Source organism: Hydractinia symbiolongicarpus, chromosome 3, assembly GCF_029227915.1.
Source record: "Hydractinia symbiolongicarpus strain clone_291-10 chromosome 3, HSymV2.1, whole genome shotgun sequence".
In the NCBI taxonomy this organism is placed as follows: Eukaryota; Metazoa; Cnidaria; class Hydrozoa; order Anthoathecata; family Hydractiniidae; genus Hydractinia; species Hydractinia symbiolongicarpus.
This window is the reverse complement of record NC_079877.1, coordinates 12,507,805-12,785,639: the sequence shown is the minus strand read 5'-3', so window position 1 is coordinate 12,785,639 and position 277,835 is coordinate 12,507,805. Positions and strand designations below refer to the sequence as shown.

At 35.7% G+C, this 277,835-nt stretch overlaps 22 protein-coding genes and 54 non-coding genes across 80 annotated transcripts; 65 read left to right on the top strand and 11 right to left on the bottom strand.

Annotated features, from left to right (window-relative positions):
• Nucleotides 1–1,302: 1,302 nt before the first annotated feature.
• On the top strand, nucleotides 1,303–6,228 carry LOC130635791 (dnaJ homolog subfamily C member 21-like). The gene is made up of 2 exons (XM_057445262.1): nucleotides 1,303–2,309; nucleotides 3,426–6,228. Exon 2 carries the CDS (start codon nucleotides 3,448–3,450, stop codon nucleotides 5,620–5,622), a length of 2,175 nt encoding a protein of 724 aa, XP_057301245.1. The 5' UTR covers nucleotides 1,303–2,309; nucleotides 3,426–3,447; the 3' UTR covers nucleotides 5,623–6,228.
• Nucleotides 6,229–8,892: 2,664 nt separating this feature from the next.
• On the bottom strand, nucleotides 8,893–10,929 carry LOC130635787 (2',5'-phosphodiesterase 12-like). Its single transcript, XM_057445257.1, has one exon. The coding sequence runs from the start codon at nucleotides 10,776–10,778 to the stop codon at nucleotides 9,096–9,098; it is 1,683 nt and encodes a 560-aa protein (XP_057301240.1). The 5' UTR covers nucleotides 10,779–10,929; the 3' UTR covers nucleotides 8,893–9,095.
• Nucleotides 10,930–12,557: 1,628 nt separating this feature from the next.
• On the top strand, nucleotides 12,558–14,979 carry LOC130636845 (uncharacterized). Its single transcript, XM_057446695.1, has 4 exons — nucleotides 12,558–12,690; nucleotides 12,890–13,087; nucleotides 13,179–13,795; nucleotides 13,918–14,979. The coding sequence occupies exons 1-4, from the start codon at nucleotides 12,558–12,560 to the stop codon at nucleotides 14,977–14,979; spliced, it is 2,010 nt and encodes a 669-aa protein (XP_057302678.1).
• Nucleotides 14,980–21,943: 6,964 nt separating this feature from the next.
• On the top strand, nucleotides 21,944–52,310 carry LOC130635783 (DNA polymerase epsilon catalytic subunit A-like). Its single transcript, XM_057445254.1, has 62 exons — nucleotides 21,944–22,058; nucleotides 22,432–22,561; nucleotides 23,350–23,430; nucleotides 24,675–24,719; nucleotides 24,791–24,883; nucleotides 25,014–25,093; nucleotides 26,022–26,223; nucleotides 27,252–27,437; nucleotides 27,567–27,677; nucleotides 27,893–27,978; nucleotides 28,173–28,228; nucleotides 28,693–28,756; nucleotides 29,487–29,547; nucleotides 31,593–31,664; nucleotides 31,997–32,110; nucleotides 32,280–32,372; nucleotides 32,916–33,032; nucleotides 33,319–33,426; nucleotides 33,710–33,838; nucleotides 34,775–34,877; nucleotides 35,520–35,666; nucleotides 35,755–35,900; nucleotides 35,992–36,050; nucleotides 36,446–36,535; nucleotides 36,757–36,849; nucleotides 36,985–37,054; nucleotides 37,462–37,536; nucleotides 37,633–37,722; nucleotides 39,241–39,308; nucleotides 39,560–39,755; nucleotides 40,073–40,471; nucleotides 40,732–40,848; nucleotides 41,125–41,334; nucleotides 41,424–41,636; nucleotides 42,097–42,229; nucleotides 42,608–42,704; nucleotides 43,257–43,311; nucleotides 43,392–43,475; nucleotides 43,554–43,660; nucleotides 44,313–44,358; nucleotides 45,119–45,201; nucleotides 45,391–45,484; nucleotides 45,784–45,868; nucleotides 46,302–46,374; nucleotides 46,496–46,586; nucleotides 46,830–47,008; nucleotides 47,260–47,374; nucleotides 47,498–47,554; nucleotides 47,644–47,735; nucleotides 48,132–48,221; nucleotides 48,320–48,487; nucleotides 48,690–48,810; nucleotides 49,260–49,403; nucleotides 49,576–49,647; nucleotides 49,761–49,874; nucleotides 49,965–50,050; nucleotides 50,444–50,576; nucleotides 50,698–50,832; nucleotides 50,916–50,998; nucleotides 51,067–51,205; nucleotides 51,501–51,610; nucleotides 51,773–52,310. Exons 1-62 carry the CDS (start codon nucleotides 22,012–22,014, stop codon nucleotides 51,828–51,830), a joined length of 6,795 nt encoding a protein of 2,264 aa, XP_057301237.1. The 5' UTR covers nucleotides 21,944–22,011; the 3' UTR covers nucleotides 51,831–52,310.
• A 497-nt stretch (nucleotides 52,311–52,807) lies between these two features.
• LOC130635785 (EF-hand domain-containing family member C2-like) lies at nucleotides 52,808–59,824 on the bottom strand. Its single transcript, XM_057445256.1, has 11 exons — nucleotides 59,601–59,824; nucleotides 56,765–56,852; nucleotides 56,310–56,683; nucleotides 55,871–56,224; nucleotides 55,228–55,471; nucleotides 54,932–55,097; nucleotides 54,390–54,606; nucleotides 54,076–54,311; nucleotides 53,848–53,929; nucleotides 53,473–53,755; nucleotides 52,808–53,020 (listed from the first exon to the last, which is right to left on the bottom strand). Exons 1-11 carry the CDS (start codon nucleotides 59,640–59,642, stop codon nucleotides 52,893–52,895), a joined length of 2,214 nt encoding a protein of 737 aa, XP_057301239.1. The 5' UTR covers nucleotides 59,643–59,824; the 3' UTR covers nucleotides 52,808–52,892.
• A 122-nt stretch (nucleotides 59,825–59,946) lies between these two features.
• LOC130635789 (CAP-Gly domain-containing linker protein 4-like) lies at nucleotides 59,947–61,365 on the top strand. The gene is made up of 5 exons (XM_057445259.1): nucleotides 59,947–60,175; nucleotides 60,261–60,369; nucleotides 60,461–60,540; nucleotides 61,003–61,083; nucleotides 61,173–61,365. Exons 1-5 carry the CDS (start codon nucleotides 60,031–60,033, stop codon nucleotides 61,355–61,357), a joined length of 600 nt encoding a protein of 199 aa, XP_057301242.1. The 5' UTR covers nucleotides 59,947–60,030; the 3' UTR covers nucleotides 61,358–61,365.
• Nucleotides 61,366–62,542: 1,177 nt separating this feature from the next.
• On the bottom strand, nucleotides 62,543–80,301 carry LOC130635784 (uncharacterized). Its single transcript, XM_057445255.1, has 23 exons — nucleotides 79,867–80,301; nucleotides 74,675–74,751; nucleotides 74,410–74,489; nucleotides 73,754–73,825; nucleotides 73,410–73,531; nucleotides 73,159–73,249; nucleotides 72,699–72,855; nucleotides 71,841–72,004; nucleotides 71,549–71,648; nucleotides 71,007–71,112; nucleotides 69,475–69,567; nucleotides 68,841–68,980; nucleotides 68,644–68,753; nucleotides 67,869–68,170; nucleotides 67,644–67,761; nucleotides 67,134–67,202; nucleotides 66,485–66,618; nucleotides 65,840–65,924; nucleotides 65,615–65,762; nucleotides 64,844–65,007; nucleotides 64,545–64,635; nucleotides 64,026–64,131; nucleotides 62,543–63,713 (listed from the first exon to the last, which is right to left on the bottom strand). The coding sequence occupies exons 1-23, from the start codon at nucleotides 80,036–80,038 to the stop codon at nucleotides 63,397–63,399; spliced, it is 3,018 nt and encodes a 1,005-aa protein (XP_057301238.1). The 5' UTR covers nucleotides 80,039–80,301; the 3' UTR covers nucleotides 62,543–63,396.
• A 70-nt stretch (nucleotides 80,302–80,371) lies between these two features.
• On the top strand, nucleotides 80,372–82,420 carry LOC130635788 (uncharacterized). The gene is made up of 4 exons (XM_057445258.1): nucleotides 80,372–80,969; nucleotides 81,311–81,533; nucleotides 81,648–81,906; nucleotides 82,011–82,420. Exons 1-4 carry the CDS (start codon nucleotides 80,375–80,377, stop codon nucleotides 82,407–82,409), a joined length of 1,476 nt encoding a protein of 491 aa, XP_057301241.1. The 5' UTR covers nucleotides 80,372–80,374; the 3' UTR covers nucleotides 82,410–82,420.
• Nucleotides 82,421–87,204: 4,784 nt separating this feature from the next.
• Nucleotides 87,205–88,630, top strand: LOC130635790 (uncharacterized). The gene is made up of 2 exons (XM_057445261.1): nucleotides 87,205–87,705; nucleotides 88,048–88,630. Exon 2 carries the CDS (start codon nucleotides 88,063–88,065, stop codon nucleotides 88,540–88,542), a length of 480 nt encoding a protein of 159 aa, XP_057301244.1. The 5' UTR covers nucleotides 87,205–87,705; nucleotides 88,048–88,062; the 3' UTR covers nucleotides 88,543–88,630.
• A 15,526-nt stretch (nucleotides 88,631–104,156) lies between these two features.
• Nucleotides 104,157–108,530, bottom strand: LOC130635781 (FAD synthase-like). The gene is made up of 2 exons (XM_057445252.1): nucleotides 107,390–108,530; nucleotides 104,157–105,201 (listed from the first exon to the last, which is right to left on the bottom strand). The coding sequence occupies exons 1-2, from the start codon at nucleotides 108,393–108,395 to the stop codon at nucleotides 104,483–104,485; spliced, it is 1,725 nt and encodes a 574-aa protein (XP_057301235.1). The 5' UTR covers nucleotides 108,396–108,530; the 3' UTR covers nucleotides 104,157–104,482.
• A 231-nt stretch (nucleotides 108,531–108,761) lies between these two features.
• LOC130635782 (isoamyl acetate-hydrolyzing esterase 1 homolog) lies at nucleotides 108,762–120,678 on the top strand. The gene is made up of 6 exons (XM_057445253.1): nucleotides 108,762–108,918; nucleotides 112,351–112,403; nucleotides 114,871–115,178; nucleotides 117,131–117,249; nucleotides 118,909–119,119; nucleotides 120,381–120,678. Exons 1-5 carry the CDS (start codon nucleotides 108,835–108,837, stop codon nucleotides 119,074–119,076), a joined length of 732 nt encoding a protein of 243 aa, XP_057301236.1. The 5' UTR covers nucleotides 108,762–108,834; the 3' UTR covers nucleotides 119,077–119,119; nucleotides 120,381–120,678.
• An 857-nt stretch (nucleotides 120,679–121,535) lies between these two features.
• Nucleotides 121,536–126,365, bottom strand: LOC130635780 (uncharacterized). Its single transcript, XM_057445251.1, has 4 exons — nucleotides 126,175–126,365; nucleotides 125,543–125,586; nucleotides 124,825–124,921; nucleotides 121,536–123,069 (listed from the first exon to the last, which is right to left on the bottom strand). The coding sequence occupies exons 1-4, from the start codon at nucleotides 126,360–126,362 to the stop codon at nucleotides 121,929–121,931; spliced, it is 1,470 nt and encodes a 489-aa protein (XP_057301234.1). The 5' UTR covers nucleotides 126,363–126,365; the 3' UTR covers nucleotides 121,536–121,928.
• A 2,074-nt stretch (nucleotides 126,366–128,439) lies between these two features.
• LOC130637074 (small nucleolar RNA U3) lies at nucleotides 128,440–128,656 on the top strand. Its single transcript, XR_008982318.1, has one exon. It is a non-coding gene; the product is annotated as a small nucleolar RNA U3 (small nucleolar RNA).
• Nucleotides 128,657–129,709: 1,053 nt separating this feature from the next.
• On the top strand, nucleotides 129,710–129,926 carry LOC130637080 (small nucleolar RNA U3). The gene has a single exon (XR_008982324.1). It is a non-coding gene; the product is annotated as a small nucleolar RNA U3 (small nucleolar RNA).
• A 1,053-nt stretch (nucleotides 129,927–130,979) lies between these two features.
• On the top strand, nucleotides 130,980–131,196 carry LOC130637073 (small nucleolar RNA U3). Its single transcript, XR_008982317.1, has one exon. It is a non-coding gene; the product is annotated as a small nucleolar RNA U3 (small nucleolar RNA).
• A 1,053-nt stretch (nucleotides 131,197–132,249) lies between these two features.
• On the top strand, nucleotides 132,250–132,466 carry LOC130637079 (small nucleolar RNA U3). The gene has a single exon (XR_008982323.1). It is a non-coding gene; the product is annotated as a small nucleolar RNA U3 (small nucleolar RNA).
• Nucleotides 132,467–133,519: 1,053 nt separating this feature from the next.
• LOC130637072 (small nucleolar RNA U3) lies at nucleotides 133,520–133,736 on the top strand. The gene has a single exon (XR_008982316.1). It is a non-coding gene; the product is annotated as a small nucleolar RNA U3 (small nucleolar RNA).
• Nucleotides 133,737–134,789: 1,053 nt separating this feature from the next.
• On the top strand, nucleotides 134,790–135,006 carry LOC130637070 (small nucleolar RNA U3). The gene has a single exon (XR_008982314.1). It is a non-coding gene; the product is annotated as a small nucleolar RNA U3 (small nucleolar RNA).
• A 1,053-nt stretch (nucleotides 135,007–136,059) lies between these two features.
• On the top strand, nucleotides 136,060–136,276 carry LOC130637069 (small nucleolar RNA U3). Its single transcript, XR_008982313.1, has one exon. It is a non-coding gene; the product is annotated as a small nucleolar RNA U3 (small nucleolar RNA).
• A 1,053-nt stretch (nucleotides 136,277–137,329) lies between these two features.
• On the top strand, nucleotides 137,330–137,546 carry LOC130637068 (small nucleolar RNA U3). The gene has a single exon (XR_008982312.1). It is a non-coding gene; the product is annotated as a small nucleolar RNA U3 (small nucleolar RNA).
• Nucleotides 137,547–138,599: 1,053 nt separating this feature from the next.
• LOC130637067 (small nucleolar RNA U3) lies at nucleotides 138,600–138,816 on the top strand. Its single transcript, XR_008982311.1, has one exon. It is a non-coding gene; the product is annotated as a small nucleolar RNA U3 (small nucleolar RNA).
• Nucleotides 138,817–139,869: 1,053 nt separating this feature from the next.
• On the top strand, nucleotides 139,870–140,086 carry LOC130637077 (small nucleolar RNA U3). Its single transcript, XR_008982321.1, has one exon. It is a non-coding gene; the product is annotated as a small nucleolar RNA U3 (small nucleolar RNA).
• Nucleotides 140,087–141,139: 1,053 nt separating this feature from the next.
• Nucleotides 141,140–141,356, top strand: LOC130637066 (small nucleolar RNA U3). The gene has a single exon (XR_008982310.1). It is a non-coding gene; the product is annotated as a small nucleolar RNA U3 (small nucleolar RNA).
• Nucleotides 141,357–142,409: 1,053 nt separating this feature from the next.
• Nucleotides 142,410–142,626, top strand: LOC130637064 (small nucleolar RNA U3). The gene has a single exon (XR_008982309.1). It is a non-coding gene; the product is annotated as a small nucleolar RNA U3 (small nucleolar RNA).
• Nucleotides 142,627–143,679: 1,053 nt separating this feature from the next.
• On the top strand, nucleotides 143,680–143,896 carry LOC130637092 (small nucleolar RNA U3). Its single transcript, XR_008982335.1, has one exon. It is a non-coding gene; the product is annotated as a small nucleolar RNA U3 (small nucleolar RNA).
• Nucleotides 143,897–144,949: 1,053 nt separating this feature from the next.
• On the top strand, nucleotides 144,950–145,166 carry LOC130637063 (small nucleolar RNA U3). Its single transcript, XR_008982308.1, has one exon. It is a non-coding gene; the product is annotated as a small nucleolar RNA U3 (small nucleolar RNA).
• Nucleotides 145,167–146,219: 1,053 nt separating this feature from the next.
• Nucleotides 146,220–146,436, top strand: LOC130637062 (small nucleolar RNA U3). Its single transcript, XR_008982307.1, has one exon. It is a non-coding gene; the product is annotated as a small nucleolar RNA U3 (small nucleolar RNA).
• A 1,051-nt stretch (nucleotides 146,437–147,487) lies between these two features.
• LOC130637049 (small nucleolar RNA U3) lies at nucleotides 147,488–147,704 on the top strand. The gene has a single exon (XR_008982294.1). It is a non-coding gene; the product is annotated as a small nucleolar RNA U3 (small nucleolar RNA).
• A 1,050-nt stretch (nucleotides 147,705–148,754) lies between these two features.
• On the top strand, nucleotides 148,755–148,971 carry LOC130637102 (small nucleolar RNA U3). The gene has a single exon (XR_008982345.1). It is a non-coding gene; the product is annotated as a small nucleolar RNA U3 (small nucleolar RNA).
• Nucleotides 148,972–150,022: 1,051 nt separating this feature from the next.
• Nucleotides 150,023–150,239, top strand: LOC130637061 (small nucleolar RNA U3). The gene has a single exon (XR_008982306.1). It is a non-coding gene; the product is annotated as a small nucleolar RNA U3 (small nucleolar RNA).
• Nucleotides 150,240–151,290: 1,051 nt separating this feature from the next.
• On the top strand, nucleotides 151,291–151,507 carry LOC130637078 (small nucleolar RNA U3). The gene has a single exon (XR_008982322.1). It is a non-coding gene; the product is annotated as a small nucleolar RNA U3 (small nucleolar RNA).
• Nucleotides 151,508–152,558: 1,051 nt separating this feature from the next.
• LOC130637081 (small nucleolar RNA U3) lies at nucleotides 152,559–152,775 on the top strand. Its single transcript, XR_008982325.1, has one exon. It is a non-coding gene; the product is annotated as a small nucleolar RNA U3 (small nucleolar RNA).
• Nucleotides 152,776–153,828: 1,053 nt separating this feature from the next.
• LOC130637052 (small nucleolar RNA U3) lies at nucleotides 153,829–154,045 on the top strand. Its single transcript, XR_008982297.1, has one exon. It is a non-coding gene; the product is annotated as a small nucleolar RNA U3 (small nucleolar RNA).
• Nucleotides 154,046–155,098: 1,053 nt separating this feature from the next.
• LOC130637051 (small nucleolar RNA U3) lies at nucleotides 155,099–155,315 on the top strand. Its single transcript, XR_008982296.1, has one exon. It is a non-coding gene; the product is annotated as a small nucleolar RNA U3 (small nucleolar RNA).
• Nucleotides 155,316–156,368: 1,053 nt separating this feature from the next.
• LOC130637050 (small nucleolar RNA U3) lies at nucleotides 156,369–156,585 on the top strand. The gene has a single exon (XR_008982295.1). It is a non-coding gene; the product is annotated as a small nucleolar RNA U3 (small nucleolar RNA).
• A 1,051-nt stretch (nucleotides 156,586–157,636) lies between these two features.
• On the top strand, nucleotides 157,637–157,853 carry LOC130637085 (small nucleolar RNA U3). Its single transcript, XR_008982329.1, has one exon. It is a non-coding gene; the product is annotated as a small nucleolar RNA U3 (small nucleolar RNA).
• Nucleotides 157,854–158,906: 1,053 nt separating this feature from the next.
• On the top strand, nucleotides 158,907–159,123 carry LOC130637055 (small nucleolar RNA U3). The gene has a single exon (XR_008982300.1). It is a non-coding gene; the product is annotated as a small nucleolar RNA U3 (small nucleolar RNA).
• Nucleotides 159,124–160,176: 1,053 nt separating this feature from the next.
• On the top strand, nucleotides 160,177–160,393 carry LOC130637105 (small nucleolar RNA U3). Its single transcript, XR_008982348.1, has one exon. It is a non-coding gene; the product is annotated as a small nucleolar RNA U3 (small nucleolar RNA).
• Nucleotides 160,394–161,446: 1,053 nt separating this feature from the next.
• Nucleotides 161,447–161,663, top strand: LOC130637094 (small nucleolar RNA U3). Its single transcript, XR_008982337.1, has one exon. It is a non-coding gene; the product is annotated as a small nucleolar RNA U3 (small nucleolar RNA).
• A 1,053-nt stretch (nucleotides 161,664–162,716) lies between these two features.
• On the top strand, nucleotides 162,717–162,933 carry LOC130637082 (small nucleolar RNA U3). The gene has a single exon (XR_008982326.1). It is a non-coding gene; the product is annotated as a small nucleolar RNA U3 (small nucleolar RNA).
• A 1,051-nt stretch (nucleotides 162,934–163,984) lies between these two features.
• Nucleotides 163,985–164,201, top strand: LOC130637071 (small nucleolar RNA U3). The gene has a single exon (XR_008982315.1). It is a non-coding gene; the product is annotated as a small nucleolar RNA U3 (small nucleolar RNA).
• A 1,051-nt stretch (nucleotides 164,202–165,252) lies between these two features.
• On the top strand, nucleotides 165,253–165,469 carry LOC130637098 (small nucleolar RNA U3). The gene has a single exon (XR_008982341.1). It is a non-coding gene; the product is annotated as a small nucleolar RNA U3 (small nucleolar RNA).
• A 1,050-nt stretch (nucleotides 165,470–166,519) lies between these two features.
• On the top strand, nucleotides 166,520–166,736 carry LOC130637096 (small nucleolar RNA U3). The gene has a single exon (XR_008982339.1). It is a non-coding gene; the product is annotated as a small nucleolar RNA U3 (small nucleolar RNA).
• Nucleotides 166,737–166,784: 48 nt separating this feature from the next.
• Nucleotides 166,785–167,001, top strand: LOC130637054 (small nucleolar RNA U3). The gene has a single exon (XR_008982299.1). It is a non-coding gene; the product is annotated as a small nucleolar RNA U3 (small nucleolar RNA).
• Nucleotides 167,002–168,053: 1,052 nt separating this feature from the next.
• LOC130637110 (small nucleolar RNA U3) lies at nucleotides 168,054–168,270 on the top strand. The gene has a single exon (XR_008982353.1). It is a non-coding gene; the product is annotated as a small nucleolar RNA U3 (small nucleolar RNA).
• Nucleotides 168,271–169,321: 1,051 nt separating this feature from the next.
• Nucleotides 169,322–169,538, top strand: LOC130637084 (small nucleolar RNA U3). Its single transcript, XR_008982328.1, has one exon. It is a non-coding gene; the product is annotated as a small nucleolar RNA U3 (small nucleolar RNA).
• Nucleotides 169,539–170,589: 1,051 nt separating this feature from the next.
• LOC130637089 (small nucleolar RNA U3) lies at nucleotides 170,590–170,806 on the top strand. The gene has a single exon (XR_008982333.1). It is a non-coding gene; the product is annotated as a small nucleolar RNA U3 (small nucleolar RNA).
• Nucleotides 170,807–171,858: 1,052 nt separating this feature from the next.
• LOC130637090 (small nucleolar RNA U3) lies at nucleotides 171,859–172,075 on the top strand. The gene has a single exon (XR_008982334.1). It is a non-coding gene; the product is annotated as a small nucleolar RNA U3 (small nucleolar RNA).
• A 1,050-nt stretch (nucleotides 172,076–173,125) lies between these two features.
• On the top strand, nucleotides 173,126–173,342 carry LOC130637109 (small nucleolar RNA U3). Its single transcript, XR_008982352.1, has one exon. It is a non-coding gene; the product is annotated as a small nucleolar RNA U3 (small nucleolar RNA).
• A 1,051-nt stretch (nucleotides 173,343–174,393) lies between these two features.
• Nucleotides 174,394–174,613, top strand: LOC130637107 (small nucleolar RNA U3). The gene has a single exon (XR_008982350.1). It is a non-coding gene; the product is annotated as a small nucleolar RNA U3 (small nucleolar RNA).
• A 1,052-nt stretch (nucleotides 174,614–175,665) lies between these two features.
• On the top strand, nucleotides 175,666–175,882 carry LOC130637099 (small nucleolar RNA U3). Its single transcript, XR_008982342.1, has one exon. It is a non-coding gene; the product is annotated as a small nucleolar RNA U3 (small nucleolar RNA).
• Nucleotides 175,883–177,061: 1,179 nt separating this feature from the next.
• LOC130637088 (small nucleolar RNA U3) lies at nucleotides 177,062–177,278 on the top strand. Its single transcript, XR_008982332.1, has one exon. It is a non-coding gene; the product is annotated as a small nucleolar RNA U3 (small nucleolar RNA).
• A 1,052-nt stretch (nucleotides 177,279–178,330) lies between these two features.
• LOC130637104 (small nucleolar RNA U3) lies at nucleotides 178,331–178,547 on the top strand. Its single transcript, XR_008982347.1, has one exon. It is a non-coding gene; the product is annotated as a small nucleolar RNA U3 (small nucleolar RNA).
• A 1,179-nt stretch (nucleotides 178,548–179,726) lies between these two features.
• LOC130637095 (small nucleolar RNA U3) lies at nucleotides 179,727–179,943 on the top strand. The gene has a single exon (XR_008982338.1). It is a non-coding gene; the product is annotated as a small nucleolar RNA U3 (small nucleolar RNA).
• Nucleotides 179,944–180,998: 1,055 nt separating this feature from the next.
• On the top strand, nucleotides 180,999–181,214 carry LOC130637093 (small nucleolar RNA U3). The gene has a single exon (XR_008982336.1). It is a non-coding gene; the product is annotated as a small nucleolar RNA U3 (small nucleolar RNA).
• A 1,051-nt stretch (nucleotides 181,215–182,265) lies between these two features.
• Nucleotides 182,266–182,482, top strand: LOC130637075 (small nucleolar RNA U3). The gene has a single exon (XR_008982319.1). It is a non-coding gene; the product is annotated as a small nucleolar RNA U3 (small nucleolar RNA).
• Nucleotides 182,483–183,660: 1,178 nt separating this feature from the next.
• Nucleotides 183,661–183,877, top strand: LOC130637108 (small nucleolar RNA U3). The gene has a single exon (XR_008982351.1). It is a non-coding gene; the product is annotated as a small nucleolar RNA U3 (small nucleolar RNA).
• A 1,176-nt stretch (nucleotides 183,878–185,053) lies between these two features.
• On the top strand, nucleotides 185,054–185,269 carry LOC130637083 (small nucleolar RNA U3). The gene has a single exon (XR_008982327.1). It is a non-coding gene; the product is annotated as a small nucleolar RNA U3 (small nucleolar RNA).
• A 1,178-nt stretch (nucleotides 185,270–186,447) lies between these two features.
• LOC130637101 (small nucleolar RNA U3) lies at nucleotides 186,448–186,664 on the top strand. The gene has a single exon (XR_008982344.1). It is a non-coding gene; the product is annotated as a small nucleolar RNA U3 (small nucleolar RNA).
• A 1,178-nt stretch (nucleotides 186,665–187,842) lies between these two features.
• Nucleotides 187,843–188,058, top strand: LOC130637087 (small nucleolar RNA U3). Its single transcript, XR_008982331.1, has one exon. It is a non-coding gene; the product is annotated as a small nucleolar RNA U3 (small nucleolar RNA).
• A 1,179-nt stretch (nucleotides 188,059–189,237) lies between these two features.
• On the top strand, nucleotides 189,238–189,454 carry LOC130637100 (small nucleolar RNA U3). The gene has a single exon (XR_008982343.1). It is a non-coding gene; the product is annotated as a small nucleolar RNA U3 (small nucleolar RNA).
• A 1,178-nt stretch (nucleotides 189,455–190,632) lies between these two features.
• On the top strand, nucleotides 190,633–190,848 carry LOC130637086 (small nucleolar RNA U3). Its single transcript, XR_008982330.1, has one exon. It is a non-coding gene; the product is annotated as a small nucleolar RNA U3 (small nucleolar RNA).
• A 1,178-nt stretch (nucleotides 190,849–192,026) lies between these two features.
• On the top strand, nucleotides 192,027–192,243 carry LOC130637103 (small nucleolar RNA U3). The gene has a single exon (XR_008982346.1). It is a non-coding gene; the product is annotated as a small nucleolar RNA U3 (small nucleolar RNA).
• A 1,177-nt stretch (nucleotides 192,244–193,420) lies between these two features.
• LOC130637076 (small nucleolar RNA U3) lies at nucleotides 193,421–193,637 on the top strand. The gene has a single exon (XR_008982320.1). It is a non-coding gene; the product is annotated as a small nucleolar RNA U3 (small nucleolar RNA).
• Nucleotides 193,638–194,812: 1,175 nt separating this feature from the next.
• Nucleotides 194,813–195,028, top strand: LOC130637097 (small nucleolar RNA U3). The gene has a single exon (XR_008982340.1). It is a non-coding gene; the product is annotated as a small nucleolar RNA U3 (small nucleolar RNA).
• A 1,176-nt stretch (nucleotides 195,029–196,204) lies between these two features.
• Nucleotides 196,205–196,421, top strand: LOC130637106 (small nucleolar RNA U3). The gene has a single exon (XR_008982349.1). It is a non-coding gene; the product is annotated as a small nucleolar RNA U3 (small nucleolar RNA).
• Nucleotides 196,422–201,003: 4,582 nt separating this feature from the next.
• LOC130635776 (uncharacterized) lies at nucleotides 201,004–204,880 on the bottom strand. Its single transcript, XM_057445247.1, has 2 exons — nucleotides 204,428–204,880; nucleotides 201,004–203,299 (listed from the first exon to the last, which is right to left on the bottom strand). Exons 1-2 carry the CDS (start codon nucleotides 204,534–204,536, stop codon nucleotides 202,740–202,742), a joined length of 669 nt encoding a protein of 222 aa, XP_057301230.1. The 5' UTR covers nucleotides 204,537–204,880; the 3' UTR covers nucleotides 201,004–202,739.
• A 162-nt stretch (nucleotides 204,881–205,042) lies between these two features.
• On the top strand, nucleotides 205,043–211,235 carry LOC130635775 (cytochrome P450 3A8-like). 2 transcript variants are annotated; one of them, XM_057445245.1, is made up of 6 exons: nucleotides 205,043–205,427; nucleotides 207,550–207,755; nucleotides 209,076–209,346; nucleotides 209,635–209,938; nucleotides 210,412–210,562; nucleotides 210,829–211,235. In XM_057445245.1, exons 1-6 carry the CDS (start codon nucleotides 205,119–205,121, stop codon nucleotides 211,064–211,066), a joined length of 1,479 nt encoding a protein of 492 aa, XP_057301228.1. In that variant the 5' UTR covers nucleotides 205,043–205,118; the 3' UTR covers nucleotides 211,067–211,235. The 2 variants fall into 2 exon arrangements, with proteins under 2 accessions (XP_057301228.1, XP_057301229.1); XM_057445246.1 differs by lacking the exon at nucleotides 205,043–205,427 and adding an exon at nucleotides 206,807–207,065.
• LOC130635774 (DNA excision repair protein ERCC-5 homolog) lies at nucleotides 211,141–220,900 on the bottom strand. Of its 2 annotated transcripts, XM_057445243.1 has the most exons (15): nucleotides 220,644–220,900; nucleotides 220,369–220,544; nucleotides 219,799–219,914; nucleotides 219,178–219,267; nucleotides 219,023–219,089; nucleotides 218,415–218,567; nucleotides 216,633–217,637; nucleotides 216,430–216,549; nucleotides 215,250–215,463; nucleotides 215,054–215,122; nucleotides 214,192–214,270; nucleotides 214,024–214,093; nucleotides 213,420–213,544; nucleotides 212,684–212,771; nucleotides 211,141–211,787 (listed from the first exon to the last, which is right to left on the bottom strand). In XM_057445243.1, the coding sequence occupies exons 1-15, from the start codon at nucleotides 220,729–220,731 to the stop codon at nucleotides 211,269–211,271; spliced, it is 2,979 nt and encodes a 992-aa protein (XP_057301226.1). In that variant the 5' UTR covers nucleotides 220,732–220,900; the 3' UTR covers nucleotides 211,141–211,268. The 2 variants fall into 2 exon arrangements, with proteins under 2 accessions (XP_057301226.1, XP_057301227.1); XM_057445244.1 differs by lacking the exon at nucleotides 220,644–220,900 and having other exon boundaries at nucleotides 219,809–219,914; nucleotides 220,369–220,389.
• A 150-nt stretch (nucleotides 220,901–221,050) lies between these two features.
• On the bottom strand, nucleotides 221,051–221,681 carry LOC130635777 (60S ribosome subunit biogenesis protein NIP7 homolog). Its single transcript, XM_057445248.1, has one exon. The coding sequence runs from the start codon at nucleotides 221,630–221,632 to the stop codon at nucleotides 221,090–221,092; it is 543 nt and encodes a 180-aa protein (XP_057301231.1). The 5' UTR covers nucleotides 221,633–221,681; the 3' UTR covers nucleotides 221,051–221,089.
• A 5,293-nt stretch (nucleotides 221,682–226,974) lies between these two features.
• On the top strand, nucleotides 226,975–227,494 carry LOC130635779 (ATP synthase-coupling factor 6, mitochondrial-like). The gene has a single exon (XM_057445250.1). It carries the CDS (start codon nucleotides 227,103–227,105, stop codon nucleotides 227,412–227,414), a length of 312 nt encoding a protein of 103 aa, XP_057301233.1. The 5' UTR covers nucleotides 226,975–227,102; the 3' UTR covers nucleotides 227,415–227,494.
• A 4,964-nt stretch (nucleotides 227,495–232,458) lies between these two features.
• On the bottom strand, nucleotides 232,459–245,106 carry LOC130635773 (splicing factor U2AF 26 kDa subunit-like). The gene is made up of 10 exons (XM_057445242.1): nucleotides 244,946–245,106; nucleotides 236,227–236,314; nucleotides 236,042–236,111; nucleotides 235,392–235,471; nucleotides 235,009–235,141; nucleotides 234,377–234,419; nucleotides 234,199–234,228; nucleotides 233,797–233,859; nucleotides 233,631–233,711; nucleotides 232,459–232,681 (listed from the first exon to the last, which is right to left on the bottom strand). Exons 1-10 carry the CDS (start codon nucleotides 244,987–244,989, stop codon nucleotides 232,588–232,590), a joined length of 726 nt encoding a protein of 241 aa, XP_057301225.1. The 5' UTR covers nucleotides 244,990–245,106; the 3' UTR covers nucleotides 232,459–232,587.
• A 1,252-nt stretch (nucleotides 245,107–246,358) lies between these two features.
• Nucleotides 246,359–250,539, top strand: LOC130635771 (reticulocyte-binding protein homolog 2a-like). Of its 2 annotated transcripts, XM_057445241.1 has the most exons (3): nucleotides 246,359–246,575; nucleotides 247,458–247,587; nucleotides 247,999–250,539. In XM_057445241.1, the coding sequence occupies exon 3, from the start codon at nucleotides 248,009–248,011 to the stop codon at nucleotides 248,813–248,815; it is 807 nt and encodes a 268-aa protein (XP_057301224.1). In that variant the 5' UTR covers nucleotides 246,359–246,575; nucleotides 247,458–247,587; nucleotides 247,999–248,008; the 3' UTR covers nucleotides 248,816–250,539. The 2 variants fall into 2 exon arrangements, with proteins under 2 accessions (XP_057301224.1, XP_057301223.1); XM_057445240.1 differs by lacking the exon at nucleotides 247,458–247,587 and having other exon boundaries at nucleotides 246,362–246,575.
• Nucleotides 249,697–256,746, bottom strand: LOC130635770 (uncharacterized). Its single transcript, XM_057445239.1, has 6 exons — nucleotides 256,609–256,746; nucleotides 255,170–255,956; nucleotides 254,647–254,773; nucleotides 251,544–251,870; nucleotides 250,938–251,183; nucleotides 249,697–250,775 (listed from the first exon to the last, which is right to left on the bottom strand). Exons 1-6 carry the CDS (start codon nucleotides 256,625–256,627, stop codon nucleotides 250,650–250,652), a joined length of 1,632 nt encoding a protein of 543 aa, XP_057301222.1. The 5' UTR covers nucleotides 256,628–256,746; the 3' UTR covers nucleotides 249,697–250,649.
• Nucleotides 256,747–258,732: 1,986 nt separating this feature from the next.
• Nucleotides 258,733–273,027, bottom strand: LOC130635768 (thioredoxin domain-containing protein 16-like). The gene is made up of 20 exons (XM_057445237.1): nucleotides 272,726–273,027; nucleotides 272,529–272,608; nucleotides 272,251–272,324; nucleotides 272,099–272,170; nucleotides 271,239–271,369; nucleotides 270,946–271,027; nucleotides 270,436–270,610; nucleotides 270,257–270,348; nucleotides 270,015–270,106; nucleotides 263,558–263,728; nucleotides 262,895–262,957; nucleotides 262,316–262,406; nucleotides 261,803–261,871; nucleotides 261,350–261,468; nucleotides 260,917–261,007; nucleotides 260,547–260,685; nucleotides 260,175–260,320; nucleotides 259,698–259,779; nucleotides 259,393–259,489; nucleotides 258,733–259,166 (listed from the first exon to the last, which is right to left on the bottom strand). The coding sequence occupies exons 1-20, from the start codon at nucleotides 272,892–272,894 to the stop codon at nucleotides 258,925–258,927; spliced, it is 2,277 nt and encodes a 758-aa protein (XP_057301220.1). The 5' UTR covers nucleotides 272,895–273,027; the 3' UTR covers nucleotides 258,733–258,924.
• On the top strand, nucleotides 264,659–269,277 carry LOC130635769 (uncharacterized). Of its 2 annotated transcripts, XR_008982186.1 has the most exons (3): nucleotides 264,659–265,204; nucleotides 265,512–265,699; nucleotides 268,366–269,277. XR_008982186.1 is itself a non-coding variant. In XM_057445238.1 (2 exons), the coding sequence occupies exons 1-2, from the start codon at nucleotides 265,169–265,171 to the stop codon at nucleotides 268,717–268,719; spliced, it is 390 nt and encodes a 129-aa protein (XP_057301221.1). In that variant the 5' UTR covers nucleotides 264,659–265,168; the 3' UTR covers nucleotides 268,720–269,277. The 2 variants fall into 2 exon arrangements, 1 of the variants encoding a protein (XP_057301221.1); XM_057445238.1 differs by lacking the exon at nucleotides 265,512–265,699.
• Nucleotides 273,028–277,835: the final 4,808 nt, after the last annotated feature.

Below are 277,835 nucleotides of genomic sequence, written 5' to 3'. Positions count from 1 at the left end.
TTGACTCATGTAGAAACTTGTAGCTAGGGATTTGATTGTGCTTAATTTACAGTTTGTGAGGTTAGTATCAGGATAATTTCTTTGCAGATTGTTCCACTGTAATGTGGAGATTCTAGAGAATGAAAAAGATCCAAACGTCGATGTGTTAACTGTTGGTTCAATAAGCAAACCAATTGTGTTACATCTAGTTTCATGAAAGTGTGAGATTCGATCAAATTTGAGTGAGGTTAGTGTGTCAGATAGAAGGTTAGAGTTTAGGAATTTGTGGATAAATTGAATGTTAAGGACTTTAACTAGGTCGAAGAATTTAAGAATTCCAAGTTCTGCAAATATAGGCAAAGATGGGGATCTTGGTTCACTGAAGGTGATCAGCCTAAGGGCAGCCTTTTGGAGTGTAAGTATTCTGTGGGCTACTGTGGTGTCTCGAGTGCCCCATACTTGGCAAGCATAGCTTAAGTGAGAACTAAAGATAGCATGGTAAATGTTTAGCAGGGATTTTAGGGGAACATAGTGACGAATTTTAGATAACATCCCATTGGCTCTTTGAAGTTTAGTAGCCACAGATGAGACATAAAACTTCCAGGAAAGATGTTCATCAACATGAACACCCAGGTATTTCACACTTTTGCTAGGATAAATGCGCTTACCGCATAGAATCAAAAAAGGTAAAAATTCAAGCCTACGAGATTGGGATCTAAATACAAAAAACTCTGTTTTGCTGGAGTTCAGTGATATTTTGTTGGCGTTAAGCCAACACACAAGGCGTTTAAGATCAGCATTCATCCCTCTACAAAGGAATTCTAGTGATTTTGAGAATTTCAGCAGATGAGTGTTGTCAGCAAAATGATAGGTCTCTGACGATTTGATACAATTATGCAGATCATTAATATACAACAAGAACAGCAGCGGACCAAGAACAGAGCCTTGAGGCACACCATGTAGAATGGCTTTAAGTTGAGATTTGAATTCACCGATTGAGACATACTGGAGACGACCAGTTAAATAAGACCTGAAACAATCATTTGCTTTTCCCCGAATACCATAGTGATTTAGCTTGGATAGAAGGATTTTGTGGTCAACAGTATCAAAAGCTTTTTGTAAGTCGACAAACACTCCACAGGCAAGCTCACCTTTGTCAAGGCAATGTCTAATGCAAACTAATGCATGGGGTTAGGATGCAAGGGTTATTTTTAATTCTTTATGTCCAGCAATGTGGAATTATTAAAATGAAAACAAAAAAGCTGCTCAACACTTAACACACAAGGTAAATACATGTTTTAAGTAAGAAGTTGACTATTCTACACTATAAATAAATATTTCGGGATCAGCTAAAATTTGTTCTTGTTGCATTGCTTTTCGTTAAAAACATGTTATGCTTTTGTCAATTTCTTTCTTTCTAACTTTACTTATATAACTGCATTGATTTAAGCTTATACTAATGGCTATAAACTATTTATTACATGAAAATGGACACTTTATGTGTTGTCCCTTCTTTGATTTACTGGTATCTCAATAAGCTCCTTTACGCTTTAAGACAGCGTTGATTTGCTTCCTATATTTCAGGTATAAATAGAAGATTAAAGTTCTTATTTTTGATGGTTTTTTCATTTTATTTTGTTTTCAAGTAAGTAAACTTTAAAGTTTTAAGATGGTTTGGCATTTACGTCAGCTGTTGGTACTGAGACGAGAGGTTAAAAGGTTGTTTTTTTATGGCCATTGTGGGAAAGTTCATTTGGAGATTTTTAATTGCATAATTAAAAGTATGTTATGTTAATACATTAAGCTGACTAATTATTGTGACACAAAAGACAAAGTAATAGTCTACTCATTCTACAGCTGAAAGGGTTTACCAACGCAACACACTGTAAAAATTTCATTGAAAAAACTGTGTAGTCTTTTTATATTGTTTTATTCATATTTTTTTGCAAATTTTTAATATGTTTGTCTCTACGTATGTTTAGCATGTCATTTTTGAGTTGTGTATTTTGGATGTCCGCCACTGTCAAGATTTTTTGTACACTATTTGTGAAATGTTGGAATTATGGTGTTATTTTTTTCTGATAATTGTGTAATAAAGTCAATATTGATCAAAAGTATTTTGACGTTTTTGAATAAAGTGTTGTTAGAATAGATTTGCCAAAATCCAAAGATTTACTGATTAAAAGAATTGTAGAGGGAGTTTAAAATCAGAAGTTTATATTTACGGCGGTTTGGTTTAAGTTTATTTTTACGTAACTACTTTTAAAGATTTGAAGAGAAAAATGCGGGAAACTGGAAAGTGATAATGACTAATGCTAAAGAGATTTAAAGTGGGTAAAATCAATTTTATATGATTATCTTTTGTGCTTCAAAAAATTGAACGAAAAAGTACTTTATCAAACATTTTAAGTAAAAAGTAAATTTATCAAACATTTCAAGGCGCAAGCTGGTTAGAACACGATTTTTTTGCCACTTTTATCCCCCCAGGAAATTCTTTCCTAATAATTGACTGATTTTTCCCCCGGCCCCTAGGTTGCTTCGGCCCTGTTTTTATTGTTTACCCGGGAATTTTCTTTAGCTATGACCATTAAACTTGCCTTTCAGATTCTCTGCTTTTTTATCTATGAAATCTTCTTATGTTTCCTCAGCTCTATAGGTTAGGTGGGATTAGTGAGTGTTATTTTTCTTAAAATATATCTCTGCGGGTCTAACATATATTTACGAAAAATAAGGAAAAACGTAGCTGGTTTATGTAGCAGTCGGTTGCGTATATTGTGATATTAGTAGTTTTTAAATCCAGCGTTTGTATACAGAAAGTTTGTAAAGTATTCGGAGAATCTGAAAGTTTGACTCATGAAAATTTAAAGATAAACTTAAAATAACGTGGAAGTGTAAAAATGTTTTTTCTCGCTATTAAAAAAAATAGGAAACCTAAAGCATCCCTGGTCAGACACAAAAACCTTGTTCATTTTAATGCTGTGATTTCAAAAATACGGTATTTAACGGGTTATTAAAAAAATAAACACAATTTCCGCCAAACGACAAAACAAGAAGTTCAAGTGATTTTAACTTTTTTTGCGAAACGACCTCTAGTAGAACAATAGTTGATTGTTGGGAAAATTGGAAATTTTGATTTCCACTCTGCTGTGGGGAAAGGATAGTGGAAGCGAAATGTTCTGAGAAATAACCAGTTTTAATTTTTTAAACTGTTTTTTTCTATACTTTTTAGTACGGTATATACAAGTGAAAGCCAATATAAATGTTATTTTTTAAGAACGTAGTTTTTGTATAATTGTGTATCGAGTACTTGCTTTAATATTTTTTTAAAAACTAAAATCACTTATCCAGAAATATGTTTTTGTTATCGTGTTTTCATTCTGATTGGAAGTTTTTTCTTGAAACGAGAAAATGTTTAATTTGATTTTCTTATTTATTTTCTTTTATAGTCAACATATAAATTAAGCCGCCATGAGGTGCCATTATGAAGTTCTTGGCGTCGAACGAGATGCTGACGATGCAGAAATCAAACGTTCCTATCGAAAACTTGCTTTAACTCACCACCCTGATAAAAATCATGACAACACTGAAGACAATACTCGCATTTTTCACGAAATTCAGTCTGCCTACGACGTCCTGAGTGATAAACAAGAACGTGCGTGGTATGACAAACATAGGGAGGCAATTTTAAAAGGTGGCGAGGATTATGTCGACGACTCTGTCGATGTTATGCAGTACTTCAATCCTGGTGTATATAGTGGTTTCAATGACGGTCCGAAAGGCTTCTACACAGTATTTCGCGATGTGTTTCGCAATATATCTCAAGAAGACGAGCCCTACTTGGAAGGAGAGAGCGACTATGAGGTACCCGATTTCGGAGATTCGACAAGTTCTTATGACGAGACAGTTAAACTGTTTTATTCTTTCTGGCTGGGTTATTGTACGAAGAAATCTTTCGTATGGAAAGAAAAATACGACCTGCGCCAGGCTCCTAATCGGCCGACACAGCGTCTGATGGAGAAAGAAAATAAAAAGTCACGTGATACAGCAAAGAAAAAACGAAACGAAGAAGTGCGAGCGTTAGTTGCGTACGTTCGAAAACGAGATAAGCGTGTCCAAACATATCGCAAAGAATTAGAAGCGAAACAAGCCGAAAACCAGCGTAAAATGGAAGAGAAGCGAAAGGAAGATATCCGCAATCGAAATAAGGAGTTAGATGGCTACAAAGAGCAGGAGTGGATGGTGTTTGATCATTCGAAGTTGGACGACATCGACTCTCATTTCGACGAGCAGTTCGGAGGCGAGAACAACACGGATGATAGCGAGAACGACATGATCGATCATTTCTATTGTATCGCTTGCGATAAAAATTTCAAATCGGAAAAAGCGCTAGCCAACCACGAGAAATCAAAGAAACACAAAGAAAACGTAGAACTGATCAAAAGCGAACTAGAAATTGATTTGCTGGAAGATTTACATATAGATCAACGTAAAAAGAATACGGAATGTGAAAATGAAACTAGCGAGTGTTTCTCACGTTTAAGTTCTTTGAATTTACCGGAAAATGTGGTTAAACTGAATGTTATTGAAGGGAAAAAAACAAGCGTGGACGAAACTAATAGTGAGTCTATGATTTCTCATACAACGGATTCTTTGGTGTATACGAAGATGAAAGGAACAAGCTCTAGACAAGCTTCCACGAAGATAAAAAACCAAAAAAAGAAAAAGAATAAACAAGGCATGCTAGAAGAAGATATCGAAGAACGGGAATGGAGAGAACGACATTTACATTTAGTGTTATCGTCTCAAGACTCGCTATTTCTCCCGCGAAAAAAGTCGAAAAAGCGAGAAATTAGAGATTCGGCAGAACGCATGCGGCAACAAGATATGCCTGATGAATATGGATTACGGAGTGCCTCGCTTGGCCGAAGCCCACTCACTGATTCGATGGTTATTAATAAAAAACGTGCATCTAAAGCTGATCGAAAAAAAGGTCGGAAATTGTTACTAAACTCAGATGAAGAAGATTCTTCTAGTGAAGAAGAGAGCAGCGAAGATGAAGAAGAAGACACTGTGTTTGCGGACGAAAAATACAAGCAGACGAAGGAGGAGGGTGATGAAATGAACACTAAAAGCACCAATCAAACGGATGGTGTGTCAAACGATCAAAATGATTTTGAAGATGAAAACGTTGTGATGGCTGATGACGAGGGTGAGGTTACACTAGCGCATTTGGATAGATCACTTATATCGGATTCCATAAGGTATAACAAAGACAAAATAGAACACCACGGTAAGCAAATTATCATTCATAAAAAGTTAGAAAGAAGGAAAACTTTAGAAGAAGAAAGCAGAAATAGTCCTTCGGAAGAGTGTATTAATGACCATGCGAAGGAGAGTCATTCCGATACAACGAAGCTCTTAAACGGAGAGCAGCAATCGAATAAAAATGGAGGCGAAAAGAAACAGTCAGCGTCAACTAGCCAGAAACAAAATGGCGAATTGTTTAAGTGTGGAGTTTGCGAGAAAATATTTCCAACTCGAAATAAACTTTTTGGGCATATTAAAAGCGAGGGCCACGCTTTGTTAAAGGATGTCCCGAAAAAAAATAAGTCTGCTAAAAAAGGTAAAAATAAGAATAAATAACACACTGCAAGAATGTTTAGGTAGCTGGATACACAAAACAATTACATTCTGAATACACCTGTCGGTTTTATTACAATTTTTGCGTTAAAATTTGTATTTATGTTGTTCAACACATAGCTATTATTTTCAACTTCAGTGTTTTTCATTTAATTCTATACAACATGCTAAACAAGAGACTTTCATATTCACTACACGTTTATGCACTTTTATTCTCTCACCCTATTTTAGTGTCTTTTTGGTTGTTTTCCAAAAACATACAGATCGTCATGAAAAACTTTTTAAAAACTACAATCAAGAAAACAAATTATATCTTGTTAAAGAAGAAAATATGACGTAAGATTATGACACGGATTAAATTTAACGAATCAGCTTTTGCATGGATTTTATTTGGGAAGGAAGAACCTTGAAATTGAGTCATATTTCGCCAAAATGAATTTTTATTTTATTTTAATTCGCCAACTTTTCTACTCCCCCCCCCCCCCCACTTTTTTGCTAAGAAAAAGTTTTTTTTTTAGGTTTTAATTATTGTATTGCTTTGCTACAAATTTATTTGTACGATTCTGTTAACACTTTTCATCTGCATAAAATGTACTTTATGATTTTAAATGGTTGCATTTTTTTAAAAAACAAGCTACCTAAAACAGAAATTAAGTATAAGTTTTGCATGAATAAAGATTTTTTTTTTGATTAGTATCCGATAAAAAATTTCGAAAATTAGGGCACATTTTTCTCGCACCGTCGGCCCAAACCATGGGGCCTCCTTAGATAATACATATATTTGCCTCCCCCCCCACTTTCAACTTTGATTTGCCGTCCCTGTAAATACACAATTTCTTCCTGAAAGTATCAACTTTTCATAAGGCAGATACCTTTAATTAGCGGGCTGATTTTTTTACACCAATGATGTAAGCAAGCAGTCCCACCATTTACATGTAAAATGTTCCCGTATGCTAAAAAAGTGTTTGGTTTTATTTATTGAAAATTTAAGGTCACCCTCGTCCCCAGGGCTTTTGACTTCTTGATATGAAAGATGATGTCGTCTTCTCTCATATCAAAAAGACAAAAAACCCTGGTGACGAGGTTGAGTTAAGGTGTGGCTACCTTGTGTATACCATACAACGTGACGACCCCGAAATTTCCTGAAATTGTACGATTGAGCATTCGTTTATCTCGCAACAAGTCTAATAAAAAGCCTCTCTAGTAGTATTAACACAAGAAAATGCTTGATTTTATTAGTAACTCTTCATACCGTCCTAATATTTTGGCAAAATCTCCCAAAATTTGGAATGATCTCGTATAACACTGAATAGTTTTAAACTTTTTTTTACCGTTTTTTCTTAAAATTTTACCCCTAAACTTCCGAAGTTCTAAAATAATGAAGTTCTGTGGTCACCCTGTTATCAGGGGCAAACTTGAGTTTCCGACCCAAAATTAGTTACTTTTTCCCGGGTTTTTCACGTGTTGCATAGATACGAAAGAAGGAAGATCTGTTTCTTATAATATATTTTAAAGCAACCTCGATTGAGGTTGATTTTAAAGATGTGTAAATGATACTTCTCTTACACACTCGATTTCTTAAATAGGTTAAAAAGCAACTCCGTTCTCAGGGCCTTTCTACGCCTATGATGTTTTGACAGGACGGGAGGTTTGGAAAGAAGACCCTAATTAGTAAACTCGTTTTAAGAGTATTTTTTGCCTCGGAATACCCTAAGGGAATAAATTTTCGCGGGAAATAATTTTAGCAACTTTCGCCAAATTTGCGAAAATTTATTAACGCTAAATTTTTTTTCACCAAGAACGGCTTTATTTTATGCCTTCTACATAATATTGCTGTTTTCACTGAAGCGAGAGTTTGCCGTAGAAAACGATGCCGTTGTTCTTAAATGACATTTTTTTAATTGTAGAAAAAAGAAAAAATTTCTCGTGAAAATTAATTCCCCTAGGCTCATGGACCAAGAGACTCGCCAGGGGAGAGGATGCGCAACCCTGCTTTTAAAACAAAATAAAGCTCTAAGTTTTAAATTAGGTACTTTTTCTGAGAATATCTTCGCGACATTTGGTTCTTTTGTAAATTCAAAAAGCTACGACATAAGCATTTCGAATGACAGTTTTAAGTATTAATTTTACGAGGGGAAATATGGCGATTTTAAAAATATTATTTCTCCACAAACTGTTAAAAAATAAATAAAACATAAAACGCAAGAAATTCTTCAACAAATTGAAGAAGTATCTTGTGTCCTTGAGGTATATCGTACGCGAAAGAAATTTTGGTGAAGAAAATTTAGCGGAAGTGGCCAACCTCGTCCCTAGGACTATTTGCTTCCCAACGGCGCTACGCTTTCTTATAGTTCTAGCGACGGTAAAAGCTGCTGGGATCAAGCTTGGGAAGTGGCAAATATTGTCAAACTGACAAACACTAAAAAACCCACTACAATTGCCAAATTTAATCAACGACAATTTTCTTCGCCTAATAATGTATCCATAACGTTCTATTTCAGCAACCAAGTGCAAATAAGTTAAAGATGTTTTCGTTGCTTAGAAAATCACTTAGGCACGGTGTTCTGATGTGGAATTTTAATACCTGCGAAACATGATTGAATTTTGGCGGCTGTATCTCCTGACGAATTACTTTATTCAATTCTTGAAATTTTCGCGAATCGATGCTTTTGGAAAATGTATCTGTTTTGAAAAAGGTTTTTGTACATCAAATGTCTTTTACCTGCCTTTTTATGATTTGCAACAACAAAGGATAATTCGTCAGTCTGAATTTTACTCTATTTTCCTTGTTATTTGTTGGGTGATTTGAGCTTGCGCAAGAATTGATGCGCGCGACATTTGAAACTCGCAAAAAATAACAAGTCTAAGGCATAATCATTGAATAATGCAGATTGTAAAATTAGCACTGCCGTATTGTTCGTTTTGATGCATGCAAGGAAAATAGCGCATTTTCGCTGGAATAAACTTTTGGTATTTCGCAGGAATTAATTTTCGTGAATTTAAAATATTCCAGATTATTGCGGAACAACTTTGTTTTTCCAAATAAGGAGATATAAAAATAAATTTAGTATTTCGAAAATCAGCTTAAGTGGAAATTTTGGCAGGAGGTTATAAGGACAGACTTGATACAGCGGAAGTTGAGTTTAGATCTAACACAGTCTAGATCAGATTGGAAGAGGGTCATTAATATCTTCCGTCCAACCCATGCTAGCATGGAAAACAGACGTTAAGCCGAGAATGATGATGAAATAAAAACAATATACATCTAAGTCATATTTTTAAATTATATCTTCTGTGCTTAAGAAGTGGAGGGAGGCTGACAACCTTTGTTTATATTTTCTTATAAATGGGGTTCTTTAAAAATGTGTACATATACACTTTCCAGAATTCAGTAAAAATTACCCACTAAACCAAATAAATTCCTCAACTCCTACAATTAAGCGCAAAAATACAGGATAAAATATGCTTATTACTGATTACTTCCACATCAGATCCAAAACTAATGCGAGATGATCAGATCCTGACACGACACAAGGTAAACCAACATAAGGATCAATATCACTTGCTTTAGGGAGTGGTATAAATCCTGTACGTTCAATTTTGTCAACACTAAACACATAATCAAGTGTTGTCTTACAATGTGGTACATAACTGGTAAATGGTGGAAAACCACTTTTGTTTTGTAACGGAATTGGACAGGTTAGGTTTGTGGTAAACATGTTGTTGTCTCTAACTAGCAACCCATCTCCTTCATTAATACACCACACAGGATTTGCTGAATCAATCTTCTCACCATTTAAATAACGAAGTAATTCATCTTCTGCTAAACTATTTAAATCGCCACACAGAAGAACTGACACATCTTTTCTTTCTTCCTGTAAAACACTATGAAGATAATTCATCAGAACTGATATCTGAATGAGACGTATACGTTGGGAATGCCTTTTATAATAAAGATGTGTATTCAAAATGACCAAAAGTCTTTCAGTCTCACTTTTCTCTCTTAATAAATGGATTTGACCAACAGCTGTTTTTTTATGAACAGCTTCGAGAAAAGCAGGATGTTCAACAAGTTCTGATAATAACTCTTTATTGCATTCAAAGTATAATGCATCTCTTACAGATATACTCCAATCTTTCTCATGCGTGAACTTCTGCGAGTTAAAAAACAATGCTTCACCTTCAGGCATTTCACCTAGTTTTAAAGTTAAGTATCCATTATAACCATTCATTTCTAAAATAGGTTTTAAGTAAGTTTCATACATACTTGATTGACATTCTTGCAGGCAAATAATATCAGCATGATAACCTATCAACTCTTTTATAATCAACTGCCTGCGATAGCTTGAATTAATCACATATTCTGGACAATAAGGATAAAGTACCTCTTTTGCAAAATCACTCTCAGCAAACACATCAGCAAGAATATTGTAAGAAGCAACTCTAAATTCATTTGGACCTAAAAATGCTTGTGTATATAAATGCCTTTGATCAAAAAGGCAAATACCAGGACCAGCAGATATTGGCTCTGGAGATACAACTTCTTCAGGGCATACATCATCTGCTACACCACCTGGAATACACAGACACTTTATATAATATGATATGTCATTGACTGATGGCAAGTATGTAAAGTCTTCACCAACTAACTTCCAAACATTATCTTTGCTTTTATTATCCCTATGACTTGATAAATACCAGTAAAATTTTGACTCTTTAACGTTACAAAATTCTAGCTGGACATCTGGAAAGACAAAGAACCCAGCCATAATACTAGTTGGTAAAGATAATTGCAACACTGATGGTGGGTTAAGAACTAATTTGTATGATAAATTATTAATTAGCAAAATATTTCCATTCACAAAAGCTTCCTCATTTGTTTTGTTTTCGTCAATCAAATTCTCCTTGTCATCTACAAGTATTACGTTACATTTTTTCACTTGGACGTTTGATAAACTCTCTGAACCCTCTACAATTTTGCTCTTCTTTTTATTCTGTTTTGGTTGAAGTTTTAATGAAATTCGCTGTAAAGTTTTTTTTGTTTCCTCGCGCTTTTTTCGATTAAAATCAAACCTTTTACCACCATGATAAAATAATAATCTCAGGCATTCCTCTTCGGGGATTGTACGTATACTTACAGTGTTTAGTTCGTAATCCATGGTAATTTTGCAAAAAATACCCAGCAAAAACCGACAGAAACTTTTTAGGCAGAGCAGCACGCCATTATGTTGTGACGTAAATTTTGCGCGAGTTGCAAGATCGAAGTTATTTGCTATAGCCTGGTGGAATTATGCAGATATTTCAAAAAAATAAACATCTGATCGAAGGCTGGCTGTTAGAAATGTCTGATTTGCTTTTTGTTATACTGGCGGGAAAGTGAATCCGACAAATAATAATTTAGCCTCTGATCGTAAGTATTCAAATGAGATTCGGCTTCCGTAAATTACCTCTTTCGATTTCGTAAACAAATGTGAACGGACGCGAAGTGCCAAGTGCTCGAGTAGACACGTTTAGGTATCTTTTGTATTGATACATAGCTAAGTGATATAAACTAAATGAGTTTATAGTGCTGGTGTTAGGTTAGGATAATTCCTCTAGTGTTTATTCTTTTTACTAATTATTCGGTTTAAGAATAATGCAACACGAAAGCGATGATCCCATGCTCCCACAGCACAGCAAAAATGGCGACCATGACTTCACCTTACAGGACCCCGAACACCCTGTTCCTATCCCCGTGGACTGCACAGGTATTGTAGACCAAGTTGTATCCATCGTATCCAAGCGACAAAAGGCCGAACTAAGTCGAATACACGACACACTGGCCAGCATGAACACCTTTATGGCAAGACTTAGCCACCTGACAGACCCTATTGTCCCAGAGGGGACCCGGTCTAGTCTTAATCCTAGCCCCAATGTTCCAGATGGAACTCTGGCTAGCAAATCCAGTACCCAACAGGAGGAAGAAAGAATATCTATCACTGGTTCAAACCTCTGGTTTAGATCCATGCGCTCAGAATCGCCTTCTTCCAAAGATGAAGCACCAGAGCATTCTAAAAAGGGTACCAAAGAGCCAGCCCAAGAGTACTGGCAACAGTCCACTGATGACTATGAAGAGGACAGCAAGGCCTCGGGACCAGAAGTCACGTCATCAGTGGCATGTGCTGCCAAAGTGTTTTGGCAAAAAAGGCTCAAGGGTGATGTTCTCAAGCGGAAGTTAGAAACGGCAGCAATTCCATCAAACTGCAACTTTCTACTCCCAAAGAGAACAAACACCGAAATTTGGAAAACACTTTCCAATTTTCACAGGTCCACTGACGTTAAGATGCAGGACATCCAAAACATGCACTCAGCGTCGGTTGCTATGCTTCTGAAAGCTTCATCGGTTGGTTGGTGGAGAAATCCGGTGATGCCAACGCAGACACAAAGGGTCCGTTAAACGACCTTAAGGACGCCATGACCCTCGCTGGTAAGACCTCCCAGCTGCTAAATCAGGTCAGGCGAGACTTAATTAAACCTTCCTTGCCAAAAGAGTACGTAGCCTTAGCTACAGAAGTGGAAGAGGATTCCGAATGGCTGCTTGGTTCCTCCGTCTGCGAAAGGCTTGAGAAGCTGAAAAAGGAGAACCAGCTCAAATCACTCCTGGAAAGAGGCCAAAAAAGAAGATTCGAGCCTTCATCAAACAAAGGGCCCTCTTACAAGCCCCAAAAGAGGGCCAACTACCACAATGGGCAATCCCAATCAAAGAAACCGTACCGCAGCCACAACAGCAACTTTTCCAAGCACACCAACAGGAAAAATTAATCCCTGAGGTAAGCGATACTGAGACCCTAAAAGCTTTTCTAAGGTCAAAAGTCAAATAAGAGAAATCAGACGGTGGGTTCAGGCTCATCCTAAACCTCAAAAAACTCAATGTACACATTGAGAAAAGAAAGTTTAAGATGCAAACCTTAACGTCCATTCTTCGATTAATCCAAAAGGACATGTATCTGGCAAAACTTGATATCAAGGATGCATACTATAGCATACCAATACACAAAGAAAGCCAGAAGCTCCTAAAATTCGAACATGAGGGTAAGGTATACGTGTTCCTGGTACTCCCCTTCGGCTATACAGAAGGACCTCGTAAATTCACCAAGATAATGAAACCACCCTTATCTAAATTAAGGAAGGAACAGGTCACCATTGCTGACTACATTGACGACTTGATCACTATGAACGTCAGTAAACAACAGTGCTGCAATAACGTACACAAAACCGTTTGTTTTGTTAGATTCACTGGGATTCACGGTCCACCCAGACAAATCCGAGTTCGAACCAAAACAAGTTTTGGAATTCCTTGGATTCGTCATCGATACAGTGAATATGACCGTCGCTCTCACCCCCAAAAAGAAGGCAGCCATAATCGATCTGTGTCAAGCAGTGACACAGAGAGAGAAGATAACAATAATAACTCTAGCGCGATTAATTGGTAAGTTTACCAGCAGCCTTATTGGGGTACCACACGGTAGACTCTACTACAGATCTACCGAAAGACTAAAAATTGAGTCCTTAAAAAAGAGCGCCAGAAACTTTGATTCGAGGCAACCCTCAGATCATTATATCCACGGATGCCTCAACAAGAGGTTGGGGAGCGTCAATGACACAAACCCACACAGGGGGTGAGTTTTCATCTCTGGAGCAGGAACACCACATAAATGTCCTAGAACTAATGGCAGCATTCTTTGGACTACAGGCTCTTTGCAACCATACTGCAAACACTAACATATTGCTAAAGATGGATAACACTTCAGCAGTAGCCTGTGTAAACAAAATGGGTAGCGTAAAATCTATCCCAATGGATAAGATTACACATAGCATTTGGGAATGGGCAATAAGCAAAAATAATTGGATAGTCGCTACACATCTCCCTGGCATTCTTAACGTAGAAGCAGACAGAGAGTCGCGACAACAGGAGACAAGAACAGAATGGATGTTAAACAAATCAACATTCCGCTATGCGCTGAACGAACTGGACTTCCGTCCAGAAACAGACCTCTTCGCGAGTAGAATAAACACGCAGTTACCTGCCTTCTTCTCATATCGACCTGATCCCAACTGCATCGGAGTAAACTCGTTTACTGAGGATTGGCACAATATCTCGTTTTATGCCTTTCCACCCTTCGCCTGCCTTCCCCAGGTAAGTCAAAAGATCCATAGTGATAAGGCAGTAGGTATCCTGGTAGTTCCGGACTGGCCTAACCAACCATGGTTCACAGGGTATTCTGAACTAATAATTAAAGAGATTCTTGTTTTACCTAGAATGGACCTATTACTGCTTCCACAGCAACCAAGTGTCTTTCATCCACTGCACCCAAATCTAAGTCTTCGGATAGCAATTGTCTCAGGGAGGCAATAAACCTAAAACAGTCATGTTCTGACGATCTTAAACAACTGCTCACTGCATCGTGGTCAGAAAAAACCCAATCCAGCTATAATCTCTATTTAAGGAAATGGCTGAAGTTTTGTAAAAGTGAAAAAATCCCAGAACCTTATGGGGCTAGTCATAAACAAGGTATGGACTTCTTTGCTTTCCTTTTCCACGTAGAAAAGGCAAGTTATGGTTACATCGCAGCGGCAAGGTCAGCCCTGTCAGCTGTATTACCAAAGGATGCAGGAACAAGCTTTGGTAAGAACGAGGACGTTAGCAGACTAATCAAGGGAGTTTTCAAGCTACGTCCTTCCCTACCAAAACACACTGTGATATATGACCCTGATGTAATATTAAACTATATGACAACCTTGCCTGGTAACCAGCACCTGGAGTTAGAGTTACTAAAGAAAAAACTAGCCACCTTGTTGTGCCTCCTGAGTGGCCAGAGAGCCCAGACAATAGGTGCCCTAAAGGTTAACTTTTGTCATCGATCTTCAGATATGTACACTTTCTACATCTCTACAATCATGAAGACAACAAAACCAGGCAAACATCAGGAACCTCTGCAATTCGAGAAGTACCACCTCGATAACCGGATATGTATAGTCCACTGCCTAGATGAATACCTGAGGAGGACAGACCTTATACGAGAGAACCTCGAAAACCAACCAAGGGAACTACTTCTCTCCTATGCATATCCCCATAAACCTATCGGAATCACCACCATTGCAAAGTACGTTAAAACTTTCTTAGGCTTGGCTGGCATCGATATTAAGACGTTCAGCACCCATTCTACAAGGAGTGCGTCTACCAGCCAGGCAGAGGACATAGGCGTACCTATGAAGACAATCGCAAAGGCGGCAGGCTGGAGAGGCACTAGCACGTTTGCAAAACATTACAAATTGCCCATAAGCAAGAACTTTGGGAACGAACTTCTTAAATGTTTATGAACACATTTGCTTGCGTTAGAATTTGTATATATATACGTAATAGACATGTACCGTTATGGTACAATGTGGCATTGCCAGGAGTCATAACAGACAAACCATAAATATGTAGTTCTGTTTAATCATATACTGGTCCTTGCCCAGTTTTTACTAAACTGTTTGTTGAATCCAAAATAGGTGGCTTTGAAATCTCATTTGAATACTTACGATCAGAGGCTAAATTATTATTTACAAAATTAGACAAATGAAATGAAGTTTAATTAAAATAATAATTTAGCTCTGATCTAAGTATTCAAGTGCCCACCACCACTCCCCTAACACCTTTAGCACTATTATTCACTATTTTGGCCTTCACAATGGGTCTTTAAAGCAGGAAATTTACGGAAGCCGAATCTCACTTGAATACTTAGATCAGAGCTAAATTATTATTTTAATTAAACTTCATTTCATTTGTCTAATTTTGTAAAAAAGATAAACAAAACAAAGCAGGGCAGCTACAGTATCTTAAAAAGAAGAAGAAAACGAAAACACATATTATCTTATTTTTGGGGTAATCTACCGAGATAAATTGTTAAGGCTCAATTCTTGTTCCCCCCGCTGGTAATGTTTTTTAATTATAGGAATGTTCTTGTGTGTTTTTATCGTATTAGCTAGCTAAGCAGTTCCTGTATATGGAAACAATTTAAACAGAGAAAATTTTGGGTAATTTAAAAACCAGATTTTACATTGTTTTTTTGTAAGACAGAAATCGTTTCCCACTTCGGAAACTGTTTTTGTGTTTGGCTGGGGGTTATATAGCTTTAAGACAGAGGTAAATTTAATAAGAAATCCAGTAGTGAGAAAACGAGGGTGCCGATAAGCCACGGCGTAGAAAGTGAGGGCATTTTTGGGTGAGTTAGGCGTTTTGAAAAAAATCAAGTATTTGCCTGCAAAACCCATAGACCTGAACAATGCCCAAAAAAGAAAAAAAGAACAAGCACTACTAATGATTCAAAAAACTATAAAAATTAAAATAAACTTACAATGTGTTAGCGAAGTTTTTAAAAGAACTGTTTTTGATAGTTTATAATAAGATTTACGTGATAAATTACCAAATAATGATAATAATAATAATAAATAATAATTAATATTTTTAGTGGCATGCCCAGAAAAATTGCTTTGCTTTCAGACAAAAATTGCAATTCTTTCCGCTGGGGGCCACTTATATATACTTATAAATAAACTTTGTTAACTCCTTTATCTTCAAGCGCCTTCTTCCAACTTTCGTTCTCGAATGGTATGTTACAAGGAATTGCATTTCGGGAATGTTTTGGGTGAGTTTTGGATATTGTGGGCAGTATTAGACGACAACTGCGAATTTAATTAAAGAAAAGTCGCCCAAACTCGCCCTTATATATGCGGACGTTTGAGGCTTATCGGCACCCTCTTGTGAGAGAACCCCTACATTACATCACGATTTCATATACTATTTTTATGTTGATTAGTGGATTTATTTATGGCTTAAAAAATTATAATGCAGAAGGCCAAGGTTGCTTGTAAAAGACAAAAAAACTGAAGTCGGTTTCCATATTTGGAAACTAGCTTTTTCCTATATTTTTTCAAAAAAAATGTTTTTAATTGTTTCTCAATGTGGAAACAGTTATCATACTTGTACAATATCCTGAACTGGCTATTTGCTGAAACTTTAGCGTGTAAGAAAATTTGTGAAATGTGTGCAATTCATGAACATAACCATTAGCAAATGATTTCCCCTGATCGTAATGTTACGTGATACCACTGACTTTTATGGTCACAGTCTCACAGAGGAAGATTGCTTAAACGAGAACTACAAGTATCTGAAGTTTAGTAAAACTAAATTAGCAAAACTCACCTAAAACTACACAGTATGTCCAATTTGAGCCCTTAAAATTATCACAGTTTTTTGTGTGTGTGTGTGTGTGTTAACGTCCCATGTGATGTCCTCTGTGCTTGTTCTTTTTTTTTTTACATCGATTGTATTCTTTTTTTGTAGTTTTTATTAAGGTGGTTAGTACCTAGTCTTAAGCTTTATGCTTTGTACTGATCTCCTTTCATTAGTGTTTTACTATCAGTGTTCAAATTAGAAAAGCAAAGTTGGTTCGCAACAATTTCGGCACTCTGTAAGCAAGTAAACCACCTTCTAGATGTGGCTTGGGAACACCGAAGATAAATTACCATTGGCTTGTTCATTAGTAGCTACTTGTTTTTCAACGAGAATTTGTAATTTTTTGTGACCTGCGAGCTTTATTTTTTCCTGCCTTATTTTGTTTTTGTTAAAGACAAGTGGGGGACGTTTAAACTGGTAAACCCCTAACATGAGAACTGAGCGTTTGAACTAGCGACTCTCTCAGTTTTAACTTTCTTGTCTCCGATAGCTGAAATAATGTTGCAAAAATCAAAACACGATCTAAATAAGCATTTCTATCGCCACTTGTCTTTCTTAAGCTTTTAAAATGCAATGTAACGAAGCCTTTCTATTGCCGTTTTTCTTTCCGAAATTTTTAAAACGCATCAAAAAAATAATTTCTGTCCCTGCTTAAAAATATTCGATTTGCAATCTTATCATTTTCTTTGCAAAGTGATTTGCAAAAATGGCATTTGATTCGCAAATTACGAATAGCGAGCTGCCAATTCGAACCCTGACTATTATTTTTTATGGGCATGTCTATATATTTGTACTATTTTTATACTATTTATAAAAATATATTACTTACTTACTATTACTTTTACAAGATTTTGCAAACATAAACTTTTGCAAATCCATGCTCTTACAAAATTTTCCAGAGAAATTATATCACAGTATATAAAAAACTTTTTTTAATGACCCATCATTTGTTTTGTTATTTTCTTTACTAATGCAAAACTATTGTCCTGACCCATGGAATTTGATATTTTTAATAGCATTCATCTCTTAAGTAGCTTCATCTTATGATGAACGGTTACAAAAAACCCCAAGATATGATATGAAAACCCATGATATTTAAGATATTTTCCACAATAATTTTGATTTTTTTGACTGGCCATTCTAAATCCTGGGAAAGTTACTGAGATCACTAGGGATAAAATATTTACATAATTAAACAAATTTTAGTTGGCAATATAATATAGAAAGGAATATTTTAATTTTCTGCATGTATATATTTTGACCATGTCTAGGAAACAAAACTGTGATGTATTTTCCATTGGCCTTTCACTCTGTAAAGCTAAGAGTTAAGGGCCACTCACAAATGGATTTCAGAATGGAAGACGTCAAACCAATGGTGGGTGGACTATTTAAAGGCCTAAACCTTTCTATTTGCCATGAAGTGAGAGAGGCCATTTACCCAGACAACACGTTTGGTGTTTATGTTGTGGGACAATAAGAAATAAAATTTATGAAACTTGATCAAAAGTTTAATGATATGGTGGACCCTTTAAAATTTTTCACATTTTTTTTTACGGATATCAGTTCTATGCTTAGTTTCCAGTAAGTTTTAGAAAATATATTTTATAACAGTGTTATTTTGATGGGATAAAACATGGAAAATGTATTTTTTTATAACATCATCATCATCATTCTCGGCTTAACGTCCGTTTTCCATGCTAGCATGGGTTGGACGGGGTATATTAATGACCCTTTTCCAATCTGATCTAGACTGTGTTAGATCTAAACTCAACTTCCTCTGTATCAAGTCTGTCCTTATAACCTCCTGCCAAGTCTTTCTCGGTCTGCCTCTGGGCTTTGCCCCAGGAACTATCAAGTCTCTACACTTTCTTACCCAATTATCCTCCTCCATTCTTTCCAAGTGCCCCAGCCAGTTCAATCTTCTTATCTGGATAACATCTTTAATTCTACGGAGACTTAGCCTGCTTCTTAGCTCATCTGAACTCTTTCTGTCTCTCAGACTGGCGTTACACATCCACCTAACCATTCTCATATCATTCCTTTCTAAACGGTCAAGATCTTCCTGCTTCACTGCCCATGTCTCACTACCGTACAACATAACACTTCTTACACAGGCCTCATACAACGCTGCGAAAGACTTTAAATATTATCAACTAAACCATAGTCCGGTTGTATGAGGCAACTATTCTTACGGCCATTAATAAAAAGTTTTGGCATTGTTTTACAGCTGGATGCCCTTCCTAGCGCCAACCGTTCACAGACCGGACTGGGTGTTTTTTAAAGTGACACCATCACTATGTGGCATTTCATGGGACTTCCACGATCGCCCCTTTAAACTAAGGTATGATGGAGGACGTTCAACTCCTCTCTTGTCTCTTAAGGAGACCCTTCACCATTATCTTTAATTTTGCCCCAAATATGAGTCACGATTTAATTTAATTTTAAACACCTACGCTCTGTATTAAAATTAAAGACTTTCAAGTATTAGAAATATAATTTATTCTGGATTTTTTTAAATACTGTAAAGTTATACTGTTATACTTTTTGTTTTACATGCTGCTTTTATAAAAAATTTTTCTATTATCATTGTTTTTATTAGTACGTTTAGAAGCCATGTTTCACATTTATCAATACAAATTTTTAAGTTACTTTAATTTTATACTGAAAATGTTTCAACTCATTAATTATTAACAAGGTTAAAATTTCAATGCCACACTTTTGCACAGGCACTAAAAGAAATGTTTAAGCCTTTTTTTCTCCAAACAAGAAATTTTGGTTGATACATTGCGTGTTTGCATTTGTAACTTCCCCTCCATTTCATTTAAAACTAGCGAAACAATTTTTTTTGAAACAGTTACATGTCTGGCTACAAATTCTTGTTTTTTTTTATTTTAAAATTTGAATAATTATCAAGTTATTGCCGAATGATTCATCAAACGAGGTAAATTCATGGATTTATGTAGTATTTTCAGGCCTTGCTTATTTTAGTTGCGAGTGTAACAAATCGCATGCGCAAAATGTTACTTATTATTAAAATCACATTAACTTTATATCAGATGCTGAAAGAAAGTCACTAGCTAACAAAACAAGAATATTATTAGAGAACATCGTAGCCCTGACATCAGCACCCTGCGGCCATCTTTAAATTAAACTTTGGGAATTCGGTTCCGTACAATTCATTAATTTTTTGACCCAAGCGAACCATTTTCATATGTAATACTGAGAAGATACATTTCATGCGCATTAAAATGATCATTTCTACGATCCCATTTTTATGATTTTTAAACGATCTACAACAATCTTTTTGCTTTCTAGGATCCCGTTTTCATGGTTTTGAAACGATCTACGGCGATGTTTTTGCTTTTTACAATCCCATTTTCATGATTTTAAAACAATCTATGACAATCTTTCTGCTTTCTGCGATCCTGTTTTCATGATTTTTTAATGATCTATGGTGATCTTTTGACTTTCTACGATGTTGTTTCAATCATTTTTAAACGATCTATGGCGATTTTTTTTCTTTTTACAATCTCATTTTCATGATTTTTAAACAATCTTGGGATCTTTCCGCTTTCTGCAATCCTGTTCTTGAAATAGAAATAAAAAACAGGTAGCAATCTGCAAGATACAATGAAGCTATTATAAAAAGTTTTGTGTGATTGCTTTGATTTTACATTCTTCGCATAAACATGATTTTACATTAAACATAAAATTTTTAACACTTAACGCGTGGTTGTTCATTTTTTAAAAAATATGTATCTTTTAATAGCTTTCCTGATTGTTAACACTTTTAAACAATAGCATGCATGTTACATGTAAGAACAAAAGGATTCATCAAATCTCACACACAATGTTAACTATAGAAAGCAATAAGTTCATGTGTAAATAGAGATATGCGAAGGTTCCTTATGTAGACATATGATCGTCACACAACGTCGTAAAAATCGCGTACTGTAAAGTTGCATTTAAGCGGTACTGTAAATCACTTAAATTTTATTCGATTTTATGCGTGAGCTCAAGCCTTAGTCGTTTCTTTCAGGCATGCCTCTCATGACAAGGCCTGTATTTTAGACAAAATGCAAGATAACTTGAGAACGAATATTTTTTTTGAAAAGATGTAGTGAGATATTGTAGAGCTGAATAAGAGCAATTATTATCATACAATGATGTATTTTTAAACGAAAAAAAAGGGGAGTTACCAAAGCTTTAACAAAGGGGGGCGTTTTTTGTTTGGAAGTTTTTTCTCCATTTCAGTTTTTTTCATGAATTTATTTTCTTATATACTCGTAGGGAATTTATCAATGTTTTATAATATATAAAAATGTTTTTAAAAAAGGGATATGTTAAGGAGATATTTTGAATATACAGAACATATGTCAAAAGGGTCTACTGTATCCTTAAACCAATAAGTCTATGTGGAAAATATTTTAGTGCGTGTTCTAATACTATGTCATGATCTGTTTAGCCTAAAACGCACATGTTTTTTTATTTAACAATTTTATGTGTATAGTATATTAGTGCATAAAATATGTTTTATATATGTTTTAAAAAATCAAGGCAGAACATATACCTATCAAAACACCCTCCTCCATTGCGATTATTAAATTTCTTCTTGTTGTATCTTACTTGTCTACATGCAATAAAGTATGAGGGAATATGTTTGTTTGAACACCCTATACTGTTGTGATAGTAAGTAGTCTCTAATAATTGAATTTTGAAATATTATGCGTATGTAATGATATATTACACAAGTGTTATATCAAGCGCAAGTAAAGATTAAAAATAAGATTTTTAAAAAGTCAACCAAACATTGTTCCATTTATAAAATAAAATTTATATATCAGGTTTTTAACGAAGGATTTATAAATATTTTCACACATGCAGAGTATATAAATTAAAAATATTGCTTATGTAAACAATTGTGTGTCTCATGTATTTTTTTTGTGACTTTTGTGGCCAGGAACAATTCCGAGATTGCCAGAAGGCCCCTATTTAAGATTTCCTATGACTCTAAAGTGGTGTAACATAGTTATTGCATGTTACACCACTTTAGAGTAAGTATGTTTTGTTTTTCTGCTATCACATAGATATCAACAAGCAAATTTAATGTTTGAGTTTTGCAAGCTTTTAATATGGTTTTATTTAACTCTGGAAAGCTGAAGAAATATGATGATGAGAAGTAAGTTAAATATTCTCATAAGTGAATGATTTATTAGTGACTGTAAAATATATTTTGCAGCATATATTTAGCCATCAGTTAAATGTTTATATGACCAAGGTATTGTTTTTTATAAATTTAAACAAGAAACTTTTCAAGGGACTAAAATTAGGTAATTTTTGTTATTAGTTACCCAAATAATTCAGGTTTTTTATTGCATTTTTCAAAAAACTGATGTAATTTTTACTACTGAATTTTAAACACTCAGTGCTATCGAATAAATTATGAACATTAAAATTATAATTTATCTGCGTTGACAAAAAATTATTTTGATATAGTTAATATTCTCTGCTAATTTTTTTACTGGAAAAATCTCATTACATGTACATTATAGCTTGAACGATGATTCCCTTGAAGCAAGACTTCAACGTACAATACAAAATGATAGCATTGATGGTAAATATGGTTTTGCTAAATATAAGGACCCTGTGGAAAGATGTGGATGGCTGATAAACATGCGGGCAGTAAGTATTTTAGTTTTTGCTTCTATCAGACAAAAGAACATTATCTTGCTTACATTAAAAAAAATTGGTATTTTCTGTGTTTTAAATATATTAAAATCTGCATTTATCTTGGATGACCCTAATTAAACCTTGCATTATTGTTTTATGGTTTTTCTTGATAAATTTCTCGGGCTTTTAGGCCTGGTTATAAATTCTTCGGCTGGTGCATTGTGCATAATGCACCTAGAATACTCAGGAATGTGCTTAATATTATGGACCCAATTTAAAAATTTGCAGCTATTTTAGTACCAAAATTCTTTTCCCTCCATGCATGGCACAAGGACTCCTGTTTTGGCATACAAAACAAACAGAGTGCATGTTTCAGCAATGTGCATCCAATATTAAAGAGAATCATTTATAAACCTTTACTCGTGGGGTTTTTACACACAGGCAAATCATTTTAAGTTTTCTATTGATAGTGCAAATTTTGTAAGAGCTGACCAATTTAGCACACCTGAAAACACACCTAAAACACTTGATATGTGCTTTTTGCAGCTTGTGTACCTAAATTTTCCTGAAAAAGCCCAATATTGGATTGGGGAATCACTTTTAAAATGGAAAGATTCTGTTTAACTACTTTTCTGATGGTCTTTCACCCCTGCAGCTTTTTTAAAAAAATTAGATCTTTATTATTTTGATCCAGGTCCATACATTTTTAAAATATAAATACAATTAAAGCAGCATAATTTTTGTGTATTTAATTTTTTACGGGGCAGGGTATCTTCTTAAAATATGCTTTTTTTCTTTAGACTGAAATACAAGATGATGACAAGAAATTAATCAGTGCAGTGGATTATTATTTTATTCAAGATGATGGAGAGCGATTTAAGGTTTGTTGTTGTTACCATTAGAAACAAAACAGCTTTAACCAAGATGTCTGATATGCTATATTGGATATTGCACGTTATGCATGATCCATGGTGCGACTACAGTATTGTTGTGTTAGCACATAGTTTATTTTCATCATGTTACGAAGCATTCCCGAATCAGTTACACAAAATAGGTGTTAAAATTTTGTTAAACTTATGTTGTTGTGCTCAAAGAGTTATTTAATGAGCCTTTTGAAAAACTCTTTTTGTTTCTAAGATATTTACATTTACAAACATTTATTTATTCTGCATAAGTTGTGATCATTCTAGACCTGTAGAAATTGTTGACATTTTTATTGTAATTTATGACTAGTACAAAGATATATGTGGAGTTAAAATTGTGAATGAAACAAAGTAAAAGCACATTTTTTTAAAAGGTGCTACTTAATATTTCCTTTTTATTTTTGTTGAACAAAGCAATATGTAATTATAATCAACAAACGTTCATTAACGTCATTATAAACAATATGGATAACAATCAATGAGAATAAAAAAAAGACAAAGCTGATTCAGAATTGGAATTTGTAACTGTTGTTGCAAACGGGTTGTTATGTTCAAACACCTCATTTCCCCTCCCCCTAAAGCTTGATATTCCACACACAATAATTATTTTCTCATTTCAATGGGAAATATTGCAGTATACTCATCACTGTTTGTGTTTAGACTTTATCAGGAAGATTTTGGTGCATGTGTAGCAAAAATCATAGGTGTGCTATAGGGTGTTTGCCTAGGTTGATATATTCCTGAATTTTAACCCTATTGTTAGAACACCTAACTGATTTTGCAGTATGTGTATTTATGTACACATGTGCCTTTTAAAATATATCGCATCTTTTTCATTCAGAGCAAAAGTAAATGTCTTTGTTGCTACATTTTACATTTATGCATCATTAAAAAGGAAATCTTTTTTTTTTTTGAAAATTTTAAATATGTGAACAAGCTGCTTGGAAAGTTGTCTAGGAATCTTGTTAAATTTTTTGAAAAATCTATCTTGGTTTTCATGATTTTTGACCTAAATTTTCCATTGTGATTGTAAGTTAGGTGTTTTATTTAATGGTTTTACCAAGATATGATGATGTTTATGTATGTTTTCAGCCATGTTGATATTTGGAGCATATTGAAATGAATGTTAATATTTAATCAATACAATTATCATTTATAACAGCAAATTTCATAATAATTTTGCTTTTTTTTATTCTTTTTAGGTTTCCCTACCATTTAGACCTTATTTTTACATAGCTGCTAAAAAGGTAAGACTTGTCTACTAAAGGCGAAAAAATTGTATTTCAATTTTTATGATGCAACCTTTTTTATACTGTAGGGAACTGAGCGAGAATTGGCAACGTATTTAAATAAAAAGTTTACTGGCATGATAGCAGCTATTGAAACATTGGAAAAAGAAGATCTTGATCTGGTAGGGAATTGATTTAGTTAAATTTCCCTGTTAAGGATTTATATATAAAAGATACTTTGAAATCCTTCTTGGTAAGCTTCAGTAGAGCATGTATTAGAAGTTATACCTCGTGTTTGTTTACTTTTTTTAGCCAAATCACTTGACTGGATTGAAAAGTAAATACATCAAACTATCATTTCACAATGTGAAAGAATTATTGAAAATAAAACAGTAAGTTTTGCAATCCAGAAAAAATATAAGGAAGGTTAGAATTACAGCTATTTTAGTAATAAATTTCCTTTACTCTTGCAATCCGTGATTTCTGAATCGAAATTGTGTTTTTGCGAATCATTTTACAAAGACAAGGTGGAACTTACAAATTTTAATTTTTTCATCAATGGTTTGTATCGCCTATTTCTATAATGGTTGTTGCAAAAAATAATTGTTAACAAGGGATAGATGGCAAGTGGCATCTCTACGATCAGTCTCTACGAAAAGCCTCTCTATGATCAGTATTTTTTGTGGACTGACTTTATATTTATAACTCAACCCTGTATAGAACAAAATTTAAAACATAATATTAAAAAAAGGAGAGAATAATAACCAAAAAGAAATATTTTTACCATATTTCTCCACTTTGAAGGGTTTACATGAACTTGTAAAGATTAGGACAATGGTAAAATATTTAAAATGGTGTCTGCTTTTCTATTTACATTAGACTTTAAAATGTAATTCCCAATTAAGATTTATCAATTTATTAAGTTTTCAAAAATAAATTACATTTTTAGTAAGATAAAGCCTGTTAGCAATATATTAGGGTGGAAACTAAGAAAAATGAAGCTTCAAGCGAAATTTACTACAACAGCATGCAATGTGCTCTATAATTTAACCAAAGGTAACCTGCATTATGAAAAAACTCACTAGCTAATCACAATAGTAACTGTTCCATAATGTAATTTCATTATATAATTTAATTCTGTATGAAAAATAAAAAACAGTTTCTTAAAATGGGTAAAAGATATTGGTGTATTCGTATTAGAATAATATTCAAGAGTTTCAAAAGTCTCTATTCTTTTTTGAGTGGCTTTTGGCAATAACTATTGTCTGTTGCAGGTCTGTTTTGTGTCAGTGTTATGAAATAAAATCACTAAAACTTTAGACAATTACAACCATGTGTAAGAAAGAACAAGGAACGAGAAAAATCAAATGCGACTTTTACACTAGTTACAGGAGACACATATCAGAATAACAACAACTCCAGTGGGCCGTCCAAATTTGATCAAAAGGATAACATTATTGACATGCGTGAATATGATGTGCCGTATCATGTCCGCGTCTCAATTGATTTGAAAATCCATGTGGTTAGTATTTTGATCAGCTCTTGGAATTTCTGTTAAAGGAAACTTTGTATATAGTCAGGCTGCTATCTACATGAAAATGCAGGGAAATTTACAAATTGGGTGGACATAAATTTAAATTTAAAATTATTTTACTTTTCGAAACTCAATTTGCTGCCATATACTATCTTCCTTTTTGTTCAATAGTTTATGTTGATAGCGCCTAGACTGATAGTTCTATTAAAAGAAAAAAAGCCTTTAACATGTTTTTAGAATTGTTCAAGAAGTGTTGCAAGAAGTGTTACTTGCAGGATAGGTTCTGCTTGGAAAAAGTTCAGAGAGTTACTTGTTGACTAGCAGAGTCTTGTCAATTGAGGTAAAAGGTAGGTTTTATGAGGCCTGTGTAAGAAGTGGTATGTTGTACGGTAGTGAGACAGGGGCAGTGAAGCAGAAAGATCTTCACTGTTTAGAAGGGAATGATATGAGATTGGTTAGGTGGATATGTAACGCCAGTCTGAGGGACAGAAAGAGTTCAGATGAGCTAAGAAGCAGGCTAAGTATCTGTAGAATCAAAGATGTTATCCAGATAAGAAGATTGAATTGGCTGGGGCACTTGGAAAGAATGGAGGAGGATAATTGGGTAAGAAAGTTTAGAGACCTGATAGTTCCTGGGCCAAACCCCAGAGGCAGACCGAGACGGCTTTGCAGGAGGTTATAAGGCAGACTTAATACAGGGGAAGTTGAGTTTAGATCTAACATAATCTAGATCAGATTGGAAGAGGGCCATTAATATACCCCGTCCAACCCATGGTAACACGGAAAAGGGACGTTAAGCCGAGAATGATAATGATGATGATGTTAATACAACCAGTTTATAAAAGGAATAGAAAGTTAAGTGTTGGTCTAGAATTCTAAGAATGTTTTGTTTGAAAAAATAACAGAATAAGTTAATTTGTATTTTTTCCAAAAAGAGTTAAGTTAAATGTTCTATCTAATGTTTTGATAAGTGAAAATAAAAATTTCTTATTGAATGTTTTTTTTTTACTTTATAGGGTCATTGGTATAACGTTAAAGTTCGGGGAAGTACCCATGTAGAAATCAAACCAAGACCCGACTTGCTACATCGACCTGATCCAGTAGTTGTTGCTTTTGACATCGAAACAACAAAACTACCTTTAAAATTTCCAGATTCTGCAATTGACTCAATTATGATGATTTCATATATGGTTGATGGACAGGTATATTGTTTTAAAATAAATTTTTGGTGGTCATTATCCTTATTATTTTATTCAACTCTTATTAAAAGCAGATCGAGATCTATTGCTAAAAAATTTTTTGTATTTATATTTTTATTTGCATATTTTTAGGGTTATTTGATCACAAACCGGGAGATTGTTTCTGAAGATATAGAAGATTTTGAATATACACCTCGACCTGAATTTGAAGGGCCAATTATAGTCTTTAATGAACCAGATGAAGTACATTCACATTTTTTGTAATTTTAAAGTCCTTTCCCAAAAGTAGTAATTTGGGCTTTTTCTATAATAGATTTACATAATTTGAACTAGTCAATGTTTACATGAAAATAGCCTGACTCTTTTCATGATATTTTCATGCTTAGCAGCTGTTTTCTTTCTATCCCAAAATATTAACAAGAGGTGTTTTAATAAATTATAATTGTTTAAAAATTTAGGCACAACTTTTGAGAAGATGGTTTGATCACATGGCAGAATTAAAACCAAACATATTTGTCACTTATAATGGGGATTTTTTCGATTGGTATGTTTATATATAAGTTTCTCTGTATTTATGTGATACCCCATCTCTGTTAAAGACATTAATTAGCATAATAATCGCTTTGCAATTAATGTTAGTTGTTATGTTATGGATGCAGATTTTGAAGCATGTTTAACTAAATCTGAAAAACTAAAACATTAAAAATAACTAACGTATTTGTTATTTATCTTTTTCAGGCCTTTTATTGATGCCAGAGCTACTGTCCATGGTATATCAATGGTTGATGAAATGGGTAGGTTTGTTGTAGTGTTAGAAGTTAAGTGACACTATTTTTCCTTGCATGTGCATCAGCATGTGCGTATCATATTTCCTTATGTAAGCATGAGGAGGCAGGGGTGTTATGTCAAGAGGTAGGCTCTCCTTAGATATCTTAAAAAAATTATTTACAATAATTTTAGATAATAGTTGTAATAATTGTAATAAATTTGTATAGTAGTGATAAGCTCTTTTATATTTATCTTTTATTATTCTCTTATATTCAACACAAAAAGCGGTTTTGCAAATTAATTTGGTTCAATTTTCAAATAAGCATCCCCACTTTTTGAGAAATGAAAAGAGTCTTGTTTTTTTTGCCTTAAAAGGACTGGGTTTTTAGTACATTTGGTTGTCGATTTATAATTTTAATACATTTACTTACTTCACAATTTATTTTAGATATTTTTATCCATATACTAATTCAATTTTTGTTTTATAAAGGTTTTGCCCCAGACTCGCAGAAAGAATATAAAGCAAGATATGGAATTCATATGGATGCATTTAGGTGATGTTGATATTTTGCTTTAAATACTGGTAAATCAAGTGAATTGCTTGTGTCCAAAAGAATAATTTCGTTGCCCACAAACATTTGATTTAGTACAAGCATTACAATGAAAAAAGTGTGCTTAGTCAAATTATTTTCATGTAGAAAGATGGCTTCTTATTAGCTAAGAAATTTTAATGGTGAATTAGGAAATTAGAATCTACTGTCACTTCTGTTAAAGAGAACATATTTCTAGTAACGAATAATATTTTCCCCATAAAGATTGCAATAAGGTCGTCTTTCACTGATAATAATAGCCCTGCTGTTAGTTTCCTACTCATGTTTATTCACAGACAAATTTCACCGTAATTTTAATTGACCTTAGGTATACAGACTACAGATAACGAATCTAGTTTGTTTTTGTTTTTTGCCAGAAACAAGTACGTTTAAAAATTTGAAAATTTGTATGAATTTATTATCTGGGAATAGTAGCAATAACAAATTTTTATACAAAACTGAATTTGTATATAGGTACGGATGTGCTATGATAAATGTTCACCTATATGTATACACACAATCTGAGCTCATCGCTAACATATTGCCGCATGTAGTGTAGTGGGTTCATCTGCGGCTCCCAGTTCTGGGGACCACGGATCGAATCCTGCTCACTGCTTGGCAGTATGTTAGTGATGAGCAAAGTAGTTCTTCCTCAATATGACTGAATTTGTTATTTTGTAATTGTTATGTTCAGATGGGTTCAACGTGACAGCTATTTACCAGTTGGGAGTCAAAATTTAAAAGCTGTAACAAAGGTAAATCATGTTAATTTCCGGCAGCGCTAACGTTGGATAAATGACTTCTTAATCTTTTTTCTTATTTTTGTCTTTTTTGTAAAGCTGTTTAAAATTTAATTTTTTTTTTTTTTTTTAAATCAGAAAACATAATTTTGTCTTCATGTGAACATCACAGTTTTAGAAAGATCAGCGATTTAGTTTTACGACTCAAAACCATTTTGTCGTCCATATTTCAATCTGCAAGTTGTTAGAAAATTAATTTTTGGAGAACCTGATGTATCATTTTACTATTTAGTTTAAAGGGAAACTCCAGTAAAAATCACTTTTTTCTTTTTTGTTTTATAGTACTTAGAAAAGCATAAGAAATAAAAAAAACTTACTTCACTTGTTTTCCTTTTTTAAAATTGTTATACTTGCCTTTGCATATTCAATTTTTTTCGCTTTTTTTATGTGATTTACGTTTAAATCTTTAAAGAATGGTTAATTGCTCTGCGTTTCGATTTACCAATCGATCAGAGAAGTTTAAAGAAGTCTATTCTTTGTTTTTTAAAAAAGAACGTTTTGGCGGAAGGACCTGCCAGCATTACATGCATCCTTGGGGGTAAATGTGCCCATTTTCTTCAATCTTTGTTACTGTTTAAGGCTGCATGTAAGGCTAATAATGCAGTTTTTAAAACAGCTTTGTCAAAACAACTACTTATAAATCAGTAGCTTCTGCAACGCATTTATGACCTACTATAATCATAAAAATGATTTTTATTTATACAATATTCATACCCCTCTTTTACCAACTTATCACGTCACAAACATTATTCGATCTTTCGATCACGAATTTCAATGGTTCTCGATCACGGAGAAAATTTCAACGTTACATAAAATTTGTTTGCATTCATGCACAAAAAAGCATGTGCAGAGAAATGATATTGCTGAACTGTGAAATAAAAATAAATTGGCTTTTAAAGTAACAAAGATTGTTTACTAAAGCAAATGATTTGATTTCTTTAAAAAGAAAATATTTTGCTACAAACGTTGCTTTGAATCAGTAAGAGACACCTAGTCACTTTGCATTATTATTAATTTCTCCCTTGGGAGACGCAAGAGGTTCGAAGTCGTATGGCTGTGGCTATGTAAATTCTTTTTCATGAAGAGAATTATATGATTTTCTGAGTTATAATCTTTGTCATTGTTACAAGACGTCTTATCAACGAACAATGTAAACAGTAAGTAAACAAACTTTTAGAAGGTGTGCCTGCTGAGCTCACGAACTTTCTGCACGATGTGACGTATGCTCATTTATTCGGACAATTGTAAAAAGTTTATTTTGACATATTTTTGTATTGGTTAATCAAAATAACATTTTTTTAAATATTTTTTTTACTGGAGTGCCCCTTTAATAACTAAGAATTTTTGACATTTGTGTCCTTAAAATTCCTTGATTGAGTAAATAAAAAAGTTTTGAGAACATGGTCAGTATGTTTTGTAATGATATTCAAAAGATATTATTAAGAATCTTGTTGATGTCTTACATTTGTACTAATTGATAAGCCAATGGAAAAATTCACTTAAGCAAAAGAGCAATGGAAAAAATATAGATTGTTTTAAGATTTTGCTGCCGTCAGCAGTGCATATACAAAAAAAAAATGACGAAATTTGTCCCATTGCCTTTACCGTATATAACGCTGATGAAGAAAATGTATAGGATCATGTGCTTCAGACAAACTTTTAAAGGTTTTTATTATGACTTCATCAACCGATCTATTTCGAAACAGTTTTAGCTATCCAGGTTTGGGAACTTGCCCAATATTTTCACAGGTTGTTCCTAGTTATCCACACAGAGAAAAGTGACGGACACAAAATTATAAGTGCATTGTAATGTTTTCATTAGTTCATGTTAAGCTATTGACCTTAATGAATGTTTTTGACGTCGTGATGTTTTTTAATTTGTTGATTAACAATTGAGACATTTCAAAGATTCAAAGGGATATGAACATCCACTTTGTGAAAAATGTTAAGGTTTTTCAAGCACTGATATTAATCACTTATGCTAATCCTCCTGTTTCTAGGCAAAACTACGTTATAATCCTGTAGAGGTTGATCCAGAAGAGATGGTACGAATGGCAAGCGAAGAACCTCGGGTAGGTGCTATATGTCATCCCTTGACCTAGAAAATTTATCATTACTGTGGCTCAAATACAGCAATCTTTTTTCTTATGGAGAAAAGTAGAATTAAAGTTAACTATTATTGTTGTTTGGACTAACATAACTGAATCTACTTTTAACAGATTATTTTCAAAAGTTAATGCCTTAATCTGAGTCAACAAAAAATTAGAAATATTTTGCAATCTTTTTACCAGAAGTTGTAATGGAAACATTTTTTTCGTCTTGTGTTGTTGATAACCACTAAACTTTGAATTAAAATGTTTACTCAACACCAGTAAAGTTAACTACTTCTGCAATTTGCATCTAGGAAATGGCAAATTACTCCGTCTCAGATGCTGTTGCAACTTATTACTTGTACATGCAATACGTTCATCCGTTTATATTTGCGTTATGTACAATTATTCCTATGGAACCAGATGAGGTAAAAAATATTTTAATCAGTTTAATTGAGCAGCAGGCTGAAATGAAAATTAGGTTTTACAGTTGAAGTAAAAGTTCTTTCACAAGGGTTTGAAATGGTTTCGAATTCAAAATTGATTTCTTGTAATCAAATTTTAATCGGTCCTATTACAGTTGTGTTATCATTTTAGGTCCTAAGGAAAGGTTCTGGAACTCTATGCGAGGCATTGTTGATGGTTCAAGCCTTTCATGCAAATATTATTTTTCCAAACAAGCAAGAGCAGGTATGTCTGTACGCTTGAAAAGTATAAGCAACCGATTGCTTGCTAACTGATCCTTTGTCCTTTTTTATGTTTATAAACTATCTTTAATTTTTGCTTATTTTTTAACATTAGTGTTTTAATAAGTCAGTTTAGGCAGTCTATTTTGTGTATCGTTCGTTGAAACTAAAGAACACACAGGAACGGCTTTTCAAAAAATGTAATTTTCTTGTTCAAACCTTATCAATTTAAATTCCCTGAATTATCAATTCACAACTTTTCTTAAAGAAGTCCAACATTTTCAACTGTTTACTATGGCCATGTTGTGAAACTCACCTTTTTTGTTTGGATCAGTTTATTTTATCTTACATGATTTTGTTTTAATGTCAGACAGCAATAAAGACTTTCTTTCTGCGAAAACATTTTAGTATTAGATTTTCGTTAAATGATTGACTCACTCAGTTTTTGTTTACCATTGTTTAGCTACTCAGAGTAGGTTGCACAAAATGTTAATTAACCCAATTGTATGTTTTTCTATATTTTTTAACATTTAACATTTTAATTTAGATTCACACCAAGTTTTACGGGGGTCATTTACTTGATACTGAAACGTATGTTGGTGGCCATGTTGAAGCTCTTGAATCGGGCGTGTTTCGAAGTGATATACCAACTCGGTTTAGAATGGTGTGTTATTTTGCATTATCCATTCTAAGAATTCGATAAATTATTTTTTCACTGTGCCACTTTGTACACATTGATTTATTATGCATCTATTGATGGTTATGTACACAAATATAGAGTTCTCTATACTCTTGTATTACTTTTAAACCATTTTCCCCATTGTACGAAATACACAGTTTTGGTTAATGACAGGGTTGGCAGACTTGTACAATAATGTTAGATCAGTTAGACATGTATGTATCACACCATAATGCACTTAGAAGTGAGTTTACAATGTTGATTTTTGTAGGTACCAGAAGCATTTCAAGGTTTGATTGACAAGTGTTATGAAATAATGAAAACAACGATTGAGGAAGAGGAAGGTGTTAAAATTGAGTATGTCACAAATATGGATGAGGTATAGATATGTCTTCATACATACTTTTTTTCCTAAAAAAAAAATTGGAACAATTCTCTATTTTCCATGTTCAGGTTTAGAAAAGGCCTTTTTTTGTAAGCCAAGAACAAAAAGCATTAGAACTTTCTAATACTTGTAAGAATCTCTAAATAAGACTAGTAAACAGAATTGTTATCATAATTTTTTATAAGTACGCCAGCTACAATTAAATTTAAAATAATAACTAAATACTTCTTCTGGAATAAATTACACAAAATAAAATGTTTTCTATTTTTTATATAAGATATGTGCAGATGTTAACAAACAACTTGAAGCATTGCGTGACACACCTAATCGTTTGGAGAAGCCTATGATATACCATTTAGACGTAGCTGCTATGTATCCTAATATTATTCTGACAAATAGATTGCAGGTAAAAATAAAAAGACAGTTTTTTTTCTGTAAATCTGAATCATTATTTGTTTTATTTTTAAGGGGCCAATTATAATCATGTAACACCCAAATTAGCCATTTTTTATCACACACCCACCCCATGTAACGCATCGTAATAAATCTAGTACCATCCACCAACCACCCTTGTTACGTAATATTTCGAATCTTAAGACCTCGTCTATTCATTTTCTATAGTACCAATCAGGCAAACTGATGCTCTAATATGAAAAATATATAACAGGACCATATATTTAGGACACAAGTTGACATTTTTGATACTTTTGCGTAAGTCCAGAGGCAAGAAATAAATGCAAGATGTAGATCATACACTAAAATAACTAAAAATATCCATAATATATAAAAGTTCTTCGTTACATTACAAAAGAGACCTGTTTCCTCCCAACCCCCCCTCCCAAATTTTTGTAGCAGTTCGTAACAAAAATTACAACTGTTTGATTGAGGTTTTCTCATAATTAAATCTTAGGTGTTTAACCAGACTTGGATTATAATGTTTGCTAGCTCTTGAAAAAACTATGGTAGAATTTGAACAATTGAAAACAATATGAAACAGGGTTGCCTAAACTCTTTAATTCCCCTCAAGTTTGAGAAGTCTCCACAAAACTCCTTTAAAGTGTACTTTTTAACAACTTATCCTAATCCTTAATTTTGCTTTTACAAAACTAAATGGTTTGTTAAATATTTTTATTATCAAAATGCATAGAAATGCTACATGGGTAAAGAAATAAATAGTTCTTATTACTTTGAACATATAGAATATTCTTTAAATGTCCTTAAATATCCCCAATTTCTTCATAAAATTACATTCACCTTCTCAAAAAAGCTCAAAAATTCTCATCAAAAGTCCTTAAATCTCCTCAAATTTGACTTTGTAGCTTTCCTACTTGTTTTTTTTAAGCCGCCTGCTCAAGTTGATGAAGTTACGTGTGCTGCTTGTGATTTCAACAAACCTGGTGCAAAGTGTCAACGTAAAATGGATTGGATGTGGAGAGGAGATTACAGTGAGTTTTTTGTTCTGTTTTATTTTGAGATTGGTTATGCATTTAATTATTAATTAAAAGTGATCTGCGAAAATTAAGATCATTTTTTCTCACCTTTTTTGGGGGAAAAAGTTTACGTTGAACAAATTACGGCATTTGTTAAGTTCCATACAATTGTGTTTTGATGGTTTTTAGAATGAAAGATGACGTTATTTAAGCTTTATAGGATCTCTTTATTTTATTTGCTGCATTTCGTTCTAAAATGACCAGAAAACGTCACTTCGAAGTTTTAAATCACCACTTCTTTCTAAAATGAAGAACCCCCCTCCCCCTCACAACTCCTTTTAAAATGAAGACCCCCTCCCCCTACAAACTTAAAAAAAATCTAAACGTTGTACTGTACAAAAACACCATGAATGTGTAAAAATATGTAATAGCGTTTACCTTCATTAAAATTAGTAAGTGCTTGAGTGGTAAGGAAGTCTTTTTATCGTGTGGATAGTTGTACAGCCAACGTGTAGCATTCCACCATTCCACTTTAGGGAAATTTATTGAGCATCGCCTGACAATGAAAGCAGTATTTTAAGATAAACATTTGAAAATAATGATATTAGCTAAACTCCTTTAATTTTGTGTTTCTATAAGCAATTTTTTTGTATTTAGGTCCAGCAAACTATAACGAATATCAAAACATTAAGCAACAGTTGGAAGTTGAGAGAATGCCTGGAAGATTCCCTGGTGATCCTCCTAGATCATTTCATCAATTATCAGCAGCAGAACAAGCTCAAGCAGAGAAAAAGAGATTAGCAGGTTTTTATTATCTTTTCGACATTATATCGTTAGGACGTTTATAAACATGCACTAAGATTTATTCCTTCCCTATTCCTGCTTACTTTAGATTATTGCCACAAGGCTTACAAGAAAACCAAAGTCACTAAATCAGAATTACGACAGACTGTTATTTGTCAACAAGAAAACTCTTTTTATGTCGATACTGTTCGAGCGTTCAGAGATCGAAGATATGAATTCAAAGGATTGTTAAAGGTGCCTTATTTTTATTTCATTTATGTTATTTAGTCGCCTGTAGTACTTCTTATAACCTGTCTCTGTGTTATTAACTGTTTGATTTTTTAAGGTTTGGAAGAAAAATGTTGGTGCTGCAATGGAAAAAGGGGACCCTGCAGAAGTAAAACAGTATGTTTTTTTTATTTTAATATTTTTTAATATTACAATATTAAATATTAAAATATTTCTAAGATAAAAACCACTTCTGTTAAAAAGTTTCCATTCTCCATTAGTGATAATAAAAATCTTGTCTTCAACATAAATGGATATATTCACTTTTCCCCTTTGTTGAAATATTTGGTTAAATGGAACCTGAATAGCTGTAGAGGCCCGTATTTAACATTATTGAAAATTTGCTCGTTTAATGAAATTGTTCTGTTTCGCCTCTCCCGTATTCATCTGATAATTTCTATCGTGTGCGGAACGTCTCAATTACTGTGGCATTTAGGACGTACACAAATGAATTCACACAATCCTGATATGTATAATAACTTTGTAAGTTAATTTATTAATTTTCTTTTTAGTGCAAAGGGCATGGAAGTTTTGTACGATTCTTTGCAGTTGGCTCACAAATGTATTCTGAATTCATTTTACGGATATGTGATGAGAAAAGGGTTGGTAATTTTTGCAGCTCTAGAAGAGTTTCTGTTTAAGATGTTGTGTGTGTGATTAAAAATATATTGTGACAGGAGCAAAATCCTTCAAAATTTAGTGTTGATTTTTAAAACATAATTTAAGTAAAAAAAATTGAAAAACATTTTTGTGTCATTTAATAATGTTAAAGAAAAATCAACTCTTAATTTTTAAATTTACTTTTGTACGTTCTGATCTTTAGATCTCGTTGGTTTTCAATGGAGATGGCTGGTATTGTGTGTTACACAGGGGCAAACATTATTACGCAAGCTAGAGAGTTGGTGGAGCAAATAGGGTAAATCAATTCGCAGAGTAAAAATAATTGAATTTCAAGTACTTAGCAAGTGATAACTGCTGTATCAGCATATTTAACTTTATTATTCTTCTGTAATATGTTTTAAACTTCTAACTTATTTTTGTAAACTTTTAGTCGACCACTCGAGTTAGATACTGATGGAATTTGGTGCATTTTACCAGCAAGTTTCCCTGAAAATTTTTTGGTAAGATTTTAAATTCTTATGACAAAAATGCCCAGGATTGTGTTAATTATGGCAGTTATATAAATGTTTATAATTGCTAAAAGAAACTGCGGGTTTAATTCGGTTTTTGTAAATAAAAGAGGGAAGCCCTTATTGAGTGGTGTCTATAAAAAAGGTTAATAAGAAGTTTTAAAAGAAAAGTCGTGATTGACAGTTATGTTTATAATATATTTTTTGTCACAAATCTCTTTTTTAAAGAAGATCGTTTAATCAAGAACATTTTTCAAGGGTTTGAGTATTTACTTTCTAGAAAGTTTTTTAAAAAACGGTAGTGAGCTGGGGGCCGGTCACTTGTTGATGATTTTTTTAAAAAATGCAGATCATCCAATTTAATCAAAATTAACTAACCAATTTCTTACTTAATTCAGATAAAGACAACACACCCAAAGAAATCCAAAATCACCATATCATATCCTGGCGCCATGTTAAATTACATTGTACAGGTAGATTATATTTAAGTGAAAAAATTTTCTTCATGTTGCAGCTTCAAAATATCTAAATAGTAGATATACAATACCTGTCTTTGTTTCCTTGTGTAGTCAAATTTCACCAATCATCAATATCATGAGCTCAAAAATGCCGAAAAGCTTGAATATGAAGTTAGAAGAGAAAATTCTATTTTCTTCGAGGTATTGTGAATTTAAATTTTTCTTGTTATATGTATGTGACGTGTGGGATCCCTGTACTTGAAAACCGTTAAATCGGACTAGGTAATCTTGGAAACCATTCTATACAATAACCTTTTAAACATTATAATATTTGCAGAAACAATTCTGTCTATCTATCAAACGTAGGAAATTCAATACCTTACGTATTGAATTTCCAGTTTTTTAAATATAAAATTTATATTACTGTGAAAAAGTTTATCATTTCTTGATCATGATAGTTTATTAGGCGACGTTTCGAGAGATCCTTCTCCCATCATCGAGCAAAGTAAAATGATGTTGTGCATGTATTTATATAATTGCAGAGGATCAAAATTCATAAAAAACCAATCAGAAACGAGCTAATAATTACAGTTAATTAACATTTTCGGACCTAGATGTAGGTAACTACTTTTGTAGGGCTGGTAACCAAATCTCAGGAAGTTGATACGAGATGCTGTTTATGTGTTTGTTACGTGCTACACTGTTGATGGTTTCTTTAATCTTCCTGGCAGTTGTTCTGGATTCTCCGTCAATGATTTTCTTCTCATCCCAATTAAACTGATGACTTCTGCTCCAGCTGTGCTCCGCAATTTCGTTTTTCTTCACATCTCCGTTTCTCACCGCGCGCATATGTTTTTGTACTCGTTGCTTAAACTTTCTTTTTGTTTCGCCTATATACACTGCATCACAATCTTTACACGGGATTTCGTAAACAACATTGCTTTGTTCTTCCAGGTTTATTTTGTCTTTTGGTTTAGACAAAGTGCTCCTTAAGGTGTCTTTATAGTTAAGAATGCATTTGATCTTGTGTTGCCTTAAAACTCGACGAAGGATCTCGCTGGTACCTGGTACAAAGGGTAGGAATGCTGATGCGATAAATTCCTCTGATGTTTCCTTGTTGTCTCCGTTGCATCTTCTCTTCATTTAATTTCCTACTTGCGTGATGACTTTATGACTATCCATTTGCGATTAATGCATTTCTTACACGTCAAATTTTTTCTTTCCTCTGCTGTTTGTTTCTTACTTCTTTCAGTCTTTACTCTGCAGGTAAGTCGAAGATCTTTAGGTGTTACTTCGTTGTGAAAACATCATTTTCAACATCATTTTTTTAATTAACAACATCATTTCAACATCATTTTACTTTGCCCGATGATGGGAGAAGGATCTCCCGAAACGTCGCCTACTAAACTATCATGTTCAAGGAATGACAAACTTTCTACAGTAATATGAATACTAAATAGAAAAACCGAAATAATTTCTTCAATAATAAAATTTTTAGGTTTAAATTTTTCAGTACTGGCATTTTGTACATAGGCATATTTCTTGTCTGTGCTTTTAACCTTGAAGTATTAAAAAATTTGTAGTAAAAAACCATCGAAAAACACTTAAAAATGGGGGGAAAGAGGTTAAAAATATTGAAGTTGTTTTAAAAAATTTGATAGATAGCCGCTGTGTATTTCCAACTATTTTATAAAATTTACTTTAATAATACTTTTCCAGGTTGACGGTCCATACAAAGCTATGATATTACCTGCGGCTAAAGAAGAAGGGAAAAAACTAAAAAAAAGGTACATTTTGTTCATTTTACGAGAGTGAATTTGTTAAGGGTAATGCAGCTATAAAATATTGAGTATCAAGTATATAAAGGCATATAGAAACAAGATGCTCCATTCTAACAATATGTCAGTCAGTTTTTAAAATGCTTTTAAAGTGTGTCGTTTTGTTTTTTTAATATAGGACAGCTGATAATATACCGATCCTTAATTTTCTATATGTTATGCACTGTCTTTTAAATTGTTTTTCTTTTAAAATGTTTTAGATATGCAGTGTTTAATGAAGATGGAAGTCTTGCTGAGTTGAAAGGATTTGAAGTAAAAAGACGTGGTGAATTGCAGCTGATCAAGATCTTTCAATCATCAGTTTTTGAAGCTTTCTTACAAGGAAATACACTCGAAACTGTTTATGCTGCTGTGGCTAAATGTGCTGATTATTGGCTTGATGTGCTGTACACAAAGGTGTGGCACTGCCGACATTTTTTTCTCATTTTTTTCCCACATGACGAATATGCGTTATCGACGGCACATAACTGATAAAACACATCAATTTAATATTGCTAGTAAGGTAGGATGCTAGTAAGACGAAATCACTATTAAAATGAAAGGACTCGAACTCAAGTTCATGTTTTTTACCTGGTAAACCTGTCAGCAATCTCATCTCTAGGGTGTCTTAGTTTTTGTCGATATTTGGACAAATATTTTTTTCATTTTTTTTTTTCATTTGTGACTTAAAATTGTTAAGAAAAAAGATTTTAGTTGTGTTTCTGCTTTCACAGGGAGAGAATTTACCGGACACCGAGCTGTTTGAGTTGATTTCAGAAAATCGAAGCATGTCTCGTTCACTTGAGGAGTACGGTTCACAAAAATCAACATCTATCAGCACGGCGAAGCGTCTTGCAGAATTTTTAGGAGATCAAATGGTTAAGGATAAAGGGTTGAGTTGTCGATTTATAATCTCCCGAAAGCCAGAAGGTGCTCCTGTGACAGAACGGGCTATACCACTGGCGATATTTCAAACTGAAGACAGTATCAAGAAACATTATCTCAAAAAGTGGTTAAAAGTTAATGCGTCTTTTGATTTTGACATCCGAAACATACTTGATTGGAACTACTACATTGAACGTTTGAACAGCTGTATCCAAAAAATCATTACCATTCCTGCAGCGTTACAAGGGGTAGGTGACTGCCGATATTATTGTCAGATAGAGATAATGCAAGGAATTAGCTGTAGTTTCTATTGAATGAAAAGAAAAAAAAATGTCATTTGTTTTAAACGATCATTGCTTATATTTTTTCTTTAATTCTTTTGACTGTAATATGCTAACATTACAATGCAAAGACGCGGCCCATAACACAGGCCTGTATGGCTTACTGAAATATGGACCTAACACTACATTAACACATTTGTATTAAACATTTTTATGTTGTTCTGTAGGTCTCAAACCCAGTGCCACGATGTGTACATCCTGATTGGTTACGAAAAAGACTTCTCGAGAAAAACGATATTTTTCAACAGCAGAGAATCACTGACATGTTTTTAAAAGCACCCAAGGTATCAATTGGTTTATTTTGCACACTGTGAAACTTGTTCAGAGTGTTTCTAAAAAAAATTTGGTCTGAGGAATTTTATTCCACAAATAATGGTGTGCTAACTTTCAATTAGAAATGGTAAATATTTAAATAGTGCTAAATACATTTTGTTACGTATTTTTTTTTGTTTTCAATTATTAAATAAAATTAAGGACGTTATACCTTATAATGTCTAGAAATTTATGTAAGCTGCCTTTATTAATGTTTTGATGTGTATAACTATTTCAATTTTTAATAGAAGGTTCAGGAAGCACCGACAGATGGTGAAGGTGTGGACATCGAAGATATAGGCAACAAAAAGAGGTTACTAACTACACCATCACCACCTGTCGTTAATAAAAAGCGAAAAGTGGACAAGAAGGTTGCAGATTCTGAATTTGTTGAGAGTGATTTGACAAAATCGTGGAAAATTGTGCTGGGGAACCCACCACCTCAAGGCGAAACTAAGGTCAGTTATCTGTCATTTAGTTTCAATTCTTATCCTTTTTTTGTCATATGAATTATTGAATTCACCTTTCATTACGTTGTGTTATTCAGGAAGAACAACAGGTCTGGGTAAAGTACCAAAAACGAAAATGGGAATTTCAAAGACTCCAACGATCTGCTGCTCGAGAATCTCGAAGACAGTTACGCAAAGAAGGGTTGAGCGTTGATACACAGAGAAGATTAACTGGTCCAAAAAGTGGACTTGATAACTTCTTTCAAAAACAAGCAAGATCTATTCTTGAAACTCCGTGGGAGATAATTCAGGTATGTTGTGTTTTTGTTTGTTTGTTTTTAGTTATAGTTTTTTATATTTTTCCCAACACCAAAATATTCCGTTATTTTTGAGGTATTTAAGTTTTGAGGTCCTCCTCCGTTGTGAACAAATTTACTGAGTTGAGTTGAAAATTACTTTTCCAACTGATGAATTTGTGATCGTTTGCTTCCAGTGCCGAAGGTCGTGGATATAATCCCCAGCCGTGTCATGCAAGAGAGATGGATCGATCCTTTTTGCTTAGCGTTCAGCACGCAAATAGGATTTATGTTTTCAGCGATTGTCTGGTTGATCGGTTGCAGTATTTGCACGATTTTCGTGGCTCAAATAGAAGCTTTTAATATACTAGAAACCCCTTCGCAGGACCCTCATTTAGAGCAGTTCCAATAGAACTGAAAAGGCTATCAGGGGGTAAATAATTGTAATAAAAAAGGATAAATAATTCTACATTAGATTGCTGAAAGTGATACCGCTGGTGTTTACAAAGTGTTTGCGATGGTTAATTCAGAATTGCATTGTATGAAGGTCAACGTTCCTCGAATTTTTTACGTGAATTCGAAAAAATTAAAAGATGGAGAGGGCGCTAGTAAGTTATTTATGCTAGAGAAGCCCTTTTAAAGCGACGTTGTGAGAGAAAATAACTTGTGAAAATTAAGCGGTTATGAAAAATAAACTCTGAAGAATCTAGAAGGAGTCAACTTACCTTTGACGGTCTTTGTACGGATTTTTCTGGGAAGGGTTGTTTATAAAAGAAAAGGTTGCTTGAAAAAATAATGGAATGATATACATCATCAAAAAGTTGAATAAAAATTAGGGTAAGGTAGTCTAGGGAAAAAGAAGCGGGTGGACTTAAAGTGTTACAGTGTTATTGGGTTAAACACATTAAATCAGATATTCACACTACTAATTGTGAGGCACCAAATACATCGTGATTGTTAACACTTATTTTCTTGTTTTTATCCAGCTTGGCGAAAGGTCAACAAAATTCTACCTCGATCTCATCCAACATTTTATTTATATGAATATGCTGTTCCAGAAGTGATTTTTAGAGAACATAGCAGGTAAAATCAATTTCGTTGGTTTCATGTTGATTTCAATCATTCGAATCGTTCAAGCATTAATTTCTTTTGTTTATAAGCTTAATTACTATATCTGATTGGTTAAACGTATTCTAAAATCATTGCGGCAGGAACTTTGTAAAAATTGATTTTTCCGTTTGATGTTTTATATTATAGAATAGATGTGTGGTAATAAAAACATTTCTTAACTTTATTTGTCTTTGCTGCAATTTTTAATATTGCATATATATGTTTTTACAATCAAGTGGAAATTTTAAATCAGGCTGGGATGCTTACGTTATGCTTATTGAAAAATATTAAAAACTTGCACGTGACATATGGGATCAGATAAAAAGGTCCAGTTTTTACCTTGAAGTTCAAACATAGTGGCTTTCATTAATAATAATTTTATTGTGTAGAAGAATTAAACATTAAAATACCCACAACACAGGCTGGAAAGATACGAAAATTTCCTATCTAGGTCTATATGCTTCTAAAACATGTTGTCGTATAGTTTGGATGAGACCTCCTTAGAATTTTATTTTATTTTTATAGTGAACTTGTAGCAGAATTATCCTCACCCGATGTTGAAGGTATTTATGAAACACAGGTACGAAAAATTTGTGTTTTTGCGATACAATAATTATTTGAAGATATCTGTTATAACTTCCTTCACTTTTATATTTGCAGGTTCCTCTCGATTTCCGCGCTATCATCAAACTTGGTTGCGTATGTAAAGTACACCGCAATGTTGCGAAAGCTCTGTGTGGGAGGGTGTGTTTTTTTATTTGCTACATGTTGTTAATTGGTTTCTTTGAGTTGTCGTCTAAACCTTGTTTTTTTTATTTGTAGGATATTGAAAGCTTTAATCTTGACCAGTTAGAGTTTAAGTCACTTGCTGGAAATTCGTACTTGGAAGCAGCTAACTTGAAGCAGATATTTTTCTACCATGCACAACTGTAAGTGGAAGGTTGTACAGTAACATCGAACGTTTCATCTAGACAGGCTTTGCTAGAGAGAGACTTCATAATCTTTCATATGCCCTGGCATGCCATGACAATGCAAGGCCATGGTTTTTCAAATATCTATTATATCTGCAAGTGAATCTGTAGCTTCTGAGTTACAAATATATCTCAAAGAAGATATAACATTCTTGTATACCATAGTCAAAGCCGCCTATTGAATAATTCACGATATTCCTTCCGTATTATCCCATGGAAGTAATCAATTTTATGTCGATTTCAATCATTCAAATCATTCAAGCATTAATTTCTTTTGTTTTAGACTTAATTACTTTTTAAAATGATCAAAAGGAAGAAATTTTGTAAACATCTACAAACGCATTTTTTTTTTAATTTCTCAAAAACAAAAAATGAATCTTTTTAAAAAGTTGTGTTCCATCTACTTACAGTTTTATTGTCTTTCTCTTCCTCAAGCGTAGCCATGTCTTATCAAATATTACCTACATTTAGTGGATAGTTTTGGACATTCAACGAATAGATAAGCTATATGTGCCTAATATGTTGTGTCAACATACAGTAAAAGTACTGTACATGTTGTACCACTTAGATATAATCGAAGGTTTCATTTGAGATGTAATTTTTGTTTCAGTGAAAGCCGTGCTGTGTTTGTATTGTTTATGGCAGCACTACAAAAGGTATGTTTAGTTTCTAAATGAATAAATAAATTACCTGACAAACTCGTAAGCAGCCCGTAGAAAACTATTTATATTTAACGACCTAGAATATCTACTTTAAATTTATTAATTTTCGCGAGGTCTAAAAATATATTTTGCTAAATTTTTCTTTTCACGAATTAGTCATTTTGAGATATTTTATAGATGAATCAGTTCAAGCTTTTCTATTTTTACCAATCTAGTATTTTTCTATAATTTTAACTAATTTCATGCCTTTTTATTGAGACCAGGTAGCTTTTATTGAAATTGCTCATATCACAGAGCCAGGGCATGATTTTTATTGATTACAAGAAGAAGAAAAATTTTACCGATAAAAACTAAAGAAAAAATGTTTGCATTTTTTTTTTTTAATTAGCAAAAAAGTCATTCCTAGTAATTTTCGCGAATATGGATAAAATTCGCGAAATGTGCGAATATTAATCTTCGCGAAAATTAATTGCGAATATATAATAAACTTTAGGTAGCATATGTGATTTTACTCTAAAAGAAAGTTCATCAAGCTTTCGTTAAACTTTTCTTCCACCTTTTTAATATGCATATATACGTCTTGACTATGCCACAAACATAAGTACTTCATGAATGCTCCTTAATACAAAAGCAGTCATCTATATCCAGTATTTTAAATACAACCTCAATAGTACCATCTTTATTCTAAAAATTAATTTTTCACCACAGGTTTTTGTTTTTATTTTGAAATTACTGTTATTTTTCTTTCTCTCAGGCTTCTGTTTTTATTTTGAATACTGTTAAAAGCAATCAAATGCCAAATTTATCGAATTTATACACCACTGAACGAAACAGCAGGTCAGTAAATGTCTTATTGACGAAAAAATTAGAGAAATATTTAAAACATACAAAATTTATTTAGATGTGTTTTTCACAATTTCTCTGTTTAAGGATGTATTTAATTAATGTAAAAATGATTGAGATTTGTTTGATACTGTTCGAAACTATGTAGCTTGATTTGACATTTTTTTTTATCTTCATCACTAGAATTATGGAAATGGAAGAGCAAGGTGAAGCATACACTCCACCTGGGGTGACTTCTTATTCGTTTGATGTTCGTGTAGAAACTAATTCTAGTATGGTGAGTTAAAGGGTTATTTCATTCTGCGATGAAGCGCAACTGAGTTAGCCCTGCGATTAGGGGTAATGGTGTGCAAGTTTAAAATTGTGATATTGTTTACACAAGGGTTTGAGACCTTAGATGGACTTCGTTGCAATCGAATTTTCGCTGCGACATTCAAATTTCTTTAAAGCTTTCGTATGTTTATAGCAGATGTGCAGATCTTCATGTGTAATTGTTGATTTTTTAAGATATAGAGATATTGTATTATAGTTATTACCTGTTTTGTGTCATTACTTGTCAACAACATCAATTTTTAGTTGTATCGAGATATTCAAAGAGTTCTGACATCATATCGTGATGAGAAGAAAGGGCCAACTATGATTGTGATGAACACTCAATCGGGTAGGTTGAAACGCTTCTTTACGATTCGTTGATCTGTAACACACTTCATGTATTTGTAAATTAATTTGATATTTTTTAAAAAAGATTTGTTTTTAAAAAACTTACTTGTAAGGTGTTTTCTCTGTGTCAAGAGTGTCATCAATATTGTCAATATAATCAAAGTGTCAGAAAAATGACAAGAACGTTAGCATTTTCTTTTATTTGTTAGGAAAAGTTAGGAGTTTAAGATTTCAATGTTCAATTAGAAAAAATATTAGATCTGTTCGTTAAGAATTAGCTTTGTTTTTTCACTGTCTGCTTTATCAAAATGCTAGCAATTAAATTTTTTTAGCTCACACGAGACACTTGTGCAAGCTCTTCTGTTATTAGTGCTTAAAAAAACCAAATAAAATTTTCACTAGAAATATGCAATTTTTAATGATTATTTTTTCAGACCAAGCACACTTGAAGTCAAAGATTAGTGCATTAGATGACTTTCCTATTGTTGAAATGCCACCAGTCGAAACGTAAGTTGAAAGAATTTTTGATTCCTTTTGCTATGTGATAAAGACTTAGACAAAGTCACGCATTTCAAACGACATTTTATTTGAAATGACCAAAATATATCAATTCTTGTTTTTCTACCAGTGATACAAGTGAATTTACAGCCTTGGACTGGCAGAGACAGTTGGCGAAGAAGTTTATCCAAGCTTATCTTGGTGTTATAGGCTGGTTCGAGGTATGGATTATATACGCGAAGAACATTCATAAGATTATTCAATTTTTATTCTGTATGAAAACATTAAGGATACTATAATAGGTTAGATACAAATTCAGTGTTCCGTATTTTATTAAAATTTATTTATTGGATATAAAAGCAAATTAAATAGTCTATAAAGATAATATAAATATGAAATTTAATTTTTTTCAGGGTAATTCTTTACTTCCATTTTAATTATTTATTTCGTTACTACGTGTTTAGAACCAACTAGACAATGCTCGTTACTTTCATATACCTGTTGGTAACATACCAGCCACAGATCCTACCCTGTTCGCTTCTGATGTATTCTACTCAAGACATCTTCAGAAGCATAATCACTTGTTATGGATGTCGCCTACTGATCGGCCTGATCTTGGTGGAAAGGAGGAAGACGATAACAGGTAAGCTGGGAAGGGGATGAAAAATTATAAACTAACAGTGTATTAGAGGGTGGCTTTAAGCACAGAAAGTAATTTAGATAATAAGTAATTTCCAAGATAACGTGTATCTTAACCTAGAGATTTCGTATAAAATATAAGTCATTACGGTGTCTCTTTGACGAGTGTTTTGTATTCCCTCCCCCACTAACAGGTTAAGTAGATGTTATTCTTGTGGGAACAACACCTAATCCTTATTACTGTATTTCGTTTAGACTAGTTACAGAATTTGATGAAGGTGGGAGTTTACAAGTGAACCAAGCTGGATGCTATTCTACAGTGTGTGTGGAGCTTGGTCTTGATGCGTTAGCAGTCAACACTGTTTTGCAGGTAAGAAGTACTGGCTAAGCAAGTCTTCATAATTTTAAAAGTCTGTTTGCAGTCTGAATTTATATTCAGCTTTTGATGGTCTAACTACGTTTTATTGTAAGTGTATAGGAAGTGTTTTTTTAGTCTCATCACGTGCACGAAGCAGAGGGCGTAGCTGCTAGTTTTGATACAGTACAGCAGGTAGTTGAATTTATTACCTTCACACAAATGGACTTTCCTTAAATCTACTTATTTAATCACGGTCTGTCATTTTTTTTTTTTTTTTAAAGGCATCTCTTGAAGAAATGTTAAACTCAGCACCTGGCGCTGTTGCCAATTTGACGTCATACGACGAGGCTGCAGCTTGCGCTTCTTCTTTCAGGTTAAGAAAGAACATTTTGATCTTAAATTCCATTCGTTATATTTTTCCGTATTTAAGTTTACTACTATCTGAACGTCACCTTGTCTAATATACATGAGCTAACGGGCTTATAATCAGGGGTTATGATATTGAATGGCAAACAAATTTCATCCAGATAGGCTGTGTGTTTACAAGTAGTCGATTCTATTGTATATGCGAAACGGAATTCTTACAAAATAAAAGCAAAGTGACTGCCTTTCAACCCTGCAGTCTACATATATTACATTCCCAAATAATTTTATCGCAGATAACCCGCAATGTGTCAGTATAGTCCTATACTGCATAAATAAGATGACGTACTTAGTTGAAACCTTCCTCTTTCTCCTGTTTAACTCAAGTAATATTTCTTTGTTTTAGAATCTTAAAGCAACTTGTGTATAGTTGGCTTCAAGAGATCGTTCAAAATCAGAATTACTTCGCTGACAATCAGCTGATTCATTTTTACAGGTTCGTTACTAACATTTCGCTTGTAAAAATATAACTCGTCCTCTTTGCTTACTCGTCAGCCATTACGTCATCGTCGTAACTCGCCATTTTCATCATAGATACCTTCGTTCACCAGAAGCTATGCTGTATGATCCAGCTTTGTGTAAATTTGTTCACGGTCTTATGAAGAAATATTTCATGCAGCTTATATCAGAATTCAAAAAACTCGGTTCAACAATTGTTTATGCCAATTTCAACCGAATCATTCTCAACACAAAGAAAAGAAGGTATACTTTTATTCTTTTATCTTCGCTATCCCATGACATCTTCAGTCTTGTACTTTGATTTAAGAACGAGTTTTATTTTCCCTTACCCAGCATTTAATACTGACGTTCAGTAGCAAAAATCCCTTCGTATTTTGTTTAAGATTGTGGCAAAACCCATCTACCATTTTTCGTATTCGTTAGCGACATATTTTTCGCTCTTTAGGGTAAAAGACGCTTTGGCTTATGTACAATATATATCAAAAAGCATTTTATCCAAAACTTTATTCAAAAGCATCCGCTTAGAACCAAAATCGTGTTGGGAATACTTAATGTGGATGGATCCAGTAAGAATTTGTCGTTGATGTTGTTGTTCATGTCTCCGCCGTTGTTATTGCAAATGATTGAAGTTCTTCTGAATAAACGTTGCGAGTATTTAGTTAATACTAGTCAGTGACCCGTAAAAAAACCCACGGGTCGTCCCTTTTTATTATACCTCTTACGTGCGTCTCGCTACTTGCGGTACTATTTTTTGTGACAGACAGACAGACAGACAGACAGACAGACAGACAGACAGACAGACAGACAGACAGACAGACAGACAGACAGACAGACACGTATACGGGTATTATATTATAGACTAGTCGTTAACCCGTGGAAAAATCCACGGCGTCGCCCGTCCTTTATGTATCGCATTTCGTGTTTCCGTAACAAGACGCGTCTTTCGCGGACAGACAGACTGACGGAATACGACTATTATTAAAGAGATAAATGAGTATCTTTTATCGTACTTTAGTCAAATCACGGGGGTATAAAGATTCATGAAATTCCAGAGAAATACATGAAAGATGGTGAATTATGCATTGGTGATGATGATATTAGTGATGATGATGACAATGATGATGATACGTTTAGAGATCTTGTTGCAAGAGCGAAAGAGGTATTATGAACTGTCGCATGCTTTTTAAAAATATAAGGTTTACAGATGTTGGACGCGTTTTATCATTTGTTGAAGCGTCTGTAGAATCTGCCCCCGGTTATCATTAATAAATTTCAAAGACTTCATTTTATCTTTGTGCCTTTCTGAATATATGTATTTAATTTCACTATAGCAAAAAGTCGAGATGAATTGGAACATGTGCAAATTTCTTCCAACAGCGGGTGCCTGTCAGACATTCTTTGGGGTAAGGAATTTGTTATCGTTTCTTAACTGCCAGAAAAAATCTTACTTATAAGCAGCTAAAACCAACGATGTGTATGTTATATATCAGGTATTTGTTGTTGTTTTTCTTAATAGGTTGTTATTGCTGGTCACATTCATGATGTGTATGTACATTTAGCCGAACAAATGACTGTATCTGCACCTGGCACTACCCCTGTTAAAAGAAGAGGTCTAAGCAGTCAGCAGGAGGTAAATTTGAAAGCTAATAAACGTTGTAAAGTAATTCATTTTTGTTGATTCAGCGTTAACTTTAACTTCTGAAACCTTCTTACGTCATAGAAAATGGCTGAAACAACGACGACTCCTAGTACAGTGGAGTTCGCACAGAATCGAATACAAAATGTGTTGACCGAACAACTGTTTGGGTAAGTACTGCACAGATATGTTGTTCTAGCTGTTTTCATTTAAATGTAATCCGGTGATCAATTTTTGAGATAGCCTTTTAGAATGCACATTGTAAATTTCTAAGTCATTAGAACAAAAAAGATTCGAACTTGTAATCAAATTTCCAGTTGGCTTAAATTTTGGAGTAGTATAAATTTTATTCGCGAAGGATTGTGTCGAGAGGACATGAAATTTAGAAATGACAGAAAATAAAGGTGAGTAAGTCCACAAACAAAAAAGCGCACAAAATGCAAAAATATTAAGAGCATTAAAATGTTAAAAAGCTAAATATATACCCAGTGTGACCACGCTACGTCCTATCAGCTTTGCCCAAAAGTTGTGTGCGACGATATCAATGTCTACTTTGCATTTAGTATCACGCAAAAGATTGACAGGTCATTGTCAGGGGGACGTGGAAAAGATTCAGGATCGGAATTCCCAGTTTTAGCTGGATCTCATTTAGCATTGAAGCATCCAGCGTTGGAATTTGTAAAAGCTGTATGCCAGGTTGGGCTGACGATATGTTCGTTTTGTATTTGTGTCGACACTGTACCATGTTGGACGTACGATACTATGTTCGTCCAGTATGTTTGTCAACACAATATGATTGTTAACATTTTTTATGTAGGTGTTACAACTTGATATTAACATACAAAGTCAGGTTAATAAACTTAGAAGAGATTTGTTAAAATTGATAGGTGTTGGAAATTTCGCTGACGAAGCAACATTTCGTGATCCGTGTCTATCGTTTATCGTACCTGAGGTGGGAATCTTTGCGTTTTTTCTGTAGTCCTAAGTGCTTTCAAATTTTTCTCTGATCACGTGTGTTTGTTTTTTCCTTCGCAGGTGATTTGTGAGTACTGTAACAGTTGTCGAGATCTGGATTTATGTCGCGACCCGTTTATAACCCCCGCGAAGGGAAATAATCCGTAAGTACTTGAGTACTCTTTATAAAAAGGACTGGAAACTAAGTTTTAATTTTTATCGTTCATTTTAGAGCGAGTATAAGATGTTCTAATCAAGAATGCGGAATGGAGTATTCACTGAACACCATTGAAGAGCAGTTGTTGTCTATGTTGTCAAGGAGATCAATGACGTATACATTGCAAGATTTAAAATGTGTGAAATGCAAAATGGTAAGAATTTCTTGTGATTACATTTGCGTCATGGCTAATTCGATTATCTTAAATTCAAAAAGGGTTTTTTTAAAATTGTCTGATAGCTTCTTAGCTGTGTTATAACATGTATATGTCACCAGTGGAAACAACGCTTTGGAGCTACTCGTTTCTCATAAGAAAAGTCGATTTTTCAGATAATTTTATCCCCTTATTTTTTTCTTATTCCTAATTTTTGCGTAACTTCGTGGTCGCCTAAATTTAACAGAGAAGTTTGCCATTTATTTTGATTAAATTGTCGATTTTTTTTTTTCAGGTAAAAGATAAAAACATGTCGAAATATTGTGAATGTGCGTCAGGGTTTCAAAATCAAATCCCAAGAGATCGTTTTATAAAGAACTTAAAAACTTTTGAAAATATATCAAGGTAGGGCGTATTATTTTACTGGTTTCTCTGTAGGGCGTATTTGTTTACTGATTTCTCTGTAGGGCGTATTTATTTACTGATTTCTCTGTAGGGCGTATTTATTTACTAAATTCTCTCTAACCAACTTGTCAGTATAATAACCAATCAAATAATTTTTACTAGACATTATCACATGGTGAATTTAGCTGATATGGTGGAATTCATGCTTTCTTGTAATTAACTTGTGAAGCGACTCGTGTACTATACGAACTTTATTACCCATGTAGAAAAATTTTATGTAAAATTAACTTCTGAAAGGATTTATCCACTACCTCAAGGAATGAATTTTTGCGAAATTTCTGAACTTTAACTAATTTGAGAAAATAATTTACCGCGAAAAATTTTAATTTATTCATTTGTTATTTTCTGTATCAAATCACATTTGCCTCACTTATACCTTCTCACAATTGCTTTTGGTAACTTAGTCTCCATTTTTTAAGTTTTCCCGCGAAATTTAAGAAATCAAAAACATTCGCGAAAATTAATTTCCTTAAAGGTAGTTAAATTTTTACCCCGTAAAATATTTGAGCATACCGAGGAGCATCATTTTTATTCTGCTTGGCAAATTTCGCTGGCGGAAAGGAAAATTGTTATTGGATATGCACATTTGTGACAAATTTTAATACTTGTATAAATATACTATAAAAAATAAGCACAATAAGCTTGCTTGTTTTTTCTTTCAAACCCTGCACAGAAAACAGGATGTCCACATGATCTTGGAACCCCTGAAAACTGTCAAATCGTGATCAGCCCAAACCCACCCCGTTCCCAAAATGGGACCAAAAAGAATTTTATTCGCACATTTAATACTACAGCAGCGAGAAGTTGCGCATAATAATTCCAATTTTTTCGAGTGCATGCATATTGCTTACAAGCATATCGGAATTTTTTAAGCATATAGCTCAGCTGTTACACTGTCTCACCTTAGCCTTTGTAATTATACCCTTGGTTTTGCGACTGTTCATGTAAGACTTTCATGTAAAAAGCAACTTTCAACCTCGATTTTTTGCGTTTTTCAAACAAACTTATTCTCGTCAATACGAAAGGTACGCAAGAAAAATTCTTTCATGTTATATCTGTTGTTGGTAACACGCAGAATATTTACATTAAAATTCGATTGTCACTGTTGCGTTAGCTGAAGATTGTACAAAAACGACATTTTGCGCACTTAGTAATTAGAAATAGAAGAATATACAGAAGAAAAATCAAATATATACAATTTTTAAAAGTAAAAATATTTATATTAGTCTTTGTAGCCCAGGGCTTCTAATACATTCTTGTAGGAGATGTTATTCAAATTTTCGTATGGACCAACTCTTGCATGTGGCTCAACACCAGAAGCGAGATTTGATACGTATTTCTGTGACGTCACTAAAGGCAAAATACATAAATTCCGATATAAACAAAGAAGGGCTTGGTGGTTTCTACGTTTATTTTTTTTCCACCGTAACCTTATATCCCAGGATTTAGAGTAATTTTGTGAACGAACAAGTTTCTCTCGTACGAAAGTTTAGACGCAAACAGGAGTAAATCCCTAATTAAAATCCACCAATAAACAAAGAACCCTGAATTGAAATTAACCAATGATAATAAAGCAAGCATATTCACATCTCACTTTCTGAAATAAACGGGGTATGAATCATGTTTATTCGAGTGAGTGCGACCATTCTTGATCAAGCATGAAAGGATTTCCCCCATTACGACCACGTGAGCAAAGAACAATAAAAGAAACCAAATAAAAAGCGCGGTCAGTACTTCTAACTGAACCATTCCAATTTTTCAGTGGTAGGAAAATTTTGTTAGGTATCCTTACTAGTTCTTACCTGGCATATCTCTCCAATTTAAAAAGTTAATGAATTGCCTATAGTCGGTGCAGCCGTCTTCGTTGGTGTTAACTTTTTGAATAAGTGACTGCAGAAGCTGATCTTGAACAGGAAGTTTAAAAGATTTGCAAATGTTACGCAATTCTGACGTGGAAATGAGTCCAGTGCGTTTCTCGTCCTGATAGACACACGCATCATGCATCAGCGAAAAATTTTCGTAGTTCACTTTGCGAAGTTGTTCCTGAACTGCAGCAATAAGCACGACCAAGTTGTTTTCATTTGCCTGTAAAATAAAAAGTTTTCGCAAAAGATTGTTCGACAAAAAGCAACAACTATTCCTCGATGGTTGGTAAATAAGAAAGTTTCAACTCTCACCTGGTCACTGCTAAAATATCTGGCTGTTGTTAAAATTTCGTGAGCAGAGACATCACTGCGACCAATTTGCTGTAAGATTGATCTGTAACAAAACGTAAAGTTCATGTAACAGCGTACTAAAAAGCATTTTTTAACCAGTTGTATTCATAGATTTTATGGAAGGAGTAAAATTTGTAAGATATATAGCACGCAGTAGTTATTCTAAAATTGTGAAGACACGAAACCTACTTGAACGCCTCAAAAGTTATTTTTCCGGTTTTCTTGCGATCTCCACTTTCGAACATCATTTTTATCTCGCTAAAGTTTTCATCAAATATTTTGCGTAGTTTCGGCATGATTACGTTAATATTAGCCTGCGGAAACTCTTCAGCGTGTTGTTCCATGTAATTGACAGCATACTCATCTGCGTCAATCAAAATGAAAGGATGTTTGCAGAAAACAACATTGTTCCCAATATACAAGTCCTAAATAACAAAATAATCATAGGTGATGATGCAATACCGGGAAAAATTCGATAACAACCATGCCCAACTTTTATTTACCTTAGCCGTATAATAATTTTCACCGTCAGGTTTTTTAACTCGTCCTCTTTCAAGAAATTTCCCGCCGATAATGCCAGAATTGCGTTGCGGAGGTTCAAACACGAGAACAGTATCATCGGAAAGAAAATAGGAAATTGTGAACCTGCGATCAACCTCAATAGGTCGTTGGGTATCCATTTTCGCGACGAATCGCAACACGTTGCTTTCTAGACCATGTCTAAAACGTTGAGCGAATGTAAATAATAAACGTATTTAAAATAAATGGAGAAGAAGTGTTTAACATCAGTCTTGAGATGAAGAATGACATCCTAAGTGTAAGCTGGTTGCATTTTGCAGCATTTATGTCTTTTAGCGAAAAGCTGGGAACACGTAAAAGAGTATTAAAAAAATTTCCCCCTAAACGCATTGTGCATGGGCGGGGATCGAATTTTCGTAATCAATGAGCTATAGAAATAACAAAAATAGCGACACAATTTATAAGCAGGGGACAGACGCGCCCATTAATTTTCTTCAAGAAAGTGATAAAGTAAATAACAACGAACCTATCCTTCTCCATAAATTTAATGAAATCTTGTTTTGGTGGCTTAGGAATTAAACTCAAGCAGTTGCATAGAGAATCTTCTTCAGATCCAAAACCGTTGTACGGTGGGATTTCTCGTGTTTTCTTTTTGTTGCTTTCTGATCTGTAGTCTATTGGCTTGAAATCATCTATAAAAAATAATACATATTAGCACGATATTTAAATATAGAAGTTAAATGTGAGAGAGAATTGAGCATTAGGAAAAGAAATATGGAAACCGTATTGTAAGAGCTTTTTAAAAAAGGACAAAATCCGAACCTATTCCATATTTGGTTTTGTAGTATTCTTGTGTAAATTCATCGCAACCGCAGATTTGAAACTTTCTTCCCCATACATTCAATACTGTTCCGATCATCAGGTCAGAATCATGATAGTAGTCTGTGTACACGGCTCCAGTTTTTAAACTATCCAGTATGTATCGACCTCCGTGACCTGTCGGCCCAAAAACATTTAGAACAGTTCTTTTGGTGATTTGTCCAGGTTGCAGCATATCGATTGGTTCCTACAGGAAGACAGTTTACTTTGAAGAAGCAAAATTTAAAAAAGTTGCAGGGCAAATATTTCAGGCGTAATTATTTTGGCGAATGGCTAACCAGAATAAAGATGGATGTTTAAAAAGGGATATCCTTCATTTCTTCAACAAATAAAACAATGATCTGTCTGACTGATTTAAGCATTAAAAAAAAAGCAGTTGAAAAAAATTTACAATCATTGAATTTCGAAAGTGTGCGCTTATACGCCTGTAAAAATCCAAAGAAAGTTTAGTAGGGGCAGTATCAAAAGACTTTTCATCGCATCTTTTATATAAATTATCGATAAACCGCTCATGCGTTTATCGTATGCTTAGGCGTATTCTGACTATATGGACAGACAAAAATCACATTTGTCTAGCAAAAGTTACCTTGGGCAGTTTTTGTCTTCTCAAAAACAAGGGTACTGCATCTCGTCCAGCGTTGGGTGGAATGATTTCCCGGATCTCGACAGTGTTGTCGGCGAGAAAATAATGCAGCACGCATTCGCGAGGATCACCAAACATAGAATCGGTGTCATCCCAAAAACAGTAAAAGCGCAACACTCTCCTGTCGTTCTCTAAAAATTGTCTCAATGTGTCCTCCTTCTCATACGGTCGTAATGGCTGCATGCTTTCCGTGAGTTCTTGCCTGTATTTTGTGTAAGGGTCATGTGGAGTTGCATCGGGTTGGTTTAGGCGAAGACCAAGTTTACGTAAAAAGTTATTCGTAAAATTATCACATCCCTACAAAAATAAAGATAAATATACAATGCAGTTTAAAAAGCAACAAAGCAGAATTTTATCTGCATAATATATAAATATAACTTACTGTTATATGAAACGATCTGGAGTATATGGTCAACTGCTTTCCAATATTAAAATGTTCCACAGTATAATACTCTTCGTCATTCGGCGCAGGTAAAGGAATTCTATGCCTCCTTATTAAAGTTCCTTGAGGAATTCCGCTGTTTTCTACTTTTCTCTCAATCACTTGAATGCTGTCATCTTCAAGATAAAAATAGATTTTACATTTTCTGATTCGATGTTGCTCTTCGCGTTTCTCGTGTACTGATTCTTGAAAGTATGCGTCGAAACAAAGCACTTGTCTGTCAAATGCAACCCAAGCGGGAGCCTGTTTTCCACTCCCTTTTGGGTAAGCACTATGTCTGGGTTTTGATTTACCACCTGGCATAGGATCACCTCCTGCGATAGAAATATGAGAGAGTCATGAAATAGAAAAGAGAGATGTATGTTTATAGCCGAATACCAAATTTCATTACTCACCGATTCCAGATTTGAATTCTCCAACATGGACTGCAACATCATTTCTGTAATCAAAACATTGCGATTTGTGGAATCTATCTTTACCAAGCTAAAGAAAGTTAAAAATTAATAAAAGAGCAAGATAGGAAACAAACCGGTTTGCCTTGCCAGTGATTTGAATGTGTACACAGCAGGTGGTTCCGATTAAACGGACTGACGACGAAATGGAACAATAACATTATACTTTTAAGCAATTAAAAATAAATAAAATTTGCGTGTCGCTGCAAAAGACTGTATTTCATTTCCGTATTCCGTTATCAAAAAAACAGAGAGAAGACAGCAAAAAATCTAAAAAGGGGATATTAAAATCAACGGAAGAAATCATTAACTTCGTGAATACCTTATGAACCTAGAGGCCATAACCCCGTTATGAATTAAATTAGCGATTGGTAACTTGCTAAATGTTTTTGCTTTGTTGAAAAAGAGGAATTTTTGAAGTTAAAAAGATAAATTTTTAGTCACATGGTTTAAAAATGATGTCAATTTTCATTTATTTTACACTTTTGTAACCTATAATTATTAGGCATATAAGGCATAAGGTAAGTTCTTTCAATTGTTTCTGTGGCTCATATATGGAAAAATCACCCTGGTAAATAGGATGTAAAATGGCCAGAGTTAAAACTTTTTATATATTTTTATATATTAAAGCCATAATAGCGATTTTACTTAGGATGGCATCCCTAGGGAGAAATTGTTGCTGTTGTTACAGTTTAACTATATTAAAATGCTGTTTGTTTTTATTACAACTTTGAATTTAGTACAAGTCAAATTCCCTTTTGAAATAATCACCCTTTTAATATAGTTTTAATATGACTCTTCAAAAGTAATTCAAATTTAAAAAGTTATTTTAAATATATTGTTCAGAGGGCTATACAACTATGAAAATCATTTAAGCTCCCTAAAATATCCTTTTGCCATCATATGCTTCCAAAACTGGTTTGGGAGATTATAAGAGCAGTCATAAGAGCATTTCTGATTTTTGATTTGTTACTTTTTATCAGTCTTAGTTAGTCCTTAAAAAAGGTTTATATCTACAGATTTGCTGGTCCTTATAATACGTTCTCAATACTTTATTTCTTTTTTGAATCAATGCCCTGTTTGGTATGGATAGTTGTTCCATAGGGGGCATTATACAGAACCATACCAAACTTATTGTCCAACGACATGAAGCGCTAACAAAAGACCTGCTTCTAATTTCTCAGGTCAAATACGGTGTAATTGTGGGATCCTAGTTTTCCCTGACTTTATTTACAAAGGTTAATATTTATTTACCTTGGGGGAAGAAATTTTCGCAAGAACAATTTTTTACGAGAGGAAATTTTCTCGAATTTCGCCATAACTTTGCGAAGTCTACCAATAGTTACACATTCAAGAATCCGAAAGTATATTAAGAAAGAAGCAGGTAAAAATAAAGAGCTAAAAAAAAATGCCGAAACCATTTGCATGCACAATACACAATGATTACACAATAAAGTCATACCAGCTTTAATGATGTACAACATTGGCTTGTTTAGTTGGGAATTTCTGCTTTTTGGGTGATATGTTGGGAAGTGAAGGGGTTTTTGGAAGAAGTAATACTTGTGGGATAGGTTCTACATGGAAAAAGTTCAGATAGTTACTTCCTCTGTTGACTAGCAGAGTCTTGTCAATTGAGGTAAAAGGTAGGTTGTATAAGGCCTCTTTAAGAAATGTACTGTAGTGAGACATGGGCAGCGAAGCAAGAAGATCTTGACCGTTTAATAATATAATAATGTAGAGACTTGATAGTTCCTAGGGCAAAGCCCAGAAGTAGACCAAGAAAAACTTCGCAGAATGTAATAAAGACAGACTTGATATAAGGGAATTTCAGTTTAGATTTTTGTAGCTTGCACAAACCCTTGTTTGCATAAAATATAAATTCACAAAGCCCTGTATGCCAAGTGTGAAACAAGGGTGTCGATAAGCTGCATACGCCGTAAAAAATGCGAATGCTTTTGGGCAAGTTCGCAGTTTTGGAAAAAAAATCAAGTATTCGCCTGGAAAAACCTGCATGGACCTGAACAATGACTGAAAAAAAGACACTAATGTTTCAAAAAACTTACTATGTGGTAGCAAAGTTCTTGAACTGTTTTTGATTGTTTTTGATAAGAATTACTTGATAAATAACTTATATGTGTATATATAAACTTTATTAACTCCTTTCTCTTCAAGCGCCTTCTTCCAACACTATTGTCCACATGGTATGTTACAAGAATTGTTTCGGGCGAGTTTGGGAAAGTGTGGACAGTTTTGGAGGACAATCACCAATTTAATTCAAAAAGTTGCCCGAACTCGCTCTTATATATAAATGGAGGCGTTTGCAGCTTATCGGCACCCTCTCAGTGAAAAATGGGAAAATATTTTTGATTAAGTTACAAATGAACCAGTGCAGTTTCCACTATGTACAGAACACATTTAAGAGGAAATAATACACTTTGTTCCATAATGTGCAGAGATACCATGCTGATAAAAAAAGCAAAGATTTTATTATTCAATTGGTTCACAAATTTACCGATTCCTTCACTCAAATTTCACCTTTAAAATCATATTTTAATGGCCTTATTCTAAAGCTTGAATATATAATTGTAAATTTGGATCAAATGTGGTTGTTGTACAACAACAACAAAATTAATTATCCAGAATATTATGCTGTCCTACATTTCAGAATATGCATGCATATATCAATGTTTGTCACCAATTGGCAGATTAGGTAGCCAGCCAAAGAAAAATATAAAGTGAAACATAGTCAACAGCAAAAATAAATCAAATTTTAAATTACCTTTCTATCAAATGATAGCCCTGGAAGCAATGGTAACGCCATGTTCTAGGAAAAGCGTCTTTTGGATGTGCTCAGGACCATTTGTTTGTTCTTTTGACTCTGTTTTCTACCATTTTTATGCCATCCGTTGCTATGAGTGGTATACAGGGTGTGTGAATCAGATTATTAGCATAAAATCCGAGTAAGTCTTGCCGTGTTGAACACAAATTTATTTTAGAAGATACAAAAATAGCTATCTATTGTGGTTATTAATCTAATTTATCTCTTTTTGTTGTTAAAGTGCTATACTGTTATACTATCAACTCAACGTTACCCCCTGACAACTCATAAGAAAATTAATCATAACAACGCAACTGATACTTGTTTATCCATAATGGTAGACGAGAATGTAAACATTCGAAATTAAAAAGGGCAGCCTGTGTGGTTTGTTATGGTGCTGTACAATAATATTCATATTGGTGCCTCCGTCGAAATAATTAGAATAACTGGTGAATTATGCTCAGGAAAAGTTAAATGGAAAGGAACCATCTCTGGTCGAAAAGGAGATTGGATTGGTTTAGAGTTATTTTTGCCTGGTATTAGGAGTTTATAGTTTATAATGCTAGAAGTTATTTTTTTAATTAGCTTACAACTCTTTTAAACTATATTTTCACAATATAGAGGGACGCCATGATGGAATGGTTCATAACAGACGATACTTTCAGTGCAAGCAAAATCACGGTTTATTTGTAAAACCTTGCCAAGTAAGATTTTCAAGAAAAAATGTGAGGTAAATATAATACAAGCTAGGAGTTGTTTACGTTTGAAGCGAGCCTGTCAACAAAGATTTTGGTACATCGGTTGCATGACTTTTTTTATAGCGTTCGTTCACGAGACAAGTACCGACGATCAGTAGATTTCACTAACGATAGTAACTCACTTGGTATTAATTGGAAAACTGGTAAGTAAGTATAACCTTATTACTGTGGAAAGTTTATCATTTCTTGAACATGATAGTTTAGTATAACCTTGTTTAAAATTACAATTTTTTGGCGGAAATGCAATCCCTGGGCCAATAGAACTGCTACGCGAAATAACATTAGCGCGAATATACCTTTAGAAGTGAAATACAGTCGTGCTACATCTCATTCTCGCTAAAAATATTCTTTGATGCTTTGTCAAAGATTACTCGCTTTTTATAACATTTTTATAACCCAAAATTAAGAATATCATACAAAATATCATACAAATAATCCTAAGAATTACTGTTATTTATCTAAACGAATCAACTTTAATGTCGCCTTCTTTAGCTACTATGTCAATGTCCGTGTTTAGACCTTCTAACAAGTTTCAATCACTTTCTACAGATATAATAATTTCAGCCTGGTAATTAATGTTTTTAAGCCTTCTCTGATTGTTTTAGGAGATGCGTCTGTCTGCAACTTTAATAGATCAGTGGTACTTCCATCATCTGCAGTAGACGAAATAGAAGCGATACTATACGGTATTTATTTCAATATTACTATTTTATTACTACTTGATATTCTGTAGTGAAACAACCACCACATTAATAACTTTTTCTTTGGTTTTTAGATGATGGGATGGGGCATAAGCGGAGAAACTACCATCGGCCACATACAGTTGGTAGCAAACTGATAGCGGCTAAGTGTGACCAACCGAAAGGAGGCTTATCTACCCACATAAACTTACGAAGTACGACAACAGGTTCAAGGATGTCAGATCCTAGTTATCACTATTTACACAACAGACAGATATAATGAAAACTGTTTTGAGAGTCCTCCGTCAATACCTTCTCGCGCCTGGGAAGGCAGTGGAAATACAAAAGGTTATTACAAACATTCCTTAAGAACTGAAAGAAGAAAACTTACTAATAAAACGTTTTAGTAGGTGAATCAAAATCATTACGCCAGTAAAAGAGATTCTAAAAATTGTTCATTTCATAGCGAAAATATGAAGTCACGCAGCTTTTGCATTTGGCTGACACACAGAGAAGAAACGAATTAATTGTGTAAATCAAAACAATATAATCTGTTCAATGTGTTAATTTTTGCGTAAGGCGAGAATTATATCAGTTATCTTTTTAAAATTTTATTAAAAGCAAGTAAGTAGGGTATTTAGTGATATAAAACAGAAGAACTGACGCACCAAGTGTAAGTACAGACTGCACACGCAGAAAACAACGCGTTCTGATTCACAATGTAGATTTCTTATACTAATACGGAGTGTCCGTCTTTCTGTGAGAGGCAAAGTGGATGTATTTATATTCCCTTGATGCAGCCGAAAAAGTGATATCTAATTTGTTAATCTTACTGACGTTACGGCGCGGCATAAATATTACTACTTTAACGTCATTATTTTAATTTAATTTAATGAAGCTATTACAGTGCACCTAAAACTTTGAGGCCAAAAACTTTAAAACGAGGTGCTGACGTCAATGATTTTTCACCCCGTAGGTGACTCTAGAATATGGTGTAGCGTATCACTTAGGAGAATTCACTGTTATTTGTTATGCAGAAGTTAGGTGAATTTAGTAAACGATTTCGGAAAAATCCACAGGTTCCCCGTCCTTTTTATACCGCATTACGTGCATCCCTCTACTTGCGGTGCCACTTTGTGCAAGTGGACTAGTCGGTGGCCCGTGATAAGTCCACAGGGTCGCCCGTCCTTTATATGTCACATAAATCGTGTTCCTGTGGCACAACGTTTTTCTCGCGAACCAACAGACAGACGATAGCTATTATTAAAGAGACCAGTCGTTAGCCCGTGGAAAAATCCACGAGGTCGCCCGTCCTTTAAATTAACCCGTTGCAACAAAGTGGACAGAAATATATCACATTTAGTATTGATGGGGATTTTAAAAAATTCGTGTTTCCGGTACGGGACACGTTTTCGCGGACACACAGACAGACACACGACGGCTATTATTAAAGAGATTCTCACAATTGCATGTAACGTTCTGTAATTAAAATATTAAATTGCAAATACAAAAATATATAACATGGTGTGCTGTACGTGCAAACACACGTTTTCCTAGTTGCTGAAATCATCATAAAAAATATTAACCTGGATAAATACATCTCAAAATTGAATAAATACAAAAAAATGCAATTCTAAAGCTGGTTTTTAATATTATTAAATTGTTTTGTTGAGTAACTGCCGAGTAACTGTTATTGTTGAGATGTTGTTGTGGAGAAGTTTTTGTTGAAATGTTGTTGTGGAGATGTTGTTGTTAAGTTGTTGTTGTAGAGTTGTTGTTGTAGAGTTGTTGTTGTAGAGATGTTGCTGTTGATATGTTGTCGTTGAGATGTTGCTGCTGAGATGTTGTCGTTAAAATGTTGTTGTTGGGATGTTGTCGTTAAAATGTTGTTGTTGGGATGTTGTTGTGGACATGTTTTTGTTGAGATGTTGTTGTGGAGATGTTGTTGTAGAGATGTCGTTGTTGTCGAGATGTTGTTGTTGAGATGTTGTTGTTGAGATGTTGATGTGCAGAAGTTCTTGTTGAGATGTTGTTGCTGAGATGTTGTTGTTGAGATGTAGTTGTTAAAATGTTGTTGTGGAGATGTAGTTGTTAAAATGTTGTTGTGGAGATGTTGTTGTTGAGATGTTGTAGAGATATAATTTTTTCTGTCCTTACAACAATTTCACCACAATTACACAATTTATTAAAAACCAAACTTAACTAAACAAATATAATTTCCTAAAAATTGTTCTATAAAAAACATCTAGACACATACATACAAACCCTACGACAAACTCGTATACATTTAAAATCCGTCAAAGTTTGTGTAAAGTGAATTTACAATTCCACATGCTTTATATAGTTGGATTCCACATTCTCTTGTGCGTTCTCTTCTGGTACAACATCATCATATTCCTGGGTATGTTCTTCTTCATTTTCTTCTGTTCCTTCCGCAGTTGGACTTCGTCTTGGTGTTTTGACACCATGAAAACTAGTTCCAGTAGTACTGGTATCAGAATGATCTTGAAACTCTCCTTCACTGTGGCTATCGTCATCTTCAGCACCATCATTATCGTCCGGATGCCCAAATTCAATAAAATGCAAGAAGTCGAACCCCTCTTGTTTTGGTTTCCAGTTTTGCTTGCTCAAATAAGCTTAAATGAAACAGAACGTACAATCGACGCATTCGAAAGCTTCACATTATTTGCGATAAAATAAAATATTTGCAAAATTTAGCACCCAGGACTCACTCATTTGGTACAGTTAATGCAAGTTAGGAAAATTTTACTTTCTTTCAAAAAACAAAATTTTCCTAAAACCTTTGCTAAAACCTAGTTTCGCGATCTACTTACAAATCGTAATTTGAGGCTAAAATCGCAAACACGTATTTTTCTTTTTAAGATTACTTGACAATGCAATTAGTGCCAGATTATGAATTTGAAAGTTGGAAGAATAATTCTACTCACATGTAGCATTAAGCTTTCCATCAGTAAAATCAGTTAACCATTTCGTCAATCCCGCCACTTCAACTTCTACTGATTTCATAGGTCCACTGTAAAGGTATACTTCATTCTGAAAAGAAAAGGGATACAGTTATACCAGATAATTGAAATGGTTTTGAAAGGGAAAGTTCAGTAGAGATCTAATGACCATTGTTTGTGAATACATCAGAACAAAATGAAACAAAAATAGTACTGCAATCTATTGGTTATTCTTTTATTTATTCTTTTGCTTTTATTAACCTCTCCAATAATTATAAAAATAATTTCAATTTTATTCGAACAATCAAGTGCTGAAAATTAGTTTTCAGACAGTTCGTTCTGGACAGGAAGTCCAGCTTAAGCATAAGAATTTGTATTCAATGATAGTAATAATTCTAGCTTAACAATCATCGCATCCAATAGAATTAACATATTATCGAATTAATATCCAATGAAATTAATAATTCATGCAAAAATGTATCCAGAGAAAGTACGCAAGCTAACCTTATGATGATCCACGATGACAACATCCGATTGTTTTCCTTTTCGTGTGCCAAGATAACTTCTTCGAATGTTTTGTGTGGAAGATAGGTCCCTGAAAAACATTACAACTATTTTAAAAACTCTCTTTGCTATAAAAACTCCTTTAAAATAGAGAACGGATCGGCAAGATATCTATATCAAGGTGGAGGTATTAAGGCTTGTTATAGCTGGTGTACTTAGTGGTTTTTAAACTTCACTTAAATAAAAAGAGCGCAATAGACTAGGAAAAACGAAGCAAGAACAAGATCTTGATTACTTACAAATTCATCCAAGCGGATTTAATATTATAACCTCCTGTTTCTGTAATCTTGCTTATGGAGCGCCATTTAATGCTTACTTCTCGCTTGTCTGCTCTTGTAAAGAAAATTAATAAAGGCTGTCCCAACGATCGAAACAATGGAAAATTACGAGGCGTTAGTTCTCCCTAAAAAATAATGTAACGTAAAGTAACTTTTAAATTCCAAATTCATTGTTTACCTTATACAAATTCTCACGCATGCGCACTCGCGCAAACAAGTTGGTTATTAAACGATATTTAGTACAGAAATGACACGACAATTTACACGCGCGAAAATAATTCTTCAGCTGACATAAAAAAGCATCTAATATGCGCTAAAAACTCAGAATTGTACTTTTTTGCATATTCGTAATTCGTAGAGAAATTAAAACTCGTGCGAAAATAGATATTTTTTATTGTGCAAAAGTAAAATTAACACAAATACTCCTAATTGTAATGGAGGGGGTTATTTGGGAGAAAGGGGGGTTATTTGGAAGAAGGTTGGTAGCTTATTTCTTTCAAATATATAAAGAGTAGGGTAAAAAAAGACGATAACAGAAAATTAAAAAGTTAAATTAAAACACACACTTTCTCTTTTATAACAATACTAAAATTCTAAACAGGCTGGTCATAATTCTTATTTCTCCGTTGTCTAACCGATAGACACATCGTTTTTAGCCTGAACTCCCAGCCTGATATTCTTATAAAGCATATTCTTATAAAGGAAAAAGAGTGTACGAAAAACAAATCTTACAAATTCAGGTACAAAAACTTGGTTTAAAAATCTTTCCAACTTTTCTTCTTTATAATCTTTATAATCTTGCGAAAACAAAACTTTCGTCCTGTATTCATCATTTCGTAAAAAGGCTTGGATGTATGGTGTCGTAGCTTGTTTATCCAGCCTGACAAAATACAAAACCACGGTTTTACTGAGAGAAATAGCTTTTTTATTTATATCAACAAATTAGCGACAACTTACGATGTTCCGATTTCGCCACCGACCACAACTCCAAATAAAGCTCGACCGTAATTTTTGTACGCAACTTTTTCAAATACTTTATATTCTGCAAAAAAAACAAATACTGATTTATAAAAAGAAAGGTCGTGCATTGTGACCGATTATAATGCGTCGCCAATATTCCAATTTTTATTCTCTCTCCCCTTTATCTTAAGAGTATTACGAAAAAGAGTTCGATTCTTTAAAAGCCACTCCAACTTTTCATTGCAATAGCTTTATCTTCGACGCTGTTTTGACCTTACACTAAGATGGCCTGCAAAATTAGAAAATAAGATCTGATAATTTGCTTTAGTGTGTACGACTTCGTTTTCAGGGATACTGTTTAATATAAAGTTATAAATTGGACCGTAAATAGACGGCTGCAACAAGACATGTGATTATGTTAATAAGAGGTGTTATAATAAAGTCAAACATGACTTCAAATATAAATTAGTGCCATCAGTCTTATTTATACCTGTTTTTTTACCAATTTAACTCTGAAAGGAGGATTCATAAAATGCCCGTTGATCACCTTCTGGTAACCACCGAACAAATACATACATGACCAACGTCTTACAACACTCTTTCATGGATGTCAGTCACACACACACGCATACGCTTACCAACCTTTATCAGTAACATCATTGAACCAACCCAGGATAGAAACATCAACAAACGCTGCAGCAGGTAATGGCTCCTTTCCTTGTGTGTATCTCACTACTGAATGCTTGTCAAGTTTGATCAACGTAGGGAGTTGGTAACTAATCATAAACACGACACATTTAAACCGTTTCGTCACACTATAATGTTTAATTTTTATCCAAATAAAACCAAGTGAGATTATTGAAATAACATCCGGTTTTATCATGTTATGTTATCTTTCTGAACTAATTTTTTCGCGATCGCGCAAAAAGTCCATTATTGCACGAAAATTAATATGCGCGAAAATAAATTTGTCGTTTACATAAAAGAAACGCATCTTCATAAACAATTTCTTTATGCTATTTGCATGAAAATTGTAAATTACGCAAAAATTAATACGCGCGAATTACGTATTTTAAAAGGTTCTAAATTAACATTTCGAAGATAATTCTTTGATTTAAAACACGTTTGCTATAATCCCTGCTGTATAGAAACGTATTTCAATCAAAATTCCGGAGAAAACTCCTAAATCATTACAAAGAAAGTTAAAAAATGGTAGGTATTAAAACGAATATGGACCTCTCATCCTTTTAAACATATAATCACGACGCACACACTTCTAAAGTCAACTTACAGTCGTATAGTCTTGATTAAATTTTCTTTGTCCAACATTCCATTGTAATCTGCTGCATATTTACCGTTCCTACAATGATAAAAAAAGTGGACATGCATTTTATTACGTCACGCTTTGTGCGTTTTATTACGTCACACCTGTACGATTTTTTACGTCACACCTTGCCATCAGAAAAATTGTTACAAAAATAATGAAAAAAATCTGGTTAAAAGAAAACGTAGATTATCAGTACAGAACGAGTGGTTTTAAAAAATATGATTTATCAGATAAATTTAAAGACAGAGAGAGTTACTTCGAGTTTCGGGTGCCCAATATTTAAGTCTGTCTTTATCAGTTTGTGGAAAAGGGATAAAACAATTCAAATAACAAACCATACTACGATAATGATAAGTATATTGTTAAACCCATAAAACAACATACGCATTATCTATCAAATTCTTAATTAACCCATTTAACACTCGGCAGAAAAATATTTGAATTGTTACACTACCACAGAAATATCACACCAACCTGTATACTTTAATCATTGGGAAAGTAAAAACTTGCTGTTCGGAACATGTTTTTTGTTCTGCGAAACAATCGACTTTGCTCAATTTTGTAGAGATAGTACTGCCAGGTGTATCAAGTCCTATGATAAACACAACACAGTCAAGATTGTTAATCGCTAAGACTATCTGTTATAGATTTAAATTGCTTAAGAAGCTATTAGTTGAAATTAGACGTAAAAGTGTGTACCTATTGTCTTGTGAACATCTGCGTACACTGTTTGAAATAAATAACTTCGGTGATCCCAACCGACGTAGAAAAATACGACAAGAAGTTCAGCTGATGAGAGTGCAGTGTGAAAAGTGCTGTCTTTAAGCATTTCGACGTTATTTTGAGGGCTTTTAACACGTGCAGCATCGTTGGAGATTTCATCATCTTGCAAATGTTGTAAGTCCTTCTCAGCGTCAAAAGAACCTTTATTGACATCGATCTGTTTGGATGGTATTGGTACAAAATCACTACAAGAAGCTGGATATCTAGGCACATCAAGTCTAAAATGTTAAACAAAAAGTTAATATACCTGCTATTTAACTTATAGAAACAACGGCGAAGTCTTCGGGTATGCTTCATTACATTCCCACAAAATAAACATATTTTTTAGAAATCATAAGAAACTATGTACAACTAATAACAAATTGTACCAGTAATAGTTAACAAATTTAAATCTGTTCGATCTCACAAGACGAAAATGAGTATTATTTTTTTAGTCATCAAGAGTATAATAATATTTCCACAGTGTCAGTAGCAGACCGAATTGAGAAGTAATTAAGTCACAGTAACTCGACCGTGAACTTCTAACTAGAAATGTTGGATACGGGTTCTGTTTTAGGTCATTTTTTGATTGTTCAGGACAAACCAACATAAAAATAAAGATCACGATACAAGGTACGAATTTCTCATTGAATACTACAGAACCAGGTACTAATTAATAACGCTTGAAAAAATAAATAAAACAGACTCATACCCTAGTTGCTTGTTGAGCCATTCTAAAATTCTGACATAACCACGCCCTGCGGTTGTGTCGAAAGGAATTCCATCTTTTCCAGGTAAATGTAACTTCATCATGGGAATTTTCTAAAACACATTGCAGTTGGTAATATGTTATTTAACATGATAGTTGTATTAAGATCTAAAATAATTCAACAAAAAAAGACATCTTACGTAAATTTTTGAAGATTTTGGTTTTCCTGTAAAATCAACGTAATAAAAATCAAAGTCGGTAATGTCACTTTCATACAGTGAGCGAATTAAACGCCTGTATGCAGCTTTGAAATGATGGCATTCCATTTTGTAGTCGCCATCTAAAAAAACAGTCGAAACTTTTAAAACTTTTGTTTCTGTGTATAATTTATTGCACGCAGTAGAAACATCTTTACAAAATGTAGCATAAGAACTAAGGGTGTTATCCAGAACTTTTAAAATCAGGAGTGGGATCCAAAATGTGAATATCATTGGTCCTCCCAAGAGACGTACTAGGGGATCCAGAGGATTGATGGCTTAACTTTTTGGATAATTCAAAACAGTAATTGCCAGAATATTTAAAATGATGGTTTGAGAGAGTCTTGTTTTCAAGTGTCATATTCTAGAGTAAAGAGCAAATAGCTAGCTTTGAATTTGGAAATTTACATAAAACTTCGATCGGGAAATAGTTGTTGAATGGATACTGAGAAGGCTGGACCCTAAATAATATTAAAATTAAAACCGTTTAAAGTACCCGTAGTTTCTTGACGTGTTCTATCAAATAACGGATGTTCACCTTTCAACCAATCATTCCTTAAAGTACTAACTTATATACCTGTCGAACAAGCCACAGAGATAGCTCTCCCACTGGAGTTTTTAATATCTTTCCAGTCACTCAATTTTGTGTATGTTATGTCATAAAGTCCCGCTAAAGAAAATTTATACAAACGCATAAGAGAATATACAGTAAAATATTATATACAACACGTAAAATTTTAAAGCAGTGATAACAAGGTGTTAAGCAGTCTTCCTTGTTACATACTGCCTTTTTTTTTCTCTGAGAATTAAACTTCTGGCATAAAGTTTTTTTAACACCTAATTATAAACCATGCCAAACTGGAAGCGATTGCCTAAAGAAACATTCCTATTTATACATTAGGCTGCATTCTGTTCAAGTTTTATGCCCTTTCTTGAAATATGGATATATATGATGCCCCCTGTTGCTCACTTTTCTAAATAAAAACACTTCTTTTCTGTCCTCGATATTTTCTTTTCCGTTTGAAACTCTACTCTTTCAAAGTGTGACACACTTCCCTTTCATGAACTGAAAAAATTCCCAGTTCCAATTATGGTTTGTAATATTGATTGAGCTGGATTTTGACTTCGTGTTTTTATAAAATGACATACCAGCTTCCAGCCATGAAAAAAGATCCATACTCCAACTTTTTCCTTTCTATGTATATTAGCATACATTAAATATAATATAAAAGAAAAAGCATATTTTATAAGTAAAAGCGTATTGTTTGCTTTGTGACACAACCATGATTTCAAGGACTCTGGCAGCTATTTTGCTATTTATTGTGTCTATTAATAAGTAACATTAACTACTCTGCTACTGAGTTGACTTGGTTCGTGATATTGTTTTATCCATGCTTCATGCTTACTGGAACCTGCTATAATAAGTCGTTAAAATGAAACACATGGAGTAAGTCTAGTATATTTTTCGCAAAAAAAATACAGACCGTGGGTGCAAAGTTAAAGAGCACGTTATTTAATTTAGTTTTAAAGAGAAAGTTTTAGGCTGCATGCAAGGAAGTGTTAAGCGCAGAGGAGAATTATTCAAGTCATAAAAGAAAAGTGCTTTTATCGTAGTATAAACTAAAAAATCGTTTTTAAAATCTCAACTATCTACTTTTAATTTGTTGGTTTTTTATCACCCAAATGTTAATTATTCAAAATGATTTATTCAAAAATAGAGTGAAGATTTTATTCTAAATACATAAATAAAGATAATAATAATAAATATCCCATTTTGGAGCAGCATAGCCATTGTAGAGCAAAGCTTAAAAAAATACATTCTGTAGTTACATAGGGATATTTCTGGGTTGTAGTGATCCACTTATGCGTCACTAATTGGAGTTTTAGTTAACTCAATACTTATGACAACTGTGTAAAAATAAAGTGCAAATTTTATCTTATGTATAAGTGTAAATTTTTATATAAAAATAAATAAATGCAACAAATATTAAGTTGATTAAGATACACTTTTTATATCACAGAATGTAGGATTTAAATAATTAAATTTTTGGCTCAACAAGGAAGTGGAATAGACATTAAGCAAAATGGAAAAACTTTCATAATGTGTACCTCTTGTCCCACATGTATTATCATTATCTTCCACCATACTGTATACAAAGTTGTTAATATTTTCTTCTGTTAGATCGATGTCAGGAGTAAACTGTTCAAGTTCTCTCTACAATAAAACGAAATTATTACAGACAAAAAAGGCGAACAAATCATGTTGATATTCTTACATTTAAAATTATAAAAAATATATTTGTTTACTATAATGTTTCAGTCCAATTTACGAGTTTGATTTTTTGCGTAGGTTTGTTTTAGATACAAAATATTCCAAACAAGTTCCACGCTGTGTAAGGTAATACGTTTTTGTGCAACAATAGCTGGAAACTCACGTATAGCTGCTACTTAAAATTTTTTCAGAATGTGAGAAAGGAGTCCATCAAACAGAATAAATCATTAAACTATAGAAAATCCATCTTGCGTTTACAATATACATAATTTTTCACTAGTGCTAACATCACAGCATTGTCCCCAGAACTTATTGGAACATATTCTGTATGTTTGACTTTATTTTTTGCATAGAAAAGACAAATAAAAATGTGACATACATTCGGGGAATGTCGTCCATCTGCAATCTCTAGAATAACAGTCGGAAGGACAGATGCATCATATATTCCAAACATTGGCAACAGATTTGCATGCTTTCGTCTAGAAGAGAAGGAAGAAGAAATAACCTTTTAGAGTAAAGACAGAATAATACCATGGCGATATCACAAACATAGGAATGATGTGCACCGGTTAAAATAAACCAAACAATTGCATGTAATAACAGAACAAACTCTGTGGCTGCACAATTTGTAAAATATACTGCTAAACTTACTATAATTCGCAAAAACTTACTTGTCAACAACAACTCCTCGCAAACTAACTCCACGTCTTGTTGTGTTGTCAATCACTCTCTCTACTGTTGTTGATAAATCCTTTTTGCTTTCATCGTTATCAACAAGAAGGAACAGTCGATTGACATCTCGGTACACTGAACTACCATCATTGTTAATTTCAGACTATAAAATAATGATTGTACAATTCACTTCTGATAACAAAATTGGATAGAGGTTATAGCGTATGTATTTTAATTCAATGTGCAAATGTAAGATATTTCCGAAGCTTCTGGAAGTTTTTCAATAAATTATAGATTTGACAGATTTGAGACACAAAACATGATAAAAATTTAAATTGTTACAATTTTTCAAAGCATTATGCGATCTAAAGATTTTATGTGACTGAAACGATTATTAAAAATGCAGCAAGCAAGCATTTTCATTAAACAGGACTTGTGCAAGCCATGACCAAGGTGTGTGAAATTCTAGGTGAAAACTTTGAAAAAATCTAATGAGGATGATAGGGAATTTTGATATTACCATATTTTTATAACAAAACAATTGAGGATATTTCCATATTTTATAAAAAATGAGAATAATTTGAAAAAGGTGATGCTAAAAGTGAAGTACAAATTTTTGTTGTGCCCATGTACCATTTTCATGAAAGAGAAAAAACATGAAATAGGTTATGAAATTGAAATTGACGAAAGATTTGAAGAATTTTGAGGAGACTTTTTAAAATTGAAAAATATTTAAATATAAATATATCACATATATCACTTAGTTATATCACTCACATGATTTTGAATACTAATAATATAAAACCAAAATGTATAAATTATTTGGATGAAAGTGTTGATAAATAAAAACAACAAACCAATATTGGCAATCCAGAAAGTCGCACAAAACTTATAATTGAGCTTGTGTCAATCTTTTCTCCTTTATAGGGAACTCTTGGACAAGGCTTTTCAGATTCAGCTACCAACTGAGTGCAATTTACATACCACAAACCAAAATGTTTACCTTTAGTCATGCTAAAAAATAGTTTGTCTTATTTTAATAAAAATTATAATATACTAACATTTATTCTATTAAATAATATACAAAAATATTAAATATATTAAAAAAAGTATGAAGTATATATATAAGGGTTAAAGTTATATAATTTCTCAAGCAAAGTACAAAAAGTTTAAATAAAAAACTCAGAAAAAGACCAATACACAGAACAGTAATAGATAGGTACAGACATTAAAAAAACAACAACAACAAAACAATGAGAAAAGCTGTAGGCGTAGAGGTGGTTGGCTGACACATTGATATGATTAATAACATCTTACCCTAACTTTCTGGCAAAGTTTTCATCAGTACTGTATACAAATTTGTACTCGTTGATGTACATTGCTGCAACACTCACAAAGCTGTAATGTGCTAAAAACAATGACATAACCTTGGAATATCCAATACCTGGTTATCGAGAACTATTTTTTATTCTCTCCTTTCATCAGAGTAAATATTAAAATGTATGATCAGAAAAGAAAAACCACACAAATTTTGTCTCTATGTGATGCAGGAATTAGATTTTTCTTACCTGGGCTTCCTACGGCGTTTACATACATTAGAATGATATCTCTTTTTCCCTTTTCCAGCGTTTGCTCTCTTTCCAGGTCCTCTTCATCTAGGGCTAGTCCTAGTTTTTCGTCATATACAAAACTAAATAAAAAATAAGAAAAATTAAATTAAATTTAGTTGATATAAGACCATTTTTATTGGAATTATAGAATCAATCCATGATCCAGGCGCATCAATCACAATTACGATGGCATAATCAAAACAACCATCCAACAATAGTAAGAGAACACATCAATATCACTTCCATGCAGATATTGCAGTATAAATTTCACACTATCATATTAAATAAATATGTAAACATACTTTAACAAATTTGCCATAAATGATTCATAATCATAAAGTGTTCTTAAGTCAAATCGTTCTGTTCTTTTTCCACTATAAGATAAAAACATAATGCTGGTTGAAAATATATGGTGAATCTAGTTATCGTAACTGGAAAATCTAGTTATTGTAACTGGAAAAACAAACAACATTATATCTTAAAGAACATTTTTTCTATAAGGAATTAAAATCTAAAATAAAAAGACTAATATATGGTCAGGGTTTGTTGTGGATTATAGTAGTATCAGAAGAAAAACTTTGCGACTAATTTGCAACAAAAAAAATAAACTAATTATGTTTAAAGTTATATTTGGGCATGTATATTTCTTGACTTACATTATAACAAACTAGTTTAATTTAGAGTTGTTTTGTATATACCTATTGTACTTGTTCTAAGTCCTACTACACCCTTTTTAATTCTTGTTGTTACACATGATGGTAAAGTTATTATCGCCGAAGTTTATGTAGCTACAAACCTTTAATTTTCAGAAAGAATTTTATCAATAATGATTTCCAATGTTTTCTGTGACATGTTCTTTCTGTAATAAGTTATTTAAAAAAGAGTGGGGCATGTTTCAAAATCATGTTAAAGCTTGCTTTTGTCGGATGTTAAACCCTGCCAAAGTTTATTGACTTACCTGTAAATGTAAAATGACCTTCTATGCTTTTGACATTCAGCAACATCTTTTTTACTGATACCTTCCCCGAAACAGTTCATCTATACAATAAGGGAAATCATTAGAATTTATTTAACATATTTTGTTGAAATCTTTTGTTGGCGTTTTGTTGATGGTAAAAAGTGGTTAATTAGAAATGTCTATCTTTCTTCAGAATTATTTTTAAGGCATATTTTGCAACAAGTGCAATTTTCTTTTATATATACAATTTGATAAGTGCTAATACCATTCCCAGCTTTATGTAATTATGCCCGTGATCAATCATTCGCTCTTCTGCTTCTTCTGCAACTTGGATGAGTCTACCTATAAATCAATAGAGAGTAACTTTTTCTAAGAATACAGGAAATTTAGGGTCAACAAATTTACTGTTATACAAGAATTTGTCAATACTTAATAAAAATTAATAATTGTGTGAGTTGTTATAGAGTATAGGGCATCTAATATATGAAATATCTTTCATTAGCATTTTTTTACTTTATATGCATATGGGTATACATCAATATTTGCAAGAAAACCTATTTTCTTACCTTATTTTTCTTAGAAAAATGTTATTTGCCTTTTATTTTCTTCATTGGCTCTCAAACTGGGCCTTTAACCGCCAAAAGGGACGTTTTCTACCAATAGAAAATTATATCAGAGCAAAACGTATTATCAGTATGGCTAATATCTTTGCCAACAGAGAAACTTTTGAGTATGGCAGCGATTTGCACAAATGTTTAGCTGCAGCCACAACATCCTCCAAAATCTTTAGAAATGTACAAATTTTATTAGAAAAATCGAAAACATCGTCGGTTTAGTAAGAAGTTTCGAAGCAAGTCCGATATCACTGTTAGCATCTCAATCACACTGAGTTTTTTTTTCGAAATAACGGAAACCAATTTTTTGGTCTTGATTATTTTGACTTGCTTTCGATAATTTCGATTAGAAAATTTTTTTTAACCACAGATACGATTATTTCCTTTTCCTATTGCCAAGATTTAAATTTAACTTGGTTGTTTCATTTTTGTTGAAGTGATGTGTCATTTTTTTTAAAAAACACTGTTTTGAACTTTTTGTTTATAACTGTGTGGACGACAAGCTATATAAACATTGGTTTGGTGGTCAGTCGTTGCATTTCAAAGTGGTTGTTTTTTCAGGTAATAATTTAATTATGTTGTATTTTTAGAAACGGTTAAAACATGTTAGAGATGGGAAGACAGTGAAGTCTTTATTTTACAATGTTAGACAGCCAGGAATCCCTTCACTTATTTTTTCCATATCGATATATGAGAAAGAAATTAGGTGTAACAAGAAAAAATGTAGACAGTTATTGTGGAGGAAACGAACGATGAGCAATCCAGGAGGACTTTAAAAGAACACTTTGATTTTGTTTTGTTACCTTTTGTTACGATATATCTTAAGCGCGATAGTGTATGCGTGTAGAAAATAAATAGGAACTTATTAGCGCAAGATTATGAAAAACCGCTCAATACTGCTTACAGAATCCTATAAAAACCGCAAAAGCGCATTTATTATCTATATTCATGTTTTATAGTTCTTGGATAACATATACCTCTAAAAACGGCCTTTGCAACTTGGGCGCAGCACCAAAAAGTAATGGTCTTTTGACATTTTGTAGATAATATATACCTGTAAATATGGCCTTCACGACTTTGGTGGTAGGTATTGGGCAGTGCAATGTTTTAGCACCTAACCCTACCCATAACGAAGTCGTGAAGCGCAGTAAATAAGTATCAAAAAATGTATTGAGTTTTTAGCACAACGTTACCCTGCAAATATCTATTAAATTTTTATTTCAATCCTCAGCGCAACAATGAAATAACTAATAAAGAAATTATTTAGCGCAACAATATGCTGCGCAATGGTTTTACCACTGTGACGAAGTCGCAAAACGAGGGTCCGTACTTGTCTGTTCATTTCGTCTGAAATATTTTTCGAAGTAGAAAACAGTCTTAAGGTTACTGTAAAGAAAAACACTCATTTGATGAGTAGTCTCAGAAAAACCTTTACAATTTATCAATACTTTTATATATTTTTTTTGTTTTTCAATGCTTGATGAGAGACTGATGTGATGGTGTTATTTCAGTAAATAAGTAAATTAAGTAAATTTCAGTAAATTAAATAAACACACACCATTTTTTGTTCACCCTACGTTTTAAAATGGTTTCTTTTTCCAAGTGCATGGTTGCAGACTTCTAGTATTTGCACCATTATATATTCAGCATAAATTAAATTCAGAAAGGTTCCCGTTCTTTTTTTAATAATGTGGTTATAAAAAACAATTGTAATTATATATAACTAGTCGATAAGGCCCATGGAAATATCCACTGAAGAGGCAGGATAAAAATGAAAAAGAAGAGTCATTTGAATTTTGATGACGTCAGCAACCGATCCATAACAAAAAATAATTGAGAACCTTGTTTTCACGTTGCCTCCATTATGTAGAGCTTAAAGCGCTGATCAAAAAAATGTATATGATTATGTGCTTCCGATGAACATTTAATGAGATATAAGGGTTTAAAAATTTTGCTGACATCAGCAGAGACCTGTCAAAACGCAAAATATTTTTTAAAAATTTGTGTACCAGTTGCCTTTATCGTATAGATCTTGAAACGCTGATCAAGAAAATGTATAAGATCATGTACTTGTGACAAACGGTTGAAGAGATATTAGGGTTGAAGGTTTTTTGATGACGTCATCAACCCGTCCACTCCGAAACGGATTTGTGGACCCAGGTTTGGGAAAGTTACCCAATTTGGTCCTGGTGGTCCCTAGCTACCCACCCGGTGAAAAATTATTGACGTCACCACCTCGTTTCCAAGTTATTTAGCTTTAAAGTTTTAAGTGCATTGTAATGGCTTCATTAATTTAAATTAGGATATTCCTGTTAAAGTAGTGTTATTGACGTCGCGCCATAACATCATAAAATTTAACATTTGAGATAAAGGAGATTTTCAAAGGAAATTTCGGCGACTTTAAAGAAAAATGACGATATCCACTATGACCGTCAAATACACTCTGTATTATTATAAGAGATTATTTAAAAAACTGCACATTTTTTTCTTTTTGGCGTCATAATTCGCTTATAAGTAATTTATACAAAAAAAAACGGGGAATCTTTGTGCATAATTTATTCGCCTTTCCATTACCAAAAACTTCAATGAGCCAATGGGAAGTTTTCGGAAAAAGAGACCACAAACAAAAAGGCATGTATGCGGAAATTTACTAACGAGATATTTGTTTTTAAAGATTTCATAGGTGTTGTGAAAATGTGTAAACGGAGTATGCAGAAAGATGATAGAAGTGCAAACTCTGTCTTTATGCTGAATATGCATACACGCATTCAAAATTATTATTAGACAGAAGTCAGAGTAACAAGAGACAGCTTTATAAACATAGCGCAATTAAAAAATGTCTAAGACAAGAGTAGCATATATATATATATATTGATGGTGAAATTAAAGTATCTAAAATATATTATTATGCATATTTTTAACAGGAGTTTCATATCATGCATAACGTTTACAAAAAATATGCTGAACTCTTTTGCACATATTTCCTTAAAGGCGCGAAGGATATAACACCACTAAAAAGGCCTCTTCAAGAAAAAAGGAATGTTTCAAATATTTTCATGGAATATAAAGTTTGTCATTCAAAAGAGATTTTTTTTATATATGTCATGAAGTTTTTGCAAAAAACCTCATAAAAAAAATGTTTCCTTTACAGTAACCTTAAGGGTGCAGATTTTTAGGTAATTTTTACTCAAATGAACTTATTACAACCCTACACTACAGCTTTCCTTTAATTGGAGAAGGTGCTTTTGGCATTTTCAGGGAAGTCAATTCTCATGCTTGAAGTGTAATTTACTCAAGTGCATGAAATATAAATCACTTTCTGAGAGTTTTTTCTTGTGTGTGAAAAGTGGATATAACTCAATGTTGTTCTATGAATCCGAAAAGGATATTGTAAACTTGAATATGATTCCCCAGTGCAAAAATATCGCAAAGTAACGGCCAGTTTTAGATTGGAAGGAATTGCTTCTCTCATTACAGTGTTTTCTTTCGTGAGTTGTAGATCTACTAAACTTAAAAGATAATCGAATGACTCTGATGTCATTCTTAGAAAATTATAATAATCTGCTTTTTCTTCAAGACGAAATTCACGTAGTAAGGTGTCGTATATTCCAAATTTATGTCGTTTTTTTAACAAGGTTAAATAAAATTGCTGTGGCCAATATAAATACATCTTCTTCACTGTCTGAACTTATTTTAAAAAAGAAACAAAATTGCACTGTGTATCATGTATAATATGTGAAGCTTTATAACATGCTTCATGTGAGTGCAACTAAGTTTTATGGGATTAATTGCATCATGTATCATTGGCTTAAGTTAAGTAGCAATCAAATGGGAAAAACAAGATAGGGTTTTGTTAGAATGGCCTTCCAATATTTTAAAATGCTTGTAGCTGTTCTGCCCAATCTTAGGACGCTGCCCAATCTTTGGACATAAAATTGCCCAGTCTTAAGACTGGCCGGTCAGTCTTAAGACTGGGCAGGGCTTCACAAGATTGGGCAAAAGACCATGTTAGGCCCACCTTTGGCGCCTTTAAGATCTTAAAGAAGGGGTGTACCACACAACCTCTGTTTTTTACAAGTTCTAACAAACATTCTCAGGCACATTAAAACATCATATTTTGGGTACTGTTGAATTGACCCGGCCAGTTTTTGGACACAGTAGAGTGAAAATCGCAGCTAGGTAAATGGTAGAGCATGTGTTATACATTTAGCATTTATATACAGCTTGTAGTAGTGGCTATATTTTAAAAATAAAATGTTTATATTTATGAAGAATCAGAAAAATCGTATTTAGCCATATTATTAGTTGGCCAGCTGTTAATTTCATTGGATGAGATGTTTAGCCAGCTAGCGAGCTGTAGCCAGCTAGCTAATATCATAGTCTATAGAAGGAAAACCTTATTAGACTATGCTAATATGGTTGAGTAGTTTCAATTTTTTATACATAAAATACATGGTATATATAAATTTTTGCCCTTTTGATTTTCCAAGAAAAGTTTCAATTTAAAGTTCCTATTAAGAGGTAAATTCTAAAAAAATTATTGTTCTGTTTGTCTTCCACAATTGTTCTAAGATTGGGCATGTACGTCCATAGATTGGGCACAATCTAGTCTTAAGACTGGCCACCCATTTGTCACTGTCGGAAGATTGGCCTGACCAGTCTTAAGACGGGGCGCGTTCCAAAGATTGGGCAGAACATAGCTAACTGAAAATACCATCACAGCTAAATTGGCTATTCTGCATAAATAATCAAAAATAAAAAGTAATAATAACATAACCAGCCAGCTATACTATGCGTCTAACTAGCTAGCTAACTACCTAGCTTTAGCTATATAAATACTTACTTTTTAAAGGTTCATTTTCATTTCTCTGATGGTAAAAGAATATTGCAGAAGGTGCTTTATCCTTCTTGAAAGATTCCAAATCCTCGTTTGTCTTGATGTTATGAAGTCCATAAGTTTGCATGAAAAAAGTTAAAAATGTAAAATAACATAACAGCATCGTTTTTGAAGCCATGGTTAACACACATCAATTTTCAACCACAAACTACAACAGCAGCTAATAAAATCGAAAGTGACTACAAGAACGAGATCGGCTAAACTTTAGAATATCCCCTTCAAATAGTAAATTAAATTTAATACAACCAACGACCAACTTTTGTAAAATCATTAACCAAAATAACGCTATATGCAACGTCTTCAACACTATCACGTTAGCGCCTACGCGTCTTTTAATTCGTTGCTTCGCGCAATGTCACGACATCGTATCCGACGTTAAAAATAACGACCGTTTATTAAAAAAGTCATTCTTGTAACAAACGGCTTCGCGTATCTATCGACCATATCTTTTATAATGTATTCTTCAAAATCAATTATTAATTCACAACCTGAAGAAGTTTGGGCCGAATTAAACTCAAGATTTATTAATCATGACGTCAAGTATGAAAACGTTCTATCCGAACAATTGTTTAAATACCTTAACAATAAAGCAACAGCTGCAGGTACAAACATTGGATATGTTCTTGCTTCCGTAATAACTACAGCTAATTACTTGACCTCTAAAAATCACGGTTCGATCGAAATAAGAAATGGTTATAGCATTAACCTTAACACATTTTTCTTGTTTGTTGGGCAGCCGTCTACAGGAAAGTCGCCCGCTATTAAGATGGCAGTTAATCAACCATTAAAGGCTATTCAAGAAGATACAGACATTATATCTAACACCACCACATCTGGCTTGACAAAGTGCCTCTGTACAAGAAAATGTACATACATTGTTAATGCCGAAATACAGGAGTACTTGTACAAAATATTGAAAAAAAACGATGAGAATTACACTGGGGATATGGAGATTCTATCGAAGATTTTTAGTGGAGAAAATGTGTCTATTCAATTCAGTACTGAAAATAACAGATATATACCTGAAAATTGCGCATTGTGCATATTAGGTAATTATTTTTTATTTATTCTTTTCTCTTTCCTCCTTATGCAACGCATACCGTAAATGACGGATTAAGCGCCCCGTGCTCAATACGCCCCCTGTCGAATAAGTGTCCCGGGGTTAGGGAAATATTTGTAAGTAAGCGCCCCGGAACCTTAATCCGTTATTTACGGTATACGCAGATGCGGTTAGTTGGTTCGTAATCTAACTTTTTAGCTCCTTCCAAAAAGTGAAGCAAAAATATACACCATAAAGGCTGATGAATATACGTTTAAACAAAATCAATTCTTGTGATTACAAAAAGGTTTTTAAAAATATGCACACGTATTAAATTCTTTATTTTTTAAGGTGCTACACAAATAAAAAGCATGGCTTTTATTTTGTCTTTAATGGATAAAGGTAATGGATTTTTGGACCGATTTTTAATTATAACGCCTCGTTCATACCGTCCGATGCCCAAGGAACAACAAATCGCCCAACAATCCTCAACAACAATCGATATTAAGGATATTTATGCCAACTATGTACACATAGATAATACAATATTCTATTTAGACGAAAATGCGTTAAAGTAAGAAGATTTTTAATAATTTTAAACTTTATACATGACATGATAAATAATCTCTTCTTCCTTTTCTTCAATTCTATTTCCCCCTCTTTATTTTTTTTTTACCAATTTGTATAGATTGTACGACAACATGGAGACACAGTTTTTGACCGATCTAAACAACGATCTTTTGCACGGCAGACCAACCAGCAAGTCTAAAAAACCAGAGTTAATTCCAAAAGTTGCTGTCGCTCTACACACAGTGGAATACTTTTATAATGCCCTTTTTAATGAAGTTGAATTTACATGTCTACCAGAAGCTATTTCCTTGCAAACATTGGAACGTGCCATAATGTATGTTGAATCAATTGATGAACAGAAAGAATTATTTTACACAGTTAGTCTTTTAAATATTTTATAATTAAGTTACAGCAAATTTGCATTTATTATCTTTTCATAGACATTTATTCATCTCATTTATGACAATATTTTTCGTTTTAGTATATCACAGAATTGGTTAGTACCAGCAAAACACCATCAGTTAAACGTGCCCCAACTTCTGATGAATATAAAAAAGCTGTTTTAATGACACCGGGTGCCTTCGTCACATACAGATCTTTCAAACAAAGTACATCAAAAAGATTTCGCGGTTTACTATCCCAAGAATTTGTTAAGTTTATAGAAAACTTTGTTAACAAAGACATTGGTCGTTTGGTTAGTGTAAGAGCAGTTGGGTCGTCAAAATCATCAAAAGTATTTGTTAAAAAAGAATTTAGGGACTTGCCATCCGAAATAAAAAATTGGTTACAAGAAAGTGAATATGAAACAAAAAGGCTCGCCAAACATCCTGTTTGTATTACGGATCGGATTATCGAGTCTATTAATCTTGAAATTCATTAGCAAAAATTTTTCAAATAATCCTTTTTCTATATCCATAGAATAAGTCGTTCTTACTTATAAAAAAGTTTACAAATTTATCAACACCAAAATATATAGGTTAGCTATAACAAAGTTAATCGGGTTTAAAATTGTAAATTTTAATAAAACTTATTTTACTCGATTGACAAATTGTATACAGATATGCCGAGGCAAAAAATGCTCGAAAAATAACAACAGTTTCTTATAAAAAATTGCTTGTACATGAAAAAGTATAAACACTGTTCGGAAAGTTGCGTAACATTTGAGTTGTGTTCAGCATGTTTTTACTATTATTTGTATTGCTTAAATTTAATCACGTTTTCTTATTTTCTGTATGATTAATATGAGTAATTGTAAAAAAAGTTTCTGAAGACAAGTCATGTGTTTTTGATGAATCTTTTAACACTGCAAGAGTAGCTAAAATTATGCAATGTAGGGAATTCATTAACGTCCCGTTATCTGACATAAGCTTTTCTGTGTATCGCGAATGACAAATACTCTGCCTGAGAAATTACAGTAAGGGACCATAGTAAGTACATTTTCTATTATTTTATAATTATATTACAATTTAACGATTCATTATTCGTTTTTCAAATCTACAAATATTCTTTGATACAATAATTTCAATAACTTGCAAAGAAGTTGATTAATTTCTGATTAAATCATAGCATGGATTACCCACCGTTAAAAAGATTAAGAAGCCGGGGGACACAATGTGGTGTCAATAGTGTTAGTCATGACAAGTCTACGCAATTTGGACCTTCTCATAACAGTTATGATCGTTTTATCCGCTCATCCGATAAAACAGCATTTACAACACACAAATACTTAATCACAAACATCACGAATACCAAAGAGAATGCCTTATCGTGGTGTTTTGATAACAATTTGTTAATCAAACAAAGAAAATGCGATAAATGTAACAATGACATGATCTTGTCTAAGTGCAAAAGTTCAGATGGAATTAGATGGCGTTGCCAAAAGAATGGTCATTTTGTTGAAACGTCAATTCGCAAAGGTAGCTGGTTTGAAAAGTCTAATTTGACGATAGAAGAGGTGATTGAAATGACGTATTGGTGGACCACTGGTATCGATCAAAATCAAATAGCCAAACAAATGTGCATATCAAGTTCTACTGCTGTTGACTGGGATATGTTTTGCCGAGAAACGTGTGAAGTATTACTCTTCCAAAATTCATCAAAGATTGGCGGTAAAGGTGTACGAGTTCAAATTGACGAAAGTAAGTTTGGAAAGCGTAAATACCACAGGGGCCATCGTGTAGATGGACAGTGGGTTTTTGGTGGTATAGAAGAAGAATCGCGAAAGAACTTTCTTGTAGCGGTAGAAAAGAGAGACAGAGAGACGCTGATACCTATAATAAAAAATTGGATCCTGCCTGGTACAACTATAGTTTCAGATTTTTGGAAACCATATGATATTTTAAGTGAATTAGATTTTGAACATTTAAAAGTTAACCACTCAGTTGAATTTGTTAACTGTAACGGAGATCATACAAATAAAATTGAAGGACACTGGAGGCAAGTTAAATCAACATTACCATCATTTGGAGTAAAAAAATCCCACTTTTCATCTTACATGGCGGAATTTATGTGGAGATATGCTAACAAGGATCAAGATTTATTTTCGAAATTCATTTGCGACTTATCTTCTGTGTATTTGTCGGATGAAATTTTCGCATTTTCATAATTTATTTTCGGATTTTTTCAATGGATTCCTAATTTCAATTACAAGATAAAAAGTTTTTCAAAAATTTTGTTGCAATTTTAAAAAAAGCCTTTTTCTTCGTTCTTATTATTTAACTTTAAAGATTTCCATTTGAGTTTAGATACATTTCCACTCAAGAACAGACGGATAGAAGAATTGAAATTTTTCGTTCTGTACAAACTGATATTTGAAATCAATTCGACTGTCCTTGCAGATATATTTTAATCTTGAATTTGACAAGAACAAAAAATATTAACTATAAATTCTATGCGGGAATCCTTTTAAACAATTTATCACCAGGCTATTATTGTGTATTTAATTTGCAGTAAATATGAAATTTTAAAATTTTAAAATGTTTTATCCACCTACTAGGATTTATAGATTTATATAATTATCGTTGGTCGTTGGCCGTTGGCTCGTAACCATTTGTTGCTCGTAACCGTTTCGTTGGTAGTTGGTCGTTGGACCATAACAAATACTTTTTCCTAATTGTCATCGTTGGTCGTTGGTCGTTGGCCGTTGGATGATAACAAATACTTTTTCCTGATTGTCATCGTTGGTCGTTGGTCGTTGGCCGTTGGATGATAACAAATACTTTTTCCTGATTGTCATCGTTGGTCGTTGGTCGTTGGCCATTGGATGATAACAATTACTTTTTCTTGATTGTCATCGTTGGTCGTTGGTCGTTGGCCATTGGATGATAACAAATACTTTTTCTTGATTGTCGTCGTTGGTCGTTGAATGATAACAAATACTTAGATAAATAATTTTAAATAATATGATAGTTGGTCGTTGGTTATTTGCATTACTGTCTTCTGCTGTAAAGGGGAAATTCTAAAACCGCTCCACGAGATCTTATGCAAGCGTGGTTTCCATTAATTAGCACGCGTAAGAAATGTCTTTTGTATATTTTTTGAAATCGTTGGAAAACAACCTTATATTCAGAAGAGAAATTTCTGAAATGTTTTTTATTTAAAAATAATTATGTTTCAGATTTCCTGTTATAAACTCGTGGCAACCAAATTTTAAATAACTATTTTGTTCGGCAGTAGAAACCATGCCTAATCAATCTTGCGTCCCGCAGAAAACAGTTTTATAATAAAAATGCAGACCAGAAACGCCGTGGTCCCTGTTTATTTTTATGCATTATTTTTCGCCAAAAACTTAGCAAACTATGCTAAAAGAAATAAGAACCAAGGAAATTACAAGTCATGGATGGTAATTTAGACGTCGAACTCTTTCCACTTCTAAACCCATCCTGTAATACCATGCCCAGTAAGGCTGGTTATTAAATCATTCTAGCCGTTTTTGTTTTTATATAACACGTGTCCTCCAAAGCAGGAAGAATTTCAGAACTTCCTTGTATACTGCTTTTTGCAAGTTTTGGAACCATGTGCAAAAGTAAACGGAAGCTGTTTCAGTTTCTACAGACATTAGTGTATGTGATAAGCTTCACTTCATCTTTAGATTAAAAAATATATCGGATTGTAGGGTTACAAGCAAAAGTCAATTAGCTGGATGTTTCAAATGACTTTGTTTCTTTGATTAGTTCACTTGCTGAAGAATTAGTTGTAAAATATTAGAATTAAAGTGTAGAATTAGTTGTAATTAAAAGGTTTTTGTAAGAGAAATGTTACTAAAAAACCTTCAAAGTTAAGTTTTTAGAACCAAGATAATGTCGTCGGTATTTTGAATCGAAAAGTTATAAAAAGGTCTTTATCATTCCTAGCGTAAACTACACTCCAAAAGTTAAAATAATGTGAATTCTAAATAAAGCGTATAGGTCATAACGTGTGATAAAAATAAAAGGGCCCGTCATCAGCCAGGGTTTCAGCGCTACCGCAAACCAGTCAACCTGTAGTCTCCAGAGCTTTTTCCTCTCGCTGGTATAGAATAGGTCTTACACGTATTTCATGTTTTGTTTGTTTATTATTTTATGGTCATCCGTCAACGTGGCAACAGAAGAGGACAAACGTCTTTAGATCTTTAATTTTCATATTAGGTATTTTTTTATTCACAGCAGGAATTTTCTATTATCAATACTGCTACAGGATAAATTTCGCAGCATGGGGGAATCTGCTTGCAGACACATCATGTTTTTACTTACAAGATTGTTGTACATAAATTGATATTTTAAAAACAACACGACCCTGTGAAAAAAAGACAAAAGGCTATATGAACAAGGCGAGTACAACTGCTACGGTCCTAGGCTTTCTTGTTTTTTAAGGACTAATCTTAAACTTCGTACCCAGGGCATCTTATGTCTATTACCGACCCGATGACAGAAAAGATGCCAAAAGAAAGAATTTTCCAAAATTCACGGCGCATCCTCGTTCCCTGGTAACGAGGGTATTTACGACGCTTTTAACCGCTCATTTCTTAATTTGTCGGTCACATACTGGACATATTTTTTTAATGAAATAATCTAGATGCAAGAGTTTGTGGCGCCTTTTATGCATTCTTTTATGAAATGACACCACAGGTATTGGGATGGAGGTTGTATATCAAACAAGAAACTTAGCTTTAACCGATGTAAATTTTAAACATTTGTTTATTAATTTTTACAGCAAACACGAAGCTGTGTACCTTTTGCTCAACTTTTAAAACAGCTAGATTGAAGAAAAAACTGACACGTGTCTTATATTAAAGGAGAACAAAGAAGCCATCACTATAATATAATGGATTAAAAACAATGTCTACTTTTTTTATTAGGAATTGTATCGACATGTCTTACTCCGCCTTCATTTCAGAAAAAAAAGTCAGTATGTTTTTGGCCTTGATTTTTTTGTCGCGGTTATTTCCAGCCTTGCTTGTTGTTGTTATAAAAGCGTACTTTGTATAAAAGCTTCAGTTACTTGTGCCACCAAAAATAGGTTTTCCGCCCATTTTTTACAGATCCAAATCATCAGAGGCTAATTAACATGCAAAACAGTTAAAAAATGTTCAGGAAACCACAAAATACTTTTTGTCGAGATGAATTGTATGTGAATATATGTACATTGTGTCCTTGGTGTATTCCGATTAACATGTGACATGCCAGTGCTGTCTAATTATCGCGCACGTGTTTTCCAATATGCTTGCACGTGTTTCGCAAGTGATAATTTTAAAATTGAGCGCGCCATTCTCTTATAAACGAAGAATGCGAGTAAAACAACTTAGTTTCACGTTCCTAATATTTTTTTTAATGTTATATATCTTGGTATTATGTATAAATGAACTCAAATGTACACGTGATTCTTACGATTCTTATAATTTTTATTATGGAAGCAACCTTCCCAAGGAAACTGAGGTTTTTTTGAAACAATTACATCAATTAACCCTTAACGTCGACTCAAAATTCTGGGAAGGAAGTTTAACTCATCATACAGAAGAAGTAAAAAACATTCCTGCTAATTCAAGTGTGAGAGAGTACTATAAATATTAACATATGGGAAAGAATAGCACGACGCGAAGAAAATAATCTGCCTTTTATTAATGATTTAACGATAGCACAAAAAGACGAAATCTTTGCGGTGAAAAGATTTTGTTAACAGTTATCAAAAGAACGAAATAGGTAAAGTTATTTTTTTGTTTTGTTTTGTTTTCTATTTTTCTACATTGCACTGCGATAAAGTTAAAACTTTAAATTAAAAAAAAAACATAGTTGTTGTGTTTATAATTTTTAATTTTCTTAAAACGAAAAAAGATTTTTCCGCAAACTTTTCTTGAGCAAACTTTTCTACCCTTGAGGTAACGTTTCTTTGCCAGCCGTAATTTTTATTTTAATCCTGATAAATCTATTTGCCCATCTATTTGCTCACCCCAGGCCTCAAATCTTTAGTCATAACCCATTACTTAGGATTGTCATGTTCGTCCGTCAGAACAAGCTTTCATTTTAACTCACCATTATTTTCAGTGACGTTTGAACAAAATGCTGACCGACGAAATTATGAAGAAAAGCATGCTTGTTTTTCATTGGTTTATGGATACTGTAACACAGCCAATAAAATCTAAAAAGGTGCGATTTCAGTTTCAACTACAAATCGCTTCTTCTAAAGAAAAGAAATTGGTACTCGATAGCGAAAGCTTTTGGACAAGTCAGGAAAAAGAAAAATTCTGGAAAATCTTGAAACCATACATAACAAACTTACTAACGGATGCAAATATCTTCAGAAGTGAAGGCAACGAGAACTTTGATTTCATAAATAGCCTGGACCCGCTAAGCACGACGGACATTTTACACAGTCGTAGAATAGTTAGAACTTTTTTATGGACAGGAAAATATCGAGCTGCGATTAAATCTTACAGACTGTTTCAAGAGTTCTTCTCAATTGTTACCAACATAGAGGAGAAAACACTACAAGAAGAGATTGAAGAACTTCAGTCTATTTTTACCAATCCTTATTTATAGCAAAATAAGAAATTTCTAAAAATATTATCTATAAATACTGTAAATTATAATTAGGCACATAGAAATATATACCCGATTCTATACTTTACATATTAACCATTTTTAGCAAAAACAATTTAAAACCACAGTGGATCGTTTGTATCTCGAATACCCTTATCAAGCTTGCGTCTCCTGCGAACCCGAAGTCCACTCTTTAACGGTTCAAGGTGCACGCATTAATGCTATTTGCCTCTTCAAGAAAACTTAATGCGCAACAGAACGCAGGAAAGAACAGAAAAAAATTTGTTAGAATTTCCACTTCATGCGCACATTTTAATACAGAAAGTAAACACACTTTGCGCAATTCTCACAAAATATAATCTGATGGCTGAATAATTTTCCACCCTGTCGTTCCTGACAAGCTGAACTCGATTCTACTAAAATTTTCCGTTCGTGCGATGTATACATTTTAACTACACCTGAGAGATAGAGAAATGTATGTTCTGGCGCAGTCGCGCACGCACATTGCAAACACCCACAGTCAAACACAACAAATCTTTATCATGCAGTGTTGACTCGTGGAATTCAAGGGTAAGTCCCTAATATACCGTGCCTAGTCATGCATATTAAAAATCATACTGCAAAAGAGTCCAAAACATTCTAGCGCACCTAGAGGGGAATTCCCCTACATAATGATGACGTCATCAAAAATCAACGCATACGCAGTAAAGAGGTGAACAGACTACGTTAGTTTTTGACCGTGATGAAATCCTCTGGGAAAAATGATTTCCATACAAAAAAAGAACACGCACTGTAAAACAATTAGGTGATATCGTGAAAAGCCGTGGGCTTACGGGGTATTACAGGCTACGTAAAGCTGAATTAGTGGATATGTTAGAGAATGTACAACGAAAGCCAGTTAAACCTATAACACCGGAGGATATGGACATCTTTGAGAGGCAAGAGATGCTAAAGACCCGTCCAAGTATAGGAGGTAAAATCCGGGAGTGGCACAACTGGCTATTGCCCCCATCTGAGATGGACCTCTTCGAGAAACAGGAACTGTCGAAAAATCGTTCGCTTGTCGGGGATAAGAGAGAACATATGCGTCATTCAAGCGTTAGGTGATGGATCTCAATAATAGGACAGCTAACGCAAGACCTACACTTCATGATGAGGTGGCAAAAAAAAAAAAAGAGACTGAGGAAGACTACCTTGAAGATATTTAAAATCTGTATGACCAACCGGGGCAAGATTTTACACCTCATGAACATAAGCATGCGCTCCACAAGACATTTCGAAGTTTCCAAAACCTTGATCGAAGAGCAGGTAGAGGAAATGGGATCAGCAAAAGTACAGCTGTCCTTGTGGATAATATGGAGGAAGAAAACAAACTTGGAGGAGGCTAACGACGAGTACATTGAGGTGGAGAAGGCCTTTAACAGTAATATGACATCAATCTTCCAGGGTAGCGACGTAGACGACATGCTGGATAGGATGTTTACATCAATTAAAACGGACGTGGAATATTCTGCGTTACCCCAGAGTGGCTTCACGATTACTCGAATCATACATACATATATTTCCATAAGTTGCAGCTAACAAGGGGTTCATCGTATATAGAAGCACCTAAGTGGATAGCTTCGAAAAAGGCAATTATTAACCCAAAAAATGAAGACGAGGAATGTTTAAAGTGGGGCGTCATCGAGTCCCAGCTCCATACAAAGATTGAAAAAGATGTACAAAGAATCACCAAGCTGAGACCCTACTACGGAAGTGTACCAGATCCCCTAACAGTCTACGGAGGCAAGGACTGTGTCACAAAGCTCGTTAACCATCTGGAGGAGGAGGTGAAGCGGCTATATAATACCTACCCACAGTAACTCATGTTGGAACTGACGGAGGTGTTAAAAAGAGAGCACAACGAGGCCACAGAATGCCATATATGTTTGAAGCCATTTGACGGATGTGAGAATAACTGCAAAGTTCGAGACCATTGTCACTATACGGTTCTGTATAAAGGCGCGGCGCATATTAGCTGTAACCTCAAATACAAGATACCTAGTCACATACCCGTGATATTCCACAATCTAAGCGGGTATGATGCACCTCTTTTCATACGGGAACTGGGTGAAAAGTACGACACCCAGGACATTGGATGCGTAGCCGAGAATACTGAAAATTATATCAGTTTCAACGTTAAACTCAAGGTACCACTTGCAGGCATGGAATATGGTAATGTTGGGGCGTACAAGAAGATCGAGATTAGGTTCATCGATAGCTGTCGATTCGTGCTCTCCAGTCTGGACAAGTTAGCGAGCAATTTAATCGGGACAACCGCCGCCAGTATGAAATGCCACCAGTGTGAAGATACTTGTCTGGAATTCCAGAGCATAGACGCAAAATTCTGGTGTAAAAATTGCAACTCAAGTACCACCAAGCAACTTAATCGGGACCAGGTATAGGCAAACGTACCATTCATGGCAAAGTTCATCGACAAAGATGATACATTTCGACTGATGCTTCTACTCTTTTGAGTATGTGGATGGATGGCAGCGATTCGAAGGGTCGGGACTACCTCAAAGGGAGGCGTTCTACAGCGAGCTGAACATGAAGGTTATCAGCGACAGGGACTATATCTATGCTAAAAAGGTATGTAATTGTATTACCCCGGAGGGTGATGTAGTCACTATGAGCGACTATCATGACATCTACCTGACCATGGACGTCCTATTATTGGCCGACGTATTTGAAACGTTCCGGGACGTGTGCTTGACAAACTACAAGCTTGATCCTGCGCACTTTTACAGTGCACCCGGCTTAGCTATTAATGTTTAAAAAAGGTATCCTAGGAGGCATAACCCAGGCTGTACATCGGTATGCCAAGGCTAATAACAAGTACATGGGAGACCAGTACGATCCAGAGGTTGAATCCTATATCTCGATGCCAACAACCTATACGGATGGCAATGCGTCAAGATCTACTAGTGGATGGCTTCAAATGGATCTCCCACGTTGAGGCATTTACAGAAAAGCGAATCGAGAAGCTCGTTGAAAAGAACAAGCATGGGTACATTTTACAGGTTGACATCGACTACCCTCAAGGCTACACGATACCCATAATAAGTTGAGTGGAAGCCGATTCAGTAAGAATATATATAGGGCAGGGTATATAGGGCAGGCCATACTGGACATGTCAAAGCTGATCATGTACGACTTCCACTACGACTATATACAGCCCAAACAGGGTAGCAAATTACAGCTATGCTACATGGATACGGACTCATTTGTGTACCACATACGCACAGAGGACTTTTACAGGGATATTGCAAAAGAAGTTGAGAAATGTTTTGACACGAGTGCGTATAGTCCGGACGATAACAGGCCTCTCTCAATAGGGAAAAACAAGAAGGTGGTTGGCCTGATGAAGGACGAACTAGCAAGAAAAATCATGACAGAGTTTATCACCCTAAGAGCCAAACTCTATGCCTATAAGAGCCTCACAAAAGAGGGCGGTGATCGCAAAGCGAAGGGCGTAAAAGGATGTGTGACCAAAGAAAGTCTATCACTTTTGACGACTGTAGGCAATGCTTGGAGGAGGGCGTTGATATTTACAAAAGTCAAGTGTTGATTCAAAACAAGAACCATCAAATCTACACCTAAAAAGTGAACAAGTTAGCCCTTAACAGGGCACACGACAAAAGGCTTGTACAACCTGATGAGGTCACTACCGCCTGCCGTCCGCCCAGGAATAAATGGACATATGCCTACTAATCGCTATATTTCTACCCTATATCATGATCGCGTTTTGCTTTTTTCAATATCGCCGTACAATAAAGAGAATGTCAGATCTTGCGCGAGTGTTCGACGAACCCTCCGCAGAATATGAGCAGATAGAGAAACCCATCGATAAACGCCAAGTACTGAAGGAAGCCCTATGCAAAGGCAAGGGGCGTTTAAGTTTGTTGATAAGGCCCCTGATGAGGCGGTAGAAAAAGGTCCATGCCGAGTACGTACAACGTAAGCTTCAAGAGAAAGGGGAGAAGACGTCAAGGGCGCTGGCTACCCATGCTGTCTCCCTATATGCCAACCTGGTTAACAATTTTGTAAATTTGGATAGCGTTGAGGCCCTGAAAAATGATATCAATAATGACCCTATTATTAAAGACTCCTTCGCAGACTTGGGCATACTGGTCTACTGTACATTTGGCAAGTGCCTTGCGCCTATTTTAATTGCTTGGCATACGGCCCGGCATATCAGTACCAAAAAGGAGGAGGAGGCTGATGCTAAGGAAGAGCCTCGGACGGTGCTATATTATAAATGAGTGAAGAAGAACAGAAACAAGAAGAGAGAGTCATCACAAAACCAGTAAAACATCCGGGGCGTGTAGCGCAGAGACACAAGTTGGCGGCACTGACGAAGAAAAGAAAGGAAGAAATGAAACAACAAGAGGTTACTGTAGAGCCTAAAGTCAAAGCCTCTTCTGGGATTAGTTCCGTACAGTCAATCTATATGTACGGGACCTTGGTACAGGTTTGGTAGAGGTGCGGATAAGCCGGCGACTAATCCGGAGCCTCAAAAGGGCAAAGCCAAGCCAAATATCGAAATTTTTAAAATTTTATAATAAATGACGACAAACAAGGCTAACATGGATAGCAAAGTAACGCCAAAAGAAAAGGAGATCCTAGATATGCTCTATGAGACCGTTGTAGACCTTAGTTTCAACTTTTCCTATGCAATGGCATGTAAAAAAAAAAATGGATACCAGCGATGTCCTTAAGATGGTGGCGTACTTCGCGGCAGGTAGGGCGAGTCGTGAAATGGCAGTGAAAAATGGGTGGTCACCCGCAAGCATAGTCCCCAAATAGAGTGTCCGATAAAACTCGTGTTTGTCCCTAAGGACAAAAACGAGTTATGGAAAGAACTAAGAGTTGTTCGAAATGCAAACACTTCTTATATATGTACAATTTCAAGATGAAGCGTAATGGTGAACTAACGAGGACATGCATCAAATGCCTCGATAAAAAGAAAGTGTCAAATGAGCGTACAACAAAGTGCCGCCCCGGCAACCAGCCTCTACATAAGCTAATAGCTATATGTAGGGGTCATATTGAAGCACAGTTTTCTGAGGGGATGAACTGGGAAGACTATGAGTTCTTGCATATTCATCACAAGATACCCTATAAATATATAGAAGCAGGGAGGTATCCGACGCTTGCTGATGTTGCTAACATTACACAAGGCGAGTCTCCGAATAGTAAATGGAGGCCAAAAATAAAAATGTTTGAAATATAAGCATGTTTTAACCTTGGACAGGTTCAAGATTAGGGGTAATAGTAGAACGAAGAGTTGTATAGGTTGTCTGGACAAAGCGAAGGGGGAGCGACGTACCAAATGCAAGGAGCATGTTATCGAACACGAAGTAGACCCCATCAGAATAGATAAAGCAGATTCGGGTGTTTCAACAGGATGAATATTATTGACCCCTCTATACCTTGCTCACATACGATATTATAGCCCGGTACGCTGAACTCGTCATAGCACCCCCGAGTCTGTCATCCAGGAAAAGGCAGGGCTCGTCAAGAGGTACCGCAAAGTACTGCGTTTCCTGGAGAGTAAGATAGTGCTTGATCCCCTACCCCTCGGATACCATACCCGAAACACAAAGCTCTGCCCTGCTTGCCGTGGGTCTTTGGTGAACAATCACGGTGGCGTGTTGATCTGTTGTATATGCGCCGTTATATGCCCGAAAATCCATAAAAAGAAATGGGGCTATCAATAAGTGTTAGACGTCGTGAAGGAACCGCATACAGCTATCCTTACAGGACCCACATGCTGTGGCAAGACACAACGTGTCCTGGACCTCCTCGAGCAAGAGCAAAAAAGCACTATCACAATATTGTCATACTGTGCCCTACTATACGGTGGAATACGACATATTTGGAAAGTGCATCGCTCTACCCCTATGTCTTTCTGATCGATCCTAAGGATCAATTGTTTGAATGGATAGCGAAACTGTCATCCTTATTGGCAGGTGAGGATAGTCTCTTCATAGTCGACGACATGATATCTGACGAGAGCCTCGATAAGCGTTGACAGCCCCTACTTGAATTGGCTATTTCAGGGCGGCAGACGAGGCATAGTTTGTGGTTAATGAGGATAAGCCCCAGCCCCTCGAGGACAGGAATATAGACACTGCATTCTCGAGAATGATCTTGGTTCCACGGATGAACAACTTGTGGAACTGGGGTACGAACTCGAAGTACAGGAAAATGCGAGGCTTCGAGAAAAACATATACCCAATGCCCAGGACTCCGGAAAAGACAACGTCATCATGATCCATCATAAACATACCTCACAGGATAACGACGGATATCATTATCTTCCCTATTATTGCACGCGAGGCGCAATTAGCAGGAAGAGATCATGGTTCAAGGATAACTACTCGGGGGCGGAAGAGATTGTTGTCATTGACAACCCCAATGGCATACACGCATTTAACCGTTTTGAAGAGGATGGGCATGTAGAAGGTTTCAGGAATCGCTTCGGTCTTATCGACCTTACCCGGGATGACCTGTACGATTTGGGCGTTCCGACACTGGAGGATTAGGCAGACGCTAATTTTTACTGCTACTCTTGTAAGTAGTAAAAATTATAGGTAAAATTGAGGGGTCTACTAATCCTTCACATGTTCTGGCAGTACCTGAACATCCTCCGGTACCTGCATGAATTCCTCCAACACAAAGCTTCTTTCAGGACTGTCCTTTAGGTAATACAGCACGCTACTGCCTGCTACTACACGGTCCAACCTATACATCTTCCTACTCCAGAAAGCATCCGTGGCGCGTCTCCCAGTTGTAGTAAATACAAGTACAACCCATCCTCAGGTAAGGGTTTTTCCTCTGGGTATTCTTCGCTTTTCGCGAGTGGTACCTCGTCGAGCTTGATCGTTTTGACAATACAACAATACAAAGACTGCTATGATCGGTATGAAAACCGATCATAGCAGTCTTTGTATTGTTGAGACTTTTCACAATGGTATACAAGTTTTTAACCCAAATACTTGAGGTCTCCTAGCAAACCAACTCTTGTGCATCTTGAGGCTTAAAAAGTCTTTCGGCAAGTACCCTATTGTATGACTCTGCAAAGGCCGTGAAAGTGTGGTGCTATTTGGTAGTAGCCCGTTTGATTTTCACCCCCTTGCCTCCTAGCCACTTCGTTACATCTGACTTTAATTCAAAACCATTGTCACACTGGAAGGTTTTAGGGTAGTGTAAAGGTCCTGCCTTGTAATCATGTCCGCGACCTCGCTAGCATTTTTGGTACGTAGAGGTCTCGCTACCTTGTACCTGGAGGCCACGTCAATACCTGTGAGAATGTATTTATAAGTGTTACCGTATACCCTATCGTGGGGCATATATAACAGATCGAATTGGTGCATCTCGTTGGGGGTAGTCTATAAGCTGCCTAGATAGCAAGTGGGTGAGATCACTCTCCTTCGCAAGCAACTTGATAGCTTTGCGCCCGGTCCACAGATTTTTGGCATGTACTAGATATTGCCCAATTTTTCCGCCTTCTCATCGGTAACAATGTGTGATGCTTTTCTCTTTATTATACATGTCAAATATGTTCTTACAGATACTTGCAGGTTACGAAGCCTAGCAGGGATAAGGATCTAACAATGAACGTGAGCTCGCCATCTTGTTGTGGTTTGGAGGGTCTGTAAAAATTGGACAATATCGGGGCCTTCTCGTTTGAAGCAATATAGCATTTATACATGTCGTCATCCAATTCACGAAGGCTTTTACCGGCCTTTAGTTGCAGTTCCCTTTGCTCGTTAAACCAATCCAACTTGGCCTGTCTGTCCCGCACCCATTGAGCCTGAGCGTCCTGCAATTTTTTTATGGCCTCATCATGACGTCTTCTCTCGGCCTCGCCATGCCCAAGCAAGTTTAGAAAACAAGAAGTTTGTACCGCTGAATGCTAGGGCTGATTGCTAGGGCTAGGGTTGATTAACGCGCCCCCTGCCATAATTGCCAATGTCACCATTTTATTTTTACACGAAACGATTGCCTTTTAAAATGTTCTCACTCGCCCACATAGGTTGCGTGTTGGTGTAGTGCAGCATTTTCGCTACCTCGACAAACGATGGAGTATTGTCATTTTCTCTATATTTAATTGGTACCTTATGATCTATATACCACTCTCTATAATTGTCCCAGGTCATACTCTCGGAAAACTGGGCTTCAATATGGACCTGCAGGGTAGCAATATCGCAATCTAGGTACTCCCGGGGAGCCAGCTTCTTGTTTTTATGGAAAGCATGGTAAATTGATTTGATTTCTTGTGACTCCTTGTCTGATTTCGGGCATTTGAAGCATGTCTTTGTTCGTTGACCATTACGTTTCATCCTAAAATGGTCGAGAGAAATTATTGTTTACATCTCGAGCATTTCCTGGTCTCCTCTATATTGATTTGTATTTGCCACTGGGACAACACAAATTGTGGTCTACTAGTACTCCACAGAGTAGAAGCGCCCATCTAGTATGTTTAGCTGAGCGTCTTGAAGCAATTAGACGTAGCATCTGAAATCCCCGGTTTTTTTAGTCATGCGGAGCGTAACGCCATCACTTAGGCGTTGTAGGGGTCTTCCGGAGCCATGTAGGGTATTGTCAGGAAAGGCTCTGAAATCAATGCATAACGTGTATCGTTCATTGAAGAATTGGCAATTGTCACATTCGAGTCATGGCTACTGAAAAAGTTCACGACTTGTTCGAGGTGGTCTTTGGGGAGCATTGCATGAGAGTACAACTCATTAGGCTCCCCTTCTACCGTGACGCTAATATTCTCAATCTTGGGGTTGTAAAAGACCTCATTGACACAAGCCTAGGGCGTCACTTTCCCGGGATCTATAAAAAGTAGCAAGACGCCTTTTAGGCTCTTTGCAGGGGTATCGATTTAGAGATTATGGCTGGTATTCGCTTTCTTCATAGTGACCACTTTGCTTCTGAGGATCCTTTCGTAGGGTAGTGCAAGGCGGCTATACCTTCTCTCGTCAGTTCACACATCTTTCCCATAGGATGCAGAAGGTGTTCTCACATGCCACAGCGATGGCCTTTTCTACATCAGTCCCGACATGGTCACTAGCATTGACCTGTAAGGCCCTGATCGTTCCGTCGCTTGGGTTGATGCCTTGCAAAATGAGGTTTTTGTCCCGATCGAATTTAGGCAGCCAGAGGTCCTTGTAGACTGCCAGGGTGTTGTAGTCGCTAATATTATGTACCTCGTTACCGTTCAGGGTAATACGTAGATCTCGACCAAGCTTTTACCAATTTTGCTGACTAGGGTACGCTTTGTGTTTGTTCCCATCAGCGTCAGGCCAAATAAGAGCTTGAGACTCCCCGGAAAAATGACATCATGCTGGGACATGTTGGGAATATCCACATAGAGGTCTTCGTTCCGGTTGATCATGCTTGGTATGTGGCTTATCTGAATCCGTTGTTTCCTCCCGTTAATACCAAAATCATTTCTGCATATGGGTCCAGAGTAGTTCCAAATGCACTCATGTTTATTATATAAGGGGTTTTTAACTAAAGATGCCAACTAATCCAGTATTTGATCACGATTTTCTTGATAAGGATAGCGGGAGGGATGATAAACCCGATGATAATACACAGAAACTTCCATCGACGCAGCAACTTCCATCAATGTCGGGACAGCAACAGCATAGAGACATCATGGCTAATGGGTATGCATCCGGCCAGTGCACTATTAGTATTAAAGGTCGACAATCTGTACAGGCAAATTAGTAAGGATAGTAGGGCGGGGCCTCTGCTTGTGATCCCCTATGAGGATTTTCGGTTGGAAGGGAATCATTTTTTTATAAGGATGAAGATATTACAAATCTAGTTTAAAAGCAACGGGGTATTGATTTACTAACTGCTGGGACCATTTTAACAAATTTGAGGGCAAATCACGTGCGAGATATGGGCTTTAAAAAATATATCACCACGCCCAACAAAAGGAGTAAAGCAAGGGCCCAGAAAGTCATGCAAGATATAGCGAAGGAGATTGAGTATATTCAGATGGAATCGTTGGATAGGGCAGACAAGTTAGACAAAGGCGACAAAGGCAACAAAGTCTTGAACGATATTAAAGAATTGGATAAAATCATAGATCTTACGGAAGACCTCCTTCAACAATCTTTGGCGGGGGAGGTGGGGGGTTTGACATCGAATTTCAAACGATAAAGGGTGCTTTGAAACTACATAGGGCCAATATAATGTTATACAACGGCGAGATTGTTAGGTTGGAGGCCAAGTTAAAAGATCTCAAGAAGCAGAAGGCCGGGGGGCAGGGGAATCCTGATAATGATAGGAATATAGAAAGGCTTAATGTTAAGCTTAAAGATCTTAAGGGAAAAAGAGATCTCGAGATTGAATCACACGGTATACTATCCTCTAAAATATACCCACAGTGAATGCCATCAAGGATACCCTAATGAAAATTGCTGCAGATGACACCTCCCTGCTCGAGAAGCTTAAAATCCTTTTCAAAGAGGAGGGTATAACTATAGCCAGCATCATGTCGGCTATTGGTCCACTGGTTTCCATCATTGTACTATCCGTTACAGGAGGTTCTATCACAGCAGGTTCTGCAGGAGGAAGTGCCGCGGCGGGTGGTGAAAAAGGGTTTGTAGAAAAGCAGCTTGAAAAATGAGGAAATTTTTAAATTACCTGGGATTATTGTTACGGTTGTATCCTTTTTCCTAAGAGTAGCGGCAACCGTTGTCGAATACGCAGCAAAACACCTGTACATGGCCATCGCTGCTGCCGTTGGGTTTGTCGTGGTACACGTTGGAAAGGGGAAAGCTTCATCTACTTTAGCCATATATAGGCAATAAAGAGGCCTACCCTGGTAGTGATCAATGCTGTTTTTGTATCCTCGTGCTGGTTTTGTGTTGGTTGTTCAGGCGATGTAGTGATATGATCAGGAGGCGTGGGTGGTATGGCATGCTTGGGGGTGTATATGGTGTCGCCTGTATAGTATGATCAGGAAGTGTAGGTGGTATGGTATGTTTTGTAGTATGCTAAAGTGGAGGTTTGATAGCTGCCACATGTCTGATGGTATGCTCGGTATGCTTTGGGGGTGGTTTGATGACCCTCTGTGTATGAATAGGTTTGTTATTCACATCAACATGAAGCCCCACATTTACATTGGCCCTACAGTTACCCTACAATTTTGCGTATACGCAGGTTCATATCGGAAGGCAGCATGTATACGCTTGGCATGACGGCAAAATTGACCGGAGTTCGGGCATATTGCAACACCTTCTGGATTTCACAATGCCATGGCCTACATTCTCATGACGTTGTACCATGGCTTCAAATTTTTGTAACAGAATTTGCCTCGCTGTTTAGTTGTCGGCACCGGACCTGATTAAGGATGCCTTGGCACCCGCTAACTTGTGGGGATAATGAACTTCGCCCAATCACCATCAACGGCCGTTGGTGAGTGACGACATGACAGCCATGAACTTGTATAGGCTGTTAGGATCAGCACCGTATTCGCGACACACTTGGGCATACCCGGATGTGGAGTATGGATTTTTGTACTAGGCAAACCCATCGTCATAGGGCATGGGTACCTTCATTCTTGCCAGAAGACGACGCATGTGGTAATAGACGTGAAACTTAAAGATTGAGTTGACAAGGGGTACGGAACCCGTCATGGTAGAGATGCCCAAGGCCGTCGTTGCGCAATGGGTATCGAAATTAACCTGGATATGCCAGTAGTCCAGCGCTTGCCCTGTCCAGCCAACCCTGACAGGATCATTCAACAAATTGGTTGGTATCTTTATGGCATATTTTGTAAACTCTGGGAATTCCACCTCAATGTGTGAGTCTGTAGACACGTACAGGCCCTGATGCCAAGTGGCCATCCCCCCTGTTGGATTTGTACTTTGCCTTGGGGTTGTACGAATACATGTTCATCCTTTCTTAAAAGAAAGGATGAAACAACTGTATATCAGTGATATTGACAAGCCTACGATATTTGAAGACTACCTAGAGCATAGCTCTTAAATCGATAAGTATCAGGCCTGTATGGCTGAACTTGTACAGTAACAATGAGTTTACTATTCGTAAAATAGAGCCTTATCAGGGGGTTACTCGAATTGAGATCATGAACGGTCTCTACAGGATTGAGGATTTGGCAACTATTGTCAACAGTCAGGCAGAGGACAAGATTAAACTGTTTATCCTTAAAATTGGACTCTTGTAGGCTACGTTTCAGTGACGGGTACTCGGTTGTGATGAACCGACAACTCCAAGAGCTCCTGGGCATACCCTACGATTCAGCAAAAAGTATTATATGAAGGGTGATTATGATGCATACTATAGGACTGATGTTTACCAAAGATTGACACTCGCTTGCCCCCAATTGGATAAATGCGACTGCCTACTTGACGGTAAAAAGTCTAAAATTCTGGCTTTACTTCCCACCAAAGAATTGAATGCTTGGGGGGACATGTTTACCTGGAGTTTTCGTTCACCGGCATCACGATGTGTATTCTCATAGAATAAAGATGAGAAACATAGCCAAGCTGTACCCGAATCTACCAAGTGCACCTGCACAAAGCGCCGACATGTGGGAGGAAAGCCAGGTCTACAGACTCAAAAAGATTGAGGAAGCGTAACAGTATCTGCGAAATGAGATTAAGGAGCGGGACAGGCTTGCAAAGAATTTTAAAATGCATGGGACCTGGGTACACTTCTGCGACCATGGGCTGCTGAGTATTAGCATCATTACCTTGGGCGTTGGGATCGGGGCGTTAGCCACAGGTTTGGGGGCTTTTCTCTGTATTGCCATGGGCGGTATCACAATAGCTGTAGGTATAGGGCAAGCCGGCCTTAGAAACGCTTTAAAAAGGCTTGGGCTTAAGAGTACGATGCACGAGGGTATAAGACTACTCGCGGAATCAAAGGTGAATTCCATTATCGATCTTATTTCAAAGGCTGTAGAAAATGGGGTGATTGACGAATACTAGTATCGTCTGATCGGACAGGAGAAGCAAAAGTATATGCTATTGAAGGAACAGATGAGGCAACGTTTTAACCGTATTGTAGACAGCATCAATGCTCAGCTAGTTGCTAAGGGAAGACAAGAGGGAAAGGATGAGATTTAAAAAAAACTTCAGTCTGTACAGTATGCAAGCGCTACGTAGAGCCCCCACCTGTTTATAGCCCTTAATTATAAATATTTTATAGGTCTTGTGTGGCCTCTAAAATACATGGTTTTTTAATCCTCACTCAACACTTTGAAGTCCTTATATCGACCTTCAATAATATGTACCTGACGGTAGTAGTGTTTACCCTGCATATACACCGATGATAGTGCCAGGATGGCACTGACTTGGCAGGGTTCATCGTAGGGTACTGGCATACCATAGAATTTAGTTGTGATCGCGTCCTTGTAGTACTTAAACTTGGCGTTTACATAACGGTTCTTTTTCACAGGCTCTGTCGTCAATTGCTGAGATATCAGCTCTTCGATTCTGAACCAGATTTGGCGATAATTCGCAACCCAATCGGGGTACTCTTCCAAATCAAGATTTATCGCTGGTACAGCATTGGCGTTGTACCGGGTGACTCCATATGGGGACCAGATTTTTGTTTTACCCTGAGGGCTACCACGAGGTCTCGTGTATGGTAGCCTATAAAATACCGGTTATCCTTACCTCCATTGGTGGGCATGGGATCTGACACTGTTAGATAGTCCAAGTTGATATCATTGATGTCTGTAAAGGTAGTAGCAAATGAGTAGAAAAGTTTTGGGTTGACAAGCTCATTCTCAAATTGTAGCATCCTGCTTTATTGTAATTCAAACAGACTCCGAGGATTGCTGCTCGTCCTACATACGCAACTAACCCCGTTATATATTCCTGATAGCAGTACCAGCATAATATTTTAGCTTTCACCACAAGCATTCGTCCACAGTACACCTGTCATACTCATGCAGCATACGCTCACAGTCCTTACAGCGTTCCATTTATTTACAGTTATAAACATCATTCTCTAAGTCTTTAATCCTTTGCTCATTCTCCTTCTCTGATTCTTGTACTAATGCTAAGGCCATAAGGGGCAGGGAGAGACCAAAACCGGCTAGGACCGGCTGTTTATTATTGCGCAATATTTAAGAGCGCTTTTGCACCCACTGACCGTTTTAAAAGTCAATCAATTTGTTTCTTTAGGAGCGTTGTCAGTGCGGCAGTGTATAAGGACATGATTTCATGATTTCGACAAATAAATTAATCGCCGCCATTGTGAAGTTGTGCGCGCATTTCTGTTTCCAGTGGACATTGTGCCGGTTGGACGACCACACAGCGCTAAGTACGTCGTCCTTTGCGATTGAAGTTGATTGTAGTAAATTGTAATCGCTTGTTTAGCTACATTTGTTTGCGTTTTTCGCTATATCTTAAAAATCTAACATTTTTTTTGCCAAATATAGATTTATTACTACTATTCCAGAGGTTTTCTAACCTTTTTACCAGAATTAATTTCGTTAAACAAAAAAAAGATAAGAAATTCAAAAGACAATGGAGACAAACGCGAACAGTTCCATAACCTGACGACTAAAAAAAATATTCCCAAGATTTCTTTTCCATTCCTGCAACTTGAGCTTCAATGAGTTTCCCGTAGTGGTGCCAACTGCAGTTGGGAAATATTATTATTAATGTCACAAAAATACTTTCTTCGCTCACCTTACGCGAATTAATTTTTGCGAGAGTTAAAATCTTGTGACGTTAGAAATGACGTTAGAAATCATTCCCCACAAATAAATGCGTTGTTTGTGTAAAACACAGCTTGATGAAATTCCACAGAGTTTAGAATTTGTAGTCATTAATTGTCAGTAATTTTAAAAGACGCGAAAATTAATTTCCTTAAGGCAGATCCGTCAATTCAATCTAACTTTCGCGTACTTGAACTGCGTACTTCACATGAATTAAACGAAAGAGAATGTAATCAATCAGTAATCTAACAACACGGTTTAAAAAATTAAAACAATAACATAGGTATAGATTTCACAGATAAAATATTTCATGTGAAAGGAAACTTTCTATAGCAAAATTTGCCAAATTGGATTTTCTAAAAAATAAGTTATTTTAAGGTATGCTAAATGACTTCTTTTTCGGAACATAAAAGTACAAAGTTCTGCAGTGGTTTCTGTTAGAATTCATACCTTCCCTTCTATAAATTCATACACTGCAAATTCTAAACTCTGTGGAATTTTTTTCTATCATTTAAAATTCGGGAATCTATATATTATAATGCCCGTATACGTCTGTCTGTCCATCTGTCTGTCACGCAAAATGGTAGCTCAGCTGCGGAGGTAGCGAGGCGCACGCAGTGCGGTATAAAAAGGACGGGTGAACCCGTGGATTTTTTCACGGGCTAACGACTAGTTTGTTAAAAATGCAGCTACTGATTCTGCAAAAAAGAATTATAACACTTTTCTATATTCAACAAAAATTGACCCTTGAAATCAAAAATTCTTTAAAAACGTGTTATAAACAATTAAAATTCATTCTAAAGAAAAAGAGAAATGTGTGGGAAAGTAAATAAAACATTTGACGTCACTGTCAATTAAGCGTTTATTTTTAAAATAAACTGTATCACTCCGTAAACTGTTGCTGAAATTGTAATATGTAATATAAAAAATAATATCTCTTAATAGGTGGAAATAGCTGGAAATGTTTAAAACATCAAACAAAATAAAAAATGGTTCCTGTTTCTTATTGAAAATCAAAACCAGTGTGTGAAAATCACACCAGTTAATTGAAGCAGCCCTAAAAATGGACTCATAATAAATAGTCCCTTATTTTTTTTTTAAAAAAAACTGAAATATGCGATAAAATATCTGTGTATCAATAACAAAGCCTAATTTTCTAGAACGAAATTACTACTCTTCTGTGTCACTGTTTTGTCCTTCTTTTTTATCCCTTCCAGTTCTTTCAGCAAACTCATTTTTCAAAGCGTATGCCGGAGAATATCTTCCATCAGGTAGTAACAAAGCTGGATTCTTTGTTGTGTTTGTAGTTGAACCTAACGATGTGTAGCCATCATTGTACAACTTACAATATGGCAGGCGGAAAGTTCGTAGCAGCTCCCAAACCTCACAGTAACTCCAGTCCAAAATCGGCAATACTCGCATGTAGCTAGGCCATCCTTCGTCAGTCACTGTGAATGCCCGGAGGGAAGACGAATAAGGGTCATGTCGCCGGGTACCCATAATAACAGCTTTGATTTGTGGATGGGAAGTTTTTAATTTGGTCAAACCTTCCTTTATACTGCCTGGTATGACTATCATTTCTAAGTTATAATTAACTTCACAGTCTTTGATAAATATATGTGCTTCTTCAAATGGATTGGAATGTTTTAAGTACAAACCTAGCAGTCGTTTTGTATTATCTGGAAACATTTTTTTCATAAATGCCACAAAGAGATGCAGGACAGCTGTACAATCTTTCCCACCGTTAAAACCAATGCAAACTTCATCCAATGTATACATTTGCATAGTCTGTACAAAGACAGCCCATGCACATTTGATAGAAATACTCAATTTTGAGTTGTTGTTGACATCAAGATAATGATCCAAGTCAACTAATGACAGTGAGGATACTAAAGAAAATGAAGATATATATTTAGAACTAGGCCATTAAATATTTCAAAATAATCCCATTAAGCAGGTCCTGTTCACAGCCCTGACAACTAAATTTGCCTTGGCAACTTTTAGCAAATACTATCTTGTCGTAGGGAACATATGCAAGTTCCAGTATTGTAAATGACCACAAGTTTGAAACAGCATAAATGGTTAAAAGCAAATGATATGCTGTATCATTTTTCCTCTTAGTAAAACTAAATATTGTTCTAAACAAATAGCAACAGACATGGTGGTTTAGGCCAGAACAGCCTGAAACAGGCTAGGACAACTTGAAATAGGCTAGAACAATCTACAAAAGTCAGGAACAACCTAAAACAGTCTGAAAAAAATATTTTAAACGCTCTGTCCGTTGCATGCTGTCTTCGTTCCTCAAAACAATAAATTCTCTTAAATCCTGTTTCCCATGATCTCTAAGTCTGCTAGCACTGTTTTGATAGAACACATAATAAATGAAATAAATTCCCAGTAACCTTATGGAAACCGTCTTGATGGTTTTGTTTCAATTGTTTATTCATTAACAAGACTAGTGCTAAATATGAAAGAAAAACACAAAGGAAAGAAAGCAGTGAAGATGGATGATGTTTTAGAAGTAAAACCCTCATTTTTATGTTTTGCCATGATCACTACACCATAGTGGGCACAAGCTAATTTCCAGCTCTTCTTAGGTGGGAACAGGGAGAGTGGGAACATGTAAATTCATTGGTTGACAAGCTGCCTGAAAGAACATGACCAGAAGTTTACCTTTGAATATGTTGACAAACCAGGAAGATCATTGGCACTATTATCAATAATACTAAAATTCATGTCAGGCTTACTATTCACTTAAGGGAAGAATTTAGCGTTACATCAGGGTTGTTTTAATCTTGGAAGTGCTTCCAATGGAGCTCAAAACTGATTGTCCATGGGATTTATAATACGCAGATGGCTCAGTTCTTACAGCACAATCTATGAAAAAATTAAAGTGCAAAAGTTTGAGAAGTGAAAGAAAGGAATAGGAGAGAAAAGATTAAAGGGGAATGGAGTGAAGTCTATGCACAAAGAGAACTCCAAGACGTTTGTAAGAAAAACAACAAAAACATTGGAATAATTTTTAAGGCAAACAAGGCTGTAAATATGTGATATATTAATCATGGAGTCTTTTTATCACTGCATTTTTTCGTAATTTTTTAAGGTGTTTTTGCCTTTTTAAGATAATTTTTGCCTTTAATTTAAATTCTTCAGAACACAGAAAAATAATTATTTCTAAAGTTCTTCTTTTTTGAGGTTAGCACTTGCCTTATAACTTTCTGCTATTTTTATTTACATTATTAACTTATTGTAAGCTTTCAAAGATACATTTTTAAGATTGCCAGTTATGTGCCAGACCTCTAAAAGATAGAAAAGAGATCCATTTAAACCAATGAGGGCATATATAATGGAGTTCAAATAAGCTATTCTGTGTGGTGTGTAGCCAAAATGATCACATTGAAACTTCGAGGATGGTTACATAGATAAAGATTCTGATTTAGAAATGGCAATAATCCTAAAAGCTGCATTATTTATAGCCTTGTAGCTTAGTGGTTATTATTCTTTCACATTGTGTGTGAAAACGGTGTTTGATTTCCCTTGGCTGCCATTCCATACGGGCGAGTAAATATTACCATAACTCTGGATTAATTGAAGCCATGTTAGGGAAATTTGGTAGAACATTTTGATTAAATGTGTAGTGCAGTGGATATTAATACGTGTTGTAATAGGTGGGCATCAGCATTTTTTTCTGACAATCTGCAGATAAAATTAATTTTACAAGTGCATATCTAATCCTTCTTAGTAAGTCATAACACTACTACAGGCAAAATTTTTGCAGCAGCACTTGTGATCCTAACACAAAATATTTTTGCTGGGGACCAGTCTAGTGCTGTCAATAAAACAGCACCAGACTGTCAAAACATGAGTAAAATGTACGGATATTACCATAGACAAGGTAAGAGCATCTCTTAAAGGAGTTTGTAGATGCATTAATAAAAACAATTGTTTTTTGCAATATGCAAAGCAAAACCATCAGAAGATTTGTGGTTAAAATTTAACGCAAATACAAGAATAAGCATTTACCAGAAAGCCTTAAATAGTATTATAATAAGGTAATCTGCTGAAAACAACACCTACATTGTGGGGATGACATGTTTCTTCGAATTTTAACGGTTGATGTATTAAACATTTCGTGATGAGCATCTCTGTTGTTTGGTAAACATTTTTTTATTGACACAATAATATCATTTGGGAGATCTTTTATAAGAGCATCATATGCTAGATCTAATTGTTCTTGCACCTCTGCTTCTAAAGTCACTTTGACTTTGTATACATCATTCAACATTGGATATGAGCCTACATGAACATCTGAAAATTTTTCACTCAATTTTTCAATGCAAGATGCGATGATGTCTTCATTTGCTGATAGATAAATTTTTGTCAATAAAAATGTGCTCTTGCCAGAGAATAAATGTTTATTGGCAAGAAATGATTTCTGTAAGTATTGAGGAACTCCTGGAAAAATGTAAACATTTCTAACACATAGCAATGGGAAGTTTACTTCCCTATTTGTAAGAGGATCAATGCCAAATATCACTTTTGAAGTTTCGGGAACAGTAGCCATTTTTAAAAAGCTTTGTGATAATTCATTAGTCCCAGAAAAAATTTCCAACATGTTCTTTATCTGTTTATTAACTATTAATGGTTCATCAAAGGCCTTTGAAATACCTTTGTATGTGACATCATCATGTGTTGGTCCAACACCGCCTGCAGTTATGACAAAGGAATATCTGGAAGAAAACTTTCTTACTTTCTTTGCTATCTGATCAATATTGTCAGGAAGAAAGGATACTTTTTCAACATAAACTCCATTTGTCCATAACTTACTGAGAAGGAAAGAAGCATTTGTGTCTTTAGTATGGCCTTTTAAAATTTCGTCACCAATAATAATTATTCCAGCATCAGTTCTCTGTGATGCAGAGTTTTTATTATCGTCTTGAACTGTTTTACCCTCCATTTTTAAAGTGGAAAACCATTTAGAAAAATAACTGCAACTAAAGGAACATTTGTGGGCATATTTCGCATAAAAGAAAGACGTGTGATGGAGTAATCTTTTTCTGTCAAATGTTGAGCTGCTCAGCATATTTTCATGGACCTGGAAATCATGTTCCGTGCGATTTCTTTTACTTTGCAATGTTGGACTTTAGAGATTGACCCATCTTAGTACAATACTGACTAACTTTTGTACATCGGGAATATTTAGGAACCCCTAAGATTTTTTTTCTTGCTGGCGCGTATGCTGGAGATTGTCCAAAAAAAAGGCTTTGAGGGGTTGATCAGATAATTACTATTTCTTAACTATTTAAGGACTTTTGATTTAATTTTACAGTGTGCAAAAAATGTTCACTTTTATACTTCATTTATAGCATTAAGGGCAACTTCGTACAATGTTGCCTGTCTTCGTAGATAGATAGATAGATAGATAGACCTCGACTGACCAACCTCGTACATCCAATCAACCTTGTGCGAAACAATCCCAAATAGGATTCGATATATTTCTCAGAACATGCGGAAAAAACAAAATGGCAGCCGAAAAGCAAGGAACAGAGGGACAAGGCAAATGGATGTATCCTAAGCTTTACTTTATTGGCGATTCCAACACACAGGTTGTATTATTTTTGTCGGTTTTTATCTTTTTGTTTTGTTTTGAAGATGCTCATGTACTTATATTTTTAACTTTATTTTTAACTTAGCTAGTGTATTAACTGATCAACAACGAGAAATATAAACTCTTACCACGTACTTACTACTTACTTATTATTTTTGAGGACCTTTATTGTTAAAATCTCTTCAGTTATGCTTTTCTGCTTTGTCTATGTTAAATATGCATATCTATCTTAATACTTTTCTTGCACAAGGTGAGCATAATAGGAAGCACCGTTATATACATTAATTCAATTGTACATGCGTTCCTACGGCTCTCCATCGTTTTACAATATATACTTCCGTTGAATCAATTTCTTTCAGATTTTCAGGAAACATTAATAATAATAAGATACAACTTATGTGTACTTTTCATTAAAAACAAAATGCGGCAAGAAAAGTTATCACGAAAAAACTTGTTTTCTCCTTAATAAACTCTTATAAAAGTTTGATGTTTACCTCCTTCCCGATCGCAAAATATTCTGCAATGGAGTGTTAGTTTTCCCAAATTATTGTAAAGGTGTATTGAATTATTTCCCAAGATTGTTCTAGAAATTTCAAGAAAATTTTTTTTAGCTTTATTATTTTGGTTAGCTTAAGGCTCTCTATTAACTTGATTCTTGTTCATGAGACAGGGCACAGTGTGTCAGACTCCATAATCTTACATGAATATTGCTATTCTGTATTGTTATAGTGCACCTGTAAATTACGTAAATATTGAACTTTTTTAATGTTTATATTTTCCGCGGTAAGCCCTTCTGACTCTAACAGCTGCATGGCATGCAGAAAGATGAAGAAGCTTGCTAAAGAAAGGTCTTTTCCAGGCCATTTCTTTCTATGGAAACATTTTTGAAGCTTTAAACTATTATTGAGTGTAGACAGATAACTTCTGATTGGCATATATTCCTATAAAGTGGTAATAATACTTTCGTTGCGAAGAAACGGAATAAAAAGGATCTCACTTTACCTAGCACCCGCATCTTTTTGGCTGCCACGCAATCGTTAAAGCCAAAATCATATAATCTAATGTAACATCTTTTTGGGGGCTGTCAGCTGTATTTACATTAAAATTTACGTATACAAAAACACATTTTAAGGGAATTTAGTATGTCTATTTTTGAATCAAATGTGTTTTTTTTAGTTTTGTTGACTTTTTTAAAAAACATTGATATATATATATACTTCGGAAATTTTTAAGGACTACCTTCACAACTTCAAACACAGGTGGTTTAAATTATCTTTCTGTTTTTCTCTTGTATGTAATTATATTTTTTCATTTATGTTCAGTATTTTTACCATGGGATAAATATATAAACATCAAACTAACTATAACATCTATAAAAACTAATTTCATTCACTAACAATCTCAATAAAACTTGTCCAGAACTACTGTCAGTATCATTTATTCATTAGACAGGCTTGCATGACAACTGTTTCATTTTATCCTGTATACTTTCCCAGATTATATGAATACTTGTTTCTTTCCAAACCACTGCTCCCTTTAAAGAGCACCCTTGTTGTAGTTTTGATATTTTTATAAGAATACCATCTTTGATTTGCCATAGCATGTTCTTACATTTTTGGCAAAACTGAGACCCATGTTGTGGCAAGATTATTCATACTGAGAAAGAATAATGGCAGAAAGTCTTGCAAATTTATAGTAACTCAAAACTCCAAAAAAATCATCACCTTTAGTTACACCAGTTGGGATAGGGAATTTTGTGCATTAAATTTTAAAAATTTTAAACAAAAAAATAATTTAGATTGAGCAAAATACAAGCATTTAAAAATTTCCATTTTTAACACAAAGTTCATTTTTCGACATAATATATGTGTATCGGTAGTGTCGTTTTAAAGGGATCCTAAGGTACTTTTACAAGTTGGACTTCCTGAAAGATTTTCATAAGAAATTCCCAATGACATATTTACTTTTTATTAAAAGTTCATGTAACCCCAGATATCGTTTTTTAAATATTTGTTTTTCTTGCCGCCTTGATGGCTGCTTCGATCTTCTTGTTCGGTAAAAATTTCAGGCTAGCTCTAGTCCTTTCTGGTAGCACATGACCTTATTAATGACTTGCTATTATTAATGACTTTCATAGCCAAAAACAAATAATATACTGTCGCAAAAAAGTTAAAAATTTTTTTCATACTTTCATACTTTACATAAATTCATACTTTCCAATCGATCTCTGTACGAATGATTTGTTTTTGTAAAAAAATATTTCAACATGATGTACTAGCTTTCTAAGCAATAAAACAAAAAAATAATATTAAAAGCAGGTGTGTGCATGATTTCTTTTATTTCAAATTTAAAAGAATTTATTTCAACAAACAGGTTGTAAAATTTGCTGAACTATAACCTGTCAACCTAGGCGGGTATGATGCTCAAGGGAGTATTTCCAACCTTGTTCTTAACAATCCTTTGGGACAAGGTTGCTGTAAGAGGCAACTAAACTATGCTCTGGAAGAACAAATACTTTTTTTCGTTGGGCTATTTTTTACATGTCTGATCAACAAGGCCTAGCGACTTTCATGTGCGATTTTACCACCTCAAATAATTGCTAACGCGAAGGTACATGTTTTGAAATTATTTTAGTAATTACCTTGGCAAATGCTGAGTGCTGTCTCAAATTACAGAGGTTGTAACCGCCCTCAATCCTATTCGTGCTGGAGGGGGAAGAGTGATGCAGCCCCCTTTCCCTTCCCTCTTCAACTTTTTCCATGAATTTTTATGGGCTTATAGTCACACCTTGATATTTTATTTGCCTTCCAAAATAAAGCGCTACTGAAATAATACATAAATAATACATGCCACTAAAAAGACTGAAGCTAGAATGAAAAATATTTAATGACAAAGAAGGTCGAAGATAACCAAGATGGCAGTCGAGTGACAAGAAAAATAAATATTTAAAAAGCTATATCTGGAGTTACGTGAAGTTTCAACGAAAAATCATTTAGCATTTCTCATGCAAATCATATGGAAACTGAATATGCTTTGTCTTTTTGTCTTTCTATTGTTATATTAACAATTTATTATGTATAAACATGCCTCAGGGTCAACAAATCAAAGTTTCCATTCACCTGCTAGCATGCTGGTCTTAATTTTGTTTACATACCATGAGTATATTATGGGAAACCTAAAGCAACTATGACATCATAACCATTGAAATTTTTAATTGCTCCGATTTAACATTAGAGTAAAAATAGACGGTAAAAACACTAAAAAAATAAAAAACCTCTGTTAACCTTATACAAATTGGATGCAAAAATACAGCCAATTAAATTGAAGACACTTTAATTTATATGTGTATGGGCATTATGTGAGAGTATGGATCAAGAATAGTTAGAAATAACAGCTTTTTGATAATTTTTTGACAAATAATTACTTTTAGCAAGGATATTCATGTGGAGGTTTCCTGGGGATGCTGGCTAATGAATATATTAGGTGAGTAACATTTAACAGCCCAACATTTTTCGAAGTTTACACAAAGTATTTTTTTGAGGAAAGTGCATTTAACACTTATCATCATCATCATCATCGTCATCGTCATCGTCATCGTCATCGTCATTGTCATTCTCAGCTTAACGTCCGTTTTCCATGCTTGCATGCTGTTCCACTCAAAGGACTAAGTACAGAACCCTGATGTACACCAACATTTACACTAAGTTCATCACTAAGTGAATCATTATCCTAACATGACTTCTAGGATTGCTGTACATAGACTGTACCATCGTAACTAGCCACTCATCCACACCTAATTTTCTCAGAGCCCACCAAATAACTTTACGTGGCACTCTATCAAAAGCTTTCTCTAAATCCACAAAGGCAAAATAGAGATTCTTTCTCTTTCTTAAATACATTTCCTGAAGCTGTCTGATTAAAAGTATTGCATCTGTAGTGCCACACCCTAGAACAAAACTAAATTGCATCTTATCTATATCAATTCTTTCTCTAAGTAACTTATCAATCACTCTTTCAATAACTTTCATTACTTGATCAAGCAACTTTAAACCTCTATAGTTACCTCTTTCTAATGCATCACCCTTGCCCTTGAAACAATTCACTATTACTCTCGACTGCCACCCACTTGGAATAGCACCATCCTTTGCAATCTGATTAGCAAGACTTGTAATAAGCTCAACTCCAATAAATCCAGATGCTTTTACTATCTCTGCAACAATACCTGATACTCCCGCAGCCTTGTCAATCTTCAATTTCCTAATAGCCTCCACTACCCATTCTGTCTTGATCTGCATAGCTGGCCCTTTTACAACATCATCATCAGACAAATTATTCTCATCCCAATCAAACTCAGTGTTAAGCAACCTCTGATAATAATTCTTCCAAGCTACCCTTTTCTCCTCCTCTGTGCTAGCCAAAATACCTTCATCATTACATATACACTTCTCACCTACAACATCTTGATTAGTCTTCTTCATTTGGTTTGCTATCTTGAATACCTCATTGCATTGGTCTTCCCTTCTTAACACATCTGCAAATCTGTTTCTCTCTGCTTCTGATTTTGCCTTATACACTGCTGTACGAGCACGACGCTTAGCTTCTAAGTAAATATTTTTTTACCTCGTTGAGAGCTTTCGTTTCACTTTGCCGCACGAAGATATATGTTCTGGCTTTACAGTCAGTAATAATTAAAAAAGCGCTACTGAAATAATACATAACAAGGTCACATGCCACTAAAAAGACTGGAGCTAGAATGAAAAATATTTAATGACAAAGAAGGTTGAAGATAACCAAGATGGCAGTCGAGTGACAAGAAAAATAAATATTTAAAAAGCTATATCTGGAGTTACGTGAAGTTTCAACGAAAAATCATTTAGCATTTCTCATGCAAATCATATGAAAACTGAATATGCTTTGTCTTTTTGTCTTTCTATTGTTATATTAACAATTTATTATGTATAAACATGCTCAGGGTCAACAAATCAAAGTTTCCATTCACCTGCTAACATGCTGGTCTTAATTTTGTTTATATACCATGAGTATATTATGGGAAACCTAAAGCAACTATGACATCATAACCATTGAAATTTTTAATTGCTCCGATTTAACATTAGAGTAAAAATAGACAGTAAAAACACTAAAAAAATAAAAAAACCTCTGTTACCCTTATACAAATTGGATGCAAAAATACAGCCAATTAAACTGACTTCCACTCTTTCCAAAATTTCCTCTTTTCTTTTATACACTGGTCAACCTCGTTATTCCACCACCAGGTCTGTCTATGTTTAGTGGTTCTTTCATCCACCCACAGATATCATTAGAAGCTTCTAGCTGACAATTCTTCAAAGTAGTCCAAGTACTTTCAACATTGTCACTATCACACTGACCATTGTGGGTTAACTGCTGAACTTTTGCACTAAATTGTCTTGCTACAATCTCTTCCTTTAGCTTCCAGACAACGGGGCCTGTACTTTCCCTTGGCTTTTTCAACACTCTTCAAGATAATATCCCAAACCACCAACTTATGCTAGGAAACACAAAAAAGAAAGTGTGATTAAAGCTCTGAATAATTTTTGTCATTAATGTAATACATGACTTTTTCGCTAATTTTGTTATAAAAAGTGTTAAAAAAAAAACCAATCAATTAGGAGAAGACAAATCTTTTTTTAAGTTCCAAAAGTTTTTTACATTTTGAATTAATAATGAATTTCTAGTAAATTGGTATTTTATAAAATTAAAATTGTATAGCAGCTTAAAAAATAAATTAGATGTTTCAGTAGTTCTATTGGACAAATGGGACTCATGTTCTATACTTCTTTCTATTTGTATTTATATCTTATATACAAGTGGATGCAATATGCAATACTTAAGGTTCTCGACCCAAGTAGATTTAATCTTTTTAAAAGACATACAATATCTACTTAAATATCTTTTGATTTCTTTTTATTAGAATTTGTGATGTTGTAGCACGTGGTTTTAGTGGTTATACATCTGATCATTTAAATTTAATGATTCCTGAACTCCTTCAGAATGATAATCAGCCAAAAGGAACTATCGAGACAGCCGTGATACTTCTTGGATCAAATGACTCTGTTGATGAAAAACTTGACAATCGTCATGTTCCTATTAAAAAGTTTGAGCAAAATATACAGAATATTGTAAAGGCTCTGAAGGAGAATAATGTAAAAAACATTGTTTTGATGAGTCCACCACCTGTTGACGATGTTGCATGGGGGAAATGGCTATGGGATAAAAAAAGTGAGTTAAAAATTTTATATAATGTTGACCAGAACCACTTTTCCTAAAATTTTGTAATAAAAGTTTTAAATTTTATTGGACATGCTGCAATCCTTAAAATTAGGGTTAGCAATAGCCTCAAATCCTTTACTATGTTGAGGCTGTTCCACTCAAAGGACTAAGTACAGAACCCTGATGTACACCAACATTTACACTAAGTTCATCACTAAGTGAATCATTATCCTAACATGACTTCTAGTATTGCTGTACATAGACTGTACCATCGTAACTAGCCACTCATCCACACCTAATTTTCTCATAGCCCACCAAATAACTTTACGTGGCACTCTATCAAAAGCTTTCTCTAAATCCACAAAGGCAAAATAGAGATTCTTTCTCTTTCTTAAATACATTTCCTGAAGCTGTCTGATTAAAAGTATTGCATCTGTAGTGCCACACCCTAGAACAAAACCAAATTGCATTTTATCTATATCAATTCTTTCTCTAAGTAACTTATCAATCACTCTTTCAATAACTTTCATTACTTGATCAAGCAACTTTAAACCTCTATAGTTACCTCTTTCTAATGCATCACCCTTGAAACAATTCACTATTACTCTCGACTGCCACCCACTCGGAATAGCACCATCCTTTGCAATCTGATTAGCAAGACTTGTAATAAGCTCAACTCTAAAATATCCAGATGCTTTTACTATCTCTGCAACAATACCTGATACTCCCGCAGCCTTGTCAATCTTCAATTTCCTAATAGCCTCCACTACCCATTCTGTCTTGATCTGCATAGCTGGCCCTTTTACAACATCATCATCAAACAAATTATTCTCATCCCAATCAAACTCAGTGTTAAGCAACCTCTGATAATAATTCTTCCAAACTACCCTTTTCTCCTCCTCTGTGCTAGCCAAAATACCTTCATCATTACGTATACACTTCTCACCTACAACATCTTGATTAGTCTTCTTCATTTGGTTTGCTATCTTGAATACCTCATTGCGTTGGTCTTCCCTTCCTAACACATCTGCAAATCTGTTTCTCTCTGCTTCTGATTTTGCCTTATACACTGCTGTACGAGCACGACGCTTAGCTTCTAAGTAAATATTTTTTTTACCACCTGACTTCCACTCTTTCCAAAATTTCCTCTTTTCTTTTATACACTGGTCAACCTCATTATTCCACCACCAGGTCTGTCTATGTCTAGCTGGTCCTTTCGTCCACCCACAGATATCATCAGAAGCTTCTAGCTGACAATTCTTTAAAGAAGTACTTTTTTCTCAATTTTGTTGTGATACTTCTAGACCGAATAGCCTACTAAAGTTCATTAAATTGTCTGTCATGTTAATTAGTTTTTCAAGTTGCGGCTCACAACACTAGGAACCTTGAATGATAAACGCAATCACTTTATAATAAAGATAAAAGATTTTATTCTTTTTTTAGATAATGTTAAAAGTTTTTGTAACAATCTATTTAATTCGCTTAATTACATGAAAACTAGTCGTTAGCCAGTGGAAAATCCACGGATTCGTCCGTCCTTTTTATACCCCATTGCGTGCTTCTCGCTATTGTGCAGCTAAGCTACCATTTTGCGTGACAGACAGATGTATACAGGTATTATAATATAGATATTCCCAAGTTTTGCCGATGATATTTAAAACTGTTAACACTTCATTTTCTCACCTTGGCAAAGTGCTGACTCAAACGACTAATTTAGAGGGCTGAAATGTGTGAATATGTAAAGCTTTTTCTTTTTTAATTGGTAATATAATAATATTGCAGGAGGTTATAAGGATAGACTTGATACAGAGGAAGTTGAGTTTAGATCTAACACAGTCTAGATCAGATTGGAAGAGGGTCATTAATATACCCTGTCCAACCCATGCTAGCATGGAAAACGGACGTTAAGCCAAGAATGATGATGATGATGATGATGATAATGTTTTTATTTTATATTGTAGATAAACCATGTGCAAATTTTAATTCCAATCTCCCAAAATACGTGGATGTATGCAAAAGAGTAGCTGACATGCACAACCTTACCTTTGTGGATTTATTTAATGACATGTTAACAAATCAGGTGAATGTTGTAATAATCTCAACTATTGAACTTTCAGAAGGACAAAACTGTTGCAAAGTTTCACAATCTTACTTTAAATGTTGACATGGGACAAATTTTGGTGTCTTCATGGTTTCTATGTGTATTTTTCTTGTGGGGGTGCGCTAGAGTATGTGACTAGCAAAATTTAAATGCTCTTTCTTGTCTACCTGGCCTATATGTATGCAAAGTAGCAACTTTGCAGCCTACCAGCAATATATAGCTTTAATAGTTTGGCACTTTTTTCCGTATTTAAAAAATGACTAAAAAAGCTTTGTCTCCATATTATTATCCTAAACTGAAGATGTCAATGTCTGGTGCCACTCATTTAATGCTAACTACAGAATTTAAAGGTACTACGAAATTGGCTGTGTTTTTTTTGGGTTTTTTTATGACTTACATATAGTTCAGCTAATAGTGGTCAAAATTTTATGAGAACACGAACACATCTTAAATTAACTCAAATATCATATTGAACTTATTATTTTAAAATAGCTTAAAACGACAGTCCCCTAAGTATATTTGATATGCATAATTTAATAAGCACTTTATTTTTAAACTATCTCTCTTTAATAATTTTTTTTGTAATTTTTTTTGACATTTGCATAAAAGCATACAAAAATATTGCACATAAAGTGAGTCAAGCCAGCAACAATGTTTCAAGAGTCCTTTTTTTATTTATTTATTACTTTCTTGGCATTAGAAAAAATAGCATTTTTCTATGAGATTGTATTGTGTTTGTTGGCAGCGCAAACCTCCAATTGTACTGCTTATTTTACTACAAAAAAAAATCCAAACAGGTTGTTCACACGTATATGGGATTGTAAAGTGTATGATTTTTTGCACCTTGACCTTGTGGGTTGTGAAATCATTACACACACACAAAATTGCTGGGATTGAAAGTAGCAATGACAAGGAGCTTACTTGGACTGTTTTTCTAACTGTTTTAAAGAATAGGTAAGTAATATTTCTGAATTATGTGATCAAATGCTTTAGTTAACATGACTATGAACAAAAACTATTAAAATTAACTAAATTTCACTGTTTACAAAAGCTGTCTGCAATATTTAATTTTATATTATACAATATCATACCTCCAAAATGTTTGTATTTTACATTTGATTTACAAAAATTTTTTTTTTTTATTTGCTCAGTTTTAGATATATTTTAAATATATTTTTTGTGAATTTCACTAATTTATATTAAATTTGCTAGAAAATTCCTATAAAATTTTCTCCATTTGGTTATCTGTGAACTTTAATTCCCATCGAAAAAAAAAATGCACCTACTCGTCCATTAAATTAAATTCCTGCAAACTTTAGTTCCGCAAAATTTAGTTCCTTTACAGTACATAATTTATCTATTTGCCCAAAGTTTACGTTGGTATTACTTTAATGAGTTGATGAATTAATTATTGTTAGAAATTTGATATGCTATTCAAATAGTAATTTATGTTCAGTTCCAATTGTAAACCAAGTTTGATGGGTTAAAAGTTAGTTTATTTATAGAAATGACACAAAAGGTTAATTATATTAAAATGTAAAATAATTATTTGAGGAAAACAATATTATAAATAAAAAATAATGACATAAAATCTTCCTGGGAATCCAATCTAATTAATCTAATTAAATTTTAATTTAGGAATGGAGAAGTTTTTTTGTTGATGGATTACACTTTTCACAGAAAGGACATTCATATGTGTTTTATAAGCTGAAAGAAGTTTTAGATTCAATCTATGCAAATAGAAAATTTATATATCCTGATTTTTCATTGATTGACCATCAACAGCCAGAAAAGGATTTGTTGTAGTGAATGTGGAAACATGTGAAACCCTAACAGATACAAGTAACAGGTAATACGCTTTTTAAGAGTATATAATTTTATTTATTTATGTCTTAAAAATTTACATATAACAAAAAGCATTTGTTTTTTTAATGACTTATTAAGATGCCATAAAAATATTAAAAAAATAAATAACCTATATGGTAATATTTGCACAAATACCTTAATTTACTTGTGCATGTCTAATTATTGCATAGAACCATTACATGTACAATTAGTTGTGCTAAAATGCTAATATTTTGCTCATTCAACAGAAAGTGCATGAAGATTAGTGTGTGACTGAAATGTGATATAAAGTACCGTAATATCAAACACAGTTAAAAATAAAATAGCATTAGTACTGTTGGCATAAATCTAACATTGTTGAAGCTTTTAAGAACCTATTAACCATAAAAAGCTATTTCTTGGTTAAAGATAAGGGTAATATTTTGCAAGCTTTTAATTTTCGAAAGATGTACAATACATTGTTGTGCTCATAAAGTATCTTTTTTGAAATAACAATTAAACAATTAAATGTGAACTTGGTGTGCGCAAAAGTAGATGTGCGAATGAGTAAGGTATTATTTAATACTGTCAGTAAAAAATAATTATTTGAGGAAAGAGTGAATGATAGTTGAAATAGTAGAAATAGTTAAAATAAATGAGCATAAGATATCAAATTCAGAGCAGGTGCAGTATAATATACAATATCACTAGCAAAAAAATGCATAACTTACATGCCATATTTTACTTTGTCATATGACAGTTCTACACATTCTTTTGCAATAACAGGGAACTTAAAATATGTTCATAAATTGTGTAGCTTTAAAGTCACAAGTAAAAAAACAAATGGTCATGTATTCAGGATTGTGTTGATTGTATGGCATATAAAAACCTTAATGGTTTGATCGTATATCTAAAAGATTAGCTTTGCATGGAAATAAAGCACTGCAGAAAGAATAAAATTAAAATCGCTTTCCAGTGCAACATCATGGATATAAGAAATTTATTTTTTTGTATAATGACTTTTAATATCGCAATTGCGCAATTGTAGAGAAAAAAAACGATTAAAATTGTTAACATCTATTTTCACATGATTTTTTATTCGTTGACCTTTTTGGCACAAAAATTTTATGGTTGTTAATAGGTTGATATTTCGTTTAAAAGGCATCATATTAAAATGTACAATAATTGTTTGATAAAATTGAATATTCAAGGAAAGAATAATTTTTTGAGGAAATTTTTTTGCTAAAAAGATAGTACATAGATAAACTCAAATACATTTAATTTAGAAGCGGAAAATTTGCTTGTCGATGGATCACACTTTTCACATAAACGACTTGGATATACAAGCTGAATGAAGTTCTAGATGCAATCTATGCAAAAAACTTTATATATCCAAATTCTCATCGATTGACCATAGCAGCCCAGAAATAAATCTGTTGCAGAAAATGCAACAACATTTAAAAGCCACACAGATTCAGGTAACACGTAAAATGTTTGCCAAGTGTAACTTTTATATATTTATCTGTTTTTCAAAATTGTAAATTCTACAGAAGTTAATTAGAAAGAAACTTCATATAAACTGTATTTTATCTCATAAGCATGCGCTGCATTAAATGATGGCCCTTAGAAAACCCACCCTCCCTCATAAAAGCACCAATCAGAGGAGAAGCAGAAGGTTAGCAATGTACCTACAAAATTGTATTGATTTTAAAATTTATTTTCTAATAGTAACATTTTTAGTTAAAATTTTTATTGATAGTTCACATATTTTTATTTTTGTTTTTATTTTGAATAGAAAACACTGCGCTTTTTTAACCTTTAAGAATTAAACAACACTAGCTTGTTTAGAAGAGGAAATCCTGTAAACCGAAATGATTATATAATATTCTCTGGATCTAAATCACTGACCACATTATAGCTTTTATTCTTTTTTAGGTTGTTTTGTTTTGTTTTGGTCTGTTTGCACTACGTTTTAACATTTGCACAAACTTGTTTTATTCAAATTCAGAAAAGTTAATGGTTCGACTTCTAAAGTTTGATGAAAAATTGAATAAAAAAGCTGCGTCACTCTAATGAAAACTTGTTCAGGAAGGTCAATAAAGTCAGCAGGAAGTGATGTTTTAAACTTAATTAGGTCGCAGTCCAGTTTTTTCATGATAAAAAATTCTTATTTTTTTGTTGCACGAATTTACACAAGTCCCTGTTGCAATTTGTCGAGATCGTGTGAGGCTTGTTTATGTGCTTTTTTCTTTTTTTCCTTAAATAATTAATAATTAAAAAAGCACCTTTAGGTGTAAATTCCCTTTACCGCCATTACAAAGGAAGGTGAAGTTTCGCTTGTAATCAAACAATGAGATATGAGACAATATTTTAATGCTTTTTTTTCCTTTTATAATACATAAATACTGTTTATCAACAAAAAATAAAAGTTAAAACAACGTCTAAATTAAAATGTTTCCACTAAATAAAACAATATTTATAACAATAATATTATATTTCATATATTTATAGTTAATGAAAAAACTTTTCTTTTTTACTAGCATTATAAAGAGCCCCTTATGTAATATAGTTGTGTTGCTTTCATCAATGCGTCTTTAAGAATGCACGAAAACGTATTGTTTGCCGAAGGAAGCAATTGCGATATATATTTTTATTGATTTTTGTGTTTTTTTCACGAGCTGGCAAATAATTTGGTTAATATCAATATAGAATCAAGTTTCTGAATTTCTACTTCTTCTTACTGTTCGCTTTACAAAACTTCTAATATTTATATGTAATTTCATAAATTAACTAAATTTTTAAAAAATTTACACGTCACCTAATCGATTTTAGTTTTAATACTCGCCACTTCGCGCCCATATTCCACGTCCTCTTGGGCTTCTAGCTTGCATGGCGGCTTTTGGTGACACTCGCGTTACTCGTCCAGTGTGGATGTTTTCCACGCTAGATGCGTAGCTTATGTTGTCTAGGTCGTCGACACTTCTGGCTCGGCGTCTGTAATCGGGCTCCATACCTAAGTAACTTAAATCACCCATACTTCTTGCTCTGCCGTTGGCGTCGGTATAATCGCTCATCTTTCTACCTCGGACGTCTCTGCGCTGGTGGTGTACCATATGGTGTCGATTTTGATTACGAGGATTGGTGGCATACCCACGTGCTGCATGTACAGGATGGAGTTGCACATCGTAACCTGGTGACATTGGTCGGTGTCTAGCTTGTCTGGTAGGTGAAATAGGCATGCTCCTCTCACTTGGTGACACAGATATTCTTCTGTCGTTTGGCGATGCTGGACCTCTGTTGTAAATCGGAGACAAAGATCGTTCGTAAGCGTCAGGAGATCTTGGTATTCTTCTGTCGCGAACAACTAATTCTGGTTCGTACCGCAACTGAGTTCTTGGGGCGGTATAAGCAGCCCGTGCAGCGTAGTATTCTTGATATATGGCATCCATGTTTTGCTCGCTGTCTGACCCATCCTGACTTGTCGGTCTTCTAGGATATTTTGGTGGTATCAAGTTATGAGCACTTTCACTCATAGAGTAAGCTGATACACTGTCTTGCTCGTAATCATTTCGTCGTGGCTTCTCATTAGGTGTTACTTTAATGGTGGAGTCAACATGTAAATTCTTAGGTGGTGGTGTCGTCTTAACATCTTTTTCTTCAACTTCAATGTTTACAATAACATCTTTTTCTTCTATCTTTTCTTCATCTTCTTCCTTTTTTATAGAATCTTTGTCGTCGTTCAGATCTGGTGCTTGAAAGGTGTTGGAAGTGTTTTCAGAGAGTCCGCCATCTTTGATGTCAAACGCATGACCGTTCTGTACATTTTCATTCGGCAAATTACCGTTCGAGCTTGCGACGGAAGTTTTTCTGTCTAGTTCCAGGAATGTATGGTGAGAGTACATTGGACTGGCAGGCTTCGTAGTAAGCATGCCATTAAAATTTTCTTTTTGTATGGATGCATCGTCAATTTCTTTTCTATAAAAAAGGAATAGAATTCTTGTTTTTATTATTTTGCTAGCTTATTTACCTGCGCCACAAATTTATGATAACTGTTTTTATGCAAGGAGCCTAACAAGTCAAAGTACGTGCTACAAACGTTTTTAAGAACCAAAATTTGGCTTTAGCCTGGGTCTTTTTCGTCGTCTTTTTCTTATTTATGTTTAGCCTGAAATTTTTCTTTTATGTTAATGTATTTTAAAGAATTTTTATTTATTCTTCAATTTCTTTCGACCCTAATTCTATATTGCAAAATTCCATGTGCTTTTTTAGTGAAAGTTAGTGAAATTTGGTCCTTGCTATTATTTTCATTTTGTTTTTAATTCGCAGTAATTCAAAGCTTTGTTTCTTTTTAAATTATTCTTAAATGATAGTATATGACACTTCCGTCGAACTTAATTGCGTCATTTTCAAATTAGCGATTTATATAACTTAACAAGTTATATAAACTTAACTGGTTTCAACACGTGCTCTCAAAATGTCCGTGTTTTCAACATCTGCGAAATAACCTTGCTGGATTTTAGATTTTACTCATCGTGTGGAATGTCACATATTTGTTACATAATATTTGAACAGTTTGATCTCATTAAAGTTATCAGCTTTTATAATTAACTCGAAAACAAAAAACCTTTGTAAATGGATAGTATGGATTTGGGGGGCTTATGTAATATATATTGTATAGATTATGTCACATTTTGTGTTGACATTTTTGGTGTTAGTAAAGGCGGAAAAATGGTTTTTGTTTTAATGAGCTTAGAGAATGCGTGCATATAAGATACAAAACTTATTATCTGACCACGTTGTTGCAAGCTCATCTTACTTTGGGTGACAAAAAAACTCTTGAATAATATTGGTCCGTTTCCTGTCATCGGATGCTGACTTACATTGATAGTGAACGAAATAATACTCATGACATAAATAATTTACGTCGGATGCCGGCATTTCAGTAATTAGGTTATAAAAAGTTTAACGATGTGAGTGAGGAAACTAAGGCTGAGGCGTACTGCTATACTGAGTTCGTTACGTCATATATTGTTTCAGATTATGGAAATAAGTCCTTTAGTAAATCTTTTTTTTAAAACTACCATCTCGTAGGTTCTATCGAAATTTTTTAAAAATTGGAGAAAATTTTTTTTATTAGACTGCTTTTAACTACCAATTGTCAGAAATCGCACCGATATCCTTCCTGTATTTTGAAAACAGTCGCGAATTGCTGCCGCCGGAAAAAAATATATGCGATTGTTACCCTTAGAAACTAACAAAGCTGATTGGAAATGTGACGCGTATTTTATTGGCATGGCAACTTGACTGTTGATCTAGTACATTAAAGTATTATTTAAATTGGCACTAAAGGTTCGTGGTAGCTTTTATTATACAGTAATGTTAAGCACTCTGTTAACAATTACCCGATTTCACTCGCAAGCGTTTTATTTATTTTAGATTAAATTTAAAATGCCCACACAAGAAATAATTATTCGATTTAAAGGCAGGAAAAGGAAAAGAAGTGTTCCTTGAAAAGAATATCTATGGAAAACGGAACATTTAAGGCTTTAATTTTGGTATAAACTATTTTTAAAATCTTGGCTCAAGGCAGCATTAATTGTTGCATAAAATCTGAAAATTGCTTAGCAATCTTAGTGCTGTACGTTGTGATACAATTACTTACAACCTGTTTGGCTTATAAAAATATAAGTGTATTGAAAATTATATAAAAAATAAAACACAAACACACACCTTGTTCTTCTGCACAACAAGTAGATTGTTATAAGCAAGGCGATAACCAGCAGTACACATAAACTTGCTAACCCATATATTATTTTATCGTCCATTGCTAAATAAATAAAAGACTTTAAAGAATATATGTGGACGAGTTATGTTCTGAAGGACAACTGACTTCGAATAAACTCAACTGACTTATAAAAGTGTGAACTTTAGCGTGAACTAATCAAGTCCATGCGTAAAATATATTGACAATGTGTTCTAATTAGCCTGGCCGCTTTTTTAATCACACGTTAATGCGGTCAAAGTTGTTAGCGGGTATAACCTGTTATATAATGTTTTTAACACCTTTATACGTGTGAGAAAAGTTCAATTTTACTTCAAAGAAAAGTTTGGGAAAATTCACTATTAAATTTCAAGGTAGTCAGTAGAAGAACTTGCATACAGCGAGAGTGTTGAATACAAGTGCTTGGTACGTTTAAAACCAGGCTAACTAAAACACCAGCGAGGAAGGGAACACACATGCTATTTAAAGCAACTGTGGTAAAGGTAAACGTGTTCCAAAAACAAATATTTGACTTCAGAAATAAAAGGTGGAATGACAATGAACTTGCGACTGAGAAAATTGTTTAACAGTATTGGAATTAGAGGAATGTCGAAACAGCGAGTGTTGGAGTTAGCTCGTGGTTGGTTTATCTCGTGTGTTGAATAAATAGAATTAGTTTCTACTTACCAGTGTTTTTGTCACATGTGAATCCGTAATACTCCTGATTGCAGCTATAAAAAGAAATTGTTTAATAAATACATACTACAAATTCCACCTTCATAATTACTTTCTGATAGTGACAAATTTAACTGGCTAAGTGTATCGAGAAAGATTAAGAACGTACGATTAAGAAAGACATATGTTTGTCTACGCGTTTCTTTTAAAAGCAACTAAGGTTTAGCCCAGCACTCAAAGTTATTTATTTAAAAATTTTCTGTTCAAGCATTAGTTGATTATTGGTTGGTTGCTTTTATATTATATTTTGTACATATCTGAGTAGAATTGTACAAATTTCAGCAATCGTAAACAAGGAAAATGTTATAAAATTAGCCTTAGTACTTGAAGACGTTTTTGAAAGCTTGAAATATATTTCTGTTTCTTCCTGGTTAACCATTGATGTTTTTCAAAAGCTTTGTCAAGTAAAGAAAAATAAAGGCAAATTGAATCAAGGAGAATTTTTTTACGTTTTAGTCCTTCCTAAAAGTTCTCTTTTAAGTCTTAAGATCCAAACCTATATTTAGTTGCACCTATGAATCTTCAAAGCCTTCTATGGTTTTCCAAAAGTTTTAAAGGTTGAATTATTTGACAATGTATTATACCTGCAAAATTTACTTGTTTCTATTACTGAATCTTGATAACAAAGTCCATTGTTGTTACAATGTGAATGATCGTCACATAATCTAAATCGTTTTCCAATACCATCTGATTGTGTGTTGTTTTGACCATAAATACATGATAATAGTGAAGAGAGAATTAATATATATAAACAGGATTGCATTTCTACCATTGTTTTGACCTAAGAATAAAAAGAGTTGAATGAATAAATGAATGAATGACTAAATTAATAAATAAAGAAATAATGAATGAATTTGCAAAAGCTAACAGAAGGACATATTTCTAGAGCCTGAGAGTTTTTAAGAAGTTTTTAACGGAACGAGTTACCTTTTTTTCTTTAAACATTTCACAACATATTTATCACTTATTACAAAACTCTTATGGGAAGATGTTGAATAAAATGAGAAGTGATTGTTAAAAGAATATTTTTAATGCCAGTGTATGCCTGCTATACTTGATTCTAATAGCATCGCTCCTTAACTCGTTTTAAGTTAGTATTAAAAGGTTTTTATGTTCATATATGTATTTTTTATTATCACAAAAGATACGTATAGTGTACGTGGAGGTAGAATCATTATTAATTACAACTGTTCGAACAACACAAAACAACAAGTTCAGATAAATAAGAACATCTAAGAAAAAGTTTTTTTTATTCAATATCGTTCGTTATCGTTTATCAGAACTATAAACCATTTCTATAGAATACATATTGATTTTTCTATTTTCTTGACTTAAGAAAGTATGATATCAAGAAGCCTCTCATGTTCGTCTCAAATGATCACTTTGAGCTGTTGTTCTTAAATATAAGAAATTTTATCAAAGAAAAAGAACTTACGTGTGATGTGGCTTCAATGTTGGTTGATTTTTTTTTGCCAATTTTCTAAGCTAAAACAAAAACAAAAATTTTTACACTAATCACATAATTATTCTTAATTAGTAAAAAATAACTATTATAAATTAATTTTTTTTATTACCCGATACAGTTGCTTTGTTTTCTTTTGATCGAAATAATTAGCATAAATTATACTGTCAACGTCAAATAATTATCATAATTACATAGTTTGTTATGCAACGTGATTTCATAAGCCATTGATGCACCTTAATTAAATTTTGTTTTATTGCTTCCGGGATGTCTGCAACTATGTAGGGTTCGTCACTGTAAATGTTTTCGTTCACTTAGAAACAACATTAACCAATAGCCACATTCTCTGTTTATATAGTCGCGCGCTTATGTGGTAGCTATGGTTGAGCAGGCTGTGGTTGTAAACAAATTAATACAAGCAGCAGTCATTAATTCGCAGTCATAATAGTAATTGTTGGAGGGAAACAAAAACGAAAAACAACGGTTGTAACAACAAACACAGCAAAAATTCACGTGTATAAGAATGATTACGAGTTATACTGAGTCACTAAAATTTCGTTTTTATTAACTACGGGTCGAAATTTAAGCCCAATATGGCAGCAGTAATTAATACATCAAAGGTATTTAAAGTATTTTTTTCTGGAGTATTTTTGTGAAAAGAAAATTTGCGGTTTTGAGTTTTCTTCAGTTTTCTATAAACAGTAAAATTTCCAAAAAAATTTCTTACTCATTGGCCGACATTATATTTATCTATATATATCTTTTGACTTTTTTTCAAATCGCAAAAACCAATAAAGCACACGCTTTTCATTACCAAAACATTCACATTTTAGCTGTGGCTTGTTTGCCTATTTTTTTTTTCACTTTCCAAAAAACAAATTGAAAATAATCACCCCCAAGGCTGCGTTAAACATTTTGCGCACAGTAAAGTTAGTTAAAAAGGTGAATAAACTCTTACAAAGCTGTCGTCATTTCGTGAGGAAAAAACCCTCCGGTAAACCATCGCTGAAAATTTGTCCTCTTAAGATACAACAAAAAGTGTCAAAATGTCGCGTACTTTGTCCTAGTTCCTACATGGCAAACAATTTGCAAAGAATTTCCCGCCAGAAGTAACAAACAAAGCTTGGAAATGGAGATTTGTTTAGCAACAAAAGTTTCCAAATTAAAATTTGTGCCTCTCGGGAAATAAAGATTTTGTCAATTCAGCCAAAATGTGGCTAATTAAAAAGTGTGCCTTTCCTTAAACTAAGCGATTCGTCAAGTAACATAAAATCTCGAGGAAAATCTATTTTTTGTCACTGTTTACGTAAAAAACATCTTTTAGTGTGCGCCACAAGTAAACGCAAAGGCCTTTCGAACCACCTTTGCGAGGTTAACCGGACGCTCTAAGACCGTACTTACTAGGATCATTTCTATAGTACGCGTCCCGTCTTTGTTCCTCAACAAAGGCACTCACTAAAACTGCGATGATGAGCTGCAGTGTTGTCTCCTGAGCGCGAAATCTGGATGGGTGACCGGTGCTAAACTGCGTTGCCCTACCTTTGATGAACGTTCCGGTTTCTCTTCCGGAGAAGCATGGAGGGAGGCGACGCCAGCTGAGTAGTAAGATTTTGTAAGCAAATGATATATAAAACCTTCGCACCCTTGTCATAGAGCCTTTTTCCGTCGTCGGCAATTATCGGAGAACTCATTTTATGTGTGAAAACTGTTTCAAGGGGAGAGTTGCTGAAGGACTCTTGCAGAAGAGATAGTGTGACTTCATGGTAATTTTAATTACTTCTATCAGTGAAACATAACGTTATATCTCTCGCGGTTACTCACAATATTAACTAGGGCTTGCTCTCAAGTGGATTGCTAGCAACATCAAAATATCTGGTCATACTCATGCATTCGATTTATAAGCGCTTCCTACATCGATGAAATAAGGCTGCCGTGTGATCATGATTTCGAAATGAGAAGACGCAATCGACATAACGAACCAAGAGCATTGTAATGAGGGCATGTGAGCACATACCCAATAACACCATGAGAGCTGAAAGCTTTCTAATCTAAGCGCATGAAGTTTCGCCTGCATGAAACTTCCCGAACTTTGACTTATCTCAGGAAAAATAGTATTGAGAATAACTTCCCGCTTTTTTTTCTAATTGCAACATTCCTTTTTACTGAAAAAAAAACAAGGAAAGGAAGTTTTTCATGTGTATCTTAATGTCAGTAAAGTTAGTATGGTCTGCTTCTACTTTTTTGAATTCGTCATTTCCGGACGACTGTTTTAAAACACCATCGTTGAAAATTTGTACGTTTAGAAACAGACAAAAGGTCGCGTACTTTGTCCTAGTTCCTACATGGCCAAACAGATTTGCAAAGAATTTCCCGCCAGAAGTAACAAACAAAGCTTGGAAATGGAGATTTGTTTAGCAGCAAAAGTTTCCAAATTAAAATTTGTGCCTCTCGGGAAATAAAGATTTTGTCAATTCAGCCAAAATGTGGCTAATTAAAAAGTGTGCCTTTCCTTAAACTAAGCGATTCGTCAAGTAACGTAAAATCTCGAGGAAAATCTATTTTTTGTCACTGTTTACTTAAACAACATCTTTTAGTGTGCGCCACAAGTAAACGCAAAGGCCTTTCGAACCACCTTTGCGAGCTTAACCGGACGCTCTAAGACCGTACTTACTAGGATCATTTCTATAGTACGCGTCCCGTCTTTGTTCCTCAACAAAGGCACTCACTAAAACTGCGATGATGAGCTGCAGTGTTGTCTCCTGAGCGCGAAATCCGGATGGGTGACCGGTGCTAAACTGCGTTGCCCTACCTTTGATGAACGTTCCGGTTTCTCTTCCGGAGAAGCATGGAGGGAGGCGACGCCAGCTGAGTAGTAGGATTTTGTAAGCAAGTGATATATAAAACCTTCGCATCCTTGTCATAGAGCCTTTTTCCGTCGTCGGCAATTATCAGAGAACTCTTTTGATGTGTGAAAACTGTTTCAAGGGGAGAGTTGCTGAAGGACTCTTGCAGAAGAGATAGTGTGACTTCATGGTAATTTTAATTACTTCTATCAGTGAAACATAACGTTATATCTCTCGCGGTTACTCACAATATTAACTAGGGCTTGCTCTCAAGTGGATTGCTAGCAACATCAAAATATCTGGTCATACTCATGCATTCGATTTATAAGCGCTTCCTACATCGATGAAATAAGGCTGCCGTGTGATCATGATTTCGAAATGAGAAGACGCAATCGACATAACGAACCAAGAGCATTGTAATGAGGGCATGTGAGCACATACCCAATAACACCATGAGAGCTGAAAGCTTTCTAATCTAAGCGCATGAAGTTTTGCCTGCATGAAACTTCCCGAACTTTGACTTATCTCAGGAAAAATAGTATTGAGAATAACTTCCCGCTTTTTTTTCTAATTGCAACATTCCTTTTTACTGAAAAAAAAACAAGGAAAGGAAGTTTTTCATGTGTATCTTAATGTCAGTAAAGTTAGTATGGTCTGCTTCTACTTTTTTGAATTCGTCATTTCCGGACGACTGTTTTAAAACACCATCGTTGAAAATTTGTACGTTTAGAAACAGACAAAAGGTCGCGTACTTTGTCCTAGTTCCTACATGGCCAAACAGATTTGCAAAGAATTTCCCGCCAGAAGTAACAAACAAAGCTTGGAAATGGAGATTTGTTTAGCAGCAAAAGTTTCCAAATTAAAATTTGTGCCTCTCGGGAAATAAAGATTTTGTCAATTCAGCCAAAATGTGGCTAATTAAAAAGTGTGCCTTTCCTTAAACTAAGCGATTCGTCAAGTAACGTAAAATCTCGAGGAAAATCTATTTTTTGTCACTGTTTACTTAAACAACATCTTTTAGTGTGCGCCACAAGTAAACGCAAAGGCCTTTCGAACCACCTTTGCGAGCTTAACCGGACGCTCTAAGACCGTACTTACTAGGATCATTTCTATAGTACGCGTCCCGTCTTTGTTCCTCAACAAAGGCACTCACTAAAACTGCGATGATGAGCTGCAGTGTTGTCTCCTGAGCGCGAAATCTGGATGGGTGACCGGTGCTAAACTGCGTTGCCCTACCTTTGATGAACGTTCCGGTTTCTCTTCCGGAGAAGCATGGAGGGAGGCGACGCCAGCTGAGTAGTAAGATTTTGTAAGCAAGTGATATATAAAACCTTCGCACCCTTGTCATAGAGCCTTTTTCCGTCGTCGGCAATTATCGGAGAACTCATTTTATGTGTGAAAACTGTTTCAAGGGGAGAGTTGCTGAAGGACTCTTGCAGAAGAGATAGTGTGACTTCATGGTAATTTTAATTACTTCTATCAGTGAAACATAACGTTATATCTCTCGCGGTTACTCACAATATTAACTAGGGCTCGCTCTCAAGTGGATTGCTAGCAACATCAAAATATCTGGTCATACTCATGCATTCGATTTATAAGCGCTTCCTACATCGATGAAATAAGGCTGCCGTGTGATCATGATTTCGAAATGAGAAGACGCAATCGACATAACGAACCAAGAGCATTGTAATGAGGGCATGTGAGCACATACCCAATAACACCATGAGAGCTGAAAGCTTTCTAATCTAAGCGCATGAAGTTTCGCCTGCATGAAACTTCCCGAACTTTGACTTATCTCAGGAAAAATAGTATTGAGAATAACTTCCCGCTTTTTTTTCTAATTGCAACATTCCTTTTTACTGAAAAAAAAACAAGGAAAGGAAGTTTTTCATGTGTATCTTAATGTCAGTAAAGTTAGTATGGTCTGCTTCTACTTTTTTGAATTCGTCATTTCCGGACGACTGTTTTAAAACACCATCGTTAAAAATTTGTACGTTTAGAAACAGACAAAAGGTCGCGTACTTTGTCCTAGTTCCTACATGGCCAAACAGATTTGCAAAGAATTTCCCGCCAGAAGTAACAAACAAAGCTTGGAAATGGAGATTTGTTTAGCAGCAAAAGTTTCCAAATTAAAATTTGTGCCTCTCGGGAAATAAAGATTTTGTCAATTCAGCCAAAATGTGGCTAATTAAAAAGTGTGCCTTTCCTTAAACTAAGCGATTCGTCAAGTAACGTAAAATCTCGAGGAAAATCTATTTTTTGTCACTGTTTACTTAAACAACATCTTTTAGTGTGCGCCACAAGTAAACGCAAAGGCCTTTCGAACCACCTTTGCGAGCTTAACCGGACGCTCTAAGACCGTACTTACTAGGATCATTTCTATAGTACGCGTCCCGTCTTTGTTCCTCAACAAAGGCACTCACTAAAACTGCGATGATGAGCTGCAGTGTTGTCTCCTGAGCGCGAAATCCGGATGGGTGACCGGTGCTAAACTGCGTTGCCCTACCTTTGATGAACGTTCCGGTTTCTCTTCCGGAGAAGCATGGAGGGAGGCGACGCCAGCTGAGTAGTAGGATTTTGTAAGCAAGTGATATATAAAACCTTCGCACCCTTGTCATAGAGCCTTTTTCCGTCGTCGGCAATTATCAGAGAACTCTTTTGATGTGTGAAAACTGTTTCAAGGGGAGAGTTGCTGAAGGACTCTTGCAGAAGAGATAGTGTGACTTCATGGTAATTTTAATTACTTCTATCAGTGAAACATAACGTTATATCTCTCGCGGTTACTCACAATATTAACTAGGGCTTGCTCTCAAGTGGATTGCTAGCAACATCAAAATATCTGGTCATACTCATGCATTCGATTTATAAGCGCTTCCTACATCGATGAAATAAGGCTGCCGTGTGATCATGATTTCGAAATGAGAAGACGCAATCGACATAACGAACCAAGAGCATTGTAATGAGGGCATGTGAGCACATACCCAATAACACCATGAGAGCTGAAAGCTTTCTAATCTAAGCGCATGAAGTTTTGCCTGCATGAAACTTCCCGAACTTTGACTTATCTCAGGAAAAATAGTATTGAGAATAACTTCCCGCTTTTTTTTCTAATTGCAACATTCCTTTTTACTGAAAAAAAAACAAGGAAAGGAAGTTTTTCATGTGTATCTTAATGTCAGTAAAGTTAGTATGGTCTGCTTCTACTTTTTTGAATTCGTCATTTCCGGACGACTGTTTTAAAACACCATCGTTGAAAATTTGTACGTTTAGAAACAGACAAAAGGTCGCGTACTTTGTCCTAGTTCCTACATGGCCAAACAGATTTGCAAAGAATTTCCCGCCAGAAGTAACAAACAAAGCTTGGAAATGGAGATTTGTTTAGCAGCAAAAGTTTCCAAATTAAAATTTGTGCCTCTCGGGAAATAAAGATTTTGTCAATTCAGCCAAAATGTGGCTAATTAAAAAGTGTGCCTTTCCTTAAACTAAGCGATTCGTCAAGTAACGTAAAATCTCGAGGAAAATCTATTTTTTGTCACTGTTTACTTAAACAACATCTTTTAGTGTGCGCCACAAGTAAACGCAAAGGCCTTTCGAACCACCTTTGCGAGCTTAACCGGACGCTCTAAGACCGTACTTACTAGGATCATTTCTATAGTACGCGTCCCGTCTTTGTTCCTCAACAAAGGCACTCACTAAAACTGCGATGATGAGCTGCAGTGTTGTCTCCTGAGCGCGAAATCTGGATGGGTGACCGGTGCTAAACTGCGTTGCCCTACCTTTGATGAACGTTCCGGTTTCTCTTCCGGAGAAGCATGGAGGGAGGCGACGCCAGCTGAGTAGTAAGATTTTGTAAGCAAGTGATATATAAAACCTTCGCACCCTTGTCATAGAGCCTTTTTCCGTCGTCGGCAATTATCGGAGAACTCATTTTATGTGTGAAAACTGTTTCAAGGGGAGAGTTGCTGAAGGACTCTTGCAGAAGAGATAGTGTGACTTCATGGTAATTTTAATTACTTCTATCAGTGAAACATAACGTTATATCTCTCGCGGTTACTCACAATATTAACTAGGGCTCGCTCTCAAGTGGATTGCTAGCAACATCAAAATATCTGGTCATACTCATGCATTCGATTTATAAGCGCTTCCTACATCGATGAAATAAGGCTGCCGTGTGATCATGATTTCGAAATGAGAAGACGCAATCGACATAACGAACCAAGAGCATTGTAATGAGGGCATGTGAGCACATACCCAATAACACCATGAGAGCTGAAAGCTTTCTAATCTAAGCGCATGAAGTTTCGCCTGCATGAAACTTCCCGAACTTTGACTTATCTCAGGAAAAATAGTATTGAGAATAACTTCCCGCTTTTTTTTCTAATTGCAACATTCCTTTTTACTGAAAAAAAAACAAGGAAAGGAAGTTTTTCATGTGTATCTTAATGTCAGTAAAGTTAGTATGGTCTGCTTCTACTTTTTTGAATTCGTCATTTCCGGACGACTGTTTTAAAACACCATCGTTAAAAATTTGTACGTTTAGAAACAGACAAAAGGTCGCGTACTTTGTCCTAGTTCCTACATGGCCAAACAGATTTGCAAAGAATTTCCCGCCAGAAGTAACAAACAAAGCTTGGAAATGGAGATTTGTTTAGCAGCAAAAGTTTCCAAATTAAAATTTGTGCCTCTCGGGAAATAAAGATTTTGTCAATTCAGCCAAAATGTGGCTAATTAAAAAGTGTGCCTTTCCTTAAACTAAGCGATTCGTCAAGTAACGTAAAATCTCGAGGAAAATCTATTTTTTGTCACTGTTTACTTAAACAACATCTTTTAGTGTGCGCCACAAGTAAACGCAAAGGCCTTTCGAACCACCTTTGCGAGCTTAACCGGACGCTCTAAGACCGTACTTACTAGGATCATTTCTATAGTACGCGTCCCGTCTTTGTTCCTCAACAAAGGCACTCACTAAAACTGCGATGATGAGCTGCAGTGTTGTCTCCTGAGCGCGAAATCTGGATGGGTGACCGGTGCTAAACTGCGTTGCCCTACCTTTGATGAACGTTCCGGTTTCTCTTCCGGAGAAGCATGGAGGGAGGCGACGCCAGCTGAGTAGTAGGATTTTGTAAGCAAGTGATATATAAAACCTTCGCACCCTTGTCATAGAGCCTTTTTCCGTCGTCGGCAATTATCAGAGAACTCTTTTGATGTGTGAAAACTGTTTCAAGGGGAGAGTTGCTGAAGGACTCTTGCAGAAGAGATAGTGTGACTTCATGGTAATTTTAATTACTTCTATCAGTGAAACATAACGTTATATCTCTCGCGGTTACTCACAATATTAACTAGGGCTCGCTCTCAAGTGGATTGCTAGCAACATCAAAATATCTGGTCATACTCATGCATTCGATTTATAAGCGCTTCCTACATCGATGAAATAAGGCTGCCGTGTGATCATGATTTCGAAATGAGAAGACGCAATCGACATAACGAACCAAGAGCATTGTAATGAGGGCATGTGAGCACATACCCAATAACACCATGAGAGCTGAAAGCTTTCTAATCTAAGCGCATGAAGTTTCGCCTGCATGAAACTTCCCGAACTTTGACTTATCTCAGGAAAAATAGTATTGAGAATAACTTCCCGCTTTTTTTTCTAATTGCAACATTCCTTTTTACTGAAAAAAAAACAAGGAAAGGAAGTTTTTCATGTGTATCTTAATGTCAGTAAAGTTAGTATGGTCTGCTTCTACTTTTTTGAATTCGTCATTTCCGGACGACTGTTTTAAAACACCATCGTTAAAAATTTGTACGTTTAGAAACAGACAAAAGGTCGCGTACTTTGTCCTAGTTCCTACATGGCCAAACAGATTTGCAAAGAATTTCCCGCCAGAAGTAACAAACAAAGCTTGGAAATGGAGATTTGTTTAGCAGCAAAAGTTTCCAAATTAAAATTTGTGCCTCTCGGGAAATAAAGATTTTGTCAATTCAGCCAAAATGTGGCTAATTAAAAAGTGTGCCTTTCCTTAAACTAAGCGATTCGTCAAGTAACGTAAAATCTCGAGGAAAATCTATTTTTTGTCACTGTTTACTTAAACAACATCTTTTAGTGTGCGCCACAAGTAAACGCAAAGGCCTTTCGAACCACCTTTGCGAGCTTAACCGGACGCTCTAAGACCGTACTTACTAGGATCATTTCTATAGTACGCGTCCCGTCTTTGTTCCTCAACAAAGGCACTCACTAAAACTGCGATGATGAGCTGCAGTGTTGTCTCCTGAGCGCGAAATCTGGATGGGTGACCGGTGCTAAACTGCGTTGCCCTACCTTTGATGAACGTTCCGGTTTCTCTTCCGGAGAAGCATGGAGGGAGGCGACGCCAGCTGAGTAGTAGGATTTTGTAAGCAAGTGATATATAAAACCTTCGCACCCTTGTCATAGAGCCTTTTTCCGTCGTCGGCAATTATCAGAGAACTCTTTTGATGTGTGAAAACTGTTTCAAGGGGAGAGTTGCTGAAGGACTCTTGCAGAAGAGATAGTGTGACTTCATGGTAATTTTAATTACTTCTATCAGTGAAACATAACGTTATATCTCTCGCGGTTACTCACAATATTAACTAGGGCTTGCTCTCAAGTGGATTGCTAGCAACATCAAAATATCTGGTCATACTCATGCATTCGATTTATAAGCGCTTCCTACATCGATGAAATAAGGCTGCCGTGTGATCATGATTTCGAAATGAGAAGACGCAATCGACATAACGAACCAAGAGCATTGTAATGAGGGCATGTGAGCACATACCCAATAACACCATGAGAGCTGAAAGCTTTCTAATCTAAGCGCATGAAGTTTCGCCTGCATGAAACTTCCCGAACTTTGACTTATCTCAGGAAAAATAGTATTGAGAATAACTTCCCGCTTTTTTTTCTAATTGCAACATTCCTTTTTACTGAAAAAAAAACAAGGAAAGGAAGTTTTTCATGTGTATCTTAATGTCAGTAAAGTTAGTATGGTCTGCTTCTACTTTTTTGAATTCGTCATTTCCGGACGACTGTTTTAAAACACCATCGTTGAAAATTTGTACGTTTAGAAACAGACAAAAGGTCGCGTACTTTGTCCTAGTTCCTACATGGCCAAACAGATTTGCAAAGAATTTCCCGCCAGAAGTAACAAACAAAGCTTGGAAATGGAGATTTGTTTAGCAGCAAAAGTTTCCAAATTAAAATTTGTGCCTCTCGGGAAATAAAGATTTTGTCAATTCAGCCAAAATGTGGCTAATTAAAAAGTGTGCCTTTCCTTAAACTAAGCGATTCGTCAAGTAACGTAAAATCTCGAGGAAAATCTATTTTTTGTCACTGTTTACTTAAACAACATCTTTTAGTGTGCGCCACAAGTAAACGCAAAGGCCTTTCGAACCACCTTTGCGAGCTTAACCGGACGCTCTAAGACCGTACTTACTAGGATCATTTCTATAGTACGCGTCCCGTCTTTGTTCCTCAACAAAGGCACTCACTAAAACTGCGATGATGAGCTGCAGTGTTGTCTCCTGAGCGCGAAATCTGGATGGGTGACCGGTGCTAAACTGCGTTGCCCTACCTTTGATGAACGTTCCGGTTTCTCTTCCGGAGAAGCATGGAGGGAGGCGACGCCAGCTGAGTAGTAGGATTTTGTAAGCAAGTGATATATAAAACCTTCGCACCCTTGTCATAGAGCCTTTTTCCGTCGTCGGCAATTATCAGAGAACTCTTTTGATGTGTGAAAACTGTTTCAAGGGGAGAGTTGCTGAAGGACTCTTGCAGAAGAGATAGTGTGACTTCATGGTAATTTTAATTACTTCTATCAGTGAAACATAACGTTATATCTCTCGCGGTTACTCACAATATTAACTAGGGCTTGCTCTCAAGTGGATTGCTAGCAACATCAAAATATCTGGTCATACTCATGCATTCGATTTATAAGCGCTTCCTACATCGATGAAATAAGGCTGCCGTGTGATCATGATTTCGAAATGAGAAGACGCAATCGACATAACGAACCAAGAGCATTGTAATGAGGGCATGTGAGCACATACCCAATAACACCATGAGAGCTGAAAGCTTTCTAATCTAAGCGCATGAAGTTTCGCCTGCATGAAACTTCCCGAACTTTGACTTATCTCAGGAAAAATAGTATTGAGAATAACTTCCCGCTTTTTTTTCTAATTGCAACATTCCTTTTTACTGAAAAAAAAACAAGGAAAGGAAGTTTTTCATGTGTATCTTAATGTCAGTAAAGTTAGTATGGTCTGCTTCTACTTTTTTGAATTCGTCATTTCCGGACGACTGTTTTAAAACACCATCGTTGAAAATTTGTACGTTTAGAAACAGACAAAAGGTCGCGTACTTTGTCCTAGTTCCTACATGGCCAAACAGATTTGCAAAGAATTTCCCGCCAGAAGTAACAAACAAAGCTTGGAAATGGAGATTTGTTTAGCAGCAAAAGTTTCCAAATTAAAATTTGTGCCTCTCGGGAAATAAAGATTTTGTCAATTCAGCCAAAATGTGGCTAATTAAAAAGTGTGACTTTCCTTAAACTAAGCGATTCGTCAAGTAACGTAAAATCTCGAGGAAAATCTATTTTTTGTCACTGTTTACTTAAACAACATCTTTTAGTGTGCGCCACAAGTAAACGCAAAGGCCTTTCGAACCACCTTTGCGAGCTTAACCGGACGCTCTAAGACCGTACTTACTAGGATCATTTCTATAGTACGCGTCCCGTCTTTGTTCCTCAACAAAGGCACTCACTAAAACTGCGATGATGAGCTGCAGTGTTGTCTCCTGAGCGCGAAATCTGGATGGGTGACCGGTGCTAAACTGCGTTGCCCTACCTTTGATGAACGTTCCGGTTTCTCTTCCGGAGAAGCATGGAGGGAGGCGACGCCAGCTGAGTAGTAGGATTTTGTAAGCAAGTGATATATAAAACCTTCGCACCCTTGTCATAGAGCCTTTTTCCGTCGTCGGCAATTATCAGAGAACTCTTTTGATGTGTGAAAACTGTTTCAAGGGGAGAGTTGCTGAAGGACTCTTGCAGAAGAGATAGTGTGACTTCATGGTAATTTTAATTACTTCTATCAGTGAAACATAACGTTATATCTCTCGCGGTTACTCACAATATTAACTAGGGCTTGCTCTCAAGTGGATTGCTAGCAACATCAAAATATCTGGTCATACTCATGCATTCGATTTATAAGCGCTTCCTACATCGATGAAATAAGGCTGCCGTGTGATCATGATTTCGAAATGAGAAGACGCAATCGACATAACGAACCAAGAGCATTGTAATGAGGGCATGTGAGCACATACCCAATAACACCATGAGAGCTGAAAGCTTTCTAATCTAAGCGCATGAAGTTTCGCCTGCATGAAACTTCCCGAACTTTGACTTATCTCAGGAAAAATAGTATTGAGAATAACTTCCCGCTTTTTTTTCTAATTGCAACATTCCTTTTTACTGAAAAAAAAACAAGGAAAGGAAGTTTTTCATGTGTATCTTAATGTCAGTAAAGTTAGTATGGTCTGCTTCTACTTTTTTGAATTCGTCATTTCCGGACGACTGTTTTAAAACACCATCGTTGAAAATTTGTACGTTTAGAAACAGACAAAAGGTCGCGTACTTTGTCCTAGTTCCTACATGGCCAAACAGATTTGCAAAGAATTTCCCGCCAGAAGTAACAAACAAAGCTTGGAAATGGAGATTTGTTTAGCAGCAAAAGTTTCCAAATTAAAATTTGTGCCTCTCGGGAAATAAAGATTTTGTCAATTCAGCCAAAATGTGGCTAATTAAAAAGTGTGCCTTTCCTTAAACTAAGCGATTCGTCAAGTAACGTAAAATCTCGAGGAAAATCTATTTTTTGTCACTGTTTACTTAAACAACATCTTTTAGTGTGCGCCACAAGTAAACGCAAAGGCCTTTCGAACCACCTTTGCGACCTTAACCGGACGCTCTAAGACCGTACTTACTAGGATCATTTCTATAGTACGCGTCCCGTCTTTGTTCCTCAACAAAGGCACTCACTAAAACTGCGATGATGAGCTGCAGTGTTGTCTCCTGAGCGCGAAATCTGGATGGGTGACCGGTGCTAAACTGCGTTGCCCTACCTTTGATGAACGTTCCGGTTTCTCTTCCGGAGAAGCATGGTGGGAGGCGACGCCAGCTGAGTAGTAGGATTTTGTAAGCAAGTGATATATAAAACCTTCGCACCCTTGTCATAGAGCCTTTTTCCGTCGTCGGCAATTATCAGAGAACTCTTTTGATGTGTGAAAACTGTTTCAAGGGGAGAGTTGCTGAAGGACTCTTGCAGAAGAGATAGTGTGACTTCATGGTAATTTTAATTACTTCTATCAGTGAAACATAACGTTATATCTCTCGCGGTTACTCACAATATTAACTAGGGCTTGCTCTCAAGTGGATTGCTAGCAACATCAAAATATCTGGTCATACTCATGCATTCGATTTATAAGCGCTTCCTACATCGATGAAATAAGGCTGCCGTGTGATCATGATTTCGAAATGAGAAGACGCAATCGACATAACGAACCAAGAGCATTGTAATGAGGGCATGTGAGCACATACCCAATAACACCATGAGAGCTGAAAGCTTTCTAATCTAAGCGCATGAAGTTTCGCCTGCATGAAACTTCCCGAACTTTGACTTATCTCAGGAAAAATAGTATTGAGAATAACTTCCCGCTTTTTTTTCTAATTGCAACATTCCTTTTTACTGAAAAAAAAACAAGGAAAGGAAGTTTTTCATGTGTATCTTAATGTCAGTAAAGTTAGTATGGTCTGCTTCTACTTTTTTGAATTCGTCATTTCCGGACGACTGTTTTAAAACACCATCGTTGAAAATTTGTACGTTTAGAAACAGACAAAAGGTCGCGTACTTTGTCCTAGTTCCTACATGGCCAAACAGATTTGCAAAGAATTTCCCGCCAGAAGTAACAAACAAAGCTTGGAAATGGAGATTTGTTTAGCAGCAAAAGTTTCCAAATTAAAATTTGTGCCTCTCGGGAAATAAAGATTTTGTCAATTCAGCCAAAATGTGGCTAATTAAAAAGTGTGCCTTTCCTTAAACTAAGCGATTCGTCAAGTAACGTAAAATCTCGAGGAAAATCTATTTTTTGTCACTGTTTACTTAAACAACATCTTTTAGTGTGCGCCACAAGTAAACGCAAAGGCCTTTCTAACCACCTTTGCGAGGTTAACCGGACGCTCTAAGACCGTACTTACTAGGATCATTTCTATAGTACGCGTCCCGTCTTTGTTCCTCAACAAAGGCACTCACTAAAACTGCGATGATGAGCTGCAGTGTTGTCTCCTGAGCGCGAAATCTGGATGGGTGACCGGTGCTAAACTGCGTTGCCCTACCTTTGATGAACGTTCCGGTTTCTCTTCCGGAGAAGCATGGAGGGAGGCGACGCCAGCTGAGTAGTAGGATTTTGTAAGCAAGTGATATATAAAACTTTCGCACCCTTGTCATAGAGCCTTTTTCCGTCGTCGGCAATTATCAGAGAACTCTTTTTATGTGTGAAAACTGTTTCAAGGGGAGAGTTGCTGAAGGACTCTTGCAGAAGAGATAGTGTGACTTCATGGTAATTTTAATTACTTCTATCAGTGAAACATAACGTTATATCTCTCGCGGTTACTCACAATATTAACTAGGGCTTGCTCTCAAGTGGATTGCTAGCAACATCAAAATATCTGGTCATACTCATGCATTCGATTTATAAGCGCTTCCTACATCGATGAAATAAGGCTGCCGTGTGATCATGATTTCGAAATGAGAAGACGCAATCGACATAACGAACCAAGAGCATTGTAATGAGGGCATGTGAGCACATACCCAATAACACCATGAGAGCTGAAAGCTTTCTAATCTAAGCGCATGAAGTTTCGCCTGCATGAAACTTCCCGAACTTTGACTTATCTCAGGAAAAATAGTATTGAGAATAACTTCCCGCTTTTTTTTCTAATTGCAACATTCCTTTTTACTGAAAAAAAAACAAGGAAAGGAAGTTTTTCATGTGTATCTTAATGTCAGTAAAGTTAGTATGGTCTGCTTCTACTTTTTTGAATTCGTCATTTCCGGACGACTGTTTTAAAACACCATCGTTGAAAATTTGTACGTTTAGAAACAGACAAAAGGTCGCGTACTTTGTCCTAGTTCCTACATGGCCAAACAGATTTGCAAAGAATTTCCCGCCAGAAGTAACAAACAAAGCTTGGAAATGGAGATTTGTTTAGCAGCAAAAGTTTCCAAATTAAAATTTGTGCCTCTCGGGAAATAAAGATTTTGTCAATTCAGCCAAAATGTGGCTAATTAAAAAGTGTGCCTTTCCTTAAACTAAGCGATTCGTCAAGTAACGTAAAATCTCGAGGAAAATCTATTTTTTGTCACTGTTTACTTAAACAACATCTTTTAGTGTGCGCCACAAGTAAACGCAAAGGCCTTTCGAACCACCTTTGCGAGCTTAACCGGACGCTCTAAGACCGTACTTACTAGGATCATTTCTATAGTACGCGTCCCGTCTTTGTTCCTCAACAAAGGCACTCACTAAAACTGCGATGATGAGCTGCAGTGTTGTCTCCTGAGCGCGAAATCTGGATGGGTGACCGGTGCTAAACTGCGTTGCCCTACCTTTGATGAACGTTCCGGTTTCTCTTCCGGAGAAGCATGGAGGGAGGCGACGCCAGCTGAGTAGTAGGATTTTGTAAGCAAGTGATATATAAAACCTTCGCACCCTTGTCATAGAGCCTTTTTCCGTCGTCGGCAATTATCAGAGAACTCTTTTGATGTGTGAAAACTGTTTCAAGGGGAGAGTTGCTGAAGGACTCTTGCAGAAGAGATAGTGTGACTTCATGGTAATTTTAATTACTTCTATCAGTGAAACATAACGTTATATCTCTCGCGGTTACTCACAATATTAACTAGGGCTTGCTCTCAAGTGGATTGCTAGCAACATCAAAATATCTGGTCATACTCATGCATTCGATTTATAAGCGCTTCCTACATCGATGAAATAAGGCTGCCGTGTGATCATGATTTCGAAATGAGAAGACGCAATCGACATAACGAACCAAGAGCATTGTAATGAGGGCATGTGAGCACATACCCAATAACACCATGAGAGCTGAAAGCTTTCTAATCTAAGCGCATGAAGTTTCGCCTGCATGAAACTTCCCGAACTTTGACTTATCTCAGGAAAAATAGTATTGAGAATAACTTCCCGCTTTTTTTTCTAATTGCAACATTCCTTTTTACTGAAAAAAGAACAAGGAAAGGAAGTTTTTCATGTGTATCTTAATGTCAGTAAAGTTAGTATGGTCTGCTTCTACTTTTTTGAATTCGTCATTTCCGGACGACTGTTTTAAAACACCATCGTTGAAAATTTGTACGTTTAGAAACAGACAAAAGGTCGCGTACTTTGTCCTAGTTCCTACATGGCCAAACAGATTTGCAAAGAATTTCCCGCCAGAAGTAACAAACAAAGCTTGGAAATGGAGATTTGTTTAGCAGCAAAAGTTTCCAAATTAAAATTTGTGCCTCTCGGGAAATAAAGATTTTGTCAATTCAGCCAAAATGTGGCTAATTAAAAAGTGTGCCTTTCCTTAAACTAAGCGATTCGTCAAGTAACGTAAAATCTCGAGGAAAATCTATTTTTTGTCACTGTTTACTTAAACAACATCTTTTAGTGTGCGCCACAAGTAAACGCAAAGGCCTTTCGAACCACCTTTGTGACCTTAACCGGACGCTCTAAGACCGTACTTACTAGGATCATTTCTATAGTACGCGTCCCGTCTTTGTTCCTCAACAAAGGCACTCACTAAAACTGCGATGATGCGCTGCAGTGTTGTCTCCTGAGCGCGAAATCTGGATGGGTGACCGGTGCTAAACTGCGTTGCCCTACCTTTGATGAACGTTCCGGTTTCTCTTCCGGAGAAGCATGGAGGGAGGCGACGCCAGCTGAGTAGTAGGATTTTGTAAGCAAGTGATATATAAAACCTTCGCACCCTTGTCATAGAGCCTTTTTCCGTCGTCGGCAATTATCAGAGAACTCTTTTGATGTGTGAAAACTGTTTCAAGGGGAGAGTTGCTGAAGGACTCTTGCAGAAGAGATAGTGTGACTTCATGGTAATTTTAATTACTTCTATCAGTGAAACATAACGTTATATCTCTCGCGGTTACTCACAATATTAACTAGGGCTTGCTCTCAAGTGGATTGCTAGCAACATCAAAATATCTGGTCATACTCATGCATTCGATTTATAAGCGCTTCCTACATCGATGAAATAAGGCTGCCGTGTGATCATGATTTCGAAATGAGAAGACGCAATCGACATAACGAACCAAGAGCATTGTAATGAGGGCATGTGAGCACATACCCAATAACACCATGAGAGCTGAAAGCTTTCTAATCTAAGCGCATGAAGTTTCGCCTGCATGAAACTTCCCGAACTTTGACTTATCTCAGGAAAAATAGTATTGAGAATAACTTCCCGCTTTTTTTTCTAATTGCAACATTCCTTTTTACTGAAAAAAAAACAAGGAAAGGAAGTTTTTCATGTGTATCTTAATGTCAGTAAAGTTAGTATGGTCTGCTTCTACTTTTTTGAATTCGTCATTTCCGGACGACTGTTTTAAAACACCATCGTTGAAAATTTGTACGTTTAGAAACAGACAAAAGGTCGCGTACTTTGTCCTAGTTCCTACATGGCCAAACAGATTTGCAAAGAATTTCCCGCCAGAAGTAACAAACAAAGCTTGGAAATGGAGATTTGTTTAGCAGCAAAAGTTTCCAAATTAAAATTTGTGCCTCTCGGGAAATAAAGATTTTGTCAATTCAGCCAAAATGTGGCTAATTAAAAAGTGTGCCTTTCCTTAAACTAAGCGATTCGTCAAGTAACGTAAAATCTCGAGGAAAATCTATTTTTTGTCACTGTTTACTTAAACAACATCTTTTAGTGTGCGCCACAAGTAAACGCAAAGGCCTTTCGAACCACCTTTGCGAGCTTAACCGGACGCTCTAAGACCGTACTTACTAGGATCATTTCTATAGTACGCGTCCCGTCTTTGTTCCTCAACAAAGGCACTCACTAAAACTGCGATGATGAGCTGCAGTGTTGTCTCCTGAGCGCGAAATCTGGATGGGTGACCGGTGCTAAACTGCGTTGCCCTACCTTTGATGAACGTTCCGGTTTCTCTTCCGGAGAAGCATGGAGGGAGGCGACGCCAGCTGAGTAGTAGGATTTTGTAAGCAAGTGATATATAAAACCTTCGCACCCTTGTCATAGAGCCTTTTTCCGTCGTCGGCAATTATCAGAGAACTCTTTTGATGTGTGAAAACTGTTTCAAGGGGAGAGTTGCTGAAGGACTCTTGCAGAAGAGATAGTGTGACCTCATGGTAATTTTAATTACTTCTATCAGTGAAACATAACGTTATATCTCTCGCGGTTACTCACAATATTAACTAGGGCTTGCTCTCAAGTGGATTGCTAGCAACATCAAAATATCTGGTCATACTCATGCATTCGATTTATAAGCGCTTCCTACATCGATGAAATAAGGCTGCCGTGTGATCATGATTTCGAAATGAGAAGACGCAATCGACATAACGAACCAAGAGCATTGTAATGAGGGCATGTGAGCACATACCCAATAACACCATGAGAGCTGAAAGCTTTCTAATCTAAGCGCATGAAGTTTCGCCTGCATGAAACTTCCCGAACTTTGACTTATCTCAGGAAAAATAGTATTGAGAATAACTTCCCGCTTTTTTTTCTAATTGCAACATTCCTTTTTACTGAAAAAAAAACAAGGAAAGGAAGTTTTTCATGTGTATCTTAATGTCAGTAAAGTTAGTATGGTCTGCTTCTACTTTTTTGAATTCGTCATTTCCGGACGACTGTTTTAAAACACCATCGTTGAAAATTTGTACGTTTAGAAACAGACAAAAGGTCGCGTACTTTGTCCTAGTTCCTACATGGCCAAACAGATTTGCAAAGAATTTCCCGCCAGAAGTAACAAACAAAGCTTGGAAATGGAGATTTGTTTAGCAGCAAAAGTTTCCAAATTAAAATTTGTGCCTCTCGGGAAATAAAGATTTTGTCAATTCAGCCAAAATGTGGCTAATTAAAAAGTGTGCCTTTCCTTAAACTAAGCGATTCGTCAAGTAACGTAAAATCTCGAGGAAAATCTATTTTTTGTCACTGTTTACTTAAACAACATCTTTTAGTGTGCGCCACAAGTAAACGCAAAGGCCTTTCGAACCACCTTTGTGACCTTAACCGGACGCTCTAAGACCGTACTTACTAGGATCATTTCTATAGTACGCGTCCCGTCTTTGTTCCTCAACAAAGGCACTCACTAAAACTGCGATGATGAGCTGCAGTGTTGTCTCCTGAGCGCGAAATCTGGATGGGTGACCGGTGCTAAACTGCGTTGCCCTACCTTTGATGAACGTTCCGGTTTCTCTTCCGGAGAAGCATGGAGGGAGGCGACGCCAGCTGAGTAGTAGGATTTTGTAAGCAAGTGATATATAAAACCTTCGCACCCTTGTCATAGAGCCTTTTTCCGTCGTCGGCAATTATCAGAGAACTCTTTTGATGTGTGAAAACTGTTTCAAGGGGAGAGTTGCTGAAGGACTCTTGCAGAAGAGATAGTGTGACTTCATGGTAATTTTAATTACTTCTATCAGTGAAACATAACGTTATATCTCTCGCGGTTACTCACAATATTAACTAGGGCTCGCTCTCAAGTGGATTGCTAGCAACATCAATATATCTGGTCATTCTCATGCGTTCGATTTAAAGCGCTTCCTACATCGATGAAATAAGGCTGCCGTGTGATCATGATTTCGAAATGAGAAGACGCAATCGACATAACGAACCAAGAGCATTGTAATGAGGGCATGTGAGCACATACCCAATAACACCATGAGAGCTGAAAGCTTTCTAATCTAAGCGCATGAAGTTTCGCCTGCATGAAACTTCCCGAACTTTGACTTATCTCAGGAAAAATAGTATTGAGAATAACTTCTCGCTTTTTTTTCTAATTGCAACATTCCTTTTTACTGAAAAAAAATAAGGAAAGGAAGTTTTTCATGTGTATCTTAATGTCAGTAAAGTTAGTATGGTCTGCTTCTACTTTTTTGAATTCGTCATTTCCGGACGACTGTTTTAAAACACCATCGTTGAAAATTTGTACGTTTAGAAACAGACAAAAGGTCGCGTACTTCGTCCTAGTTCCTACATGGCCAAACAGATTTGCAAAGAATTTCCCGCCAGAAGTAACAAACAAAGCTTGGAAATGGAGATTTGTTTAGCAACAAAAGTTTCCAAATTAAAATTTGTGCCTCTCGGGAAATAAAGATTTTGTCAATTCAGCCAAAATGTGGCTATTTAAAAAGTGTGCCTTTCCTTAAACTAAGCGATTCGTCAAGTAACATAAAATCTCGAGGAAAATCTATTTTTTGTCACTGTTTACTTAAACAACATCTTTTAGTGTGCGCCACAAGTAAACGCAAAGGCCTTTCGAACCACCTTTGCGAGCTTAACCGGACGCTCTAAGACCGTACTTACTAGGATCATTTCTATAGTACGCGTCCCGTCTTTGTTCCTCAACAAAGGCACTCACTAAAACTGCGATGATGAGCTGCAGTGTTGCCTCCTGAGCGCGAAATCTGGATGGGTGACCGGTGCTAAACTGCGTTGCCCTACCTTTGATGAACGTTCCGGTTTCTCTTCCGGAGAAGCATGGAGGGAGGCGACGCCAGCTGAGTAGTAGGATTTTGTAAGCAAGTGATATATAAAACCTTCGCACCCTTGTCATAGAGCCTTTTTCCGTCGTCGGCAATTATCAGAGAACTCATTTTATGTGTGAAAACTGTTTCAAGGGGAGAGTTGCTGAAGGACTCTTGCAGAAGAGATAGTGTGACTTCATGGTAATTTTAATTACTTCTATCAGTGAAACATAACGTTATATCTCTCGCGGTTACTCACAATATTAACTAGGGCTCGCTCTCATGTGGATTGCTAGCAACATCAAAATATCTGGTCATACTCATGCGTTCGATTTAAAGCGCTTCCTACATCGATGAAATAAGGCTGCCGTGTGGTCATGATTTTGAAATGAGAAGACGCAATCGACATAACGAACCAAGAGCATTGTAATGAGGGCATGTGAGCACATACCCAATAACACCATGAGAGCTGAAAGCTTTCTAATCTAAGCGCATGAAGTTTCGCCTGCATGAAACTTCCCGAACTTTGACTTATCTCAGGAAAAATAGTATTGAGAATAACTTCCCGCTTTTTTTTCTAATTGCAACATTCCTTTTTACTGAAAAAAAATAAGGAAAGGAAGTTTTTCATGTGTATCTTAATGTCAGTAAAGTTAGTATGGTCTGCTTCTACTTTTTTGAATTCGTCATTTCCGGACGACTGTTTTAAAACACGATCGTTGAAAATTTGGACGTTTAGAAACAGACAAAAGGTCGCGTACTTTGTCCTAGTTCCTACATGGCCAAACAGATTTGCAAAGAATTTCCCGCCAGAAGTAACAAACAAAGCTTGGAAATGGAGATTTGTTTAGCAGCAAAAGTTTCCAAATTAAAATTTGTGCCTCTCGGAAATAAAGATTTTGTCAATTCAGCCAAAATGTGGCTAATTAAAAAGTGTGCCTTTCCTTAAACTAAGCGATTCGTCAAGTAACATAAAATCTCGAGGAAAATCTATTTTTTGTCACTGTTTACTTAAACAACATCTTTTAGTGTGCGCCACAAGTAAACGCAAAGGCCTTTCGAACCACCTTTGCGAGCTTAACCGGACGCTCTAAGACCGTACTTACTAGGATCATTTCTATAGTACGCGTCCCGTCTTTGTTCCTCAACAAAGGCACTCACTAAAACTGCGATGATGAGCTGCAGTGTTGTCTCCTGAGCGCGAAATCTGGATGGGTGACCGGTGCTAAACTGCGTTGCCCTACCTTTGATGAAAGTTCCGGTTTCTCTTCCGGAGAAGCATGGAGGGAGGCGACGCCAGCTGAGTAGTAGGATTTTGTAAGCAAGTGATATATAAAACCTTCGCACCCTTGTCATAGAGCCTTTTTCCGTCGTCGGCAATTATCAGAGAACTCATTTGATGTGTGAAAACTGTTTCAAGGGGAGAGTTGCTGAAGGACTCTTGCAGAAGAGATAGTGTGACTTCATGGTAATTTTAATTACTTCTATCAGTGAAACATAACGTTATATCTCTCGCGGTTACTCATAATATTAACTAGGGCTCGCTCTCAAGTGGATTGCTAGCAACATCAAAATATCTGGTCATACTCATGCGTTCGATTTAAAGCGCTTCCTACATCGATGAAATAAGGCTGCCGTGTGATCATGATTTCGAAATGAGAAGACGCAATCGACATAACGAACCAAGAGCATTGTAATGAGGGCATGTGAGCACATACCCAATAACACCATGAGAGCTGAAAGCTTTCTAATCTAAGCGCATGAAGTTTCGCCTGCATGAAACTTCCCGAACTTTGACTTATCTCAGGAAAAATAGTATTGAGAATAACTTCCCGCTTTTTTTTCTAATTGCAACATTCCTTTTTACTTAAAAAAAATAAGGAAAGGAAGTTTTTCATGTGTATCTTAATGTCAGTAAAGTTAGTATGGTCTGCTTCTACTTTTTTGAATTCGTCATTTCTGGACGACTGTTTTAAAACACCATCGTTGAAAATTTGTACGTTTAGAAACAGACAAAAGGTCGCGTACTTTGTCCTAGTTCCTACATGGCCAAACAGATTTGCAAAGAATTTCCCGCCAGAAGTAACAAACAAAGCTTGGAAATGGATATTTGTTTAGCAACAAAAGTTTCCAAATTAAAATTTGTGCCTCTCGGGAAATAAAGATTTTGTCAATTCAGCCAAAATGTGGCTAATTAAAAAGTGTGCCTTTCCTTAAACTAAGCGATTCGTCAAGTAACGTAAAATCTCGAGGAAAATCTATTTTTTGTCACTGTTTACTTAAACAACATCTTTTAGTGTGCGCCACAAGTAAATGCAAAGGCCTTTCGAACCACCTTTGCGAGCTTAACCGGACGCTCTAAGACCGTACTTACTAGGATCATTTCTATAGTACGCGTCCCGTCTTTGTTCCTCAACAAAGGCACTCACTAAAACTGCGATGATGAGCTGCAGTGTTGTCTCCTGAGCGCGAAATCTGGATGGGTGACCGGTGCTAAACTGCGTTGCCCTACCTTTGATGAACGTTCCGGTTTCTCTTCCGGAGAAGCATGGAGGGAGGCGACGCCAGCTGAGTAGTAGGATTTTGTAAGCAAGTGATATATAAAACCTTCGCACCCTTGTCATAGAGCCTTTTTCCGTCGTCGGCAATTATCAGAGAACTCATTTGATGTGTGAAAACTGTTTCAAGGGGAGAGTTGCTGAAGGACTCTTGCAGAAGAGATAGTGTGACTTCATGGTAATTTTAATTACTTCTATCAGTGAAACATAACGTTATATCTCTCGCGGTTACTCACAATATTAACTAGGGCTCGCTCTCAAGTGGATTGCTAGCAACATCAAAATATCTGGTCATACTCATGCGTTCGATTTAAAGCGCTTCCTACATCGATGAAATAAGGCTGCCGTGTGATCATGATTTCGAAATGAGAAGACGCAATCGACATAACGAACCAAGAGCATTGTAATGAGGGCATGTGAGCACATACCCAATAACACCATGAGAGCTGAAAGCTTTCTAATCTAAGCGCATGAAGTTTCGCCTGCATGAAACTTCCCGAACTTTGACTTATCTCAGGAAAAATAGTATTGAGAATAACTTCCCGCTTTTTTTTCTAATTGCAACATTCCTTTTTACTGAAAAAAAATAAGGAAAGGAAGTTTTTCATGTGTATCTTAATGTCAGTAAAGTTAGTATGGTCTGCTTCTACTTTTTTGAATTCGTCATTTCCGGACGACTGTTTTAAAACACCATCGTTAAAAATTTGTACGTTTAGAAACAGACAAAAGGTCGCGTACTTTGTCCTAGTTCCTACATGGCCAAACAGATTTGCAAAGAATTTCCCGCCAGAAGTAACAAACAAAGCTTGGAAATGGAGATTTGTTTAGCAACAAAAGTTTCCAAATTAAAATTTGTGCCTCTCGGGAAATAAAGATTTTGTCAATTCAGCCAAAATGTGGCTAATTAAAAAGTGTGCCTTTCCTTAAACTAAGCGATTCGTCAAGTAACATAAAATCTCGAGGAAAATCTATTTTTTGTCACTGTTTACTTAAACAACATCTTTTAGTGTGCGCCACAAGTAAACGCAAAGGCCTTTCGAACCACCTTTGCGAGCTTAACCGGACGCTCTAAGACCGTACTTACTAGGATCATTTCTATAGTACGCGTCCCGTCTTTGTTCCTCAACAAAGGCACTCACTAAAACTGCGATGATGAGCTGCAGTGTTGTCTCCTGAGCGCGAAATCTGGATGGGTGACCGGTGCTGAACTGCGTTGCCCTACCTTTGATGAACGTTCCGGTTTCTCTTCCGGAGAAGCATGGAGGGAGGCGACGCCAGCTGAGTAGTAGGATTTTGTAAGCAAGTGATATATAAAACCTTCGCACCCTTGTCATAGAGCCTTTTTCCGTCGTCGGCAATTATCAGAGAACTCATTTTATGTGTGAAAACTGTTTCACGGGGAGAGTTGCTGAAGGACTTTTGCAGAAGAGATAGTGTGACTTCATGGTAATTTTAATTACTTCTATCAGTGAAACATAACGTTATATCTCTCGCGGTTACTCACAATATTAACTAGGGCTCGCTCTCAAGTGGATTGCTAGCAACATCAAAATATCTGGTCATACTCATGCGTTCGATTTAAAGCACTTCCTACATCGATGAAATAAGGCTGCCGTGTGATCATGATTTCGAAATGAGAAGACGCAATCGACATAACGAACCAAGAGCATTGTAATGAGGGCATGTGAGCACGTACCCAATAACACCATGAGAGCTGAAAGCTTTCTAATCTAAGCGCATGAAGTTTCGCCTGCATGAAACTTCCCGAACTTTGACTTATCTCAGGAAAAATAGTATTGAGAATAACTTCCCGCGTTTTTTTCTAATTGCAACATTCCTTTTTACTGAAAAAAAACAAGGAAAGGAAGTTTTTCATGTGTATCTTAATGTCAGTAAAGTTAGTATGGTCTGCTTCTACTTTTTTGAATTCGTCATTTCCGGACGACTGTTTTAAAACACCATAGTTGAAAATTTGTACGTTTAGAAACAGACAAAAGGTCGCGTACTTTGTGCTAGTTCCTACATGGCCAAACAGATTTGCAAAGAATTTCCCGCCAAAAGGAACAAACAAAGCTTGGAAATGGAGATTTGTTTAGCAACAAAAGTTTCCAAATTAAAATTTGTGCCTCTCGGGAAATAAAGATTTTGTCAATTCAGCCAAAATGTGGCTAATTAAAAAGTGTGCCTTTCCTTAAACTAAGCGATTCGTCAAGTAACATAAAATCTCGAGGAAAATCTATTTTTTGTCACTGTTTACTTAAACAACATCTTTTAGTGTGCGCCACAAGTAAACGCAAAGGCCTTTCTAACCACCTTTGCGAGGTTAACCGGACGCTCTAAGACCGTACTTACTAGGATCATTTCTATAGTACGCGTCCTGTCTTTGTGCCTCAACAAAGGCACTCACTAAAATTGCGATGATGAGCTGCAGTGTTGTCTCCTGAGCGCGAAATCTGGATGGGTGACCGGTGCTAAACTGCGTTGCCCTACCTTTGATGAACGCTCCGGTTTCTCTTCCGGAGAAGCATGGAGGGAGGCGACGCCAGCTGAGTAGTAAGATTTTGTAAGCAAGTGATATATAAAACCTTCGCACCCTTGTCACAGAGTCTTTTTCCGTCGTCGTCAATTATCGGAGAGCTCATTTTATGTGTGAAAACTGTTTCAAGGGTAGAGTTGCTGAAGGACTCTTGCAGAAGAGATAGTGTGACCTCATGGTAATTTTAATTACTTTTATCAGTGAAACATAACGTTATATCTCTCGCGGTTACTCACAATATTAACTAGGGCTTGCTCTCAAGTGGATTGCTAGCAACATCAAAGTATCTGGCCATACTCATGCATTCGATTTATAAGCGCTTCCTACATCGATGAAATAAGGCTGCCGTGTGATCATAATTTCGAAATGAGAAGACGCAATCGACATAACAAACCAAGAGCATTGTAATGAGGGCATGTGAGCACATACCCAATAACACCATGAGAGCTGATAGCTTTCTAGTCTAAGGGCATGAAGTTTGGCCTGCATGAAACTTCCCGAATTTTGACATATCTCAGGAAAAATAGTATTGAGAAAAACTTCCCACTTTCTTTTCTAATTGCAACATTCCCTTTTTACTGAAAAAAAATAAGGAAAGGAAGTTTTTCATGTGTGTCTTAATGTCAGTAAAGTTAGTATGGTCTGCTTCTACTTTTTTGAATTCGTCATTTCCGGACGACTGTTTTAAAACACCATCGTTGAAAATTTGTACGTTTAGAAACAGACAAAAGGTCGCGTACTTTGTCCTAGTTCCTACATGGCCAAACAGATTTGCAAAGAATTTCCCGCCAGAAGTAACAAACAAAGCTTGGAAATGGAGATTTGTTTGGCAACAAAAGTTTCCAAATTAAAATTTGTGCCTCTCTGGAAATAAAGATTTTGTCAATTCAGCCAAAATGTGGCTAATTAAAAAGTGTGCCTTTCCTTAAACTAAGCGATTCGTCAAGTAACATAAAATCTCGAGGAAAATCTATTTTTTGTCACTGTTTACTTAAACAACATCTTTTAGTGTGCGCCACAAGTAAACGCAAAGGCCTTTCGAACCACTTTTGCGAGCTTAACCGGACGCTCTAAGACCGTACTTACTAGGATCATTTCTATAGTACGCGTCCCGTCTTTGTTCCTCAACAAAGGCACTCACTAAAACTGCGATGATGAGCTGCAGTGTTGTCTCCTGAGCGCGAAATCTGGATGGGTGACCGGTGCTAAACTGCGTTGCCCTACCTTTGATGAACGTTCCGGTTTCTCTTCCGGAGAAGCATGGAGGGAGGCGACGCCAGCTAATTAGTAAGATTTTGTAAGCAAGTGATATATAAAACCTTCGCACCCTTGTCATAGAGCCTTTTTCCGTCGTCGGCAATTATCGGAGAGCTCATTTTATGTGTGAAAACTGTTTCAAGGGTAGAGTTGCTGAAGGACTCTTGCAGAAGAGATAGTGTGACCTCATGGTAATTTTAATTACTTCTATCAGTGAAACATAACGTTATATCTCTCGCGGTTACTCACAATATTAACTAGGGCTTGCTCTCAAGTGGATTGCTAGCAACATCAAAGTATCTGGCCATACTCATGCATTCGATTTATAAGCGCTTCCTACATCGATGAAATAAGGCTGCCGTGTGATCATAATTTCGAAATGAGAAGACGCAATCGACATAACAAACCAAGAGCATTGTAATGAGGGCATGTGAGCACATACCCAATAACACCATGAGAGCTGATAGCTTTCTAGTCTAAGGGCATGAAGTTTGGCCTGCATGAAACTTCCCGAATTTTGACATATCTCAGGAAAAATAGTATTGAGAAAAACTTCCCACTTTCTTTTCTAATTGCAACATTCCCTTTTTACTGAAAAAAAATAAGGAAAGGAAGTTTTTCATGTGTGTCTTAATGTCAGTAAAGTTAGTATGGTCTGCTTCTACTTTTTTGAATTCGTCATTTCCGGACGACTGTTTTAAAACACCATCGTTGAAAATTTGTACGTTTAGAAACAGACAAAAGGTCGCGTACTTTGTCCTAGTTCCTACATGGCCAAACAGATTTGCAAAGAATTTCCCGCCAGAAGTAACAAACAAAGCTTGGAAATGGAGATTTGTTTGGCAACAAAAGTTTCCAAATTAAAATTTGTGCCTCTCTGGAAATAAAGATTTTGTCAATTCAGCCAAAATGTGGCTAATTAAAAAGTGTGCCTTTCCTTAAACTAAGCGATTCGTCAAGTAACATAAAATCTCGAGGAAAATCTATTTTTTGTCACTGTTTACTTAAACAACATCTTTTAGTGTGCGCCACAAGTAAACGCAAAGGCCTTTCGAACCACTTTTGCGAGCTTAACCGGACGCTCTAAGACCGTACTTACTAGGATCATTTCTATAGTACGCGTCCCGTCTTTGTTCCTCAACAAAGGCACTCACTAAAACTGCGATGATGAGCTGCAGTGTTGTCTCCTGAGCGCGAAATCTGGATGGGTGACCGGTGCTAAACTGCGTTGCCCTACCTTTGATGAACGTTCCGGTTTCTCTTCCGGAGAAGCATGGAGGGAGGCGACGCCAGCTAATTAGTAAGATTTTGTAAGCAAGTGATATATAAAACCTTCGCACCCTTGTCATAGAGCCTTTTTCCGTCGTCGGCAATTATCGGAGAGCTCATTTTATGTGTGAAAACTGTTTCAAGGGTAGAGTTGCTGAAGGACTCTTGCAGAAGAGATAGTGTGACCTCATGGTAATTTTAATTACTTCTATCAGTGAAACATAACGTTATATCTCTCGCGGTTACTCACAATATTAACTAGGGCTTGCTCTCAAGTGGATTGCTAGCAACATCAAAGTATCTGGCCATACTCATGCATTCGATTTATAAGCGCTTCCTACATCGATGAAATAAGGCTGCCGTGTGATCATAATTTCGAAATGAGAAGACGCAATCGACATAACAAACCAAGAGCATTGTAATGAGGGCATGTGAGCACATACCCAATAACACCATGAGAGCTGATAGCTTTCTAGTCTAAGGGCATGAAGTTTGGCCTGCATGAAACTTCCCGAATTTTGACATATCTCAGGAAAAATAGTATTGAGAAAAACTTCCCACTTTCTTTTCTAATTGCAACATTCCCTTTTTACTGAAAAAAAATAAGGAAAGGAAGTTTTTCATGTGTGTCTTAATGTCAGTAAAGTTAGTATGGTCTGCTTCTACTTTTTTGAATTCGTCATTTCCGGACGACTGTTTTAAAACACCATCGTTGAAAATTTGTACGTTTAGAAACAGACAAAAGGTCGCGTACTTTGTCCTAGTTCCTACATGGCCAAACAGATTTGCAAAGAATTTCCCGCCAGAAGTAACAAACAAAGCTTGGAAATGGAGATTTGTTTGGCAACAAAAGTTTCCAAATTAAAATTTGTGCCTCTCTGGAAATAAAGATTTTGTCAATTCAGCCAAAATGTGGCTAATTAAAAAGTGTGCCTTTCCTTAAACTAAGCGATTCGTCAAGTAACATAAAATCTCGAGGAAAATCTATTTTTTGTCACTGTTTACTTAAACAACATCTTTTAGTGTGCGCCACAAGTAAACGCAAAGGCCTTTCGAACCACCTTTGCGAGCTTAACCGGACGCTCTAAGACCGTACTTACTAGGATCATTTCTATAGTACGCGTCCCGTCTTTGTTCCTCAACAAAGGCACTCACTAAAACTGCGATGATGAGCTGCAGTGTTGTCTCCTGAGCGCGAAATCTGGATGGGTGACCGGTGCTAAACTGCGTTGCCCTACCTTTGATGAACGTTCCGGTTTCTCTTCCGGAGAAGCATGGAGGGAGGCGACGCCAGCTAATTAGTAAGATTTTGTAAGCAAGTGATATATAAAACCTTCGCACCCTTGTCATAGAGCCTTTTTCCGTCGTCGGCAATTATCGGAGAACTCATTTTATGTGTGAAAACTGTTTCAAGGGGAGAGTTGCTGAAGGACTCTTGCAGAAGAGATAGTGTGACTTCATGGTAATTTTAATTACTTCTATCAGTGAAACATAACGTTATATCTCTCGCGGTTACTCACAATATTAACTAGGGCTCGCTCTCAAGTGGATTGCTAGCAACATCAATATATCTGGTCATACTCATGCATTCGATTTATAAGCGCTTCCTACATCGATGAAATAAGGCTGCCGTGTGATCATGATTTCGAAATGAGAAGACGCAATCGACATAACGAACCAAGAGCATTGTAATGAGGGCATGTGAGCACATACCCAATAACACCATGAGCCCTGATAGCTTTCTATTATAAGGGCATGAAGTTTGGCCTGCATGAAACTTCCCGAATTTTGACATATCTCAGGAAAAATAGTATTGAGAATAACTTCCCGCTTTTTTTCTAATTGCAACATTCCCTTTTTACTGAAAAAAATAAGGAAAGGAAGTTTTTCATGTGTGTCTTAATGTCAGTAAAGTTAGTATGGTCTGCTTCTACTTTTTCGAATTCGTCATTTCCGGACAACTGTTTTAAAACACCATCGTTGAAAATTTGTACGTTTAGAAACAGACAAAAGGTCGCGTACTTTGTCCTAGTTCCTACATGGCCAAACAGATTTGCAAAGAATTTCCCGCTAGAAGTAACAAACAAAGCTTGGAAATGGAGATTTGTTTAGCAACAAAAGTTTCCAAATTAAAATTTGTGCCTCTCGGGAAATAAAGATTTTTTCAATTCAGCCAAAATGTGGCTAATTAAAAAGTGTGCGTTTCCTTAATTTAAGCGTTTCGTCAAGTAACATAAAATCTCGAGGAAAATCTATTTTTTGTCACTGTTCACTTAAACAACATCTTTTAGTGTGCGCCACAAGTAAACGCAAAGGCCTTTCGAACAACCTTTGCAAGGTTAACCGGACGCTCTAAGACCGTACTTACTAGGATCATTTCTATAGTACGCGTCCCGTCTTTGTTCCTCAACAAAGGCACTCACTAAAACTGCGATGATGAGCTGCAGTGTTGTCTCCTGAGCGCGAAATCTGGATGGGTGACCGGTGCTAAACTGCGTTGCCCTACCTTTGATGAACGTTCCGGTTTCTCTTCCGGAGAAGCATGGAGGGAGGCGACGCCAGCTGAGTGGTAAGATTTTGTAAGCAAGTGATATATAAAACCTTCGCACCCTTGTCATAGAGCCTTTTTCCGTCGTCGGCAATTATCCAAGAACTCATTTTATATGTGAAAACTGTTTCAAGGGGAGAGTTGCTGCAGGACTCTTGCAGAAGAGATACTGTGACTTCATGGTAATTTTAATTACTTCTATCAGTGAAACATAACGTTATATCTCTCGCGGTTACTCACAATATTAACTAGGGCTTGCTCTCAAGTGGATTGCTAGCAACATCAAAATATCTGGTCATACTCATGCATTCGATTTATAAGCGCTTCCTACATCGATGAAATAAGGCTGCCGTGTGATCATGATTTCGAAATGAGAAGACGCAATCGACATAACGAACCAAGAGCATTGTAATGAGGGCATGTGAGCACATACCCAATAACACCATGAGAGCTGAAAGCTTTCTAATCTAAGCGCATGAAGTTTCGCCTGCATGAAACTTCCCGAACTTTGACTTATCTCAGGAAAAATAGTATTGAGAATAACTTCCCGCTTTTTTTTCTAATTGCAACATTCCTTTTTACTGAAAAAAAAACAAGGAAAGGAAGTTTTTCATGTGTATCTTAATGTCAGTAAAGTTAGTATGGTCTGCTTCTACTTTTTTGAATTCGTCATTTCCGGACGACTGTTTTAAAACACCATCGTTGAAAATTTGTACGTTTAGAAACAGACAAAAGGTCGCGTACTTTGTCCTAGTTCCTACATGGCCAAACAGATTTGCAAAGAATTTCCCGCCAGAAGTAACAAACAAAGCTTGGAAATGGAGATTTGTTTAGCAGCAAAAGTTTCCAAATTAAAATTTGTGCCTCTCGGGAAATAAAGATTTTGTCAATTCAGCCAAAATGTGGCTAATTAAAAAGTGTGCCTTTCCTTAAACTAAGCGATTCGTCAAGTAACGTAAAATCTCGAGGAAAATCTATTTTTTGTCACTGTTTACTTAAACAACATCTTTTAGTGTGCGCCACAAGTAAACGCAAAGGCCTTTCTAACCACCTTTGCGAGGTTAACCGGACGCTCTAAGACCGTACTTACTAGGATCATTTCTATAGTACGCGTCCCGTCTTTGTTCCTCAACAAAGGCACTCACTAAAACTGCGATGATGAGCTGCAGTGTTGTCTCCTGAGCGCGAAATCTGGATGGGTGACCGGTGCTAAACTGCGTTGCCCTACCTTTGATGAACGTTCCGGTTTCTCTTCCGGAGAAGCATGGAGGGAGGCGACGCCAGCTGAGTAGTAGGATTTTGTAAGCAAGTGATATATAAAACTTTCGCACCCTTGTCATAGAGCCTTTTTCCGTCGTCGGCAATTATCAGAGAACTCTTTTTATGTGTGAAAACTGTTTCAAGGGGAGAGTTGCTGAAGGACTCTTGCAGAAGAGATAGTGTGACTTCATGGTAATTTTAATTACTTCTATCAGTGAAACATAACGTTATATCTCTCGCGGTTACTCACAATATTAACTAGGGCTTGCTCTCAAGTGGATTGCTAGCAACATCAAAATATCTGGTCATACTCATGCATTCGATTTATAAGCGCTTCCTACATCGATGAAATAAGGCTGCCGTGTGATCATGATTTCGAAATGAGAAGACGCAATCGACATAACGAACCACGAGCATTGTAATGAGGGCATGTGAGCACATACCCAATAACACCATGAGAGCTGAAAGCTTTCTAATCTAAGCGCATGAAGTTTCGCCTGCATGAAACTTCCCGAACTTTGACTTATCTCAGGAAAAATAGTATTGAGAATAACTTCCCGCTTTTTTTTCTAATTGCAACATTCATTTTTACTGAAAAAAAAACAAGGAAAGGAAGTTTTTCATGTGTATCTTAATGTCAGTAAAGTTAGTATGGTCTGCTTCTACTTTTTTGAATTCGTCATTTCCGGACGACTGTTTTAAAACACCATCGTTGAAAATTTGTACGTTTAGAAACAGACAAAAGGTCGCGTACTTTGTCCTAGTTCCTACATGGCCAAACAGATTGGCAAAGAATTTCCCGCCAGAAGTAACAAACAAAGCTTGGAAATGGAGATTTGTTTAGCAGCAAAAGTTTCCAAATTAAAATTTGTGCCTCTCGGGAAATAAAGATTTTGTCAATTCAGCCGAAATGTGGCTAATTAAAAAGTGTGCCTTTCCTTAAACTAAGCGATTCGTCAAGTAACGTAAAATCTCGAGGAAAATCTATTTTTTGTCACTGTTTACTTAAACAACATCTTTTAGTGTGCGCCACAAGTAAACGCAAAGGCCTTTCGAACCACCTTTGCGACCTTAACCGGACGCTCTAAGACCGTACTTACTAGGATCATTTCTATAGTACGCGTCCCGTCTTTGTTCCTCAACAAAGGCACTCACTAAAACTGCGATGATGAGCTGCAGTGTTGTCTCCTGAGCGCGAAATCTGGATGGGTGACCGGTGCTAAACTGCGTTGCCCTACCTTTGATGAACGTTCCGGTTTCTCTTCCGGAGAAGCATGGAGGGAGGCGACGCCAGCTGAGTAGTAGGATTTTGTAAGCAAGTGATATATAAAACTTTCGCACCCTTGTCATAGAGCCTTTTTCCGTCGTCGGCAATTATCAGAGAACTCTTTTTATGTGTGAAAACTGTTTCAAGGGGAGAGTTGCTGAAGGACTCTTGCAGAAGAGATAGTGTGACTTCATGGTAATTTTAATTACTTCTATCAGTGAAACATAACGTTATATCTCTCGCGGTTACTCACAATATTAACTAGGGCTTGCTCTCAAGTGGATTGCTAGCAACATCAAAATATCTGGTCATACTCATGCATTCGATTTATAAGCGCTTCCTACATCGATGAAATAAGGCTGCCGTGTGATCATGATTTCGAAATGAGAAGACGCAATCGACATAACGAACCACGAGCATTGTAATGAGGGCATGTGAGCACATACCCAATAACACCATGAGAGCTGAAAGCTTTCTAATCTAAGCGCATGAAGTTTCGCCTGCATGAAACTTCCCGAACTTTGACTTATCTCAGGAAAAATAGTATTGAGAATAACTTCCCGCTTTTTTTTCTAATTGCAACATTCATTTTTACTGAAAAAAAAACAAGGAAAGGAAGTTTTTCATGTGTATCTTAATGTCAGTAAAGTTAGTATGGTCTGCTTCTACTTTTTTGAATTCGTCATTTCCGGACGACTGTTTTAAAACACCATCGTTGAAAATTTGTACGTTTAGAAACAGACAAAAGGTCGCGTACTTTGTCCTAGTTCCTACATGGCCAAACAGATTGGCAAAGAATTTCCCGCCAGAAGTAACAAACAAAGCTTGGAAATGGAGATTTGTTTAGCAGCAAAAGTTTCCAAATTAAAATTTGTGCCTCTCGGGAAATAAAGATTTTGTCAATTCAGCCGAAATGTGGCTAATTAAAAAGTGTGCCTTTCCTTAAACTAAGCGATTCGTCAAGTAACGTAAAATCTCGAGGAAAATCTATTTTTTGTCACTGTTTACTTAAACAACATCTTTTAGTGTGCGCCACAAGTAAACGCAAAGGCCTTTCGAACCACCTTTGCGACCTTAACCGGACGCTCTAAGACCGTACTTACTAGGATCATTTCTATAGTACGCGTCCCGTCTTTGTTCCTCAACAAAGGCACTCACTAAAACTGCGATGATGAGCTGCAGTGTTGTCTCCTGAGCGCGAAATCTGGATGGGTGACCGGTGCTAAACTGCGTTGCCCTACCTTTGATGAACGTTCCGGTTTCTCTTCCGGAGAAGCATGGAGGGAGGCGACGCCAGCTGAGTAGTAGGATTTTGTAAGCAAGTGATATATAAAACCTTCGCACCCTTGTCATAGAGCCTTTTTCCGTCGTCGGCAATTATCAGAGAACTCTTTTGATGTGTGAAAACTGTTTCAAGGGGAGAGTTGCTGAAGGACTCTTGCAGAAGAGATAGTGTGACTTCATGGTAATTTTAATTACTTCTATCAGTGAAACATAACGTTATATCTCTCGCGGTTACTCACAATATTAACTAGGGCTTGCTCTCAAGTGGATTGCTAGCAACATCAAAATATCTGGTCATACTCATGCATTCGATTTATAAGCGCTTCCTACATCGATGAAATAAGGCTGCCGTGTGATCATGATTTCGAAATGAGAAGACGCAATCGACATAACGAACCAAGAGCATTGTAATGAGGGCATGTGAGCACATACCCAATAACACCATGAGAGCTGAAAGCTTTCTAATCTAAGCGCATGAAGTTTCGCCTGCATGAAACTTCCCGAACTTTGACTTATCTCAGGAAAAATAGTATTGAGAATAACTTCCCGCTTTTTTTTCTAATTGCAACATTCCTTTTTACTGAAAAAAAAACAAGGAAAGGAAGTTTTTCATGTGTATCTTAATGTCAGTAAAGTTAGTATGGTCTGCTTCTACTTTTTTGAATTCGTCATTTCCGGACGACTGTTTTAAAACACCATCGTTGAAAATTTGTACGTTTAGAAACAGACAAAAGGTCGCGTACTTTGTCCTAGTTCCTACATGGCCAAACAGATTTGCAAAGAATTTCCCGCCAGAAGTAACAAACAAAGCTTGGAAATGGAGATTTGTTTAGCAACAAAAGTTTCCAAATTAGAATTTGTGCCTCTCGGGAAATAAAGATTTTGTCAATTCAGCCAAAATGTGGCTAATTAAAAAGTGTGCCTTTCCTTAAACTAAGCGATTCGTCAAGTAACATAAAATCTCGAGGAAAATCTATTTTTTGTCACTGTTTACTTAAACAACACCTTTTAGTGTGCGCCACAAGTAAACGCAAAGGCCTTTCGAACCACCTTTGCGAGCTTAACCGGACGCTCTAAGACCGTACTTACTAGGATCATTTCTATAGTACGCGTCCCGTCTTTGTTCCTCAACAAAGGCACTCACTAAAACTGCGATGATGAGCTGCAGTGTTGTCTCCTGAGCGCGAAATCTGGATGGGTGACCGGTGCTAAACTGCGTTGCCCTACCTTTGATGAACGTTCCGGTTTCTCTTCCGGAGAAGCATGGAGGGAGGCGACGCCAGCTGAGTAGTAGGATTTTGCAAGCAAGTGATATATAAAACCTTCGCACCCTTGTCATAGAGCCTTTTTCCGTCGTCGGCAATTATCAGAGAACTCATTTTATGTGTGAAAACTGTTTCAAGGGGAGAGTTGCTGAAGGACTCTTGCAGAAGAGATAGTGTGACTTCATGGTAATTTTAATTACTTCTATCAGTGAAACATAACGTTATATCTCTCGCGGTTACTCACAATATTAACTAGGGCTCGCTCTCAAGTGGATTGCTAGCAACATCAAAATATCTGGTCATACTCATGCGTTCGATTTAAAGCGCTTCCTACATCGATGAAATAAGGCTGCCGTGTGATCATGATTTCGAAATGAGAAGACGCAATCGACATAACGAACCAAGAGCATTGTAATGAGGGCATGTGAGCACATACCCAATAACACCATGAGAGCTGAAAGCTTTCTAATCTAAGCGCATGAAGTTTCGCCTGCATGAAACTTCCCGAACTTTGACTTATCTCAGGAAAAATAGTATTGAGAATAACTTCCCGCTTTTTTTTCTAATTGCAACATTCCTTTTTACTGAAAAAAAATAAGGAAAGGAAGTTTTTCATGTGTATCTTAATGTCAGTAAAGTTAGTATGGTCTGCTTCTACTTTTTTGAATTCGTCATTTCCGGACAACTGTTTTAAAACACCATCGTTGAAAATTTGTACGTTTAGAAACAGACAAAAGGTCGCGTACTTTGTCCTAGTTCCTACATGGCCAAACAGATTTGCAAAGAATTTCCCGCCAGAAGTAACAAACAAAGCTTGGAAATGGAGATTTGTTTAGCAACAAAAGTTTCCAAATTAGAATTTGTGCCTCTCGGGAAATAAAGATTTTGTCAATTCAGCCAAAATGTGGCTAATTAAAAAGTGTGCCTTTCCTTAAACTAAGCGATTCGTCAAGTAACATAAAATCTCGAGGAAAATCTATTTTTTGTCACTGTTTACTTAAACAACACCTTTTAGTGTGCGCCACAAGTAAACGCAAAGGCCTTTCGAACCACCTTTGCGAGCTTAACCGGACGCTCTAAGACCGTACTTACTAGGATCATTTCTATAGTACGCGTCCCGTCTTTGTTCCTCAACAAAGGCACTCACTAAAACTGCGATGATGAGCTGCAGTGTTGTCTCCTGAGCGCGAAATCTGGATGGGTGACCGGTGCTAAACTGCGTTGCCCTACCTTTGATGAACGTTCCGGTTTCTCTTCCGGAGAAGCATGGAGGGAGGCGACGCCAGCTGAGTAGTAGGATTTTGTAAGCAAGTGATATATAAAACCTTCGCACCCTTGTCATAGAGCCTTTTTCCGTCGTCGGCAATTATCAGAGAACTCATTTGATGTGTGAAAACTGTTTCAAGGGGAGAGTTGCTGAAGGACTCTTGCAGAAGAGATAGTGTGACTTCATGGTAATTTTAATTACTTCTATCAGTGAAACATAACGTTATATCTCTCGCGGTTACTCACAATATTAACTAGGGCTCGCTCTCAAGTGGATTGCTAGCAACATCAAAATATCTGGTCATACTCATGCGTTCGATTTAAAGCGCTTCCTACATCGATGAAATAAGGCTGCCGTGTGATCATGATTTCGAAATGAGAAGACGCAATCGACATAACGAACCAAGAGCATTGTAATGAGGGCATGTGAGCACATACCCAATAACACCAAGAGAGCTGAAAGCTTTCTAATCTAAGCGCATGAAGTTTCGCCTGCATGAAACTTCCCGAACTTTGACTTATCTCAGGAAAAATAGTATTGAGAATAACTTCCCGCTTTTTTTTCTAATTGCAACATTCCTTTTTACTGAAAAAAAATAAGGAAAGGAAGTTTTTCATGTGTATCTTAATGTCAGTAAAGTTAGTATGGTCTGCTTCTACTTTTTTGAATTCGTCATTTCCGGACGACTGTTTTAAAACACCATCGTTGAAAATTTGTACGTTTAGAAACAGACAAAAGGTCGCGTACTTTGTCCTAGTTCCTACATGGCCAAACAGATTTGCAAAGAATTTCCCGCCAGAAGTAACAAACAAAGCTTGGAAATGGAGATTTGTTTAGCAACAAAAGTTTCCAAATTAAAATTTGTGCCTCTCGGGAAATAAAGATTTTGTCAATTCAGCCAAAATGTGGCTAATTAAAAAGTGTGCCTTTCCTTAAACTAAGCGATTCGTCAAGTAACATAAAATCTCGAGGAAAATCTATTTTTTGTTACTGTTTACTTAAACAACATCTTTTAGTGTGCGCCACAAGTAAACGCAAAGGCCTTTCGAACCACCTTTGCGAGGTTAACCGGACGCTCTAAGACCGTACTTACTAGGATCATTTCTATAGTACGCGTCCCGTCTTTGTTCCTCAACAAAGGCACTCACTAAAACTGCGATGATGAGCTGCAGTGTTGTCTCCTGAGCGCGAAATCTGGATGGGTGACCGGTGCTAAACTGCGTTGCCCTACCTTTGATGAACGTTCCGGTTGCTCTGCCGGAGAAGCATGGAGGGAGGCGACGCCAGCTGAGTAGTAGGATTTTGTAAGCAAGTGATATATAAAACCTTCGCACCCTTGTCATAGAGCCTTTTTCCGTCGTCGGCAATTATCAGAGAACTCATTTTATGTGTGAAAACTGTTTCAAGGGGAGAGTTGCTGAAGGACTTTTGCAGAAGAGATAGTGTGACTTCATGGTAATTTTAATTACTTCTATCAGTGAAACATAACGTTATATCTCTCGCGGTTACTCACAATATTAACTAGGGCTCGCTCTCAAGTGGATTGCTAGCAACATCAAAATATCTGGTCATACTCATGCGTTCGATTTAAAGCACTTCCTACATCGATGAAATAAGGCTGCCGTGTGATCATGATTTCGAAATGAGAAGACGCAATCGACATAACGAACCAAGAGCAATGTAATGAGGGCATGTGAGCACGTACCAATAACACCATGAGAGCTTAAAGCTTTCTAATCTAAGCGCATGAAGTTTCGCCTGCATGAAACTTCCCGAACTTTGACTTATCTCAGGAAAAATAGTATTGAGAATAACTTCCCGCTTTTTTTTCTAATTGCAACATTCCTTTTTACTGAAAAAAAATAAGGAAAGGAAGTTTTTCATGTGTGTCTTAATGTCAGTAAAGTTAGTATGGTCTGCTTCTACTTTTTTGAATTCGTCATTTCCGGACGACTGTTTTAAAACACCATCGTTGAAAATTTGTACGTTTAGAAACAGACAAAAGGTCGCGTACTTTGTCCTAGTTCCTACATGGCCAAACAGATTTGCAAAGAATTTCTTGCCAAAAGGAACAAACAAAGCTTGGAAATGGAGATTTGTTTAGCAACAAAAGTTTCCAAATTAAAATTTGTGCCTCTCGGGAAATAAAGATTTTGTCAATTCAGCCAAAATGTGGCTAATTAAAAAGTGTGCCTTTCCTTAAACTAAGCAATTCGTCAAGTAACATAAAATCTCGAGGAAAATCTATTTTTTGTCACTGTTTACTTAAACAACATCTTTTAGTGTGCGCCACAAGTAAACGCAAAGGCCTTTCTAACCACCTTTGCGAGGTTAACCGGACGCTCTAAGACCGTACCTACTAGGATCATTTCTATAGTACGCGTCCTGTCTTTGTTCCTCAACAAAGGCACTCACTAAAACTGCGATGATGAGCTGCAGTGTTGTCTCCTGAGCGCGAAATCTGGATGGGTGACCGGTGCTAAACTGCGTTGCCCTACCTTTGATGAACGTTCCGGTTTCTCTTTCGGAGAAGCATGGAGGGAGGCGACACCAGCTGAGTAGTAAGATTTTGTAAGCAAGTGATATATAAAACCTTCGCACCCTTGTCACAGAGTCTTTTTCCGTCCGGATCATTTCTATAGTACGCGTCCCGTCTTTGTTCCTCAACAAAGGCACTCACTAAAACTGCGATGATGAGCTGCAGTGTTGTCTCCTGAGCGCGAAATCTGGATGGGTGACCGGTGCCAAACTGCGTTGCCTTACCTTTGATGAACGTTCCGGTTTCTCTTCCGGAGAAGCATGGAGGGAGGCGACGCCAGCTGAGTAGTAAGATTTTGTAAGCAAGTGATATATAAAACCTTCGCACCCTTGTCACAGAGTCCTTTTCCGTCGTCGGCAATTATCGGAGAGTTCATTTTATGTGTGAAAACTGTTTCAAGAGGAGAGTTGCTGAAGGACTCTTGCAGAGGAGTTAGTGTGACTTCATGGTGATTTTAATTACTTCTATCAGTGAAACATAACGTTATATCTCTCGCGGTTACTCACAATAATAACTAGGGCTCGCTCTCAAGTGGATTGCTAGCAACATCAAAATATCTCGTCATACTCATGCATTCGATTTATAAGCGCTTCCTACATCGATGAAATAAGGCTGCCGTGTGATCATTATTTCGAAATGAGAAGACGCAATCGACATAACGAACCAAGAGCATTGTAATGAGGGCATGTGAGCACATACCCAATAACACCATGAGAGCTGATAGCTTTCTAATCTAAGGGCATGAAGTTTGGCCTGCATGAAACTTCCCGAATTTTGACATATCTCAGGAAAAATAGTATTGAGAAAATCTTCCCACTTTTTTTTCTAATTGCAACATTCCCTTTTTACTGAAAAAAAATAAGGAAAGGAAGTTTTTCATGTGTGTCTTAATGTCAGTAAAGTTAGTATGGTCTGCTTCTACTTTTTTGAATTCGTCATTTCCGGACGACTGTTTTAAAACACCATCGTTGAAAATTTGTACGTTTAGAAACAGACAAAAGGTCGCGTACTTTGTCCTAGTTCCTACATGGCCAAACAGATTTGCAAAGAATTTCCCGCCAGTAGTAACAAACAAAGCTTGGAAATGGAGATTTGTTTGGCAACAAAAGTTTCCAAATTAAAATTTGTGCCTCTCTGGAAATAAAGATTTTGTCAATTCAGCCAAAATGTGGCTAATTAAAAAGTGTGCCTTTCCTTAAACTAAGCGATTCGTCAAGTAACATAAAATCTCGAGGAAAATCTATTTTTTTCACTGTTTACTTAAACAACATCTTTTAGTGTGCGCCACAAGTAAACGCAAAGGCCTTTCGAACCACCTTTGCGAGCTTAACCGGACGCTCTAAGACCGTACTTACTAGGATCATTTCTATAGTACGCGTCCCGTCTTTGTTCCTCAACAAAGGCACTCACTAAAACTGCGATGATGAGCTGCAGTGTTGTCTCCTGAGCGCGAAATCTGGATGGGTGACCGGTGCTAAACTGCGTTGCCCTACCTTTGATGAACGTTCCGGTTTCTCTTCCGGAGAAGCATGGAGGGAGGCGACGCCAGCTAATTAGTAAGATTTTGTAAGCAAGTGATATATAAAACCTTCGCACCCTTGTCACAGAGCCTTTTTCCGTCGTCGGCAATTATCGGAGAACTCATTTTATGTGTGAAAACTGTTTCAAGGGGAGAGTTGCTGAAGGACTCTTGCAGAAGAGATAGTGTGACTTCATGGTAATTTTAATTACTTTTATCAGTGAAACATAACGTTATATCTCTCGCGGTTACTCACAATATTAACTAGGGCTCGCTCTCAAGTGGATTGCTAGCAACATCAATATATCTGGTCATACTCATGCATTCGATTTATAAGCGCTTCCTACATCGATGAAATAAGGCTGCCGTGTGATCATGATTTCGAAATGAGAAGACGCAATCGACATAACGAACCAAGAGCATTGTAATGAGGGCATGTGAGCACATACCCAATAACACCATGAGCCCTGATAGCTTTCTAATATAAGGGCATGAAGTTTGGCCTGCATGAAACTTCCCGAATTTTGACATATCTCAGGAAAAATAGTATTGAGAATAACTTCCCGCTTTTTTTCTAATTGCAACATTCCCTTTTTACTGAAAAAAATAAGGAAAGGAAGTTTTTCATGTGTGTCTTAATGTCAGTAAAGTTAGTATGGTCTGCTTCTACTTTTTTGAATTCGTCATTTCCGGACGACTGTTTTAAAACACCATCGTTGAAAATTTGTACGTTTAGAAACAGACAAAAGGTCGCGTACTTTGTCCTAGTTCCTACATGGCCAAACAGATTTGCAAAGAATTTCGCGCCAGAAGTAACAAACAAAGCTTGGAAATGGAGATTTGTTTAGCAAAAAAAGTTTCCAAATTAAAATTTGTGCCTCTCGGGAAATAAAGATTTTGTCAATTCAGCCAAAATGTGGCTAATTAAAAAGTGTGCCTTTCCTTAAACTAAGCGTTTCGTCAAGTAACATAAAATCTCGAGGAAAATCTATTTTTTGTCACTGTTCACTTAAACAACATCTTTTAGTGTGCGCCACAAGTAAACGCAAAGGCCTTTCGAACAACCTTTGCAAGGTTAACCGGACGCTCTAAGACCGTACTTACTAGGATCATTTCTATAGTACGCGTCCCGTCTTTGTTCCTCAACAAAGGCACTCACTAAAACTGCGATGATGAGCTGCAGTGTTGTCTCCTGAGCGCGAAATCTGGATGGGTGACCGGTGCTAAACTGCGTTGCCCTACCTTTGATGAACGTTCCGGTTTCTCTTCCGGAGAAGCATGGAGGGAGGCGACGCCAGCTGAGTGGTAAGATTTTGTAAGCAAGTGATATATAAAACCTTCGCACCCTTGTCATAGAGCCTTTTTCCGTCGTCGGCAATTATCCAAGAACTCATTTTATATGTGAAAACTGTTTCAAGGGGAGAGTTGCTGCAGGACTCTTGCAGAAGAGATACTGTGACTTCATGGTAATTTTAATTACTTCTATCAGTGAAACATAACGTTATATCTCTCGCGGTTACTCACAACATTAACTAGGGCTCGCTCTCAAGTGGATTGCTAGCAACATCAATATATCTGGTCATACTCATGCATTCGATTTATAAGCGCTTCCTACATCGATGAAATAAGGCTGCCGTGTGATCATGATTTCGAAATGAGAAAACGCAATCGACATAACGAACCAAGAGCATTGTAATGAGGGCATGTGAGCACATACCCAATAACACTATGAGCCCTGATAGCTTTCTAATCTAAGGGCATGAAGTTTGGCCTGCATGAAACTTCCCGAATTTTGACATATCTCAGGAAAAATAGTATTGAGAATAATTTCCCGCTTTTTTTCTAATTGCAACATTCCCTTTTTACTGAAAAAAATAAGGAAAGGAAGTTTTTCATGTGTGTCTTAATGTCAGTAAAGTTAGTATGGTCTGCTTCTACTTTTTTGAATTCGTCATTTCCGGACGACTGTTTTAAAACACCATCGTTGAAAATTTGTACGTTTAGAAACAGACAAAAGGTCGCGTACTTTGTCCTAATTCCTACATGGCCAAACAGATTTGCAAAGAATTTCCCGCCAGAAGTAACAAACAAAGCTTGGAAATGGAGATTTGTTTAGCAACAAAAGTTTCCAAATTAAAATTTGTGCCTCTCGGGAAATAAAGATTTTGTCAATTCAGCCAAAATGTGGCTAATTAAAAAGTGTGCCTTTCCTTAAACTAAGCGATTCGTCAAGTAACATAAAATCTCGAGGAAAATCTATTTTTTGTTACTGTTTACTTAAACAACATCTTTTAGTGTGCGCCACAAGAAAACGCAAAGGCCTTTCGAACCACCTTTGCAAGGTTAACCGGACGCTCTAAGACCGTACTTACTAGGATCATTTCTATAGTACGCGTCCCGTCTTTGTTCCTCATCAAAGGCACTCACTAAAACTGCGATGATGAGCTGCAGTGTTGTCTCCTGAGCGCGAAATCTGGATGGGTGACCGGTGCTAAACTGCGTTGCCCTACCTTTGATGAACGTTCCGGTTTCTCTTCCGGAGAAGCATGGAGGGAGGCGACGCCAGCTGAGTGGTAAGATTTTGTAAGCAAGTGATATATAAAACCTTCGCACCCTTGTCATAGAGCCTTTTTCCGTCGTCGGCAATTATCGGAGAACTCATTTTATGTGTGAAAACTGTTTCAAGGGGAGAGTTGCTGAAGGACTCTTGCAGAAGAGATAGTGTGACTTCATGGTAATTTTAATTACTTCTATCAGTGAAACATAACGTTATATCTCTCGCGGTTACTCACAATATTAACTAGGGATCGCTCTCAAGTGGATTGCTAGCAACATCAATATATCTGGTCATACTCATGCATTCGATTTATAAGCGCTTCCTACATCGATGAAAAAAGGCTGCCGTGTGATCATGATTTCGAAATGAGAAGACGCAATCGACATAACGAACCAAGAGCATTGTAATGAGGGCATGTGAGCACATACCCAATAACACCATGAGAGCTGAAAGCTTTCTAATCTAAGCGCATGAAGTTTCGCCTGCATGAAACTTCCCAAACTTTGACTTATCTCAGGAAAAATAGTATTGAGAATAACTTCCCGCTTTTTTTTCTAATTGCAACATTCCTTTTTACTGAAAAAAAATAAGGAAAGGAAGTTTTTCATGTGTATCTTAATGTCAGTAAAGTTAGTATGGTCTGCTTCTACTTTTTTGAATTCGTCATTTCCGGACGACTGTTTTAAAACACCATCGTTGAAAATTTGTACGTTTAGAAACAGACAAAAGGTCGCGTACTTTGTCCTAGTTCCTACATGGCCAAACAGATTTGCAAAGAATTTCCCGCCAGAAGTAACAAACAAAGCTTGGAAATGGAGATTTGTTTAGCAACAAAAGTTTCCAAATTAAAATTTGTGCCTCTCGGGAAATAAAGATTTTGTCAATTCAGCCAAAATGTGGCTAATTAAAAAGTGTGCCTTTCCTTAAACTAAGCGATTCGTCAAGTAACATAAAATCTCGAGGAAAATCTATTTTTTGTCACTGTTTACTTAAACAACATCTTTTAGTGTGCGCCACAAGTAAACGCAAAGGCCTTTCGAACCACCTTTGCGAGGTTAACCGGACGCTCTAAGACCGTACTTACTAGGATCATTTCTATAGTACGCGTCCCGTCTTTGTTCCTCAACAAAGGCACTCACTAAAACTGCGATGATGAGCTGCAGTGTTGTCTCCTGAGCGCGAAATCTGGATGGGTGACCGGTGCTAAACTGCGTTGCCCTACCTTTGATGAACGTTCCGGTTGCTCTTCCGGAGAAGCATGGAGGGAGGCGACGCCAGCTGAGTAGTAGGATTTTGTAAGCAAGTGATATATAAAACCTTCGCACCCTTGTCATAGAGGCTTTTTCCGTCGTCGGCAATTATCAGAGAACTCATTTTATGTGTGAAAACTGTTTCAAGGGGAGAGTTGCTGAAGGACTCTTGCAGAAGAGATAGTGTGACTTCATGGTAATTTTAATTACTTCTATCAGTGAAACATAACGTTATATCTCTCGCGGTTACTCACAATATTAACTAGGGCTCGCTCTCAAGTGGATTGCTAGCAACATCAAAATATCTGGTCATACTCATGCGTTCGATTTAAAGCACTTCCTACATCGATGAAATAAGGCTGCCGTGTGATCATGATTTCGAAATGAGAAGACGCAATCGACATAACGAACCAAGAGCAATGTAATGAGGGCATGTGAGCACGTACCAATAACACCATGAGAGCTGAAAGCTTTCTAATCTAAGCGCATGAAGTTTCGCCTGCATGAAACTTCCCGAACTTTGACTTATCTCAGGAAAAATAGTATTGAGAATAACTTCCCGCTTTTTTTTCTAATTGCAACATTCCTTTTTACTGAAAAAAAATAAGGAAAGGAAGTTTTTCATGTGTGTCTTAATGTCAGTAAAAATAGTATGGTCTGCTTCTACTTTTTTGAATTCGTCATTTCCGGACGACTGTTTTAAAACACTATCGTTGAAAATTTGTACGTTTAGAAACAGACAAAAGGTCGCGTACTTTGTCCTAGTTCCTACATGGCCAAACAGATTTGCAAAGAATTTCCCGCCAAAAGGAACAAACAAAGCTTGGAAATGGAGATTTGTTTAGCAACAAAAGTTTCCAAATTAAAATTTGTGCCTCTCGGGAAATAAAGATTTTGTCAATTCAGCCAAAATGTGGCTAATTAAAAAGTGTGCCTTTCCTTAAACTAAGCGATTCGTCAAGTAACATAAAATCTCGAGGAAAATCTATTTTTTGTCACTGTTTACTTAAACAACATCTTTTAGTGTGCGCCACAAGTAAACGCAAAGGCCTTTCGAACCACCTTTGCGAGCTTAACCGGACGCTCTAAGACCGTACTTACTAGGATCATTTCTATAGTACGCGTCCCGTCTTTGTTCCTCAACAAAGGCACTCACTAAAACTGCGATGATGAGCTGCAGTGTTGTCTCCTGAGCGCGAAATCTGGATGGGTGACCGGTGCTAAACTGCGTTGCCCTACCTTTGATGAACGTTCCGGTTTCTCTTCCGGAGAAGCATGGAGGGAGGCGACGCCAGCTAATTAGTAAGATTTTGTAAGCAAGTGATATATAAAACCTTCGCACCCTTGTCACAGAGCCTTTTTCCGTCGTCGGCAATTATCGGAGAACTCATTTTATGTGTGAAAACTGTTTCAAGGGGAGAGTTGCTGAAGGACTCTTGCAGAAGAGATAGTGTGACTTCATGGTAATTTTAATTACTTCTATCAGTGAAACATAACGTTATATCTCTCGCGGTTACTCACAATATTAACTAGGGCTCGCTCTCAAGTGGATTGCTAGCAACATCAATATATCTGGTCATACTCATGCATTCGATTTATAAGCGCTTCCTACATCGATGAAATAAGGCTGCCGTGTGATCATGATTTCGAAATGAGAAAACGCAATCGACATAACGAACCAAGAGCATTGTAATGAGGGCATGTGAGCACATACCCAATAACACCATGAGCCCTGATAGCTTTCTAATCTAAGGGCATGAAGTTTGGCCTGCATGAAACTTCCCGAATTTTGACATATCTCAGGAAAAATAGTATTGAGAATAATTTCCCGCTTTTTTTCTAATTGCAACATTCCCTTTTTACTGAAAAAAATAAGGAAAGGAAGTTTTTCATGTGTGTCTTAATGTCAGTAAAGTTAGTATGGTCTGCTTCTACTTTTTTGAATTCGTCATTTCCGGACGACTGTTTTAAAACACCATCGTTGAAAATTTGTACGTTTAGAAACAGACAAAAGGTCGCGTACTTTGTCCTAATTCCTACATGGCCAAACAGATTTGCAAAGAATTTCCCGCCAGAAGTAACAAACAAAGCTTGGAAATGGAGATTTGTTTAGCAACAAAAGTTTCCAAATTAAAATTTGTGCCTCTCGGGAAATAAAGATTTTGTCAATTCAGCCAAAATGTGGCTAATTAAAAAGTGTGCCTTTCCTTAAACTAAGCGATTCGTCAAGTAACATAAAATCTCGAAGAAAATCTATTTTTTGATACTGTTTACTTAAACAACATCTTTTAGTGTGCGCCACAAGTGAACGCAAAGGCCTTTCGAACCACCTTTGCGAGGTTAACCGGACGCTCGAAGACCGTACTTACTAGGATCATTTCTATAGTACGCGTCCCGTCTTTGTTCCTCAACAAAGGCACTCACTAAAACTGCGATGATGAGCTGCAGTGTTGTCTCCTGAGCGCGAAATCTGGATGGGTGACCGGTGCTAAACTGCGTTGCCCTGCTTCTGATGATGAACGTTCCGGTTTCTCTTCCGAAAAAACATGGAGGGAGGCGACGCCAGCTGAGTAGTAAGATTTTGTAAGCAAGTGATACATAAAACCTTCGCACCCTTGTCATAGAGCCTTTTTCCGTCGTCGGCAATTATCGGAGAACTCTTTTGATGTGTGAAAACTGTTTCAAGGGGAGAGTTGCTGAAGGACTCTTGCAGAAGAGATAGTGTGACTTCATGGTAATTTTAATTACTTCTATCAGTGAAACATAACGTTATATCTCTCGCGGTTACTCACAATATTAACTAGGGCTCGCTCTCAAGTGGATTGCTAGCAACATCAATATATCTGGTCATACTCATGCATTCGATTTATAAGCGCTTCCTACATCGATGAAATAAGGCTGCCGTGTGATCATGATTTCGAAATGAGAAGACGCAATCGACATAACGAACCAAGAGCATTGTAATGAGGGCATGTGAGCACATACCCAATAACACCATGAGCCCTGATAGCTTTCTAATCTAAGGGCATGAAGTTTGGCCTGCATGAAACTTCCCGAATTTTGACATATCACAGGAAAAATAGTATTGAGAATAACTTCCCGCTTTTTTTCTAATTGCAACATTCCCTTTTTACTGAAAAAAAATAAGGAAAGGAAGTTTTTCATGTGTGTCTTAATGTCAGTAAAGTTAGTATGGTCTGCTTCTACTTTTTTGAATTCGTCATTTCCGGATGACTGTTTTAAAACACCATCGTTGAAAATTTGTACGTTTAGAAACAGACAAAAGGTCGTGTACTTTGTCCTAGTTCCTACATGGCCAAACAGATTTGCGAAGAATTTCCCGCCAGAAGTAACAAACAAAGCTTGGAAATGGAGATTTGTTTAGCAACAAAAGTTTCCAAATTAAAATTTGTGCCTCTCGGGAAATAAAGATTTTGTCAATTCAGCCAAAATGTGGCTAATTAAAAAGTGTGCCTTTCCTTAAACTAAGCGTTTCGTCAAGTAACATAAAATCTCGAGGAAAATCTATTTTTTGTCACTGTTCACTTAAACAACATCTTTTAGTGTGCGCCACAAGTAAACGCAAAGGCCTTTCGAACCACCTTTGCAAGGTTAACCGGACGCTCTAAGACCGTACTTACTAGGATCATTTCTATAGTACGCGTCCCGTCTTTGTTCCTCATCAAAGTCACTCACTAAAACTGCGATGATGAGCTGCAGTGTTGTCTCCTGAGCGCGAAATCTGGATGGGTGACCGGTGCTAAACTGCGTTGCCCTACCTTTGATGAACGTTCCGGTTTCTCTTCCGGAGAAGCATGGAGGGAGGCGACGCCAGCTGAGTGGTAAGATTTTGTAAGCAAGTGATATATAAAACCTTCGCACCCTTGTCATAGAGCCTTTTTCCGTCGTCGGCAATTATCGGAGAACTCATTTTATGTGTGAAAACTGTTTCAAGGGGAGAGTTGCTGAAGGACTCTTGCAGAAGAGATAGTGTGACTTCATGGTAATTTTAATTACTTCTATCAGTGAAACATAACGTTATATCTCTCGCGGTTACTCACAATATTAACTAGGGATCGCTCTCAAGTGGATTGCTAGCAACATCAATATATCTGGTCATACTCATGCATTCGATTTATAAGCGCTTCCTACATCGATGAAAAAAGGCTGCCGTGTGATCATGATTTCGAAATGAGAAGACGCAATCGACATAACGAACCAAGAGCATTGTAATGAGGGCATGTGAGCACATACCCAATAACACCATGAGAGCTGATATCTTTCTAATCTAAGGGCATGAAGTTTGGCCTGCATGAAGCTTCCCGAATTTTGACATATCTCAGGAAAAATAGTATTGAGAAAAACTTCCCACTTCTTTTTCTAATTGTAACATTCCCTTTTTACTGAAAAAAAATAAGGAAAGGAAGTTTTTCATGTGTGTCTTAATGTCAGTAAAGTTAGTGTGGTCTGCTTCTACTTTTTTGAATTCGTCATTTCCGGACGACTGTTTTAAAACATGGTGCGGTCTTGATTAGCCATAACCCTGTGTTAAAAATTTCGCAGGTAGTAAAGTTAGTAGAAAAAAAGGTGAATAAACGGTTACTAAACATTCATTATTTCGCAGATATTAATGTCTGGATACACCATCGTTGAAAATTTGCACGTTTAGAAACAGACAAAAGGTCGCGTACTTTGGCCTAGTTCCTACATGGCCAAACAGATTTGCAAAGAATTTCCCGCCAGAAGTAACAAACAAAGCTTGGAAATGGAGATTTGTTTAGCAACAAAAGTTTCCAAATTAAAATTTGTGCCTCTCGGGAAATAAAGATTTTGTCAATTCAGCCAAAATGTGGCTAATTAAAAAGTGTGCGTTTCCTTAAACTAAGCGTTTCGTCAAGTAACATAAAATCTCGAGGAAAATCTATTTTTTGTCACTGTTCACTTAAACAACATCTTTTAGTGTGCGCCACAAGTAAACGCAAAGGCCTTTCGAACCACCTTTGCAAGGTTAACCGGACGCTCTAAGACCGTACTTACTAGGATCATTTCTATAGTACGCGTCCCGTCTTTGTTCCTCATCAAAGGCACTCACTAAAACTGCGATGATGAGCTGCAGTGTTGTCTCCTGAGCGCGAAATCTGGATGGGTGACCGGTGCTAAACTGCGTTGCCCTACCTTTGATGAACGTTCCGGTTTCTCTTCCGGAGAAGCATGGAGGGAGGCGACGCCAGCTGAGTGGTGAGATTTTGTAAGCAAGTGATATATAAAACCTTCGCACCCTTGTCATAGAGCCTTTTTCCGTCGTCGGCAATTATCGGAGAACTCATTTTATGTGTGAAAACTGTTTCAAGGGGAGAGTTGCTGAAGGACTCTTGCAGAAGAGATAGTGTGACTTCATGGTAATTTTAATTACTTCTATCAGTGAAACATAACGTTATATCTCTCGCGGTTACTCACAATATTAACTAGGGATCGCTCTCAAGTGGATTGCTAGCAACATCAATATATCTGGTCATACTCATGCATTCGATTTATAAGCGCTTCCTACATCGATGAAAAAAGGCTGCCGTGTGATCATGATTTCGAAATGAGAAGACGCAATCGACATAACGAACCAAGAGCATTGTAATGAGGGCATGTGAGCACATACTCAATAACACCATGAGAGCTGAAAGCTTTCTAATCTAAGCGCATGAAGTTTCGCCTGCATGAAACTTCCCGAACTTTGACTTATCTCAGGAAAAATAGTATTGAGAATAACTTCCCGCTTTTTTTTCTAATTGCAACATTCCTTTTTACTGAAAAAAAATAAGGAAAGGAAGTTTTTCATGTGTGTCTTAATGTCAGTAAAGTTAGTATGGTCTGCTTCTACTTTTTTGAATTCGTCATTTCCGGACGACTATTTTTAAACACCATCGTTGAAAATTTGTACGTTTAGAAACAGACAAAAGGTCGCGTACTTTGTCCTAGTTCCTACATGGCCAAACAGATTTGCAAAGAATTTTCCGCCAGAAGTAACAAACAAAGCTTGGAAATGGAGATTTGTTTAGCAACAAAAGTTTCCAAATTAAAATTTGTGCCTCTCGGGAAAAAAAGATTTTGTCAATTCAGCCAGAATGTGGCTAATTAAAAAGTGTGCCTTTCCTTAAACTAAGCGATTCGTCAAGTAACATAAAATCTCGAGGAAAATCTATTTTTTGTCACTGTTTACTTAAACAACATATTTTAGTGTGCGCCACAAGTAAACGCAAATGCCTTTCTAACCACCTTTGCGAGGTTAACCGGACGCTCTAAGACCGTACTTACTAGGATCATTTCTATAGTACGCGTCCCGTCTTTGTTCCTCAACAAAGGCACTCACTAAAACTGCGATGATGAGCTGCAGTGTTGTCTCCTGAGCGCGAAATCTGGATGGGTGACCGGTGCTAAACTGCGTTGCCCTACATTTGATGAACCTTCCGGTTTCTCTTCTGGAGAAGCATGGAGGGAGGCGACGCCAGCTGAGTAGTAAGATTTTGTAAGCAAGTGATATATAAAACCTTCGCACCCTTGTCATAGAGCCTTTTTCCGTCGTCGTCAATTATCCAAGAACTCATTTTATATGTGAAAACTGTTTCAAGGGGAGAGTTGCTGAAGGACTCTTGCAGAAGAGATAGTGTGACTTCATGGTAATTTTAATTACTTCTATCAGTGAAACATAACGTTATATCTCTCGCGGTTACTCACAATATTAACTAGGGCTCGCTCTCAAGTGGATTGCTAGCAACATCAAAGTATCTGGCCATACTCTTGCATTCGATTTGTAAGCGCTTCCTACATCGATGAAATAAAGCTGCCGTGTGATCATGATTTTGAAATGAGAAGACGCAATCGACATAACGAACCAAGAGCATTGTAATGAGGGCATGTGAGCACATACCCAATAACACCATGAGAGCTGATATCTTTCTAATCTAAGGGCATGAAGTTTGGCCTGCATGAAGCTTCCCGAATTTTGACATATCTCAGGAAAAATAGTATTGAGAAAAAATTCCCACTTCTTTTTCTAATTGTAACATTCCCTTTTTACTGAAAAAAAATAAGGAAAGGAAGTTTTTCATGTGTGTCTTAATGTCAGTAAAGTTAGTGTGGTCTGCTTCTACTTTTTTGAATTCGTCATTTCCGGACGACTGTTTTAAAACATGGTGCGGTCTTGATTAGCCATAACCCTGTGTTAAAAATTTCGCAGGTAGTAAAGTTAGTAGAAAAAAAGGTGAATAAACGGTTACTAAACATTCATTATTTCGCGGATATTAATGTCTGGATACACCATCGTTGAAAATTTGCACGTTTAGAAACAGACAAAAGGTCGCGTACTTTGGCCTAGTTCCTACATGGCCAAACAGATTTGCAAAGAATTTCCCGCCAGAAGTAACAAACAAAGCTTGGAAATGGAGATTTGTTTAGCAACAAAAGTTTCCAAATTAAAATTTGTGCCTCTCGGGAAATAAAGATTTTGTCAATTCAGCCAAAATGTGGCTAATTAAAAAGTGTGCGTTTCCTTAAACTAAGCGTTTCGTCAAGTAACATAAAATCTCGAGGAAAATCTATTTTTTGTCACTGTTCACTTAAACAACATCTTTTAGTGTGCGCCACAAGTAAACGCAAAGGCCTTTCGAACCACCTTTGCAAGGTTAACCGGACGCTCTAAGACCGTACTTACTAGGATCATTTCTATAGTACGCGTCCCGTTTTTGTTCCTCAACAAAGGCACTCACTAAAACTGCGATGATGAGCTGCAGTGTTGTCTCCTGAGCGCGAAATCTGGATGGGTGACCGGTGCTAAACTGCGTTGCCCTACCTTTGATGAACGTTCCGGTTTCTCTTCAGGAGAAGCATGGACGGAGGCGACGCCAGCTGAGTGGTAAGATTTTGTAAGCAAGTGATATATAAAACCTTCGCACCCTTGTCATAGAGCCTTTTTCCGTCGTCGGCAATTATCCAAGAACTCATTTTATATGTGAAAACTGTTTCAAGGGGAGAGTTGCTGAAGGACTCTTGCAGAAGAGATACTGTGACTTCATGGTAATTTTAATTACTTCTATCAGTGAAACATAACGTTATATCTCTCGCGGTTACTCACAATGTTAACTAGGGCTCGCTCTCAAGTGGATTGCTAGCAACATCAAAATATCTGGTCATACTCATGCATTCGATTTATAAGCGCTTCCTACATCGATGAAATAAAGCTGCCGTGTGATCATGATTTTGAAATGAGAAGACGCAATCGACATAACGAACCAAGAGCATTGTAATGAGGGCATGTGAGCACATACCCAATAACACCATGAGAGCTGATATCTTTCTAATCTAAGGGCATGAAGTTTGGCCTGCATGAAGCTTCCCGAATTTTGACATATCTCAGGAAAAATAGTATTGAGAAAAACTTCCCACTTCTTTTTCTAATTGTAACATTCCCTTTTTACTGAAAAAAAATAAGGAAAGGAAGTTTTTCATGTGTGTCTTAATGTCAGTAAAGTTAGTATGATCTGCTTCTACTTTTTTTTGAATTCGTCTTTTCCGGACGACTGTTTTAAAACACCATCGTTGAAAATTTGTACGTTTAGAAACAGACAAAAGGTCGCGTACTTTGTCCTAATTCCTACATGGCCAAACAGATTTGCAAAGAATTTCCCGCCAGAAGTAACAAACAAAGCTTGGAAATGGAGATTTGTTTAGCAACAAAAGTTTCCAAATTATAATTTGTGCCTCTCAGGAAATAAAGATTTTGTCAATTCAGCCAAAATGTGGCTAATTAAAAAGTGTGCCTTTCCTTAAACTAAGCGATTCGTCAAGTAACATAAAATCTCGAGGAAAATCTATTTTTTGTCACTGTTTACTTAAACAACATCTTTTAGTGTGCGCCACAAGTGAACGCAAAGGCCTTTCGAACCACCTTTGCGAGGTTAACCGGACGCTCTAAGACCGTACTTACTAGGATCATTTCTATAGTACGCGTCCCGTCTTTGTTCCTCAACAAAGGCACTCACTAAAACTGCGATGATGAGCTGCAGTGTTGTCTCCTGAGCGCGAAATCTGGATGGATGACGGTGCTAAACTGCATTGCCCTACCTTTGATGAACGTTCCGGTTTCTCTTCCGGAGAAGCATGGAGGGAGGCGACGCCAGCTGAGTGGTAAGATTTTGTAAGCAAGTGATATATAAAACCTTCGCACCCTTGTCATAGAGCCTTTTTCCGTCGTCGGCAATTATCGGAGAACTCATTTTATGTGTGAAAACTGTTTCAAGGGGAGAGTTGCTGAAGGACTCTTGCAGAAGAGATAGTGTGACTTCATGGTAATTTTAATTACTTCTATCAGTGAAACATAACGTTATATCTCTCGCGGTTACTCACAATATTAACTAGGGATCGCTCTCAAGTGGATTGCTAGCAACATCAATATATCTGGTCATACTCATGCATTCGATTTATAAGCGCTTCCAACATCGATGAAATAAGGCTGCCGTGTGATCATGATTTCGAAATGAGAAGACGCAATCGACATAACGAACCAAGAGCATTGTAATGAGGGCATGTGAGCACATACCCAATAACACCATGAGAGCTGAAAGCTTTCTAATCTAAGCGCATGAAGTTTCGCCTGCATGAAACTTCCTGAACTTTGACTTATCTCAAGAAAAATAGTATTGAGAATAACTTCCCGCTTTTTTTTCTAATTGCAACATTCCTTTTTACTGAAAAAAAATAAGGAAAGGAAGTTTTTCATGTGTGTCTTAATGTCAGTAAAGTTAGTATGGTCTGCTTCTACTTTTTTGAATTCGTCATTTCTGGACGACTGTTTTTAAACACCATCGTTGAAAATATGTACGTTTAGAAACAGACAAAAGGTCGCGTACTTTGTCCTAGTTCCTACATGGCCAAACAGATTTGCAAAGAATTTCCCGCCAGAAGTAACAAACAAAGCTTGGAAATGGAGATTTGTTTAGCAACAAAAGTTTCCAAATTAAAATTTGTGCCTCTCGGGAAAAAAGGTTTTGTCAATTCAGCCAGAATGTGGCTAATTAAAAAGTGTGCCTTTCCTTAAACTAAGCGATTCGTCAAGTAACATAAAATCTCGAGGAAAATCTATTTTTTGTCACTGTTTACTTAAACAACATATATTAGTGTGCGCCACAAGTAAACGCAAAGGCCTTTCTAACCACCTTCGCGAGGTTAACCGGACGCTCTAAGACCGTACTTACTAGGATCATTTCTATAGTACGCGTCCCGTCTTTGTTCCTCAACAAAGGCACTCACTAAAACTGCGATGATGAGCTGCAGTGTTGTCTCCTGAGCGCGAAATCTGGATGGGTGACCGGTGCTAAACTGCGTTGCCCTACATTTGATGAACGTTCCGGTTTCTCTTCCGGAGAAGCATGGAGGGAGGCGACGCCAGCTGAGTAGTAAGATTTTGTAAGCAAGTGATATATAAAACCTTCGCACCCTTGTCATAGAGCCTTTTTCCGTCGTCGGCAATTATCCAAGAACTCATTTTATATGTGAAAACTGTTTCAAGGGGAGAGTTGCTGAAGGACTCTTGCAGAAGAGATAGTGTGACTTCATGGTAATTTTAATTACTTCTATCACTGAAACATAACGTTATATCTCTCGCGGTTACTCACAATATTAACTAGGGCTCGCTCTCAAGTGAATTGCTAGCAACATCAAAGTATCTGGCCATACTCATGCATTCGATTTGTAAGCGCTTCCTACATCGATGAAATAAAGCTGCCGTGTGATCATGATTTCGAAATGAGAAGACGCAATCGACATAACGAACCAAGAGCATTGTAATGAGGGCATGTGAGCACATACCCAATAACACCATGAGAGCTGATATCTTTCTAATCTAAGGGCATGAAGTTTGGCCTGCATGAAGATTCCCGAATTTTGACATATCTCAGGAAAAATAGTATTTAGAATAACTTCCCGCTTTTTTTTCTAATTGCAACATTCCTTTTTACTGAATAAAAATAAGGAAAGGAAGTTTTTCATGTGTGTCTTAATGTCAGTAAAGTTAGTGTGGTCTGCTTCTACTTTTTTGAATTCGTCATTTCCGGACGACTGTTTTAAAACATGGTGCGGTCTTGATTAGCCATAACCCTGTGTTAAAATTTTCGCAGGTAGTAAAGTTAGTAGAAAAAAAGGTGAATAAACGGTTACTAAACATTCATTATTTCGCGGATATTAATGTCTGGATACACCATCGTTGAAAATTTGCACGTTTAGAAACAGACAAAAGGTCGCGTACTTTGTCCTAGTTTCTACATGTCCAAACAGATTTGCAAAGAATTTCCCGCCAGAAGTAACAAACAAAGCTTGAAAATGGAGATTTGTTTAGCAACAAAAGTTTCCAAATTAAAATTTGTGCCTCTCGCGATATAAAGTTTTTGCCAATTCAGTCAAAATGTGGCTAATTAAAAAGTGTGCCTTTCCTTAAACTAAGCGATTCGTCAAGTAACATAAAATTTCGAGGAAAATCTATTTTTTGTCACTGTTTACTTAAACAACATCTTTTAGTGTGCGCCACAAGTGAACGCAAAGGCCTTTCTAACCACCTTTGCGAGATTAACCGGACACTCTAAGACCGTACTTACTAGGATCATTTCTATAGTACGCGTCCCGTCTTTGTTCCTCAACAAAGGCACTCAATAAAACTGCGATGATGAGCTGCAGTGTTGTCTCCTGAGCGCGAAATCTGGATGGGGGACCGGTGCTAAACTGCGTTACCCTGCCTCTGATGAACTTTCCGGTTTCTCTTCCGGAGAAACATGGAGGGAGGCGACGCCAGCTGAGTAGTAAGATTTTGTAAGCAAGTGATATATAAAACCTTCGCACCCTTGTCATAGAGCCTTTTTCCGTCGTCGGCAATTATCGGAGAACTCATTTTATGTGTGAAAACTGTTTCAAGGGGAGAGTTGCTGAAGGACTCTTGCAGAAGAGATAGTGTGACTTCATGGCAATTTTAATTACTTCTATCAGTGAAACATAACGTTATATCTCTCGCGGTTACTCACAATATTAACTAGGGATCGCTCTCAAGTGGATTGCTAGCAACATCAATATATCTGGTCATACTCATGCATTCGATTTATAAGCGCTTCCTACATCGATGAAATAAGGCTGCCGTGTGATCATGATTTCGAAATGAGAAGACGCAATCGACATAACGAACCAAGAGCATTGTAATGAGGGCATGTGAGCACATACCCAATAACACCATGAGAGCTGATAGCTTTCAAATCTAAGGGCATGAAGCTTGGCCTGCATAAAACTTCCCGAATTTTGACATATCTCAGGAAAAATAGTATTGAGAATAACTTCCCGCTTTTTTTCTAATTGCAATATTCCCTTTTTACTGAAAAAAATAAGGAAAGGAAGTTTTTCATGTGTGTCTTAATGACAGTAAAGTTAGTATGGTCTGCTTCTACTTTTTTGAATTCGTCCTTTCCGGACAACTGTTTCAAAACATGGTGAGGTCTTGATTAGCCATAACCCTGTGTTAAAAATTTCGCAGGAAGTAAAGTTAGTAGAAAAAAAGGTGAATAAACGGTTATTAACATTTATTATTTCGCGGATAATAATGTCTGGATACACCATCGTTGAAAATTTGTACGTTTAGAAACAGACAAAAGGTCGCGTACTTTGTCCTAGTTCCTACATGTCCAAACAGATTTGCAAAGAATTTCCCGCCAGAAGTAACAAACAAAACTTGGAAATGGAGATTTGTTTAGCAACAAAAGTTTCCAAATTAAAATTTGTGCCTCTCACGAAACAAAGTTTTTGTCAATTCAGCCAAAATGTGGCTAATTAAAAAGTGTGCCTTTCCTTAAACTAAGCGATTCGTCAAGTAACATAAAATCTCGAGGAAAAACTATTTTTTGTCACTGTTTACTTAAACAACATCTTTTAGTGTGCGCCACAAGTAAACGCAAAGGCCTTTCTAACCACCTTTGCGAGATTAACCGGACACTCTAAGACCGTACTTACTAGGATCATTTCTATAGTACGCGTCCCGTCTTTGTTCCTCAACAAAGGCACTCACTAAAACTGCGATGATGAGCTGCAGTGTTGTCTCCTGAGCGCGAAATCTGGATGGGTGACGGTGCTAAACTGCGTTGCCCTACCTTTGATGAACGTTCCGGTTTCTCTTCCGGAGAAGCATGGAGGGAGGCGACGCCAGCTGAGTGGTAAGATTTTGTAAGCAAGTGATATATAAAACCTTCGCACCCTTGTCATAGAGCCTTTTTCCGTCGTCGGCAATTATCGGAGAACTCATTTTATGTGTGAAAACTGTTTCAAGGGGAGAGTTGCTGAAGGACTCTTGCAGAAGAGATAGTGTGACTTCATGGTAATTTTAATTACTTCTATCAGTGAAACATAACGTTATATCTCTCGCGGTTACTCACAATATTAACTAGGGATCGCTCTCAAGTGTATTGCTAGCAACATCAATATATCTGGTCATACTCATGCATTCGATTTATAAGCGCTTCCTACATCGATGAAATAAGGCTGCCGTGTGATCATGATTTCGAAATGAGAAGACGCAATCGACATAACGAACCAAGAGCATTGTAATGAGGGCATGTAAGCACATACCCAATAACACCATGAGAGCTGATAGCTTTCAAATCTAAGGGCATGAAGTTTGGCCTGCATAAAACTTCCCGAATTTTGACATATCTCAGGAAAAATAGTATTGAGAATAACTTCCCGCTTTTTTTTCTAATTGACACATTCCTTTTTACTGAAAAAAAATAAGGAAAGGAAGGTTTTCATATGTGTCTGAATGTCAGTAAAGTTAGTATGGTCTGCTTCTACTTTTTTGGATTCGTCATTTCCGGACGACTGTTTTAAAACATGGTGCGGTCTTGATTAGCCACAACCCTGTGTTAAAAATTCCGCAGGTAGTAAAGTTAGTAGAAAAAAAGGTGAATAAACGGTTACTAAACATTCATTATTTCGCGGATATAAATGTCTGGATACACCATCGTTGAAAATTTGTACGTTTAGAAACAGACAAAAGGTCGCGTACTTTATCCTAGTTCCTACATGTCTAAACAGATTTGCAAAGAATTTCCCGCCAGAAGTAACAAACAAAGCTTGGAAATGGAGATTTGTTTAGCAACAAAAGTTACCAAATTAAAATTTGTGCCTCTCGGAAATAAAGATTTTGTCAATTCAGCCAAAATGTGGCTAATTAAAAAGTGTACCTTTCCATAAACTAAGCGATTCGTCAAGTAACATAAAATCTCGAGGAAAAACTATTTTTTTGTCACTGTTTACTTAAACAACATCTTTTAGTGTGCGCCACAAGTAAACGCAAAGGCCTTTCTAACCACCTTTGCGAGATTAACCGGACACTCTAAGACCGTACTTACTAGGATCATTTCTATAGTACGCGTCCCGTCTTTGTTCCTCAACAAAGGCACTCACTAAAACTGCGATGATGAGCTGCAGTGTTGTCTCCTGAGCGCAAAATCTGGATGGGTGACTGGTGCTAAACTGCGTTGCCCTACCTTTGATGAACGTTCCGGTTTCTCTTCCGGAGAAGCATGGAGGGAGGCGACGCCAGCTGAGTAGTAAGATTTTGTAAGCAAGTGATATATAAAACCTTCGCACCCTTGTCACAGAGTCCTTTTCCGTCGTCGGCAATTATCGGAGAGTTAATTTTATGTGTAAAAACTGTTTCAAGAGGAGAGTTGCTGAAGGACTCTTGCAGAGGATTTAGTGTGACTTCATGGTGATTTTAATTACTTTTATCAGTGAAACATAACGTTATATCTCTCGCGGTTACTGACAATATTAACTAGGGCTCGCTCTCAAGTGGATTGCTAGCAACATCAAAGTATCTGGCCATACTCATGCATTCGATTTATAAGCGCTTCCTACATCGATGAAATAAGGCTGCCGTGTGATCATGATTTCGAAATGAGAAGACGCAATCGACATAACGAACCAAGAGCATTGTAATGAGGGCATGTGAGCACATACCCAATAACACCATGAGAGCTGATAGCTTTCTAATCTAAGGGCATGAAGTTTCGCATGCATGAAACTTCCCGAACTTTGACTTATCTCAGGAAAAATAGTATTGAGAATAACTTCCCGCTTTTTTTTCTAATTGACACATTCCTTTTTACTGAAAAAAAATAAGGAAAGGAAGGTTTTCATATGTGTCTGAATGTCAGTAAAGTTAGTATGGTCTGCTTCTACTTTTTTGGATTCGTCATTTCCGGACGACTGTTTTAAAACATGGTGCGGTCTTGATTAGCCATAACCCTGTGTTAAAAATTCCGCAGGTAGTAAAGTTAGTAGAAAAAAAGGTGAATAAACGGTTACTAAACATTCATTATTTCGCGGATATAAATGTCTGGATACACCATCGTTGAAAATTTGTACGTTTAGAAACAGACAAAAGGTCGCGTAGTTTGTCCTAGTTCCTACATGTCCAAACAGATTTGCAAAGAGTTTCCCGCCAGAAGTAACAAACAAAGCTTGGAAACGGAGATTTGTTTAGCAACAAAAGTTTCCAAATTAAAATTTGTGCCTCTCGGGAAATAAAGATTTTGTCAATTCAGCCAAAATGTGGCTAATTAAAAAGTGTGCCTTTCCTTAAACTAAGCGATTCGTCAAGTAACATAAAATCTCGAGGAAAATCTATTTTTTGTCACTGTTTACTTAAACAACATCTTTTAGTGTGCGCCACAAGTAAACGCAAAGGCCTTTCTAACCACATTTGCGAGATTAACCGGACACTCTAAGACCGTACTTACTAGGATCATTTCTATAGTACGCGTCCCGTCTTTGTTCCTCAGCAAAGGCACTCACTAAAACTGCGATGATGAGCTGCAGTGTTGTCTCCTGAGCGCGAAATCTGGATGGGTGACCGGTGCTAAACTGCGTTCCCTACCTTTGATGAACGTTGCGGTTTCTCTTCCGGAGAAGCATGGAGGGAGGCAACGCCAGCTGAGTAGTAAGATTGTGTAAGCAGGTGATATATAAAACCTTCGCACCCTTGTCATAGAGCCTTTTTCCGTCGTCGGCAATTATCGGAGAACTCATTTTATGTGTGAAAACTGTTTCAAGGGGAGAGTTGCTGAAGGACTCTTGCAGAAGAGATAGTGTGACTTCATGGTAATTTTAATTACTTCTATCAGTGAAACATAACGTTATATCTCTCGCGGTTACTCACAATATTAACTAGGGCTCGCTCTCAAGTGGATTGCTAGCAACATCAAAATATCTGGTCATACTCATGCATTCGATTTATAAGCGCTTCCTACATCGATGAAATAAGGCTGCCGTGTGATCATGATTTCGAAATGAGAAGACGCAATCGACATAACGAACCAAGAGCATTGTAATGAGGGTATGTGAGCACATACCCAATAACACCATGAGAGCTGATAGCTTTCTAATCTAAGGGCATGAAGTTTCGCCTGCATGAAACATCCCGAAATTTGACTTATCTCAGGAAAAATAGTATTGAGAATAACTTCCCGCTTTTTTTTCTAATTGCAACATTCCTTTTTACTGAAAAAAAATAAGGAAAGGAAGTTTTTCATGTGTGTCTCAATGTCAGTAAAGTTAGTATGATCTGCTTCTACTTTTTTGAATTCGTCATTTCCGGACGACTGTTTTAAAACATGGTGCGGTCTTGATTAGCCGTAACCCTGTGTTAAAAATTTCACAGGTAGTCAAGTTAGTAGAAAAAAAGGTGAATAAACGGTTACTAAACATTCATTATTTCGCGGATATAAATGTCTGGATACACCATCGTTGAAAATTTGTACGTTTAGAAACAGACAAAAGGTCGCGTACTTTGTCCTAGTTCCTACATGTCCAAACAGATTTGCAAAGAATTTCCCGCCAGAAGTAACAAACAAAACTTGGAAATGGAGATTAGTTTAGCAACAAAAGTTTCCAAATTAAAATTTGTGCCTCTCACGAAACAAAGTTTTTGTCAATTCAGCCAAAATGTGGCTAATTAAAAAGTGTGCTTGTCCTTAAACTAAGCGATTCGTCAAGTAACATAAAATCTCGAGGAAAAACTATTTTTTTGTCACTGTTTACTTAAACAACATCTTTTAGTGTGCGCCACAAGTAAACGCAAAGGCCTTTCTAACCACCTTTGCGAGATTAACCGGACACTCTAAGACCGTACTTACTAGGATCATTTCTATAGTACGCGTCCCGTCTTTGTTCCTCAACAAAGGCACTCACTAAAACTGCGATGATGAGCTGCAGTGTTGTCTCCTGAGCGCAAAATCTGGATGGGTGACTGGTGCTAAACTGCGTTGCCCTACCTTTGATGAACGTTCCGGTTTCTCTTCCGGAGAAGCATGGAGGGAGGCGACGCCAGCTGAGTAGTAAGATTTTGTAAGCAAGTGATATATAAAACCTTCGCACCCTTGTCACAGAGTCCTTTTCCGTCGTCGGCAATTATCGGAGAGTTAATTTTATGTGTAAAAACTGTTTCAAGAGGAGAGTTGCTGAAGGACTCTTGCAGAGGATTTAGTGTGACTTCATGGTGATTTTAATTACTTTTATCAGTGAAACATAACGTTATATCTCTCGCGGTTACTCACAATATTAACTAGGGCTCGCTCTCAAGTGGATTGCTAGCAACATCAAAGTATCTGGCCATACTCATGCATTCGATTTATAAGCGCTTCCTACATCGATGAAATAAGGCTGCCGTGTGATCATGATTTCGAAATGAGAAGACGCAATCGACATAACGAACCAAGAGCATTGTAATGAGGGCATGTGAGCACATACCCAATAACACCATGAGAGCTGATAGCTTTCTAATCTAAGGGCATGAAGTTTCGCATGCATGAAACTTCCCGAACTTTGACTTATCTCAGGAAAAATAGTATTGAGAATAACTTCCCGCTTTTTTTTCTAATTGACACATTCCTTTTTACTGAAAAAAAATAAGGAAAGGAAGGTTTTCATATGTGTCTGAATGTCAGTAAAGTTAGTATGGTCTGCTTCTACTTTTTTGGATTCGTCATTTCCGGACGACTGTTTTAAAACATGGTGCGGTCTTGATTAGCCATAACCCTGTGTTAAAAATTCCGCAGGTAGTAAAGTTAGTAGAAAAAAAGGTGAATAAACGGTTACTAAACATTCATTATTTCGCGGATATAAATGTCTGGATACACCATCGTTGAAAATTTGTACGTTTAGAAACAGACAAAAGGTCGCGTAGTTTGTCCTAGTTCCTACATGTCCAAACAGATTTGCAAAGAGTTTCCCGCCAGAAGTAACAAACAAAGCTTGGAAACGGAGATTTGTTTAGCAACAAAAGTTTCCAAATTAAAATTTGTGCCTCTCGGGAAATAAAGATTTTGTCAATTCAGCCAAAATGTGGCTAATTAAAAAGTGTGCCTTTCCTTAAACTAAGCGATTCGTCAAGTAACATAAAATCTCGAGGAAAATCTATTTTTTGTCACTGTTTACTTAAACAACATCTTTTAGTGTGCGCCACAAGTAAACGCAAAGGCCTTTCTAACCACATTTGCGAGATTAACCGGACACTCTAAGACCGTACTTACTAGGATCATTTCTATAGTACGCGTCCCGTCTTTGTTCCTCAGCAAAGGCACTCACTAAAACTGCGATGATGAGCTGCAGTGTTGTCTCCTGAGCGCGAAATCTGGATGGGTGACCGGTGCTAAACTGCGTTCCCTACCTTTGATGAACGTTGCGGTTTCTCTTCCGGAGAAGCATGGAGGGAGGCAACGCCAGCTGAGTAGTAAGATTGTGTAAGCAGGTGATATATAAAACCTTCGCACCCTTGTCATAGAGCCTTTTTCCGTCGTCGGCAATTATCGGAGAACTCATTTTATGTGTGAAAACTGTTTCAAGGGGAGAGTTGCTGAAGGACTCTTGCAGAAGAGATAGTGTGACTTCATGGTAATTTTAATTACTTCTATCAGTGAAACATAACGTTATATCTCTCGCGGTTACTCACAATATTAACTAGGGCTCGCTCTCAAGTGGATTGCTAGCAACATCAAAATATCTGGTCATACTCATGCATTCGATTTATAAGCGCTTCCTACATCGATGAAATAAGGCTGCCGTGTGATCATGATTTCGAAATGAGAAGACGCAATCGACATAACGAACCAAGAGCATTGTAATGAGGGTATGTGAGCACATACCCAATAACACCATGAGAGCTGATAGCTTTCTAATCTAAGGGCATGAAGTTTCGCCTGCATGAAACATCCCGAAATTTGACTTATCTCAGGAAAAATAGTATTGAGAATAACTTCCCGCTTTTTTTTCTAATTGCAACATTCCTTTTTACTGAAAAAAAATAAGGAAAGGAAGTTTTTCATGTGTGTCTCAATGTCAGTAAAGTTAGTATGATCTGCTTCTACTTTTTTGAATTCGTCATTTCCGGACGACTGTTTTAAAACATGGTGCGGTCTTGATTAGCCGTAACCCTGTGTTAAAAATTTCACAGGTAGTCAAGTTAGTAGAAAAAAAGGTGAATAAACGGTTACTAAACATTCATTATTTCGCGGATATAAATGTCTGGATACACCATCGTTGAAAATTTGTACGTTTAGAAACAGACAAAAGGTCGCGTACTTTGTCCTAGTTCCTACATGTCCAAACAGATTTGCAAAGAATTTCCCGCCAGAAGTAACAAACAAAACTTGGAAATGGAGATTAGTTTAGCAACAAAAGTTTCCAAATTAAAATTTGTGCCTCTCACGAAACAAAGTTTTTGTCAATTCAGCCAAAATGTGGCTAATTAAAAAGTGTGCTTGTCCTTAAACTAAGCGATTCGTCAAGTAACATAAAATCTCGAGGAAAATCTATTTTTTGTCACTGTTTACTTAAACAACATCTTTTAGTGTGCGCCACAAGTAAACGCAAAGGCCTTTCTAACCACCTTTGCGAGGTTAACCGGACGCTCTAAGACCGTACTTACTAGGATCATTTCTATAGTACGCGTCCCGTCTTTGTTCCTCAACAAAGGCACTCACTAAAACTGCGATGATGAGCTGCAGTGTTGTCTCCTGAGCGCGAAATCTGGATGGGTGACCGGTGCTAAACTGCGTTGCCCTGCCTTTGATGAACGTTCCGGTTTCTCTTCCGGAGAAGCATGGAGGGAGGCCACGCCAGCTAAGTAGTAAGATTTTGTAAGCAAGTAATATATAAAACCTTCGCACCCTTGTCATAGAGCCTTTTTCCGTCGTCGGCGATTATCGGAGAGCTCATTTTATGTGTTAAACTGTTTCAAGGGGAGAGTTGCTGAAGGACTCTTGCAGAAGAGATAGTGTGACTTCATGGTAATTTTAATTACTTCTATCAGTGAAACATAACGTTATATCTTTCGCGGTTACTCACAATATTAACTAGGGCTCGCTCTCAAGTGTATTGCTAGCAACATCAAAGTATCTGGCCATACTCATGTATTCGATTTATAAGCGCTTCCTACATCGATGAAATAAGGCTGCCGTGTGATCATGATTTCGAAATGAGAAGACGCAATCGACATAACGAACCAAGAGCATTGTAATGAGGGCATGTGAGCACATACCCAATAACACCATGAGAGCTGATAGCTTTCTAATCTAAGGGCATGAAGTTTCGCATGCATGAAACTTCCCGAACTTTGACTTATCTCAGGAAAAATAGTATTGAGAATAACTTCCCGCTTTTTTTTCTAATTGACACATTCCTTTTTACTGAAAAAAAATAAGGAAAGGAAGGTTTTCATATGTGTCTGAATGTCAGTAAAGTTAGTATGGTCTGCTTCTACTTTTTTGGATTCGTCATTTCCGGACGACTGTTTTAAAACATGGTGCGGTCTTGATTAGCCATAACCCTGTGTTAAAAATTCCGCAGGTAGTAAAGTTAGTAGAAAAAAAGGTGAATAAACGGTTACTAAACATTCATTATTTCGCGGATATAAATGTCTGGATACACCATCGTTGAAAATTTGTACGTTTAGAAACAGACAAAAGGTCGCGTACTTTATCCTAGTTCCTACATGTCTAAACAGATTTGCAAAGAATTTCCCGCCAGAAGTAACAAACAAAGCTTGGAAATGGAGATTTGTTTAGCAACAAAAGTTACCAAATTAAAATTTGTGCCTCTCGGAAAAAAAGATTTTGTCAATTCAGCCAAAATGTGGCTAATTAAAAAGTGTACCTTTCCATAAACTAAGCGATTCGTCAAGTAACATAAAATCTCGAGGAAAAACTATTTTTTTGTCACTGTTTACTTAAACAACATCTTTTAGTGTGCGCCACAAGTAAACGCAAAGGCCTTTCTAACCACCTTTGCGAGATTAACCGGACACTCTAAGACCGTACTTACTAGGATCATTTCTATAGTACGCGTCCCGTCTTTGTTCCTCAACAAAGGCACTCACTAAAACTGCGATGATGAGCTGCAGTGTTGTCTCCTGAGCGCGAAATCTGGATGGGTGACTGGTGCTAAACTGCGTTGCCCTACCTTTGATGAACGTTCCGGTTTCTCTTCCGGAGAAGCATGGAGGGAGGCGACGCCAGCTGAGTAGTAAGATTTTGTAAGCAAGTGATATATAAAACCTTCGCACCCTTGTCACAGAGTCCTTTTCCGTCGTCGGCAATTATCGGAGAGTTAATTTTATGTGTAAAAACTGTTTCAAGAGGAGAGTTGCTGAAGGACTCTTGCAGAGGAGTTAGTGTGACTTCATGGTGATTTTAATTACTTTTATCAGTGAAACATAACGTTATATCTCTCGCGGTTACTGACAATATTAACTAGGGCTCGCTCTCAAGTGGATTGCTAGCAACATCAAAGTATCTGGCCATACTCATGCATTCGATTTATAAGCGCTTCCTACATCGATGAAATAAGGCTGCCGTGTGATCATGATTTCGAAATGAGAAGACGCAATCGACATAACGAACCAAGAGCAATGTAATGAGGGCATGTGAGCACATAACCAATAACACCATGAGAGCTGATAGCTTTCTAATCTAAGGGCATGAAATTTGGCCTGCATGAAACTTCCCGAATTTTGACATATCTCAGGAAAAATAGTATTGAGAATAACTTCCCGCTTTATTTCTAATTGCAACATTCCCTTTTTACTGAAAAAAATAAGGAAAGGAAGTTTTTCATGTGTGTCTTAATGTCAGTAAAGTTAGTATGGTCTGCTTCTACTTTTTTGAATTCGTCATTTCCGGACGACTGTTTCAAAACATGGTGCGGTCTTGATTAGCCATAACCCTGTGTTAAAATTTCGCAGGTAGAAAAGTTAGTAGAAAAAAGGTGAATAAACGTTTACTAAACATTTATTATTTCGCGGATATTAATGTCTGGATACACCATCGTTAAAAATATGTACGTTTAGAAACAGACAAAAGGTCGCGTAGTTTGTCCTAGTTCCTACATGTCCAAACAGATTTGCAAAGAGTTTCCCGCCAGAAGTAACAAACAAAGCTTGGAAACGGAGATTTGTTTAGCAACAAAAGTTTCCAAATTAAAATTTGTGCCTCTCGGGAAATAAAGATTTTGTCAATTCAGCCAAAATGTGGCTAATTAAAAAGTGTGCCTTTCCTTAAACTAAGCGATTCGTCAAGTAACATAAAATCTCGAGGAAAATCTATTTTTTGTCACTGTTTACTTAAACAACATCTTTTAGTGTGCGCCACAAGTAAACGCAAAGGCCTTTCTAACCACATTTGCGAGATTAACCGGACACTCTAAGACCGTACTTACTAGGATCATTTCTATAGTACGCTTCCCGTCTTTGTTCCTCAGCAAAGGCACTCACTAAAACTGCGATGATGAGCTGCAGTGTTGTCTCCTGAGCGCGAAATCTGGATGGGTGACCGGTGCTAAACTGCGTTACCTACCTTTGATGAACGTTGCGGTTTCTCTTCCGGAGAAGCATGGAGGGAGGCAACGCCAGCTGAGTAGTAAGATTGTGTAAGCAGGTGATATATAAAACCTTCGCACCCTTGTCATAGAGCCTTTTTCCGTCGTCGGCAATTATCGGAGAACTCATTTTATGTGTGAAAACTGTTTCAAGGGGAGAGTTGCTGAAGGACTCTTGCAGAAGAGATAGTGTGACTTCATGGTAATTTTAATTACTTCTATCAGTGAAACATAACGTTATATCTCTCGCGGTTACTCACAATATTAACTAGGGCTCGCTCTCAAGTGGATTGCTAGCAACATCAAAATATCTGGTCATACTCATGCATTCGATTTATAAGCGCTTCCTACATCGATGAAATAAGGCTGCCGTGTGATCATGATTTCGAAATGAGAAGACGCAATCGACATAACGAACCAAGAGCATTGTAATGAGGGCATGTGAGCACATACCCAATAACACCATGAGAGCTGATAGCTTTCTAATCTAAGGGCATGAAGTTTCGCCTGCATGAAACTTCCTGAACTTTGACTTATCTCAGGAAAAATAGTATTGAGAATAACTTCCCGCTTTTTTTCTAATTGACACATTCCTTTTTACTGAAAAAAATAAGGAAAGGAAGGTTTTCATATGTGTCTTAATGTCAGTAAAGTTAGTATGGTCTGCTTCTACTTTTTTGAATTCGTCATTTCCGGACGACTGTTTTAAAACATGGTGCGGTCTTGATTAGCCATAACCCTGTGTTAAAAATTTCGAAGGTAGTAAAGTTAGTAGAAAAAAAGGTGAATAAACGGTTACTAAACATTCATTATTTCGCGGATATAAATGTCTGGATACACCATCGTTGAAAATTTGTACGTTTAGAAACAGACAAAAGGTCGCGTACTTTGTCCTAGTTCCTACATGGCCAAACAGATTTGCAAATAATTTCCAGCCAGAAGTAACAAACAAAGCTTGGAAATGGAGACTTGTTTAGCAACAAAAGTTACCAAATTAAAATTTGTGCCTCTCGGGAAATAAAGATTTTGTCAATTCAGCCAAAATGTGGCTAATTAAAAAGTGCACCTTTCCATAAACTAAGCGATTCGTCAAGTAACATAAAATCTCGAGGAAAATCTTTTTTTTGTCACTGTTTTCTTAAACAACATCTTTTAGTGTGCGCCACAAGTAAACGCAAAGCCCTTTCTAACCACATTTGCGAGGTTAACCGGACGCTCTAAGACCGTACTTACTAGGATCATTTCTATAGTACGCGTCCCGTCTTTGTTCCTCAACAAAGGCACTCACTAAAACTGCGATGATGAGCTGCAGTGTTGTCTCCTGAGCGCAAAATCTGGATGGATGACCGGTGCTAAACTGCGTTGCCCTGCCTTTGATGAACGTTCCGGTTTCTCTTCAGGAGAAGCATGGAGGGAGGCGACGCCAGCTGAGTAGTAAGATTTTGTAAGCAAGTGATATATAAAACCTTCGCACCCTTGTCACAGAGCCTCTTTCCGTCGTCGGCAATTATCGGAGAGTTCATCTTATGTGTGAAAACTGTTTCAAGGGGAGAGTTGCTGAAGGACTCTTGCAGAAGAGATAGTGTGACTTCATGGTAATTTTAATTACTTCTAATAGTGAAACATAACGTTATATCTCTCGCGGTTACTCACAATATTAACTAGGGATCGCTCTCAAGTGGATTGCTAGCAACATCAAAGTATCTGGCCATACTCATGCATTCGATTTATAAGCGCTTCCTACGTCGATGAAATAAGGCTGCCGTGCGATCATGATTTCAAAATGACAAGACGGAATCGACATAACGAACCAAGAGCATTGTAATGAGGGCATGTGAGCGCATACCCAATAACACCATGAGAGCTGATAGCTTTCTAATCTAAGGGCATGAAGTTTCGCCTGCATGAAACTTCCCGAACTTTGACTTATCTCAGGAAAAATAGTATTGAGAATAACTTCCCGCTTTTTTTTCTAATTGACACATTCCTTTTTACTGAAAAAAAATAAGGAAAGGAAGGATTTCATGTGTGTCTTAATGTCAGTAAAGTTAGTATGGTCTGCTTCTACTTTTTTGAATTCGTCATTTCCAGACGACTGTTTTAAAACATGGTGCGGTCTTGATTAGCCATAAGCCTGTGTTAAAAATTTCGCAGGCAGTAAAGTTAGTAAAAAAAAAGGTGAATAAACGGTTACTAAACATTCATTATTTCGCGGATATAAATGTCTGGATACACCAACGTTGAAAATTTGTACGTTTAGAAACAGACAAAAGGTCGCGTACTTTGTCCTAGTTCTTACATTTTTAAACAAATTTGCAAAGAATTTCGCGCCAGAAGTAACAAACAAAGCTTGGAAATGGAGATTTGTTTAGCAACAAAAGTTTCCGAATTAAAATTTGTGCCTCTCGGGAAATAAAGTTTTTGCAAATTTAGCCAAAATGTTGCTATAATTGAAAAGAGAGCCTTTCTTTGATTTCAGCGATTGCGTTAAAGTATTAAAATATTTCAGGAGTGTCTATGTTTGTCACTGTTTACTGAAAAAGAAAGTATATGTGCGCCCCAATGTTTTTTCTTATTGTTGTTTTTTGTGTACCCCCTGAGGGACTGATTCATAATGAAAGTGGCAAAGGGAGAAAAAGATGCCAAAATTCTGGTTCCATCCCTTTAAAGTTATGTTAAAAAAGTATCTGAAAATATAAGAAATCATGAATATCTCTCCAATCGTAAAATTCATTCTCAACTAAATTGGAAAAGGAAATGAAGTTTTTCATGGTTAAAACGGCGGGATTCGAAAGTTAAAATAAAATGTAGCCTGCCGTGCAATTTGTGCCCCAAAATTTTGTGACTTGTTTTCTTTCCAAATAAAAGAACATGGTTCCATCATAGATTTAGAAAGAAATGGGAATGCTGCGGTTTTAACGAGCAACACTGCGAGCATTTGTTTCATCGCCTAATCATCGTTAAATAATGAGATTAGTCCATAAGGAAGACAAACATTTGATAAGATGTTTAACTAAAGGTCTTATGTGAGCGTTCAGTTTTTATCTCACTACGGTGTCATACTGGTTTTATAAAAAGTATTCTCGCAACACAGTCGACTCTCTAATTAACAGATACTTCATAAAGCGAACATCTCTGTTGGACAGATAAAAATTGGTTGGACGGTGGGACCACTTTTGATACAAGACTCTCTATAGATAGGAGACGGTTTTGCTGCGGAAAATTCTCTCATAAAGTAAACATATTAGTATTACTTTAAACATTGTGGCTAGTTTTAATTAAAGCTATTATATCGATTTGAGCTTTTTCTAGTGACCTAAAGTTAGCTTAGGCAGGCTTCTAAAGGACAGTTTCCTGTTGACTTAAAGCGAAAAAAATAAACCGCGAAGCAAATGACATCTTTATTTACCACTAATTGCACCAAAGGTGTCCACTGATTAGGGGGTAGACTGTTACGTTTGATAAAATCTACGTTTTCGAACATATATTTGTGTATGTATGGAAATAGAACGTCAAATCGAATGTTGTGATTTAGAGAAGATATGAAACGATCTTAAATGCGATATTTTGGTATGGTGCTGGGTTTCTTTTGACAAAATTCTTTATTATGTTTCTTTCTGCGGTGTATAATATATCTCCAGCGTTTAGTCTTTTTAACGCAGAATTTTGAATTTTATTAGGTTTAACAGTTTAGACGGCTTTAGAAGCTTCAGTCTCTATATCACAAACTGGCAAAGGGCGGACATACTTGTTCGTGATACACGCTTTCTTTAATAACAAACTCGGCTAAAGTCGAGTAGAAGGTTCTCTAAGAAACTACTGATGCAGCTTATTTACCACAAAAGGAAAAGAAGGGTCAGTGAAAAAACGTTGACGTCTTGATCATTAGTTGTTTGTACAAATTTCAACTAAAAAGGAGACAAAAAAAACTCAATAATAAAAGTTGGATAAAATTACCCCTTCAAGAAACCACTTATGGAACTTTTGGTAGTTAAATTGCATAATGAAATAATGGAGAAATTTAGACTACGGGGTGGGTCCTACTACAAACATCGGCTTTTTATAAGGGCGCCCATTTCTGCAGCTTCAGCGTGTATAAGTCGGTACGTGAGGTCTTTTAAGGCGAGTTTTTTAAGAAGAAGTATACATTTTTTTCTTTTAAACCCTTATTTAGTTGGTTTTATATTGTTTCTTGTTAGACTTTTAAACTAGAGTTCATTAGGGGAAGGCGTTGAACAATAAGGCGTTGATTACAGGCGTTGATAAGATGAATTTACGGCATGTAGAAGTATACTGCATTTTAATTGTAAGACTTCTGCCAAAATGAGGTAAAAAATGTCGCAATGTAAATCCTTCAAATAAAATCTATTTGATCCTATGCATGAAACAATAATGCAAAAACAAAAAAGGCTATCAGAAAACTTCAAATTAAAAAAGCAAAACAAAGCAAAACGCACGGAATGTGAATCATCTAAAAATTGTTAATTGGCAAATGTGAGAACAATCACGTAAAGCAATGTTAATTTTCTGTAGCGGAAGCATAGTTACGATTTGTCACAAATGTCATTATGACACTGCTGTGTTTTTTTCCTGTTTCTCATATAGGTGTTATTCAAGTTTCTAAGATAACGCGTAGAAAGAAATCCAAGTTGTCGTGACACATACGAACAACTTCTGCTGTAGGGAGGTGAGGATGTTTTATTAGGCTGCGACTAAACTTATTCGGATTTGTTATTCAAAAAATACAAAAACAATAAAAGTGAATTCTTTAGTAAAAATATAAGAAGAGTTCTTTTTATAAGATTCATTTAATTTCAAAATCATAAATTTCAAAAAAGTTTTATGAGAAACGCGGAGAATCGATCATTACACGCTTTTTCTTTTATTGCAATACTTTACACTTGAAACATTTTAACCCTATTCGGTCCGGGGTTTTTCGAACATACTATGACCGGGAGGGGAGGCGGATTCCGCCACCCACAATAACTTTTGATAGGGTCGTTCAAATTGAATCAAACATTTATGACGTACTATTCCGTCATAAATGGAAAAAAATGGCAGCAATACATTTTTGCTTGCGTCAGCACATTTTCCGTGACGTCATCAGAAGCTTCAAATTTGTTAAAAATGCCCCTATCTGCTTAAAATTTAATTACTTTTTGTTCCACAGCGAATTTTTGCATTCTGTTTGAAGTTTCTGAAAGGTAAATAAAGGGTCGTCTATTTTTTTATCGAAGCAAGGCCAGGATTTCTTACTTGTAGATAGCTTATACAAACAGCTTTTCATTCTAAATAGCAAAACTTCTGACGTTTTTTGCCAATCAGGAGATAGAACGTACAAATCTTTTTAAAAATGGAACCACTACATTATCCCCTTTGTTCTGAAAACCTATTTGGCGGCTTTGCGAACGGAAATTTCCGATACTCAACACCTCGTTGTGTGATAAGGTGAATATCCACTCAAAAATTTTAACGGATCAGACTGGATCGTTTGATAAGATTTTTTATTTTAATCTGTTCTAATGAAAACTGAAAGATGGAGTCATTTCATTTTTTTTGTGTACAGAGATAATTAGCGGTGTAACCGATAAACTATCAATCCTTTCCGTTCTGTTCTTAATGAATGAGAATTTAGCTTAATGGAGCTTCTAATTATTCAGGTATTGTAAAGCTGAGTATATACCATTGATTGTTGGACAATTGAAGTGACGCAAAGGTCAAAATATATAAAGAGATGGCGGATTCTTTTTAAGCTGACCCTTTTTGTTTCGTAAAAAAGAATCAACACCCCCAGACAAAAACCATTGCAAAATCGAAAAATGCAAATTTTTTTTTTGCAGAAAATCTGTTTTTTCAATAATATTTTCCCGGGGTCAAAGATTGTTTTTTAGAAGTGTTACGGAAATTACTAAGCAATTCTCCTTATGTTCAATACAATATCAAAAAAGCATACTGCAAAAAAACGAATTGAATGATGCCCATTAATGTTTTTTGCAATACAAGCGGGAATGCTAAGGGATCGTCCACAAATTTCGTCTAAATTCGGCTCATTTTAAATCGTCTTGTAAATTTGTTTTGTTCGTCTTAACTCTTTCATACGAGACGATTTTTTGTGATAACATTGTAGTGTCTTAACCGTCTTAATTCGTCTCATATCGTCTCCTGATAGTCACAAATTCGTCTCCGAATATCATATTTTAAAAACAAATTCGTCTCCGAATCGTCTCATTTCGTCTATGAATTTTCTTAATTCGTCTCAAATCGTCTCAATTCGTCTCTGCTATAATAAATTCGTCTCAAAAGTTGAAAAATATTTTCGAACACTTCCGTGAGTTTAACACGAAACTTTAAAAATCTTGGCCAGGAGACCCAGCGTGATTTTGTTCCGTGAAAAAGAAATTATTCCATTGTTCTAGCGGAACGGCAGTGGCATAGCCTAGTTAACTAAGCTTTCTTCTTCAGTTGATAAAATGAGTTTCTCTCAAACTAAAGCTTAGACGCGAACGAATGACTCAGCGGAAACCCCGAGTTTAAATCGAACAATGTGACTAATCGCTTCGGAGGACATTTTAATTTATCTGTGAGTTGTTTACCAAGCTTGGTCAAATCTTACTTTGGTACAAACTTTGTAGAATACTAATGTTTGTTAGGGTGAGTGAAACCACTCGCTGGAATATTCGGGATGAAAAGGGCTTTCCCCGATAATAATCACGTGAGCAGAGAACAATAGAATTAGCCAATCAAAAAGCGCGGCCAGATTTTGGCCGCAGAAAAATCGTTTGAGACCCAGCGTAATTTTCCCACCTTAACTACTCCGATTTCCCGGTGGTAAGAAAAATTACGCTGGGTCTCCTGGCTAGCAGTGGCACAGCTACTGATTAACTTAAGCTACATTGTTTGTACTCGTTCGATTGTTGAATGTTACGGTCTGTATATTTATCAAACTTGGCAACATTTTATCACAGCAAACTTCGTCGTTCGAAGCTGGAACTATGTTGTGGAAAAGCGAAACAAATCTCACAAAAAATATTATTATTGGTCGTGACAGATGGAATCTTGAGTTATTTTCGATATTTACTGGTAAGTATATCTGAAACTGAATTTAGCCATAAATATTCTTTAAGATTAGGATTCTTTAAATATGTTGTTAGGAAGGAATATATAGATATTAAATATAGATAGTTAGATGCGAAACATAGCTCGTCTTTACTGGGAGATATATTCGAAATGGCTGGCGTTCCTCCGCAAACGTCACATCATCGAAAAACATTAAAATTAGCCAATCAAAAATCGCCGAAAATTTTCTTGAGGTAGAAAATAGCCTTAACATGGTATTCATTAACTAAACGAAACCAGTACACAGATCAGGGATAAAAGCAAAATTTATGTCAAGATGTTTGTTCTCAGGTGTATTTAGGTGTATTTAGGTGTATTCTGCCTGTAATGGTTCGTACATTTCAGTATATTAGCTCTTTTTAACTTAATACATTTAAATGTTATGTTGGGGAGCTAAGAGAAACCGTCCTTTTCGAATTTTTCAAGAAGAAAAATGTAACAATTTTTATCTTCTGCTCTGTGTTCGAATCGTGATTCATTCATTGGTTTCAGAGGGTCAGAGCACACGTGCGAGTGAGTTGTCGTTTTTTTTATCAGTTTGATTCTTTTTTTAAGTATGTTATGAGAAACATAAACATGCTGAACCTATACCCGAAGAAAAGTTAAAATAGGGAGTTAATAAATTTTAGATATTTCTATTAACTATGATAAATCATAGTTGCTGGGGTTAATTTACTATTCGGATAGGGGAAGTCGTGGTCATTGTAAATGGGAGCCTCATTTTCGATGTGATAACGTCGGATTTGCGCACGTCTACTCGTGGCGGGAATACCAACATCCACCTTGTTTTTGTTGTCAACTGACAAGGAGATTGTGTTTTCATTGCATAACTGCGCTAACTCATTAACCAAGTTAACTTGGGAGCAAGAAAAATGAAAATCTTCATGGATCTTTTTTTCTCCCGTGTTGCGCTTGGGCGGAACACGTGCATCAACCAACGATTTGTGACGCTTGCTCGAAGTGGTTTTTTTTCTCCTCGGTCTCATGAGGTAATGCACTGCGCTCTTACTCACATTTAACCCGAGCGTACTTTTTATGTGAGAGACAATATCTTTTAAGCTTACACCATTTGTGTACATAATACTGTCTCTGCGCCTCAAATGGGCCTCGGCCGAGTTCTGACTTATGTAGGATGCGATACATGGAACCAAGCCCGGATGTTGCTCGTGTAGCGCTGGTCTGCCTCGTTTTTTTGAAGCTAAAATAAGAAAAAGACTATTCTATAAATGCAAATAATGACGCGAGTGATTACTAAACAAGTTTATTAATGTTTATTTAGTAAAATCTGACTTGAGGCTGGCTATTCTTACTTTTGAGACTTTCAGTCTGTTTTATTCTTATTTTGTTCTTAATAGTAAGAACACGACTTCAGAATTTAGCCTCTATTTGTTCTTATTGATATATTTTTCCCAAAGTTTCTGAAATTTATGTATTTATATACATGAGATAATATGTTTAAGTCCAGCACAAAATATAAAAAATTCAAGCAAACAAAAAAAGATTACTGGAATACATTATTTTGTTCTTATAATCTGTGAAGGAATTCAGGTTGAGTACGTTTTTAATATGTTCTTAATTATTGGCAAAATCTCAGCCTCAACGCTCTTAAAAACGCAGTTTTTATAAAACAAATCGCGTATTGAATTGACAAAATTGAAGGCTAAAGGAAAAAAGTTTATCCATTTGATTTTTTTTTGTGATAGTTTACAAAAAATGATTCAAATCTTAATCCATGGGCACTAGGCTGCTCAACTGAGTGTCTAAACAAGCGGCTATCTAATTTGTCTGAAATCATTTTACGTAATGCAACCGCACGTCACACAGTTTTTTTGCGGAACATTATTTGCTTCTGACAAGCCGTTTCTGTCACATAAAATTGTTAATAATTTTTTTTTTGCAATGTGCAGCCCACCATAATCAATTGTATAAGTATAATTATACATTAAGTTAATATAACAGTGCAAGTTGACAAAAATAATAAAGCAAAAATAGTTTTTTTTCGTAATTTTCAGAAGCAATATCGCAACAAACTTCAATTGCTATTATTTACTTCTTATGCTCACACCGGCATGTGCGAAGAGAAAAGTTAAAATAGTGAGGTTTTTCGAATATTTGTGTGTTGTTGGTAAAAAAACAACAAATCTTTTAAAGATTTTGCATCATCGAGCTTTAAATTTACGAATAAAGAAAATATATAGTTTTATAATTATAGTAGTTTTTTTCTCATGACTACGGAAAATCACAAGATAAATTGGGCAATTATATATTTTTTTGTTTTCAAGACCGTTGCTGAAAATTTTACGACGAGATAAAAATAAATATTTACCGCATTGTAAAATTTCGTTGATGTAATCTTCATTTTCATCATCGGACAAAGAATCGTCCGTAAACAACCAATCTAGGTCGCTGTCGCTATCTGAAATATCTGAATACATTAAAACCACTTTAAAAAACACTAGCTTTTTAAATAAATTTTCGTGTTTAAGAAACCCTGTCGTCCTAGTTCGTCTCAATTCGTCTCCGTGATTTTACCGCAGCGTCTTAATTCGTCTCAATTCGTCTCCGTGATTTTACCGCAGCGTCTCAATTCGTCTCAATTCGTCTTAAAATATTTTGTTCCACTTTTTTTATTCTGAGACGAATTGACAAAATATCGTCTCCTGATATTTATGAGACGATTTTTAAATCGTCTCAATTTCAATTAAGAACAAAACGAGACGAATTTTTTTTAACTTTTTCGTCTTATAGCGTCTCGTTAATGGGACGAAATTTGTGGACGATCCCTAATTAATTATTATTTCTGTGAACAAAGTTCATAAGCCGTTCTTATGAGCATTTCGGCTAACAAGTCTAAGCTAAAGCTAATCCCTTGGCTACGTGTCGCGATTGAATTCTTTTACCTAATTACATATAATTACGTATAACCAATGACAAGTTATTTTGAAATATCAGTTACTTGTAGTTGGTAATGTTGTGTGTGTTCTTTAAGTGAACAGTGTTTTGGATTACAGATCAAAATGGCGTTCGATGCAGCGACATATATTTTGATTGCTATACCAATAGTATTATACATACTATACTGGCTAGCATATGGTCGGTTTAAATCTACCAAATATGTTGGTCCAGGAATTGTACCGTTTTTGGGGAATTATTGGGACTTGCGGCAAAGTGGCTTCAATTTACATACTCTACTGGAATTTTACTACAAAAAATATGGCAAGGTGTACGATTTCCACTATCAAGGCGAACCCGTTACTGTTGTTGGTGAAGAAAGCATTGCAAAAGAAATTTTGGGGAAAAAATTTCAACATTTTCAAAATAGAAAAGTAAGTAATTATTACTTCGTACCCAATTCACTTTACATGTACTATCGTAAAACCAGTCTGTAAGAAATGAATACCATTTTGATTTCACCGCTGTAGAGCATAGTCTGCTTTGCAAGGCACGTTTTATTTCGTATTTGTTAGATCGCAGAGAAAAAAAACAAGCTTAGACATACCGGCGTAAAACAAAAGAGGTTTAAGGAATATTAACCAAACTCGGTTCCAGGGCGGTAGACATTTTTGATTTAGGATGAAACGTGTGTAGATTTATGCGCTCGAGGTATACATAGTTATATTTCATAAGATGCAACCGATTAAAATGATGTCTTTAACGCATCAAGACACGCTAAAAGTCCTGGGATCGAGGTTGGAATAGTATACCCATATTATATTAAATATGTTATTGTCTAATATGTGAGTTGCATGTAATATTTTATTTGTATTCAGATTAAAGGAAGGGTTTGTGAAATCCTATACTTCGACTATCCTATACTGTGTGCCAGTGTAAAACAAAACTATAATACCATTACTGTTTTTTGACGATGTAAGCAGGGGAGCAGGAACATGAATCTTGTTAAGTTTGTATTGAGGTTAAGTAATCATTTAATTAATAGTTATTATTAATAAATTGATTTTAATTAACCTGCTTGCAAATCAGTGTCGATCGTCGATCGTCGACAGTCGATCAGTGTCCCATTTACGCAATGCATGTATTGTTTTACACAGTCATTTTTTGTTATTCAAAGTTCAGGTGCTTTGAAAGTAATTTGGGGACGAAATTTAAACATTACCTACAAACCTTTCCTTTACTACATTTAAAGCCTGGGTACGAAGTAAACAAGTAGAGATTGTTTTACGGCATATATAATTTTAACAACGCCATAGCCTGAAATCAACTAAGGTTATAATAAAAGACAAAGCTCATTTCAGCGAAAAACATTTTTTGTAATTTTCACAGGAATTTAATACCGAAAAGAGGCAGGTTCTCGCACTAGACAATGATTTTTTTCTATGCAACATTAAATTCATATAACTTGTATTAAATTGATTGACTGTGCTCTATCCTTTACACAAAGCAAAGTGTTTTTTTTTATGGTTGGCAGAAAAATATTTTTTTGCGATTGGAGCCAAAGAATGTTTTGGATGGGACGACTTAACTTCGCTTATTTTTAGAAAATCAGGGAAATACCGCGAACATTCATTCGCTTATTTTTAGAAAATCAGGGAAATACCGCGAACATTCCCGCGAAGGTTTTTTCCATTGAGTTAGTTTTCGCCCAAGAAAAACTCTAATTAAGGATTGTTTTAAAGTCCAACAATTTGATACGATGTCGGCTGTTCTACTTAAATGTTCAGTACACTAAATAAAAAAAATCAAACAGATTTGCTGAAAATATTTAATACAGACAAAAGATCTCCCTAAGAAGAGTTTACCAGCATAAGGAAGTCTATGAACAGTCTCAATGCAGCAGTTAAAAAGTGTAAACATGAGATTAGAGATTATACCTTCACACAGAGTCAGGATTATAAAACAGATTCAAACTAACATTTATTAAACAAATATGTTTATTTGCATTGGTAATTACTTATCTTATGGATCTTATCATTTCAACATATACGCGTTTTGCCACACAACATAAGGTAAATCTTATTAAGTGTATTTAATTTGAGACGATAAGAAGACACCTTCGCTACACCTTCAAGTAGACTGGTACATAACTCCATGCGGCCGAAAACGAGGCTGGATAATAATAGGGATTTAAGAAGCTCTTTAGGATAAATTGAACACCCAAATCGTTTTTGTCGTATTTTTGATTTTATGTCATCGATAGAATAGTTAATTTAAATAAAAAAATAATTTTTTTAATAGGAAAAAATACAAAAAGGGTAATATAAAATCACAACCATTTTTCATCATTTCTTTTTTACTAAAATGACTAAAATAGAAAAGAGAACGTCCCCGCATTCAAATTTTCATCTTGCTAAAGCGAACTAGAAAGGATGAATGGGGGAATTCGCTCAAACACATATTTGAACAATGTAGGTGTAACGACATTATATAATAAAATTTAATTACTATAGGAAATTTGAAGGCCCCTCAAACTGTCCCATTCTTTTTTCATAGTTTTTCATTGATCTTCCATGGCCATGTGACAACATGATCACATTGCTAAAAGATGACAAATGGAAGTACGTTCGTGCATTGCTTACACCATTCTTCACTCCACACAGTTTACAAAATATGAGTCCATTAATCAACAAAGCTGTAGACACCTACTTAGAAAAGTTGGACGAAGTAGAGAAGAAGAAGGAATCTTTTGACGTTGTTAGGTAAGAAATATGATTTTTATTGTATTTTTAAACATTACTGAATAATAAATGATCTCTTTAAAAATTCTATAATACAAAATTGTGTCAACGGATGCTTTTTGACCAATTTTCAAGACGATAATGAGTCAACCTCGTCCCCAGGGTCTTGTGGCCCCTGAGCCGTTTAACTTCATCAACAAGGCAAAATGCCCTGGGAACGAGGTTGATAATGAGTAATTACAGCTATTTTAAAATCCTTACTTTTGCAGGAGCAAAGACAAAATAGACAGTAATATTTTCTAGCCGGTACTTCTAATAAAATTTCAATAAAAAAATGAAAAATGAATTCCTCAAGTTGGTTAATTTTTGCGAATTTAGAACATTTTATCCATATATGCAAAATTTGTCTGTGCAAAATTGCTTTTGCTAATATTAAATTCGCTTCATTTCGCTTCGTTTCGATTTTTTTCTTCTTCTTCAGTTTTTCTCGTTAAATTTTCTTGTGTAGTGGCCGATAAAAATAACTGCCAGCCTCTGTGAGATGATCGAGCTCAATTAAATGCTATCTATTCTGCAAATATGTCTCAATAAAATTGCGAAAAATCAATTGATTCGTAAAAAAAATCTTTGCGGAAAACCCTAAAATTATTCATTCACGCAAGAAAATCGACAAAACTGGTTCGCGAAAATTATTTTTCGAGCATTGAATTTTGTTGGACCTCGCGAAAGTATGTCATAGCCAGAATTAATTAACTAAAGTTATGACTTAAGGTATCGTATTCAACACTAAGTGCATTAACAGCGAACTGTAAGTTGACTAACTTTCGCAAATTTTATTCAAAAATTGGTGAAGATTAGTCAATTCAAGATAATTAATCACCGCGAAGTGCGACGTCGCAGAGACAACATAAATTATGTATAATAACTTTGAAGACGAAAATTAGCAGTCTCGACATTTTTTGACCAGCACTGGTGTGTTTTTATATAACTGCATGTGTCTAAAGAAATTATTTCGATGTAAGGTACACTTTTCATTTGATAAGGTGTCTATCAACTTCGCCCGCTGAATATCACTGGCGTAGAAAAGCCCTGGGAACGAGGTTAGGTGTCTATGAAAATAAAATATCTTTACTTAAGTTATTTTAGGGTATGTGTGAAAAAAGTATTCAGCTTTCCGATAGACATAAACTTAGGATTATATCTTTCATGTCTTTTTTAGAAAAAAGTTAAATTTTTGCTATAAAATGTACCTTTAGAGAGTAGTCATCTGAAGCTTTCCTAAAGTTTTTGCAACAATACTCATTTAGGTCGAACCTTTAACTTTTCTCATCTATTATGTAGTCACAGTAAAGGCTTCATCATGGAGACACTGCTCTCAATAGTATTTACCCTCGATTGCCCAAACCAATCCGATTTCAACAAGACACTCATCAATTTAACGAAGGAGTTTACTCAACCACCTAAGTGGGTTAACACTGTCGCTGCTTTACCGTTTGGGCAACATCTAGTCAAATACATACCTTCAGCGTTTAAGAACCAATTACAGCCTTTTATAGACACAGCACTTGGCGTAGTTGCCGGTAGACGAAAAGAGGAGGGTGGAAAATATAAGGTAAATATATTTTTGCTTTTCCAACATCATGAAGTGGTTATGAAGTATGGTATTTAGTTTGTTTTGACAGTGAGCGTGTTCATTCTAACTCACATCCAGACACAATATATAGTCTTTTGCTTTCATGTTTACTTTTCAAATATAAGAAACACAAATGCTAGTAGTGGCTTTAGTAGTAATTATATAAATTCGTATGGATAAATCATCGCGGTCCTCATCATGAAAGGATAATTAAAAAAGGGGACCGTTGAATTAAACCGGGTTGTCATACCATGCAATCTGTTTTAGGACGTTCTTGAAGCGTTATTTAATGTTCAAAAGGAAGGACCAGATACCAGTGGTAACGTATTACTGGACGAAGATATCCTGGCACAGGGAATTGTAATTTTAACAGCGGTACATGTCGCGACTAGTTCAACGTTAGCTATGGCCATGTATTATATTGCTAAGCACAAACAGGTACAGGAGAAGATTTATGAAGATATTGGAGCATTAGCAGGGGAAGAAGGTTTTCCCACGTGGGAAAATGTAAACAGAGAAATGATGTACTTGGAACACGTCATTGACGAAACACTGCGACTTCATCCATCGGGTAACGCCCATTTTTGTCTGAAAGAAGTTTATAAACTTCAAAGTAGTTTGAAACAGAAATTTTTTGATAGGAAAGTGATAGTTTTTCAATCTTATACCAGTCACATATATACATAAATACAAAAAATATCCCTGGAACAATGCACCCTAGTTTTGATAACCTAATTGGAGGGTAGACAACACAAAATTGCGAAACCCATTTCAATTTATTAACACCTCTCTTTATGAAAATTTTGACAATTCCACTCAAATCTAAAATGAAAAAATACCCTTCAACTATTATTACCCCCTCTTCATCAAAGGCCTACGAATTAAAGTTCATCCACTTTAATTTATCAGCACACTCCCAAAATATCGACATCTTCTCGCCGTTCCCAATATCATAGAATGCAGAGGAATTGGGGACTTTTTGGTCTGCTTTGTCTAAGTGTGACGTTATCTGATGGTAGATTTCTAATTTAAATTTATTTTTAGCTTATATTTTGATGAGGGAGTGTAATGAGACATGTAAAATCGAGGCGATGACATTCGAGAAAGGTTCCAACATCTTCATACCGGTGCGCGCAATGCATTATGATGCGACTTATTGGGAAGACCCACAAACCTTCAATCCAGATCGATTTAGGTACACTTTTTTAAATTCTATTCATCATCATGATATATATTTAATAACTTGATACAATGTAATACCTGGTGGTTTAGCATATTGTTAAGCGAGGCAACAGAGGTCACACTAATGTTTGACTCGATTAATTAGATTGCTTTAGCAACAAATACATTCAAAAATCACTTCGGCCACATGTTTTTTCCCTTTACAATGACGTCTCACGGCTATCTATTTTATTCAATGACATTGACTGAACAGATAAGTGGTACAATTTTTTTCTTTAGTGACCCGACTGTAAAGAAAGGGTCCGCCTATCTACCTTTCGGAGCAGGGCTAAGAAAATGTCTCGGCTTCCGTATGGCAATCATTGCACTCAAATTAGCACTTGCAAGAATCTTACAGCGCTATGAAATAACTTTGAAGGACGATAAAAATATTACAACTTCCTCAGATTTTACCGTACAAGCTACGTCATCAATCGACGAACCAATCATGTTGCAGCTTAAACAAAGAAGCACGTAATCAGCTTCTGTTTTTCTCAATTTTGAGAACGAGACTGCGTTGACAAATAACATTACAAATAACAAGCCAAAATGGGCATTTTACAACTGGTGTTTTAATTTTTATAAAGAACTCTAATATGTTGTAATAAATATTTTTGAATGAATTTCATGTTAGATGTGTATTTCAATATTTACAATTCATAAATTACATTTTCCTTCACTCAATCAGAGTCAGACTCGCTGCTTACAAGTGGCTTCATAACATCTGGGATCGAGTTAATTTGATTAAGTATTGTCAAGGTTCGATTTTTTCCTCTTGCTTTTCTTTTCCCCCGACCTTGTAGCCTTTTACTTATAGCTTTGTTTATCTTATTGACTCTAACAAACGGGGGTAAAGGTTTTAATCTTTCCGCAGCTGCTTTTAATAAGTTTTCTTCTTTCTTAGCTTGAACCTTCTCGTTGCTACTCACAGTCATCGTACACTTCGTTGTTTTTACACGCCCACGTTTACTGACTTCTACAAAATCGTTATCAAAGTAAGGAGAAGTACTGGTGCTAGCTGTAGCTTCGCTCTCCATCGCCTTTCTTTTTTGTTTCGTTTTTTTTGAACTTTCGGCGCTGCTTACGTCATTCTTTTTATTAGGGCCGTTCATTACATCCAATACATTTCGTAACCGTTTACTGATGACGTCATTTTGCGCAAGAACCGGGACGAAGAATTTATCCAATGTTTTTTGCTTCTAAAATTAATCAAAATGGCATTAAACAATATACGGCAGACGAAACAGTATTTTCTTCTAAAATTATTATTCTTTCGAATATTTTATACAGGATATAATCACATCAGCGTTGGAAATACTGTTAACAACGTGAGTTCTGTTCTGAATGTATAAATTAGGTACATATCGACATTACCTAGCTAATTTTCCAACGGGTTACGGGTCAACCCATGCATGTGAGGGAAATTAAGTAGTCTGTATACATGCAGAACACAAATCATTAGGTTTCATTGCTAGACGCTTTCTTGTTTGTGACTCCCTTGTCAATACGACGGACGATGTCGCACATAAGTTTTATTAATTAATCGACAAAGATGGATTAAATGTCATTAAAATTCACACAAGGCGTTTATAGCCTGAGAAAACCGAAAGTTCGTGACAGGGACAAAATATTTACAACAGTTTAAATTTGTGCTCGAGGTAAAAATATGATTATATTTCTATGTTCGGTTTAAAAAGTGTAAGGAACCAGAGGGTTCGTTTTAAATAGAGAAATGTTTGACTGAAAGTTAACTATAATTTTTGCACGATTTAATCCGCGAGAAAAAATCAAAAAATCGTCGTAAAGCCGAATCGTCACTGGACGATATTGACGAATATTTTTGTGACGAAAAGTAGAAACCAATTCAACTTTTCGTCATGATGAAAAACGCGACAAATCAAATTCAAGTATTGACGGCGATCGTTGTAAAAGTAGTCCCGTGGAGATTCGCCTTAAAATTAAACCAGACGAATAAAATATAATCTGGCTGAGGTATATCTGGACACAGCGGTCAACATTTATAGTTTTTTTACAGTGAATAAATTCGCAATAAAACCAAGGTTCCAATCTACCATAAAGTAGCCATAAAACTTACTTCTTTATTTCCTTTCCACTTTCTCATAACAGGTGACAATATTTCATCAGTGCGAGAGCTTAACCATCCCAATTTTTCGTTAGCGAATCTTCACAACAGTTAAGGAGAGTAAAGGACTTCCCTAATTACGCCAACCTCTCTTCCATCGTTTACTATGCAGTGGGAAAAATAGCGCATTTGTTTGCACAAATGTGTTTCGTAAAAATGCGAAATTCTCACAAGATACTAGAATAAACATCGTTTGGTTTAAAATTTGTGCAGAGCATTTTAAACTCACAAAATTATTTTCTAAGCTAATAACTACAATTTTTTGTATGTACTTCGTGTCGTGAAAGGAAAAGTTAGAAGCTGTAAATGTCGGGATGTAATATCCTGTACTTGTATCATATATGCCACAAGTTATATATGCTCTGCTCGATAATATAGATAGAGCATAAACTACATGCTACATTTCTGTACTACAAACTAAGCCATAGACTATATGCTTATTCTCTCCGGCTGGGTCTACCATGTTGTTTACCTGTGAGTGTCTGGACATAGCCAACTCCAGTTCAGAGAGCACTTGGCACCATTCAGGCAGGAAAAATCTAGAAATGTGCTTTCACTGCATAATGAACAGCATATTCCAAAGAACGACCATGACGAATATAGTAAAGCGCGATAGTTGTACGGGGAGTTTGTGAAAATGAAAATTATTAAAAGCTTAACATTTTAGACTTTTAAATTGAAAAGATACTCCTTGATAGCAGTAATATCTGGTGTTCCCCACTCAAAACGTTCGTCGGATGTATCGACAGTAGGTTCCAAGTATGCTTTCCAAATGTCGTCAGAGTTGAAGTTTCTTGGTAAATCGGACCTTTTCTATAAGAAACGCATGCAGTCTTAGTAAGCACAATCTCAAAAAGATATAAACTACAGATACAGAATTATTATTCATTCTCAAGTCTCTGTTTAAAGACATTTTGGCGGGAAAACACAACAGCAACAACGAAATAAACATAATCTTGAGGACATCAGAAAGTTACTAATACTAATTATCTGGTACTAATGTTTTTATAAAAAACAAAGAGTATTCTTTTAACTACTAATACTAACTTTACAGGTAGCCATTTTTCGCGAGAAACGCGATACGCACAGGCTGAACCGTAAAAAAAATTTTTTTTATAACAACAGTTTTCACTTTGCTTTGTTTATGATTTTTTTTCACCAAATTCACGCTTCTTAAAAATTTAGATTCATAATTTCTTTGATATGTTTGGATTCAGTATGAAAAGTTATTTACAATACACTCTTAATACACACGAGACACTGATCACAATGATAAAAATTAACAAGCTTACTAATTTTGATAGAAGGTTACAACCAGGTGCAAAAACTTCTTTTCCACTTCTCATCTTCAACATCCATTCCCTTTAACAAACAAAGTAGGTAACAAATTATCAAAAGTACACAATTTCTGAATGAAGAAATTTTATAAATACATAAAACCTCTCGCAAATTTGACTTACTTTAAATGGTTTAATGTTTCTTGTGCTTCATCTCGAGAGAATTCGTGTAGGATTTCCATTGCTGTTACTCCACCCACGCCTGGATGTAAAATTATATAAAATAGTGTATGACAATGTAAATAAATGTAAATTTAGGTAAATGTAAGTAAAAGAATGACAATTGTCCTTAACCCTAACCCTAACAGTAAATGAAGAAATACTGAACATGACATCGAGGCCAAACAACACGACATCGAGGCCAAACAACAGGTACACAGCTACAACTTAGAAATTTTCACACGAGAAGAGCTGACTAGTTGTGAAATTTACTTTGAAATATTCTTTAGAACCACATGAGTACATAATCAGCTCGATTGTTCAAATTTGCCTCTGCTAACTTAAACAGGCCAGCTGGAATTTAATAAGATTCCTTCAGTCCGGAGGTGACTGTTTCGCTTTGAGCATTAAAAAATATCGCTAAAACTAAAGTGATTTTTTTATTATAATATATTCTAATTATTAAAAAGGTTTTTCAGCTTTTTAAATGTTTTTCAAAGTTGTTGTTTTTATAAAAACTTGATCGTAGAAACAATGTTTTGTGTATTTTTTGGTTTAAAAACTCTTGTGCAGTTCTAGCAAACAACTTAGTCCATTCGATCAGGATGAAGTCTACTTGCGAAAAACACGAAGAATTAATTGAAATAAATGTCGCTTGTTAAATTTACCAAGTTGATACATTTTAAAAAAGAAAGTTTATAACTAATAAATTGTATTTTTTATTTGTAGTAATAAGTTAATACTTTAAAAATCGCTATAATCAGCCTTTTGGGTTTAAATGAGAATGGTAAAAAAGAATTCAGAAGAGAAAACAAAAAAAAACAACCTTGCATCCCTTCTGTGTAGTCACTTCCAGTTAACATAGCCAGTGCGATTAATTTTGGACGATCAAGGTCTAAGAAAAAGTAAATAATATATGCTTCCTTAGAAGAGTAATGAAAATTTTTCCCTAATTTACTAAACTCCCTTGGATGTGTTCGTTGGATCACAACTAACTAAAAAACAACACCAAAAATACTTACGTAGAGTTTCTTTTAAAGTTTTGGAAATGTACAGTTCAGTGTACTTGTTTTGATCGAACACATTCTTATAAACCGTTTCCCCACCGAACAAAAATATATCAGAATCGTCCGTCACAGAACCGTCTGTAAGATTTGAGTAATCGAGTTGAGCACATTGAGCTTCAGCTTCCATCGGACTGACTAAGTAAGGTATTCCAAACAATTGGAGCAACTCCTGTAAGAAAAAATATGAAATTAGCCAAATCAACTTTGTTGGATGTTTAAAGTTATGTCTCCAATAATTAGATGGGAAGAATACAACTTTCAAATTCTTGACTTTTTCTAACACCATTATCCTTATTCCTGCTGGTCTATTTGAGGGCTTCACAATGCTGGAACAGGGGCGGCTTCCCCCATCACCCCTTGTTTTTTATTTGGCATGAAACTTACCCAAGTGTTTGCCAGGCCTCAAGTAACAACTTGATCAAAAAAAGTACTGAAATGATTATTTTGGCAATGACCTCGTCAAATTCGCAGAGATGAAAAAATAACAGCTAAGATTTAGGATTTCCCTAATTGCTTGGAATGTAGTCACAATATTGTAATTAACAAAAAATGTAACAATGTATACACTAACAAGTCCCCTTAAAAAAACTCTGCACAATTTCACTGCACTTGAAAAAATGATTGTCATAGCCACACCACCATGGCATAATTCCCCTTAAAAAAATTTTAATATGAATTATTGTGAGCTAATAAAAGTTAGAAGTGTCAAAAAAAGTCAAACAGGGGGGGGGGGGGGGACGAGCACGAATAAGGTTAAATTATGATAACTGTTACGCCTTTATATTTTATTTTTCCTGATTTATTATACAATGCAAAGTTGATAATCATCAAGAAGTTCTGTGTTGTTGTTATGGTTTTTAAAATCTTGCCAGTAGTACTCCAATCATATAAGGTAGTCCAAAGAATGTTTTTTAAGAGACGAGAAAATTCAGGAGATTTGTAAAAACTGGAAACCAGTAAAGCTGAAAACACTTAAAAAATAATTATTCGTAGAATTAGAAAAACATTTCTGTTGCCTAAAATTAAAATCAAAAGAAAGTAATATCAGAAAACGTAAACTAGCACAAAACGACTTCAGTTACACGAGGGTAGGTATTGCAAATGTGTTTCCTGTGTAATTTCAGTAATTTTATACCTGAACATCTTGGTATTTCTCACTCGACACCGTAGCAGCTTGTCTTGATAGTTTTAGTGCGTTCTGCTGTAATTCATATTGCTCATGTTTGAGATCTTCTTGAAAAGCCACCAGCTCCTCCTGAATTCAACAAAATTTATATTTGTCACTTTTCATAAACAAAATCATCGTGAAATCCACATTATGACAGTATTGTTACAAACCTTTGTTTTCTCTGCTACTGTATTTGAAAACTGTTGGACAAAACTTGTTTCCTTGTTATGTTGAGTAATCTCTGAGGATGAAGTAGGTAATATCTCCCTTTCTTCTGAATCAACACCCTCCTGTGTAGCGGATTGCTGCATTGGTAAAAGTTTGCTAGAATCTGCATCGACATCGATGACCTTCGAAAGAGGTGAAATAGGTGAAAGCATTTCCTCTTGTGACACAACTGCTGGCTCATCGTTAGGTTTGTTTGAACTATCTGGTAAAATTTTAGAATCAAATGTAATGGTAGTTTTGTCAGTAGTCTTTTCACCTTTAAAATCCTTTTTTGATTCAAAATTGTTTGGTAAATTCAATTCAGCCATGCTACTATCTTTCATCTCTATAATTTCTATTTTTTTCTTTTTATTTATGAGTACAGGCAACACATTATTAATAACAACGCTCTCTGGATTGGTAGCAGTTTCTGCAAAATCACTGTCATCAGAATCAGTGGACATATACTCCACATCGTCCTGTTTTTGTTTTTCAGCAGAGCTCGTACTTCCATGATTAACATTTTCTGCTTGCGTTGTACTTGTGACGTTTTCCTCATCAGATGAACCATCAGATAGAAATTTCAAACCTACTGGTTGCAATGACTTCAATACCTCAAACTTTGCAGGTACACGTTGCAGTCTTCTGTAATGACTTGACTGTTCATTGGATTCTTCATCAAGCTCTTTGAATCGATGGTAGTCATCCTCCAAGTTCGTATTAAACAAAACATTCTCCTCCTTAGATTTGAAAGCTTTGATAAATATATAACTTGCCTTTGAATCTGATGCAATTCTCTTTGATTCAATGTAGCTCTGGTCTGACTTGAAGTTAATGTCTTTATGAATTTCTAAAAATTGATCCGATAAAGTATTGGTCATTTCCTTTCTTAGGGAATCGATCTGCTGTGTAATCTTGCCACGCTTCATTAAACCTTGCAACTGAAAACTAGAGAAATCACCAGCATCCTGAAAAATGTATTTTGCAAGTTTAGAGTACACTTTTAATTGTTTACTTCTAAAATGTGCAACACAAAAAAACAAAACAAATAAAACAAGATGCAAAACATATTTTAAGCAATATTGAATAGTCATGATCAAATTTTTACTAAACGTACAGGAAGTTTTTATTGACTTTTGATGATGAATTTAAAGTCACTGAAATCATACAAGAAATTTTTAAGAAATTTTTGCAGCGAGAATTGTATGGGAACAAAATTTAGAAAAAACTAGTTTTGTGAATAAGGTCCAAAATCACAAGTAGGCAAAGATATTTGGAATTCTTGCTGACAAGAAGTAAACAATGAAGCTTTTTTTCCATAAGACATTGTTTGTTTACTATACACTTTCTTGTTATCATTTTCCATAAAATAAAATTACATCTTTTTCATATATAGACATTTTTTTAAAAAGCTGCAATCGGAAAAGCATGTGTTTAAGGAAAAATTTATATTTCCGCTTCTCAATGAAAAGATAGTTTCACTAACAATCTTCCCCTTACAACTAACTCCTTCATACGAGTAACAGTGAATATTATGACGAAAATAGAATCCTTTTTTGTTTCATACCTTGTGAAGATTTTGTGATACCTATAGATCTTTTTTGAACTTGCCATGTCTGCAATCATACAAAAAATTATGTGCAGGAGCAAATAGTGGCAAGAAATAAATTATGATTTTTCCTCCCTACAGGTTTTATAGCTAAAAAACTAAAGGCATACACATTAAAATGTTAACATCAACACACTTTAGGTAGTTCTTTTCGTTCTTCATTTTTTCGTCTATATCTTCTTCTGTGCGAATCTTTGATTTCTGTTAGCAACTCATGCTTGACTTCTGCAGGAAGAGACTGAAATTCTTCTGAATCAATGTCAACAGATTCTGGATGGTCAAACATTTTCTATTAAATATTTAACACAGTCAGATTTGTACAAAAAATATAAATAAACAAAAAAAATAAAGTTAGCATTCTGATTTACAGTCCAGTCACAAACGCTGGCATGTTAACAAAGCAGGCAGGCAAACTGCCACACATGTTTACACATGTAAAAGAAAATAACAATTTGAATATAAGCAATGTTACCATGCCACCAGAAAATTTACATTTTAATTTTTCTGTCATGCAAGTTGATTTCGTTTTAAGAATGTACAAGTATTTGCTGAAATATCAAGTGTAAAGATTTTAATAATTCTTGTGGATTTCCATGGACTAATGACTTCCAATTATATAGGATTTTAAACAAAAAGATTTTTCTCAGATTCCCTTTAACCAATAAGTAACAGCTTATTCAGATAACAAAACACAGATTTTTCATTTATTTCTAAATTTTTTTCATTTTTTTATCAGTCTCACACCTGTATATGGTCCGAACGTAGGGCTTCAAGCCAACTTTCTTCATCATTCATCTCACCTTCAGAGGAACTGGAAAAAAAGTGGCATAAGGAAAAATCATTACAACATAACACTATGTCAATGTATTGTTATGCTTATTATATTGCATCATGTTCACCTATCTGACTGACTGCTGGCTGTATGTGACAATGGAGCAAGTTGAAATATATCTGGTTCCTTTTCCTCCTTAAGATTAAGTTTTACCGACCTAAAAGAGTGAAAATGAATCAATAGATATGTGACAACAAGCAAAACAAATTGTCCTGGATGATTGAATTACAAAAATGAATGCTGCTAAATGTTTACCCCGCAAAATTAAAGACGATTTTATGTTATACTTAAAGATGAGATCATTACTAAATTATACAGTATAGTTTAGTATAGTTGGTTTAGTTAGTACAGTTTAGTATAGTGGGTAGTTGGTGTAGTTTGCTAAAAGTTGTTTTGTTTAAAAACTTTGAAGTAAAAATTTATGCCTACTATCTTATTATACGTCATTAAATAATTTGTCATAAGTCCAGGTAGAAATCTGTGAAACTCAATACACTAAAAACAAGAATTTGATTCTTATTTAAATGTAATGTCATCATTAAATACTTCGAAAATAAAAAAAATAATAATAAAAATTATAAGTCTTAATAAACAAATTTTTACCCTCCATGAAGTAAAAATCCCTTTATTAAAAGTAACAGCAGATTAAAATGGAAATGGCTAGCACAAGCAAATGACTTTCCCATACGTTTTTTCACCTGTAACTGCCTCAAGTGCTTTTGTTTGCAAAAATTTTTGTAGCATGGTATCTTTAGCCTTGGATCTAGTAGATTCCGCATGGAGCCTTCTCTCTCGTCGTGCTTTCTGAAGAAAAGACAGTTTCAATTATTTACAATTTTGAACTTTTTACTAAACAGTGTTATCACTCAATGTTAGGATATTTAGAAGAATTTAAGAAGATTTGTGCTGTTTTGATTAGATCTTTCTGACGGAAAAACACATACAAAAATTTGGGAGATTTTAGGAGAAATTGAATTCAGGAAAGTGTAACTTAGAATCAATGATGTCAATAGAATTATAAAAGGAAGACAAATCGATTTGATCAGATTATATTTCTACATTAGCCAATGCAGAATGTACAATTTTATACTCGTTATTCTACAAAAACTAGTTTAACAAATAATGTTTCTAAAAAATTTAGAAGATTTTTAGTTTTTACAAAAGATCTGAACATTTTCGGGTTTTTTTAGGATTATTCAATTTTTAGTATTTTTGGAGCTGTGGAAAGCCTGCTAATGAACAAGAAATGTAATTATACCAGAGTATTTTTCTTCAATTCTGGAACACCGCCATCAAACACAAAAACAGGTTTCACACCATAAAACAGCAGTTTACAAATACGATGAAACATCATAACAAGATGAGCATTATATATTTGATTGCCATGTTTATCTCTCATTCCTTTGGCAGCCTTATTTAACCAAATACTTACATCTTGAGTGTGCAGTTAAGAAAAAAAACACGTACAGTGATGACAATCCTAAACATGCTAATATTTGGTCACAAACACTTCAAGAACATAGAAAAGGATACCAATGGCCAATACTTTGCCTTCTAAAGTTTCAAGTGAAACAGGTCTTCCCGCAGTTTTGATGAGCTGCCATAATCCTTTTACACCCATTTTACTGTTCAACTGGATGGATATTGATAACACATATTGATGTTCCACAGAAGTAAACTATACTTAATTTAAAACTTTTGATTATAAAGTTGTTATCAGAAGGACAATGATTTCAGTTAGAAAACACATAACATGTTTAGCAAAAAAAGTTATCTCTCTGCATTAAAGTGTAAAAATTAAAAGTCACAGTCAAAATAGAAACTAAGCTTAAGAAAATTGTGTCCCTTAAATTTATATTTATATACTAAAAATCTTCTGTGTTTACACTAATATGATCAACAATTGTGCAGCATAATTTCAGACACAAAGAAAAACAACATTTTATATAATGATGAAAATATTTAGGCACTAAAAACTACTAAATCAAAGTGTCTTCATGGCGCAGATATTCTCCAATGTCTGCTTGATGAAAACAAACTATATCTGATGAATCAGCATGTCGGCACTGTTGCGTACTTTTTGCAGTAGCTCCAAACCCCAAGGGAACATCACTCATTGAATAGACAACAACACCCTGGTACTGGGCTGTATTATCAGTTATACGACCCAGTCCACTTTTTTGAATATGGTGTCCATATAAGAAAGACTGTTCTGAGCCTGGCTTAACCCATATTTTAAATTTAGCATAAGGGGCCAAAAAGTCCAGTGCAGTTATTTGAAGTTTATACTTTCCACTGTTTGTAAACTTTCCAAAACAAGTTCCCACTGATACAAGATTGTCTCGACCAACATTTGTAGCCTTTTTCATAATTTCTTCTTTCACATAATAGACACGATCTTTGTGCAGTCGAAAACAATATAATCCATCTGGTCTATCAATGAGACATTTTACATTTTCTCCAATATATTTGGTTAATTTCTCAAACACAGCTTTCGTTTCTTCTTCAGTAAGGGGACGCATGACTTTTTTTTATAAATATATGTAGCTATATTATAAAAATCATGTCATACAATTATATTATGGGGAATTGTAGCTCTAGCTATAGGCTAGTGCATTTTTTGGCATAAAGAACCAAACACATTATTTTATTTACTATTTCCAGCACTTTCAACATGGACCCATGTGTACGTACTGAACAATAAAAAAACACATGCTTAGCTATGTTACCTGTTCTTACGACTTAACTTTGAGCGAAGACAAGAGTACAATGATCATTGCGAGATAGTAAAACAATTTAACTAATTTAGTCATACCAAGGACTTATTCTCAGTTCAATTTCATTTTTTATGAGTCTATTGACTTCTGAAAATGTATGTCATTAAAACAAAAATTGATGTTTTCTTGGGCAGCAATGGTAACAATTCCGTAATCTTTGGCAAAATAGGACTTGCATTGTAAAATTAGGTCAACTTAAATGAAATTTCTCATTGGCCTGTTCAAAAAGATAAGGTGTTGGGCTAAAACTCCAGCCGAGTAATGCCAGAGACTATAAAAGTGTGAATTTATCCTTTCTGCTTAGTGTTCCACATGGGAATTGCTGTGCTTGCATGACTTTTGTAGCTCAAATAGGAACTTTAATGCACTAGGACCTCCTTTACAGGGCCGTCATTGATAGCTGTACCAATAGGAACTGAAAAGGCCATCCTGAGTTAACAATTTCAGTATTAAAAATAATTATAATTTATTTACTGCAGGCTTTCGAAGTGAAAACACACGTTTCGCCTTACTTTGCCGCTAACAGATTGAAACTGTCCTGTTAGATTCAAACTGAGTGGTTTCTATTCGCCCTGTCACATGTAAACAACTTGAAAAAAGGTTCCCATATGCAAGGTTCTTACCACAAACTGTATGGTTATAATGCTCACTTGTCAATGACCAAAATAGCATGGAAACCAGACTAGCAATTATTTCCAAAGTAAATTAATTGAAAATGAGGCTTTTTCCTGGTTCTTATGTCATATTTTTTTTCTTATAAAGTTTTACAATGATCAAATAATACGGAAATGAGGCCATAGCTGTGTTAAACGCCACTACGCCACGTAACAATGCACTCCTTGTCTTTTGAGGTGCACGATCGCGCCCACGCACCTCCGCACGCTCCTGCAACAATGGAGCAGCGTCTTCAACCACGCACCAAAAACACTTTAGTCACTTCAATAATGCGCACCTGAAATATCTTTTGTATAAAGTAATTATTTACTATACTAATAATCAAAAAAAAAAATGACTTAAAATTCGGAATTTGAATGAAAAACATGCGCGTTATGTTTCGAGAGGAATTCATTAGGTTAGGGCATCATTAGGTTGTATATCGCAGAAGTCGCCGGTGGCATGCTACGAAACTGCTTGTTACTGGCACAGCTTAACGTAAAGCAAAACTGTACAGGAGACTCAATTGTTAGAATCTTCACAGAACATCTCTTCTCACAAAACCGAGGGCAGGGCTGACTTATTACCCACTGTGTCGTGTGGGAGACAGAACTTCTGGACTTCTTTTTAATACCATATACAATTCTTTCGATTATTATTACTAAACATATTTGATTTCTCTTTCCCCTTTTAAAAAGATTTTTAAACTTTATTCAACATGTTATTTCTTTGGTATTACATCACGAGAACATTCATTTGAAAGCTGTATTAAGGTACAGGACACCTAACTTCTCTCATGTTCTGGTTATAATTAACTTGCATGGGTGCGCACTCTTCTCGCAGTATTCTCTGTGACGATGAAGGTCGGACTGACTTGTGGCATGGTTCCAAATGGTCTTCCGTCTTTCGTTCGAGTCTCAGTGTAGTGGACCAGCTGAGCATAGAGTGTCAGCATGAAGGAAAGGGGCCGACTTTAATGTTCTCTATACCCTACGTTCACCGACCGTTTTTGCTGACGCAACTACGGTATCTTCGTATTTTACATCGGCAACTTTAAGGGCTGATCATTGATACCAAGTTTTGATACGAATTATACGAATTACGTACGGAAATTTTGAGACAGTCCTTTAATAAAGATGCAAATACATTCAATTACTCAGTAGGCCTACCAGACGACCACACTTTTTATATGTGTTATCACGCACCTCAAATTATGAAAACTGAATAATCACTCTCCTCAATTAAGGTAAGACGCGTGAAATTCATCACGCACCTACAACAATCGAGGCGAGTGAAGTATCACTCGGCTGCTAAAATTCATATGACCAGGACTGCAATGTACAGTCAAAACAATTGTATGAAATGTTTTCATTCTTGATGAGACGCCGAATGAAAGCAGTAAATCCCGGGCTTGGTCCGTATAGTGGGATATATACAAAGAAAGTATCCAGGGAGTAAACTCATTTCCCGAACGATTTTTAAAATTATTTTTTCACCAATAACACCCATGAGACGTGTAGTTTCCAAAAATATTTTCACTTTTGATTAGACGCCGTATGAAAGCAGTTTAATCGCCGGCAACCAAGAACCCGCAATTTCCTGTAAATTCCGGTCTCGGCCAGTAAAGTCGAATGTATACAAAGAAAGTACCCAGGGAGTAAACGCATTTCCCGAACGATTTTTAAAATTATTTTTTCACCACTAAAACGCATGAGTTTTGATGTTTATACAATACAATAGCTTATAATATAATAATATAATAGTTTATACAATAGCTATAAAAGATTGGTTGCACTATACATGGCAACCATCCGCAGTCATAGTTATTGGAATAAGAAGATTATAAAAATCTATTCATTGTGAGTGAAAGAATGCAGTTGTACTGCTGATCTGGTCTGCATCTAGTCATATGTAAATCTAAATATGGTAGAGCTACGCGTTGTAAGCTGAAGGTAAAAGTAAGAATTCTTTTTAACAAATTGGAGCTAAATTCGGTTAAGCAAGCTAAGTACTGTCATATTCAAGTAAAATTGAGTACATAACGCTCATACACTCAATTAACCTTTAGAGAGATTTGCGGCTTTTCTTGGAATGTTTTTCTTATGTTTATGTGTCAGCATCATATTTAAAAGGCTCTGAGGTCTTGTTTTGTAGCGAAATCTAATAAAGTACTAAAACATTTCAAATACAAGGTGTTTCAAAAATTCACAAATTAAGGGAGTGGTGTATCAAGAGGTAAGTTTGGGGACACCGCGAGCGCGAGAGTTTAACAATCAGCTGGGGATCTATGGGTCTCTGTTAGCCCCAGCAGGTACAGAAAAGAGCCCTGTTGGGGGAAATTTGACAATCCTTTGGCTAAAATCACATTATTGTGAGCGAATTAAAATGTGAATTACTGACTTTAAGATTCTAAACAATGTCACTAATTTACCGTGTTTAAAATCAGATGTATACTACAAGGTTTATATGACAGACATGTAGTTAAAGTCAGTATCGATGATACATGCTAACAAGTATTTTGTTGAATTTTTGATCAAACTGGCGCCTCTATTTGGTACTTTGCCACAGAAGCCTGACAGTCCAGTCCGCGTAATCTAACTCCACTACGGAATGCGCACCCATGCAAGCTAATAAAATTGCCATACCACAGGAGAGCTTCGACCACAGTTTCTCCTTACAGACGAATTACAGTATTCCTTTGTCTCTTGTATATAAAATAAATCGCAATAATTTTAAGTCATTAGCATGCCAAAAAAAGTTTATTAAGGCTTAATATGGTTTCTTACATGCTGTTAAATGATTACTGTAAGGCTTTTTCTTTTATGGATTAAATAGGACCTTTTTCCAACCACTTTTCAATAATTTGGGCCAAAACCCGTATATTGGCGTCTAAAACCCTCTGGATACACCATGGTAAGGTCCGCATGTTCAGGATTTAGTAGTAATTGTTAGTGCTAAAATGTAAAAAAAAAAAATGGGTAAGGATAAGTGAAAAATCACGGGGATTGTTCCAATCTATGCAGGTGTTTTCAGGCGAATACTTGAAAATTTTTTTAAAAACGGCAACTCGCATGCACCTTTTACGCCGTATACAGCTTATCAGCACCCTCTTGCAACGCCGCAACTCATATATAGCATATATATCTCGCTAGTTAGGGCTGGCCAAGCTAGAATAAATAGATAGATCTGCATATTTTACATGGCTAGCTAGCCTCATAAATATTGAGGGATATACCCTGTTTATTATTTCCAGAAGGGACCAAGGTTTAGATGGGAGTCCTAGAGTAATGAATGCTCATTTTACACTATGCAGACTCAATTAGGGTCCGTGCTCCACTAGACAACTGCTGGCAACATCCAACAGCTTACACCAGTTAGGGAAAACTGCAAATCAGACTATTCCGCCTAAATAGGCTATGATAGACAAATTAGGCGAAATTTATCTCCTAACTAGGCTATCAACATTAAATTTGCTTATTACAGCCTTCTGGTCCGTGGTCGCACCGATCTTTAAGATTAAAAATGATCTAACAAACCTCCCTCGGATGTAGAAGTATTATTTTCATAAATGGTATGGTGCGTTTTGAAGATTTGCTTTTAGTTTGTTTTGCCGCTAATCCGCATGCGCACAACATTTTTTTCCGGCATGTTTTAAAAACCCGCCAAAATAGACTATTTTGCTATATATAAAATAAGCTATTTGGACAATCTCGCCCCGGACCTTGATCTAGTCAATTGGAAACGAGTTTTGTTGGTTTGCATGTATAGCTTTTATATCCGCCATGCAAATTCTATGAAATTTGACCTAAGCAAAGATCACTAAGTCAGTAAGTAGTACAGGAAAAATAGTAGCGCGACCAACAAAGATTGCGAAGATATTGTTGATAAAATTTCCCATCTCCTAAATAGACTATTCTCTCCAAGTTAAGCTATTAAAAATCTTCTAATTTAGCTACTAGCTTATTTAGGAGAAATAGTCTATTTGCAGTTGTCCCTGACTGTACACAGTGTGCCATTTCCCCAATTTCCCTCACATGGCTAATCTGGGGCCATGAACATGTACTCGCCCATGTTGCCGCCAAGGGGAATAAACTGTCTCCCGCACAAAGTGCGAGAGTTATAACCACTAAACTACAGCGCCACTAGCTACAAGTTAATACACCTGGCTTACAAAATCGTGGGCTGGTGTGTTGTAGCTAGCGTAGATATAATAGCTAGCTATAGTTACAATAATTATCGCTGGATAGAATTTACACAGCTTTCATGGGCTTAATGAAAAAAATTAAAACTATAAAGTCGTCTTGAAAAGATAATCACTGAAAAAATAAATAAAAACATAGAACAGAATCAAGCATGTTTGTAGTATCACAACATGTTACCATTTTGAATCGGTACCGTAAACCCGAATGTCTTGCTGCCACCAGAGTCGGGCAGATAATCAAGACAATACTAAAACTCAGATCACTGGGGTCTTGTTGAAGAAGGAAGGTGGTTTGAGTGATTGTTACGACGGGACGATTTTAATTTGATAGTAGTCTGAAGTCTAAAACTTCCACCGAATATGGCATTTGCTCCTCGTGTCAGAAGTTTGAAAGGCTTACCCAGTTGTTGTAACGTTGTCCTGAGGCGAAATATTGGTGCTTCTTCAGTTGTTGCCAAAGCTGCTGCTGCAAAGCCTTCAGACCCTATCCAGAAACTTTTCTTGGAAAAGATAAATGAATATAAAACGAAGGCCACCAAGCTGAAAGATGGAGAATTAGTTGAAAGCAATGCTGAAATTGAAGGTAGAAGGAAGTTTGAAATGGATAATTTAAAAAGAAGATATGGAAATGAGGACATGACAGTTTTTCCTAAGTTCAGTTTTGAAAAATAGACTCTGTTAACTTAACTTGGTTAACTCAGTTAAATTGTATACTACTTTATTTTCAGTAAAATATGTGATGGTATAGGTTATCTTGTTTTTTTGTAATTTTTGTCAAGCAACTTATGATCAAAACCTAGCTATATGCCTGGCAGTTTTTAAAACGCTTATCTTTTTAAATTATAGTCAGGTAATAATACTGTTCAGGACATGGATAATATGCAACTAAGGGCCTGACATTCTTTAAAATCATAAATAAAACTGCTGGAAACTAAATGGTAAAAATGAAAATAAAATATGTCTACTTTTTATTAATATTACTTTGAATATTTTTTAAGAAAAATATAAACAAAACCAGTTTTTTTTCCCGGATACTGTTTAGTTCTGTGCAATCCATGTGGCATCACATTACGTATATGATGCCACATGGATCATACATTAAGAAATAAAATTTTCAGCAGAAAAACTTTTGGACACAATTTTTTATTTCAGCGGAAAGATTTTCGGACAAGTTTTATAACATGAAAAAATGTATTGGTAAGTTTTTTGAACGAAATTTCAAAAGTCATGATTATGGAAATTGACACAAAAAGAAGGCTAGAGGCATTTATAGTGTACATATATTCAATCAAGATGTAAAAAGGGTCATTAGGAATCAATTTTATAGATAGAGCCTCAGCCAAATGTGAAAATAAGTTTAAAAATTGCATTTTTATTGATTTTCTGATTACCCTATATGTTATTTCTATGTGCTGGTCCTTTTTTAAAAAAAATAGAAAAACCAAAATTTTTGTACTAAAAAAAATCCGAATCAAAGTATCTCTGATAAAAACCCGTGCTATTAAAACGCACGAAAAAAAACGGCACTCCTAATGAGTCTCACTAAAAAAACTGGCACTCTAAAGGGGGATTTTCACGAAGCAAATTGAACGGCGAATTCAATGGCGAATTCGCTTTTTAATTTTCACGATAAAAATAAATCGACGCCAAATTCATTGTTTAAATTGGTTAACCGCGTTCTATTTAGTCTAAAACTGGCAGCGAAACCTTTAGCTGCGAAAAAGTAGGAACTGTTTCTACTTTTCAGCGAAGCGAATATTTCGATGCAAATCAAAACAAATAAAACTGCGCATGCTCAGATACAATTTGCCGTCAAATTCGCCGTTCGTGAAAATCTCCCTTAAGGTAACCTTGTCTTCTACAACAAAACCGGCACTCTAAATCTCGTAAATATCTTACAAAAAACCCGGCTCTCTATGTCTAATAAGTCCTACAAAAAAATCCGGCTCTCTAGGTCTAATGAGTCTTACAAAAAAAACGGTTCTCGAAGTATTACTGCAAACAAAACCAGCACTCTAATTTTTACGAAAAAAATGGTTCTCTAAGTATTACTGCAACAAAAAAAAACGGCACTCTAATTTTTACGACAAAAAAACGGTTCTCTAAGTATCATTGCAAAAAAAACGGCACTCTAAGTCCACTGTCTTTTACGAAAAAAACCGGCACTTTAAGCTTTAGAACGCTTTCAGCTCTTTACGCCATTCACGTTCATTATTTAGCAAAAAAACTGAATTGTTAAGATCCAGAAAGTGTAATACTTTATTCAGTTAACAAATATCATGTCAATTTCTTTAATATAGTTGCGCACATGCCATTTTTAAATTTACCGGTTTTCTTTTGTTTCATGTCATAACTACACTTGAGATTGGGGAAAGAGGAGGGATGTCAGGTTTGTTATCAGGGGGGCCAAACCAGATGCGCGTGGTCTTCATCCTTACCCTTAAGGATGAAGACCACGTATCTCATGGAAACGCTAACTCACCTGGGTGTGTATCTCGTGGAAACGCAACCCTCTCAGAGAATCTTGTGGAAAAGCCTGCATCTCAGTAAATCTCGTGGAATTGCCTACATCTCAGCAAATCTCGTGGAAATGCCTACATCTAAGCAAATCTCGTGGAATCGCCAACACCTCAACAAATCTCGTGGAAATGCCTGGTACCTGCTATGGCGTATCTCGTGGAAACGCAACTCATTTGTTATGGAAACAAACGCATCTTCATCCCATTTGGCTGACGAAGGAAGCCTGACATCCCCACCAGCGCTGGTCAGCAGTGCTTCTACCTCTGGACAAAAAAATTGGCAATCGCAAGTAGCTAAATTTGGATCACCAAGGTTGTAGATCGTTGCGTGTTGTAGTTCATAGTATCGTTGCGTGTTGTGGTTCGTTGTAGAAGAACCTCGGGGGCTAAATCAATTGGTATCGTATGCACTCGTCATGTGTCGGGTGATGGTCCGATTATCGAGTTAACATATGGGTCGTGGTTGATTGTAGGAATTAGTTAATATGGTGACAGTTGTGATTGATGTACATAACAGAAAAAAGAAAAATATGCATTAAAAGGGTGGGTGGGCAAACCAAACTATTAGCACAATGTGATGGTGGAAACTAGTTGACTCCAGCTGCTCCCATTATATAGGTAGGCAAGGAAATCTCAGGGGGCTGGATCAACAACAGTATTGGGTTACCTTGAGGGCCCCTAGTGCTCATGCCCTGTGACCACCATTCTAGATTTGGAAGAACATTGAGTTTCTAAGGTATATCCTTCAATGATGCTAGTAGCCATCTTTGTTGACAGTTGAATACTGAATGCAATCAAAGCCAAGCCTTTCAACAAGGTAGAAGTACTTACTTCAAGAACCGCTGGTCCACCACCATACGTATTACACAGTTGTGTCAAGCATCAAGTTAAGGTAGACTTTTTATTTAATGAAAACAAATTAATTTTATATAAAAAGGGATTTTAATGGAAAAAAAATAAAAAATGATGTGAACAAATAATAAAAGTAAAAGATAAGAAATGTTTTTTTTCTGGATATATTGATGTTTATGTCAAAAACATGGTACATCACAATGATGATGGTACATCACAATGATGTTTGAAATAAAAACAAAATAATGACGTCATTGGGATCAAAAATGACGTCATTGGGATCAAAAATGACGTCATTGGGATCAAAAATGATGTCATTTCTGGATCGAATTTTCTATTTTATGTCATAGACCCATATAAATTCTTGGTAAAAATGCCTAGGAAACAAGGTTGAGCAAAAACAAGAATAACAAAGTAACGTTTTCCACTTTTTTGTTATCTTAACAATTAACAACAATTGCCAATGCGTTTTGTCGATTCTTTTGTAATGTCGTTCAATCACTTAAAAACTCTGTATTTGCCTGGACAAGCTTTATCTGGTCATTCCACAAAGATCATAAAGGAAATTGCCTCAAATTTTCCTTTCGAACCGATCACTTCTGATGATACTTTAAAACGTCTAAAATCATTGAAACGTAGAAAGGCCGTTGGGGTAGACGATATACCATCTTGGTGACTCAACGACTGTATAAAGGCAATCTCTCAACCTCTAACATATATTTATCGTTTGAAACCTCGTCTTTTACGAATGACTGGAAATGTACTAAAATGTCACCTCTTTTTAAATCTGGTGCAAATCATAGTTCTGGAGACAAGGTTAAGTTTTTGGGCTTCAGTTTCTTGTGACTAATCGCTTCTGACATCCTCAGACTGCTTAGGAAGTTTTCACTAGCTTTTTTCATGTTTCTTCTTCTCTTTTATCTGTTATTTAATACATACCAACTATTTTTACTGAATTTTATGTATACAATTTTAATACTGTAATATTTTATTTCCATATTTTTTCATAGTCCCATGTTGATAACAGATTTATGTACTTGTTTGTGAAATAAACAATTAAATAAATTTTGGGCGCTTTGCCGTTATTTTTCTTATCAAAAAGGCAAAAATCCAAGGGAACAAGAGTGATTAGAGAATAAAAAATCACGTCCTAAACTCGGAAACGAAATAATTTATCACCAAGTGAAGTAGTTACGTCGCCATGGTGTTATCAAGTAATGTTATTGTTGTGGTTGAAGTAGAAAGACATTGTTCCTTAGAAAGACATCCCAACTTTCATAGCAGTCACCAGGGGCGGGGAGAATGCCACCATTCTTGATATTTTTACTTCTTTCGCAGTGGTGAAGCGATCGATGAAGTGCGACGTCGCGAATTTCACTTCGTGACGTTACGCGACCTTTGTGACAAAGTGTTTAGTCTGCAAAGCAGGTGCTGAGCTTTGAGAAGCGCTTCGAGGAGTCCGCTTTGTAGTTACTCAGGGCTCAATTTTATTTCTGCGCATAGAATCTATGAATCTATGCTGAGGCTTGCGGAGATGCCATACGTGAAGTGAAAGGTGTTATAGAAAGCTACGTTAGAACGAAAATGGTTATGCAGATAGCTTTCCATTTGGTTGACAATAGGGTCAAAGTGCGGATTTTAAAACCACTCTAAGCAAAATTCTCTTTTACCATCGTATTCACTAAAATTTTGTGTCTTTTGAAGGATCAAAAACATCGTATAAATGAAGAATTTTTATACGTTACTCATTTCAGTGATCATGTTTCTAACGTCACACATACTTCTCGTTCCCAGCCCCCTTTGCATAATGCTATTGGTATTTTTTTGTTAAAATATATAGGTTACAAAAAAGACATGCATTTTGTTGATGCTTACTTATATATTTCGTTTCTATTTAAATAATGTATTGAACTGATTTTCTACTATGGATACACGATGTTCTAAATTACGGCGTCTCAGTTCCGTGATGCTAGCTACACGCCCTTTAAATAAAATTTGATGTTTCACCATTGTTGTGAAAACTAATTTTTACAATTAAAACGAATTCTTCATTTGATTTTGCGTGGAGATGCGAATGTATTTAACTTACTATTGATTGTTGGGGAGGCTTATTAAAGAGGGAGTTTGGGGTTGGTAATTTTCTTTAAATCTCTATTCTATTTCGTTGTAATGTTTCGTCTACGGGATTGGATACTTTTGTCCCGCACGTCGTTTTTGAAAACTTTTATTGTATAGAACATATCTCATTTTGTTTTAGTTTTCCAAGTGTGCTGAAAACTCGTTTTAATTTGGATGAATATGAAAAGAACAAGAAATTAAAAGGAAATTAAAATAAAAACAACAAATAAAAGCAGTTTTCAGTCTTCAAGGAAACATTTTTACACCATAAAAAAACTTCTGAAAAGTTTACTTTGTGGTACCAATACAAAGAAGGCGTCGGTCGGAAAAGCATCAAATTGGGAATCTAAGTGAGGTTATCTGCTTCTGCTTCTTGATCGTCTGCGTCGGTGTCGTCGTGGTGATCTTGAACGAGATCGTCTGGGTGGTGATGGCGAAATAGATCTGGATCTAAGAAAGAAAGAATCTTACGTGTGACCTCTAAGAACTGCATCTTATCTAATCTTTGATTAAGTTTGTGTTCTGAATAAGTCCGCCTATTAAGTATCTGTATGCTCATGACTGAGTAGCTTTAAAAAACCCTTTTGGATAGGCGAACCTACCAATATTTAACGGATTAAAGCCTAGTCTAGGACTAGAATTTGCCACCAAGCGGTCTCTATAGTGACAATACCTGTCTCTTTAAAATTGTTTCCCGCATTTTTTTTTCGCCGTAGAGTAATTTTTTGTTACTTTACTCCAGGCTGACACGGAGTGCACGGAAATATGTACGAGCGACAAATTCATTTGGAATTATTGACAACTGCATAATAATGCATTTTAAATTAAAATTCAAAAATTTCCTAATTTACAATGATCCATCAAGTTCTGTATTATGGTGACGTTTTTCAACAAAAAAGTCTATTACAAAATTCCCTGCTATTATCATTACTTTTCTATAAAAAATGTATATTTGAAAATTCCCGAGTTTAAAAGGGAAACACAAAACGGATCAACTTTTTCCCAAAACTCTTTTTTTTAACCTTACATACACTCTCTTTTTATAAACATGGGAAAACTTGATAAGCATGGAAACAAACAAAAAAAAATTGAAATACAATTTCACCTGAACTTTAGGAATTTAATAATTGGCAATTTACGCAACAACATCAACTATCAATATCGATTACTTAAAACACATTCTAACGTTCCAATCTTTTTAAATGTGTTCGGAAATTCTAATGTCGTCAATCTGCACAAACGGTACAAATATATAGGGTTGGCAAACATGGCATCTTATTAGCGTATTATGAGGCTGATAGGCTGACAAAATAAGGCTATACTTACAAAAAAGTGTATTTATCGCTGCAAAATGCTACCATTTCCATTATTTTTGCAAAAAAAATTAATATACAGTTACCTTCCACGACGTACTAATGGTCCACTTGATGCACCACCTCCAACGCCCGCACCGCCCCGTCGTCTTCCGTATAATCGGCGTCTAATAAAAATGTACATGTACACTTGAGATTGATATATATTTAAAGAAAATATATATAAAAGGTTACTGGCAACAACTCACTCACCTAAGTTCTCTTGAGATGGGTTTTAGATGCATGAAGTTACAAAAACCACCACGTGTGCACTCCCTAAAAAACATGCATGGAATGTTAACTAATGTTGCATACATATGAAGGTTAAAACTTAAGATATTTCATTTTATCCGTTCAGTGTGCATAATATTCTAAAAGGGTTATGACGTTCAAGAAATGGTAAACCTTTAGAATAAATACCCTTCTTAAAAAAAAACTATTAAGCTACTTTGCCAAGTTAAGTCTCTATTTACATTAAAAAAATGTAAATTAAAATTAAAAAAAAGTTAAAAACTGATAAATTTTAACCTAGGCAAAGTTCAAGTTGTTTACACAAAGATTTACATGTAAAACATATCATATATAAAACTACAGGTAAAAAGAAAAATGATTCACCCCATCTCGTATTGTCTGCAACACGATTCTCTATAAATAAAAACAGGATGTATAAAAATATACTATTTAGCGCTGCAAATGGTAAAATTTCTTTTGTATGTACCGTGACGAAGCAATTTATTATTATACTTGGAACAGTAAAACAATTGTAGCAATAATCTTAAACTTGTACACTCACCTGAAATCCGTGACCGGAGATAACTCAGCATAGATTGGTTGACCTAACGAAAACGTGATTATTGTCAACTCAAGGAGTTAAATCTAGATTTCACAAAAATACATAACAAATGGCTCCAATGTCAAACAAATCTTTTTCTGAACTTTCCATAAACTCTGTTGAGTTTATGCTTATTACTTAAGGAGCAGCTAGTGTATTTTGTTTCTATATTCTTATAAACTTTGGGGAAAAATAAAAAATGTGTAATAACAATTTATATACTGTATTGAAAAATAAAAAATGTGTAATAACAATTTATATACTGTATTATAATAAACTCAAGCTTATAGATTCCTCAATAATAGCGTCCTGTTCAAATCTTGTTCTTTTATTCCACGCTGAATGAAAAAAACATTTGTTCAAGAAGATGGTACTTGGGAAAGGGGCAGCCTTTATATTTTATACCATCGTAAGTAATATAAAGCCCAAAAAACATAAGTACTTTTGGTAGATTCTCAGAAATTAAACTAGTCAAAGAAGATTCTAGTAGTAACAGCTTGGTAAAGTTAAACAAAAGCTTTTAACCAGTACAGATAACATACACAGATTTTTAGCATATTCCAGCAACTGTAAGATAGTGAACAGTCTCTTACCATTATACCATCTATTATTGACATCATTTACAGCTTTTTCAGCATCTTCTTCAAACTTGAATTTCACGTAAACATTACCAACCAGATGATCGCCCAAGTTGTCACATACATTCATTTCTTCAATTTCACCATACTGAATATAAATACAAGAGATACATTAATCAAGGGATGATTGACTTATACAAAATTTCATAGGGAAGATTAAAACATAGTTCTTCACTTAAATAGTTAATTTTCCACATCGAAGACTAAACAAATCTCAAAATTGGATAACCAAGAACAGAAGTTATTTTGGTATAACCAAGTACAAAAATGCCTATTTCTCCTCCCTTGAGAGGCATGTCCTGCAGCATGTAAACCAAACAAAAGCTTAATATAAACACCTTTTCTTCCAGTTCCAGGAAAACATCTTCGAAGAAGGTATCATAGTGTTCTTGCGCTTCCACATCACTCATAATATTAGCTAAAAGTTTCAACAAGGATCACTGGAATAAACAAAAGAAAACTTTGAGCAGTCGTTTTAGGCCATAAGCATAAGGCTCTTCTCCCTTTAAAAAAGATTCTGATTGACAGGTAGAAATTGCAGAAAATTTCGCTTGACCAAAAAGAATAACTCAAATTAAAAAGTGTATGCTAAACGTCAACCCGAGTTACAAAAAATGGGGTTAAATTCTTTGACGTTTAAATATTTTAGACGAAGAAACATTGATTATTTAGAGATAGTATTGACTGGTTCTTGTCAACATGCTTTATTGTGTTGGGGATTTCATGTATTTACCACAGGCAAATACTACTTTTTTTATTTTTGATGTTTACAGCAAAGATGGAGGTAAAATCGAAAGTCTCATTGATGTTTAGTGCACACAATACAATTTGTAAGTCACCCCAAACAATGTTTCAAAAATCATTTAGCTCAAAATATCATGCCTTCGGGAGATGAACCTTAAAATTGATGAATTAATAATATACAGTGGCTAGTTGTTAAGGCTCACACGAGCCAGAAAAGAAAGCTCGAATACGAATATATAACTACCAGCTGTAGTGCCATCTTGTACTGTTGCTTGATTTTGTGGGTTTTGATACATGTTTTGTAGGAGTATAGTCTAAAAATTATAACATTAACAGCTAAGAATCATTCAGGTTTTAGGACAAGAAGCTGATGCATTACCAAAAAAAAATTCTTTGTATGTTTAAATTTAAAAATTAAGACTGCCATACCTGACTGAACGTAGGTTTGTTATGCAAGCGAGAACACTTGTCACCATGACGACATGCACCAATTTTAAAGTAGAATGAACAATTAACTCTAAAATATAAAAAAATACATGATAAAAAGCAAACATATTAAGGGATTACATTGGGTTATTGCTTGTGTTCCAAAATCTACAAAGTATGAAACCAATTACGCAGCTAAAAATATTGTTTTTTTCTGCCTCAAAAATCAGGCACACCCGCCACTGTATGTATTTTTAGAATTAACAGTTTCTTCTGTAAAGCACTATTGTTTTGATGTCACTTGTGTCCCAGTTTTGTATGCTTTTATACTATGGTCGTCAAAGAAAACATTATTTTGTTCAGTAGAACACAAGCAGTCTGAAAAATTTATTATTCATGTCATTAGCAATAGAGTCGTAGAGAATGGAATAAATTGTTGGAGAGTGGAATGAACGTTAGTTGCATCACAAAAGGCTTGTTTCCATTTAAATATATTTTCCACCTTCATTATAACCTTTCATGCTGGCATGTAGCCATTTCATATTAGCAAAAAAATGCAGGCCTATTAATAAGGGGAGAGCGATTGCTCTTGCTCACGCAAATTATGAGAAATGAAGAACTAGCTGAGCCATTAATTGCTCCCCCAATTCCACAAAGAGTTTGACTGGTTGAGCTTACATAGAAAATGTTATGTTTTTATTATTTACAGTAAAAAATAACCAATATATATATAAAAAAAGGGTAAAATAAAGTGATAAAAAAGACATTGTGATAAAATATGTGATCATAAACTTATTTTATTTATTCAGATTGCTCGTCCAGTCTAAACTATTGTAACCTTGGGAGGGCGATTTATTGCTCGAATGTTATCTTCTTATTGATAGGCTTGAAAATGCAGACATTAATTTTCTGGGTTTTTTATTTGCTTTGGCAATCCACAATTTCATGTTGCTCAGTGTCTATGTCGGCAAATTGCCTTTTAAATTTGAGCCTTTTTCTTCCCAGCCAGCTTGTTTACATTTAAACTACTTCTATTTAGGGTAAATAAGCAAAATGCTTAGCAGTCACTTTTTTTATCTTTATATAATTCTTGCCTTTAAGGACTACTCTGTATCGGCGATATAACCAGTTATATAGTATTATGAGTTGCACTGGGCAAGCATGTACCATGCATGCTTTTGAAAGTTCTTATCATGGAAGTGAGATCAGTTGAGAACCAAAAGGCCTGGAGACGAGGTTGGCATACCCTAAATTTGAAACTCATTACCTCACATCTTTTTATCTAAATGTTCTTAAGGCAGAACACACAGTGTAAATGTTTGCGCTACATATTAGAAAAGTATTATAAAAAATAACTTTAATTGAACAATTATTATAATTTTTGTGTTACTGCATCAAGGGATTCACTAAAGCAGTGTTCTTTTCTATTGCTTTTTTTTAAATCTGTATATCATCTACTGAGTAACTTAGGCAACTTCATCCCCACAGGATTGTTTAATTTTTTTGTAAAGGTTGAAAATACTCATTTTAGCATCATACCTTGCCCAGGTCGACAGGCTATAGGTCATTAAATTTTGCAACCTGTTTGTTAACATAAATTCTTTTTAATTCGAAATAAAAAAAATCATGCACACACCTGCTGCTTTTATATTATTTTCTTCGTTTTATTGCTAGTATATCATTATGTTAAACTTTTTAAAAAACAAAGATCAATTTAAAAAAATTTTTTAACACCTTGTTGCACAGCCTTTCTTCGTTTTATTGCTAGTATATCATTATGTTAAACTTTATAAAAAACAAAGATCAATTTAAAAAAAAATTTTAACACCTTGTTGCACAGCCATATTAATGGTTTTCGGCTGTGAAAGTCAATAATTCTATCAACTGAAAATTGTATGTAATAGGGTTACATGCCACAAAAATGTTGGAGGTAGTTTGAAATTTTTAACAAACAAGAAGAGTGGAAATAGTGGAAGTCAGGTGGTAGTAAAAATATTTACTTAGAAGCTAAGCGCCGTGCTCGTAGAGCAGTGTATAAAGCAAAATCAGAAGCAGAGAGAAACAGATTTGCAGATGTGTTAAGAAGGGAAGACCAATGCAATGAGGTATTTAAGATAGCAAAGCAAATGAATAAGACTAATCAAGATGTTGTAGGTGAGAAGTGTATACGTAATGATGAAGGTGTTTTGGCTAGCACAGAGGAGGAGAAAAAGGTAGCTTGGAAGAATTATTATCAGAGGTTGCTTGCTTAACACTGAGTTTGATTGGGTTGAGGATAATTTGTCTGATGATGTTGTAGAAGGGCCAGTTATGCAGATCAAGACAGAATGGGTAGTGGAGGCTATTAGGAAATTGAAAATTGGCAAGGCTGCAGGAGTATCAGGTATTGTTGCAGAGATGGTAAAAGCATCTGGATATATTGGAGTTGGGCTTATTACAAGTCTTGCTAATCAGATTACAAAGGATGGTGCTATTCCGAGTGAGTGGCAGTCGAGTGTAATAGTGAATTGTTTCAAGTGCAAAGGTGATGCATTAGGAAGAGGTAACTATAGAGGTTTGAAGTTGGTTGATCAAATAATGCAAGTTATTGAAAGAGTAATTGATAAGTTACTTAGAGAAAGAATTAATATAGATAAGATGCAATTTGTTTTTGTTCCAGGGCGTGGCACTACAGATGCAATATTTTTACTCAGACAGCTTCAGGAAAAGTATTTAGGAAAGAGAAAGAATCTCTATTTTGCCTTTGTAGATTTAGAGAAAGGTTTTGATAGAGTGCCATGTAGATAGATAGATAGATAGATGTGCATATTTTACATGGCTAGCCTCGCAAATATCGAGGGATATACCCTGTCTATTATTTCCAGGAGGGGCCATGGCGTAGATGGAGAGTCCTAGAGTATTTAATGCTCATTTTTGAGCTACGCAGACCCAATTAGAGCCCGCGCTCTACTAGACAACTCCCTGCAACATCCAACGGCCCACACAGTGTGCCATCTTCCCAATTTCCCTCACATGGCTTGGGTTAACCCGGGGCTATGGTAACATTCACTCGCCCATGTTGAATCGCCGTCAAGAGGAATCGAACCCCGGTCTCCCGCACAGAGTACGAGAGCTATAACCACTAATCTACGGCGCCACAAAGTTATGTAAAGTTATTTGGTGGGCTATGAGAAAATTAGGTGTGGATGAGTGGCTAGTTACGATGGTACAGTCTATGTACAGCAATGCTAGAAGTCATGTCAGGATTAACTATTCACTTAGTGATGAATTTAGTGTAAATGTTGGTGTACATCAGGGTTCTGTACTTAGTCCTTTGTTGTTTGTTCTAGTCTTAGAAGCTCTGTCGATGGAGATAGATAGATAATAATATATTGTTACCAACAATCTACAGTTACGAGTATCCAGTAAATACATAAAGCCTAGAAATATTAATTCATTTTTATTTATACTATATATATGCTTTATGTTAACTATATCTGAGTATGTTGGAGGGAGGCTACCAAAATAGCTAGAAGCTAGGGTTATGATAGTCACCGTGTACAAGAAAAAACAGGGACAGGCCTAGGGAAACACTAGGTTACACAGACAAAGACAAAAAAAAAATCCAGAACCATGTAGAGTGTGGTACAAACCATGTGACTATATATAGTAGGTTGCAACAATATGTTTTTGGAGGCTCTCTTTGAGCATAATAAATGAGGCATCAAAAATTTAATATAAGGCATATGAGTTTGGAGGGTGTTCCATGAAATAATAGCTTGATGGTGAATTGATTTAGTACCAAATTGATTGGTATGTGAGTAGGTAACTTTCAAAAGACCATTGTATTGTGCTCGTGATTTGAGAACAATATAGCAGATGAGAATGAAAAATAGCATGATAGGCTAAGACAAGAACATCACGTGGTACAAAGTGTCTAATTTTTGCTATTGCTCCATTGGCACATTTAAGCTTGACTGCAACTTTATTAATTTGAGAGTTCCAGCTAAGATTGGAGTCTAACAATACACCGAAATACTTAATGTATTCACTGTAAAAGATTCTTTTCCCACCAATTTTAAGTTTTACAGGATGATTTAGAGGCTTGTTGGCGTTCTTGAAGACGATGTATTCAGTTTTACTAGCATTGAGATATATCATATTGCCATTAAGCCATTGCCAAAGGAATTTTAGGTCAAAATTTACCTTTTTTGTTAGACTTCTAGCAGAACTATTTATGCGAAGAAGATTTGTATTATCTGCAAAATGATGCATGCTATGATGCAAAGAGAAGAGGACCTAGTACTGAGCCCTGAGGCACTCCATGATTTACAGGTAATTTTTCTGATGTGGTGTTGTTAACAAAAGCAAATTGTTGACGCCCAGAAAGATAAGACTTGAAAAGAGAGAGCTTTGCCACAAATACCATAATGAGATAGCTTTTTGAGTAAAATATTGTGGTCAACAGTATCAAAGGCCTTCTACAGGTCAATAAAGATACCACAAGCATAATGTCCTTTATCAAGTGCATCAAGAATTCTTTGGGAGATGTTCATAAGGGTGTGAGAAGTGGAAAATTTTTTTCGAAAACTAAATTTATGACTGTACAAAACCTTAAACTTTTCAAGAAAACTATAAACACGTTTATACAACGGCTTCTCAAATATTTTGTCAATATTAGAGAGAAGACTGATAGGACGATAATTGGTGCAATCCATTTTTGAGCCTTTATTTTTTAAAATGGGAATGACCTTGGCACTTTTAAGATTAATTCACTGGTTGAGAAACATAAATTTATAAGCTCTAATAGTGGGGAAGATATAACGTTATTTATAGAAGATAAAATTCTGGGAGGAATGCTATATGGACCAGTGCATTTTTTTGAGTCAAGAGAATTAATACAATCAACGACTTCTTGTGGGGAAACACGATTAAGGAAAATTGAACTGCGAATGGGGTTGCCAAGAAAGCTAGAAAAATGTTTGTTGGCAAAGGGTATTTTAGAACGGATTTTATCAGCAATAGAAGAGAAAAAAATATTGAATTTATTTGAAATTTGACCAGGATTAGAAGACCATTGATGTTCGGGGACGTGGGAACAAAGTTATTATTTTGTTTTAGTAAGATAATGGACCTTACACCTTTCCATACATTGGATATGAAAATTATCATAACGCTTACTTTGCCGGCAATCAACAATCCTATTACGATACCTTTATAGTTTTCTTTATGTATAGCTTTCTGAATAGGATTTCTACAATGCAAAAAGATCTATATAGACAATTTCTAACCTCGATTGAGCGGATGATATCACAGGTCATCCATGGAGAATTGGACGTTTCGCTGTACTTTTTACTTGGGAATTGTTTAAATGGCGCATGAAGATCTAGCAGTTCTTCAATTGCTTTGAAAAAATTATCAAATGTGGCATAACATTTTGACTAGGTATTTTCAACACATCATTCCAATTAACCTTATTAAGATCATCATTAAAGTTCCTCCAATCACGGCTACAAATAGGAGTAGAATTATTTACAAGTCAGTCACTCTGATTTAGTAAAAGAAATTGCGCAAAGTGATCAGATATAGAGGTGGTGATAATACCAGATATAGTGTTGGTTTCTGATGATGAACAGAAAATGTTGTCAATTATAGTTTGGGAGAACGATGTAATACGATATATAATGATATGGCCTACCAGAATATTTGATATCCTTAGATACATATAGTAGGGCACCACCTTTCCTACCTTCACAGGGAGTATGCTCTAAAGAATAATTGTTAAGAAAACAGTTTGATGGTACATCTTGATGAAATTTTGTTTCAGTTATACCAATGACGTCAAACTTATGACCCAATTCAACATGACATTGTTTAAGTTCATCAAAATGTAAAGATAGAGAACCAATATTCAAGTGAAAAAAAAGAAGTATTTGTGGAATGTGAATTCTCAAGAGAATATTCATTAGAATTATAGTACTTGCAATTGACTCCAGACACATCCGTGTGTTCGCTCATAAATTTAGAGGATGATAGAGAGTTGAGCTTGTCTAAAAAGTCACTTAAATCACTGGAAGTACCACTCACACAAGCTATCATTATCAAAGGAGTGAATAGGAAAAGGCATTGCATTTTCGTAACAGGTATTACAAACCCATTCAGCTTCCGAAAAAAATAAATGTTCATGTTCAAAAGTAGAAATGCCATTACACTTTCTATGGGACCATAAGTTACAGGAGTCACATTGGATTGCATCCTGGTTATCAGTTACTGTTTTGTTACACACACTACATGGGAACTCTATCATCTACAAAAAACAAAAAAAAATGGAGAAAACAACAACAACAACAAAAAAAACAAAAAGGAAGTGCTTAAAACAACAATTAGTAACGAACGCAAAAGTTTGCCGAGAAATTTTATGCGTGAGGATAAAAAAAGGGCTAGTCATTATCATATTATTACCTCAAATATATTAAATACATTACTGTCTTACAAGACACAAGCAAGCCACAAGCGTGGAGCATGACGCAGCCATATTGATTTTTTAAAATGTGAAATAAATATATGAACCAAATAGGCACACTAAACTTAAAAACGCTTTATCAAAATCCATAATATACTAGACATCATAAAATCCTTTATCGAAATCAAAATTTTCAAATAACGATTTTAATTTGTTTTTGTAAGTATGGTATAGATTGAATTGATTGGGGTACTTGGAAAGAATGGAGGGGGATAATTGGGTAAGAAAGTGTAGAGACTTAATAGTTTCTGGGGCAAAGCCCAGAGGCAGACCGAGACTGACTTGGCAGGAGGTTATAAGGACAGACTTGATACAGAGGAAGTTGAGTTTAAATTTAACACAGTCTAGATCATATTGGAAGAGGGTCATTAATATACCCTGTCCAACCCATGCTAGCATGAAAAACAGACGTTAAGCCCAGAATGATGATGATGATGATGATGATGATGAAGAAGGTAAAAGTGGCCATCAAGGTGGCAAGAAAAACAAATGTTTAAAATTTGATATCTGGGGTTACTTGAACTTTTAACAAAAAGTAAATATATATATACCATTGGGAATTTCCCATTAAAATCTTTCAGGTAAGTCCAACTTGTAAAAATACCTGGGGATTCCTTTAAGTGCGTTATTGCAATTAGAGGAAATTTTCTATTTTAGTTCTGTTTTGCTGCCATTTTTATTAAATGTGACTGTTTTCAAACACTGATTGGTTGCAACCCCGCTATATAATATATGGTCATCATTTGCAACGGTCATGACGTCAATACATCCCCTCCTCCTCAAATTATGCAGGGAAACATGAGTATAGAAGACACCCTTATATTATACAATTGTGCCAGCTCGCAAAAAACGCCTGTATATGAGGGAGAGGTTCCTCTAAGAGATGCCTCTAACTGAAAATAAAGTTTGGAATGGACTAATCCACGACTTACCGCCTACATTATTTTGCCTGTCGATTTGCGTAAGAGGTCTGGGGATTATAAACAACACACATCACAATGAAAGTCATCTATTAACTACAGTGCAGTGAAAAGGTTTGTTAACATTGTGGTCGTGTAACGAGTGTGGTGCACACAAACCACGATAAAATCGTGGTCTTTATGTATAACAAACATTTAAATATTGTGGCCACCAGGCTAATATTGTTATCTCCACAAAGGATCGTGTGTGCCCCAATTATTTTCGCGAGCTCCACGATTTTTATAGCCAGTATAATTTAATTTTTTTTCTTTTCAAAAAAGTCTTTCATTAAAGTTAATTTGTTTTTTTCAGGTTTTATCAAGTTAAAAAAGCATATTCGCAGTTTTTGCTTGGTGTATACTTTTTCGTCATGGACGCGATTGTATTTTTACGAAATGTCATTTGTCTAGAAAAGTGAAATTTGTTTGCGCTGATAGGAATGCCATTTTAAAAGTTTAAAAACTAAAAGCGGTGATAGAAATGTTTTTTAGATCGCATTTTAAAAGTTTAAAAACGAAAAGCGGCAATAAAAATGATTTTTAAGATTGCATTTTAAAAGTTTTTAAACGAAAAGTGGCGATAGAAATGTTTTTTTACATCGCATTTTGAATCACGAACAATTTTTGATTTAATTGATAAACCAATACCGTCTTTGTTGTTTTACAATAGAAGTAATCTATCGTGGAAACCACGTTGTAATGTTTAATTTTTGTTTGTGTAGTCCACCAAACATGATTGTGAGGTCCACGAAACATGATTGTGAGGTCCACGATTGTTAAAAAATTACGCATCGTGGGCTATTGTGGTTCGTGCGTAACATGAAATAAACACAACCCACAATGTTAACAAACCTTTTCACAGTACTGTATATGTATATTTATTGAGCACATTGTACCAAACAAAGTCTTTTTATAAATTTTCTGGAAATAAACATTTTCAACAAAGTTTGTTTGTGATGTTATTTGAGGGATTCCGCTAAACCTTCATAAAATAGATTAGAAACAACATCACTTCACCTAGACTCTGCATCTTTCTTCCTGCCCCAAGATGCCCAGAGCCCTCTTTATGCTCTGGCTAACTGTGTTTACTTAATTATTAATTTTAGTTGACTGATACGCCACTGTATGGTGGTGTTCAGCCTGACTGTCATAATCACGTAATATGGACAGATTTTTGAAAACGTTTATGACTGTCCAGTGGAGTTTTTGTGTGAACATTTCGCTACATTAAAAAGTATTATCAAACAATATTAATTCATACTTATCCTTTTCTGTTCCAAAAATCGAAGCCAAATATTCTGCCATGATATAAAATAGATTAGGACCTGTCTGCTAGCTGCTCACACTTTTCCGTTTTTTCGCTTTCAACAGAACAGACAGAACAAGACGCCGCGCTGTTTTCCAAAATGGGGCATTTATTGTAGCAATCATAATGGTGGAAGGTGCGGACGATTGAGTTCTCTGGATTGAGCGCGGTGGTGGTGACAAAAGTTGAATAGAAAAGCAAATCCAGCCACAATCCAGCTACAGAATAATATTGGAGAAATAGGGTTAAAGGTCAAATATGTTCCCTGGGGCATCAGCCCCCAATGGTCACAATTGCAAAAATAAGATATAGCGGAGTCTAGAAAATTACACCTAAACATGGCTGTTGAATGCACCTTTCGACTATATTTTTTACGCCTTATTTATTTAGAAGGCAGTGTTCAAAAATAGCTAAAAGATCTAATAACTGCAAAACGACACCACAGCTAAAATCTGCTATCACTAATAAACAATGGCGTTGACAACCTTGTTCCCATCTGCCAACCTCGTTCCCAGGTCATTTTGCCTTTATTGATAAAGTAAACATCAATTTTCATATGGGTTCGGTCATCTACTTTTTCGACAACCTCGTCCCCAGGACTATTTGCTTCTCAACGGCCCTAATAATAAAAGGTGCTGGGGTCGAGCTTGCTTTTTCCACAAAAACTTCTACAAACAAGTCATTAAGAAATCGACTGCTCGCCTTGTGATAGAGCGTTCGCTTCTAGTGCGGGAGGTCTTGGGTTCAAACTGAAGAGTCTCTATAATAGCCGTATTCTGTGTGTTCAAAAGGGTTACCGCGTCCCGTAACGGAAACATGAAATGTGATATATAAAGGACAGGCGACCCCATGGATTTTATCAACAGGCTAACAACTAGTTCAATAATAATAATAGCAAACCAAGCCTACTTGCAACCTCGTCCCCAAGGCTTTTTCGGTCAACATGAATACCTGTCCGCGGAGTTAAAACAACGGTACCGAATATATTGATAAATGGCATGAAATACATATATTCAAGACCTTCGTTGTCAAATAGATGACTGCATTGCACAAGATCTGTGAAATCTACACAAGGTCTGCAAAAAAGCCAACTTGTGGGCAATCAAGACAATCCTCCTACCAGCCTACGGTTTCTTTTTATTTACACACGATAATTAATTTACTTCGGCTCGGTTATCTTAGTTCAAAATATTTTATTTTAAAAATACATAGAGGCAGGTGTTTCTTTGGAAAAAATATTTTTATATTTATTTAACATTATAGCGCTTATATTTTTATGTACGCTTTCTTTGTATAAACCTTTAAAAATTATAGCAAGAAGATTTTTTCTCCTCCGTGTCTGCTTTTTTACAATTTATTTCTACAATACTAGTCACAATAACAGAGATAACAGCTGTAACTGAGTACAAACCCATGAAATGAAAAGAAGAAGATATTTATTTTCAATATATTCATGAAAAGATAAAATGGTATTGAATTCATTCGACTTTAAAAATGCGTTTTTATGTTTTATTAAAGATATGAAACGTAGAATCAAGAATGGCGCAGTGTTACATGAAGCTTAAGAACGACAAATAGTTCAAATGTAAGTACAAGCAAACTGTTGTCTCAGTAAATTCGGATCATTAGTTACTTCGTAGCGTGTTAATTTTTTCTTTTAAGAATCTTATAATAATTATATATTTCCACATTTTTCTTGAAGTATCTAATTACGCAAATTTTTAGGAACAAATAAGAGTAGTCGAAACTAAAAAAGTGTAAAAAAATAAGCACATCAGTGTAGTGGTAGCACTGTTAACGTGATATCATAAGGTTGCTGATTTTAAGTCTCCATTCTGGCGCACTTCAAATGTAATGTTGACGGCTCATTTGGAACTATCTACTGACTGCCAAATGGCTTGTGTGGCAGGCAAGCAAGTTAGAGCAATGTTGTACGTATCTCTAGCGAGTATTGTAACTTAGTTATCATCAAGGGAGGAGCAAGTGCCAGGGGAGGAAGAACTTTTTCCTTACTTCTAGTGATTAACTTTTAAAAGATGTCTTTTAGAAGATGCATGTTAGATTTATAAAATGCGTAGTCTGATATGCGGTCTTGTCAAGTCTTGGTAAAGATGTCTCAAAACCACTTTTTAAAATGCGGATTTACGGTCATCATTTAGAAGATCCGTAAAATCTTGTGTCTTGTTGTAGATGGTTATAAGATGTCTAAATCAGATCTAGATGGTTCATCTTGTCCCAGCTGGATTATCTCGAACGTGTTTGGTCCGTTCGTTTTTTTCGCATTTGGATAAGATCTTAAAACTTGTGCAAATGAGGTGTCATACAATTATCAGACATTGATTAGACAGTTGCTTAGCAACCTTAAACATGGTTTTTAGGCTTATTACTTTAGTGTAAATAATTAACACTTTTTGAGTTCGAATTAATAGCAAGGAAGAATTATACAACAAAAAATATTTTTTTATAGAATATCAATGAGTTCCAAAACGCGCTTTTACAGTGAAAAGAAGAAAAGTGAAAAAGAAAAAAGTCGAAAAGAAAGGAAATCGATTTTATGTTAATATTCTGAATAGAACTACTGGATATTTTTTTAATAGGTAAATTATATCATTGAATCAATACTTCTCACAATTCATAAGGAGATAAATATAAAAATTTTAGGTTAAGTTAGATTTAAACTAAATTTTTCAACAATTTACCAGATTCCATTTTGCTTACAAATATTTCGCAACATACGTTTCGGAGAAAATAAAAGGCTGCTCGTTGAAGTTGGAAATATCATTACTCGGTACTTTCACGTAAAGGGTAGGTGTATGTTAAATTCCATCCTCGGGGAGCAGGTAGCTACCACCTAGGAAGCGTAGCTACCTGTCCCTCACGATAACACATACTCGTGCTTAGGAGCGGAAATCGAAAAGTTATGGACAAATGTTTTGATTATGCGCTGAGAGCAATAAGGAGACAAGCGCATACGCAACACCTGTAATAAGTCATTTTTGTATTTTTAGTCTGAGGAAAATGGGAAATAAACTAACTCGAAAGTCGAGTAAGAGCCACGTTGAACTGTTAAAAGTGAGTAAAGTGAAAGAATCGACAAAAAACAAAAATAAAAAAATTGATTTAAATACGAAGGAGAGTGAAACTAATAAAGATGGTAACCGCCATGGCGATGGCCTTGTCGCGAAAGACGTAACCATCCCAGAGGCGGAGCAGAGAATTAGGGTAGATAATAATATCCAAATAGAAAAAGACAATACAAAAGTAGAAACATCTGATTTAAATACAGTTGAAACAAACACATACATCAAAACATTTTGTGATAAAATTCTGCGAGAGTCTTACGAACAAATTAAAGATTTAGGAGCAAACATTCTAAAATCAAAAACACCGGTAGCCGATAGTAAATCCATATCAAAGCAAGTTAGATTTGACGCAAAAGTTGAATGCATAGAACACGATGAAAGCGACTTTAAGGAAGAGCTGAAAAGAAATGAGGAAGAAAGAGAGTTAAAAAGAGAAGAACATTTGGCTAAAGATGCCGAAATTAAAAGAGAGAATATGAATACAGAGAGCATCAATACAAGTGAAAACAACACACAAATTATGAATAAAGAAAACGACATGGATAAAGTTGAGAAAAGTTGTGTTGTTAAAGACAAAAAGGAGGGCACAGAGGAGGAGAATTTCGTTCAATCTCAGAAAAATATTGAGAAAAATAGTGAAAACAACAACGACCTTTGGGGTGGGAAGTTTTACAGTGTTGATGATTTTTCAGATAATTTAACAAACATTATTATTAGAGACGTACTTAGTTATTTTCTATAATGATGTATATATTTCCAAGATGTTCAAACTTTGTTTGTTTAAATGTTTAAAGAAAAGTAGTGATCAAAAACATCGATCGACGAACAAAACTCTTTCAGTGTACATAAAAGTACCAGTGTCATTTTTACTGACCATGTCACATGGAATATAAAATTGAAGTAACTTTCGTTAAAAATATGAATTTTTTTAAAAACACACTTGTGAAAATATTCTTTTTCAATGTACGTCTGTTGATTGAGATAAGAATTACCTATACTTGACATTTAGAAATCTGTTTCACGCTAATTTTTTTCTAGTTATCTTAAAAAGTTACGTGTTTTTGTAATATAGCTACCCTCGTCCCCAAGGCTTTTCTACGCCCTATGATGTTCTGTCAGAATATCATAGGCATAGAAGAGTCCCGGGGACGAGGTTGTAATAGAGCTGCTCACAATTTTCTCGTTCGAAACATGTTTCTTTTTGACTGACAAAAATATGTTAATCTCCTGTTGCTGAACTTTAATGTTGGCATGTTAAGCTCGTGCTAAGGGGCCTTTTTTGACACCGATGTCAAGTGCGCCCTAGCGGCTTTGACATAGGCAATAAACCTGGAGACGAGGATGGTTGGCATGTTTGCTGGAAATTTTTACATTGTAAAGTCAATATTAAAAAGTGCTGCACTTAACTAAACGTGACACCAAATAGGCGATTTTCGAAAAGTTCTCGAAAAGTCCATTTTCATTTTGTACAAAATTAACTTTACCGCCACGACATTTTTAGCTTTCTTAAAACCCTGGTACTGCGGGAAACAGTGCACGATTAGTTTTAAACTAATCCAGACCGTTTTATGCAAATCAATTCACTCTCTCTTATTTCAATCGTGAATTTGGGTACTAAGTTGATTTAACTGTTTTTACTCTTTTCTACTTTTTAAAATAATTATCCAAATAAAAATTCCAGTTTATTAATCGCGAATAATAGAAATAATTAAATACTAAATATAACCACAGATGGGAAAAAAGAAATCGGTGAAGAAATCAGTCTAGTAAGCAAACGAAAGTATAAAACTTTCATAAATAAGATTTGTTTCATTAATAAAAATGCATGGTCAAATTCACTAAAGTAAAAATTTTTTTCTTTGAAAAAAGTTTGAGAACAATTTTCTTCATAAGAAACTCTAAGCAAATAAAGTAGCTAGCACACTGTAAGCCATTGATAGCAAAAACATTTTTTTTCAGTCAAGTGTTTATATAGACTAAATATTTTCCCATCGCGATTAAATATCATATTTTTAATACCATACATACAAATTCATCTTTTCAATATTTATACAACTACTAGAACATAGTTTGTTAAGGCAAATCGGAAAGTTTATAAGCTTACCGAGTTTCGAGCAAATTTTTAGGCTTTACAGAAGACATTAAACAAGTTCGAATTCAGCTTTCATAACAATATATGCATAAGCTTCACAAAGAAAATTTTTAATCGCTGTGATTGGCTTCAAAAAGAAAAGCTTTTAATAAAAGCTTTACATTTCATAATTCAGTCTCAATTTTAACAAAAGAATAATCACATTCAACATCAGTCCAAAATTTTAAGTTACTCTTATATATAGAAATGTATATTATAACTTAAAATATTATAAATTGTTCAAAATAATAACTTAATTAATATACGTTACAACCTCGGTCCCAGGGGCTGCCGTATCTTTTTTTTAACTCACGACCAAAGAGCGAGGCGCTAATATGAAGAAAATAATCCCTGGGACTAAGGTTAAATATTTTCTTCCAAATAAATAAAAAAGTCCATATGGTACAAATAAGCGTGACTTGAAAAGATGACCTTTTAAGTTTGATCACGTGACGGACTGTCCACTCCCACAGCGACAAGATCTTTGATTGCCAGCTTTGTCTTTGTCTTTATTAGCTTTGGTGCGAGTTCGTCTCCGCCTCTTCATTTCTTCGGATATAATTTGTTCTATCTAAAAAACTTATTTAGATTATTTAGAGTCCTCTGTCGTAACGAAGATTGGCAACGACTTTGTTTTTTTTGAAGTGTGGTCACAAAAACTCTCAAATAGGTTAGTTAAATAGGGTTCAACGCAGGCTTTGTAACATACTAAACAAAAATCTTCAAGAAATACCTCCTTTGATTTGGTCAATTCTTTCTCTCGTTTTCCTTCACAAGTTCTCTGATTCAAATCCACACACTTTTCGATAAGAAACTTTACTGCATCCACGTTATTTTGCATGCAAGCATAATGGATGGCTCGAACGTTTGACCTCGGCGCAAGGTTGATGCATGCGCCAAGGTGTACTAGAAATTTGACCATTTTCCAGTCGCCATGTTTGGCTGCAATTACTAGACTTGTTCTCTTTGCTTGCGTTTCCTGGATAGAATAATTAGTCAACTTCTAATGCTGTGACATTTTGTGGTAAAAAAATCAACAGAGCAAGCACTAGGGTCCAGAAGTCCTGGTTTTGCTACTTCAAACTAATTTTAAACCTATATTTAAAAACATCTTACAAATACAAGGTAAAAAAGCAACCTCGGCAGAATCTATTTTCTTCACGCATTACCGAAAAATGTCAACTTTCGAACAGGGGAGCTATCAACCCCGTCCCCAGGGCATATTGTATTTTTTCTCGCCGCCTGATATAAAAGAAAACAAAGAAGGCGCTGCAAGTGATGTTGGGGAGCGGTGTCACGCACGGTCTTTAGGTCTTTAAAATTGAACGAAAAAGTGTACCTGCAGATTGATGTCTGCTCCTGCTCTTACAATAGCTGAAACAACATGTCGAAAATTTTTCTTCACAGCCAAATGCATAGCTCCTCTCCCTTCATTATTTCTCTTCCCAAAAGCAGTCTTGAAATCTTCCTGGTAGCGCATTACAACATTTTGATCTAAAAACCGTGCAAGCAGTTGCAATGCGAAATCTTCTGTTTTCGCTCGATCGATAATGATGTTGAAGACAGTGTTACTTTCACTGTCCATCAATGTGACATCAATATCATGTTTCAGTAACTCAATGATCACTGCAGCATTTTGATTGTAGCAAGCCATGTGCAAAGCAGCCTGTGAAAAAGTTTGGTTAACATTTAATGAAGGCTTATAATACAAGTTTGTAGGAAAATTTCTTAGAATTATGGTGTTAAAGACTTTACAAACAGGATCCTACTAAACTTATTTTAAAACGCTAGCTATTCTTTTTAGTCCTAAAACGGGAGGTCCAAATTGGGACTTATTTTTTTTCAGAGGAAAAATCAGCCTTTGAGCGTTTTGTGACCACCCTGGGGCGGTATGGAGTGTATTTTCTTTTAAAATGGATGCACTTTTGCAGTGAAGATCCTGAGAGTGAAAGGCTTTTCAGAATCCTTTACAAAATTGGTTGCGTGATAAACTAAGTTTTTTGAAAAGGGGTGTAGCTGCTAACGTTGCTAGAAGTACCCAATTTTATAAAATTAGGTTTAAGAAAATTAAAAGTCAAATGCCACTGCTAGAAGTACTGGGAACTAAGTTTTAAATCAATGTCATTTTGTTCGTAGCTAAAGCAATTTTACATATTTGAAACCTCTAAATAGATGAATCTATAAAATCATTTATGAAGTTTAGTTCGACACCAAGGGAAAGCCACAAACAATAAGTGAGATAGAAACCAAAACATACATAATAGTAGTAAGGATGAAATTAAGAAAGTTGGAACTTGTTGTTTGAGCATTGTAATTCGTCTAAAGTTTTTTCTTAAAAACAAAAGATCTGGGAAGCAGATTGCATTCAGTGGTCAAACTGAAGAAACATATTGATATCATTTTAATTATACATGAATTGATTTGACTTTCATAACAAACACAGGGAATTCCCGTGGCTATAAGTTCGTCACAGTTTGTCATGTTTTATTATAGTAGACCAAATTGGTTTGCTTTGCAATTAGTTAGGTAAAAGTGACCACACTTTTATAAACCCAAACTTGTAATTACTTACTTATTGCATTGTATCTGTCGTGGCACTGTTTTTACAACCTCGACCACGGGATCTCATGTCGAAAGGGACTAAAAGGCTTGTGTTTATAGTGTGTTCAGCTTATTTTCCCCTAAGACTATAGCATTAATAATAGCCGAATTTGGTGTCTATGTTACGGCAATTGTGATAAATATAAGAATTATTTGTAAGATAATACATGTTACTACGACAACACAACAACAACAACAAAATAGAAATTTCCGGGGGATTTTTCCGTCACAAAGAAACAAAATGGCTGACAAGACGCTGCAGGCTAGCTTTGTTTACAAGGAAAATAAACGCTAACTTGTTTCTTTTATTTACTTATAATGAAACAATAGTTATATGCTGTATAACTTTATGAATGAATAAGAACAGTTTAAAACATGTAAAAACGTGTGTATATTTATGGCTGGCTAGATAACAAGATATTTCGAAACTTTAGAGTGAGCAATTTATTTCGTTTTGTTAAAAAATATATTTCATATACAAAGTAATACTACATTGATAATGCGTTACATTTTTGTTTTTTGTATAATAGTTGGCTAAATAAAACTTTGTGTCAATTTTATTTTCCCTTCTGTTCGGTCCTCGTTACTTGTTTACATCACGCCGCCATTTTTAAATTTTTAACTTTCGATGTAAGATCACGTGACTATGAGTATTAGTACTCGTTGTTAACATAAAGAGGGGCGGTAAATGCGCAGATCTCTGTAAATCCCTTCAGACACGACCGGATAAAGTTCAATGTTAACGACGAAAGTAGTCGTGGATCTTGGGGGTCGCTATATATCATGGTATATTATCTTTCACTAGTTATTATGCACCACAACAATCCCTGTAATACATAATACGCGAGGGAGAATTTGCGTAATTTTTTATTAATGATATTCCCTGTAACATATATAAATGTTTTTTTCTAATTTTATGTTTTGTATATCATCACTGTGAAAGTTATAAACTTTGCTGGGGTTGAGGAAGGCGGAGTTTCACAGATGTCGGTGGGGAGGAGAGTGTCTAGATCGAACACGTTATGGATAACAATGAACGTCGTGATTAGTGATTCATCATCTAGGTTATTTCCCTTGTTTAGATGAATGCGATGTAAAAAACTGTAAAAAAGCACTGACGAAGAGGTTAGGAAAATATTATTCAGAAAAAGAAAGTTTCTCCCAGCCTCGTCCACAATTCTCTAATATCGAAAAGACAAAGATCCCTGGGGAAGAGGGTGTGAGCTTCTCCTTCATTAATCATAATTCAAACATGCATTATTTATTTATTGTTAAAAAAGTATAATTATGCAGCCCTGTTCTCAATTTTGTTTATCTATTTTTTAGAGCTGGTTCATTTAGGATAAAACTGAAATAACCGGGGATTGCCCCAATAATTTTGAAACAAATTAAAAAAGACTTAATTCTTCTCTCGTTGCCACAACGACAAGATGTTTAAACAAATACAATTAGTCCATCGTTTTGAAATAGTTTTAACAGTTCATTTTGCAAAGCCTTTTCTCCTTCAAGTCAAAAATAATGGTCCGCCAGGTACACAAATATTATTGACCCTCTCCCCTTGACGACATGAGATTTTATTTCCTACGAGCCTACGATCAAAGCAATTGAAACTTGGCTGCGACCTCCCTAGGGCTTTTAATGTTTTAATATTGGCAAGAAATGGAACTAATGTAAAAACCTAAAACTTTCTGGTGACAAGGTTGTAATGACTGTTTACCAAAGAAGACAACCTCGTCCCCAGGGCATTTTGTATCTTTTTTAACAGCGGATGTTCGTCCGCCGTGCCGGTATTAGACAACAAGGCGCTAGGAACGAGGTTGCAAAGAAAAAATAATTAGTACCTGTTGTTTGTTGTTAATTACATTCAAGTAATTCGCAAAGCAATTTGAACAAAGCTTTAACTTCTTTGTTCTGATGTCTTCAATTGCTTGTTCTGTTCTTCTGTTTAGAATGTGAAGAAGAAGTTGCCTGGAAAAAGAGAGTATGTTGTTGAAACGATGTCTTTTCGCAGCACATATAGTGGAAAGGGTTTAGAACTGGGGGAAATGGTGGCGCCTATAATGTTTGTGCGCCGGAAAAAGAAAATTGGCCCAATGCTGGCACATTTTTATATATAGCAAAGCCCTTTCCCCGGCAGACTAGTCTTTCCACCTTGTATTTATGGCTGCTTAGACAACACAAGACGCTCTATTTCTATATTTTTCTGTGCGTATGCGTACAGGAAAGTTTAAATCGACTTTATTTTTCATGACGGCTAACAATAGGGATGCTATGTGTAATTGCATTTTACGATCGAAATGAACGTTATTCCCAGATCTTTACAGAATGTGTTTAGACAGGAAATAACACAGGGAAATAACTCACGTGTCTCCGTCTCGATCTGTTGGTACACTCTGATTTCCAGTATTATGGTATGCTGTGTATTCACACATAATTTCCTGTTCTTTAAGTGCGATAAAGTCTGACATCTCAGGAGTGACAGCAAAATTTATATCCTGAACAACTGGAGACGTTTCGTCGAACTCTAGCATGTCTGCATAACTTGTGAAGTCTTGAGAAACGTTCATAACATTATTCTCTGCTAGTTCTGATGCTTCATTAAGAGATGTCAACTGAGAACCTAAAACAAACTGCTTTGGTTCATCCAATGAAATGTAATTTGGCTGTTGGTTGCTGAGTTGTGGATTTGTAGACTGGGTCGTCCCAGATATGTAATTCAACGTTTGAAGACTGTTGTCCTCAAAGAGAGAATTGCTTTCTAAAGGTCTTGACATATTTTCAACTGGATCGGTCACTTTTTTCTTTTTGGCGTCAGGAAAATAATTATCTTGTGTTTTCGTCAATGGTTCTAGTTCGGACATATAAAATTGAGACCATGAATTTTCTTCATAAGTATTTGAATTGCTTTCAGGATGGTAGGTTACAAAACCATTGTTTGGTGTACAGCTACCCCAAGGGTTATAAAAAGTCGAACAACTTTGTTCTTTTGTTGGGATAGAAGTATGTCCAATTTGCGACAATGAATATTGGTTAGTTCCTTGAGAGCTATCTGTAACAAGATGTCCAGTTCCTTGCTGAAATAATTCTGTTGCGATGCTTTCTGCGTACAGGTTTGTCAAAAACGGGCACTCGTTACTGTTGGTATTCATAACTACATAAAATGAAGAATTTTTAACGGTTGAATGAACGCAACAATGTCAACGGGAATTTCCCGTCCTGCTATAGCGCCCCGCATTTAAATTATTTTAAGAAAATCTTTTGTTGATAAGAACGCAGAAGGTAAAAAAAACTAGTACTACCAGTACGTTTATTCTTCAAACTTTAGGTTAAGTAAAAAAAATTTTAAAATGCTGAAATGTAAAAAAGACTTAGACATTTTAATTTTTTTCCAAACTTTCTAAAAAATAGTAAAACGCGGGCTTCGTAAACATTTCATTCAAATAGTTCCTGCTAATATACACTTTCTTTCCTAAATAAGCAACCTGTACATTCTTGTCCCCAGTGCTCTTTGAGATTAAAACATCTGGGTCGAAGATGCAATCTGTACTGAATAGCACGGTTAGTATATCTGGGCTACAAGACATCTCGTCTTTATAACAAGATGATTGACTATAAGCCTTCTAAGTAATTTCACAACCATAAACAATAACATGTAGAAACTTAAATAAGAATATACGTTAAAATATCACCGAAACAAAACGTTACTCCCTTTTTTGCACAGTGTAAACATAACCATATACAGTCATAAGATTACCATTTCTTGTACTATAACTTTTTTTAACAACGGCTATAATTTTTGTTACCTTTTCTCAAAAATGTCATAACATTAGGTAATATCCATCTCGCTCGCTCATCAGCTGAGAATAACTGCCAATATTAATGGCACATCTTTTAAATGAACAAAAAGGTTTAGGGAATTTCCGCGTGTACGGGGAGAAATGGATGGGGGAAAGTTAAATAGCATTTTTGCGAAGCACTGTTGCATCACGAGAAGAAAAACGTTTGTTACAGGAAATGGTTCCATTTTTAAAAAAACGGACACAAACAAAAACAAACAAACAAACAAACAAACAATAAATCTAGTATACTCAACAGGTAAATTTTTCTCAATTTTCAAAAATTGATGCTTTGTTGTAAAATGATATCTTTAAATTTTTTGCTGTTATAAGCAAAAACGACGTGGTTACCATTCGATCATCTGCGAGGCGTCGTTAATATTTAAAAACAACCTTTCATGTTTTCCAATTCACCCCTGGGAGAATTTTTTTCGCTTTTCAACTTTTCTAAATGTGATTTAACATTTCCTCGTGCATCATGTGAGATGTTGCACCATAATTGTCATATGATTTAAAATTGCTTGAACTTTAATTGAACAATTTAGTTTTATCGCTAACTCTGTATAAATTTAAAGGCTGAAACTTTCGCGCGATAAAAAAATCATCGCAAAAGGTACGGCTTTAAATTTTCTGCTATTTCTTGTACAGATTTGGCAGCAATCTCTTGTCAGGTTTTTACATTTTAAAAGAAAAAGATTGTTCAGGTTTCACCTACATATAAAAGATTAAGAGATAAGGTTTATTTGCAAGGGAAATTTTTCCGAATGGGATCACATTATCCATGATTATCACAGACACATAACTTAATAAGTCTAGAGCTGAAATTTGAGGAAAATTGTGCAGTCAAACAAATTTCTGTTGTTGAAATATTTGCAACCCCGACCCCGGGCTGTCTTGTATCAGATTCAAGATGGTCTGGGGACGAGATTTGAAATATTTAATAATGCACTAAATCAATCTTGGGAACAAACGGTGTAATTTTATTGGTAGCCTTAGTGTGGGTGAATGCATCGCTCACTCAACTGTAACAAATAACCCCAAAGTTATTAATTCAGTTAGTAGGCGTTCTGTCAGGCTATCACAGGCGGAAAAAACACCGGGGACGAGGTTGCAATTCAATAGCACCAACAGTAAGGTCTGTCCTGATTGAATAAATAACTATGTGTAACTATTAAGACAGCTTTGTACCTAGGACGTTCTGCATTTAATAAGGAGCGTAATTGGATGGTATGTATGTAACGCTATGAGGATGGTATGTATAAGTATAGATATGAATGTATTTTTATTTTTTAGATGATTTAAAAATATACCAGGAGATGGAAACTCTTCTAGAAACAATCCCTCCACGAAAAGACTCTTTGTCATTATCGACTCCCCTGAAAGAGGGAATAATATGATGAAACTGTTTTTACAGTTTTATGTATCCCATAACAAGTGCAATGTTGCACTCGTAAGATTTTCAGGCTAAAAACTCTTTGTACACAAGTATTCGTCAGGTTAAAGATTGAAGAATCAAACCTGATGACGTGTACAGTCAATACAACTTTTCCCTGTTTCTTTCTTGTTAGAAAACTTTACGCTTCAATTATTCTCTTAAATGACCATAAGGATATTTTTTTTTTAGAAGCAGCTCAGACTGGGGTGATCGCACCCAGTGTTGTATGGAAAAGCGAGACTTGCCTCGCTTGCCTTTTAGTATATGCATTAATACACGTGTTGTATAAAGAGAGATAATTAAAGCAACACAAACATAACACATATATATTTCTTTATCTCGCGGTTCCACATAACACCGGAGCATTTTGCCCTGAGCGTCGAGAGATCTTAGAGTAAAGATGGAAAGACGCCCCTCTTGTTGATTTAAACATAGCTGACGACACTTTTTTTTAAATATAACACAAGATTACTCCCAAGTGTTTGCCACTAAAGTAAGAAGATACTATAAATGGCATTAAATTGCTTCATTTTACGTGCTTTCTTTAAATTATAGAAATAAAACAGGCGTGTGGGAACGAGAATGGTGGCGCGAGAACTGTTTAAGTGTTAGCTCTGACTGCCAGCAAGAAAGGTCAAAAATAATTACGCATTGGATTATATGAAATTGTTTTTTATATTTTCATTTGTTTTGCACAATCAAAATCCTCGTAAAAGGTAAATTATAAACAATAAACAACCTCGTTCCCAGAGCATTTTTCCCTTACGTGATTATTATCCGTATTAACGGCTCAAGGTTAAATAATAGACCCAGAGCACGAGGATTAAATAAACGCGGTCTTGGAAATACTACAATTCATCGTAATATCTAAAGTTGTCTTTATCACCCTCATCTTCCAATCTGTCAGTTGCAGTTTTATCAAATTCTTCCGGTCTGTCAATTGCAATATGCCCATTCAGTCTGTCTTTTACTGTCTTTTCATTGTTTTCTTGTTTCGTAGAGGGGCTTGTGAAATTCTTTTGTTCCTCGTCGATAAGTTTTAAAAAATCTATACCATTATTTCCAGTCCAAGTTTGATCAGGCAACGTATCTAAGACAAAATGACATCATTCATTCATTCATTCATTCATTCATTCATTCATTCATTCATTCATTCATTCATTCATTCATTCATTCATTTATTTATTTATTTATTTATTTATTTATTTATTTATTCTTTCACTTGTTCATTTGTTTGTTCACACTAACGTTGACACACTAGTAAGGCTTTACCTAATCTTGCATTTATGTGTCTAATAACAAACAAAATTACTCACATGATGGTTCGTAGGAAACACCACTTAGACATTTTGATATCCACTTTGATATGTTATCTTTTGTTCTTTTACCTTCCTTGAACTCATACACAGTGTTCTAAATCAAGAAGATACTATATATATATATATATAAATATAGATATACAGATATTAAAATAGGGAGGAAATCTGCTTTCATCAAACTCATCTCCAGAACTCTTCTACGCCTATAATAGAGAGCCGTACTGTCAGATTACTAAAGACGTATAAGAGCCCCAGAGGCGAGATTACTGTTTTTTTTTTTTAAATTTAACCAAAATTTTAACCTTTCTCTTGTCCAGTAGTGCGATTGTATTTCGATGTTGAAGGTTGTACGTTGTTTGTATGGATTTCGTTAAATCACTGTCACTAAAAAACAACAGTGTTTCATTCAGTACTTAACCCAGTCCCTCATCGCCACTGCGCCTTGTCTTCTATCAGATATGAACAAAAAGAGAAAACAGGTCCTGACATGGCAGTTGTAAGTAGCATAGAGTTCACTGGTCAGTATTTTACACGTCCGCGCGTTTAAAAACGCTTCATATCCAACCTCGTCCTCAGGGTCTTGTGGCCCCTAAGCTTTATCACAAGGCAAAATGCCCTGGAAACGAGGTTGCCTCATATCAACCCAGTCTTAAAATTTAACTGATAAATTGCAAATAAGAATGCGTAATCTGAGATACTCTTTGACCTTTTTGATTTTTTTGTATTTTTAAGCTATTTGCATTTTGATATTTAAATAAAAACAAGTCTGTTTTCCCTACATGTCCATCCATACTGTGATGACATTCGGATTGTTTTGTGCGAATCTTGATAACACTGCTCGATCTTTGTTTCTTTCTCGGAATGCAATTAAGAATGGTTTTCTAAGTCGAAGCAACTTCGGAAATGATATTGGTGTGAGTTCTTGCTGAAATGACAAATAGTGGATGTTGACTTACATCTCTGCAATTAACTGGAATGTTAACAACACAAGCGTTTAAGCGATTAGGAGGCAGAATTTGCGAATATCTTTGATATGTCAAGGATTTAAAAAAATGGAATTACACTTAGCCCTTTTAAAGAGTCAAAAAAATGGCTACTTGAGATGTGGTATACCAGAATGTTTTGAAGAGAGAGTTCTTTAAGATACTTACAACTTGAGGTTGTGTTTGCTCGTTGATCCAGTCATCTAAAAGTTTTGCATCGAAAACATTGGTTCTAACAATACGATTTCTGACACCATTTGCGTTTACAGTCACAACTGATGGTAAATTAAGCTTTTGTTGATTGAAACTATAAATAAAAGAGATTTAAAAATTTTTTTAGATTAAAGTATGGACACCGGGTGTCGAATTATTCTGATCTGTTTTAAAGTTAGTGATCAGAAAGCTCTTCGGCAACCGGCATATTGGATAGTAAACAAACAGTCACCCGCGTCACCAAGGTTTTTTGCCCTTTTGATATGAGAGACGAGGGTGAAAAAACAGTAACAACCGTAGACACGAGAAATTCTCGTTAACTCACGTGATATTTTTATTTTTTGATAACAACACCGCCATGCGAACTTTACCATAATAGCGTAACGCTACTTGCGAATAGATCTTGTAACTTTCACCTGGAAAAATAACCAAATAACTGAATGAAAAAGCAAAACACCCAATAGGTAAGAATAAAATTCTGCACCCCTCTCTCCCCTAAAATCAGCCGAGTCTGAGAAGTCAAATATAACATCAGTTAAAAAATATCTCATGAACACGACGTTTCAATGCAGACATTATTAACGGGCGCATCAGGGCGTAAAAGGGTGTTAAATTATGGCTGTCATTAACATTAAAATTTTTTAATATGCGCTATTACGGAAGTAGACAAAACGAATCTATTTAATGTCTCTAGTGTGCTTGCTTAGAAGAGATTTAAGCAAATTGTATTTATTATTGTACAAGCAGATTAAACCTACTTTGTTTCACACCTTTAACGTTAGAGAAAGCTGCAATAACAAACGTCTCTTTCATTTGTTTCTGCAGATCTTGCAGTTGTCGAACATCAGAAAGTTCTGGAAGAAACGGCTCTTTCCATCTGAAGAGAAGTCAATAAAATTGTCAACACAGGGAGATTAACATTTTTCTTGCGGACAGACAGACAAAATAGGCCATTATTATAGAGTTTTTAAAACACAAAAACAGTACAAGATTTTAACGCAAGCATTAAATAGTTGAATAGGAAGATAACTAGAAATAGCTCCTTAAATTACTGTATTGAAAAAACTTGTCCCCATGGCTCTTGTACGCCTATGATGATAGTCAGCAACATTATAGGCGTAGATGAGCCTTGGGACGAGTTTATCAAAATAACCTAAAAAACTCATAAACGAATCATGGGAAAATCACAATTCCGTTTGGTTAATACTTACATTGATATGTGTTTCATCAAAGTTTGTTTGTGCAAGAAATCCTTGTATCTAATCGGTTCTAATCCGGGTCTAAAAAATGCAATCGTTAGTTTGGTTTTGAACTTTTTAAATTCTTGATAAAAAGGATGATCTTAACAAAAATGAAACGAAAAAAAGTTTAAATGCGACAAAATTCCGTCTAGAAAAGTCCTGGAAACTTTGTCTAACGAAATGTTTCTTTTGTCAAAATTGATGCAATTTTTTGGCACTCTTGTTCCTCTGTGGATTAATGTTGAATAATAGCTGCTTCACTACCGTTGCTATCTTGTCAAAACCTACTACTCCTTTGTGACTGATATTAAACTCTAGCACATTTTGGCATGATGTGACACCAGTGTCACGCCATGCCAAAATGGTCACTTTTCAGTGTCACGCCATGCCAAAATGGTCACTTTTCGTACTGAATACTCAATAAATGCTTTTTCTTTCACAGTTAACAATCAGAAAAAAACAAATAGTAAATGGTAATTTTACTTGTATAAAATCAAGCTTGGATAAGTTGAGATCTGATTCTGTTGACATGGAGATGGCCATGCTGAACAATCAATTGCAACGGCTTTGACATCTGTGAAAACACAATAGAAACGTCACTAGCATAATGAAGTTAAGGGCGCAGTAATAAAATGTTTAAAAAAAATTGAAAAAATTAATACTAGAAAGCATGTCATGTAGGACAAGAGTATGCAATTTTATGCTCGATATTTTCTTTTTTTTGTTTTCTTTATTTTACTAACACTACTTCTTGCGAAATCAACTTTTACGACTTTTAGTTTTGAATATTGTTTTTCTAGTTTCAACAACTATAGACCATGATCATTTTAAATAACTAATAGAGTATGATGAAAAAAAGGATTCACATCTTCCACTTGCTTCTGCCAATGTGGATTTTTGTATATTCCATCTATCCATTATACCCATCTAACGTTTTGATAAACGTGACTGCACACATATAAAACATGCAGCTGAAAACATGATCTGCGCAAGTTGCCTGTAAATCCTAGAGTCGCTTTATTTAGACGTAGTCCGTAAATTCTGTTGCAAAAACAAAAATACCTTGGTCAACTTCGTCAGCAATCTCCATGTAAGTGTGTTTGAATAGTTGATACAACGAGTCCCCTGAAAATATAAAGTTCTTCAGGAAATTTTAAGAACTAGTCGTTAGCCCGTGGAAAAATCCACGGGTTTGCCCGTCGCAGCTAAGCTATCATTTTGCGTGACAGATAGACGGACGGACGGACGGACAGATGTTTACGGGTATTATAATATAGATTTTCACTGTTTGAGACATGCTTCCAATATTTTTAGTGGATATTTATGATAGAAAATCCACTGTGATTAGGAATTTTAAAAAGTTTGATTTTAGTCCTAGATTTCTGGTTTTTACATTATTTTCCGTCCTAACGTAAAAATAATTTAGAAGCTGTAAGGATGAGTTTGAGGTTGAGAATGATTCAATCAAATTTACTAATTTTTAGGGTTTTGGTCCGTAGTACTTCTTATGGAGATAATTCTTAAAGAATTAACTTTGTTCCCACAGCAATTTGCCTTTTCCGTTAATTGTCGCTCCATAATAAGTTGGCGTTAAAATTATTTAAATCTGTTACTCAAGTTTTATTGGGAAAATAACAGATTTTAAAATTTCACACAAAATTTCACAATTTTAACTTGATAATAGCTATAAACACAGTCAAAATTATAAAACCTTTGGTAACTTACACGAAACATAATACAGGACCAACAATACATGCTTCGAGGTTGTGTTGACCAGTTTCAACTCCTTATAAAACTCCGTTTCATTTACACCACACGACAACTTTTGATTCCTGTGCTCATTTCGTATAATTGCATACGCATCCTTCGCTAAATCAGAGTCTTCGTCGCTTAACACTAAAATTAAAATCAGTTCCCATTATTATTTTATATTTTTATTTTTCGTCTTATTTTCTATCTCTACGCTCCTTATACCTCTGTTATCGCTCCCAGCGCATTTTGATTTTTAAAATCTGCTTGTGGAGAGCGAGATAAGAGCTCTGAAAATAGAGCCTGGGCACGAACTTAAACAATCAGGTGTTAATGTAAAAAGGACTAACGTTAAGCAAACCTGCAGATAAAATGATTCGTGGATACGCCTACTTGAAACTTAAAAGGGTCAAAGTTAGTTCCTACAATGCTTCACATTGTAAAATAAGTATAGTCGACAGGCATCGATTGATAATTCTTTGGTCCTACGTAAATGATGGCTATTACAAACAGGCCAATAGCTGTCCTTTTTCGGTAATAACATTTTTGGAGGACCCAAGCTTTGTTTGAACCTGGCCGTTGTAATTTATGAATCTTGCTTAACATTGAAATGGCCGAGACAAAATCAGAAAAATTTACAGGGAATTAAATTTTTTGTGTGTTTGAAGAACGCAGTAACGTGATAGACTTTGAGGATGTTTGAAGCTTTTTTAGTTTTATATAAGGTTAAAATCCAAATACAGGCTTAGTGTGGTTTTAAATGCAAAGATTAGTTAGAAAAAGGAAACTTCGATAAAGATAGTACTAAAGGGTCATTATGTCTGGGATGTTTTTTTAACTGATGGAAAAACAACAACTTTGTGCCCAGCGATTTTTGACTTTCAAAGGACGATTAATAATTGTGGTATTGTTTTTAACAGTACTAAGACATTCACGGAACAACGTTTATGATTGTCAAGCTCTTGTTCCGACATTTTGAACACCACGAGGCGGATGAATGAAATAGGGTACTAGCCATTCTTGACCCCAGAGCTTTTTAAGATAAGCTAGATTTCAATCTCAAAGAGCTCTGGGGGCGAGAATGGTTATTTTGGAACAACTTTGTTTAATATTAAACTTGGGTTACAACATTTACAATATATTAATGAAAACTATTCTTTAGACCGTGTACACACAAAAAGGACAACAGGTCATGGAATCGAGGTTGGAAGAAAAAAAAATATAAAAAATTGATAACAAACAGTAACAAACATGTGCTTGTGATGAAAACAACAAAGAAACGCAAACATTTTGTTCGAATGTTTAGAATTCAGAAACACCACCTCCCCCATTGCTGAAAAATAAAATTGAAAAAAAGTTTCAATAACGAAAACATCATAAAAAAAGTTAATAAAAAAGTATAAATGAAAAAAATCAGCTTTATTCAGTAAAGAAAAGAACACATAAAAATTAATATCATAAATAAAAGAAAGAAAAATAAACAACTATTATATAAAAATATAAAAAAATAATGTTAAAATATAACGTTATTTGTGACAAGAAAAACCACATGAGCTGATACACTTGACATTTCAATGAATTCATTTTATGTTACAACTTAGACTCTTGCTGAGAGAAAAACAGGTGAGGATATTTTCATGCTGTGCTCGCATTAAACATTTTAAACCCTAACGGAAAAAATTTTTCACAGCGGTAGGGCTATCCGTATCTTCTTTATAAGTCGTGTATCCTTCAGTTTGGAGTCCTTACTAGTATTAATGCAGCTGAGGATTGAAAAGGTTGGATGCTGGCCATGAATAGTTTGTATATTTAGTTGTTATAATACATAAGAGATTAACTCAATTTCTATGCATGTCATATAGCTACTGTTTCACTATGTGCAACATTTGATGAAATCATTAAAGGTTTGACACGCTTTTCTTTTTTTAAGCAACATCCTGTACGAAATATCTTTTATGCAACACGAGGATCAAATCCTTCAAAAAATGGAACAACTTTTAAGCAAAAGTCAGCCTGAAGTCAATTAAAAAAAGAAAAAAAGTGAAAGGACGAGAAACGGAGATTAAACAGTAATATTTTTGTGAATATTACGAAAGCTTAACATCGATTCGTACATTCGTAAGTAAATAGTTTTCTGCGGCTCTTTTACGCCTACGGAACAGCTTGTCAGAATATCATAGACGTAGAAGAGCTCTGGGGATGAGGTCGCGTCATTGCATTATCAGTAAAGAAAAATCGAAGGGAAATCAAAATTTAGGCACTTGATAATAAAGGTTAATACAAATTTTGTCGTACCTAAGATTATTACCTTTATCTGGTTAAAATTTGGAAAATGTGACTGAGGGGGTGTTCACGTAAGCCTGACAAGCCAGGCTGAAAACAGCTTGCCATCACGGAACGTTTTCTCAATCTGGGCTGAAAATAGTTACATGAAATTTTTACTTTTCAATGAAACTTTTTTATGTATATTTGTTGTTCCTAATGCATAAAATTATTTTTGATCAAAAACTTTATTATTTTCAACAAAGAAATAAAATATATAACTTTATTTATTTTTTATTAAAGTACATAAAGCACGTGCTTTAATCATGCACAAATGAGATCAGCCTGGTTTGTCAGGCTGGAGCTTTTACTAAAAAATGTTCAGCTTGCTTTGTCGGGTTGAAAAAAGTGAGCAGGGTTGGCTTGCTTTCCATACAGGTTGTTGATTTTTATGAGAATTTGTTAGGATAGCCAGAATCACAAGCGGGCTAATCAGCCCGGCAAACTGAGCCAGCCTGGTATAGCTAGATGGGATCATATGAGCACCCCTTATTGAACTTTGATTTGCGCAATCTTCGGATTTATTTGGGTGAATTTGTATCTGAACAGTTGCTGTCGGTACTTTTTTTAAAAAGATTTCTATCAACTCGTTTCTATAAGTAATTTATTGTCTCGCTTGATTCTAAAACTTTTAATATTTTGTGATATATTTTTTAGAATAAAGGCAAGAGAATTCTCCTTAGTATACTCCAAAAAAATATTCATGCGTCTCAGCTTAGACTGAAGAGTTGATTTTAGATATATATGTTGACGAAAAGATTATATCTCGTCTTGAATTACTGTAGTTTTGTAACTACACGTGATCAACCTCGACCCCAAGTCAATCTTGAATACTTTCTGACAGTGGGACGCTATTAGGTGAGAAGCCATGGTAGCGAGGTTGGGACGTGATTTTTAAATGACATTTTATCATGAGAAAGTTTAAGGTTTAATCAAACTTGCGTTTATACACATCAATCATATGTTTTTGGTTTTCGATCCAGTGATTCTTATTAAAACCGCTGCATTTCGCTAAAATTTAACATATATTTAATTTTTTGACACTTGTTGATATTGGCAACAAGCTTAAATATCAACAAGATTTTAGTCACGATCCTAGTTTGTTATTTTAAAGTCAAACATCCCAGTAAACACATCTATGCTGCCATTTTATTCACAGCATGCAGCTATGCTACCATGTTAAATCACGCTACGGTACGTGGTCAATTTAGTTAATATTAGGTCTTTGCAAAATATTTGCGTAAAAGTCTTGCGAAGGAGAGTATTAAAATATATCCATATCCAGCCCTTTTTACTGCATCCACAGTCTCCTACGTGGATACTTTGAAAGCTTATCCACCTGTGGTATAAGGTAAGTATGACGTAATCAGGGGAGAGTAAGTGTTTCAGTTTTAAGTGTTGTGTAAAAATAGCTTAATAAAAATAAACAGTTTACTTACAACGACATTCATAAACAAGTCGAGATTCTCATGCATTTAAGAAATGCTCAAGGAAAGTGCTAGATTGAACTCGGAGAAAAGAAAAAAGGATTAAAGAACAAAGTTGCCAGATATATTTTATGGTGAAACTGCGCAGGTTATGCGAAAAAAAAGGTTGTTCTAATTCTTTAGAATGCAGGATATGAACTTTATTAATAAAACTTAGGATTCTTATTTTATTACTTCGTGGTAACATACAAAGAAGGATATACGAGATAACGATAGCCGGGTTATCGACGACAGGCGAAAATGTGTGAAGCGGAATATGTACAACGAACGGAAAAATGGAAAATGGAAATTTGAGACGTGCTAAAAAGATGCACAAAAAAGTATGCAGGGAATGACTGCAAGTTCCGCTGTAACGCAAATAGCTCACGACCTTTTTTTGTCAGCACGTGCGCACTTTGAAAAAATGAGAGATTTTGTCCAAGTAACAAAACAGCTCATAAACTTTGTGCGCTACAGCGGTAAAAATGCAGTCGAATGGAAACGACCCTTGAGTTGATGGTACCCGTACAATTGAAATATTGAAAGGAATAGACTTATATCGGATAAATGTTTCGTCGGGCAAAATATTCGTCACCTAGAAAATTTCGTCACGTCTTACCGACAATTTTTTTTGCAAGTATGTCACTGAGTTGACAGCCTATTTGTACATATTGATCATATATATAAGAAAAAAAGAAATAATAAAAAAAGGAGTTTCTATTTTTCTGCCGGACAATATACTTAAAAGACGGAAAAAAGGGATATTTCATACAACTATAAATTAACTACGTTTTTTCCTCAAACTTTTGTAAGATATATTCGGCGAAAGTATGACACAAGTTTTTATGGAAGAACAATACGTTTGTCGTACTATTTCTGATTTTTTTTCTGTAAGAAGTTATATTGAGGTAGAGGCAAAAGAAGAAAAGAATAGATCGTAGGGAGTTTAAGTGAAAATCAGTTGTGTATAATATACTGACGTTATAATTTTTTTAGAATAAAAAAACAACAGAAAGACAAAGAAGTAAACAGAAAAGCAAGATGGCGAAATATATATTTTTGATGTTTGTGTTATATTTTCTATCGCAGACGATTTTGAGCTATCCAGCCAGAATGGGATTGCTACAGGAGAAACACAAAAACGCTTATCGGCAAGACACGTTAAAAACGATCAAATATACCCCTATTATCAATCAATGTTTGGAGTACTGTGTCGAAATGAGCAGATGTTACGCGTTGTCGTTTTCTACTTCGGCACAGAAATGTCTGCTTCATACAAAAGGCGGGAAAAAGAAGTTCTCCCTCGTACATGATAGCGATTACAACTACTTCGAAATAAAATTCGTATGAGTGCTGGAAAGAGAAGTGTATTATATTATTAATAAAAAGAAAGATATATAGCATGTAAATAGAAAATAAATAGTGGAATATCATAGCACAAATTTTTGTGTTGTTCTTAGTTAAAATTATAATAGATTAAAAAAGAGTGCATAAAATTGATTTGGTAAAAAAGACATTTAACTCTGTTGAACACAAAAAAATTGTCAAGGAAAAAAAAAGCACGTTGCACCGCCACCAGCGAGGAAAAAGAAAGAAAAAAGCCGATATTTAACTTTGCTAAGTCTTCCTCACAACTTTCTTAATTATTTTTTTCGCAGCAAACCAGAAACATGTGTGACTATTTTGTACATCGTGAAGCGGTTTTCCAATTCCACAAATATGATCAATACAAAAAGTAGGAGTCGAACTTTCTTTTGTATCAATCGATGTCGATCGATGAGACCGATTACATTCAAGTTGAAACCCTTTTTAAGAGACTGATTAGTCGCCCACTTAAAAACTTCAGTTTAAATTTTAGAATTGTTAAAATATTAGGGTTCAGCAAATAAATAACGTTGTTTTTGTTTGTTTTGTTTTGTTTTGTTCTTTTTGTTAATAAAAGTTCGTAGCTATATTTATAAAGGTATAAAAGACGGTTGAGGGTAATTTTTAAAACTGGCTTCTGCGGTTATTATAATATAAGATTATTATCTTGCCTTACTTTCAGTCATAACCCTTGTTTGCGCAAACGAGTATTTGTTTTCGACTTAATTTGACATACTAAATTAGAAAATCATTTTAAACACAATAATGCATCAAACTTTTCTTTTTTAGTAGCCTAGTAAATTATGTTTTTTTATTCAGATGAAAAAATTAAGAAAAATTTAAAAACTTGATATTAAAAATTTCATTAAGATTTCGTGGCGTTTACAAGCTAATTATTTTTTGTATTTGATCGTATTAGATATGTTGTACTTACTTAGGGCGAAATTGGCATTCAGGTGCCACTTTTAGAGTTTATTATATTTCGCCCCCTTCACTGCATAATAACCCCCCCCCCCCTCACCCGTAGGGTAATATAATTATAAACCAAATTTGGTCAAAAAGTTAAAATTCTTTTGTTCTTGAATATTATAAGTATGCAAAAAAAGGATTCTTAACGTGATGATAGTGACATGAATCCTTTTCCATGTTCAATGATTTTTTGTCACCTAAATCCACGGCTTTAATTTCTTCATCACAACTTCGTATGTATGAAGACAAAAGATGTGATTGTTTAAACCTTGCCGGCTTTTTCTTGAACAATACTACACAAGAACACTTACGCTCAATAAAACTGTTTGTTTTGTTTCCCTTCTTATGAAGTAGATCTGTTGTGTTTATTCTTCGGATAGATGGCGTAGGTAGATTTGATTCACTAAAAAGTAATAATCTCTCAGGCGTTTACATTTTTAGATACCATAATACTTTGATTTTTACCCACTTCCACTCTTAAAGCTCACGCCACCTTTTCTAATATACGCCTTTTTAAACATGGGGCGGTCAGTCAAATATGTGTCTTTAGTACCTGTGTTTTCTTTTCTTTCTCTCTAATTCTTCTGCAGCTTTTTCTTTTTGATAATTAAGTTCTTCTTGCTGTCGACTTTTCGCAGTTTTAACCTAAAATACAAAAAAAATAAAATTAAAACCAAATTTTTATTCAAACTTGTAGTAAAATTCTAGAACCCTAAAAAGAATTGGGTGTACTTTGTGGAGTTGCTGTTTGATCTCTTCTGTCATTTCCAAGGTTTGGATAATTTCTTTCAGAGATATGACGTTGCTTGCATACGGTGTAAGGTCTACAGTTTCAGGCTGTTTTCCAGGTTCAACTTCCATCGTGTAATACAGTGTTATAAAATAACCCGGCTTTTTAATCGGTTTCCTGTAAACAAAGGTTGAAAACAATACAGTGTTATGAAATAACCCGGCTTTTTAATCGGTTTCCTGTAAACAAAGGTTGAAAACAATACAGTGTTATGAAATAACCCGGCTTTTTAATCGGTTTCCTGTAAACAAAGGTTGAAAAGGATGGACAGTCGGATGAATAAATAAATGAATGGATTAATGGATAAATGAGTAAATGAATGAATGAATGAATGAATGAATGAATGAATGAATGAATGAATGAATGAATAAATGAATAAATGAATAAATGAATAAATGAATGAATGAATGATGAATAAATGAATGGGTAAAAAAATAAATGAATAAAATTACACGTCATCAGCTTTTCCATTCAACAAAAGAAATGCATAATCATGCCCAATCTCCATGGCAGCATCCAAAAAATTGCGTAACTCTAAAAACAATTGCCGTATATAACAATGTCATAATGTTTAAGATTTTTGTTCCCTCTTACAGAAGAAGAATGAGCTAACTCCAAAGACTAAAAGTGCAGCCTACTGATATAAAGACAACTGATATGCTTATGGCTATTCGACAGTAGTTACACAACCTTGTTCCGAGGTCCCTTAGTAACTTGGGGTAGCATCGATGTAAAAATATCTTACCTTCAGATTCATAATCTTGAAAACATCCAACAACAGAATTAAAAATCTTTCGATTCATTTCAATAATTTCATTTGCTTGTGCCATACTGCCAACATATATCATTTTTTCATAATTGGACGAAGCTAAGAAACTTGAAAAAGTTGAACTGGTTCAATGGCTGTCCAAGGAAGAAAAAAATTACCCAGGGAAATATTGCGGAAATTACTTATGTGGTTTTTCCGGTTGTTTTCCACTTTAAAAATATTTTTAGCGCAAAGAACATGAACGGAAGAGCTTCTAAGCATGTGCTTAAAATCTTTGGCATCCCACGAGTGGAAAATTTCCCTTTCTGTTCCCCTTAAAATCGAGATCATTTTTTCATTTGTGTTCTGTTCAGAAACTACAGGTAAATAATTAGTGCAATCAGCCAATTAGCCAATCAGAATATTCTTATTCCTGAGAATTACACAAAGTGTAAAGTGTAAAGTACAAGCACAAAATCATTGTATCAGAAGGTGCTGTAAAAATGGACCATTAAATTAGTCCGCATAAATGTGACCGTTGCACCTTTGATGTGAGGTGTGGTTTTTATATGAAGTTTACCTGTTCATTAACCGTTTTTGAAAGAAGGTTGTGGCTATTGAGGTTTGGCAGTATAGGTAAACAAAACAAACGAACAAAGGTACGCCTTAGAAAAGACGCTATCTATCTTATGTTTCCTAAGCTTATTTGGAAGTTGACATGGTTGAGAGATACATGCACGTTTTATTTTTAATCGTTAAGACAGAGATATTACGTCGAACACGCGATGCCCTTTTATCCCTATTAGCTATCTGTATACTCGTGGAAATTATTTACGTAAAGAGAATACATATCTTACAATAAAATTTCATTGATTGTTCTTTTTGTTCCATTGAGTTGGTCAGAACTCATGATTTTTTCATCCCCAAGCCTTCATAAAAAAGAGTAACAAAGTAAAGTAAGGCAATTCAACTTTTTGAAAGAAAAAAGAAAAGGTTCAACAAGACATACTTGTATAAATAAACCAGCTGATTTGTCACATGTTTGCATTCTTTTATTGTTCTCTTCATTTTGTTACAGTTTACCTGAAAACAGTAATCTATTGATTGATATGAAATACAATGTGTTGTGGTAGCGGGAATTAATGTTATAGCGAAAAATATCATTGTGGAACATACAAAAATAATTGGATTTCTATTGTACTGATCCCTAAAAAAGCTAGCGTTAGGTTGAACAAAGTTCAACGTTACACAAAGCTTATTCAAGATCTGTAAAAATATCATTATTACCTTTTTCATTTTAAATCCATATTTTGATACATAGTTGTGAGCTCGTAATAAATTTTCTTCAAATTTTTCGGCTGCTTCTCCTAAAGAAAGTTGAGAGTAAATGATCGGATTTTTAGATTATTGACCAGACATCAGACAGGCAGGACAGGCGGACGGATGGACAGACGGACGGACGGACGGACACTAAGCAGACTTACCTGACGTCATACTATATAAAATCAGCGAACCATTTTGTAAACGTTTCAGATGGTCTAGCTCATTCTTGTCATTCACCATTTTTATCACTTGGCCTGTTTTATAGATCCTCTTTGTTGAAACAAAAGCTGAGAAGAGCAGTATTATTTTTATTAAGATTAAACATATCATTTTAGTGGAAACTAGAAAGAAAGGGTAGAATGGTTATATTGAAATGACGGTTACATGTTGAACAAAATTCCAAATCTTTTTTAGGTGCTTTTTAGGTGTAAAATATTCTGGTGTGATTCTGTTATATCTCCACCAGTGATACGTAAATTTTAAAAAACAACCTCTTCTTTTAGATCAAATCAAGGTCAGTTTTTTGGTTCTCTTTTCTATGACCATTTTACATTGTAGTAATGTAAATTATTAATATTCGCTGATAAATATTTTATGTATATAGTGAAATATAGTAAAGTTTCACAGGAACTTCATTTCCAAAAGATATGCATTTTAGTTACACAGTTGAACGCCTTCATTTTCCCATGAAACAAATGACTAGGCATTCTCGATCCTCGTGTTTTGAAAGTCACAATAGCATTCGGTAGTTACGCTGGTTTAAAAATCAAACCAAAGCATTGGCAGTCTTTCCTGCAGCACTTTCTTATACTTTCTTATTTTGCAATACACAGGAACCTCTTATGATTGCCTGTCACTAAGAAAACATATAAAATTAAACCCGTGGAAGATAGCCGGGTTTGCGTCGAGCACTCTTATTGGTTATTGCTGTTGCTTTTTGGGCCAGTATCCTTCAGTCCTATACAAATAGGCAACTAAAATCCAGTAGTGGTTCTTAGCGAGTGGTCACGATAACACACCCATAGAAACAGCGGCAGAGAGGGTAATTGCACCTACCCCAATAATTTCGTGGGAGGTAAGCTTTAAATCTAATCATTTAAATTAACAAAAGAAACTAGCAGATATGGTTCCTATCGATAGTCTAGTTAAGCAAGTTTCTTTGAGGTTAATAAATTAAATTTCTCAAAAGGAAGCTTAGACGCAAATGAATGTGTCGGAGCAAATTAAAATCTAAATCGACCTCAAAGCAAACCTAAAATAAAATCTACCAATTAGCACAAAGCCGGCGTGGTCATATCTGACCCTCTTAAATAATAAAAAAATAATTATATTTGTTCGGGTAAGTGAGACCATTCGCGCTAAAAACAGGGGATTTCTTGATATTGATAACGTGAGTAAGAAACAATAGAAGTAACCAAAACTATTGCGATCTCCCGGTAGTAAGAAAACGTGTGCTGGGGTTCCTGGCTATTCTATTTAATCAATTTGAAAAGAACTTTTTGTTTTCCTCGCATTATCTAAGCAGCAAACAAATGTGTAAACGGTATGCTGCTAGCATATGATTGCACGCTATTGTATGCCACAGTTCCTACAATTAATTACATACTATTTGATGCCAGTTTTTACAATTAATTGTGCAATATTTCATACAATCTATTGTAGCAGTAGAAACTACATTTTATTGTAAACACATACAAACGATATAAAATCAAAGAATAAGTAACAAAGAAACAGCATGATTATTTTTTCGCACACCAACATACTTCATATTCTCAACATGGCTATTGCGATTCTCAGTGAAGAACATTTTTTTTGTAAATTTACTTTCAACTTTTTTACTCACAATCTGAAGTTTGTTTTAAGATCAGAGATTATCAGGATTCTGTATGATTAGATATTCGTATGTCATTTTTTTTCACGTTCTGTACCAATTTCGGCATAATTTTATTTAAATATTGAACAAGGAACGTGACTCCCTATCTTCTATAGGCCCGGAAAATTAAAATCAAAACAAATTTTGGCGCGAATTTAATTTAGATAGTATAAGTTATTTTAAACAAAGTTTAGCATAATAAATTATGTACGAAACATTATTCGTCGATTTAAAGAAAAATGGTGAAGAAAAATAAATATTAGCGTGAAATTAATTTGGCGTTTTCACAGACCAAAAATCGACAATTTCGCCAAATTTTTGTCACGTAAATATATGTGGCTGTAAGGCATTCAATTAAGGAAAATATGCAGGCTCAAAAAATAAGATAGGAACGACAAAACGTTTGTCTCTACTTTTGATTGTACCTTGTAGAGCTAAACCTGCTCATTTTCACGGCTATATAATACACGCTTTTCTTTTATAAGAATATGGTTTATAAGAATCAGGCTGAGATTTCAGGTTAAGAAGAACAACATGTATATTGTTTAGAACAATAAAGAAATAGAATAATGACCAGTCTGGTTACAATTTTGATATAAAAATGTGTACTTTAAAGAAACAAATACATGGTCGTTCAGCATATATATTTTATGGTAATATTTCGACCTCCGTATCGGAGGTCTTCATCAGACTATACAAAAATTTTTAACAGTTGTCATTACATTGACATCAAATCGACGTCACTGCAACGACTTCCGTTTAAGGTACGCGAACATTGGCTTCGAGAATTTCGTCGTCACATACTGACCATCGTCTAGATTAAGACCATGTTCACTACGCGGTGACGTGTCCTGGAACTGTATTTCCAATGCTTCGCGTACCTTACGATCAAATTTATTAAATTCTTGTTTTAGCATTTTCGCAGCGTCCCAATCATAACCAGCATTAAAAATAGAGTGAAATGAAACTTCTGATGCGCTCCACTTTTCTTTAAAGATGGTCGCGTACCTTAAACGGAAGTCGTTGCAGTGACGTCGATTTGATGTCAATGTAATGACAACCATTAAAAATTTTGTACAATCTGATGAAGACCTCCAATACGGAGGTCGAAATATTACCATAAAAATATATATGCTGAACGACCATGTATATGTTTCTTTAAAGTATTAACATACGTTCACATGAACATGTCGTTTAAAGAGTTAAAAATAGTGTGTATATACTTTTGCTAATATTTTTTTGTATTTTGTTTATACTTATATTCTAAAATTTACACTGAAGAAGTATGTATGCTTAAACTGTATAAATCGATCTTCAATTCATTGCTCATCCTCAATCTTAACCTTGAAGACAAAGCTTTAGTTATTATTTGTGAAAGTTTGGTGCTGTCACATTATGGTTGAATATTGCACAAAATTTAAGTTCTGAGATAGTTGCTGCTGTGTTCACAAACGAGGAAGTGCTGAAAATGAGTAAAAATATTTGTGACCAGGTCTACAATCTATTGGTTAAAAAAAGTTAGTAAGAACATGTCTTCCCTATGAGATCGCAGAAAAAGCTAGTTTTCATATCATTGCCACAATACATTGTCAATCTTATTATGATCATGTTTATGTAACTTGTTTCTTCTCTTTTATAACCATTATCATCATCATTTTGGTTTAACGTCCATTTTCCATGTTAGCATGAATTGGCAGGCATTAATAATGTTCTAAACTGTGTTAGATCTAAACTCAAATTATTCTGCATCATGTCTGTCCTTATTACCTCCTGCCTAGTCTTTCTTTTTCTACCTCATGGCTTTGTCCAATGCATTGTCAAGTCGACACTGTCTTACGTAATCTTCCTCCTCCATTATATCTAAGTGCGTCAACCAACACAATCTTCCTATCAGTCCTTGTTAACAACAGGTAAAAATCTTCAGTGTATGTTGTGCTTCACTGCACATGTCCATCTACCGCACAACATACACTTTTTTGCACATACGTCATACAATCAACTTTAAAAGTTGATTGTATGACTTTTTTTTTTTTTTTTTTTTTAGGCAAAACATACTTCTATGCAAAAAGGCAAACCTCAAAAAATTTTCTATAGTGAAACATGAAAAAAGGGCCAATCTCTTAACTAGGACCCATTCCTCCATATCCATCATGAAGAATACAACTAGACAATAGGCAAAAGAAAGTTAAAACTATCACCCTCATAATTCATTTAAATGGTAACTGGTGCATTTGCGAGACAAAAGAAATTAAAAAAAAACGGTTAAAAAAACTTGTTTTGCTATTTCCCGAAATGCTGATTTTGAGATTGACCCTTTTGTCATATCAACAACGCTCGATTGACACGTGTGTTAACAAAGGAATTCTGAACCTTTTTCCATACATTTTTCTCACTAATTGAATTGTTAATCCTGACACGACTCCTTAACTAGTCACTCATCTACACCTATTTTTTTCATAGCCCACCAAAAAACTTTACATGTCACTCTCTATCTTTCTCTAAATCTACAAAAGCAAAATAGAGATTCTTTCTTTTTCCTAAATAATTTTCCTGAAGTTGTCCAAGAAAAATTATTGCATCTCTAGTGCCACGCCCTGAAACAAAACCAAATTGCATCTTATCTATATATATTCCCTCTCTTAATAACTTATCAATTACTTTTAGTACAGGAGCTCTCAACTGATCACCCATAAGGAACAAAATTTTGAAATTGATCTGCTACATCATTGTAAGCTTAGTCAGCAGTTTTGCCCATAGAGAAAAAATTGGAATTTTCCAGGGTAGTTGTATAACCTTTAAAGAGTCAATAAACAACAAAAGGTTACTCCAAAACTTTACTTCCCCCTAGTGAGCTGCCTTTTTTAGTCCTGATCTCTGAAGCCCACAAACCTTATCCGGAAAATCATTGCATTTAAGCCTTACAATTTTACTATTTAGAATCATAATTTTCATTAACAATGGTGGAGGTTCACTAGGAAAATTCAGTTTCAACTTCTGTTAAAAGAAAATTTTAAAAAAAACATTTGTTGATTTCAGCAGGATTCATGTGAATGTTTTTGTTTTATAAACACATTTCTGATATTAGTTGTGATTACAAATTCTTCATTGTTTTGAATGAATATTTTTGGAAGAAAATCTTTAAAAAAATCGATTATAATCATTAAAAAGATAGAAGTCTGGAACCATTTTTTGTATGGCATTATGGCTTTTTTAATTAGTTGAAGGTGAGATTTTTTCGTTTTATCTAATCTTTGTTGGTGTTATCTCATTTAAATTTGGAGTCGTGAAAATTTAGAAATTTAAAATTGGAATCGTGAAGATTTCAATCTTTTGATTTATATATTTTACTATATTTAGCAGCGTAAAGAAATCAAGATGGAGGCGACAATAGGATGAAC

Excerpts from the sequence above, each read along its gene's own strand:
- LOC130635791 (XM_057445262.1), top strand. The coding sequence starts at position 3,448 with ATGAGGTGCCATTATGAAGTTCTTGGCGTCGAACGAGATGCTGACGAT.
- LOC130635787 (XM_057445257.1), bottom strand. The coding sequence starts at position 10,778 with ATGGATTACGAACTAAACACTGTAAGTATACGTACAATCCCCGAAGAG.
- LOC130636845 (XM_057446695.1), top strand. The coding sequence starts at position 12,558 with ATGCAAACCTTAACGTCCATTCTTCGATTAATCCAAAAGGACATGTAT. Across the intron at positions 13,088-13,178 it reads AACTCTAGCGCGATTAATTG|CGCCAGAAACTTTGATTCGA; the intron begins GTAAGTTTACCA and ends CTTAAAAAAGAG. Across the intron at positions 13,796-13,917 it reads CCTTCGCCTGCCTTCCCCAG|AATGGACCTATTACTGCTTC; the intron begins GTAAGTCAAAAG and ends TGTTTTACCTAG.
- LOC130635783 (XM_057445254.1), top strand. The coding sequence starts at position 22,012 with ATGGTTTTATTTAACTCTGGAAAGCTGAAGAAATATGATGATGAGAA. Across the intron at positions 33,839-34,774 it reads TTCTGACAAATAGATTGCAG|CCGCCTGCTCAAGTTGATGA; the intron begins GTAAAAATAAAA and ends GTTTTTTTTAAG. Across the intron at positions 39,756-40,072 it reads TTGATGTGCTGTACACAAAG|GGAGAGAATTTACCGGACAC; the intron begins GTGTGGCACTGC and ends CTGCTTTCACAG.
- LOC130635785 (XM_057445256.1), bottom strand. The coding sequence starts at position 59,642 with ATGGCGTTACCATTGCTTCCAGGGCTATCATTTGATAGAAAG. Across the intron at positions 55,098-55,227 it reads CAAAACCAAATATGGAATAG|ATGATTTCAAGCCAATAGAC; the intron begins GTTCGGATTTTG and ends TATTTTTTATAG. Across the intron at positions 53,756-53,847 it reads GATATTTTAGCAGTGACCAG|GCAAATGAAAACAACTTGGT; the intron begins GTGAGAGTTGAA and ends TTTATTTTACAG.
- LOC130635789 (XM_057445259.1), top strand. The coding sequence starts at position 60,031 with ATGGTGCTGTACAATAATATTCATATTGGTGCCTCCGTCGAAATAATT. Across the intron at positions 60,176-60,260 it reads TTTAGAGTTATTTTTGCCTG|AGGGACGCCATGATGGAATG; the intron begins GTATTAGGAGTT and ends TTCACAATATAG. Across the intron at positions 60,541-61,002 it reads TGGTATTAATTGGAAAACTG|GAGATGCGTCTGTCTGCAAC; the intron begins GTAAGTAAGTAT and ends TGATTGTTTTAG.
- LOC130635784 (XM_057445255.1), bottom strand. The coding sequence starts at position 80,038 with ATGGCTTCAAAAACGATGCTGTTATGTTATTTTACATTTTTAACTTTT. Across the intron at positions 71,113-71,548 it reads ATGGACGACATTCCCCGAAT|AGAGAACTTGAACAGTTTAC; the intron begins GTATGTCACATT and ends GTTTTATTGTAG. Across the intron at positions 64,132-64,544 it reads TCATCGTGGATCATCATAAG|AATGAAGTATACCTTTACAG; the intron begins GTTAGCTTGCGT and ends TTTTCTTTTCAG.
- LOC130635788 (XM_057445258.1), top strand. The coding sequence starts at position 80,375 with ATGTATTCTTCAAAATCAATTATTAATTCACAACCTGAAGAAGTTTGG. Across the intron at positions 81,534-81,647 it reads TTAGACGAAAATGCGTTAAA|ATTGTACGACAACATGGAGA; the intron begins GTAAGAAGATTT and ends CAATTTGTATAG. Across the intron at positions 81,907-82,010 it reads AGAAAGAATTATTTTACACA|TATATCACAGAATTGGTTAG; the intron begins GTTAGTCTTTTA and ends TTTTCGTTTTAG.
- LOC130635790 (XM_057445261.1), top strand. The coding sequence starts at position 88,063 with ATGCTGACCGACGAAATTATGAAGAAAAGCATGCTTGTTTTTCATTGG.
- LOC130635781 (XM_057445252.1), bottom strand. The coding sequence starts at position 108,395 with ATGCTGAGCAGCTCAACATTTGACAGAAAAAGATTACTCCATCACACG. Across the intron at positions 105,202-107,389 it reads AAACATGTCATCCCCACAAT|TATCCTCACTGTCATTAGTT; the intron begins GTAGGTGTTGTT and ends CATTTTCTTTAG.
- LOC130635782 (XM_057445253.1), top strand. The coding sequence starts at position 108,835 with ATGGCAGCCGAAAAGCAAGGAACAGAGGGACAAGGCAAATGGATGTAT. Across the intron at positions 115,179-117,130 it reads ATGGCTATGGGATAAAAAAA|ATAAACCATGTGCAAATTTT; the intron begins GTGAGTTAAAAA and ends TTTATATTGTAG. Across the intron at positions 117,250-118,908 it reads ATGACATGTTAACAAATCAG|GAATGGAGAAGTTTTTTTGT; the intron begins GTGAATGTTGTA and ends ATTTTAATTTAG.
- LOC130635780 (XM_057445251.1), bottom strand. The coding sequence starts at position 126,362 with ATGGTAGAAATGCAATCCTGTTTATATATATTAATTCTCTCTTCACTA. Across the intron at positions 124,922-125,542 it reads CACATGTGACAAAAACACTG|CAATGGACGATAAAATAATA; the intron begins GTAAGTAGAAAC and ends TTATTTATTTAG. Across the intron at positions 123,070-124,824 it reads TTGTTGTGCAGAAGAACAAG|AAAAGAAATTGACGATGCAT; the intron begins GTGTGTGTTTGT and ends CCTTTTTTATAG.
- LOC130635776 (XM_057445247.1), bottom strand. The coding sequence starts at position 204,536 with ATGTATTCAGATATTTCAGATAGCGACAGCGACCTAGATTGGTTGTTT. Across the intron at positions 203,300-204,427 it reads CAACGAAATTTTACAATGCG|CTTCAAAAAAACGAGGCAGA; the intron begins GTAAATATTTAT and ends TTCTTATTTTAG.
- LOC130635775 (XM_057445245.1), top strand. The coding sequence starts at position 205,119 with ATGGCGTTCGATGCAGCGACATATATTTTGATTGCTATACCAATAGTA. Across the intron at positions 205,428-207,549 it reads AACATTTTCAAAATAGAAAA|TTTTTCATTGATCTTCCATG; the intron begins GTAAGTAATTAT and ends CTTTTTTCATAG. Across the intron at positions 209,939-210,411 it reads ACTGCGACTTCATCCATCGG|CTTATATTTTGATGAGGGAG; the intron begins GTAACGCCCATT and ends ATTTATTTTTAG.
- LOC130635774 (XM_057445243.1), bottom strand. The coding sequence starts at position 220,731 with ATGGGTGTAAAAGGATTATGGCAGCTCATCAAAACTGCGGGAAGACCT. Across the intron at positions 214,271-215,053 it reads CTACACAGAAGGGATGCAAG|GCGTGGGTGGAGTAACAGCA; the intron begins GTTGTTTTTTTT and ends TTTTACATCCAG. Across the intron at positions 213,545-214,023 it reads GTAACCTTCTATCAAAATTA|AAAAGGTCCGATTTACCAAG; the intron begins GTAAGCTTGTTA and ends CGTTTCTTATAG.
- LOC130635777 (XM_057445248.1), bottom strand. The coding sequence starts at position 221,632 with ATGCGTCCCCTTACTGAAGAAGAAACGAAAGCTGTGTTTGAGAAATTA.
- LOC130635779 (XM_057445250.1), top strand. The coding sequence starts at position 227,103 with ATGGCATTTGCTCCTCGTGTCAGAAGTTTGAAAGGCTTACCCAGTTGT.
- LOC130635773 (XM_057445242.1), bottom strand. The coding sequence starts at position 244,989 with ATGGCAGAATATTTGGCTTCGATTTTTGGAACAGAAAAGGATAA. Across the intron at positions 235,142-235,391 it reads TCCTGGAACTGGAAGAAAAG|TATGGTGAAATTGAAGAAAT; the intron begins GTGTTTATATTA and ends ATTTATATTCAG. Across the intron at positions 232,682-233,630 it reads CCATTAGTACGTCGTGGAAG|ATCCAGATCTATTTCGCCAT; the intron begins GTAACTGTATAT and ends TTTCTTTCTTAG.
- LOC130635771 (XM_057445241.1), top strand. The coding sequence starts at position 248,009 with ATGGGAAATAAACTAACTCGAAAGTCGAGTAAGAGCCACGTTGAACTG.
- LOC130635770 (XM_057445239.1), bottom strand. Across the intron at positions 251,871-254,646 it reads TAATTAACAACAAACAACAG|GCTGCTTTGCACATGGCTTG; the intron begins GTACTAATTATT and ends ACTTTTTCACAG. Across the intron at positions 250,776-250,937 it reads AATTGACCAAATCAAAGGAG|ATAGAACAAATTATATCCGA; the intron begins GTATTTCTTGAA and ends TAAGTTTTTTAG.
- LOC130635769 (XM_057445238.1), top strand. The coding sequence starts at position 265,169 with ATGTTACAACTTAGACTCTTGCTGAGAGAAAAACAG. Across the intron at positions 265,205-268,365 it reads TCTTGCTGAGAGAAAAACAG|AATAAAAAAACAACAGAAAG; the intron begins GTGAGGATATTT and ends TAATTTTTTTAG.
- LOC130635768 (XM_057445237.1), bottom strand. The coding sequence starts at position 272,894 with ATGATATGTTTAATCTTAATAAAAATAATACTGCTCTTCTCAGCTTTT. Across the intron at positions 271,370-272,098 it reads ACAATCAATGAAATTTTATT|TTTCTTAGCTTCGTCCAATT; the intron begins GTAAGATATGTA and ends AACTTTTTCAAG. Across the intron at positions 261,872-262,315 it reads CCAAGCTTGATTTTATACAA|ACCCGGATTAGAACCGATTA; the intron begins GTAAAATTACCA and ends TGCATTTTTTAG.